Here is a 274,424-nt window from a genome sequence, read left to right as displayed (position 1 = left end):
ATTGAACGTCCGTGTGCATGAGGCCTAAGAATGGACATGTTCATTCCCGGCTCCGTTTGGAGGGGAAAAAAAACACAAAAAAATCCTCAGCCGCATGAACTGTGGGGGGCAGGCTCCAACTCAAATCAATGGGAGGTGTGTTCAGCACAGATTTGGCGCAGTTTTCAGCACTGAATCCGCACTGAAGCCCGTGCCACAAATCTGTCTTGTGAACAAATCCCAAGTCCACACGAGACGGAATTCTTGCAGATTTGTGCAGAATACAGCCGCAGGCAGTGAGATGTTACGGATCTCATCGACTTGTTGCTGGAATTTTCCACGTGGAATCTGATCTGCGCTGTGGATCCTAAAACCCGCGACATGCCTATTCCTGACGGGGCTTTTTCAGCGTAGCAGGGTGAAATCCGCTGCAAAATCACATTTCTGGATTTTGCTACAGATTTATTGTGGATCTGTTTCGAAATCTACTGTGTGTGAACTTCCCCTTAAAGTCAATGGAGCAGAAGGTATGTGAACACAGCCTTACATACAGCGCTGGGTACTACAGACCCACAGGACTCGATGTGCCGTCACATGGGGCAGAGCTTCCGCTATGGGTTTTGGCAGGATTCTGCTGCAGATTTGGCCCGGATCTCACACTATGGAAAGCATCAATCTGCATCACAAGGCAATTTCTGATGAAGATTTTTTTATTTGCATTATATGGATGAGATCTCTTAAAGGGGTTGTCCACCTTTTATTAACTAGTGGCCTATCCTTGAATTGTATGGGGGCTGCCTCTCCGTGAAATCTGAGAAAACAGGCCATGCCCCATTTCCTCATGGCCGTTATTCGCAGCCCATTAAAAAAAAGTGGTCACCACTGACACATCACAGGAAATGTCACGCCCTGGCCGAACCCTTGGTAGATAACCCCCACTGTATGTTACCTCATTGGATGTTCGGGCTACCCTTAAAGGGGTTGTCTGGGTACTCCATTTTCCCCCCGGCAGAGCATCCCTGACAGGAGCATCAGAGCAGTTCATGGAGATCCAGTGACGTACCGGGGCTCTCCATGGAGCTGCCAGGAAGCCTGGTGACGTCATTGGCACTGATGGGCGGGATTTAGCGCTGCCCTAGCCAGGAAAACAGCTAGGGCAGCGCTAAAGCCCGTCCATAAGAGCCAGTGATGTCATCGAACACACTGCTGGGTGGAAGTTTCCGCCTTGCAATGTGTTGTTGAAAACAAAAGAGCCGTGCCCTGCGCGATTTAGCGCAGGGCAAGGGAGCGCATTGGAGCATCAGATGCTCCGATGCCAACATTAGGGGGGCTGCTGGGGTGAAAGAAGGGTATGTACGGGTTCAGCTCTGAACCCGGACAACCCCTTTAACAGAGGGCAGTAAGTCATGTCATTATGATGGAAGATCATTGGTTCTATCCAGGAGTATTTTGTGTCTGCTGAGAGTTGTAGTTACATGATAGCTGAGAGCCACGACTTGTGATACAGAATAGATAATAGATAGAAATTAGATAGATAGATATGGGATAGATAATAGATAGATAGATAGATAACAGATATAAGATAGATAGATACGGGATAGATAAAAGATAGATGGATAATAGATATGGGATAGATGATAGATAGATAATAGATAGATAATAGATGGATAGATAGACACGGGATAGATATGGAATAGATAGATAATAGATATGGGATAGATAGATAGATAAATAATAGCTAGATAACCGCCTCCTGTCAGTGCCGGACGCGCGGGCACACAGGTGACTGACACATCAGGCAGATTCCTTTCTGAACGCTGCCTCCTCCTCCTTCAGACAGCGTTCTCCTGGGAAATCCAGTCCGGGCCTTCCAGACGCCCCGCCCCCCTGCAGTGCGTTTGCATCTCATTAAAATATGTCATTCCCAGTTCAGCCAATCAGGAGGCGGGACAACAAGGCATGGATCAGCTCCACATGGACACCCTGCTCTGTCTGACGCCGAGGACCGGCTATTTAAAGGGGCAGGACGCTTTTAGCCGTGGCTTTTCGCTCTAGTGCAGTTGTTTATTATTGGGAGATGTCACGGGGCCGCGTCAGGGCGGTGTGAGGTTGTGCAATCACAGAGGCTGGAGAGACACACAGGGCTGGACAGCTGAGTGTAAGCTCCTGTGTCCAGTGTAGAAGTCAGGGCACATCACAGGGGCTTTGTTTTTACCTTGGGCTCTTCGGGCAGTTCCAGTGGTCGTGCAATTAAAATCGCCCTGATGGATTACACTGCCTAGGAAAGTAATGCTATGGCTGTCCTGCAGTCAGTGTAATATATATATATGACATCCTACTGAAAGTGACCTGTGCAGTTAGGACTGATCTCCGGGGGGGCTGCGTACGCCTCCGGGGGGCCTCCATAGAGGCGGGAGAGCCCTCTACCATCTGCAGACAATTTTGTACATAGTTTTCTCTGTCAGAATTAAACATCATGGTGGCCAGCTCCTCATGTATAGGTCTCATGCACACGGACGTTGTGTGTTTTGCGGTCTGCAAATCACGGATGGCATCCGTGTGCGTTCCACAATTTGCGGAACGGCACAGACAGCCATTGATATAACTGCCTATTCTTGTCCGCAAAACTGACAAGAATAGGACAGGTTATATTTTTTTTGCGGACCATGGAACGGAGCAACGGATGCGGACAGCACACGGAGTGCTGTCCGCATCTTTTGCGGCCCCATTGAAGTGAATTGGTCCGCATCCGAGCCGCCAAAACTGCCGGTCAGATGCGGACCAAAACAACGGCCGTGTGCCGGAGGCCATAGAAGTATTCTCATCCCATAGGTGTCGCTACTAGTGGAGCATACCTCTGTACACACAGAGTCTGACACAGGCTGTACGGTAAAGCATGGAAGCTGCACGTAGGGTGGCCACTTGCAGAACCCCAAAAAGGAGGACATCCTACCAGGGACAGAGGCGCACGATAGTTCAATACTACAGCATGCACGATACAGAATACAGATACTACAATATACAGATAACAATAAGAAAAGCGATTAGTTACGCTCACCTGAATTAATTGTAGATGGAAGCACGGACTACGCTGGGAACAAGCGTAACAATATATGAGGAGAAAAAGGACAAACTCCAGCTTCCAAAAAGTGACAGCCTTTATTCCAAGTGCTCAGTAAAAACCAGTTCAGATTTTGTTCTTTTTTCTCCCTACAATATGCAGAGTACATGTACAGATACTACAATATACAGAGTACATGTACAGATACTACAATATACATATACTACAATATACAGAGTACATATACAGATACTACAATATACAGAGTACATGTACAGATACTACAATATACATATACTACAATATACAGAGTACATATACAGATACTACAATATACAGAGTACATGTACAGATACTACAATATACAGAGTACATGTACAGATACTACAATATACATATACTACAATATACAGAGTACATGTACAGATACTACAATATACAGAGTACATGTACAGATACTACAATATACATATACTACAATATACAGAGTACATATACAGATACTACAATATACAGAGTACATGTACAGATACTACAATATGCAGAGTACATGTACAGATACTACAATATACAGAGTACATGTACAGATACTACAATATACATATACTACAATATACAGAGTACATATACAGATACTACAATATACAGAGTACATGTACAGATACTACAATATACAGAGTACATGTACAGATACTACAATATACATATACTACAATATACAGAGTACATATACAGATACTACAATATACAGAGTACATGTACAGATACTACAATATACAGAGTACATGTACAGATACTACAATATACATATACTACAATATACAGAGTACATATACAGATACTACAATATACAGAGTACATGTACAGATACTACAATATACAGAGTACATGTACAGATACTACAATATGCAGAGTACATGTACAGATACTACAATATACAGAGTACATGTACAGATACTACAATATACAGAGTACACGTACAGATACTACAATATACAGAGTACATGTACAGATACTACAATATACAGAGTACATGTACAGATACTACAATATACAGAGTACAGATATAGATACTACAATATACAGAGTACAGATACTACAATATACAGAGTACATATACTACAATATGCAGAGTACAGATACTACAATATACAGAGTACAGATACAGATACTACAATATACAGAGTACACGTACAGATACTACAATATACAGAGTACAGATACTACAATATACAGAGTACAGGTACAGATACTACAATATACAGAGTACAGATATAGATACTAGAATATACAGAGTACATGTACAGATACTACAATGTACAGATACTACAATATACATATACTACAATATACAGAGTACATATACAGATACTACAATATACAGAGTACATGTACAGATACTACAATATACAGAGTACATGTACAGATACTACAATATACATATACTACAATATACAGAGTACATATACAGATACTACAATATACAGAGTACATGTACAGATACTACAATATACAGAGTACATGTACAGATACTACAATATGCAGAGTACATGTACAGATACTACAATATACAGAGTACATGTACAGATACTACAATATACAGAGTACACGTACAGATACTACAATATACAGAGTACATGTACAGATACTACAATATACAGAGTACATGTACAGATACTACAATATACAGAGTACAGATATAGATACTACAATATACAGAGTACAGATACTACAATATACAGAGTACATATACTACAATATGCAGAGTACAGATACTACAATATACAGAGTACAGATACAGATACTACAATATACAGAGTACACGTACAGATACTACAATATACAGAGTACATGTACAGATACTACAATATACAGAGTACATGTACAGATACTACAATATACAGAGTACATGTACAGATACTACAATATACAGAGTACAGATATAGATACTACAATATACAGAGTACATGTACAGATACTACAATATACAGAGTACATGTACAGATACTACAATATACAGAGTACAGATACTACAATATACAGAGTACAGGTACAGATACTAGAATATACAGAGTACATGTACAGATACTACAATATACAGAGTACATGTACAGATACTACAATATACAGAGTACAGATACTACAATATACAGAGTACAGGTACAGATACTACAATATACAGAGTACAGATATAGATACTAGAATATACAGAGTACATGTACAGATACTACAATATACAGAGTACATGTACAGATACTACAATATACAGAGTACAGATTTTCTTGAAGGCGGCCCTCAGGTCATTGAGGTTCTGGGGTACAGAGTTACGAGCCTCTACACGGCGACTCAGCTGATCCCATAGGTTTTCAATGGGATTCAGGTCTGGAGAAAGTGCAGGCCACTCCACTTGAGTTACCCCAGTCTCCAGCAGCCCTAATGACACGACCTCGATGAGCTGGCGCATTGTCGTCCATGAAGAGGAAATTAGGCCTGTGTTCATACAGATGCACAATGACTGGATTAATGATATTATACAAGTACTATGGGCTTGTCACTGTACCATTCACAAAGTGTAGGGCAGTCCTGTATTGACTAGACACACCTGCCCACACTGTAACACCACCACCAAAGGCTGGCTCGTATGGTGACGACAGTTAGCGCCCTCTTTGACGTCCCCAACATCGTTGGCGGCCATCATTTCAGCATGAATCGACTTTCGTCAGTGACCAGCACTGAGGCCCACTGGTCCCTTGTCCAGCGTAGATGCTCCCTGGCCCATGCAAGACAATGACGCCTGTGGTCAGGTACCCTTGCAGGTCGTCTAGCACGCAGACCATGCTGATGTAAACAGTTTCAAATGGTCTGACATGACACTTGGGTGCCTCTCACCTCCCTTAAATGTGGCTGGAGTTGTGTGGCATTCATCATCCGGTTCCGCAGGGCATTGTTCACAATGAAATGGTCATCAGTGTGGGATGTGGCCAAAGGACATCCACTTCTATGCCTTTCTGTGACTCTGTTGCAACCTGCTGATGACACTCTGTGACACTCTAAGCTCAGTGGCCACTTCCGTCTGAGAACATCCTGCTTAAATCCTCTCAATGGCGAGGTACTGTTGATGATTTGTTAGGTGTCTTTTTGGTCTCATGATGTCAAAATGTGAAGAACACGATGAGGAGGACTAATTAAATAGGAGGTCCTTCAAGCACTGCACTGGACCGGCATGGAATCGTAGATGGTAGGCAGTGCCAGTGAGCACTGAGCAGAGTGGCACCTGCGCTCCGCAGCCGCTTCCGCCTGAACTAATGGTCGGACACATCACTCACGCAGCAGCGCTGATGACATTGTGACGTCACGTCATACAGCGCACTGTGTGGTCCAGTGTCACGGTCCCTCCCATGACAGAGGTTAGAAGATCTGAGAGACTGGCGGCATGTGAGGTTATCTGACAGTCTCTCAGTTTTCACCAGTTGCAGTGTTGTTGGTAATGACCACACCTCTTGTCAGGTGCAGCTTGCGGTCATTACTGCTGCCCTATTTAGTCTGGACTCTTCACACCATGCGGTTGATATTATCTGCTTAGAGTTGGAAGAGCTGGTTTGTGGATCTATTTGGTGTTCCTTCTCATCCATTTTCTATTCAAAATAAGTGTACTTCGCTTTGTATTTTGTTGTTCTCTTTGTTCATTGTTTACTAGGCCTCAGGGAGACGCTGGTTTGTTCATCTAGGAAGGTACCAGTAGTCTTAGACCCTGTCACTACTCCCAGGGATTTTCAGGGCTACTAGGGCCTAGGTTTACAGTATATGTATATTCCCACCATCAGGGTCTATACATACTGCCAGGAGTCAGGGCTAGGTCTAGGGTTTCCTAGGTGGTCACCTTTCCCTTTTATCAGCCTTGAGGCCTAGTTTCTGGTCATTCTGCTGTCATTCTGTTGTTTACCTCCTCCCCCCTACACTGTGACATCCAGACATGCTGCCAGGCCCGCCCCCTGCGACCCTAACCCATGCAACCACAGAAAAGGAGGACTTCAGGACTTGCAATGGACGGAGGACCAGGAGTCTGACAACCGGACTGTTTGTCCTAAATCCAGATGTCTGGCCACCCTAGCTGTACGGCTCTGTAGTAAGAGAGACACATACGGTGTGTGCAGAGGGATCTGTCGTGCTTGAGCCCTTAAATTAAATAATATGGCAGCCAGTAAAAAATGGCAGTATTTCTTGCCCACTGAAGTCACTCATTGGCCTCAGTGGTGATGCCAATAGTTGACTGTACTGCTCATGTGTGTGTACGGGCATGTCATTGCTGCAGAAAAGTTAACTGTGATTAATGGGTCTACTGGAGAAGTGCTGGAGTGATCAGGATTGGCTATTCTCCGAAGTGCTATCGCAATGCATAGAGGTGGGACCCACACCTATTGGATATTTATGGGATATCCTATGTATAGGCAATAAATGCCCCGGATGGAAAAAAAACCTTTAAAGAGGACCTGTCAGCTCGCTTGATATGCCTGTTTTAGTAACTACTTATATTCCCAATGTAATAACAATTCTGGAGCATCTTTTCATGGAACTGTATGCTGTGTCATTCCTCTGATACTCCTACTAGAAGTTTATGAGTGGATTGCTAAGAGACTACAATAAACGCCCATCTGGTTGTTACCAGCTTGGGGGGGGGGGGGTCCCTGCACAATCTAACATTATCCAATCAGTGCTGGCAGTGTCAGACCGTGCAGGGACCCCCCCTCCCCCTTCCTCCCAAACTGGTAAAACCCAGGTGGACCTTCATTGCAGACTGAATAAAGGAATAATAGAGGAATGGCACAATAAAAGGTCATAAGAACAGATGCTTCAGAACTGGTATTACATGGGGGATACAAGTAGTTACAGCCGGCATTTTAGCAGAGGTGTGCTGAATGAGTTAACTTTCTCCCTTTTGCCATTGATGTCATTTTGTAAGCCTTTGGGAAAACATTTTTCTGATTGTTCAGTTTCACTCCCATCCCTGATGTTATATACTGTACCTATGACATGCATTAAGGCTACTTTCATACAAGCGTTTTTGCCTGATCCGGTAGGGATCAGCAAAAAAGCTTCCGTTACTGATAATACAACCATCTGCATCCGTTATGAACGGATCTGGTTGTATTATCTTTAACAGCCAAGACGGATCCATCATGAACTCCATTGAAAGTCAATGGGGGATGGATCAGTTTATTATTGTGTCAGAGAAAACGGTTCCTCCCCATTGACTTGCATTGTGTGTCATGACGGATCCATCTTGCTCCACATCCAAGGACAGAAAGCAAACCGCAGCATGCACTCTGAGAACGGAACAGAATGCATTTTGGAGCATTCCATTCTGCTCAGTTACGTTTTGTCCCCATTGACAATGAATGGGGACAAAACAGAATCATTTTTATTCAGTATTAAGACCGCAAAAACGACAACGGCCGTTTGCATGAGCTCTACCTCAGATTACAACCGAGCTCCAGTCCTGGTCAAGTCCCCCTGACAAGCTGTCTTTATTGAAATGACCAAGAGTTCCAGAGACCTTGAATATGTATAGGGCAGGGGGTCAGCAACCAGAAACTACAACTCCCATCAGGCTCCATTCACTTCTATGGGGGTTCTGAGAACAGCTGAGTGATCATGCTGGGAGTTGTAGTTTCACAGCAGCTCGAGTGCTGAAGGTTGCGTTCATCGCGTCCCTATATCTTCTGTTGTGACATTACACACTGCTGTGTCATTCCATACAACAAAGCTGAAAGTGCACGTAACCGTACAGTGGTGCTAGTTACAACACCCAGCTCAGGAAATGGTATAAGGCTTCAGTACGGTTGTGTTACTACTTCCGTTTTACAGTCCGTACACTAATATAGTAGTCAACTGCCTAAAAAGTAATTCCATAGTAGATGCGGATTGTAAGATCTGCTGCCTTTACAGGCTAGCGCAAATGGATGAGTGGCTGCATACGGCGCAGATTGCACTCAGTTTTTTGGCACAGATTTCTTGTGCAAAAACCGCTGTGTATGAGGTTAGACAAATCTCATCTACCCTTTATTTTTATTAGGTGTTGAAATTGACCTGCTGTGCGGTTTCTGAAATCTGCAACTTGTTAACTGTTGTTCCCTATACGGGCCGTTTTTTTAGTTCCATATACGGTCCGTATACGAAAACATTCATTTCAATGGTTCCGCAAAAAAAACTGAATGTATTCCGTATGCATTCCGATTCTGTATTTTCGTTTTTCCGTTCCGTTCAAAGAGAGAACATGTCCTATTATTGCCCGCAAATCACGTTCCGTGGCTCCATTCAAGTCAATGGGTCCACAAAAAAAAAACTGAACACATACGGAATGTACTCCGTATGTCTTCCGTATCCATTCCCTCTTTGGGGAACCATCTATTGAAAATTTTATGCCCAGCCCAATTTTTTCTATGTAATTATTCTGTATATGCCATACGGAAAAACGGAACAGAAAAACTGAATGGAACCGGAAACACTACTGAAACAAAAAATGGAAAAACGGTCCGCAAAACCCTGAAAAAGCCATAGGGCCGTGTGAAAAAGCCCTAAAAGAGGCCTTACTGTTTGAACCGTAGTGGCATATTTGCTGCAGATTTATGTCACAGATTCCGGTGCACAATTTGGGATTGCATTGAAGTCTATGATGAAATTCCACAACCAAAATCATATATGGGAAATGTTAAGAAAATGCAGACATCTAAGGCTACCTGCACACGGGGCAGGCAAATTTCCGGGTGGATTTCTGTGCATATCTGCACACAAACTGCACCAAATATGTTACTTAACCACTTCAGCCCCGCTAGGTGAAACCCCCTTCATGACCAGAGCACTTTTTACACTTCGGCACTACACTACTTTCACCGTTTATCGCTCGGTCATGCAACTTACCACCCAAATGAATTTTACCTCCTTTTCTTCTCACTAATGGAGCTTTCATTTGGTGGTATTTTATTGCTGCTGACATTTTTACTTTTTTTGTTATTAATCAAAATGTAACGATTTTTTTGCAAAAAAATGACATTTTTCACTTTCAGCTGTAAAATTTTGCAAAAAAAACGACATCCATATATACATTTTTCGCCAAATTTATTGTTCTACATGTCTTTGATAAAAAAAAAATGTTTGGGCAAAAAAAAAATGGTTTGGGTAAAAGTTATAGCATTTACAAACTATGGTACAAAAATGTGAATTTCCGCTTTTTGAAACAGCTCTGACTTTCTGAGCACCTGTCATGTTTCCTGAGGTTCTACAATGCCCAAACAGTGGAAAAACCCCACAAATGACCCCATTTCGGAAAGTAGACACCCTAAGGTATTCGCTGATGGGCATAGTGAGTTCATAGAACTTTTTATTTTTTGTCACAAGTTAGCGGAAAATGATGATGATTTTATTTTTTTTATTTTTTCTTACAAAGTCTCATATTCCACTAACTTGCGACAAAAAATAAAAAATTCTAGGAACTCACCATGCCCCTCACAGAATACCTTGGGGTGTCTTCTTTCCAAAATGGGGTCACTTGTGGCGTAGTTATACTGCCCTGGCAATTTAGGGGCCCAAATGTGTGAGAAGAACTTTGCAATCAAAATGTGTAAAAAATGACCGGTGAAATCCAAAAGGTGCACTTTGGAATATGCGCCCCTTTGCCCACCTTGGCAGCAAAAAAGTGTGACACATCTGGTATCGCCGTACTCAGGAGAAGTTGGGGAATGTGTTTTGGGGTGTCATTTTACATATACCCATGCTGGGTGAGAAAAATTTCTTGGTCAAATGCCAACTTTGTATAAAAAAATGGGAAAAGTTGTCTTTTGCCAAGATATTTCTCTCATCCAGCATGGGTATATGTAAAATGACACCCCAAAACACATTCCCCAACTTCTCCTGAGTACGGCGATACCAGATGTGTCACACTTTTTTGCAGCCAAGGTGGGCAAAGGGGCACACATTCCAAAGTGCACCTTTCGGATTTTGCAGGCCATTTTTTACACATTTTGATTGCAAGGTACTTCTCACACATTTGGGCCCCTAAATTGCCAGGGCAGTATAACTACCCCACAAGTGACCCCATTTTGGAAAGAAGACACCCCAAGGTATTCCGTGAGGGGCATGGCGAGTTCCTAGAATTTTTTATTTTTTGTCGCAAGTTAGTGGAATATGAGACTTTGTAAGGAAAAAAGAAAAAAAAAGAAAAATCATCATTTTCCGCTAAATTGTGACAAAAAATAAAAAATTCTAGGAACTCGCCGTGCCCCCCACGGAATACCTTGGGGTGTCTTCTTTCCAAAATGGGGTCACTTGTGGGGTAGTTATACTGCCCTGGCAATTTAGGGGCCCAAATGTGTAAGAAGTACCTTGCAATCAAAATGTGTAAAAAATGGCCTGCGAAATCCGAAAGGTGCCCCTTTGCCCACCTTGGCTGCAAAAAAGTGTCACACATGTGGTATCGCCGTACTCAGGAGAAGTTGGGCAATGTGTTTTGGGGGGTCATTTTACATATACCCATGCTGGGTGAGAGAAATATCTTGGCAAAAGACAACTTTTCCCATTTTTTTATACAAAGTTGGCATTTGACCAAGATATTTCTCTCACCCAGCATGGGTATATGTAAAATGACACCCCAAAACACATTCCCCAACTTCTCCTGAGTACGGCGATACCACATGTGTGACACTTTTTTGCAGCCTAGATGCGCAAAGGGGCCCAAATTCCTTTTAGGAGGGCATTTTTAGACATTTGGATCCCAGACTTCTTCTCACACTTTCGGGCCCCTAAAAAGCCAGGGCAGTATAAATACCCCACATGTGACCCCACTTTAGAAAGAAGACACCCCAAGGTATTCAATGAGGGGCCTGGCGAGTTCCTAGAATTATTTTTTTTTGCATAAGTTAGCGGATATTGATTTTTTTGTTTGTTTTTTTCTCACAAAGTCTCACTTTCCGCTAACTTAGGACAAAAATTTCAATCTTTCATGGACTCAATATGCCCCTCACGGAATACCTTGGGGTGTCTTCTTTCCGAAATGGGGTCACATGTGGGGTATTTATACTGCCCTGGCATTTTAGGGGCCCTAAAGCGTGAGAAGAAGTCTGGAATATAAATGTCTAAAAATGTTTACGCATTTGGATTCCGTGAGGGGTATGGTGCGTCCATGTGAGATTTTATTTTTTGACACAAGTTAGTGGAATATGAGACTTTGTAAGAAAAAACAAAAACAAAAACAAACAAAAAATTTCCGCTAACTTGTGCCAAAAAAAATGTCTGAATGGAGCCTTACCGGGGGGGGTGATCAATGACAGGGGGGTGATCAATGACAGGGGGGTGATCACCCATATAGACTCCCTGATCACCCCCCTGTCATTGATCACCCCCCCTGTAAGGCTCCATTCAGACATCCGCATGATTTTTTACGGATCCATGGATACATGGATCGGATCCACAGAACGCATGCGGACGTCTGAATGGAGCCTTACAGGGGGGTTATCAATGACAGGGGGTGATCAGGGTAATCAGGGTGATCACCCCCCTGTTACTGATCACCCCCCCTGTAAGGCTCCATTCAGACGTCCGCATGATTTTTACGGATCCATGGATACATGGATCGGATCCACAGAACGCATGCAGACGTCTGAATGGAGCCTTACAGGGGGGTTATCAATGACAGGGGGTGATCAGGGTAATCAGGGTGATCACCCCCCTGTCACTGATCACCCCCCCTGTAAGGCTCCATTCAGACGTCCGCATGATTTTTACGGATCCATGGATACATGGATCGGATCCACAGAACGCATGCGGACGTCTGAATGGAGCCTTACAGGGGGGTTATCAATGACAGGGGGTGATCAGGGTAATCAGGGTGATCACCCCCCTGTCACTGATCACCCCCCCTGTAAGGCTTCATTCAGACGTCCGCATGATTTTTACGGATCCATGGATACATGGATCGGATCCACAGAACGCATGCGGACGTCTGAATGGAGCCTTACAGGGGGGTTATCAATGACAGGGGGTGATCAGGGTAATCAGGGTGATCACCCCCCTGTCACTGATCACCCCCCCTGTAAGGCTCCATTCAGACGTCCGCATGATTTTTACGGATCCATGGATACATGGATCGGATCCGTAAAAATCATGCGGACGTCTAAATGGAGCCTTACAGGGGGGTGATCAATGACAGGGGGGTGATCAATGACAGGGGGTGATCAGGGAGTGTATATGGGTGATCACCCGCCTGTCATTGATCACCCCCCTGTAAGGCTCCATTCAGACGTCCGTATGCTTTTTGCGGATCCGATCCATGTATCCATGGATCCGTAAAAATCATACGGACGTCTGAACGGAGCCTGACAGGGGGGTGATCAATGACAGGGCGGTGATCAATGACAGGGGGGTGATCAGGGAGTTTATATGGGGTGATCATGGGTGATCAGGGGTTTATAAGGGGTTAATAAGTGACGGGGGGGGGTGTAGTGTAGTGTAGTGTGGTGTTTGGTGGGACTGTACTGACCTACCTGAGTCCTCTGGTGGTCGATCCTAACAAAAGGGACCACCAGAGGACCAGGTAGGAGGTATATTAGACGCTGTTATGAAAACAGCGTCTAATATACCTGTTAGGGGTTAAAAAATTCGGATCTCCAGCCTGCCAGCGAGCGATCGCCGCTGGCAGGCTGGAGATCCACTCGCTTACCTTCCGTTCCTGTGAGCGCGCGCGCCTGTGCGCGCGCGTTCACAGGAAATCTCGCGTCTCACGAGAAGACGCGTATATGCGTCCAGGAGGAGTAAAGCAACCACCTCCCGGACGCATATACGCGTACAGCGGTCGGGAGGTGGTTAAAGAGGACCTTTCCAGGGTCCAGACATTATGAAATAAGTAGCATGTTATGTAGGGCATAGAGCAGGGATCTAAGAGCGCTTACTATTTTTTCTGGGCGCCTCTCCATTCGCCCGCTGTGCCCCTGTTGAATTCTCCCTCCTGGTATGCTAATGAATAGCATCGGTACAGGGAGGAGGAGACTGCCCTGTTTCACAATGGGCGTTTCCTTGTCCATGTGACGCTCTCCGCTGTGATTGGACCACGCTACAGCCAGGACAAAGGAGACGCCCATTGAGAAACAGGGCAGTCTTCTCCTCCCTGTACCGATGCTATTCATTAGCATACCAGGCGGGAGAATTCAACAGGGGCACAGCCAGGGAACGGAGCGGCGTGCAGAAAAAATAGTAAGCGCTCTTAGAGCTAGGGGGAGAGGTTTGGATTAAGAATTTGGCAAAGGCATGGGTGCGCCATTTAAATTTTTTAAGCAAAAAAGGTACAATCGTCCCTGGCCACAGCTTTCAACTATTCTGTTGCGTATAGACAGGGAACCATTGTCAGGAATAGCTGTCCTCATTAGGGCCCCCCAGACATAAATTTGCTTGGGGCCCCAGAAATGCCAAGCCCGCCCCTGATCTTAAGCCATGCTCCTTTTCCACTGACCATCCCCCTTTCCCTCTAAGCCACTCCCTCTGTCAAGTGAGCTCCAAAAATGGTCTAAGTTTAGGAAATGTGACACGTTGCATATGTGCCCAAATTTTGTGACAGATTTCCATGAGTAAATCCCCCCAGGATGTTTATCCTGTTTCTCCATAGGCAGGATACACACTGATATGAATAGTGGCCTCTGCTACAGTGATGGATTTACAGGGCACTGCAAGGCATTTCCCATCCTCCTGAAAGTTTATTATCTAAAGCCCCCCTCCCCCCACACTGGTTAATTTCAGTGATAAGCATATGATGGGAATTATAGTTTATGTATATAATGTTGCACTTCAAGGATGAATTTAGTTTTAAATGGGTTCTCCAGTTTCATAATAATAATAATAACCATCAATATTAGATCAGTCAGGGTTTGACTCCTGGCACCTCCCAAATGAAGGGGTCACGACGCCTGTGCGAGAGCTGCGTTTTCTTCACTGTTTACCTTCACGCCATCTCATTTGCAGTGGCGATGCAGTGTAATTAAGCTGCGATTCTACTGCAGCCCCACTATAAAGGCAGCATGCAGGTAAACAATGAGGAGAGTGCAGCACTTGCACATGCGCTGCAGCCCCTTGAAACATCTAATCAGCGGGGGTCTCAGGAGTTGAACCAACCTGATGATGAGGATATGTCATCAATATCATAAAATCAGACAACCCCTTTAACTATTGTAGTTATATCTGATATATGTAGGTGGGAGTAGGGACCTGGATCTACAATGGTACAGTCACATGTTCAGGTTGCTTGCAGTTTTAGAATCCAAAAACAGGAGTGAATTCAAAACGAAGAGAAGTCATATCAGTCCTTTAGGCCTGTTTCAGACAAGCGTGTCCTGTGTGGGAATCACGCTCCATGTGTGAGCGTGATTACCTGTTATGGACACTGCTCTTTTCTCTGGAGGGCACAGCATTATAATGATTTATAATGCACTGTTTCTCTGCATGACTTACTTCTACTGAATTAAACTGATATAATGCTGTCAGTATAATTCAGTAGATACAGGTCATGTAGAGACACACAGCCTTATACCATATTTTTCGCCCATAAGACGCACCTAGGTTTTAGAGGAGGACACGAAGAAAAATATTTTTGATCAGACCAGCAATCGGACCTCAGCTCACAGCTCCCATCAGGGAAAGCGCTAATTAATATTCGCTCCATAAGACGCAGTGATGTTTTCCCCCCACCTTGAGGGGTGGGGGTGGTCGAAAGTGCGTCTTATGGGGCGAAAAATACGGTAAATCATTATAATGATGTATGCGCCAGAGAAAAGAGCAGTGTCCATAACAGGCAATCACACTCACACACGGAGGACAAGCTACTCTGAAATATCCCTTAAGGTGCCTGCACACATATGCACAGTTTTTCCACGCAGAAAATCTACAGTGTAGTACAGTACCAGTAATGTGTATGAGATTAAACAAATCTCGTTAAACTTTGCAGAGGCTTTCTCTGCAGAAATTGACCTGCTGTGCGGATTTAGAAATCCGCAGCATGTCAATTATATTTGCAGTTTTAGCTGCGGACTTCACTCGTTTTTAATGACGGGTGAGATCTGCTGCGAAACAACATAAAATCTGCAACAAAAACCACTGTTAGAAATTGCGGTTTGGGTGCAGGAATACACATATACATACTGCATGTTGACCTGCACCCACGTACAGGTACCCTTATACTTTCGCTCCTTTTATGATACTTTCCTCATTTTGACTTCCAAATCTGCATCAGTAAACCTGAACGTGTGGCTGTACGCAGTGGCGGTCTTTACAATCATGTAAACCACGCAATTGCTTGGACCCCTACCCCAATCGGTGGGCCCCGTAACAGGCAGTTCAGACAGTGCCACAACCTTCAACGTCTTAGGAGGACGATATCATTGTAGTACAGTAATAAGATCAAGAACCGCCACAGTAGAGATTTGGTATTCCCGATCGCGGTCCCTTTAACCATTACCAGGGTAGCGTTGCACGAATGTGCATTATGTGTCACTATGTCACAGTCTAGACGTTGTATGGGGTCTGTACTGTCTGTGCTGAGGAGAAGGCGAGACTCGAGTGGAGCGCGGGAGAGGAGCGTGGGAGCTACATTACATTATATACATTTATAGCTACACTCACCTACACTCATCAACCAATCCCCATCTACCTCTACATTCCACACCATATTTGGAAGATACTAGGATGCAATCAGACCGATACAACACCTTCTGGCATATAATCGATAACCACAGAGAGGATAGTAGTACAGCATTATCCTAATATTATTTTAGTATTATTTTAGTATTATCTATACATTCTATCCCTATTTTATCTACTGTCTCAGACTACCTTATGTTCTATAAATTAGATATATATGTATCTAATAGACCTATCTATCTATCTATCTATCTATCTATCTATCTATCATATTACATAATTTATATATTTTTAATGTTTATTATTCTATATAGCTAATACTACTATCAATAGGTGTATTTTTATTGTAACTCTACTATATTTATTGTACCTTCATTTGATCCATTTTTAAACCACCTTATTGCCTAATGTGACAGACATAGTATATCACTTATCCATTGGGATATGGTATCCACCCCAATCCTGCTTTTCAAAGTCCAGTACACACTTTATTCAACACCAAAGAAAAAAACTCTTGGCCACTCCTACAATTACTAATTGGATCTAATTAGGCCCGTATATATTCCCAAAAAGAAATAGGCTACTCATTCCCACTGAAGAAGGAGCAGCACGCTCCGAAACGCGTATGGGGCATTGAGTCAGCCTATTCAAACTAGCTAGTACCAAACAGAGGATCCTACAACTATAGAGAAGCTCCGGAGCTATCTTCTTCCCTCCTAAGAAGCTACAGCGCCTTTTCCCGCCACTAGCCTCCACGTGGCAAGCCGACAAAGAATTGAGCGGGAAATCGTACAAACGCGGGTGACGTCACCGGAAGTGACGATAACAGCGGCAACCAACGGCCTGATTATACAGCGGGAGGGAAAATCGCATGTGGACGCCGTCCCCCAGGCAGGAGCCGCTCACCAGGTTACCTACGGCCACCAGGAGGGTAATGTACCTGCTTGTATAGCAGTCTTTTATCCCACAGTCCCTCAATATTGGACCAGTATATAACCATCCATACAAATCGGATGTGACTATTCCTGACAAAAGGAGATACATACCCTACAACCTTAGGTTTGAAATACTACTCCTTAAAGATTGACACTAACTTCTCAGCCTATATCAGGCGACTGCATTCTATTTCCGGATACCATTGTATGAAACGGAATTTTTTTCAGCAGGTTTACAAGACGTGCTTCCTTTTTTCTAGCAGGGTTTTACAAAATTGACAATTATTTTATTATACATCAGGATACTTGATTCTTCTCATCAGACATCATAATACGAGACTTGATTTTTTCCAACAAGTATATAAGACTTGCTTTCTTTCTCCAACAGGATTTTACAAAATTGACATTTATTATACTACTTCACCATCTCAGCATATTATTATGTCGATTTTTTTATTGATGCTACTATTATGTCCTTTTGTATTTGATATTTATCAGTTTATTGCTTTTATGGTATACTACTTTTAATTATTTAACCCAATTTTTACTCGATCAGGCCTACTAAGCCATTTCTAATAAATATATCTTTCCATACATCCCAAATGATTTGAGTGCCATCCCTCTGTTTCCATATTAAACAAATCTCGTTAAACTTTGCAGAGGCTTTCTCTGCAGAAATTGACCTGCTGTGCGGATTTAGAAATCCGCAGCATGTCAATTTTATTTGCAGTTTTAGCTGCGGACTTCACTCTTTTTTAATGACGGGTGAGATCTCCTGCGAAACAGCATAAAATCTGCAACAAAAACCACTGTTAGAAATTGCGGTTTGGGTGCAGGAATACACATATACAGGTCCTTCTAAAATAATTAGCATATTGTGATAAAGATTATTATTTTCTGTAATGTACTGATAAACATTAGACTTTCATATATTTTAGATTCATTACACACAACTGAAGTAGTTCAAGCCTTTTATTGTTTTAATATTGATGATTTTGGCATACAGCTCATGAAAACCCCAAATTCCTATCTAAAAAAATTAGCATATTTCATCCGACCAATAAAAGAAAAGTGTTTTTAATACAAAAAAAGTCAACCTTCAAATAATTATGTTCAGTTATGCACTCAATACTTGGTCGGGAATCCTTTTGCAGAAATCACTGCTTCAATGCGGCGTGGCATGGAGGCAATCAGCCTGTGGCACTGCTGAGGGGTTATGGAGGCCCAGGATGCTTCGATAGCGGCCTTAAGCTCATCCAGAGTGTTGGTTCTTGCGTCTCTCAACTTTCTCTTCCCAATATCCCACATATTCTCTATGGGGTTCAGGTCAGGAGAGTTGGCAGGCCAATTGAGCACAGTAATACCATGGTCAGTAAACCATTTACCAGTGGTTTTGGCACTGTGAGCAGGTGCCAGGTCGTGCTGAAAAATGAAATCTTCCTCTCCATAAAGCTTTTCAGCAGATGGAAGCATGAAGTGCTCCAAAATCTCCTGATAGCTAGCTGCATTGACCCTGCCCTTGATAAAACACAGTGGACCAACACCAGCAGCTGACATGGCACCCCAGACCATCACTGACTGTGGGTACTTGACTTCAGGCATTTTGGCATTTCCCTCTCCCCAGTCTTCCTCCAGACTCTGGCACCTTGATTTCCGAATGACGTGCAAAATTTGCTTTCATCCGAAAAAAGTACTTTGGACCACTGAGCAACAGTCCAGTGCTGCTTCTCTGTAGCCCAGGTCAGGCGCTTCTGCCGCTGTTTCTGGTTCAAAAGTGGCTTGACCTGTGGAATGCGGCACCTGTAGCCCATGTCCTGCACACGCCTGTACACGGTGGCTCTGGATGTTTCTACTCCAGACTCAGTCCACTGCTTCCGCAGGTCCCCCAAGGTCTGGAATCGGTCCTTCTCCACAATCTTCCTCAGGGTCCGGTCACCTCTTCTCGTTGTGCAGCGTTTTCTGCCACACTTTTTCCTTCCCACAGACTTCCCACTGAGGTGCCTTGATACAGCACTCTGGGAACAGCCTATTCGTTCAGAAATTTCTTTCTGTGTCTTACCCTCTTGCTTGAGGGTGTCAATGATGGCCTTCTGGACAGCAGTCAGGTCGGCAGTCTTACCCATGATTGCGGTTTTGAGTAATGAACCAGGCTGGGAGTTTTTAAAAGCCTCAGGAATCTTTTGCAGGTGTTTAGAGTTAATTAGTTGATTCAGATGATTAGGTTAATAGCTCGTTTAGAGAACCTTTTCATGATATGCAAATTTTTTTAGATAGGAATTTTGGGTTTTCATGAGCTGTATGCCAAAATCATCAATATTAAAACAATAAAAGGCTTGAACTACTTCAGTTGTGTGTAATGAATCTAAAATATATGAAAGTCTAATGTTTATCAGTACATTACAGAAAATAATGAACTTTATCACAATATGCTAATTTTTTTAGAAGGACCTGTACATACTGCATGTTGACCTGCACCCACGCACAGGTACCCTTATACTTTTGTTCCTTTTATGATACTTTCCTCATTTACAATCATGTAAACCACGCAATTGCTTGGACCCCTACGCCAATCGGTGGGCCCCGTAACAGGCAGTTCAGGCAGTGCCACAACCATTTAACGTCTTAGGCCTCTTTCACACTTGCGTTGTCCGGATCCGGCGTGTACTCCACTTGCCGGAATTACACGCCGGATCCGGAAAAACGCAAGTGTACTGAAAGCATTTGAAGACGGATCCGTCTTCAAAATGCTTTCAGTGTTACTATGGCACCCAGGATGCTAATAAAGTCCTGGTTGCCATAGTAGGAGCGGGGAGCGGGGGAGCGGCATACTTACAGTCCGCGCGGCTCCCGGGGCGCTCCAGAATGACGTCAGAGCGCCCCATGCGCATGGATAACGTGCCATGCGATCACGTGATCCATGTGCTTGGGGCGCCCTGACGTCACTCTGGAGCGCCCCGGGAGCTGCACGGACGGTAAGTATGCTGCTCCCCCGCTCCCCACTACACTTTACCATGGCTGCCAGGACTTTAGCGTCCCGGCAGCCATGGTAACCATTGAGAAAAAGCTAAACGTCGGATCCGGCAATGCGCCGAAACGACGTTTAGCTTAAGGCCGGATCCGGATCAATGCCTTTCAATGGGCATTTATTCCGGATCCGGCCTTGCGGCAAGTCTTCAGGATTTTTGGCCGGAGCAAAAAGCGCAGCATGCTGCGGTATTTTCTCCGGCAAAAAAAACGTTCCGTTCCGGAACTGAAGACATCCTGATGCATCCTGAACGGATTTCTCTCCATTCAGAATGCATTAGGATAAAACTGATCAGGATTCTTCCGGCATAGAGCCCCGACGACGGAACTCTATGCCGAAAGAAAAGAACGCAGGTGTGAAAGAGCCCTTAGGAGGACGATACAATTGTAGTACAGTAATAAGACCAAGAACCGCCACAGTAGAGATTTGGTATTCCCGATCGCGGTCCCTTTAACCATTACCAGGGTAGCGTTGAACGATGTGCATTATGTGTCACTATGTCACAGTCTAGACGTTGTATGCGGTCTGTACTGTCTGTGCTGAGGAGAAGGCGAGACTCGAGTGGAGCGCGGGAGAGGAGCGTGGGAGCTACATTACATTATATACATTTATAGCTACACTCACCTAAAGAATTATTAGGAACACCATACTAATACGGTATTGGACCCCCTTTTGCCTTCAGAACTGCTCAGATAGCCCGTGGCATTTAAACAATGGCCAATTGGCACTAAGGGGCCTAAAGTGTGCCCAGAAAACATCCCCCACACCATTACACCTGTCACGGATGGTGTAACAGAAAACAAGAAGTTACGAATAAGGATCCGACTGGCTTGATCCGAAACTAAGGAAGAAAAGGGTGACCCCTATTTAAGCCCTGAAACTCTCCCTGTCTTCTCAGCCCATGCAAAGATCTCTATGATAGAAAATTGCATGCCCTCGTGCCTCGACTGTGTGACACCTGAAAACCCTATAATAGTGAGGGGACACGACCACCGGCTCCCTACACTTAATACAGAGGGAGTCGGGGTCACCTAGGATCAAGGCAACAGGAAAACACAAATAAATGAACAGACTTATCTGTAGAAGCATCAGTTGCAGTTTGCAGCATGAGCACACTCCAGGAAGTTGTATAAACCGCAAGGTGAGGCAGTATGGGGGAGGAGATATATAGGGAGGCAATCACTGCTAATAGATGACAGCTGGGAGAGGGAGGAGAGATGTCAAAACGAAAGCAAAACAAAAGAAGATCATGCAGGAGGTACTAAAGAGCGTCTATCAGAACTTCTCAAAGATCACCACCACCACCAGCCTGCACCACCAGCCTGCACAGTGGTAACAAGGCATGATGGATACATGTTCTCATTCTGTTTACGCCAAATTCGGACTCTACCATTTGAATGTCTCAACAGAAATCGAGACTCATCAGACCAGGCAACATTTTTCCAGTCTTCAACAGTCCAATTTTGGTGAGCTCGTGCAAATTGTAGCCTCTTTTTCCTATTTGTAGTGGAGATGAGTGGTACCCGGTGGGGTCTTCTGCTGTTGTAGCCCATCCGCCTCAAGGTTGTGCGTGTTGTGGCTTCACAAATGCTTTGCTGCATACCTCAGTTGTAACGAGTGGTTATTTCAGTCAACGTTGCTTTTCTATCAGCTTGAATCAGTCGGCCCATTCTCCTCTGACCTCTAGCATCAACAAGGCATTTTCGCCCACAGGACTGCCGCATACTGGATGTTTTTCCCTTTTCACACCATTCTTTGTAAACCCTAGAAATGGTTGTGCGTGAAAATCCCAGTAACTGAGCAGATTGTGAAATACTCAGACCGTCCCGTCTGGCACTAACAACCATGCCACGCTCAAAATTACTTAAATCACCTTTCTTTCCTATTCTGACATTCAGTTTGGAGTTCAGGAATTTGTCTTGACCAGGACCACAACCCTACATGCATTGAAGCAACTGTTATGAAATAGAACAGGTGTTCCTAATAATTCTTTAGGTGAGTGTATATGTAGGGACATTATAGATCTTCTCGTATATAGTGATATGGACCATGCTGGTATACCTAGGCATCTTCCAGTACATATACAGTGGGGAAAATAAGTCTTTGATACACTGTCAATGTGATTTTCTGGATTTTTTTTTTATTCTGTCTCTCACATCACTGTTGCAGTGTACCTACGATAAAAATTATAGACTTCTCCATTCTTTGTAGGTGGAAAAAATAGCAAAATCGCCAGTGTATCAAATACTTATTTTCCCCACTATATATACTGTAGTAGTAATCAAAGCAAAAGGTGGCTACTTTGAAGAACCTAGAATATGACATATTTTCAGTTGTTTCATACTTTTTTGATGAGTATATAATTCCACATGTGTTAATTCATAGTTTTGATGCCTTCAGTGTGAATCTACAATTTTCATAGTCATGAAAATAAAGAAAACTCTTTGGATGAGAAGGTGTGTCCAAACTTTTGGTCTGTACAGTGTATGTACAGTACAGACCAAAAGTTTGGACACACCTTCTCATTTAAAGAGTTTTCTTTATTTTCATGACTATGAAAATTGTAGATTCACACTGAAGGCATCGAAACTATGAATTAACACATGTGGAATTATATACATAACAAAAAAGTGTGAAACAATTGAAAATATGTAATATTCTAGGTTCTTCAAAGTAGCCACCTTTTGCTTTGATTACTGCTTTGCAGACTCTTGGCATTCTCTTGATGAGCTTCAAGAGGTAGTCACCTGAAATGGTTTTTACTTCACAGGTGTGCCCTGTCAGGTTTAATAAGTGGGATTTCTTGCCTTATAAATGGGGTTGGGACCACCAGTTGCGTTGTGGAGAAGTCAGGTGGATACACAGCTGATAGTCCTACTGAATAGACTGTTAGAATTTGTATTATGGCAAGAAAAAAGCAGCTAAGTAAAGAAAAACGAGTGGCCATCATTACTTTAAGAAATGAAGGTCAGTCAGTCCGAAAAATTGGGAAAACATTGAAAGTGTCCCCAAGTGCAGTCACAAAAACCATCAAGCGCTACAAAGAAACTGGCTCACATGCGGACTGCCCCAGGAAAGGAAGACCAAGAGTCACCTCTGCTGCGGAGGATAAGTTAATCCGAGTCACCAGCCTCAGAAATCGCAGGTTAACAGCAGCTCAGATTAGAGACCAGGTCAATGCCACACAGAGTTCTAGCAGCAGACACATCTCTAGAACAACTGTTAAGAGGAGACTGTGTGAATCAGGCCTTCATGGTAGAATATCTGCTAGGAAACCACTGCTAAGGACAGGCAACAAGCAGAAGAGACTTGTTTGGGCTAAAGAACACAAGGAATGGACATTAGACCAGTGGAAATCTGTGCTTTGGTCTGATGAGTCCAAATTTGAGATCTTTGGTTCCAACCACCGTGTCTTTGTGCGACGCAGAAAAGGTGAACGGATGGACTCTACATGCCTGGTTCCCACCGTGAAGCATGGAGGAGGAGGTGTGATGGTGTGGGGGTGCTTTGCTGGTGACACTATTGGGGATTTATTCAAAATTGAAGGCATACTGAACCAGCATGGCTACCACAGCATCTTGCACTGGCATGCTATTCCATCCGGTTTGCATTTAGTTGGACCATCATTTATTTTTCAACAGGACAATGACCCCAAACACACCTCCAGGCTGTGTAAGGGCTATTTGACCATGAAGGAGAGGGATGGGGTGCTGCGCCAGATGATCTGGCCTCCACAGTCACCGGACCTGAACCCAATTGAGATGGTTTGGGGTGAGCTGGACCGCAGAGTGAAGGCAAAAGGGCCAACAAGTGCTAAGCATCTCTGGGAACTCCTTCAAGACTGTTGGAAGACCATTTCAGGTGACTACCTCTTGAAGCTCATCAAGAGAATGCCAAGAGTGTGCAAAGCAGTAATCAAAGCAAAAGGTGGCTACTTTGAAGAACCTAGAATGTGACATTTTTTCAGTTGTTTCACACTTTTTTGTTATGTATATAATTCCACATGTGTTAATTCATAGTTTTGATGCCTTCAGTGGGAATCTACAATTTTTATAGTCATGAAAATAAAGAAAACTCTTTGAATGAGAAGGTGTGTCAAAACTTTTGGTCTGTACTGTATATATCAGTAAAAAACAGACTGCACTCCAGTATGGGGAAAAAAAGAAAGCTGTTTATTCACCCAGTGGTGACGCGACGAAAGGCTTCATGTTGGAGCCGAAACGTTGCGTCACCACTGGGTGAATAAACAGCTTTCTTTTTTTCACCATACTGGAGTGCTGCTCTGTTTTTTACTGATATTATCCTGGGACGCCATTCCCATTGGAGCTTGACCCTATTTCCAATATTCTAAGGTTGGTGCTGCCATTTATAATATTTTGTATATATATATATATGTATATAAATATATATATAGTTTATATCTATAAGGCAAAATATGAAGGAAATTGCTATAATGGGAGCACTCTCTAGGAGCAGTATCACTTTAGGGGGGCTCTATTCCTAATGAGGGCACCCTGGCAGAGAATTATTACTATTGGTGGGACTTCTGGGAGAACTTTGGGGAATATCTTTATGGCACTGTTATTTATGTAGTATAGTATTCGGGGGTATTGGGGAGCACAGTGCACACAGTATTGGGGGTAGCAGCAGGATGACACTGTTGGGGCCCCAGGAGGGGGGATGACGACGATGAAAAAAGTGAGTGTGAAAGTAGCCTAAGTTGTCTCTGTGTCAAACTCTGTAGAAACATGGTTGAAATAATTTGTCATAGTGGTCGGGTCCGAATGGAGAAGATAAGGAAATAGAACTTCTGCATCAGAGGAGACGTCACTGTATGTAATGTCCAATTGAAATACGCCTTTAACAGTAGGTCTGGGGGGGAATTTGACACAGGGATGGGGGCACTATAACATTTTTACCTCCAGCAGCAGAAGGCTAGAATTGACCCTGATAACTGTTAAGCGGCTCACCCAAGAACCCTGTATGGATTAGGTGCACTCCTCTGGGTACACCCACCTCCAAACAATGATACATTCGTAAAAAGGAGGGGCACTCAATTATTTGAGAACTCTGGGCAGCAAATTCAATGATATAGTTTAATCATCAAAGGACACCTCATATGCATAAAATCACATCAAGTAAACCATACACATAAAATCGCATTAAAATCATTCAGGATAAAAACATGCGGCTGGATATATGGTTGTAGGAGAGGGTTATGCTGTAATGCTTGATGAAACTTTAGGGCCACCGCTAATAATGTGGGTGCTTGCTGGAACTTCAGGCCCTAAAGTTTCATCAAGCACCCACAGTATTAGCGGTGTCATTGGATTGTAAAGACGTCTATTAAGATCCGGACTAAAGCCCTATGGTGGAACGCATCGCACATATTTGGAACGCACTGCCGATTATCTCTGACGTAACTTACGTCGATCACGTGGAGACTACTCAGTCACGTGAAGACGCCACCAGGTCACGTGGGACGCCGCGCTACGACCGCGAGACCACACGGGACGCCGTAGTAGGTCTGGGCAGTAGGAGAAGTAAGAAGCTAAAAGTTCACAGAGTGGTGGAAACGTACTATACAAACTTATATTTTTATACCGCCAGTTTATGGCCAATCTGGGAATCCATCCAACCACATTAGATGGACATATTTCAACATAGAGTGACTGTATTTCAACATAGAGTGACTGCCTTCATACGGGACTATCTTGGTCATAACTGATTGCCGTCACAGCCTATTGGGACACTAATTAGAGTCACTGATACCAGTTATTCTATTGCGAGTCCAATTTGAGGCTTATCTCAACGAGGTACGCTATCGTGTGGCTTATACCAGAGCATTACAGCATAACCCTCTCCTACAACCATATATCCAGCCGCATGTTTTTATCCTAAGTGATTTTAATGCAATTTTATTTTGTGATTTTATCCTGTGTGAGATAATTGATGCGATTTTATGTGTATGGTTTACTTGATGCGATTTTATGCATATGAGGTATCCTTTGATGATTAAACTATATCATTGAATTTGCTGCCCAGAGTTCTCAAAAAATTGAGTCCGCCTCCTTTTTACGAATTTAGAATTGACCCTGGCCACAATTTTTTACTGTATCTGTGGACAAACGGGGAACAGCTACCGGAAATAGTGATTCCTGGCTGGCTGTCTTGATTATGGACCCCGGACATCATTTTGCTTGGAGCCCTAGAAATGTCAAGTCAATTTCACACATGTTGCTCTACTACTGGTATTAAATGAATGCTGCTAGTAATATAGTGATGCATTAGGGGTAAGGCCTCTTGCACACAAATGTATTTTATTTCCGTTCCGTTTGCGGTCCGTATGCGGAACCATTCATTTCAATGGCTCCGCAAAAAAACAAACTGAATGTACTCCGTGTGCATTCCGTTTCCGTATTTCCATATATCCGTTCCGCTAAAAGATAGAACTTGTCCTATTATTGTCCTCATTACAGACAAAGATAGCACTGTTCTATGAAGGGCCAGCTGTTCCGTTTTGCAAAATATGGAATGCACACGGATGCCATCCGTTTTTTTTTTGCAGACCGCAACATACATAAGGTCGTGTACAAGAGGCCTAAGCCTGTGCTAGTACATGATCCTTATCCTTGTATTACCTTCACTGCTACACTTTAGCCTCGTGTTTCACTATAACCCGGTTACAGGAAGTAGAAAGTATTTTTGTTCTGATGCGCAGAGAGCAAAGACTACAAGACTTTCGGATTTATGGTTCACAACATATGTAAATAGAATAGAAATACTGCTTATGTACCATGAACACTACAGAGTTGTGTTCGTAGTTCTTCTTACCATTCATATTTGTTTGCCAAAAAGTGGGATTGAAGGAAAAGGAATTTCTCCTTTCCATTGATAAAATCTATTGCTGACATTTCTCCAAATATAGCAATGAGGTGAGTTGCAAAAGTAAACATGATAATAGAATCAGACGCTATTTGGGGCATATTTACTATTGAAAAAGCGCTATTTATTGTGCAATTTTCACCAAAAACTGGCGTACATTACCGTATTTGCACTAGTTTTTAACTATTTATTTATCAAGAGTTTTCTAACCTTCTTATGCCTTGCCCGGCAAGAGAGTGTGGCTTTATGGAAAGTGTTGACGGCTGTGGAAAGAGGCGTGGCTTAAATACACAAAAAAATACATACACATTTTGATGCATTTTTGAGTTCGGGTGCCTTCACACATAAAGACTTTCCCCATGTTAACCTATGGGATTGAAAACTGTCAGTCCCTACCCTGTGTACCACTGCGGACTAGCATCATGCTGCACCTAAGCCAACTTGTAAATGGTGCAAATTTGGGCTAGACAGTCTAAAGATGCCACAGATTTATCATCCAGCATAAAGGCTCATGCGGTCATTTCGGGGCCCCGCAAAAAAAATAGAACATGTCCTATTCTTGTCCATTTTGCGGACAAGAATAGGCATTTCTAAAGAGGGTAGGACGTACTGTTCTGCAAAATGCAGAACACACATGGCCGGTATCCGTGTTTCGCGGACCACAAAAACAGATACGGCTGTGTGCATGAGGCCTAAATGACTATAATAATCTGGTGTGGTTAAAGGGCTTCTGTCACCCCACTAAAGTCTTTTTTTTTGGGCTTCTTATAATCCTTATACTGCGATATATTAATATATAATGCTATTACTCATTTTGGTTCAGTAGTTAATTAAAAAAACTGACTTTTATAATATGTAAATTACCTCTCTAACAGCAAGTAGGGCGGCTACTTGCTTGTAGCAGCCGCATCCTCCTTTCATAAAGACGCCCCCTCCTCATGTTGATTGACAGGGCCAGCGAACGCGCTAATCTTCTGGCTGGCCCTGTCTGCGTTCAAAATCTGGCGCCTGCGCCGTTCCTGTCTTCAGTCGGCACAGGCGCTCTGAGAGGAGGACGCTTGCTCGGCCGCTTCATCCTCAGTGCGCCTGCGCCGGGTGTAGATGTGACGTCATCGGCGCAGGCGCATTGAGGATGGAGCGGCCGAGCGAGCGTCCTCCACTCAGTGCGCCTGCGCCGACTGAAGACAGGTACAGCGCAGGCGCCAGATTTTGAACGCAGACAGGGCCAGCCAGAAGATGAGCGCGTTCGCTGGCCCTGTCAATCAACATGAGGAGGGGGCGTCTTTATGAAAGGAGGATGCGGCTGCTACCAGCAAGTAGCCGCCATACTTGCTGTTAGAGAGGTAATTTACATATTATAAAAGTCAGTTTTTTTAATTAACTACTGAACCAAAATGAGTAATAGCATTATATATTAATATATCGCAGTATAAGGATTCTAAGTAGCCAAAAAAAAAAAAATGACTTTAGTGGGGGTGACAGAAGCCCTTTAACCACCTCAGCCCCCCTAGCTTAAACCCCCTTAATGACCAGACCACTTTTTAAAATTCTGCTCTACACTACTTTCACAGTTCATTGCTCGTCATACAACTTACCACCCAAATGAATTTTACCTCCTTTTCTTCTCACTAACAGAGCTTTCATTTGGTGGTATTTCATTGCTGCTGACATTTTTACTTTTTTTGTTATTAATCGAAATTGACCGAAATTTTTGCCAAAAAATGACATTTTTCACTTTCAGTTGTAAAATTTTTCAAATAAAACTACATTTCTATATAAATTTTTCTCTAAATTTATTGTTCTACATGTCTTTGATAAAAAAAAATGCAATAAGTGTCTATTTATTGGTTTGGGTAAAAGTTATAGCGTTTACAAACTATGGTGCAAAAATGTGAATTTCCGCATTTTGAAGCGGCTCTGACTTTTTGAGCACCTGTCATGTTTCCTAAGGTTCTACAATGCCCAGACAGTAAAAACACCCCACAAATGACCCCATTTCGGAAAGTAGACACCCTAAGGTATTCGCTGATGGGCATAGTGAGTTCATGGAAGTTTTTATTTTTTGTCACAAGTTAGCGTAGTAATAAAATTATTTTTATTTTTATTTTATTTTTTACAAAGTCTCATATTCCACTAACATGTGACAAAAAATAAAATTTTACATGAACTAACCATACCCCTCACGGAATACCTTGGGGTGTCTTCTTTCCAAAATGGGGTCACATGTGGGGTATTTATACTGCCCTGGCATTTTAGGGGCCCTAAAGCGTGAGAAGTAGTTTGGAATCCAAATTCGTAAAAATGCCCTGTGAAATCCTGAAAGTACTCATTGGAAATTGGGCCCCTTTGCGCATCTTGGCTGCAAAAAAGTGTCACACATGTGGTATCGCCGTACTCAGGAGAAGTAGGGCAATGTGTTTTGGGGTGTATTTTTACATATACCCATTCTGGGTGAGAGAAATATCTCTCTAAAAGACAACTTTTCCCTTTTTTTATACAAAGTTGTCATTTGACAGAGATATTTCTCTCACCCAGCATGGGTATATGTGAAAATCCACCCCAAAACACATTGCCCTACGTCTCCCGAGTACGGCGATACCACATGTGTGACACTTTTTTGCAGCCAAGATGCGCAAAGGGGCCCAAATTCCAATGAGTACCTTTTAGGAGGGCATTTTTAGGCATTTGGATTCCAGACTTCTTCTCACGCTTTAGGGCCCCTAAAATGCCAGGGCAGTATAAATACCCCACAAGTGACCCCATTTTGGAAAGAAGACACCCCAAGGTATTCCGTGAGGGGAATGGTGAGTTCATAGAATATAATTTTTTGGGGCACAAGTTAGCGGAAAATGATTTTGTAAGAGGAAAAATAAAATAAAAAATAATAATCATTTTCCCCTAACTTGTGGCAAAAAAAAATATTCTAGGAACTCGCCATGCCCCTCACGGAATACCTTGGGGTGTCTTCTTTCCAAAATGGGGTCACTTGTGGGGTATTTATACTGCCCTGGCATTTTAGGGGCCCTAAAGCGTGAGAAGAAGTCTGGAATATAAATGTCTAAAAAAATTTACGCATTTGGATTCCGTGAGGGGTATGGTGAGTTCATGTGAGATTTTATTTTTTGTCACAAGTTAGTGGAATATGAGACTTTGTAAGAAAAAAAAAAAAAAAAACTATTTCCGCTAACTTGTGCCAAAAAAAAAAATTCTTCTATGAACTCGCCATGCCCCTCAAAAGTGATTTTTTTTATAGCGCTGCAGCGATTTTACAGTGTTTTTGCAGTGATCAGAAAAAAAAAAAATTCGGTCACTGCGGTGGGGCGGACTGAATGCAAGTGTGTGCACAAGATCAGGCCTGATGGGGCGAACACTGCGTTTTTTGTAGAGCCTATAGAACATGTCCTAGTCTTGTCCGCAATTGCGGACAAGAAAAGGCATTTTCTATATAGTTCTGGCAATGTGCGGATCCGCAAAATGCGGAAAGCACATTGCCGGTGTCCGTGTTTTGCAGATCCGCGGTGTCCGTGTTTTGCGGATCCGCGGATCCGCAAAACACATACGGACGTCTGAATGGAGCCTTACAGGGGGGTGATCAATGACAGGGGGGTGATCAGGGAGTCTATATTGGGTGATCATCCCCCTGTCATTGATCACCCCCCTGTATGGCTCCATTCAGACGTCCGTATGTGTTTTGTGGATCCACGGATCCACAAAACACATACAGACGTCTGAATGGAGCCTTACAGGGGGGTGATCAATGACAGGGGGGTGATCAGGGAGTCTATATGGGGTGATAAGGGGTTAATAAGTGACAGGGGGTGGGGGGTGTAGTGTAGTGGCGTTTGGTGCTGCTTAGAGAGCTACCTGTGTCCTCTGGTGGTCGATCCAAGCAAAAGGGACCACCAGAGGACCAGGTAGCAGGTATATCAGACGCTGTTAACAAAACAGCGTCTGATATACCTTTCAAGGGTTAAAAAAAACGCATCTACAGATCGCCGCTGGCAGGCTGTAGATGCACTAGTTTACCGGCCGTTTCCTGTGAACACGCGCTCCTGTGTGCGCGCGTTCACAGGAAATCTCGCGTCTCGCGAGATGACGCGCCGAAGAGGAATAAACCGGCCGCTTAGGCGGTCTGGAGGCGGTTAAGACTGTGTAAGGATCCTTTTGCATGGACTGATGATCAGGCAGATTATTGTGAACAAAGCAGAGGTTCCCGATAATTGCCTGATCTGCAGCAGAGATGAAAGCTGCATTTCCATGCAGCAATCACCTCCACTGTATAGAAACAAGTGATTGCTTGTCCCTATAGACAATAATTGCTCCTGCGCAGCAGATCGCGGATTGTTGTTTACACAGCACAATCTGCTGCACAGGACAGATGATTTTTGGTGCTGGCAGAACAACATAATCACCCGATGAACGAGTGTTTGTTCATTCTTCGGGTGATCACAGATCGATGACACAAATACCTGCAGTACGCAGACCTGCAGGGTATTGCGATGTGAGGTCACGGTAAATGGGCAAGCGAGGGTTACTCACAGTTTGTAGGAAAACCCTAGGCAGGCGTACAGCAGTGATGGAGAGACTGGCACAGGGGTCCTCTGGGGCACTCTCTGTATTTAGGGACCAGGCCTGATGGTGGATGAGGTGCCCTGGATGTTGCAAGTATTTCGAGTGCCTGGGGCAAGGTCCCTATAAGGATCATGACGCCAGTGCCTGTAACGGTGGCACACCGATTTATAGTAGCAATAAGTGAGGAACACAGTGTTGTGAACCAAACTTTCTTTTACTGGAAATATCAACTTTGTACAGTTTACGTTCAGTTCCACTTGGCAGCAGCAGTTATAAGCAGGCTTACACAACAATGGCAGGTACAATGTTCTTTGCAAGATACTCAGAGGGTGAGAACAACACTTACAGAACAGGCTGTACTCTTCCTTAGAAATCCTGTGTACTATTCCTCAGAACTCCTGGCTGTCTCAATCCCAAGGCTGTATGCCCTAATTCTGGCTTTATCCTTGGTAACAAACTTCCTCAGGTATATATCCCTTGCTTTAGGTTAATGATCCTTCTGCCCTTCAGCTTACTTGTCTGGCTGGAATACTTTTCTGCTCTGCTCTTTGCTCTGTGGAAACTGCAGGTTTCTCCCAGAAGGCAAACCCTTCTACTGGGGTGAATCTTCTGAGCTAACTCAGGCTCAGGAACCTCAGGCAGGCTAGGGTCCTTCCACTAGCCTCCTGGTGGCAACTATAAGCCTAGGCTGTCTAGCTGCATGTCAGGAGGAGGCCCTCAGCTTGTCTCTGGCTGGTGCCCTCTCACTTTCGTCTCCACAGACTCCTGACTACAGACCAACTTCTCCCTGTCTGGGCCTCACTATATATACTAGGGGCTCCCTATCTCCCTCTAGTGTCTAGGATGATAAACTACACCCTAATAGGCCTGCTGCAGAGCTAACAGGGGAGAATACACATAAATACATATTAAAATACATTAAAATGGACTGAGAAATACACTGCCACTGTCCCTTAGGAGTAGGAGGACAACGTGGCCCAATTGACCCTTGTGCATTTATCTAGTGGGACACTACATACCCATCCCCAAAAAAACTCCTAGGGCTCATGCACATGGCCATAGGTATTTTGCGGTCCACAAAAAACGGAATGGAACAGCTGGCCCCTAATAGAACAGTACTATCCTTGTCCATAATATTGACAATAATAGGACATGTTCTATTTTTTTGCGGAATGGAAATATAGACATACGGAAATGGTATGCACACGAAGTAACTTCATTTTTTTTTGCCAACCCATTGAAGTGAATGGTTCCGCATGTGGTCCGCAAGTAAAATTGAACGGACATGGAAAGAAAATACGTTCGTGTGCATGAGCCCTTGGGAGGTCATTTACTAAGCTGAAATATGCCTAAATTGGGCGTATACTTTGTAGTATATATTGGAGGCGTGGCGATCTCCATGCAGTCATGCACACCTGACCAGTTAGTATGCCCTGGAGGCTGGTTTTAAAGTCAGTATAAAACTGAGTCTGCTTATATAGCACCTACCAGTAGCCATTTGGCTCCAGGAGAAGTATATAGTGGGGCTCAGCATGCATGTTGGTACTTGCATCCCTGGATCCGATGAAAGCTGTAATGGCACCGGACGGGGTTAAAAGCAGAGTGTGCTTGGCGTGCATGCTGTACCTGCGCTCCCTGGACTTTGTGTGGCTGTCATGGCCCATAACAGGTAGGAACTAGTGTTAGGGACCACTCATGGAGGCGACCATGACGTGGTGAGTGGCTTATTACGCTTTAGCCAAAATGTACACCAATGCCTTATTCAACATCCAGCATAAAGGCAGGGCAGAGTGCTGGTTGCAGAGTGCGATTGCATTTGTGTTTTTGTGTTTGTATTACAGTACCAGCAATGTGGATTACACAAATCTCATGTACATGTTGGGGGTCATTTACGATCAGAAATACGCCTATATTAGGTGTATTTCTGGCGCAGATTGCGTTGCAAAGGTTATTTACGCTGCAATGTGCGACTTTTCCTCGCTCACAGCAGGTCTAATAAAATGTGTTTTAGGTGTAGAAAATGGTCTAAATTTACGCCAGCAAGCACTGGATGCGCCTGCACCTCTACATAACTTTGTCGGATACATCGCCAGCATAGGGGCTTATTAAGACTGTGTCTAAAACGCCAGTCTTAATAAATGACCCCCTTTGTGTTTTTTTTGTCTAGATAGAAATTGATCTGCGGTGTGGATTTCCAAATTTCACAGCTGAGATCTGCAGCAAAACCACATCTAATCCGCACCAAAAAATGCTGTTAGAAAATGCGTTTTTTTTTTGTGCGGTTTGGATGCAGAAACGCAAAAAAATACACATGGAAATTAGTGCGGATCTTCTGCACATTGACCTCCACCCGTGTACAGGTATTTTTCTTGAGACTTTTATCCGTGGATCCAGAACAGGTTTTATCGAAAATAGGGTCCAGGTCAACAAACAAACTATGGCCATTTTAAAAGGAATCTGTCATCAGTTTTAGGCTCATGTCAAATGACCGTCTCTGCTAACAACCGATCCACAAAATACAGATACCCTCCGTTTACATTACATATTTTTCTCAGTTCCAAGGATATGACCAAAGTTAGGATGTGTTCTATAATTTACAGAACAGCAACATGACTCCGCAAAAAATATGGATGGATACATGGCCCCATAGAAATGAATGGGTCAGTCTGCTGTCCGCAAAAAGATACACGGATAAAGAATACAGTCGCGTGCATGAACCTTTATGCTGGAGGCAGCATAACTGGTTAGAGGCCCTTAGGATGGTTTCATACGTGCGTTGCAGGAAAAGATGCGGGTGCGTTGCGGGAATATGCGTGATTTTTCCACGCGAGTGCAAAGCGTTTTAATGCGTTTTGCATGCGCGTGAGAAAAATCGTCATGTTTGGCACCCAGACCCGATCTTCTTCACAGAAGTTCGGGTTTGGGTTAGGTGTTCTGTAGATTTTATTATTTTCCCTTATAACATGTTTATAAGGGAAAATAATAGCATTCTTAATACAGAATGCATAGTAAAATAGGGCCGGAGGGGTTAAAAATAAAATAAAAAATTAACTCGCCTTAATCCACTTGTTTGCGCAGCCCGGCTTCTCTTCTGTCTTCTTCTTTGAGGAAAAGGACCTGTGGTGACGTCACTGTGCTCATCACATGATCCATCACCATGGTGATGGATCATGTGATGGACATGTAATGAGCGCAGTGACGTCCCCACAGGTCCTTTTCCTCCTGGACAGCAAAGGAACCCCTAAGTCATATTGTACTATGCATTCTGTATTCAGAATGCTATTATTTTCCCTTATAACCATGTTATAAGGGAAAATAATACAATCTACACAACACCGATCCCAAACCCGAACTTCTGTTAAGAAGTCCGGGTTCGGGTCTGGGTACCAAACATGCTGATTTTTCTCACGTGCATGCAAAATGCATTAAAATGCTTTGCACTCACGCTTAAAAATCACGCATGTTCCCGCATGTGTGAAAATCGCACAGCATCCGCACTTGCTTGCGATTTTCACGCAACCCCATTCACTTCTATGGGGCCTGTGTTGCGTGAAAAATGCACAATATAGAGCATGCTGCGATTTTCACGCAACGCATAAGTGATGCGTGAAAATCACTGCTCATGTGCACAGCCCCATAGAAGTGAATGGGCCCGGATTCAGTGCGGGTGCAATGCGTTCACCTCACGCATTGCACCCGTGCGGAAATCTCGCCTGTGTGAAAGGGGCCTTATTCGAACACATAGTCACTTACTTTTTTGGGTTCAGCCATTTTATCAAACGCTTGGTGTCGCAGGCATTTGTTTCATTTTTAATCTCAATCCTCTTCTAAGAGCCGTAACATTTTTACTTTTACATTCATATAACCATATGAGGGCTCGTCTTTTGCAGATGGAGTTGTACTTTTTTGGCACCATTTGAAGAGTGTTTGACCCTTCTTCCTTGGGACAGGTCATTGATATCAAATTGATTGGGGTCCGACACCTAGCATTCCCGCCGCAGCTGTTTGGGAGGAGCTCCGTTGAGTGATCCAGCCTCCTAGCAGCTCACCAAGCACAGCGCCGTATATTGTATAGCGGTTGTGCTTGGTACTACGCTCAGCCCCATTCACTTGAATGAGACTGAGCTGCGCTTAGGTCATGTGACCTACAAACGTGACGTCACAGGCCTAGGAAGAGACTGCGACACTCACCGGAGAGAAACAGCTAATCGGCAAGAGTGCAAGGAATCGACACAAATTTTTACTTATTTTTTACCATTTTCACACGAGCATGACGGATTGGCTCCGAATGCGTCCAGTGAAACTCGCTCCATTTTGCAAGCAAGTTCAGTCAGTTTCGTCTGCGATTGCGTTGTTTTTCATTTTTTCCACGCTGCAATGCGTTTTTCATTGAAGCCCCATTCATTTCTATGGGGCCAGGGCTGTGTGAAAAACACTGAATATAGAACATGCTGCGTTTTTCACGCAACATAGAACTGATGCGTGAAAAAAACGCTCATGTACACAGCCCCATTGAAATGAATGGGTCAGGATTCAGTGCAGGTGCTATGCGTTCACGTCACGCATTGCACCCGCGCGGAAAACTCGCTCGTGTGAAAGGAGCCTAAGGCTGGGTTCAGACCTGAGCGTTTTACAGCGCGTTCCTACGCGCTGTAAAACGCTCAACAGGCAAGAACCAATGATTCCCTATGGGAATGGTTCTCATCTGAGCGTTTTACAGCGCGTACGATCGCGCTGTAAAACGCCCGACGCCCCAAGAAGTACATGAGCTTCTTTGGGGCGTCTTGTCGCGCGTTCCTGTACATAGACTTCAGCGGGAACGCGTGACAATGGGCGTTCGCTTGTCTCTGTATGCGCGATTGCAAACGCCCGTACAATCGCGCATACAGAGCGTACGTTCAAGTACGCTCAGGTCTGAACCCAGCGTTATAGTCTATAGTGCTTGTGACATTACCCACTGAGCCTTGCCAGAGGCTTAGATTACCATGGCAGGCTTGGGGGTTTTGGCTGCCATTACAAGCAATCAGTGCCTGTGGGGAAGGTACGTGACCAAGGATCAAAGGGACTAACCAAGAGTGCTATTGACTGCAGCATCTAAGGGGTGGTGATGGTGAGTACAATAAAGGAATTCAAGAGGGGCTTGGATGTATTTCTGGAGTGTAATAATATTACAGGATATAGCTACTAGAGAGGGGTCGTTGATCCAGGGATTTATTTTGATTGCCTGATTAGAGTCGGGAAGGAATTTTTTATTCCCCTAAAGTGAGGAAAATTGGCTTCTACCACACAGGGTTTTTTTTGCCTTCCTCTGGATCAACTTGCAGGATGACAGGCCGAACTGGATGGACAAATGTCTTTTTTCGGCCCTATATACTATGTCACATATGGGGAAAAATTTAAGATGTGAAATAATACATTTGAAGCAACACCTTTTCCTCTTCCTTAGGGCTTGTTCACACAACAGTATGTATTTTGCGGTCCGCAAAAAACAGATCCGTAAAAAATACGTACGTGTGCATTACGTATTTTGCGGAAGGGAACAGCTGGCCTCTCATAGAACAGTACTATCCTTGTCCGTAATGTGGACAAATATAGGACATGTTCTATCTTTTTTCGGAATGGAAATACGGGCATACGGAAACGGAATTCTCACGCAGTACTTAGGGCTCATTCACAGGTTTTGTTCCGCATCCGAGCCGCATTTTTTGCGGTTCGGGTGCGTACCTATTCACTGTCCGCATCCGTTGTGTGGCCCCGCAAAAATGATAATTAATGTCCTATTCTTGTCCGTTTTGCGGACAATAGGCATTTCTATAATGGGCCTCCTGTTCCGTTCCGCAAATTGCGGAAGGCACACAGGCGGCATCCGTGTTTTGCAGATCTGCAATTTGCGGACCGCAAAACACGGCACGGTCCTGTACTACGCAGTTTACATATTTTCCATAGATGTGAAAGGGAGGTACGGAAACAGTGTTGCACAGTGAAGTGCAGCACTTATGTAATCTGTGAGATGCGGCAATTGTACAGCTCGCTGCGCCCGTTAACTTGTATGGAAGCCTGCTTGGCTCTTTGTGTAGGTCTAATGACCCATGGCCGTCAGGTGGGACCCGGTCACAGGGGATGCCCATTCTAGTGATAGGTAGACGTGATTGGCCTTCAGTGGTAATGTGCATCATGTTAATGGCACATCACACGTCCTATCCAGCAGGAGCTGGTAGCGGCGGACAACGGAGCTCAGCGCTGGGCCTGGAGCATTCATGGAGATCTAATTTTTACTTTTGCGGACTGAATCTTGTGGATCGCTGACCCGTTCAAGTAAATAGGTGCGCATCCTCAAACAGCAGGCACATGGCCGGTGACCGTGCATTGTGGACCTCTATTTGCGGACCACAGCACGGGCCGCACACGGGATCCTGTGCATGAGCCCTGAGGGTGAGTTCACATCCCCGTTATATTTCCGTTCTTCTGATCCGTCAGAAGAACAGAAAAATAAAGGGGGAAAAAAAACTGATCCTGGGCATCAGTTATGTACATTTGGCGTCCGCGCGAGTTCCCTTTTTTGTGTGCATTACACCCAGGGTCCATTTCTTCTGACGGATCAAAAGAACGGAAAAATAATAGTGATGTGAACTGGTTAACACACCTAGCAGGTGGCACCAAATTTATCAGGCGTTACATTTGATGAATGATTCAGATGTTGCAGCATTTATGGCGTCTCCTAAATCCTTCATCACAGGAACCATAGCAGTATTCTGGATCTGAACAGTGCCAGCCCCCTGATTTATAATAAAGACAGAGCTGACAAGACACAGGGAAAACAGCCTAAGGCCTCCGTGACACGCCCACATTTTTTGTCGGCATCCGATCCACATTTTTTACGGATTAAATGCGGACCCATTCATTTCCATGGGGCTACAAAAAATGTGGACAGCGGACAGATGTCATCCATGTGTTGTCTGCATTCATGTGGCCACGCTTTAAATTAAAGAACCGTTCAGTGGAAAAAGGCATTTCTACAATTTCTTTGGTGTGAACCAAAATCTGCACAAAAACACGCAAAGACGCGTACAAAGCCTTTTATTTTGCCGCTTCCAATTCATTTCAATGGGAGATTCAGTGCAAATTTGAACTAACATGATAAATGCTGCTTTATTTTTTATAATACGGTAAAAAAAAAAAAAAAAATTTACTTCCCATTGATTCCTATTTTGCTTCTGTTTCTGATGGGTAAAAAACGTGCCAAGAACGCGTCCCTTATCTCCCTGACAAAACTAATGGATGAGAAGTGCAGCAACCAATCAGCTTACTGCTTTCATTTGCTAAGCAGTCTGTGAGACATGAGAGCTGCAATCGGATTGGCTGCCATGGGCAACGCGTTCACTTCCTTGTACTGCTCTTTATAACTATATGTAATGTGCCGCCAGTATCCGTGAGGCGAGTCCTGGGCTGCGCTGTCCGTCCCCGGTCACCTGATTCATAACTGAGCTCAGCAGCTAAAAAACTGCCAGCCGCAGGCTGCGCGCCACTGTCTCCGAATGACCCCCGCGGCGGTGACAGGGTTACAGCAGGGTGTGTCCCCTGCCCCGTGATGCGTGTTGTCCCCTCATGCTGTGGGCAGGGCGTGTGCTGCTACGTTTCACAATCATTTTGAGGGCGAGAAACAACGTGGAGGGGGGAGGAGCCGGATCCGGGAATTACACAAACGCGTGATGTGAGGGGGCGGGGACTCCAGGGGGAGGAGGAAGACCCCGCCCCCCCGGCAGTGCAGAGCCCGGCTTCTTAAAGGGGCGACGCTCCTCAGTCACAGCCTCTAGATTTAACCGCTTCAGCCCCGCAGCTCGCTGATGTCATGAGCTGTGCTGAATGCCGGTCACGTGTGACATGATAATCCGCAGTGTCGTAATTACCGAGGACAATTAGCATACAGTACATGCTGTCTTCTGTGGGTAATGCTGAGGGACGGCTGTTGTCCTCAGGTGTCAGCCATAGGATGTAGTGTCAGGAACAATCTCAGCACCGCTTTATCCCCAGATTTATTCATGTTCCTCACCAGCATCTCATGCGGACTAAGTGTGTATGTTCACACTGCGTGTCTCCACGTGGCTTCAGGGGCGTTTTCCGCTTCGAAGTCCGCGACAAAAACCTCCCCTTGATATAAATAAGATTTGAAATCTGCAGGACAGAAAAGTAACAGCACGTGAATTCTTTCTGCGGTTTTACATGTGGATAAGGCCCCATTCTACGGACCGCACGGAGACACCGACCATGTGCCCGCCCCTCCGACGGTCCGTACAGCAAAAAAGTAGTGCATGGAGGTACAGACATTAAACCAACGGAAGCGCTCTGCACCGCACCGTAGCTTCCGGATTGTGGACCCATTCAACGGTGCCCGTTTATTGCGGACCTGCTACGGTCGGGTGCATGAGGCCTTAGTCTTATTGCATGAGGTCAACAGAATGTACAACCTCAGCTCTGAGGCAGAAATCCAGGGGTCAGCTGCAAATTCCGCATTTTAGATGGAAAAATCCACAGTGTGAACATAACCCTGGGATAACAGGGATCAGCAACCTCCAAAACTACAACTCCCAGAATCCTTCTTTAACTTCTGTGGGAGTTACAAGGACAACTGAAGAAGGAACAAAAGTTCCGAAACGCGTCTGACGAGGATAAGACCAGTCATCCTACACATTTAAAAAACCCTCCTTGTATACTGTAAGCGTAAGAAACTGAGCGCTGAAAGATTTCTGAAGTCCGGCGTGGGTAAGGTTGCAAAGCGCATGCGCTAAGATATCCCAGCCGATACAGCAAGAGCAGGAAGACATCTGAGTCTGGTAAGGGTGAAATAACTAAGTAAATAAGAGTGGATGATACCACAACCTGGAATATTGGCATAATCACTGATCTGTAAGGCTACTTTCACAATAGCGTTATTCTTTTCCGGTCTTGAGATCCGGCAAAGGGTCTCAATACCGGAAAAAAACGCATCCGTTTTGTCCTAATGCATTCTGAATGGAATAGTTTAGTATGCATCAGGATGTCTTCCGTTCCGTCCCTTGTACGGTATTTGACTGCTGCTGTATTTTTCCTTGCCAAAATTCCGGAACAATACCACACTTGCCGGATTCGGCATTAATTTCTATTGAGATGTATTAATGCCAGATCAGGTACCAAGTGTTCCGGAAATTGCCGCATCGCCAGATCCGGTTTTCCAGTCTGCGCCTGTGCCGGGATATAGGAGGAGCTGGTTTTGCAGCTTCCTGTTTGCTCCTTATTGCGCCAGCAATAAAAAACAATAATTATAAGCAGCTCCTATGTACTTATACATAGGAGCTGTATGTTATAAGTACATAGGTAATGCTAGGAGTAGTAGTACCTAGGACTACAACTCCTAGCATCCCCTATGTACTTATACTACCTACAGTCCGTATGTACTATTGCATAGGGACTGTTTGTAGTATAAGTACATAGGGAATGCTAGGAGTAGTAGTCCTAGGTACTACTAATACAGGCTTTCACCAAGCGACTGGCATTCACGTTGGATGCTGGTACCCACATCCTCTCTTCAGATCCATAACCCTTCCAGTGGACAAGATACTGAAGAGATCCACGGAGAACTCGAGAGTCGATTTATCTTGGTGATCTGAAATTCCAAACTACCGTCTACCATGACAGGAGCGGGTGGCAATGAAGACGGCTCCAAAGGTTCAACATCTCTTCAACAAAGATTTGTGAAACACATTATGAATTTTCAGGGCCTGAGGAAGTTCAAGACGAAACGCTACAGGATCATTGGCAGTGATCTTATATGGACCAATAAATCTTGGACCCAACTTCCAAGAAGGTACCTTCAACCTAATGTTTCTTGTGGACAGCCACACAGAATCACCCACTCTTAGGTCCGGACCATTCATATCTTTGCTGTCAGCCACACGTTTATACTTGTTGCCAATATTCTTCAAATTATTTAGAATTTCGATGACAATGATGACGAAAAACGTTCTTCCTCATGGATACCGGAAGTATCCGAACCAGAAAATGTGCCAAACTGCAGGTGAAACCCATATGCCCCAAAAAATGGCGACTCACTAGTGGACTCCTGACTACAGTTGTTTATGGCAAACTCTGCCAAAGACAAAAAGAAATACCAACCCTCCTGGTTCTCAAATACTAAACATCTCAAGTAAGTCTCCAGACTCTGATTAGTGCGCTCCGTCTGTCCGTTCAACTGAGGATGAAAAGCCGAAGAAAATGACAGTTGTATCCCCAATCGAATACAAAACGCTTTCCAGAATCTGGAAAGAAACTGAGTCACACGATCTGAGACCACGTCAGAGGGAATGCAATGGAGTTTCACAATGTTGTCAACAAATACCTGTGCACGTGTTTTAGCATTAGGTAGGCCCGGCAAAGCAATAAAGTGCACCATTTTACTAAAGCAATCAACTGCCACCAGAATAACTGTTTTTCCTGAAGAGTTAGGTAGATCAGTGATAAAATCCATGGATACATGAGTCGATGGTCTGGACGGGATAGGCAACGGAAGTAAAGATCCGGAAGGCCGAGTATGTGTCACCTTAGCACGTGCACAGGTGGTACAGGCTGACACATAGTCCTTAACACACTAACGCCACCCCGGCCGCCAGAATCTACAAGATATGAGGTCAGCAGTGGATCTGCTCCCAGGGTGTCCCGTAAGAACCGTATAATGATGTTTCTCAAACACCTTGTCACGCAATTCCGGTGACACAAATAGTTTCCCAGAGGGACACGAAGCCGGGGCTTCTCCATGAGCCTCTAACACCTTCACCTCAAAGTCAGGGTAGAGAGTGGATATCACCACCGCTATAGACAGTATGGGACTTGGATTTTCAAAGTCACCACCTCCAGGAAAACTACGTGACAAGGCATCCGCCTTGACATTCTTAATCCCAGGATGATAGGTGACAGTGAAATTGAATCTGAAAAACAATGACCATCTGACTTGTCTCGGGTTCAGTCATTTGGCTGACTCTAGGTAAGACAGAGTTTTGTGATCAGTGAACACCGTGATCGGATGAATCGCCCTTTTCTACCAATGACGCCACTCCTCAAAAGCCAACTTAATGGCCAGTAATTCTCTGTTACCCACATCATAATTTCTCTCAGCGGGAGAGAGTTCTTTAGAGAAAAATGCACATAGTCGCCATTTACTAGGTGACGGGCCTTGGAATAAAATTGCTCCTTCCCCCACCTCGGACGAATCCACTTCCACAATGAAAGGTTGTGATACATTCAGTTGCACCAATATAGGGGCAGAAGCTAAGCATTCCTTAATCGCAGAAAAGGCTTGCAACGCCAAATCAGACCACACAGAGACATCCGTCTCTTTCTTAGTGATGTCAGTTAAGGGTTTTACTATTGTCAAATAATTCTGAATACATTTTCGGTAATAGTTGGTGAACCCTAAAAACCGCATAAGAGCCTTCAGATTTTTGGGTCGATCCCAGTCCAATACAGCACAGACTTTCTCTGGATCCATTTGAAAACCCGAAGATGACAACAGGTAGCCCAAGAACTGCACTTCCTGTACAGCAAAAGCACACTTCTCCAATTTTGCATACAATTTATTATCTCTTAGGATCTGTAACACCTGTCTAACGTGATCCTGATGTGTTTCCACATCTGGAGAATAAATTAGAATGTCATCTAAGGCTAGTTTCACACTAGCGGCAAGAAACTCCGGCAGGCTGTTCCGGCGGGTGAACAGCCTGTCGGATCCGTGCTGCTGCTAGTGCACACGCATGTCCCCGGACTACCGCTCCGGCCCCATTGACTATAATGGGGGCGGGACGGAGTTCCGGCGGCAGCACGTGCCGAGAAGCGGCTGGAATAAAAGTACTATGTGAAACTAGCCTTAGATGACATTCTAATTTATTCTCCAGATGTGGAAACACATCAGGATCACGTTAGACAGGTGTTACAGATCCTAAGAGATAATAAATTGTATGCAAAATTGGAGAAGTGTGCTTTTGCTGTACAGGAAGTGCAGTTCTTGGGCTACCTGTTGTCATCTTCGGGTTTTCAAATGGATCCAGAGAAAGTCTGTGCTGTATTGGACTGGGATCGTTCCGGCTGCAGAACGGCAGCGCTTGCCGAGAGGCGGCCAGAACAAAACGATCCCAGTCCAATACAGCACAGACTTTCTCTGGATCCATTTGAAAACCCGAAGATGACAACAGGTAGCCCAAGAACTGCACTTCCTGTACAGCAAAAGCACACTTCTCCAATTTTGCATACAATTTATTATCTCTTAGGATCTGTAACACCTGTCTAACGTGATCCTGATGTGTTTCCACATCTGGAGAATAAATTAGAATGTCATCTAAGGCTAGTTTCACATAGTACTTTTATTCCAGCCGCTTCTCGGCACGTGCTGCCGCCGGAACTCCTTCCCGCCCCCATTATAGTCAATGGAGCCGGAGCGGTAGTCCGGGGACATGCGTGCAATAGCGGCAGCACGGATCCGACAGGCTGTTGACCCCCCGGAACAGCCTGCCGGAGTTCCTTGCTGCTAGTGTGGAAAGGGCCTTAATACACGACTACAAACTGCCCCACCAGGTGATGAAAAATGTAATTCACAAAGTGTTGGAACACCTCAGGAGCATTGGTCAACCCGAAAAGCATGACCAGGTTCTCAAAGTGCCCCTCAGGAGTATTAAAAGCTGTCTTCCATTCATCCCTTCCTTGATGCTAACCAGATTATATGCCCCCTGGTTGTTGGAGGGGGAGACCGACTCTCTCCCCTTTAGATACACAGCTATGCTGTTGTAGGGAGAGACCGACTGTCTTCCCTTTAGATAGACCACCATGCTGCTGTGGGGGGAGACCGACTGTCTTCCCTTTGGCTAAACAGCCCTGTTGCTGGGGGACAGGACCGACTGTCCCTACCCCCTGTGCTGTGAGTGCAGAGACCACGGTCCCATCAGCACTGTTGTGGGGCTTACTGTCTCCCCCCTGGTGCGTTAAACTGCTGCTGGGGGATGGAGACTGGGCTCCCAATTCCCTGTAAATCACACGGCCGCTGGGGAATGGAGACTGGGCTCCCAACTCCCTGCAGGACTGGTGGAGAGACCTCGGTCCCATGTCCACCGGCCTGGGGTTCTTCCCAGTAACACTACACAATATCTGCGCAGCTGAATGGGTCTAGATCCGGGTCTGTCATCTTGCTGTCCTGCTGAGCCTTCCCAATGGAGTGGAAGAGATCTCGGTAGTCCTGCTCCAGTTCCCACTCCAGGGTTGCTAGTGGAGCCAGGTCTTTCTCTACCTCATGGGGGTCATCCCAATCCTGCCTAGCCTCCCTCGTAGAAAATGTCCTGAAGTTTGGACTCTGCAGGGCTCCCGAAGTCAGGCTCTGCAAAGGACTGCCATAACAAGCCAGGACCATCAAACTCCTCTCCCTCTGGCTTGTCATGCTCAGCTGTCCAGAGTATATACTGTGCCATATACCACCAGAGCGTCTGGTAGGCATCCTCCAGCCATAGCTCCTGCCATACCCGGTGCTCTAGTTCCTTCACCCATTCCTCCAGGGGCTGCTCTCCCAGGAAGGGCATCCGCAGGGCCACTTGCTTCTGCAATCACTGCTGTTCACTGGGGAGACTCTTGCCTCGCTGGTATTGTACATTATCCAGGGCCTGGTACCAGATGCCTTTCCTTAATGCATACCGGCCATCCAGGTCTTCCTCATCGTATGCCACTGCTGGTTCCATCCTGCTGCTGTCAGGATCTCAGTACTAGGACATGCGTTGCCCTCAAATTGTAATTCCATGGAATAATGTTACTTTGTAGCTGTCCTTCTGGGCTGTGAGAACCATCCCATCGCTTGCCACCAATTGTAACGGCACCCCGGGCATAAAAGGGGTTAAAACCGTTTAGGCGATCTTCTCCTTCCAGAGCTACAGGCACAGCTACTTACAGAACACCAAACTCCCGAACGGAATACAGCATAGCACTCCAAACTCCCGAACGGAACCTCACAAATAGCTGCTAGCAGACGAATAGGAAACGCACCCAAGCGGCTTACACTCCTAGCAATCAGTCTCTAATAGCATACAGTGAATCCCCCCAAGAACGAGACCAAGCTCTGTGTTGAGGGTAAAGCAGTGGACAGCCAGAGCTGTGTGTTTATTGTTCTTATATACACATTCTTACACATTAGTACCACCCACAGGGTTTTGTAAAACAACCAGTAACCACGTACAATACACTCAGACACTCCCACACAAAATCCTCCCCTCTGCCTGTGATACATTTACCTTACACAATGGGTTAATGTAATTATCACAGGCAGGAGAATACACAGTTTTTCACAATGTCTTCTGTCCTGGAGACAATTGGGAAGTAATCCAATTTATCTCCAAGGGCAGAGGCAAAACTCCATTAGCCACATGGTAGCAAAAGACAATCAAAGACATAATAATATTTAACTGTGTAGCTATTGCATAAAACATAGACATTTAACATATCCCCAGATAGCTTGGATCTGAGTGCATTCAATTATTAGGTGAATGGCACTCAGACTACACGAATACAGTTCAATTGCCATGGAGCCAAATTCTTTCACATAGTCTTTGCAGGGAAAAATCAAGCGTTTCAACATGGGACCATAGTCTAAAGGAAGCAGGCGGGCAACCAGGCTTCTCCAATGCAATGTGGCGAGATTGGTCTCGTCACACCCCCCTTAGGTCCAACTTGGAGAATACCTTGGCGCCAATAATCTGGTTAAACAAATTGGGAATCAAGGGAAGAGAGTAAGGATCATGGACAGTAATCCGATTGAGTTCACGGAAATCCAGACATGGCCGAAGACCTCCATCTTATTTTTTTTAACAAAGAAGAACCCCGCTGCCACTGGAGATTTGGAAGGTCTTATATGTCCTTTGGCCAAACTCTCGGTAATATACTCTCTCATGGCCTGTCTTTCAGGTTCAGAAAGGTTATACAACCTGGATTTAGGCAACTTGGCTCCGGGAATAAGATTGATAGGACAATCATATTCCCGATGTGGAGGTAAATCCTGGCATCCACTCTCAGAAAACACGTCAGCAAAATCAGATATAAAAGAGGGTACATTCTTGGTAGTTACAACTGAAAAATATGTATTAAGACAACTGTCAATGCAATAATCACCCCAATCCAGAATCTGCCCACCTTGCCAATTGATAGTTGGATTGTGCTTGCTAAGCAACGATGAACCCAGAACCACCGGTGCAGGGAGATCTTTCAACACAAAACATGAGATCAATTCTAGATGAAAGTCCCCCACTCTTAATATGATATCATGCACCACTTGAGACAAACACTTCTGAGCAAGCAGTGCAGAATCAATAGCGAATACGCAAATGTTTTTTTCTAATACACTTGGTGACAACCCGTGCATACGGACAAACTGAGCATCAATCAGGTTCACCCCTGCCCCACTGTCGAGAAAAACACCTCAGTCCCCACAGTCTTGGACTGTAGCACCAACTCGGCAGTCAGGAGAAATCAGATACTACCGGTAAAAGGTGGTAGGCTATGTCCTAAATTCAGAGCAATAGATCTCCGCAGAATGCTCTCTCTGATGCAGGCCGCATAACTTAGTCTCGACCAGGGAGGTCCGATCCGGGTCATCATAAATGAGACCCAAAGCTCTGAAAAATTCATCCACCGATCGGAGGGACTGTGATCCGGTTGGCAGAGAAAAAGCCCAAGACTGTGCGTCCCCTTTAAGCAACAAAATAATCACACCCACCCTCTGACTCTCATCCCCAGAAGATTGTGGATGTAGCTTAAAGGATAACTGATATTATTATTTATTTTTTTGCTAAAGTGTAGGGCAAGTGATGGGTAACAATTTTGCAATAGACTTTATTTAGCCAAAACGTTTATTTATGGTAGAAAACTGGGACTGAAATGGCCCTTAGCAGCACTCTTCAAAAGAGCGTTGCGAAGGGCCATCCGTCTCCGATTAGAAAAGGGGAGACGGGCTGTGCAGACGCTGTGCTTCTGCCTCGTGCTTCCCTGGGAGACAGAAGGCTGGGCACAGGAGTCTTAGGAGTTAAAATTACATTTATATTCCCCCTTCTATGCAATCTAATGCTCCATTACATTCACTGACCTGCGATCCCTGTGATAATAATTTATGAACCAGCCGCGGAAGTAGAAGCACTGTGCGCAGTGAGCCGGCAGCTGCTTCATGCTTCTAATCAGAGACGGATGGCTCTTAGCAACGCTCTTTTGAAGAGTGCTGCTAAGGGCCATTTCAGCCCCAGTTTTCTACCAAAAATAAACGTTTTGGCTAAATAAAGTCTATTGCAAAATTGTTACCTATCACTTGCCCTACACTTTAGCAAAAAATAAAATAAAAAATATGACAGTTATCCTTTAAAGTACAATTTGCACGCTTTCCTAAACCAAATGAAATTATCACGTCCCCTGAGAACCTATCCGGGAGGGCAACTTTAGGTTCAGGACAGGCCTGGTAACCACCACTAGGATCAGTTGCCTGTGGTCTCTGAATCTGTGAGACGGTCATGCGGAGGTCTGCTACCTCCAGACACAGCCCCTGCAGCTGTCCGGCCAGTGCAGAGATAGCATCCATGGCTGAACTGATACAGACAAACAAAAATGACTGTTATTCAGCGGTTTATGATGTCATGGATGCAGTGTGGGTTGAAAACTCCACACCGAGCACAGGAGGGAAGGGGAAAGGAACGAGGCCTGGAAACTCCTAGAACAACCCTAATCTAAGTCCTGACTAACTATCAGTATGAACTGACCTTGATGGTAGGAAATTTCATACACAGGAACCTAGGGCCCTAACACATCCTGTAGGGCCCTGGTATAGTGACAGGACTTAAGACAACCTATTACTCCACCAGAAGGATGAACAGGATTCTTACTCAGGCCTGGATACAACAGACAGGGGAATACAGCAAACAAAATACAAATAGGAAAGATGACACTTAACTTCACCTGGAGCAAAGGCAGCTCCAGGAGCTCAACGAGAACCAACAACCAGCTAGCCCAGAGTCCAGAAACTGAAGCTATAAACCGCACCCCTAGAAGGGGTAAGCAGTAATAAATAAGGGAAGTTAAATGACCAAACCAACAACACCTGCCAGAGGTGTGGTCTTTACCAAAACAACACAGACAAATGATCCACAAGGAACCATTCAGATTAACCCACGTATTTCCAGTTTATCTGATCTCCTGGCCCCTGTCACAGGGGTGTCTGTGACAGTACCCTCCCTTCTGTGGGTGACCTCCAGGGACCCAGGACCGACCTTATCCGGGTGAGACTTGTGAAAGGTTTCACCAAGACATTGGCATTCACGTCGGATGCCGGTACCCACATCCTCTCTTCAGGTCCATAACCCTTCCAGTGGACAAGATACTGAAGAGATCCACGGAGAACTCGAGAGTCGATTATCTTGGCGATCTAAAATTCCAAACTACCGTCTACCATGACAGGAGCGGGTGGCAATGAAGACGGCTTCAAAGGTTCAACATATCTCTTCAACAAAGATTTGTGAAACACATTATGAATTTTCAGGGCCTGAGGAAGTTCAAGATGAAATGCTACAGGATTAATGGCAGTGATCTTATATGGACAAATAAATCTTGGACCCAACTTCCAAGAAGGTACCTTCAACCTAATGTTTCTTGTGGACAGCCACACAGAATCACCCACTCTTAGGTCCGGACCATTCATACGTTTGCTGTCAGCCACACGTTTATACATGCTGCCCATATTCTTCAAATTATTTAGAATTTTTTCGCTATATCGATGACAATGATGACGAAAAACGTTCTTCCTTAAGGATACCGGAAGTATCCGAACCAGAAAATGTGCCAAACTGCAGATGAAACCCATATGCCCCAAAAAACGTCGACTCACCAGTGGACTCCTGACTACAGTTGTTAATGGCAAACTCTGCCAAAGACAAAAAGAAATACCAACCCTCCTGGTTCTCAGATACTAAACATCTCAAGTAAGTCTCCAGACTCTGATTAGTGCGCTCCGTCTGCCCGTTCGACTGAGGATGAAAAGCCGAAGAAAATGACAATTGTATCCCCAATCGAGTACAGAACGCTTTCCAGAATCTGGAAACAAACTGAGTCCTACCATCTGAGACCACGTCAGAGGGAATGCCATGGAGTTTCACAATGTTGTCAACAAATACTTGTGCAAGTGTTTTAGCATTAGGTAGGCCTGGCAAAGCAATAAAGTGCACCATTTTACTAAAGCAGGCATGCTCAACCTGCGGCTCTCCAGCTATTGCAAAACTACAACTTCCAGCCTGCCCAAACAGCCTACAGCTATAAGCCTACAGCAGGGCATTGTGGGAGTTGTAGTTTTACAAAAGCTGGAGGGCCACAGGTTGAGCATACCTGTACTAAAGCAATCAACTACCACCAGAATAACTGTCTTTCCTGAAGAATTAGGTAGATCAGTAATAAAGTCCATGGATACATGAGTCCATGGTCTGGACGGGATAGGCAACGGAAGTAAAGATCCGGAAGGCCGAGTATGTGTCACCTTAGCACGTGCACAGGTGGTACAGGCTGGCACATAGTCCTTAACACACTTACGCCACCCCAGCCACCAGAATCTACGAAATATGAGGTCAGCAGTGGATCTGCTCCCAGGATGTCCCATAAGAAGGTACAATGATGTTCCTCAAACACCTTGTGACGCAATTCCGGTGGCACGAATAGTTTCCCAGAGGGACACGGATCCGGTGCTTCTGCCTGAGCCTCTAACACCTTCACCTCAAGGTCAGGGTAGAGAGAGGATATCACCACCCCTATAGACAGTATGGGACTCGGATTTTCAATATCACCACCTCCAGGAAAACGACGTGACAAGGCATCCGCGGAACAGGTGCGGACCCATTCATTCTCAATGGGGACGGAAAGGATGCGGACAGCATACATTGTGCTGTCAGCATCCGCATTTCCAGTCCGCGGCTCCGTCCTTCCGGTCCGCGGTTCCTGAAAAATTAGAACATGTCCTATTCTTGTTCGCAATAGCGGACAAGAATAGGCATTTCTATAGGGGTGCCTACCCTGTGTATTGTGGATCCGCAATTTGTGGATCCACAATACACTACGGAGGTGTGAATGGACCCTAAGCCAGATTTTTGTGATCAGTGAACACCGTGATCGGATGAATCGCCCCTTCCAACCAATGGACGTCACTCCTCAAAAGCCAACTTAATGGCCAGTAACTCCCTGTTACCCACATCATAATTTCTCTCAGTGGGAGAGAGTTTTTTTAGAGAAAAATGCACATGGTCGCCATTTACTAGGTGACGGGATCTTGGAATAAAATTGCTCCTTCCCCCACCTCGGACGAATCCACTTCCACAATAAAAGGTTGTGATACATCTGGTTGCACCAATATAGGGGCAGAAGCGAAGCATTCCTTAATCGCAGAAAAGGCTTGCAACGCCGAATCAGACCACACCGAGACATCCGTCTTTTTCTTAGTGATGCCAGTTAAGGGTTTTACTATTGTCTAAAAATTCTGAATACATTTTCAGTAATAGTTGGTGAACCCTAAAAACCGCAAAAGAGCCTTTAGATTTTCGGGTCGATTCCCAGTCCAATACAGCACAGACTTTCTCTGGATCCATTCGAAAATCCGAAGATGACAACAGGTAGCTTTTACAGCCATCTCGTCCCGTTGCCTCTCAGAGAGGCCCTCGAGCCTCTGCCAGAGGAAGTCGGGGAGTGTGTGGCGGTCGGGTTGTGTGAGTATTTGCAATCATAGTCTTTGAAATTCAAAAAGTTTCAAATAGTATTAGAATTATTATTTTTTTAGGGTTCAAGAGTCTCCACCAGAATGGATGAGGAGGAGGTCAGCTTTTTTTTTTTATAGATAATGACCTCCTCATCCAGATGGTGGAGGCGCGTCCAGCGTTGTGGGACCACACCGACTGCCGCCACGCAGACCACAACGCAACCCGGCTCCTCTGGCACGAAATCGGTGAGGCAATTGTGCCTAATTGGGAGGACCTCGGAGACAGGCAACGGGAGCAGTGCCGTAAGTATACAGTATTTAATTTGTTGATTGTATGTTTTATTGCTCAGAAGTGGTTTACTGTCTAGTTCATGTGGGTCACCGCCACCGATAGTTTAACAACAAATGTATTTTCATTGTCGTTGTGGCTAGATCAATTAAATAGTAAACCATTTTTGATGTCACAAAATCATGTATTTTAAAGACTAACCTTTTTTTTTTTTTTTTTTCCAGGGGCGACAATCATGGTTCGGTGGCGGTCCATCAGGGACCGCTATAAGAAAGATTACAACGAGGAACTTCGGGCCCCGAGTGATTCAGGAGCAACCTCAAGGCAGGATTATCGCTATTATTCCACCTTGGGGTTCCTATGAAGATCCCTAGAGCTGCGAAGGTAAGAGATTATGTTTATAGAGATTCTAAATCATGTTATCCAATCTATGTGTATGGCCCAGGCAGACTGTCATTTGGCACTTTGTCTTGAACATCCACATAGTATTTTATGGAGTAGATATGAGCGAAGCATGCTTCAGATTAAACATCTGAAGTTGCTTTCCCCAAAAAAATTCATACTGTACATAGATACTTCTCTGTACACTAATAGAATGTATGGGCTCTAGCTATGTACAGTATCTGTATGAAATTTTTTTGCAAAGCAACTTCCTATGTAGCATCAGAAGTCGCTTTTCTCACCTCTATTTCAGAGGTTCTCCACTGAAATCCAATTGCTAATTGTGTTATTTTTCCCTTGCTTTACAGAACATCAAGCAGTACTCGGGCACCCGAAGTTCCTCAGGAGGCAGTCCCTGATGAGCCGGCCACCGCGGTCCCCTCTCGTCCTGCTCAAGCAATTGGTCAGTACTCTGATGTTCCCCTACCTCCGCCTCCTGGCGACGCAACGATGGCCCAATTATTTGAGGCCATCATGCGTCGCCAGAGTGCAGGTAGGAGCCGTCAGGTGGACTACGAGGATCTCCACAAATAGAGTTGCCAGATTGGAGGATAATTTACGTCGTCTTCAGGAGGGGGCGGTGTTGACGTCGCAAATGAGTCTGGTGCAACTGTATTTGAATTTGTTAGTCCCCGTGATGGAGCAGTTTACGCCTGACCAATTGTTTGAGGCCAGAAGACAAGTGGACTGCGTCTTGTGGCAGGTGCAACACCACCCCACATCCTTTCCTCTGCCCCAGCCCTATCCCCAACCCCAGCCCTATCCCCAACCCCAGCCCTATCCCCCATCCCACACCCATCCCTCTTCCCAGCCGACCCAGTCCCACCCCCATTCCCACCACCATGCCAACCGCCATCCCAGTCTCAAACCCCCAAGCTATTTTCTCCCCCTTTGGCCTCTTGCACATGAACGTGTGCGCCCCGTGGTCGTGCTGCGGCCCGCAAAATGTGGGCCGCAATGCACGAACACCGTCCGCGGGGCAGCCACAGCGGATCGCGGACCCATTCACTTTGATGGGTCCGCGATCCGGCAATTCCGCAAAAAGATAGGACATGTTCTATGTTTTTGCGTAACGGAAGTACGGGGAGAAACCCCATGGAAGCACTCCGTAGTGCTTCCGTAGGGTTCCGTTCCGTGCTTCCATTCCGCATCTCCGGATTTGCGGACTAATTCAAGTAAATGGGTCCGTATCCGTGATGCAGAATGCTCACGGAACGGCACTCGTGTATTGCAGATCCGCAGGAGGCCTTTTTCTCCTTCTCCTCCTCATTACTATCCTCAAACCTCTTTCACTACTCCCTCTTCCCTAGCTCGGAAAACTCCATCTCCTGCCCCATCCTCCACTCTACATACTCCCACTGTTGCACTTGTCCCAACGCGCACTTATTTGTCCACAGTGGCAGAACTGCAACAGGACAGCGGGGTTCCAACCCGCGCAATGCCCTCCACCCCCCACTTTTCTAGTCCCCCCAGGCCTGTTTTTCGGCAACTTTAAATATTGTTTTTTATTTATTTATTTTTTCTGTTCTTAATAAATGGTATATATTTTTGAAAATCTATTTGTCTTTGGTTTTTTTTTAAATGGGTTTTTTCAGTTGGGGATCAAAAATGGGTTCTTTTTGAACCCTTAAATTTTCCCTGGACTGGCGGAGCGACACAAGTATTTGTCGCTCCTCCAGGATAGGGAGATGAAGGGCTCTAGTACTCACATATTCTGCCTATGCTGGTGGAGCTACATATTTGTCGCTCCTCCAGCGTGGGGAGAGTATGTTGACAAGAGAAGACTAGTGTGGAGAAGAGAGGCCTGACAATCTCCCAATGCTGCCGGAGCGACACAAGTATTTGTCGCTCTTCTAGCATGGGGAGATCAATATATACATAAAGACTCAGTATATGGTATAAAAAAAAGTTTAATAAACTGAAACAAAATTTTACAAAACAGGTTTTTAAAATCAATAAACACACTACTGTATCCACCCACCCACCCACATAACTATGCAACCAAACTGCATCTAGAATATTTTCAAATTACATAAATTTTTCATGAAACCCCCACAAATAATTTAAATCATTTGGTTCTGCCAGTCCACTCTTCCTGCAGCGGAGCAGAAATATTCAGCAAGGAGTCTCTCATCCTGGAAACTGCTACAGTGGTCCTTGGTCCAAAATTTTCAATACTGGCCAAATCGTTGTCTTCAGGAATCTGTTCGACATGTAGTGGTTCTTTTATGAGGAGGTAAAAAGAGAAAAGGGTCCAGCTCGATTAAAATGTTACCTTTATTTTTCAGTGCAGATAAACGCCAGTTACAATCCACTCTACATGTTTCGGATCAAGGACAATAGCGATCCTTCCTCATGACATTCTTTTATGAGGAGGTAGTTGTATAACACCACACATGCCTTTACTACCTCATCAACAGTTTCTATTTTTTGTTGAATGAGTTTGGTGAAAATACGCCATTTAGCCACCAGAATGCCGAATGCGCATTCCACCATTCTTCAGGCCCTAGTTAGGCGGTAGTTAAATATGCGTTTGCCCCGGTTTAATCCGCGGCTGCAATAAGGTTTAATTAGATTGCCACACATCTGAAACACTTAGTCACCAACCAACACGAAGGGCATGGGGGGAGCATCAGTACCTGGTAGAGGTTGAGGAGGTGGAAAATCAAATTGTCTATTGTATACCCTTCGCCCCATGTCAGAATTTTTTGAAGACCATTGGTTCGGCCATAAGCCCCAAAATCGATTGCCACAAATCAGTACTGGGCATCAGCGATGGCCATTAGTATAATGGAAAAATATTTTTAATAATTAAAGTACCAGTGCCTTGAGGCTTGATAATATGTATATGTTTCCCTTCCACTGCCCCAAGACAGTTAGGAAACGGACACACCTTTCAAAGATTTTCTGAAATTTCGATCCACTGTTGCCTACTTGGATAAGGTATAAACTCTGCATGCAACTGCTCCCACAAAGCATGGTAGGTATCTTTAACAATCAAGGAAACTGTGGATATTCCTAGCCGAAACTGATAATGTAGGGACGTCAAACTCTCTCCCGTTGCCAGAAATCTATCAGAAAAAATAAATAAAAAAAGAGTGTAAATAAAAATTAGATAATAGTAGAATAAGGAGGCTCTCCTGCTAAATCATAAGAGATAGGGTGCCCTGTTCAAATTGACTCACCCTGACTAGAGAGGTAATTGTATAATACTTGACAGGCACTCACTCACTTGGATACATTTGGATGCGTAATCCACTTAATTATAGCGAGGACAATTATCCACCAGTGTTGTATTCAGTTTTGCTCAGCACATAGGTAAGTATTCACACTCAGGTTAGAAAACCTGCATCGTAATTCATCCTTCTATTTGTGCAATAGGATCAATTAGGTCCCAATACAGGTATGATTCACTTAACTATGTAAATTCAAACCAAATCAAATAATCCTCCAGTATTAGGTTCAGTTTTTCTCAGCACTTAGGTAAGTATTCATATTCAGATTTAAAAAGCTGCATTGTAACTCATCAATTCATATGTGCAATAAGATCAATTGAGATCCGATATGTGCAGGATAAAACAGTTGTAATCCACTCAAATGTGTGAGTTAATATTCCAGTCACAGTTAGGGAATCATATATTCGCTCATCATTTTGTATAGTCCTACGTCCATCTGGTAAGTGGTGGGGGTAAGATAAATAAATAAGCCCTCTTTTAGGTTAGGATCATAATCCCATAGCCAATATGTAGTTTAATTCAGGCTGTTACTCAGAGTTCCGTAGTTTTAATACAGGGAGCGGGGTACTGTGCCTTGGCATGGCGTCCCACGTAGTCACTGGCACAGATATCTCTTACCTCCTCTTCTTTTCACTGCGAGTGCCGCGAATGTTTAGACGTTGCTTCTGTGTCGTGGCTCCGGAGTACGGCATCCCACATCCTCTGAGGTCAGCACAGATAATGTTGGGCTGATGATACCGGCAGCATCCAAAACCAGTCCCAGGTGCTTCTCAGATGGTAGTATAAATCTTCATGGAGCGCTCCACTATATTAATTCCTTTGATGCGGTTAGCGAGTATAACATCATAAGGGGGTCCCCGGCTTTACCAAACGCGTTTCGGAACCATAGCTTGTTCCTTCTTGGGTGGTAAGGACCTCTACCTTTTGGGTTCCCTTATATATTGTAGTTAGGATCCACCTAATACCTGAACTGGATCCAAACTGGAGAATAGGGTCATACATAAACTCCATGTGGATTATATTTACAAATATGTAAAAAAAAAAGCCCCAAAAAACAATACAAGCTATATAATTTGGTTGGCCCTGTTTGGGACCTTAAACTGGCCATACCACCTTTAAATGCTCAAATGCTTTCTTTTGTTCTGTGGTAATTCTTACTAGAGATAAGCGTATTTCATATTTTGAAATTCGTTCACGCTTCGTTTGGTGGTAAAAGCAGAATTGCGTTATGGATTCCGTTACCACGGACCATAACGCAATTATATTATGGAATGCATAACGGAATGCCTTTAGAGGCATTCCGTTATTCATTCCGTCATAATAGAAGTCTATGGGCTGCAAAACGGATCCGTCCCGTTTCCGTTATGCAGGGGAGTCCTTATATTATGACGGAATGAATAATGGAATGCCTCTTAAGGCATTCCGTTATGCATTCCATCATAGAATTGTGTTATGGTCCGTGGTAACGGAATCCAAAACGCAATTCTGCTTTTACCACCAAACGAAGCGTGAATGAATTTCATAACATGAAATTCGCTCATCTCTAATTCTCACAGGTCAAAGGACATTTTTTGGAAATCCAGTGATGGAACAGGCTCTCTATGGAGAACGATAGGCGTATGCTTCTGGCTAGCATTGCTCACAGTGAAGCCGACGTCTCTAATGGTCGAGATAGGGGTAAAGCCTGACCATAGGAGCCGGTGAAGTCCCAGTGAACAATACTAATGCAGAGCCTCCAAAGCTCTTGGCCTGCGCAGTTAAGAGCTGCGCTAGGTAGAGTACAGTATCAAATACAGAAAATTTTCCTACCATGGGGTAGGGAAATATGTCTGGGTTCAGCTTTGAACCTGGAAAAGCTACATTAGAAAAGTATACAAAAATAACAGTTACTAGCAAAATATAAAAATTTAAAAAAATATATAATTACCTTATGGTAAGCATTAACCGTTCTGCAGGTAAAATACTTTGACGGAAAATGGTGTCCTGTCTTTCGATGCGATGAGACACCCTTTGTAGCAGATCATCAAAACTGGAGACCCTCAGGTAGTTAAGAAACTTGTTAGGAAAATTCCACAGTTCAGGAAAAAGAACTTCAAATGCACCCCTTCTCATTCAGGCAGAAGTGATTGGACAAACCCAATAGCGACGGCGCCGACTGGCTCGAAGACGTCTCCTCCAGCGGGAAACAAGGATTAGAGCCTGAAATCCAAACTGAATGTGGTCTGGCACCATGTTTGCTATCTTTTGTGGCAGCATCTGAGGGGTATGTGACCTTCAGTCGTCTTTTATAGCCACTGTACAATTTGCATCTGAAATTGGGTCTTTTGATCTTTGAAAAATTTTAATACCGGATCCGTTATTCCATTTGAAACCAGATGATAACTGAACGGATGAAACAGATCCGATATTTCAACGGATCCGTCAAAAAGATACGGTAAAAAAAGATATCCAGTTGCATACAGTTTGTCGGATTCTAGCAACGCTAGTGTGAAAGTAGCCTAAAGTATATAACACGGAAAGGTGTGTTAATTAACATTGATACCACTCGGTCACGGCGTGAGATTAAAAACACATTTGGCCGATTCAGTGAACTGCAGTACTATCTTGTATACAATAGAAAGAGCCTTTGAAATATATAATGGCTCGTGATTAATGTGATATTGATACCAACGTATATTATAACAAACAATAGGCGTGCACTTATCATCCAAAGTGTGGACAAAGGATCACTAATTCATTGTCCTAATGTTACATGCGTGAGCTCTGCTTATTTATATTTTATTAATTTATATTTTTTACACTATATGTTATTGTATCCTATTAAATAGATAGGTTACTATGAGCCAGCCATTTTTAATTTATTGCAATTGAGAAAATGTGCATGCTGGGAGTTGTAGTTTCACAACCCCTGGCCCATAACATATTATTGGAAGAGATTTTCTAGTGCAAATCGTTTCTCACATGGATTTTCACCTAGGCCTTATACATTGTGGATACTGAACCGGTTTTATACCATTTAAACCCTTCACTCCTGGAGGGTTTTTTTGTTTTTACATTTTTGTTTTTAACTCCCTGCCTTTCTGGGGACAATACCTTTTTATTTTTCTGTTCACATAGCTGTATGAAGGCATGTTTTTTGCAGGACAAGTTCTTTTTAATGACTCCATTTAATATTACATACGATCAGGGATGGGATTCAAATTTTTAACAACCAGTTCCCTACTAGCAGTGGACACACGGCGTCACGACACATGTTTACATACACCATATATATGCAACCCACATAAATACACCATATATACACTACACACACATACCGCCCAACTTTGAAAAAGCCTAAGGAGCTGAACTATCAGCGGCACACAGATCGTGTTCCAATCCTGCCTAGTCTCCATTGTGCCCCGAACACACTAGTTATGCCAGATCAGGGGCGGTTGGGAGGTATGCATACATAGACTAGATTAAAGTGAATGGGTCCGCGATCCGATGCGGCTGACCCACGGCCAGCGGTCATGCATTGCGGCCCGCAGCACGGGCACGGATCACACACGTTCGTGTGAACTCGGCCTAAGGCTGATGTGTGCTGAGGGGTCTGATAGGAGGCTGATGGAGGTGGGGGGCAGATTTGAGGCTGAGAAAGGGACAAAGGCAGAGACAGTTGCGAAGAAAGAGGCAGGGAGAGTGAAAACTGGGTGAACCCCTCTCTGGAGCCCCCTGGGTTTAGCTTGGCTGCCAATAATGCCAAATAAAGAACTAAATATATAACATTCTATATAACAACTTAAAAATTAGACTTCTATATGTGGTCAAAATGGTGCCTGTACTATTTGTAATATATAGTGCAGGCGCCATTTTGTGCTGCAAAAATACAGTGCTCTAGATTTTTTTAATTAAAGTGCAATTTCTGTAACTTACCCTTAAAGGAAACCTGTCACCAGGATTTTTTGCATAGAGCTGGGGACATAGGCTGCTAGATGGGCGCTAGCACATCTGCAATACCCAGTCCCCATAGCTCTGTGTGCTTTTATTGTGTTAAAAAACAGTTTTGATCGATATGCAAATGACCTGATATGAGTCCTGTATCCGGAGATGAGTCAAGCGGAAAGGAGCCCAGCACCGCCCCGCGTCCTCCGAATCTCCTCCTTGCTGGCTGACGTCACAGAGCTGGAGCGCCGAAATCTCGCGATGCGCGAGCTAGCGCATGCGCAGTGTCGGCATCATGTTCATTCCCTGTGCTAGCTCGCGCATCGCGAGATTTCGGCGTTCCAGCTCAGTGACGTCAGCCAGCAAGGAGGAGATTCGGAGGACGCGGGGCGGTGCTGGGCTCCTTTCCGCTTGACTCATCTCCGGCTACAGGACTCATATCAGGTCCATTTGCATATGGATCAAAACAGTTTTTTAACACAATAAAAGCGCAGAGAGCTATGGGGACTGGGTATTGCAGATGTGCTAGTGGCCATCTAGCAGCCCATGTCCCCAGCTCTATGCAAAAAATCCTGGTGACAGGTTCCCTTTAAGTCAGTTATATGTTTGACCAAATATAGCCGTCAAATTTTTAAGTTGAGAATTTTTTATGGCTCCCGAATGGTGTTACAAATATCCAAATGGCCCTCGGCAGCAAAAAGGTTCCCCACCCCTGCTTTAAAAACTAATCCATTACATCACATGTTTGACAGCAAAATGTGGATGACATGCTGTGTGTTTCCAAGGGCACCTGTCAGGATTTTGGAAGCTGCTATGTATATAAATTGAGAAAAGGACAATGTAAAACATCTGTTACATAACAGAAAGTCTACATTTACACTGCGTAAAGTATCCATAGGACCCCATTTATTTGACTCAGGCCATAAGAGCAGATTTTGGCCTCAGTCGGACTGGTATATGTTGGTATACTATTTTTTTCTGCTGCATAGCATAGCACCGTCTAATGTGTTATTCCATACTGAAGCATCCCACAAAATATTGTATACTGTGTGATACACCTTTTTTTTTTTAAACATGGGAGCCTATGAAGTGGCAATGTCTGTAGCACCCATCGGGGGTACCCCTCATCAAAAGTTTTTTATGTGGGTTAAGAATTAGAGATCACTTATATCTAGCGCTCCGTTATTTCAAGGCTATTTATATATTTCTGGAGAACACCTTTAATGACCTCCAAATGTAACACCCCAGAGTGGTGTTACCACTTCTGCACCTTGCTACTGTCTTTATTGGTCTAAGCGCATGTCATCTTATGCATTTATGCCAGGTCCTCCACACTGTGCATTTCTAATGTTATGTAATTGTTCATGTAATGCGCCTGGTTCACCAGCAGGTGGCAGCAAACATGGCAGAGCTGTACTTAGGTAGAATGGAGTTTTCCATTTCATTTTAACCCCCCTCTGTGGAGAGATGGGCAAGCCCTATTTCCTGCAGAAAGGGTGGAGACCAGTTAGTTCCAGTCTAGCTTACCCCCTGCTAAGGGAAGGGTGTGCAGGGGCACGTCTCTGCTGGACGTGCCCATGCCAGCCAGAGCACCTTAAGTTCTGCTGGCCATGGAGGCCAAAGCTTAAAGCCTCAGGAGCCAGGAGGAAAGTTCCCTGGCATAACCTAGAGTCAGACTACAAAGTGAAGTGCAGCATACGGAAGAAGCTGAGTTATACAGCCAATAAAATTATAGATAGGCACACTCCATCTGAAATCAGAGACCTGAATATCCTTAAATCATTTATTAAAATATCCCTAAAACATTATTATTCCAAATGCATGCAATTAAATAAAACTAAACATAAAATACAACACTGGATGTTTGTCTTTCCATCAATGTGCAATTTGGCTATGTAGACGTCTGCACAATTGTGCGCTATAGTATTAAAACTCTCTTAATGGTTGCTAATAGTTACTCTAGCTCAGTATATAACATAGCAATTGAACACATATGGTCATCAGACATCCACACGGTATATAATAGATGATAATATCACACAATGTATTATATTGGTTGATACACGGTATATGTCATTAATCATCCATATTTGAATAGTGTCATTTATACTCTACAAATTCAGGCAGTCCAACTCTATAAGTATATCACCGCTTCTTAATAAGATTTTGATAACTCTTAATACCGTTTGTATTTAGTCCACAGTCACTTTCAAATTATGGCCATTCCTCCTACAGACATTAAAGGGAACCTGTCACTGGGATTTTGGGTATAGAGCTGAGGACATGGGTTGGTAGAAAGCCGCTAGCACATCCTCAATATCCAGTCCCCATAGCTCTGTGTGCTTTTATTGTGTAAAATAACTGATTTGATACATATGCTAATTAACCGGAGATGAGTCCTGTCCCTGACTCATCTCGCATACAGGACTCATCTCAGGTTAATTTGCATATGTATCAAATAGTTTTTTTTACACAATAAAAGCACACAGAGCTAAGGAGACTGGGTATTGCGGATGTGCTGGCGGCCATCTAGCAACCCATGTCCTCAGCTCTATACACAAAATCCCGGTGACAGGTTCCCTTTAAGCCTTTGATATGTTTGCGGTTAGCAACATTCATGTACTTACTCGTTGGTGGATAGTGGTGTATCAGCTGTGGCGCCCCACGTGATCTTGATGCTAGTTACCACTTACCTCCACCTCTCTAAGTTACCAGTGAGTAACTGCACATTGATGGAAAGACAAACATCCAGTGTTGTATTTTATGTTTAGTTTTATTTAATTGCATGCATTTGGAATAATAATGTTTTAGGGTAACCAGAGGGTGAGCCGCTTTTCAATAGTACTGGAGTTATACAGCCAGCCTGTCAGTACAGCAGATGCAGAGAGAAACAGATATAGTATCTATATCTGTATCTATATGCCCTATACCTGTATATATATGCCCTATTACAGCTTATGTGCACTCAATCAAGTAGGAGTTGTTGGAATGGAATGAAACTTTCTGTGTGTGAATGTAATGATGATATACTGTGGCATGCAAAAGTCTGCTCCCCCTGCCTACTGTCAAAATGACTTTTAGTGTGAACGGTTAAGCAAGTTGAAGATGAAAAGATCTCCAAAAGGCATAAAATTAAAGATGAAAAACACTTTTCAACATTTTAAGCAATATCCGTGTATTATTTTGGTTTTGTACAATCTTATGCCTCATTTACACATCAGTGTTTTGGTCAGTGATTTCCATTGATTTTGAGCCAAAACCAGGTGTGGCTCTACTGTAAACACAGAATAGGTGCAGATCTGTCCTTCATGTCTGTGGAGGCTCCAATCCTGGTTTTGGTTTACAATCACTGATGGAAATCACTGACCAAAACACTGACATGTGAATGAGGGTTTAGAGTGAAAAAAAAAGGAAAGGAGTACCTTGCAAATGTATGGGAACACAAGGAGATTTGAGCCCTCAGATAATTTTGACTGAGGTCTCAGACCTTATCCCTTATTTACACATCAGTGTTTTAGTCAGTGATTTCCATCAGTGATTTTGAGCCAAAACCGGGTGTTGCTCTAAACACAAAGCAGGTGCAGATCTTTCCCTTATGTCTGTGGAGGCTCCTGCTCTGCCATCCTCCTATGTACCCGGATCAGGACCTTGTCTTTCTGCTCCGCCTCCCTTTGGTGGTGACCCCAAACAGTGCTGGGCTTTAATAATCAGTGCACTCTACACTTTGAACTTTTATCACATCAATTTGCGTCGGATCGTGCCAAAGTGGCTTTCCTGATGTCACACCTTACTGGAGAGGTCCTGGCCTGGATTAACCCACTCTGGGAGAGGTGTGATCCTGTCTCGGATCTACAGGCCTTCCTAGAAGCCTTCCGTAGGATGTTCGATGAGCCTGGATGTACCACCTCAGCCACTTCCTCCATACTGCGGCTGCGCCAGGGGAGTCAGTCCGTGGGCCAGTACACAGTCCAGTTCCGGGCCCCGTGTTCTGGGAGGGCCTATTCGGGAAAATTAAGGATAAGCTGGCCGGTCGGGATGTCCCCTCTACCCTGGATGACCTAATTTCCCTGGCCACCCGGATTGATCTGCGCTTTCAGGAACGTGCTCAGGAGGTAGCACGTGAAAGAAGATCATATCATCCAGCATCCTCTTTCCAGCAGTCTTCTGTTTCTCAGCCTTCCATCTCTGTTGCTGCTACTGAACTTATGTAGGTTGACCGTGTTGGGCTGTATGAACAGTAAAGTGACCGTCGTCGTACTAGAGGACTCTGCTTCTACTGTGGCAGTTCTGGACATCTCCTCCATTCCTGTCCTTGGAAGCCGGGAAACTCCCAAGCCTAAGGTCTGTTGGGGGAGGCGACCCTAAGTGAAGACGATTCCTCTCCCTCTCTGACTCTGCCGGTAACCCTGTCTTTGGGAGATGTTTGATTAACGGTGACGGCGCTTCTGGATTCCTGAGCAGCAGGGAAATTCCTGCAACAAGGCCTAGTGGATTATCATAAGATTCCTATTTGACGCCTGCAGAATACTCTGATGGTATCGTCCGTCGATGGAAGAGCTCTATCTGAGTCCATACAGTTTATCTCAGAACCTGTGAAACTACAGGTGGGAGCTCTTCATACCGAAGAGATTTTGTTTCTGATTCTCCCAAGTTTGTCCCATTCTCTCCTCCTGTGACTTCCGTGGCTTCGTACTCATGAACCTGTTCTTGACTGGAGGACTGGAGAGGTGCTTCGTTGGGGACACTCCTGCCTAGGGAGATGTCTTTCTTCTGTTCAGCCGGCTCGGTGACCACACATACCACCCAATGTCCAGGGTCTGCCTGCAGCATATCATGCCTACGCAGATGTCTTCGACAAAAAAGAGGCTGAGACATTACCACCACACAGGCCTGTCATGGTCTTACCTTCTTGCTGTTCTCCTTCGTTTGACATGTGCTGGCGGCCATCTTGGTTTCTGGGTTTCTTGTAGCCTCCCACCCTGCGGCTTCTCCTTCCCACTAGAAGGAGCTGGATGCCTAGCTCATATATATAGGAGGTCTGTGGCTTCAGTTCCTTGCTTGGTCCTCCTGTGTTCACATGCTTCTAAGACTGCTGCTGCTTCTGGTTCCTGATCCTGGCTTCGTCTGACTACCCTGCTGGTTCCTGATCCAGGCTTCGTCTGACTACCCTGCTGGTTCCTGATCCAGGCTTCGTCTGACTACCCTGCTGGTTCCTGATCCAGGCTTCGTCTGACTACCCTTCTGGTTCCTGACCTCTGGCTTCGCAAGACCCTGCTTCGGTTTAGCCATCCGTTTGGACTTTTGCCTTACAGCTTGATTTTCAATAAAGCCTTCTTATTTCCACTTATCTCTTGTTGTACGTCTGGTTCATGGTTCCATGACAAGGCCGTATGACTGCCCAAATGATTTGGTTCCTGGTTTCTTGCCTCCTCGTAGACGCATCTATCCCCTGTCACCAGCGGAGACTCAGGCCATGTCTGAGTATATCAAGAAAAATCTTGACAGAGGATTCATCCGCAAATCTTCATCTCCGGCTGGCGCAGGGTTCTTTTTTGTAAAGATGGCACCGTATGTCCATGCATCCATTATAGGGGCCTCAACAAGATCACCATGAAGAACAAATATCCTCTTCCTCTGATTCCTGAGTTGTTCAACCACCTCAAGGGGGCAAAGATCTTCTCCAAATTAGACCTACGTGGGGTGTATAACTTGATGAGGATTCGTCAAGGGGATGAGTGGAAGACCGCTTTTAACACCTGAGATGGTCACTACGAGTACTTGGTGATGCCCTTTGGGCTAAGCAATGCCCCAGCAGTCTTCCAAGAGTTTGTGAATTACATCTTCAGAGACGTGCTCTATTCCCGCGTTGTGATGTACCTTGACAACATTCTTGTTTTCTCTCCAAATTCGGCTTCCTACAGAAGACAGGTTTATCAGGTCTTGCACAGATTAAGAGAGAATCATCTGTATGCCAAGTTCTAAAAATTTATTTTTGAGCAGTCCTCCCTTCCATTTGTGGGGTATATAATATCCAATTTTGGTCTACAAATGGACCCCAAGAAGCTTTCAGCGATTTTAAAGTGGGCTCGTCCTTCTGGTTTGAAAGCAATCCAGCATTTCCTGGGGTTTGCCAACTATAACAGCCAGTTTCTGCTTCCTTTCTCGTCCTTGACAGCTCCCATCTCAGCCTTGACCCGCAAAGGAGCAAACCCCAAGAATTGGACAGCTGAGGCTGAATCGGCCTTTCAAGCTCTGAAGAAGGCCTTCTCTTTGGCTCCTGTGCTCCATCATCCTGATGCTACTAAGCTATTCTTCCTTTAGGTGGATGCATAGTTTATTAGAGCTGGGGCGGTGCTTTCACAAAGATCTTCCTCTGGCAAGATGACAACGTGAGGCTTCTTCTCCAGGGCCTTCTCCGCTCATGAGCGCAACTACTTAATTGGAGACAGAGAATCTTACCTATCTACAGTCTGCACAAAGACTTAATCCTTGTCAAGCCAGATGGTCCTTGTTCTTTGACTGCTTTGAGTTCATTCTCCACTTCCGTGTGGCAGAAAAAAACATCAAAGCAGATGTTCTTTCCAGGTCTTTTGATTCTACCGATCAGGAGGAGGAACCTCAACACATCATTGATTCGGCTAAGATTGCTGTCTGCCCTGGTAAGTTATCTGAAATCCCACCTGGAAAGACTTTTGTTGCTGAGTCTCTCAGGAGACGGGTCCTACACTGGGGTCACTCCTTGAAAGTCACAGGTCACGCTGGTTAGCAAAAGACCTTCCAATTCATCGCTCAACTGTACTGGTGGCCATCCATGGGGAAGGATATTTAAGATTTTGTCTCTGCTTGTCCCTTGCGCGCACAGAATAAGACGCCTAAACAACGCCCTGCTGGTCTCCTGCTTCCTCTTCCTGTTCCCGAGGCTCCCTGGCAGCAAATAGCCATAGATTTTATCACAGATTTGCCTGTTTCTTCTGGATGTTCTGTCATTTGGGTAGTTGTGGACCACTTTTCCAAAATGCCGCATTTTGTCCCTCTGCCAGGTCTTCCTTCAGCTCCTCAACTGGCCAAAATATTCATTCAGCACATTTTCCATCTTCATGGTTTTCCTCATAGTATTGTCTCCGATCCGATAGAGATGTTCAATTCACTTCTAGGTTCTGGAGGGTTCTTTTCAAGCTGTTGAACGTGTCTCTGGACTTGTCGTCTGCATATCATCCTCAGTCTAATGGCCAAGTGGAGCAGGTCAACCAGATCCTTACAAATTTTCTGTGCCATTTTGTTAATCTCCATCATGACGACTGGGTTGAGCTCTTGCCCTGGGCGGAATTTTGCTATAATAATGTCGGGAAAGCCTCTCAGAAATCACAATTCTTCATTGTTTATGGCCAGCAACCCAATATCACACTTCGAGTACCGTCTACTTCAAGTCTTCCTGCGGTTGATGAGATCATTGAAGATTTTTCGAAGATTTTAAAGAAGACTGAGAATGCTTTGAAGGAAGCATCCGCAATAATGAAGGCCTTTGCAGATAGAAGGCGCAGGAGTCCTCCCCACTTTCATCCTGGCGATAAGGTCTGGCTGTCTTCTACATACATCCGATTTAAGGTACCCTCCTACAAATTAGGTCCATACTTTATTGGTCCATTTGAAGTTTTAGAGAGAATGAATGATATGTCCTACAAGTTGAAGTTGCCTGCCTCTCTCCGGATACCGAAATTCGTTCCATGTCTCTCTGCTGAAGCTTGTCGTCCTCAATAAGTTCTTCAAAAAACATGCCTCTACTCCTACTCCGGTCAGTGAGGAGAATGTCTATGAGGTCAAAAGTATTCTAAGCATGAAGAAGAGTAGAGGTAGGACCTTGTTTCTAGTGGACTGGAAAGGATTTGGTCCTAAGAAAAGGTCTTAGGAACCAAGAGAGAACATCAATGCCCCCCTTCTTCTGAATTTTTTTGTCTAGGGTCAGGCCTGAGAAGAGGGGGTATTAGAGGATGGGTGTACTGTTAGCCCAGCTCCCCATACCTGCGATTCTGTCCCCACACGCAGGTATAGGCGCCAGGCTTCTTCACTCCTTCCCGCTGCTGCACGCCGTGCTGACAGGCGTGGGCAGTGGGGTACTTTGCTGTGTTTTGCATTCCTGCCATCAGCATTTCCCTCCTGGCTCTGAGCAGAGGTTGCACTCTGGCTTAGAGTTCCTTGTGTGTATTTAGGGTCTGTGCGGGCATGTCTCTGCCCCCTTTATGAGGCAGCCTGCGCAAGCCCTCTGTCTACCCCTCGTGTTCCAATTCCGTTCTGAGGTAGCACATGGTACACCCCTCTGGAAAGTCTCCCCTCACCATCAGATGTATTGTGTGAAGAACAAGGGGTGTGCTTAGACATCCCTTTTGATAAAATGTGGCACTGGTGTCCTGTTAATAGGGTGCTCTAGTTGTGGGGTCCCAAACCCGTAGAAGACAGGGAATAAAATAAACTTAGGCACTCCTTGAGATTTGTTTGAAGTATTGTGTTGATTTTTTTATTTGGTTTTCATATGCAAGGCAACTGTATCGTGTACATGTGACATTTCATTCCTAAGTGGACCTTTTTCAAACACTTCTGACCACATGGTGAGAATTCACCTTCTTCAATTCACTATTCTCTTTTTCTTCCCATGGCAACTAGTGTTTGAAAAAGGTCCAAGTAGGACCGAAACGTCACATGTACATGATACAGTTGCCTTGTATATGAAAACCAAATAAAAAAAATCAACACAATACTTCAAACAAATCTCAAGGAGTGCCTTAGTTTATTTTATTCCCTGTCTTAGACATCTCCCTCAGAGGGAGTGGGTCACGTGGGCAGCGGCTTCTCACCCACTGGTCATAACATAATGTCGAAACCAGATACCATATAGAGCAACTGGAACTTTCGTTTCTAAGTGGATCTGTAACACCCCAGAGTGGTGTTACCACTCCTTCACCTTGCTACTGTCTTTATTGGTCTAACCTCATGTCATCTTGTGCATTTTATTCCAGGTCCTCCACAATGTGCATTTATAATCTTGTTATGTAAGGCCTCTTTCACACGAACGATACGGATTAGGTCCGGATGCGTTCAGTGAAACTCCCACCATTTTGCAAGCAAGTTCAGTCAGTTTTGTCTTCGATTGCGTTCAGTTGTTCAGTTTTTTCCATGCGGGTGCAATGGGTTTTGATGCATTTTTGACACGCGTGATAAAAAACTGAAGGTTTACAAACAAGATCTCTTAGCAACTATCAGTGAAAAACGCATTGCACCCACACTTGCTTGCGGATACAATGCGTTATTCACGCAGCTCCATTCATTTCCATGGAGCCAGGGCTGCGTGAAAAAACGCAGAATATAGAACATGCTGCAATTTTTACGCAACGTAGAACTCATGCGTGAAAAACAATGCTCATGTACACAGACCCATTGAAATGAATGGGTCAGGATTCAGTGCGGGTGCTATGCGTTCACGTCACGCATTGCACCCATGTGGAAAACTTGCTCGTGTGAAAGGGACCTGTTTATTACATGTAATGTGCCTGGTTCACCAGCAGGTGGCAGCAAATATGGCAGAGCTATCTTAGATAGAATGGAATTTTCCATTCCATTCTAACCCCCCTCTCGAGAGAGAAGTGGGCAAGTCCTATTTCCTGCAGGAAGGGTAGGGCAGAAGTTCAAGTTAGTCTAGCTTATCCCCTGCTAGGGGACAGGTGTGCAGTGGCATGTCTGCGGGGTGTGCCCAAGCCAGCCATAGCACCCTCAGCTCTGCTGGCCATGAAGGCCAAAGCTTAGAGCCTCAGGAGCCAGTAGGAAAGTTCCCTGGCCTAATCTAGAGACAGACCATACAAAGAGACGTGCAGCATACAAGAAGAAGCAAAGTTATACAGCCAGCCTGTCAGGACAACAGAGCCAGAGAGAAACAGATGTAGCAGAGTCGAGTTTGCCTGCCAGTTTAATGCTAAAGCCTGCTTGTACCAAGACAAAGTCTCTAAACCATTTTGGAGAATGTTTATGCAAAGTAAAGCTGCTGTTCAACTACATACAAGGTCTGGACTCAATCTTTCTTTAAAATCCCTCAATTATTACCCCTATTTATTGCTTTGGAACCAAAGCCTGGGGTCCAGCCGTATCCAGGTAGGAGCACCGTGACACACATAAAATACATTTTAGGCCACACTATACCACTCTGCATTCCTACACCTGGGTCGCGTTATATAGAGGGCCCTAGGGGGAGGTGCCTGTTGCAGATCTTTGTCAACAATGTATCTGTAGATGCAGCAGGAGAATGTGGCACCTCTCTGGTTTGCTCTATATGGTATCAGTTTCGATGTTACATAAGTCTCATTATTTGGATCATATTTGGAAATGTATTACTTGTCATTAAAAGATTAAATATGTGTGAACGGCATATGAGTCGAGTGCCATTGATTTTTTTTCCTCCTCTCACATAATGGGCACCATGACACCAAATTTCCTAAATGCCCGAAAATGGTCCAGCAGAGACAGGGGTGTGTAATGAAGGTGCCACCTGTGTCTGGATGGTGAACAACAAAACTGGGAGCTGCTCATGTTTGTCTCCAGGTCAAACAATCCTCTCTAATGGAGGTCTGTCTGAGACGCTGGAAGCCCGTTCGCCATGTGTGTCCTCACGTAACCACAGGTATGTGTAGCAATCAATGATCTCTCATCAAGAGTTACACTACCCAAAAGCTTTTTTATAGGACAGCAGGGGAAGCACTTTAATGTTTTGTTGTGGTAATACCCAGTGTGTAATCAGACCACACCTGCAGTCATTTACATATCTGCCTGAGACATAACTGCATGCTGAGGTTCACAAGGTTGTGGTTGCAGTCTCTTCTCTTAAACGCACATCACTCTTTACGGTTACTCATTTCAAGGCACAGTCCTGGCAACAATGTACAGTCCGTATTAACAGTACATAACACTAATTCCAAGAGGGACCTCCCTGATCCAGAGGTGATGTTTGGCCTGTAAGCCTCAAGTGCCCTAGCTCGGGATGTCTGTCCCCTTTATGTTCCCATGAACGGTGGCATTGACCAGGGAGTGGGCACCTCTTTGGCCTGTCTGCACTAACCCTTCTGTCTCTTAATGCACCTAGCTTTCTCACTTGGCACTTTGACAGGGAGAGATGCTCCCTCTCCTCCCACACTTGGTGCTGCATTCGCATCTGAGGCCATCTCATGCAGCTATCACCTCTGCAGGACCATCTCATCTTTAGTGGACTTATGGACTCTGTTGGTCACCTTTGGCATCTGTGCCATTCTTTGGGTCACCACAGCTGCGGTGACTGTTCCTCTACTTCCTAGTTAAAGACTAATACTTAGGCCTGGTCTCTGACCCTCCTTGTGCAACCCTGGGGGGATGTCATTATATTCATGATTTCTGACTCTAGTGTTCCATTTTCCCAAATGCACATGTGGAATGGATTCTCCCATAAATAGTGCAAATGAGTGAAATTTGTGGTGGAAATGCACATTGCAAGTCAGTTTACAGAGTGGCGTTTTTCAATTCTGAGACAAGATCTTCAGTAAATCCATCACTGATTTTTTGCAAAAATATCTCCAGCTGTTGTTGTCCTATTCACATTCTGGAACCCCCTTCACATGTATAGCATAAAGAAATATCTGCCATGTGTTAACGTACCTGCTATGCTGGATATCTCATAGGCAAGTGGGTTGTGTCTTGTGTCACGATGAGGTGTGGGAGGGAACACCACACCAAACACAAGAGGGGGGAAGGTATCTGGCCTAGAAACTAGGGAGAGGAAAAGGTCACCACCTAATGAATCCTAACCCTAGCCCTGGCTGCTGACCGAATAAATGGACCTCAGTAGTAGGCCTGTTTATTCACTGGAACCTAAAGCCTGACTTACCCTGTAAAGCCCTGAGGTAGTGATAGGGCCCAAAGACGACCCGTTCCTTAAGCAGAAGGAACAGGGGTCTTGACTCAGACCAGATACCAGAAGGCAGGGGAAACAACACAAAACAAATACAAAGGAATGAGACACTTAACTCCTGAAGTAGAAGAAAGAGCAGGAACACCAGAGGAGACAACACACCCCAGCTCTTCCACTTAAATGAATACACCGCAAGTGAAGGGAGTAGCCAGACTTAAATAGCAATGACCACTTTGCTGCACCTGACTAGAGGTGAGGTCATTACCATAAACAACAAAGTGAAATTAAAAGAGGCTGTCAGATGACATTGCATGAAGACAGCCTCTCTGACCTTCTTACACCTAGCCTGGGAGTGACCGTGACAGGGTGAGTATCACATGATTTTTTTTATTTTAGGAAATTGGGGGGTTGGCTGAGATTTTAAATTATCTCGGACAATTCCTTTAAGTTAGTATTTTTAAAGGGTAAGACACGACAAAAAAAAAAAAAAAATGTTCAGGGAACCTGTGTAAAATTTTGGTGTCATTTTTGTTATTTTCTTGAGCTGAATTGTTACTGTAACAAGCAGAACACATGTTTTTTTCTCTCTAAATATTATGACTTAATATAACCGAGACAATAATGGTGGGCGAGGCTGATTGAAGCCAGAAAGGAAAGAACAACGTCAGCTCTCAGTCAAGTCCCGTTCTAGTACAATGTCTGGCATAGTCTACCACATGTTCCCATATTTCACCACACAGCATGAGCTCATTTATAAAGTAAAGTATGCGGTGCCAGCGGTTTTTACACTTCTTCACTGGGCCCTGGAGACAGGAAGCTTTCCTATGTTTGCACATCCCATCCATGGTCAGTAGAGGACCTACACCGAAGAACTAGGGTAAGGATTTAGAATGTTATGTGACACAATACATTTTATTGCATTTTAGAAACTTAAAGGGCTTCTGTCAGCCCACTAAACCCTTTTTTTTTCTTTCCGTTAATATTGATCCCTACACTGCAAGCTCCCTGTACATATGCTAAATATTCATTTTTGTTCAGTAGATATTGTTAAAAATCAAGTTTTATAATATGTAAATTACCTTGCTACCAGCAAGTAGGGCGGCTACTTGCTGGTAGCAGCCGCATCCTCCTCTCATCATGACGCCCCCTCCGCCGTTTGATTGACAGGGCCAGGGAACGGGTTCGTTCTCTGCTGGCCCTGTTCGAATTCAAAATATCGCGCCTGCGCCGTACCTTTCTTTAATCGGTGCAGGCGCACTGAGAGGCGGCCTCTCTCCCGGCCGCTCCATCCTCAATGCGCCTGCGCCGGGTGTAGATGTGACGTCATCGGCGCAGGCGCATTGAGGATGGAGCGGCCGACAGAGCGGCCGCCTCTCAGTGCGCCTGCGCCGATGACGTCACATCCACACCCGGCGCAGGCGCATTGAGGATGGAGCGGCCGGGAGAGAGGCCGCCTCTCAGTGCGCCTGCACCGATTAAAGAAAGGTACGGCGCAGGCGCGATATTTTGAATTCGAACAGGGCCAGCAGAGAACGAACCCGTTCCCTGGCCCTGTCAATCAAACGGCGGAGGGGGCGTCATGATGAGAGGAGGATGCGGCTGCTACCAGCAAGTAGCCGCCCTACTTGCTGGTAGCAAGGTAATTTACATATTATAAAACTTGATTTTTAACAATATCTACTGAACAAAAATGAATATTTAGCATATGTACAGGGAGCTTGCAGTGTAGGGATTAATATTAACGGGGGGAAAAAAAAGGGTTTAGTGGGATGACAGAAGCCCTTTAACTGTTACAGTTTTTGTTTTCTGGTTCAGGAAACATAAATATCTTAGTAAACAGAGGTAGTCCTCCTTTCAGGACCTTCATCTATAAGCCAGCCACATTTACAAAGAGCAACACTCCTGAGGACCAAGTGGGTCCATTTATTACACAAACAGGCAATTCATTTTTGAAACTGTGTGATGCTTCTAGCTCATGATGATGGTGATGGGTGGGGTACCTTTCTAACAAATAAGGAATGTCTAAAGTGGCCATCCCTTTAATGAATGTATTTTGGTTTATTAAAAAAATCCTGCATCTGGACCTGACAGGCTTCATGCTGGGCTCTACAGAAAATGTAGCCTTTCTGTACTGCTCCTTTTAGGTTCAACATAAGTGGTGTTGTTCAAATTAATAGGGACATAGAAACATAGAATGTGTCGGCAGATAAGAACCATTTGGCCCATCTAGTCTGCCCAATATACTGAATACTATGGATAGCTCCTGGCCATATCTTATATGAAGGATGGCCTTATGCCTATCCCATGCATGCTTAAACTCCTTCACTGTATTTGCAGCTACCACTTCTGCAGGAAGGCTATTCCATGCATCCACTACTCTCTCAGTAAAGTAATACTTCCTGATATTACTTTTAAACCTTTGCCCCTCTAATTTAAAACTTTGTCCTCTTGTAGCAGTTTTTCTTCTTTTAAATATTCTCTCCTTTTACCTTGCTGATTCCCTTTTTGTATTTAAAAGTTTCTATCATATCCCCTCTGTCTCATCTTTCTTCCAAGCTATACATGTTAAGGTCCTTTAACCTTTCCTGGTAAGTTTTATCCTGCAATCCATGTACCAGTTTAGTAGCTCTTCTCTGAACTCTCTCCAAAGTATCAATATCCTTCTGGAGATATGGTCTCCAGTACTGAGCACAATACTCCAAATGAGGTCTCACTAGTGCTCTGTAGAGCGGCATGAGCACCTCCCTCTTTCTACTGGTAATACCTCTCCCTATACACCCAAGCATTCCGCTAGCATCTGGCGATACTTGATAATTGAAGATTTTCTTGACAGTTAAACATGGCGGCTAAGACAGGTGCAATTCAGTCACATGAGCATTAATGAGATCAGCTACTGATATCGATCCATAAGTCTTCACTTGCCAATTAAGCCCAAACTTATTCAGGGAGGTTGATGTCAAAGCTTTTTTCATGGGGAAAACCAAAAAATGATCTAGAATGGGATTGTATAATGTAAAATTAATGGTATGGCCACGCGTGGCTTTTCCCAAATCTCATCCACACATTTCAGAAAATGTTCACCCTGGAATCCACACATAACTTGCAGTGCATATTTTTTTAATTTGCAGCATATCAATTTATGTTGCATGTATATGCTACAGATGTCACCTTTTTTCCAGTGCAGAGGGTGAATCTTGGTCAAGATTTTGATGCTGTGGGACTTGCTACTTGTAGCCATACCCTTAGCCTTAGTAACAAGTAATTTTAGTAATGAGAAGGGGTGGCCCACATATGTTGAATTTGTTTGTGTGTAATATAAACATAATGAACTATTACAAATTCATTTCTGATTCTCTTATAGTGGAAAAATGTAACAAAATCTATAACGTGAAAGTTTGGGCATCCTATCAGTCACAACTTGGAACCCCACAATGTGCCTTGTATCTGGTTAAGAGTCTTTAAGGGAAATTTATCACACCCTAAATTCTAGAATCCTCCCATATATTAGGCTTTCTGACAGAGAACAGAATTTCTAGTCTTGGCCTGGCCTTCTCTTTAGTATTCACTACTTACACAGCTGCGGCACGGAGATCTGGCCACCTGATACGGCAAAAGTGTTGAGAATCATCCAGACACAAACCACAGCATGCAGCGGTTTGTGTCCGGCCTATTCTCGGCACGTTTGCTAGAATACGGCCAGATCTCTGTCTGGACCCCATAATACTAAATGAGGCCGGGGGCATTCCAGTTGCATCCAGTTGTAGATAAGACTTATCGTTTATGAGAAAACTAACTGTGATCCATTAGAGGGATGTCCTTTTTAGAAAAACCTGTCCGATGCCAACCCCTTTGTCTACATGAATGCCTCCACCATTCAGCGACATCACTGTCCTTGTCATTGAAATCTGACTCAGTGCATGCACAGTTATGACATCTGGCTGTGGCACATATACAGTATGTTTATAAGGCCACTGGCCCCACAGCAGGGACAGTGCCGCGCATGTGCACAGTTCATGCCTACAGCCAGATTTAATTACTGCTCATGCACTGCAGCCCAATTTTCATGCCGAGGACAGTGACACCACCAGACCCCCCCAACCCCCATCAGTGTTAGATCAGACCCCCCCCCAACCTCTATTAGTCTAAGATCAGTCCCCACCAGATCCCCCAACCTCCATCAGTCTCAGATCAGCCCCATCAGACCCCCCAGTCTCCATCAGCCTCAGATCAGACCCCCCAGCCTCAGACCAGCCCCATCTTCAGATTGGACTCCCAATCATACCTCAGATCAGACGTTAAAAATAAATAAATAAATAAATAAACTTACCTCTCCAGCAAAGGATGGCCCTGCCACTTGGCAGATTCACTCACCCGCTCTGGCCTTCTTCCCACCGCGCTGTACTGTGACCTGACGGCACACAGCATAAGGTCATAATGCACGCCTGAAGCTGTATGCGTCAGGACACAAAGAGGAGCCCGGAAGAGGAACAGGGAAGGTGAGTACAGCCAGCGCAGCGCTGTTCTCACCTTCCTGTACCTCTCTCATGCTAATAACTGCTTCCATAATGGAAGCGGTCATTAGCATTCTAACTATATGCTCTGGCAGGGAGCCGGGAGCCACATAAAATGATATGGCCTGCGGGCCGGAGGTTCCCCACCCCTACTCTAGACAGTGTTGAAGGAAATTGTGGGGGCATGGAATACCACAGTGCATGTGTAACATCCCAGAGTATGTTACCAAACTCTTTTTCGATGCTACCACATGTTAAGTGTAATTATATTGTCATTCTGTATAATCTACTGTCATTGTATTTTCTAGGCCTGTTTTATACTTATGCTGTAATTTCCATGTACACCAGCAGGTGGCAGCAGTATGTAGCAGGACCTTAGCCAGTTTAGTATTGCTAAACTGGAATAGTTCATTCCAGTTTAGTCCCCCCCCCCCCCCTCTGTGAGCAGAAGTGGGCCGGTCCCATGTCCTGTCTCATGGGAAGGAGAAGGAAGTCTAGTTAGAGTGTACCAGCCACCCCAGCTAGGGGAAGGTTGTGTTAGTTGGAGCTCCCAGATCTAGGGATCCCAAACCAGGACCCTGTCTCGGTTGAGACCAGAGAACATTCCCAGCCTGAGCCATCAGCCTCAGCTGGTTGACAAGCAAGCAGCACCTCCAGTCCTCCAGGAAGAAGCATTCCCTGTGAGCAACACTGTGAGTACTTATCCAGAGACCAGGAGAGGCCAAATTCCTCCTCAGCTAGTCAGGCCCACATCAATCAGAAGACAGAGCAGAAGATAGATTCCTGCCATATTCCCCAGGCATATGATAAGAAGCAGAAGAGATAGTAATTCCTCACACATATTGCCAATACCTGCTGGGACCCAAGACTAAAGCTGTATCTCATGTGGATTTATGCTGCATCCAGTAAAGACATATTGGATTATATTACAAGTCTGGATCTCATTTATTCCTCAATTACTCCTACTAGCAAAGCACTCAATTCATTGCAAGTGATCCAGGATCCAGGAGTCCAGCCGTACCCAGGTAGGAGACACCGTTGACATTACTCAGAGACATTATCCCCACTCTGGCATTCCTCACCTGGTACGTGAGTTATTACATCTTAAAGGGCCCTGCAACAGTACCCTGCACACATTGCAATTGGCGTCACGAACAAACCATAGACTTATATACATCTATCCTGACCCACTGCATAGTTAGCCACCGTACCACGGTCCTGCTCATTGCACATGGCATGTGTCCACCATAATTTGTGTCTTTTCAAGCTTCTCAACACTTTTTTAAAGTGGCAAGAAAAGGGGGCAGGGCTTAGTGGGAGGGCGTGGCTTATCACTGCCCACCAGATTTACTATAGCTTACTCCAGTTATAGCTGAAGTATACGTCCGCCCCTAGTGGGCGTAGACTTTGGTTTCTGGCGCACAGACTGCCAGAGATACGCCTAATTTATAAAGAGGCATCAGCCTTTTAATAAATTAGGTGCATCTCACTCAGGCTCAGATGGATCAAGACTGGCGTAATGTCCCTCATAGTGGTATTTATTAGTAGAATTACTGGGGCTTTGTGTGAGGGACTATTTGCTATGCACGGGAGGAAGAGCGTAGAAAGAGCTGCTTGTAATGCACTCCTGGGAGATGCAGCTGCTTGATGGTCAGATGTAATGAGCTGCTGCCCACCCATAGAAATGGAGAGACAAGAGCTAGAGAGGGGGGGAAAGGGTTAGTAAGGGTGAAAATGACACTGAAAAGCCGCATTTTAGGCATTGATATAGTTAAAATAATGGCATGCATTAATCCAGATATTTTTCTGTAATGTGGGTATTTTATTGTCTATGTTACTGTCAGAATTCCCAGTCAGAGAGCGAATGTAATGAACTGATATTACAGAATTATATATGCTGTGACATAGTGAAAGGTCTGTTGGTTGATGGGAGGTAGTTTCCTTCCAGCATATGCTGCAAAGACTGAGGTCAAGCACCGGGATGGATTTCACTTGCCGGTCCGGGCTTTGCGGACGCCCAATTCTCATTAAAGGCAGCTAGAGTGTGGGAGATGTCTCTCTGTGTTAAGGTATGAGGCCTGTGCCTGGATGAATGCTTGCAACCTGTTTGGGGAAGTCAGGTCGACTAAATCCTGGACCTAAACTTTGGTGTGGACCTGTCTACAAAGTGTGAACACACGCCTCGACTAGGACTCTTTATGCAGGACCTGCAGCATGGCGTGAATGAACACCAGGACTTTCAACTAAGGTGATGTCAATAAAACACTGCGGTTTGAGCAAGAACTGTTTTTGGTGCCTCTGTTCTGTGTCCGCTCACCCTGCCTACCAGAGCGAATCCCCACAATGCATATGATATGGTACCAAAATTTGGGCTGGACTCATGGCGCTGTGGTGAGGTACAGGGGTGTAGTTATAAGGGGTGCAGGGTTAGTAGTCCTTCTCATGGCCTGGTGTTTAAAGGCCCATCTGCTAAATAAGAACACACCACTTAAAATGTGCATGGTAGGTAGGGGCCCTGTACAGATTTTGCATTGGGGCCCAGGAGCTTCCAGTTACATGTGGTTTGGTAGATGTTCTTGATGTTTTCTAAGTCTTTTTAATGTGGGAGGGATAATCTCAGATTTGAAGTGCCTTGTGGCAGCATTCCTAGTAGATGGCAGACTTTCTAGCCCTTTTTGAAAGTCCACAAGCTATAATGGTAAGTTAATGCCTCCCTTGTAGGACTTTGCAATACTGACTTCTGGCCAGCTACAGAAAAGTTGACCTTCTTGGAAAACAATACCTAGGATTAAATATTAGGTAATGTAATTGTGGGCAGTTCTCCAATTTCATTAACTGAACCACTCCTAATAAAAATGTCCCCTAAAGATGCCCATACACCTTCAGTAGCTGTAGGCCAAATGATCATGCACCAGATAGCTATCTCTTCTGACTTCCCTTTAAACATATGGGCATATACATCAGCTCGGCCAAGCATGTATGTGTTTTCAATGGGGAGAGTGGAAAAAGCTGCTGTCAGACACCTCTGGCGACAGTTTATCTTCCAAGAGAACAAAAGGACTAGGAAATTTATCCTCTATCCCTCCGATCACTGCACAACAAGTGGAGTTGTATTGTTCCAGCCTCGACTTAATGGCATAGATGATGTAAAACATGCTGGACTATGGAGCATTGAAAACGTGTTCTGTAGCGTTTTCTATCTTTGAGTCTGGTTATGGCGAATGCCAGGAAAACGTTACCTCCCTGACTAAATTGTGCTAAATGTAAATTTTGGTGAAGGAGGGTTAATGCTAAGGGGTTGTTCTTCAGAGGTTGGTCTGGGCCCTTTAGTTCCAGCAACTGGCGGTCTTTACCACCACCCAAACCACGTAATTGAATGGGGCCCCCTCACAGGTGGTTCAGACAGCGTCAAAACTTTCAACAGTATCTGCATCCTAAGGATGCAAATACAGTTGTAGAAACAAGACAGGGAACAGTCACCATAGCAATTCGCTATTCCCGTTGGCAGTCCCTTTAGTATCCCCAGGGCACACTTAGTAAGTCTATAATACAAAGAGAGGTCTTACATAATATACAGTTTTGGCTATATATACCGTCTGCTGGAGAGCATGAGACATTATATATACCATTATTTTAGTAAGGGTCTAGTACAGTGGCGGCGAACCTATGGCACGGGTCAAAGAGGCGGCACTCAGAGCCCTCTCTGTGGGCACCTGCACCCTAGGAAAAAGTCTAAGGTGTACCAATCTGCCTTAGACTTGGGTGGGTTTTGGGTTGCATTTTGGGCACTCAGTCTGCAAAAGGTTCGCCATCACTGGTCTAGTATGTATTTACAACACAGAGGCCAGGGATTGGTTGCTATATGTCAATGTCACCCCAGCCTAAACCCACCCTCTTATATGACAATACTGGTACTAATACTTTTGTGCATATAGAGTAGCCATGCTCCTGACACCAGGTGTGAACGTGGAAATGGCTTGCAACATATCAGAAATTATTCTAGCATTGGCTAACAGGAAAAGATGACAGGTGAGGCTAATGTTACAGATGTACAAATTTAGGGATGGTGTCGGAGATAAGATAGAAGCTTGGTGACTCACACCTCACTAAAATCAACAAGGAGAAGACAAAAGTAGGTCACAGCAGCGAGAGCGAGCACAGCAACAGAGCCAATACTCCTTTTACTAAGTGACTCAGAAATCAGCAGGCCATTTGGATAAATATATACATTTCTAGTTCCTAGGCTGTGCGTATATGTGTCACGAGGAGGTTTGTGCGAACCGAGCTTCGGATCAGAGGTCCAAAGTAGATTTGTTCAAACACTGTCTGTACAGCATTAAACTTCAAGAAACTTCGGTGAATTAATTCTGTATTCATTTCTGCATCTTTAAAACCATTTAAAATTAGGAAACCAAAGTCAGGTTAAAGCATTAAAATCAAAGTGTTTGACCAAATCGATGATTCTCTCAACACTAGTCATGAGGATGAGATGCTAAGTTCATATCATACAGTATATATATATTATTTTTAATGAAACATTTAAATAGAGAAAATTATAATATGTGAATGCATAAAAGTGGGTGCACATGAATTTAATACAGAGGTACATCATATAAAAATGTTGCCAGTGAGAGCAGCTGCGGAGGAGTAGGTATGAGGAGGAGGTGACAGGCATATGTTAGTGGCTGTAAAGACACTCGCTAAGGCCCTGTTCTCGTTATTTGAGAATGCTTGGCATATGTGCCAGGCAACATCTTGACGCACATGCTTAAAGTATCCATCGGGCCCCATTTATCCGACACATATGAAAAGAGTGTCCTTTTGACATACAGTGGGCCTTTACTGGCATAACCTTTTCCTACTGTATACATAGTAACATATTTTGTAATTCCCGAAAAATAGACATACATCCACCCAGTTCCGCCTGTTATGCTGCAAGGTTGGTGAAGTAGAAACCAATTTTCCTCATTTATCAAAAGAAGAAAAAACTTTACCGACTCCTGATTTGGCAATCAGAATAACTCCCTGGATCAACGACCGTTCTCAAGAAATCTATTAACTGATTTGTAATATTACAACACTCCAGAAATACATCCATAACCTCATTGAACTCATTTAGTGAGTGACAACCTCCTCAGGCAGAGAGTTCCATAGTCTCACTGCTCTTACCGTAAAGAATCTCCTTCTATGTTAATAAAGAAACCGTCTTTCCTCTAGACGCAGAAGATGTCCCCTTTTTTTACAGTCCTGGTTATAGATTGTTAATGTAAGTGATCCCTGTACTGCCCCCTGATATATTTATATGTGATTATTAGATCTGATCTCAGATGTCTTTTTTCTAAGTTAAAGAACCCTAATTTTGATAATCACACATGGAGTACTGTGTACAGTTCTGGGCTCCTGTAAACAAGGCAGAAATAGCAGAGCTGGAGAGGGTCCAGAGGAGGGCAACTAAAGTAATAACTGGAATGGGGCAACTACAGTACCCTGAAAGATTATCAAAATTAGGGTTATTCACTTTAGAAAAAAGACAACTGAGGGGAGATCTAATTACTATGTATAAATATATCAGGGGTCAGTACAGAGATCTCTCCCATCATCTATTTATCCCCAGGACGGTGACTGTGACGAGGGGACATCCTCTGCGTCTGGAGGAAAGAAGGTTTGTACACAAACATAGAAAAGGATTCTTTACGGTAAGAGCAGTGAGACTATGGAACTCTCTGCCTGAGGAGGTGGTGATGGTGAGTACAATAATGGAATTCAAGAGGGGCCTGGATGTATTTCTGGAGTGTAATAATATTACAGGATATAGCTACTAGAGAGGGGTCGTTGATCCAGGGAGTTATTCTGATTGCCTGATTGGAGTCGGGAAGGAATTTTTTTATTCCCCTAAAGTGGGGAAAATTGGCTTCTACCTCACAGTTATTTCTTTGCCTTCCTCTGGATCAACTTGCAGGATAACAGGCCGAACTGGATGGACAAATGTCTTTTTTCGGCCTTATGTACTATGTTACTATTTTACTATGTAGTCCATCCATTTAAGTTATTACTTTAGTTGGCTACGTTTAAACCCACTGAAGCTCTACTACTATGTCTTTTTTTTTGTGTACTGTTGCCCAAAATTGTACTTAATGGGGACATTTATGGTATATCGATAGGATATGCCATACATGTATGTTAGCTACAGGTCCCACCTCTGGGACCTGCTCTTATGTCCAGAACTGGGCCCTTAAGTGAACGGAAAGCAAGCCACACATCCATAGTCACCCTTATGCACACGACCGTTGATTTTGTGTGGGTCAGATGCAGACCCATTCACTTCAATGGGGCCGCAAAAGATGCGGACAGCACAGGGTGTGCTGTACGCAACTGTTTGTCCGTTCCGTTACACCTGCAAAAATATAGAACATGTCCTGTTATTATCCACATTACAGACAAGGATAGGACTGTAATATTATGGGCCAGGCGTGCCGGTCGGAAAAATGCAGAAAGCACACGACCAGTATCCGTGTTTTGCGGAATGCAAAAACGGCTATGGCCCTGTGCATTAGCTCTAATAAAACACACCATGGGGGAAAAAACACAAAAAAAGGCATCAGGGTGGGGAAGGCTGCAGAAGACCCCCATAGATGTCTATCAGTGCCACACTGTGGTTCTGTACAACTTTGTAAGACAGTCAGGTGCATGAGGCCTTAGAAAAAAGTAGTAAATAGATCTTCCTCCATGCCACTACACTACATTCCTACGCTGCAGTTGTTTTTTAAATTAAAACCAGGGATGCTCAACCTGTGGCCCTCCAGCTGTTGCAAAACTACAACTCCCAGCATGCCCTAATAGCTGTAGGCTGTCCAGGCATACTGGGAGTTGTAGTTTAGCAAAAACTGGAGGGCCGCAGGTTGGGGCTTAGAAATCTTGAAAATGGAGGAAAAAAAAGTCTCCTAAAAGCCCGGGACAATGAAAACATGACTCAGCTGAAATGTTTTCTGCAGACCTCACTTGCACAGTCAGTGTCATCTGTGCTGTACAGGAATGTGATGTGTGTATTCAAAAATAACATGAAAAGCGGCTTGACCACATGGCGCCCAGCATGGAGCAGAACGTTCTTAGAGACTGCTCCAGCTGATCCTGTGGTCTAGATCGCAGCATTCGGAGGTGTACACTGAGATGTTCAATATGAAACATCTGCATAAACCGGTCAGTATGGACCTGCTCAACGGGGGCACAAGAGTTACTTTGCGGCAAAGCATTTTGGCATGGAGACAAACTAAGCAATAGCATCAAGTGACATGAGGAGAAACTCCAATGGAATAAGAGTTTCCCCATTGTGTTCATTGTATTGTTACCATTGCATGTATGGATTACCAAGTCCCTCAGACTCCATTATCATAACTTTGATTTTTCTCTGCTGTGCTAGGCGGTGTCCGAGTATGTTTATCCAGTACAGCCGGAGCAGGCAGTGATCGCGAAAATCAAGGGTCGCCACCCGCCGGGCTGCAGAAATGCTGAAGGCACATTCATGGCTTGTGTTAAAAATAGCCTTATTTTAATTTCAAAGAAATGTATAGTATTAGTAAAATATGCAGTTTTCATAAAGTTTCTGTGGAACTCCATTTTTAAGTAAATTGCTATACTATGTCACTAAGGGTGGATTAGCCACAGACTCTACAAGGAAAATTCCCATAGGGCCGATGCCTAGGGGGCTTCCCAACCCCTCCTTGTGGCCCATAGACGGGTACACAATGATCTGATGCTCTCAGCATTAATGCTAGGAGCATCAGGTACTTATGCTGCACCTGGCTGGTGACCTGTCCTAAGGACAGCCATACAGTTGAAAACTTTGGCAAAGGCAGCAATATAGTGTGCTGCTGTGTGGTATTTGGTTCTATGAGGCAATATTTTGTGCCACACTGTGGTATTTGGTTCTGCTGGGGCGGTATTTTGTGCTGTACTGTCAGAGGTGGATTGCCATAGACCTTACAGGAAAATTTCCTGGTGGGCCGATGCCAAGGGGGCCATCTAAATCCTCCTTAAAGCCAGCCAGAGGAAGTTTTTGGAGCTGTGGTTTGTGCTGCTGGCAGTATTTTGTGATGGACTGTGGTATTTGTCACTGTTGGGGTGGTATGATGTGCCACAATATGGTATTGATGGCCCTGCCTTCCATCAATTTGGACCCAACTACAAAATGGGGCCACTTTTAGTATTTTTTTCCCAGTCCGTCCCTGTGTACTGTGGTATTTGGTTCTGCTGTTGCAGTATTTTGTGCTATACGGTGCTTCTCAGGCAGTATTTTCTGCTCCATTGTGGTATTTGGTTCTGCTGGGGCGGTATTTTGTGCTGCACTATGGTATTTGGTTCTGCTGAGGCAGTATTTTGTACTGCACTTTGGTATTTGGTTCTCCTAGGGCGGTATTTTGTGCTTTGGTGGTATTTGGTTCTCCTGGGGTGGTATTTTGTTCTTTGGTGGTATTTGGTTCTCCTGGGGCAGTATTTTATGCTTTGGTGGTATTTGGTTCTCCTGGGGCAGTATTTTATGCTTTGGTGGTATTTGGTTCTCCTGGGGCAGTATTTTGTGCTTTGGTGGTATTTGGTTCTCCTAGGGTGGTATTTTATGCTTTGGTGGTATTTGGTTCTCCTGGGGCAGTATTTTATGCTTTGGTGGTATTTGGTTCTCCTGAGGCAGTATTTTGTGCTTTGGTGGTATTTGGTTCTCCTGGGGCAGTATTTTGTGCTTTGATGGTATTTGGTTCTTCTGTGACCACAGCATCTGGGAGCTAAAAAACCTGGGAGCTCCCAAGCGAGCAGCGGCTTCCCATAGCGGCGATCGGGGAGCCGGATACTGTGTGCAGCAGCCACAGTTCTCATGAATGATCTGAAGCAGGCGCAGATATGTTCCTACATTTTAAAAATATAAACAAATATAAAAATTCAAATCACCTACCTTTCCCCATAATCAAAATAGATAATGAAAAAAAATAAACATTAGATGCATCACTGCATGTGAAAATGCCCATACTATTAAAATATAAAAATATTTGATCCCATACGGAGAAAAAAAAATCTAAATTGCCAATTCGCCATTTTTGGGTCGCTTCACCTTCCTAAAAATTGAATAAAAAGTGATCAAAAAATCATACACACCTCAAAATGGAAAGTACAGATCGCCCCATAAGAAATGAGCCCTCACAGAACTTCACACCCATAACTACAAAAAAGTTATAGGGATCAGAATATGAAAATAAAACATTTACGTAGAGATGTCTGGTACAAAAAAAGGGTATATCTTGTTCTCAGCATGTGTGCCTATGGTGGATGGATGCCAGCAGTTAGTAGCATCCGTTTTAAGGGTCTGTTTAGAAGATGTGCTGGAAGCTTTACCGGCACATACAGCAGACTGACACTCCAGACAGGGTTTGAAAACAGCCCCAGCCGCTGGGCCAGGCGTGATGTCAGCATGAGGCAGATAGCCTTCTTTGTCTGTAGTATTAGACTATGAGATGAATTTTGAATATATTTTACTGTTCAAGGTTTATATAGACACCAAATGTGGACCAAAGGCGCCACCTACTTGCAGACCTGAATAGTTCCTGAAATAGCATAAAAGTACAGGAATTCCAAAGAATCTCTAAAATCATCTTTCCTATGGTGTCAACACTCCCTTCATTCGGCCCAGGTCTCAGTTTGTAGGTCCTGAGACCACATGGAAAGGTGAGGGTTTGATATCTGTTCACATGGTGCGGTGCTGCATGGCGGCTGTTGTTGCTGTGGTGCTGTGCCTGTGGGTTGGTGATGTCCAGTTCATGGGTGATTAGTCTGACATCAGGGGTGCTGTTGTACTGCTGGAATGCGCTGCCTGCTGGCGTGGTGTTGCAGCGGTGGTGGTTACCATGTAGTGCTGCACCCATTTAGAGTAGGGGCGACCTTGGTGTGGTGAGTGGGCCTATGCACTTTGATCAAAACATATACTAATGCCTTTTGTACTGTATGTAGATTAGGGCTTAGTATACTATTATTTATGGTGAGAAACAATATGAATTGTGCTGAGAAGCAACTATAGATCAATGCATAGCAAGGGGATATGCATTTTTTCTCTCTTTTTTTTTTAGAAGACTAAAAGGATATTATTTTGGCGATTGGATTGATACAAACCAAGTGGTACAGGAAGAATCTGATATACCATCATGACATTGGGTCTACACAACAAGAGTGCATTTACTATACTTACCATGTGTTGAGGCTTTTACCCCTCTTGTGTCTAATGATGTGCAAGAGACGCTTAAATGCCTTAAAGGGATTGTGTCACAAAACTTATTCAACAGTTTTCAAACGATTATCTGGATCTGAATACTTTTGTAACTGCATGCAATTAAAAATGTAGCATAACCACTAAGCGCTTCAATAAAATGTATCTGTACTGCGTCACCTGCTGTTTGTTCTTTTGCTTACTTTTTGTCCATCTCACTTTGCTGATCAATTGTGCTCAGTTTAAATCTTCAACTTCCACCAGCCATATGTTCTGTTAGACGCTGTGGCAGCTACAGGGAGAGAGCTGCAGCAGAAAGGACACGCCCTCTGAGCTGCCAGGCTGAAAATATTTTAGCAGAGCAACTGGAGCAGTGAATGGGGAGATCTCTCGTCCCATGTGTGGTACAGTTTGGGTTCTAGCTTTGTTAGAAAAGTATTCTCATGTAATATATAATGTCTGATTTTCATTTTTACATTAATCATGGCATAACCCCTTCAAATTGGGTCAATTTCACTTTCATGCATACTGGACAAGTGAGGAAAATTTTGAATTAAAAGCCTTGCACACTGACAAAACAATAACTATAAAACCAGCCCTACAAGGGGAGCACTATAGTAATGGACACCAACTACTAGATTAAAGAGCTCTACATATGAACAGGTAATATACAATCCGACCCCCACGATTTTGACGAATATTTATAATTGATAAAAAAAATATACACCTACTTACTGAAAAAGGATCTACACTTTCTCCTCCGTTGATTTTTTTTATTTTTTTTATTCTTACACCCCTTATACTGTGGCACAAAATAATTTTATTGGATACTTCTGAATTTCTAAAGCTTATACCATCTATGGGTATGAATGATTGCACCAAACTTTTTGCTCACCACACTGGCTGTAAACAGCCAGTATACATTGATAGGACATGACAAAGGGGACAGCTAGACTTACTAGCAACTTCTACACTAGAGATAACAGAACAGAACTTCTGCCTGGAGCTTTTAAAACTGGTCTTGCGTAAGAATTTTTACTTTTCGGTGATTATTATATTCAGAAAAAAAGGAGCTGCTATGGGCTCCAGTGTGGCTCCACCATATGCCAACTGCTTCATGCACATATAAAGAAAAGTCAGTGTATACAAATGCTTATAGAAATGATATATCGATAATATATTCTGCTTTTGGAGTGGGGACCTACAGTTGTTTGGAGAATTTTGTAATTCTGAATTCAGTTGACATTAATCTAATTTACTGCCTATGGCAACACTCAAGGCATTCATTTTCTGTATACATTAGTTTCTAAAAGTAAGATAGCTGAACTCTCCACAGACACTGACCGCAATGGACGTCTACGGTATTATATAACAGTAACCTTCCCAGAGCGACCAGAAATTCTCCAGCACGATCTTAGTATAAAAGAGTTACCTGAATAGTCAGCAATGAGAAACTAAGATCAGAGATTATGTGACATGAACTGAAAGAGGATAACCGCATCATCTGCTTTCTAGAGTAAAAAACCTAATCGAAACTAGAAGCTAAGAGGGTACCTGCCAATTATCCTCGCTTACCGTTTGCCACGTAATATTTTACTACTAAAAATTCTGAACATTATCCCGAAACTTTGGCCCTTGTTGGACAAGTTGTATCCTGAGGTAGCAGAATTAAAAAGAAGAATCAGTATGGGCTATTAATACCTGAGAAATTTTAGGAATGCACTTAAGAAAGCGGATGTCAGGAGCCTCAACAATTCACTACACCAGACGATCTTAAGAGGAACATATCCATGTCTATGTTGTGTACATTGCTCTAGTGTGATGAAGGGTAAGGGACACTTTTGTGTTTCTCAGGGTTTTAAAGAGTTAATGGCCGAGTTGTAGTGTTCTGGCCAGCTGAAGACTTCCTGTAACGGTCACGTCCACACACACACAGGGGGGAGGATAGTGACCACTGAGCTCCACCCTCACCCCTGGCCCTGCCTAATTGCCTCACGAGTCCTGATGACAGGGGACAACTGGACGGCACTTAGGATACGTGCGGGAAGGACAGACAAGACAAATAACGGATAGTGAATGGACCGGGTCAAAACCAAGAGGACAACGTAGTACAGAGGGATAAGCGAAGAATGGTCAGGAGAATCCGGGGTCATAAATACCAGGAGAGTCAAGAAGTACCAAAGGAGTCCGTAAAGAATAGTCAGGTGGAAGCCGAGGTCAAAATACCAGGAGGGATGCGCAGTACAGGAGGAGCAGGCAAAGGATCGTCAGGGAACAGGATCAGGTAAGTATACAGGTATCCAACAAACGCCAGGAACCTAAATTACCAGGCAACCTTGTGGCCAGCAGGCTGCCTGTATTTATAGTGGGAAGTGAGGGTCATGTGACGTGGCCAGCGTCACATGACCGACAGACCGACCAGTTGAGCATCAGCTCGGCGCTCTAGGCAGACCTAGGAGCAGGGAGCCTCCCAGCTAGCAAAGCCGCCCTGGGAACGAGGCCAAACACAGATCCTCGCTCCCGAAGCTAAGAAGCAGGTCTGCGGCTGATGGGAGACAGAGTGCGCCTTCGGCACCCCATTACACTTCCTGTTGGGTTGTGGCCTCACATTCCTTCTCTAAAACTGGGCAAGGAGAGTGGAGGATTGTGGGACTGTTGGGCCCTATCTTGCCTGTGTTTGAAGGGACTGAAAATGAGCCTCGGACCATCTAGTTCCGATGACCTGAGGGACTGGCTGGAGGGAAGGACACATCTGATTGGGCAAAGGAAATATAGGGTATGTTTGCCCAGGGAAAGTTTTCAAACTTCACCTGGATATGTGTGGTTGAGAGTCTGTGTGAGTGGAGGTCTGCTATAACATCGCACCATAGCTCCCTAGATAAAGAACTACAGGAACTGAATGCCAAGCTCCACTAGCAGGAATACCTGAACCACAACTTTTAGGGATGCGAGTTTAGTTTTTATATTTTAATCCCCTTTGTTTTACCCACCTATGTATCGCCTTTCTGTAAACAGTATGCACTGCTGTTAAAGCATATTAAACCATTAAGTTTAATAGCTGCTGTGTTGTCCTGTTGATGCAACCTGGTTATATTCTGTGTACAGCAGTGTATTGGGTGAGAATATTCCTAGAATAGGTAGGAGTTCCAACAGGTGAGAGTACTGTATCAGACAGCAAGAAAGCTGTCTTATATTTGGACTGGCGCAGGATACGGCAAAGTTATGGAGAGGCTGGCGCCTCTTCATAACTTCAGTGGATCCACCGCTAGCTATCGGGGTTATTAAGAACAGCATCTAAAACCGGTCTTAATAAATGACCTCCAACATCTTTTGTGGTGTACCTTACCAAGTGGTCAGTATCAAGTGCATTTCTAAACATAAATGTACCATATGCTATGGAAAAATGGAATTGCTGATCTCTTATGTTTTAACACCTTTTAACACCATATAAGTCCATTACAATTCCAAGTACCGGTACCAAGAAGGGCAGGCAATTGAATACTCAACTTAAAAATGTGACTCCTACTAGACCCATGAATTACAAACATTGCCATCACATGGCCTTAAATTAGAATTCGATATGTGGCTCTGATTGAAATTATCAAACATGCTGATGGTTTCCATCTACTTGTGCTGCCCCAGTTTCCTTTTTTTTTTAAACACGTCAAATACTCCAGGTATTGAGTTTATTGCATGTACTTAATACATCTATGTAACCATTAACCCTGGACTGTGGATGGGTATGTACTGTTATTTACTACATAACCATGCTCATGGTAGGTATCCTTCTTGAAAGGACGCAGCTAGTTATTATGGTCCTGTATATATGTACATACATACTGTGGCCAGTGCTGATACATTGGAATTGACAATTTAGTGATAGAAAGTGCTTTTCAATAAATTCTTCTATATCCAGTGTAATCAGACAGGAGCGCTTCCAGTGTTCTGTATTATATATACTGGGATCACACATTTCAGGGACCAGGTTTATATAATGTACATTTTACAGTATTCTACACTGTATGTATCACCAATACAGCAAGTTTATAGGTGACATGACTAGTACATGGCAGTGACCAATTGAAACCAAGTCTGCTCAAGATCTACATTGCACAGCTGTAGGAAGCTGCCATGTTGGGCTCCTGTGACTTGGGGTGTACATAGTACAGGCGCCAGACACTTGGCAAGCACTTCCCTGATCATAAGATGCCGCTGACCCTAATTCTCTTCCAGCCGCGCTACACATGCTCCTGTCTTGCAAATAAGGTAATGGCTGTTTACCTCTACTCATGTCTGGAATCTATATTTCATCTTTCTTATTATATGCACAATGTATGTTATGTATAGGCTGATCGTATACTCCAAATGCGGTAGTTATTGGAGAATTTGTACTGTATAAACTATCATCTATAGCCTGAGATATACTTGTGTGGTTTTTTAGCTTTTATGGAGGAAGCTGATCGGTCACCATCTGAGATAGCTTTAACAGCCTTAAAGGGGTTGTCCAAGTTTTTTTTTTTTTGTTCTTTGGATGTTTCCAATTAGGCAAATGTCAGGGCTTTACAATGCACTTACTTTATCTGCAGTGGCTCCTTTCTCAGATTTCACTGAGGGTCACATGACCTGTGATGTCACCTTCTCTCCCTGCTCTGATGATGTTTTGTGCACAAGCCTGAGTGTCTGTACAGGAGAAATCACTGTGCTGGCCACGCCCCCTGCACTGCTGTCTGCTCTCTCCCTGGATTCTTTAGGAAACTTTAACCCCTTCAGCAGCACACACTCAGGGCTGGAGGCTTTCCTGAGTAGCTGCAGGCAGTGAAGAGACACACATACCTCCCAACCGTCCCGATCCGGCGGGACAGTCCAGGATTGCAGTGGCTGTCCCGGTATGGGGGAACTATGTCCCGCTTTCTTGCAGCTGTCTGCTTCCATAGGAAGCAGAGAAAGTTGCCTGTGTATTATAATGAAGCAGAGAGCCGGCATATTATTGGGGGCATAGCTGGGCATATTACTAGGGGCACAGCTGGGCATATTACTGGGGGCACATAACTTGGCATATAACTGGGGCACATCTGGGTATATTAATGAGGTCACATAACTGGGCATATTACTGGGGGCACAGCTGGGCATAATTCTGTGAGAGGGGGCACGATATGGGCATAAATACTGTTCAGTGGCATAAAGGGGGAATAATTACTATGTGGGGGCATTAAGAGGACTGGTTGGCATTAGGTGCATAGTTATGTTTTGGGTGGATTTAGAGGTATGGCCTAGTGCAGAAAAAATTTGCACAATGTGTTCCTCTTTGTTCATTTAGCAAGTTGGGGGTATGGACACAGGATCCTCTTCCTGTAGACACAGAGCAGACAGACTGGAGAAGTACTGCAGAGCACTGCACAAGAACAGGTAGGGGGAAGATCCTGTATGTATCGGCAGTGTCATTGTACAGCTGGGACTTGTAGTTCTACACATACAACATGCTGCTAACTATCCTAGCAGGCAGACCTGTCACTCAGGGCAGTACTTGTATTCACTCCCTTTGCAGAGCAGGGGAAGGGGCACAAATATTCATGAGGAAACCTCAGATATTGTTGTTATTGCAGGTAAACAAAGGCCAGAAGAGAACCAGGGAAATTAGGAAATAGAATTGTTTTGCCTAAAACTTGCTTAGCTTAGTTACATATTGCTGACCATCAGATTTACAGTGCTATCTATTTTTTTCACAACTCGGACAACCCCTTTAAATCTATTTAGATGGAAATAGCTTTGATAAGCTTCTCAGTATCGTATGTATATGGGTCCATTCACACGTCCGTGGTGTGTTGCGGATCCGCAACACACCCGCTATAGAAATGCCTATTCTTGTCCGCAGCCGCGGACAAGAATAGGACATGTTCTATCTTTTGCGGAGCTGCGGACCGGAAGTTCAGGGCCGAAACACGGAAGTTCGGGGCCGCGCTCCGCAAATGCGTAAGCGGAGAGCACATAGTGTGCTTTCCGCTTCACGTCCGGGCCCATCGAGAATGAATGGGTCCGCACCCGTTCCGCAAAATTGCGGAACGGGTGCGGACCCTTTTGCGGACGTGTGAATGGACCCTATGTCTGTTATGTACATTACATCCACTGTTATCATTTGTATATTTACCTAGGTTGTCAACAAGGTCCAGGAAGGGTCAAAAGGTCATTAGGTGAATATTGTGTGTTGCTGGATGGATGAATAAATAAATAAAGGAAATGCATGTTGACTTAAAGGGGTTGTCTCACTTCAGCAAGTGGACTTCATCACATAGAGAAAGTTAATACAAGGCCCTTACTAATGTATTGCGATTGTCCATATTGCTTCCTTTGCTGGCTGGATTCATTTTCCCATCATATTACACACTGCTCATATCCATAGGTTAAGACCATCCTGCAATCCAGCTGCGCTGGGCCGTGTTTGCACACTATAGAAAAAAGAGCCAGCCTCTGTGGCCAGGACCATGCACGCATGCGCAACAGCTCTGCTCCAGCCACCTCGTATCTGTGCTGCAGCGGTGGCTGTAACCCCTTGAAGCTTGGAGTGGATAATGCGATGGAAAAATAAAGCCAGCAAAGGAAGCAATATGGACATACAATACACTTAATTAGAAACTGCCTTATATTAACTTTGTCTAGATGATAAATGCCATTTGCCGAAGTAAGACAACCCCTTAAAGCATTTAATGGAGTGCTGTGGTTATTGCTACTAAATGTGGATTATATTCTACCTATAGAGCACCAGTTTATTTACATAGTTTGCCGTACAAGACCCTGCATTAGTCACTAGTCCAGAGATGTATTTTGATCTTCTCGGTCTGTTTAGATGTAGACTAATATTTTGCAAATCTGACCAGTGTCACTTTAAGTGCTCATAACTTTAAAACACTTTGACTTATCCAGGCCATTCTGAGATAGTTTTTTCGTCACATATTGTACTTCATGACACTGGTAAAATGAAGTCCAAAAAATTATTTTTTTTGCATAAACAAATACCTAATTTACCAAAAATGTGGAACAATTAGCAAATTTCTAAGTTTCAGTTTCTCTACTTCTGTAATACATAGTAATATCCCCAAAAATTGTGATGACTTTACATTCCCCATATGTCTACTTCATGTTTGAATTATTTTGGGAATGATATTTTATTTTTTGGGAATGTTACAAGGCTTAGAAGTTGAGAAGCAAATCTTGAAATTTTTCAGAAATTTACAAAAAACCAATTTTTAGGGACCACTACAGGTCTGAAGTCACTTTGCGAGGCTTACATAATAGAAACCGCCCAAAAATGACCCCATTCTATAAACTACACCCCTCAAGGTATTCAAAACTGTTTTTACAAACTTCGTTAACCCTTTAGATGTTGCACAAGAGTTATTGGCAAATGGGGCTGAAATTTGAGAATTTAATTTTTTTTGCCTAATTTTCCATTTTAACCCATTTTTTCCACTAACAAAGCAAGGGTTAACAGCCAAACAAGACTGTATCTTTATTGCCCTGACTCTGCCGTTTACAGAAACACCCCACATGTGGCCGTAAACTACTGTACGGGCACACAGTAGGGCGTAGAGGGAAAGGTGCGCCGTATGGTTTTTGGAAGCCAGATTTTGCTGGACTGTTTTTTTGACACCATGTCCCATTTGAAGCCGCCCTGATGCACCCCTAGAGTAGAAACTCCATAAAAGTGACCCCATCTAAGAAACTACACCCCTCAAGGTATTCAAAACTGATTTTACAAACTTTGTTAACCCTTTAGGTGTTGCACAAGATTTAATGGAAAATAGAGATACAATTTCAAAATTTCACTTTTTTGGCAGATTTTCCATTTTAATATTTTTTTTCCAGTTACAAAGCAAGGGTTAACAGCCAAACAAAACTCATTATTTATGGCCCTGATTCTTTCGTTTACAGAAACACCCCATATGTGGTCGTAAACTGCTGTACGGGCACACGGCAGGGCGCAGAAGGAAAGGAATGCCATACGAGTTTTGGAAGGCAGATTTTGCTGGACTGTTTTTTTGACACCATGTCCCATTTGAAGCCCCCCTGATGCACCCCTAGAGTAGAAACTCCAAAAAAGTGACCCCATTTTAGAAACTACGGGATAGGGTGGCAGTTTTGTTGGTACTAGTTTAGGGTACATATGATTTTTGGTTGCTCTATATTACACTTTTTGTGCGGCAAGGTAACAAGAAATAGCTTTTTGTCACGTTTTTTTTGTTATTTACAACATTCATCTGACAGGTTAGATCATGTGGTAATTTTATAGAGCAGGTTGTCACGGACGCGGCGATACCTAATATGTATACAATATTTTTTTTTATTTATGTGTGTTTTACACAATGACTTCATTTTTAAAACCAAAAAAATGTTTTAGTGTCTCCATAGTCTAAGAGCCATAGTTTTTTCCGTTTTTGGGCAATTATCTTAAGTAGGGTCTAATTTTTTTGCGGGATGAGATGACCGTTTGATTGGCACTATTTTGGGGTACATATGACTTTTTGATCGCTTGCTATTACACTTTTTGTGACGCAAGATGACAAAAAATTGCTTTTTTTACACCGTTTTTTTTTTTTTTTTACAGTGGTCACCTGAGGGGTTAGGTCATGTGATGTTTTTATAGAGCGGGTCGATACGGATGCGGCGATACCTAATATGTATACTTTATTTTTATTTATGTAAGTTTTACATAATGATTTCATTTTTGAAACCAAAAAAAATCATGTTTTAGTGTTTCCATAGTCTAAGAGCCATAGTTTTTTCAGTTTTTGGGCGATTATCTTGGGTAGGGTATGATTTTTTTGCGGGATGAGATGACGGTTTCATTGGTACTATTTTGGCGTACATGCGACTTTTTTGGATCACTTTTATTACCTTTTTTGGGAAGTAAGGTGGGCAAAATTTCAATTTTCTCATAGTTTTTATTTTTATGGTGTTCACCGTGCGGGGAAAGTAACATGACCGTTTTATAGATCAGGTCGTTACGGACGCGGCGATACCTAATATGTGTAGTGTATTTTTTTATTCAGTGATAATGTTTTTTTTTAATCTTAACTTTTTTCACATTTTTTTTACATTTTACAGACCCACTTGGTTCTTGAAGATCCAGTGGGTCTGATCTCTGTATAATAGAGTACAGTACACTATATAGTGTATTGTACTTTAGCACAGATCTGTTCAGCACCGTGGACAGCAGGATGCCTGAGAAGACTGGGAAGGGTAAGGAGGGGGGGGCTCCCTCCTTCTGTGACCCCATCCTGTCTGGGGGCTGCAAAGGCACAGCAGCCCCCCGATGGGAGAGGGAGGGAGCTCCCTGGTGTGTCACATGACCCCCCCGGCATCCTGTTCGGATTAACCCCCGGGGCGCCGCAATCGCGATTTAAACTTAGGACGTACCGGTACGCCCTGAGTCCTTAAGGATTCGGGAAATAGGGCGTACCGGTACGCCCTAAGTCCTTAAGGGGTTAAGACCGGCGTTCTAGACACCCGTCTTAATAAACCCTATACCTGCAGTTATGAAGAGGCGCTGGCCTCCATATAACTTTGGTGGATTCTCCGCCACTTATAAATATAAGACAGCTGTCTTACATTTAGATAATTTGATACGCCTAAACTTGCTTAGAAATGGTCTAAGCAGGGAGAAGTCGCAGATTGTGGCGCAAAGGATCTTTGTGCCGCAATCTGCGCCAGAAATACACCTAATTTAGGAGTATTTATGTGTGACAAATGACCCCCTTAGTTCTGTGCTTCGGTTGATGTACACCCTAGTGACATTTGTTGCAAAATTAAAGGCTGTATTAAGCCTCATTAACAAGTCAGTATTTTGGTCAGTGATTTCCATCAGTGATTGTGAGTCAAAACCAAGTTTGGAGCCTCCACAGACATAAGGTATAAAAGGGAAAGATCTGCACCTGTTCTATGTTTAGAGTCGCACCTGGTTTTGGCTCAAAATCACCGACAGAACACTGACGTGTGAATGAGGCATTACACTGGCAGTCTGCCAGATCATCGCTAACAAGCTTTCGTAGTAACACTCGTTAGCGATGATCTGGCAGTGTAACACTGTCATTGATAAATTACTTAAATGTGTTTCAGAATAGATTCCTCTCAAAATGAACCTCCTGACATCATCCACTGTACATCTACAGTGCCGGCACTATGTAGTTAGGGTCAAGCACCATAAATGTATAGCATGGGGATGGTACGACAGCTGACTCTGCTGCGGTGTCTGCGATCAGAGATAACTCCAATCCCAGCAGTTTAACCACTCGGATGGAGCAATTGCTGCATTTAAGATGTCAGATACAGGGAGAGAGGGATTCCCCCCGTCACGCCATCGGGGCTCAGATTACCCTGCCCACACACCGTGATCGACAACCTTCTTTGAAAGAAAAGTTGTCAAATCATCCTGGATGGGCAGGGTAATCAGGACTCTCCCCTTCTCTCCTAGGAGTCCTGTCAATATTCACTCAGTTTATTACTCAGAAATCCTACTCCAAATCATATAAACTTATACATGTATATCACAGATTGCATGTTAGCTCTCAATTATATTCTGCTCTCAGGGCAGCAACAAAAAGCAAGTGTACAATTTGGAATTACCTGAATTAATGCATTGGTTGCTGCATTGTACTGATTTTGACTAGAATAATAGCAAAAACAGTTGTACTGTTTATGTCTTTATCGGATGCATTGAATACTGCCCGGAGAAAAGAAGTGGACCCTTGAGCAGCTATCATTTCACCAAATGTTTCTATAGCTGCAGATAGGATCTGTACAATGTTAATGACAAATTCTGGACTACTCTTCCCTGCAAACATGTTCCAGTTCAGCAACATTTCTGAGTTGACCTTTGTGCACTGTGCTCCTCAGGTCATGGCACAGCGTCTCAATAGGGTTATGGTCAGGACTCTGCCTTGGCCGTTTCAAGGAAATTCTTCTTCATTGTCAACCATTCTTTAGTCGATTTACTTGTGTGGTTGAGGTCATTGTGTTCTTACCACCCAATGTCTGTTCAGCTTGAGGTCATGGACTGCTGCCCAAGCATTCTCTGGTAAAAGGTTTTGATGCACCTTAGAATTAATTGTTCTCTCAATGACGGCTAGGCATCCAGGCAGCAAACCAGACCCAAACCACTCCTATAAGACCCATAACACTCCCTGCACCATTCAGTCAGGATAAGATATTGGTGTTCTTTCTCCTCCAAATATAGCTTTGTGCATTTTGTCTCATCTGTCCACAGGACATTCCACAAGCATTTTGACACATCAAGGTGGTCTCAGGAAAACCTGACACAGGTCTTAATGTTATTTTTGGGAAGCAGTAGCTTCCTTCACGGTGTCATTTCATGAACACCATTTTTGTTTTTCTAATAGTGGACACATGAACATAGGATGCCCACTTCTACAGAGAATAGCAAAAGTCCTGAATTTTCTCTTTTTGCACATAATCGAAAGATTGATGTACAACCAGGTCTTAGCAATGTTTTTGAAGCCATTTCCAGCTTAATGCATCTCTATAACACGTCTTGAGAAGATTGGTCAGTCACTGTGCTTTATTTAAAGCGCCAATCAAAACACACACTTAATTGAAAACCCTTTTGGAGAAGTCATTAAAGGAGTTCTTCGGGAATCATTTAAAATGGCCTCAAGTAACCTGTCCTACAACGTGAGCAGTATTATACAAAATAATTGTGGAGCTCCAGTTATGGGTCTTTAACACAGTGAAAGCCAGATATCTCTCAAAGGAAGGAAACACCGCGCAAAGGGGTGTCCCCATTACAGAGATCACCAAATCCACCATATTAAGTGGCCCCTATGTCAAGATCCCGCTCTTTTACAAGCTTTAAGGATGTGACGGGGAAGACCTAAGCCAGTTATCCATCCACAGACAGCTGTTTCGGGGTGTTGCCCCTCATCAGTGTGGAGTAGGCTTCTGGCTAACCGTGAGCAGGACAGGTTGCCTCCCCTTGCAGAGCTACCTAGGGAAGTGAGGTGATGGGGCCTCACTACATACTGTACCAATAGACAGTAAAGATGTGATCCTGCCTACAATATGCCATTATGGCTAAACAGTCTAACATGAACGCTCACCAATGTTTAGCATTTGCAAGTGCCAGAGCATAATGGGTAGTCAGGCCCTGCCTCCTCACCCCCAAAGGAGGCTCTGCTAATGGAGGCAAGCAGTCCTGCTCACATTCTAGGACAGGTTGCTTGCGGCCATTTTAAATTCCCAGAGAACTCCTTTAACACATACATTCACTTACTTTCCCTCCCTGCACTGTGGATGTTTATGCAATGTGTTCCATAAAAGACATGAATAGTACAACTGTGTGTGCAGTAACAATTAGAAAAGGTTCTTTACCCGTTCTTGCAATAGCGTGTCCCCTGTTAGGCTCTATTTAAGGGTTTGAATAGCACAGCAAGAAATTTATTTTTCTTGTTTTCACGCTTGCACTGGCTGTATGTAACCAATGTAGCATATTTATAAATGACAAAAAGTAAAATATTAACACAAACTCTAGCACAAATTAATGTGTAAACACGGTCCTCAACAAAACTGGTTTTATTTAAAGGACACTGGGATGTCAGTAAATTATTCCAATGGCAGGGCTTTCAGACTGCTAGAACATTGTGTAAAATAAGACATAGGAGAGAACATGAGCATTGATTGGTTACAGAAGAACTAACTGGTGGCAATTTTGCAGATTTGGTTCCTCAAATATGTGCACAGTTGGTTCATCAAGTCTCTATTGTGCCCTTCCACCCAGTGCATCTCTACCAATACATTGGTGGCCTCCTTCTTAACATTTATTAAACATTTAAAAAGAAAGGCAGAGTTGCTGCTACAGGGTTGTGACGCTTCCATTGTGTTCTGGTGCTCATCAACGTCAGTGATCTGACCTAGGGCAGATGTGTCCTTCACTTCTTCTGGCAATTGCCTGGAGTCCTCCCCTATAGATTCAGAAATGGCGTCTTCAGGATTTGGAGGTCGTGCTGCAGCTTCATCTATACCAGAAGTAGAAACACTCTTCTCACTGGGGGATGCTGTTTTCTCTGTGGTCTCTTCATCTTCAGCTTGTCTTTCATCTTTCTGAACTAGCAGAAAACTCTCCTCAGGAGCTCGAGGTAGCTCTCTCAGTTGTCTCATTCGATCCCTCTTCTTTCTCCGAATGTGCACCCAGGAGTTCTCAATTGCTGTCAAAAATAAACTTTCTTCTCCGTTCCCACAGGGCACAGGTTTGTGTTGTACCTGTAGGAAAATAAGTCAATCTTCTGAATTAAATAAAAACACACCAATGAAATACTAAGAAATACTGGAAATATAAAGTGATGTACTAGAACACTATGTTCAAACCCAAGGACACATCATAAATGTACAGTGGCCATTCCTCCAGACAACTCTGAAAGACATGCATAAAAACTTTTAGACTGCATATGGATGGACTTTATGTTATCAGAAGAAAATCTAGAAATATATCACAGCAAAAAGCTGAGCTGTCCTTCACTTTTGTCCTTTAAGATGTTAATATGCCAAATTGATTCTTTTAATAGGTTTTCTCACTAAATGCATTGATCGGCATATTACTAGTGAAGCTAGTGCAAGTGGAAAGCTGGTCATAAGTTTTAGGTAACCTTTGTAAGACACCTTTGGTAGTGGCATATGTCCTTGAGAACAAAAGGATTGGCCATGTTGAATTCCAAATACCAGGACCTTGTTTCCGTTGACATCTGTCAATGTGGAAGAATTAGAATGCCCCCTTACACATTACATGGTCAGCTCGTCCTGTTGAAATGGTCATGTTCAGCCGACATTAATCTATGGCCAGCTTAAATAGCCCTGTGCTTCCAATTTGTTCTAGTGACAGAACCTCTATGTCTTTGGTGAGATGGCTTGAGCTAGGACAAGAAGTGCAGAGTAGCTTCCAGGAGTGTTACCGACATCCCCTACGGCCAATGGGGATGCCAGTAACTGGTTTGAATGCAATTCTTATTTTGGCCACCAGATGGCAGGCCAACATAACAAATGAGCAATAAACAGTAAAAGTCATTTTAAAAAGTACATGATTGTTCAAAATAAAAAATGTAAAGATAGATTATTATTATTTTTTACTCATATGAGCTTCAAAATCATTACAATAAGTAAAAAAAAAACTGTTAAATATATTATAAACATGAAATAAATAAATATATAAAATGTGACCGAAAATTGAGCCCCCACACAGCTCAGTAGATATAACTATAAAAAAGTTATAGGGGTCAGAATATGGTGATGTAAATTTTTTTTCCCGTTTTTTCAAAGTTTACATTAAACTATTTAGACATAAAAAAAAACCTATACATATGGGGTATCGTTGTAATCGTACTGACTCAGAGAATGAAAGGCATGGGTCAGTTTTTACACAAACTAAATGCTGTTGGAACAAAATATGTAAAACAGTGGAGGAATTGCATTTTTTTCCCCCCATTTCAACCTGATTTGGAATTTTTTAAACCACTTTCCACTACATTGTATGCCGTAATTAATAGTGGCATTAGAAAGTACAACTTGTCCTGCAAAAAATAAGCCCTCATACAGCTATGTGAACGGGAATATAAAAAAAGTTATAATAGTGAAGAAAAATGAAAACGCAAAAACGAAAAAATAAATAAAAATACAGTAGTGAAAGGGTTAAATAGCAGCATACAATGTCAATCAATGCTTCTAAGGCTACCAGGATATTGTCATGTATTAAAGGGCTTCTGTCATCAGAAACATGGTTATTAAACTGGCTGACTTTAGATGTGTGCCCCCCATGGAGGGTCTTAGGCTACTTTCACACCTGCGTTCGATCGGATCCGTTCTGAACGGATCCGCTCATTTTAATGCAGACGGTGGCTCCGTTCAGAACGGATCCGTCTGCATTAAACTTAGAAAAATTTTCTAAGTGTGAAAGTAGCCTGAGCGGATCCGTTCAGACTTTACATTGAAAGTCAATGGGGGACGGATCCGCTTGAAGATTGAGCCATATGGTGTCATCTTCAAGCGGATCCGTCCCCATTGACTTACATTGTAAGTCGGAACGCGCAGACTCACCCCAACCAATCGGCTTTCTCAGACTTAACCCCTTAGTGACCACCCATATGTGTTTTTACTGACGTAAACAAAGGGGGTTTTAGCTAAATGGCTGGCTTTAATCAATCATTACATGTACTTAAAATGGTGCATTAAAAACTATAACTTGTCCTGCACAAAATAAGACCTCCTACAAGTACATTTTTGAAAAAACAAAAAAAAGTTCTAGCTCTTGGAATGCAATTTTTTTTTAATGTGCTTGGTCACTAAGGGGTTAAACACGCCCTCTTCCTCCTGAGTAGCTGATTGCGAATATTCTAATCGCAAATTTTTATCGCGAATATCGGTACAATCGGGACGGCCCACTACTACGTCCTCCGTCTTCTGTATATAGAAGATAGGAGACAGAGGACACCTAGAAAAGCTGTTTTAGCCGCACCACTGAAAGGCCTGGGTGAGGAAAGAGCATGCTGCAATTACCAGGTAATTCAATACCTACACAAAACTAAGGTAAACTTAGTCAGACCAATCCAATTACATAAAAATAAATTAAAAAAAGACAGTTACCCTTTAATTTAGTTTTTTCTTTTGTTCATTCACTTAGAATTTTGTTAATTGATAACAATGAACTATTAACACTTCTATTTTGAAACATTCTTACTTTGAAGCATTTTTTCCCGAACTTGCCTAAAACTTCTGCACATTACTGTATATATTCTAAAATTCTTTCCTGTACACACTTTCCAATAAAGGGACTGCTAGGGTCCTTGCTCTAACCATGCTCCCTGCCATTACTCCGCACTAACTAAGCATTACTGGCATCTCTTTCTAAAGACTAAGCATGCTTGGCTGTTTACTGTCAATTAACTTTTAGCAAATTGTGTAAACTTGATATAATATTTCGCAAACTCATCTGTTCTTCCATCTGTCATTCTACATTTTCATATGGAAACACACACATTTGGATTGTCGCTTAGCTCACATACTAAATAAGAGATGGGAGAAAGGGACTGCAAGAGCAAAACGACACGTTCTCCATCATAGCAGCGTCTGCATTATAGTGTACGGCTGAGTGTGTGCAATGTGATGGGACAAAGAGACTACTTATCTGAGGCAACAAGTTCATTTATATTATGGAAATCTATGCAAAAACCACAGAAACTGTGGCCCTCTGATTTATACATGGTTACTGCGGTTCCAATGCAGATTTCTCAACAAAAAAAAATGCAATATTGGTTACTTAAAGAAGTTGGCCTCTTTATGTTGAGTTTTTTCTGATGCGTGGGTGACAAGAATAAAAAATTAAACAAAAAACACACAAATAGATTATATATATATATATATATATATATATATATATATATATATATATATATATACAGACGTGGACAAAATTGTTGGTACCCTTTGGTCAATGAAAGAAAAAGTCACAATGGTCACAGAAATAACTTTAATCTGACAAAAGTAATAATAAATTAAAATTCTATAAATGTTAACCAATGAAAGTCAGACATTGTTTTTCAACCATGCTTCAACAGAATTATGTAAAAAAATAAACTCATGAAACAGGCATGGACAAAAATGATGGTACCCCTAACTTAATATTTTGTTGCGCAACCTTTTGAGGCAATCACTGCAATCAAACGCTTCCTGTAACTGTCAATGAGACATCTGCACCTCTCAGCAGGTATTTTGGCCCACTCCTCATGAGCAAACTGCTCCAGTTGTGTCCGGTTTGAAGGGTGCCTTTTCCAGACTGCATGTTTCAGCTCCTTCCAAAGATGCTCAATAGGATTGAGGTCAGGGCTCATAGAAGGCCACTTTAGAATAGTCCAATTTTTTCCTCTTAGCCATTCTTGGGTGTTTTTAGCGGTGTGTTTTGGGTCATTGTCCTGTTGCAAGACCCATGACCTGCGACTGAGACCAAGCTTTCTGACACTGGCTAGTACATTTCTCTCTAGAATTCCTTGATAGTCTTGAGATTTCATTGTACCCTGCACAGATTCAAGACACCCTGTGCCAGACGCAGCAAAGCAGCCCCAGAACATAACAGAGCCTCCTCCATGTTTCACAGTAGGGACAGTGTTCTTTTCTTGATATGCTTCATTTTTTCGTCTGTGAACATACAGCTGATGTGCCTTGGCAAAAACTTCGATTTTTGTCTCATCTGTCCACAGGACATTCTCCCAGAAGCTTTGTGGCTTGTCAACATGTAGTTTGGCATATTCCAGTCTTGCTTTTTTATGATTCGTTTTCAACAATGGTGTCCTCCTTGGTCGTCTCCCATGTAGTCCACTTTGGCTCAAACAACGACGGATGGTGCGATCTGACACTGATGTTCCTTGAGCATGAAGTTCACCTTGAATCTCTTTAGAAGTCTTTCTAGGCTCTTTTGTTACCATTCGGATTATCCGTCTCTTAGATTTGTCATCAATTTTCCTCCTGCGGCCACGTCCAGGGAGGTTGGCTACAGTCCCATGGATCTTAAACTTATGAATAATATGTGCAACTGTACTCACAGGAACATCTAGTTGCTTGGAGATGGTCTTATAGCCTTTACCTTTAACATGCTTGTCTATAATTTTCTTTCTGATCTCTTGAGACAGCTCTTTCCTTTGCTTCCTCTGGTCCATGTCGAGTGTGGTACACACCATATCACCAAACAACACAGTGATTACCTGGAGCCATATATATAGGCCCAATGGCTGATTACAAGGTTGTAGACACCTGTGATGCTAATTAGTGGACACACCTTGAATTAACATGTCCCTTTGGTCACATTATGTTCTGTGTTTTCTAGGGGTACCATCATTTTTGTCCATGCCTGTTTCATGAGTTTATTTTTTTACATAATTCTGTTGAAGCATGGTTGAAAAACAATGTCTGACTTTCATTGGTTAACATTTATAGAATTTTAATTTATTATTACTTTTGTCAGATTAAAGTTATTTCTGTGACCATTGTGACTTTTTCTTTCATTGACCAAAGGGTACCAACAATTTTGTCCACGTCTGTATATATATATCACGTGCCAAACTCAAGGCCTGTGCCCGGCTCACCTTGTCATTTTGTGGGGCCCTTGCAAGGCTCTGGAAAGACAGGGAACCACTGGCGGTTAGCTAAATCTGGCGGCAGGCCATCCAAACATCAAGGCTGCACATGACGCCACAGAGAGAAGTTGTATGTTTTGCAGTCCTCAGAGGGAAAGCAGGAGCGAAGTGTGGGAGCTGCCAGCCTGCCATCTGCCTGGCCAAGTGACGCGCCTGTGGCCACTGCCCTGTGCGTCTCTGGCGACATAGTCTGGAGTCTGTGGAAGTGAACTAGTAAAGTACAGTCCACTAGTCTGTCCCCCAGTAATATGAACTGTATCGGCTTCATAGGGCTGCATTTAAAACCAAAAACGTACTCCGTTATCCCTGTGTTATCTGTGGTGTTACATAGGACTGCAGGTGACATCCACTACATTATCTGTACTCATAGCGTTATCACGGTGTTATCCAGTGCTTCTCAATTATTTTCTGTCATGCCCCCCCTAGGAAGAAGAAAACATTTCACGCGCCAATCTCCCCCCCCCCCCCCCCCCGCGCAACTGTAAATAGTATCATTTGTCTATAAAATTGTGTTATAAGTACAGCCCCCAGTAATAAGAGCCCCTCTGTGCCAGTAATAACAGCCCCCCCCCCCCCCCTTTGCCAGTAAGGTTACGGGGGGGGGGGGGGGATCTGTGGATGACAGACACTGTTATGGGGGTATCGGTGGATGACAGACACTGTTATGGGGGGAATCGGTGGATGACAGACACTGTTATGGGGGGAATCGGTGGCTGGCACTGTTACAGGGGGATCTGTGGCTGGCACTGTTATATATGTGCCATCCACAGACACCCCACCCCATAACAGTGCCATCCACAGTGCCCCCCCCAGCCCATAACAGTGCCATCCACAGTGCCCCCCCCAGCCCATAACAGTGCCATCCACAGACCCCCCACCCCTTAACTGTGCCATCCAGATTCCGTGTGCCCTAATAGTACCGTATATCCGAATTTCTTCTGTATAATGCCGGCAGGCGGACCGGCGCGTCCCTCAGTGACGTCACTTGTCACGTGCCTGCACCGCCTGCTTTATGAGGGACGCGCATTATACAGAAGAAATTCGGATATACGGTACTATTACTAGTATACCGGAGGGAGCGGTGGGGCGGGGCTATAGTACAGTGACCGCCCCGCCTCACCGCTATTGCCGGCCCCCAGCTCCTCCTCCCAGTCCCTCCCCCGGCCCCCGCTCCGTACTGCGCCGGCCTCTGATCAGAGGAAGGGAGATGAGCGCTTCCACAATGGAAGCGCTCATCTCCCTGCCGCATATTACACTGCCGCACACCCCAAAGGCCGGCCCTGAACGAGCCCCCCTTTACGGAGCCTGGCGCCCCCCCTGGGGGGCGCTCCCCACTATTTGATAAGCACTGGTGTTATCTGTGGTGTTACATAGGGCTGCACTGCAGACTCTGGTGACAAGTTCCAGAAGCCAGCCCTTTGAAGGCAACCATAATGCCAATGTGGCCCTCAGTGAAAACGTGTTAGACACCCCTGCTATACTGTATATACAGTAATCATTAAATGTTCCGGAAAACCACACTCCCTGGTTCAGAATGCCTTCTCACTCACCGGTAGATGACTCATGTCCATAAAAAATGGCAGGAGATGGAGGGTCCTATGATTCTACACATGCTCTAGTTTCCTGGAAGTGTAGGACCTATGTAAGAGTTTACTGTTTCCACAGGGCCGCCTGAGGTCATAGCTCCCTGCTCTTTTTACATTACTGTCCTTCTTGAATGACGTCTTCAAGAAACAGCTGGCCTCTGGTAGATATGTAGAAAGGGTCTTATTAACAAACTAAGGGATGTATAGAAAGCTTGACGCTCCACTTGTGTCAGCATTTCTAGTATGCAATCCAAGAGCATGGCCCACCTTTCTTCCACCTGCCGTGTGTCGCCCATTGCTCAGAACAAGGGGTGGGGGGAATGTGCACTGCACAGTTGGCTCACGGCATATCTAGGACAGAAGAGCGCACTTGGGTGAGGCTTCAGTTCAATAGAGAAGCGCAAGCACAGAAGCCTCCATGCAAAGCGCCATCTGTACACCCTACTTCTCATAAGCTCTCTTTCTACCTAGTGCTGAATGATGAGGCCGGGCCAGAGACAGACTGAACCGAGGAGGACACATGGCAAGTGGAAGGGTCCTTTTCAAATGTACATTAGTTTGCTTGCTGGATCTTGTCTACATATCCACCAGAAAAGAGGGACAATAAGATGATAATGGCAGCAACTAAAATCTGACTAGGTGCTGAACATGCAGCAAACAGATGCATGTACAGATTGTTCATGGATGTGTCGAATCACGTGTCCCCCTATTCTGCCATTTTATGGACTTTAGTGGTCTGCTGTTGAGAGAGAGGACAGCTCTGTACCAGGAGTGGGGCTTTCCAGACCAAGAAAACGGAGCAGAACTTTTAATAGGCAAGTTATCCATTTTCATTCCGCCCACACGTTAGAAAAGACTCAACATAAAGTGATCAACCCCTTTAAAGTTAGTTTTCATATGTAAAAGAAACAATAAAACCATTTATTTATTTATTTATAAAACAAGGAAAACCTGAAACAATGTCCACAAGACCTACTAAACCTTATTACTGTTAGTTGCCCTATTTCCGATTTTCATTTCATTAGCAGGCTTTTTATAGTGGAGCTCTTCTCCACTTATTAATATTCCAAGAACTGTACATAGCGATCTGTACTTCTGCCACCCTGCACAGGGTTGCTAAAAATTTCTAAAAATGGGCGTTTTCTTTTTTGCCTTTGTGAAATTTTTTAGTCCGTGAGGCTGATGGTATTTGACTAGATTATTTTGGTGGTAATTATTTTACAGCTCACAATAAATGCTGGTAATGAGTCCTTAGTATATTGAGCTATAGACCTGAATTTCTTATAATAAGGGGTGGGCGAATCGAGCTTCGGATCCAAGATCCGATGACGATTCGTTCCTAAACTTCGTTTTAATGCCTTACGTAGACGTGTCTCCATACAGCATTAAAATGTATGTGCTGTGGCGAGATAAAATTCATTAAGTCCAACGTGGCGTGTGACTATGGTGAATGATTTCGTGCTTCGATTCTACAACTTTAAAATAATTTTAAGGGTCCATTCAGACGTCTGTAGTGCATTGCGGAACCGCAATACACCCGGCCGGCACCCCCATAGAAATGTTCTATTTTTTTCCTGAGCCGCGTACTGGAAGAGCAGGGGCGCGCTCCGCAAATGCGGACAGCACACTGTGTGCTGTCCGCATCCATTCCTGCCCCATACAAAATGAATGGGTCGGAGCGGATGCGGACCCATTCTGCGGACGTGTGAATGGACCCTAAAACAGGAATCCAAAGTCTGCTTTGGTACAGAGGTACCAGCCAGTACTGAACCCGATGGGGTGTCCATCTTGTCTGAGCTTCTGTTAACAGCACTTATAGATACAGAAAACACATTGGACAGGAGATGAGTAGATATGTTTTGACAGTCACCTATTGTGAATGGTGGTTCCTGTGTTCTCTATGAAGAGGTGTTATCTGTCAATGTTGTCCTGGCTGTAATGATAGCGAGTTGACTACTGAAAACTGACCTGTACAGAGCAGAAATATCAACATATTATAAGACCTAGAAGCCAGTATGAAGACTGCAGGCTTTTAGGATTTTTTTTTTTTAATATACATATCGTCAAGTAACATATTACCAAAAATGTTCAAAAATATGTGTAATATGTAAACTTGAATTAAAGGGGTTGTCCAAGATAATAAAAAATCTTTGGCAAGCCCCCTAATGGTGTAAAACAAAAATGTTATACTAATGTTAACCTCTTTCTCCAGCGCCATTCATGCGCTGCTGGCCCGGTCCTCCTGTCTGCAGTGGTCAACTACCATACACCTGCATGTCACCGCTGAAGCTAATCCTGGTCTTCAAGGGAGGACAGTGATTGGCTGCAGTGTTTACATGCCATATCTCAGACAACACCTTTAACCACTTGGCGCCACGCTAACGCCGAAAGGCGTCATCTCCGCGGCGCTCCCAGGCTACGCTAACGCCGATTGGCGTCATCTCGCGTGAGCCGAGATTTCCTGTGAACGCGCGCACACAGGCGCGCGCGCTCACAGGAACGGAAGGTAAGCGAGTGGATCTCCAGCCTGCCAGCGGCGATTGCTCGCTGGCAGGCTGGAGATCCGAATTTTTTAACCCCTAACAGGTATATTAGACGCTGTTTTCATAACAGCGTCTAATATACCTCCTACCTGGTCCTCTGGTGGTCCCTTTTGTTAGGATCGACCACCAGAGGACTCAGGTAGGTCAGTACAGTCGCACCAAACACCACACTACACTACACCCCCCCGTCACTTATTAACCCCTTATAAACCCCTGATCACCCATGATCACCCCATATAAACTCCCTGATCACCCCCCTGTCATTGATCACCGCCCTGTCATTGATCACCGCCCTGTCAGGCTCCGTTCAGACGTCCGTATGATTTTTACGGATCCACGGATACATGGATCGGATCCGCAAAAAGCATACGGACGTCTGAATGGAGCCTTACAGGGGGGTGATCAATGACAGGCGGGTGATCACCCAATATACACTCCCTGATCACCCCCCTGTCATTGATAACCCCCCTGTAAGGCTCCATTCAGACGTCAGCATGCGTTTTGTGGATCCGATCCATGTATCCATGGATCCGTAAAAAATCATGCGGATGTCTGAATGGAGCCTTACAGGGGGGGTGATCAGTGACAGGGGGGTGATTACCCTGATCACCCCCTGTCATTGATAACCCCCCTGTAAGGCTCCATTCAGACGTCCGCATGCGTTTTGTGGATCCGATCCATGGATCCGTAAAAAATCATGCGGATGTCTGAATGGAGCCTTACAGGGGGGGTGATCAGTGACAGGGGGGTGATCACCCTGATTACCCTGATCACCCCCTGTCATTGATAACCCCCCTGTAAGGCTCCATTCAGACGTCCGCATGCGTTTTGTGGATCCGATACATGTATCCATGGATCCGTAAAAAATCATGCGGATGTCTGAATGGAGCCTTACAGGGGGGGGTGATCAGTGACAGGGGGGTGATTACCCTGATCACCCCCTGTCATTGATAACCCCCCTGTAAGGCTCCATTCAGACGTCCGCATGCGTTTTGTGGATCCGATACATGTATCCATGGATCCGTAAAAAATCATGCGGATGTCTGAATGGAGCCTTACAGGGGGGGTGATCAGTGACAGGGGGGTGATCACCCTGATCACCCCCTGTCATTGATAACCCCCCTGTAAGGCTCCATTCAGACGTCCGCATGCGTTCTGTGGATCCGATCCATGGATCCGTAAAAAATCATGCGGATGTCTGAATGGAGCCTTACAGGGGGGGTGATCAATGACAGGGGGGTGATCAGGGAGTCTATATGGGTGATCACCCGCCTGTCATTGATCACCCCCTGTCATTGATCACCCCCTGTCATTGATCACCCCCCTGTCATTGATCACCCCCCTGTCATTGATCACCCCCCCCCCCTGGTAAGGCTCCATTCAGACATTTTTTTTGGCACAAGTTAGCGGAAATTTTTTGTTTGTTTTTGTTTTTGTTTTTTCTTACTAAGTCTCATATTCCACTAACTTGTGTCAAAAAATAAAATCTCACATGGACGCACCATACCCCTCACGGAATCCAAATGCGTAAACATTTTTAGACATTTATATTCCAGACTTCTTCTCACGCTTTAGGGCCCCTAAAAAGCCAGGGCAGTATAAATACCCCACATGTGACCCCATTTCGGAAAGAAGACACCCCAAGGTATTCCGTGAGGGGCGTATTGAGTCCATGAAAGATTGAAATTTTTGTCCTAAGTTAGCGGAAAGTGAGACTTTGTGAGAAAAAAACAAAAAAAAAATCAATATCCGCTAACTTATGCAAAAAAAAAATAAATTCTAGGAACTCGCCATGCCCCTCATTGAATACCTTGGGGTGTCTTCTTTCCAAAGTGGGGTCACATGTGGGGTATTTATACTGCCCTGGCTTTTTAGGGGCCCGAAAGTGTGAGAAGAAGTCTGGGATCCAAATGTCTAAAAATGCCCTCCTAAACGGAATTTGGGCCCCTTTGCGCATCTAGGCTGCAAAAAAGTGTGACACATCTGGTATCGCCGTACTCAGGAGAAGTTGGGGAATGTGTTTTGGGGTGTCATTTTACATATACCCATGCTGGGTGAGAGAAATATCTTGGTCAAATGCCAACTTTGTATAAAAAAATGGGAAAAGTTGTCTTTTGCCAAGATATTTCTCTCACCCAGCATGGGTATATGTAAAATGACACCCCAAAACACATTCCCCAACTTCTCCTGAGTACGGCGATACCAGATGTGTCACACTTTTTTGATGCCAAGGTGGGCAAAGGGGCACATATTCCAAAGTGCACCTTTCGGATTTCACCGGTCATTTTTTTACAGATTTTGATTGCAAAGTACTTCTCACACATTTGGGCCCCTAAATTGCCAGGGCAGTATAACTACGCCACAAGTGACCCCATTTTGGAAAGAAGACACCCCAAGGTATTCCGTGAGGGGCATGGCGAGTTCCTAGAATTTTTTATTTTTTGTCGCAAGTTAGTGGAATATGAGACTTTGTAAGGAAAAAAGAGAAAAGAAAAAAAATCATCATTTTCCGCTAACTTGTGACAAAAAATAAAAAATTCTAGGAACTCTCCATGCCCCTCACGGAATACCTTGGGGTGTCTTCTTTCCAAAATGGGGTCACTTGTGGCGTAGTTATACTGCCCTGGCAATTTAGGGGCCCAAATGTGTGAGAAGTACCTTGCAATCAAAATGTGTAAAAAATGGCCTGCAAAATCTGAAAGGTGCCCTTTGGAATATGTGCCCCTTTGCCCACCTTGGCAGCAAAAAAGTGTGACACATCTGGTATTGCCGTACTCAGGAGAAGTTGGGGAATGTGTTTTGGGGTGTCATTTTACATATACCCATGCTGGGTGAGAGAAATATCTTGGCAAAAGACAACTTTTCCCATTTTTTTATACAAAGTTGGCATTTGACCAAGATATTTTTCTCACCCAGCATGGGTATATGTAAAATGACACCCCAAAACACATTCCCCAACTTCTCCTGAGTACGGCGATACCAGATGTGTCACACTTTTTTGCTGTCAAGGTGGGCAAAGGGGCACATATTCCAAAGTGCACCTTTCGGATTTCACCGGTCATTTTTTACACATTTTGATTGCAAAGTTCTTCTCACACATTTGGGCCCCTAAATTGCCAGGGCAGTATAACTACCCCACAAGTGACCCCATTTTGGAAAGAAGACACCCCAAGGTATTCCGTGAGGGGCATGGCAAGTTTTTAGAATTTTTTATTTTTTGTCGCAAGTTAGTGGAATATGAGACTTTGTAAGAAAAAATAAAAAAAATAAAATCATCATCATTTTCCGCTAACTTGTGACAAAAAATAAAAAGTTCTATGAACTCACTATGCCCATCAGCGAATACCTTAGGGTGTCTACTTTCCGAAATGGGGTCATTTGTGGGGGTTTTCTACTGTTTGGGCATTGTAGAACCTCAGGAATCATGACAGGTGCTCAGAAAGTCAGAGCTGTTTCAAAAAGCGGAAATTCACATTTTTGTACCATAGTTTGTAAATGCTATAACTTTTACCCAAACCATTTTTTTTTTGCCCAAACATTTTTTTTTTATCAAAGACATGTAGAACAATAAATTTGGCGAAAAATGTATATATGGATGTCGTTTTTTTTGCAAAATTTTACAGCTGAAAGTGAAAAATGTCATTTTTTTGCAAAAAAATCGTTAAATTTCGATTAATAACAAAAAAAAGTAAAAATGTCAGCAGCAATAAAATACCACCAAATGAAAGCTCTATTAGTGAGAAGAAAAGGAGGTAAAATTCATTTGGGTGGTAAGTTGCATGACCGAGCAATAAACCGCTAAAGTTGTGGAGTGCCGATTTGTAAAAAAGGGCCTGGTCACTAGGGGGGTATAAACCTGTGGTCCTTAAGTGGTTAAACAATAGGCTATTTTCTAATGATACATTCCCTTTAATGAAAAAAAAATACTAGTTTTAATAAATCTTTTAACATAAAGCTATATCAATCTGTTCAGCATTTCTTAACGTACAACATGCTGCTTGCAGACAGCATTTTCACGATGACAGGTTTGCTTATAAGGGGTTGTTGAGCAGTTCAAAAAACTAAAAAAGCAGCAAAATGTCCTAAAATAATAATAATAATAATAATAATAATAATGGCAAAAGCAGTACTCTCCTCTCCAGTCCCCCACTGATCCAGTGCAGATGACGTGCTTAGTCACTGGCCTCAGTGGTCAGGTATATACACTATACACCAGGGGATTGAAGCGTCCTATGTAGGATAGTCTTAATGCCTACCTTCAGATCAGTAAGTATCTTTTTTAAGCAGTCCGTGACCACGGGGACATGTTCAGAGTCAACTGAACAGTCAAACTTGTCCATAAGCATCTTCACTGTCGTCTCCAACACAGAAAACATCATGGGCTTACGTGGCTTTTCCAATTTTCTTTTTTTCGAAGGGGGGTTCTAAATGATGGGAAAAAAAAAAAAAAATGCATTAAAACAATTCATAAATCAGATTTAAAAATTCAAATCTAGAGATTCTTCCTGCATGCTGCTTATGGATGGAATAGTCTCCATGCCCTTAAAAGGGTTGTTCAGATTCACTGCTGAACCCGGACATATCCCCTTCTTCCCCCACTCAGCCCCTCGGACATGAGCATCTCATCCTCCGATTCTCTCCCTTGCCCTGTGCCTTATCGCGTAGGGCAAGATCTTTTTTGTTTACATTTTTTACATTGCTAGGCGGAAGCTTCCACTTAGCAGCGTTCCCGATGACGGCACTGATGGGTGGGCTTTAGCCCCGCCTTAGCACTGCATGGCACCGGATCTCCAGAAAAAGCCTGTTGCCCTGCGTGCCCCTCTGACATGCTCCGATGCTCATGTCAGAGGGGCTGAGTGGGGGAAGAAGGGGGTATGGAAGGGGATTGCTCTGACAACCCCTTTAAAATGGGGATTGTTGTTTTGAAGTGATGCTTTTATTCATATGTTTTTACCATTATGTGATTTTTGCATGTGGCAGTGCTGCATCTGGAAGGACTCCAGGTATTAATTGGCCATTCAATTTGGCAATGGGGAAGTTTGGCCCCAGACGCCACTATTTATTGAGAAGACCACACTGGCCAGCCCAGATGCCAGCATAGGGATGCATGTTGCCTACTTGGCCACATTTACCTGGGGCAATTATCAGGAATGAGCAGCCTTACAAATGCTTAACTCCATCAATTGCCCTGAAGTGTGTAAAAGCAGATAGGCCAAATCTCACCACTAATAACCCAGTGGACTGGAGCTGAGTCACACAGAGACCAGTGAAAACTGGTGCCACCATTGTTTAGCACCAAAGTATTCGGTTGTATATGCCACTCCCCAGGAGAATTCTGCCAAAAGTGAATTTGGTCTCTCTCTTCCAGTTTGCAAAGATAAAAGTTTGTATTACATATCAGAACCTGGCTAACGTTACAAGCAATGCCTTTTTTCAGAAAATATGGTCAAATACTGTCATCAGTTGTAGTTGAGAAAACTTGTACAGTACCCCTCTAGTTCCCTGGGGATGAGTTCCAAACAGCACATTTCTTTAAGGATGCAATGTTAAAAAATTTGGTAGAACCACACTGAAGATTTAGGTGGGCATTGCAGAGTTGCAGTGATATTCTGCACAATCTATAAAGGCGTTGTCTGGCCTTTTGGAGGCACTACAGATATCACTTTATTTCTCTTTGAAGAGAGCTAATTCGCATATTAGGAGAATGCTTTAAAAGAAATACTAACCTCTCTGAACCCCTGTCACTCTCATACTAATGCCTACCAGGTCCCCCCACCAGTCTCTTCTTCCTGGTCCCTTTTGACACAGACATGTGACCACTGCTGCCAATCCCTGGCTGCAGAAGTAGCACACAACCCTAATACCTGATCGAAACACCTTTCAATAATTGTATTCTGCAACTTCCCAATATAGATTTAATATTGCAAATGTCACACTTATTAAGGGTCGTCTTCTGCCCTCTAAGAGGCGGTGTGGTCTACTGAAAATAGGTTGTGACCTTAGCAGGACTTAATATGCTACAATGTGTGCCAAAATTGGGCCAGAATTTTGAAGCAAAATAAACTAAAAGGCGCATTCCACTTAATGTTTGTGGCACATCTGTGTAGGTTTGCACGCCAAAGTGGAGATCTACACCAGCATAGGAACTGGTGTAGATTTTCGTCATAACCTGTGCCAGGTTTCAGGCGTAATTATAGTAAATGATGCGACAGGTTGCCTACAGAGGTCCCACACCACTCGCTACTTTAGAAAGTGGTGAGCAGTGCCTAGAAGTCGCAAAATTTTGTGCCCGTTTTCTGGAGCAGAGGGGTTGATAAATTTCCCCCTTTTAAGGGGTTCTGCATTTTTTTTTTTAAACTGATGATCTATCCTCTGAATAGATTATCAGCATCTGATCGGCGGGGGTCCGACACCCGGGACCCTTGCCGATCAGCTGTTTGAGAAGGCAGCGGTGCTGGCAGTAGCGCTGGGGCCTTCTCGCTGTTTACCACAGGCCCAGTGACGTCACGACTAGTATCACTGGCCTGGGCGCAGCTAAGCTCTGGTCACTTGAATGGATAGAGCATCATTTTTAAAAAACTGCAGAACCCCTTTAAAATAAACAGTGTAACGGTGTGCCAGATTTACCATTCAGCATCGGCCACGGTGAGAACAATGGCACATCTTTAGATGTCTATGCTTGTACTGTCTAAATCTTCGCATTAAATCTGTCCCAATGCGTTTCCATTCCTTACTATATAAATGATCTCTGCTTGCTGCTAGTGAACTGAAACACTCCTGTTTATATACAGAGGCTGAAACCCCATAGAAATTTAACACTGATCACAACAGCCGATCTGCACTGATGAGCGAACATAAGCAGCACATACCACAATGTATAATCATGAATCTAAGGTAAGGCTACTTTCACACCAGCGTTTTCCCTTTCCGCTATTGAGATCCGTCATAGGATCAGTTTTGTTCTGATTCATTGTTAATGGAAACAAAACTGAACTGAAGGGAACGGAGAGCACCAGAATGCTTTCCCTTCTGTTTCACTGCATTCCCCTGATGAACACAACAGCGCTGCAAGCAGCCCTTTTCAGTGCGTCCTGGGATGCAGAGCAAGACAAATCCGTCATGACAATGTAAGTCAAAGGTGAAGGATCTGACACAAAAGAAAACGGATCCATCACCCATTGACTTACAATGGTTTTAGAGACAGATCCGTCATTGCCATTTTAGAGATAATACAACCGGATCTATTCATAACGGATGCAGCCGGTTGGTTCTATGATCATGACGGAAAGTGTGAAAGTAGCCTAATAGTAAAGACTGCGCTGCTGACATGTTTAGCCCACGGAGGAAGGGCCTAGACTTTGAGGGTTTGACTTTCACACTTGCGTTCGGAGCGGATCCGTCTGGTATTTGTACAGATGGATCCGCTCCTATAATGCAAACGATGGTATCCGTTCAGAACGGAACCGTTTGCATTATATTTCAGAAAAAAAGTCTAAGTGTAATTTGTATTCAGACGGATCCGTCCAGACTTTACATTGAAAGTCAATGGGGGGCGGATCAGTTTGAAAAATGCACCATATTGTGTCACCTTCGAACGGATCCGCCCCCATTGACTTCCATGGTAACTCTGGACGGATCCGTTTGCCTCCCTGCAAGCAGCGTTCAGGTGTCCGCCTGCTGAGCGGAGGACAGACGGTGCCAGACTGAGGCATTCTGAGCGGATCCGCATCCACTCAGAATGCATTAGGGCTGGACGGATCCGTTCGGGGCCGCTTGTGAGAGCCTTCAAACGGAACTCACAAGCGGAGCCCTGAACGCTAGTGTGAAAGTAGCCCAAGATTCAGCTGCTGTGTGTCTTTAACCGCGTGGCCATGGCGGTATTCAATTAACTCATTACAAACTGTATATTTAGTACTCACTGATGTTAGCCATGCAGTAACAGGCAAAACCACAGAGCCAATAAAAAAATAAAAAAATTAGTTACTAATTAGTTAGCTGAACATCACTGCGGCCTGCATGGCTGCGCCACTTGGCAGCTGCACCGTATGGCCGTACCCTAAAATTTTTAACAACCCTTTAATCAGCTGTTATACACATTATTTTTTTTATTATTAATGTCCTACACAATCTGTGGATCACTAAGAAACCTAGACTAGAAACTATGAATAATTATTGCGGTAACACATCATGCACTCTTTCCACTCGATAATAAACGTTAGTTGTAGTGAAATTATTTGAGTATGAGTAAAGTTCCTTAAATCTGCCACTAGATGGCGGCACACAACCACAATACTTGTACAGGACTCCAGTTGAATCCACCCATTCGGTAATGTCTGCAGATGCCACATGGCACGGAGCTTTGTCCTCGATGTGACGGATATCACTAGATATGACACTAGGTCCCATAGAAGGTGCAACATGTGAATGGATGAGGTCACTGCTCAGGCGATTTATCTCTAAGCTATTGCACAAAGGCTAATACACCAGCCCACGTGTACCATTAGTCCTCATACACAAAGCACAAGTGACAAAAGCCTGCACAGACCCAATCATGACAGCACTTACATCCTGATCCTTTACAATGCATGTTCTACCCAACCCCAGCTCTCTCATTAAGCAGTAGTCTATGCTTACAAAAATTAAAACCGTATGTTGCGTGGAATGTCTGAAAGGACATCCAGCAGAACATAAATGCATACTTCTGGTTCCCCTACCCCCTTGTGCAAACATACAGACGACAGGGGGTTTATTTTCAGATGGTTTCGCTGATAGGAGGTGGAATTTTGCTTTGTGGAATGAACTAAACCTCAGATATGGACTCCACGCTCAGCATTCTGAGCTATGTGCTGCTATAGCACATTGTAACGCAGCTGGCATGGCGGTAGAGCGTATTACACAGGTACTCGTCCCCAGGGCGTTCAGAGAAAATGTGCACATGGCATGATATTTTACCACTTCGTTATGCACAAAGGGCCTTTTCATCTTTTGTACACTATTCCCACTGGGTTAAAACACCAACATCACAATATGAAGTTAATCTGGACAAGAGAGGACGGCACACTTCGTATGGCACATACGGTACAATGAGGCAGAATCCATTGACTTAGGAGTCTATCCTGTCAGTAATGTAATACATGTTTGAGAAAGGCTCATAGTAGCTGAAACGTGTCACTTGCCTCCTGTACGTGACCATTAAATATTCCATAATTACTAATTGAGCGAGTGCCAGTCCTCTTTGTGCAAGTTCGTGTGGATTTACTCTGGACGCGCGCACCGCATCACTGACATACGGAGTGCCGACTGTGTCTTCTCTGAAGTAATGTAATACAGTCCTGATCAAAAGTTTAAGACCACTTGAAAAATGGCAAAAAAACATATTTTACATTTTGGATCTTAACAAGGTTCCAAGTAGAGCTTCAACATGCAACAAGAAGAAATGAGAGTGAGACAAAACATTTTTTGAGCATTCAATTAATTGAAAATAACGATTAAACTGAAACAGGCTGTTTTTCAGCTGATCAAAATTTTAGGACCACATGCCTTTAAAAGGCCAAATCAGTGCAAAGATGTGGATTCATTGTCATTTTCTGTCAGGTAGTCACACGTTGTGATGGCAAAGGCAAAAAAACTCTCCCTTTAACGTGGTCGGGTTGTTGAACTGCAAAAGCAGGGTCTCTCACAGCGCGCCATTGCTGCTGAGGTGAGACGCAGTAAGGGCTCTTTCACACCTGCGTTCTTTTCTTCCGGCATACAGTTCCGTCGTCGGGGCTCTATGCCGGAAGAGTCCTGATCAGGATTATCCCCATGCATTCTGAATGGAGAGAAATCCGTTCAGGATGCATCAGGATGTCTTCAGTTCCGGACCGGAACGTTTTTTGGCCGGAGAAAATACCGCAGCATGCTGCGCTTTTTGCTCCGGCCAAAAATCCTGAACACTTGCCGCAAGGCCGGATCCGGAATGAATGCCCATTGAAAGGCATTGATCCGGACTTAAGCTAAACGTCGTTTCGGTGCATTGCCGGATCCGACGTTTAGCGTTTTCTGAATGGTTACCATGGCTGCCAGGATGCTAAAGTCCTGGCAGCCATGGTAAAGTGTAGTGGGGAGCAGGGGAGCAGTATACTTACAGTCCGTGCGGCTCCCAGGGCGCTCCAGAGTGACATCAGGGTGCCCCACGCGCATGGATGACGTGATCGCATGGCACGTCATCCATGCGCATGGGGCGCTCTGACGTCATTCTGGAGCGTCCCGGGAGCCGCACGGACTGTAAGTATACCGCTCCCCACTACTACTATGGCAACCAGGACTTTAATAGCATCCTGGCTGCCATAGTAACACTGAACGCATTTTGAAGACGGATCCGTCTTCAAATGCTTTCAGTTCACTTGCGTTTTTCCGGATCCGGCGTGTAATTCCGGCAAGTGGAGTACACGCCGGATCCGGACATTGCAAGTGTGAAAGAGGCCTAAGACAGTCATTTGGAATTTCTAAAATGATCCTGAGAGTAATGGAACAAAAAAAGTCAAGTGGAAGACCCAAAAGATTTCGTCAGCACTGAGCCGAAGGATCCAATTGGCTGTCCCCAATATGAATCCCCAATATGCACACAACAGCGCTGCAAGCAGCCCTTTTGAGTGCGTCCTGGGATGCAGAGCAAGACGAATCAGTCATGACAATGTAAGTCAAAGGTGAAGGATCTGACACAAAAGTCACTGGACGATCCTCAACCCAAATGAAGGCCCTTACTGGTGCTGACTGCAGCCCCATAACCATCAGACTGGATCTGAGACTGAAGGGCTTCAAAAACAAAAAAACGTCCTCAAAGACCTCGTCTCCTTGAACGCCACAGAACTGCTCGTTTTTACTTTGCAAGAGAGCACCAAACATGGGACATTCAAAAGGTGGAAGAAATTTTTATTCTCTGATGAGAAAAAAATGTAACCTTGATGGTCCTGATGGTTTCCAACGTTACTGGCATGACAAGCAGATTCCACCTGAGATGTTTTCTACGCGCCACAGTGGAGGGGGCGCCATAATGGTCTGGGGTGCTTTTTCCTTCAGTGGAACAATGGAGCTTCAGGAAGTGCAGGGGCGTCAAACGGCCGCTGGCTATGTCCAGATGTTGCAGAGAGCATTCCTCATGACTGAGGGCCCTTGCTTGTGTGGTAACGACTGGCTTTTTCAACAGGACAACGCTACGGTACACAATGCAAGCAGGACAAGGGACTTCTTCCAGGAGAATAACATCACTCTTTTGGCCCATCCTGCGTGTTCCCCTGATCTAAATCCAATTGAGAACCTTTGGGGGTGGATGGCAAGGGAAGTTTACAAAAATGGACAACCGTTCCAGACAGTAGTGCCTTCGTGCAGCCGTCTTCACCACTTGGAGAAATGTCCCCACTCACCTCATGGAAACGCTTGCATCAAGCATGCTGAAACAAATTTTTGAAGTGATAAACAATAATGGTGGAGCTACTCATTACTGAGTTCATGTTTGGAAGTTGGATTTCGTTTTTTTTTTTGGAGGTGTGGTCCTAAACTTTTGATCAGCTGAAAAACAGCCCGTTTCAGTTTATTCGTTGTTTTCATTAAATTGAATGCTCAAAAAATGTTTTGTCTCACTCCCATTTCTTCTTGTTGCATGTTGAAGCTCTACTTGGAACCTCGTTAAGATCCAGCCATGCTAAATATGATTTTTTTTTGCAATTTTTTCAAGTGGTCTTAAACTTTTGACCAGGACTGTATGTATGGGTATGATGCTGGAGGACAACCCTGTGTAGACATAATATGTATTAAAGGGGTTGTGTCATTAAACATATTCTACATTTTGCAAACCAGCACCTGGATCTGAATACTTTTGTATAGCCAGTGAGCTATTCAACAAAATGTATCTGTACAGCGCCACCTGCTGTTTGTTCTTTTCCTTACTTTTTGTCCGTCTCACTGAGCTGGTCAAATGTGCTCAGTTTAAATCTTCAACTGCCACCAGCCACATATTCTGGTAGAGAGCTGCAGCAGAAAGGACTCGACCCCTGAGCTGAAGATAATCTAGCAGAGCAATTGGAGCAGTGAATGTGGAGATCTCTGGATCCATGTGAAGTACCAGGGCTGGTTCTAGCTTTGTTAGAAAGTTATAGGATGTCTTGTTTTCGTTTTTTTTTTTTTTACATCAATCATGGCATAAACACTTTAATGGAGGAGGAGGGAATTTAATCTCATCCAATAATGTGGACAGCTTTAGGCTAATGTTGGTGGGATCTGGACTTGCTCTATTTTCTGAAATCCCTAAAATGCACCTATCAATTCCATTCTTGTGCCATTTGTTCCCACTGATTTCACATGGAAGACAAAAATTACATGCAGCACCGCAATGGCGGACTTGCCAGCTTGAAGAAAATTGAAAGTAAAACAACATGGTGATATCAAAATTCGCTAAATATACAAAAAATAAATTGGTAAAAGGACTATAAATATAGACATTATTAATGAGAATAACATCTATAGACAGAAACAAAGAAAAACCACAAACACGTGAAGAAAAAAGAACACTGTAGTAGAAAACTGGCAGATAAGTAGGGGGTCATTCACCTCCTGGTTCTAATGCTGGCTACATGATATAGATGCTCTAAGCTTGTTTGATTTCCTCTGTAGGCGGTTCAGTTAGGGTCCATTCACACGTCCGCAATTGTTTTGCGGTCCGCAAAACACAGACACCGGCGGACCGCACATGCCAGACACTTTAAATAGAAATGCCTTTTCTTGTCTGTGTCTGTGGACAAGAATAGCACATGTTCTATTTTTTTGTGGAACAGAAGTGTGGATGCGGACAGCACACTGTGTGCTGTCTGCATCTTTTCCGGCCCCATTGAAAATGAATGGGTCCGCACCTGTTCCGCAAAATTGCGGAATGGATGAGGACCCATTCATGCGGACGTGTGAATAGACCCTAAGGCTGGACCTGCACATTACATAGTACAGTACAGAGCAGGGTGCTGGCTGGCCGGATGAACTGTCGTAGATGCAGCTCGGGGGGTAGGGGTCCACTGTTCCTCTTTGAAGAGGCACAATGGGTTAATTTACCAAAGTCCAGTGTTTCTATGGTGGTCTTTGATACTCCTACACTGTGGGAGCCTAAAGGATGTGTCTAAAGACCCCTTTACACGGAACGATGTACAATGAGATTGTCAGGAAGGAACACTTCCCTACCGACAATCTGCTGCTCGCTGGTGGAGGAGACTGCTGCATTTACATGCAGAAATCTCCTCCACAGTATGGGGAGGAGTGAACGCTTATGCCATTGCCCATCCTCATACAGACTCGTTTCCCGGCAGCAGATCGTCTTTACACATCACAATCTGCCACCAAAAACGAGGATTTTTGTGCTGCACTAAAGATCCAATTACATGATGAATTAGCGTTTTGCTCGTTCATCAGGTAATCGGCGGTACATTCATACAGTCAGATCATCGCTAACGAGTGTTCATAGTAACCTAGTAATCTTTTCAATTCTTGGCCCTTAATTTGCACCTCGTCATAAATTCATGTGCCTGGGGTGAAATCTACTCCAGCCTCGGACTGGAGTAAATATCAAGAATCATTAATGTTTTGTAGATTTGCTAGGGCTGATGTCCCGACCCTTGGCACACCCCCACACCGCACCAATGTCGAAGGCGGTGTTAAAACATCACATGCAACAAAATAATGTCGCATGGGCATTAAAAAGTTGCAACTTTTTTTTCCCCGCTTAAAACTGGCATAAGGACTGTCAGTAAATGACCCTCAATGTATGGAGATTTTTTTTTTTAAGGAATCGCTCCCTGGGAAAAAAGTATGCAAATTAGAACCAGCCAAACCAGAGACACCCATCTGTCATGCTCCTTTGAAAGGTGCTGAAGGTCAGCAGCAAATGGTCCTTCTGACCCTTCCAAAATCTCTTGTCCGTGGCCAGGTTTAGCATGTATAATAAAGAAGGCATACGTGAGCATACACATTTTCTGCAATACCTGAAGTAGTAGGTACACTGGTTCCGGCAGTAAGCCTGCCATGCGAGGATAAGCCGGGAGTCCAAATGCGAAGGAAAAGCTTAGTCATCTGCATGGAGGAACGGACGTGCCACCTGAACATGTTTCTCCAGTCAGATTTACAACATATGTCAGTATTATTCTCAGATTCCCTCTCAAAACAGATCTGTTTAAAGGGGTTGCCCACAAAAACTATTCATGTCCTATCTACTGTGGTGCTGTCTAGATTAGCCCCATCAAAGTGAATGGAGTGGACCTACATGCACACTGACACGTCATTCAGAGACTGGTCATGCTGCCCCTAGTAACACTAATCTAGAGCCTACTCTATCGCCCAATTAACATAACTCTCTTTAGGGTGGGCAAGAGTCAATTTCAAGTTTTACACACAGCATGCACGTTCAAAGAAGCCCCGGGTCAGTAGTTTTGGGGGTGCAGCTCTTCAGTTAGTACTTTAGCACTAATTAGTGAAAGATAACTCGCAGAGTGCTATGGGGCAGCACTCATTGTAAACCACTGCGCCATATAACTACTCTTCACTATGGAAGTGCTTCTGAGGAGTAACTGGGGCCTAGAGACCCCAGCTCAAGTGATTAGTGGGGGTCCCAACCAGGGCCGGCTCCAGGTTCATGTGGGCCCTTGGGCGATAAATCCCAGTGGGCCCCCGTGAGGCATTTTTTTACATTGACATGTCCCCCTGTGGCTCCCACACGGTATAATGACCCCCAGTGACCATTATACAGTATAATGACTACTAGTGGCCCTTCACACAGTATAATGACTACTAGTGGCCCTTCACACAGTATAATGACTACTAGTGGCCCTTCACACAGTATAATGACTACTAGTGGCCCTTCACACAGTATAATGAACCCCCAATTCCCCCCCCCCCCTGTATTATGACCACCTGTGGCCCTGCATTCAGAATAATAACCCCCAGTCGCCCCCATTTAGAATAATGACCCCCAGTAGCCCCCACACTGGGGGAATACTGTATGGAGGGGGCTCTGGGGGTCATTATACTAAATGGGGGACACTGAGGGTCATTATACTATGTAAAGGGCCCTCACAGTATAATGACCCCACAGCGACACTCCATGCAGAATAATGACCCCCAGTCGCCACCACACTGGGGGTTATACTGTATGGAGGGGGCACGAGGGGTTATTATATTTAATGGGGGCTCTGGTGGTCATTATGCTAAATGGAGGGTCAATGGGGATCGTTATACTAAATGGGGGGCACTGGGAGTCATTATACTGTGTAAGGGGCCCTCACAGTATGATGAATGACCCCCCAGTGGCCCCCTCACATACCTATCATTGCAGGGGAGCTGGTCGTCCTGTCCATCACTAACCGCAGCTCCCTGCGCTCCTTCTCTCAGGCGGCCGCTGCAGCAGTGAGCCTAACCTGGAGGAGAGAAGGAGATGTGCAGTGATGTAGCTGGAACTGACTGGGCCCCACAGCAAATTTTAGTACGCCCCCCTCCTCCCCAATGTGTGTTCACATCACGTTTTTCCTATCGGTTTGATGTATACAAATGTGCAGCGCTCCACGTTTTTGTATCCTGCAGAGTCAAGTAAAAAATGCATACGTTAACGTATATGGTTTTTTACAATGGAACTGTATGGTGACCGGACGCCACTGTACGACATCAGTCTGAGGGTTGTATGGTGACCGGACGCCACTGTACGGCATCAGTCTGAGGATTGTATGGTGACCGGACGCCACTGTACGGCATCAGTCTGAGGATTGTATTGTGAGCGGACGCCCCTGTACGGCACCAGTCTGAGGATTGTATGGTGACCAGACGCCACTGTACGGCATCAGTCTGAGGATTGTATGGTGACCGGACGCCACTGTACGGCATCAGTCTGAGGCATCTGGTAACGCATACATTTTTGGTATACATTAAATGGATGGCACAAATGGGATGTGAACCCAACCCTAGTGTCAGAATAAGGACCAGTACACAGCGGAGCAGCGTGGCGGAGAGGGGAGGCCGCCATGTACTGACAGAGCGCTACCTGGTCCTGGTGGTCAGGGATGAGGACTGTGCTTCCCAAGGATCATTTTCTACTGGGAAATACAGTGCACAATATAATACACTAGAATCCATATAATATAAAGATATTAGCCCTACCCCCAAATAATAATACAATTAGGGGGTCATTTATTACATAGAAATACATCTGTTAGGCTACTTTCACACTTGCGTTCGGGGCTCCGCTTGTGAGTTCCGTTTGAAGGCTCCCACAAGCGGCCCCGAACAGATCCGTACAGCCCTAATGCATTCTGAGTGGATGCGGATCCGCTCAGAATGCATCAGTATGGCTCCATCTGTCCTCCGCTCCGCTCAGCAGGCGGACACCTGAACGCTGCTTGCAGCGTTCGGGTGTCCGCCTGGCCGTGCGGAGGCAAACGGATCCGTCCAGACTTACAATGTAAGTCAATGGGGACGGATCCGTTTGAAGTTGACACAATATGGCTCAATTTTCAAACGGATCCGTCCCCCATTGACTTTACATTGAAAGTCTGAACGGATCCGTCCCCCATTGACTTTCAATGTAAAGTCTAAACGGATCCGTTTGCATTATCATGCAAACGTATACGTTCTGAACGGATGTAAGAGTTTGCATTATAGGTGCGGATCCGTCTGTGCAGATACCAGACGAATCCGCACCTAAACGCAGGTGTGAAAGTAGCCTTAGGCGTATTTCTGACACAGATTGTGGCACAAAGGTCCTTAGCACCACAATCTGTATCTTTTTCCGCTCATGCCAGGTCTAAAAAAGGATGGCGTGGGCAGGGAAAGGGATACAGTTATGGCCATGCAGTTATTGGATACCACCGCCATATAGTGATAACACCGCCATACAATGATAAAACCACCATACAGTGACCGGATAAAAGGGTATAAGAGGGCACAGTACAGGGAATGACTATGGGCACTGCACAGGGTGTGGTAAGAGGGCACAATGCAGGGTATAAGTGGGCACAGTACGGGGTGGGGGGCACAGTCACATGACCCTGTGACGTTAGAAGGTCCTTATGGTGAATGCTGTTCAGATGCCACCATAATGAGAGGCAGAGGAGTGAGACAGGGGCCCTGGGTGGACAGGAGGGGTGGACACAGCAAGTAGGGGGAAGGGGCTCTGAGGGGGATTCATACAAGAAGTAGTGGCAGGAGGTCTGTGCAGGGCAGCAACAGGAGATAGGAGGGTGAAACAGGAGCTCTGGATACATGAGGGAGGAAAGGAGACAGCAGGGGCCCCATGAGGATGAGATAGGACAGGATATGGGGGGGGGGCAGGTGTCATGGAGGCAAACTGCTTAATGAAACAGTAACACAACTAAATAGAATGAAGCAGCAGCCGATCGAAGAGACCCCCCCTTCTGTCCCACAGACAAGAGACATTCACAGTGCAGACTGCAGACTCACTCACAGACTGTCTTCAGCTCCAGCTCCAGCCCTCGGTCTCTCTCCTCAGGTCTCTCTCCTCAGGCAGCGTGTGTCCTGTGTAGAGGGGGCGTGTCTGAGTCTCTGCAGCTCAGAGGGCCCCACCAAAGGGGTACTGCGTAAGTGAAGTGACAGCAGTGAGAGCTCCCATCTGTATTGATGGAAGTGCTCATAGCAGCTCAGTGGGCCCCCCCAGGAGCATTGGGCCCCGGCACTTGCCCGGGGATGCCGGGTTATGACGCCGGCCCTGGTCCCAACACTGGGGTCTCCAGCAATCTAAGAGTTATAATCTATCCAGTGGAGAAGTGATAAATGTCGTCAGTGGAAAACCCCAAATTTATTAGATCAGGAATGCCCCATTCTTCATCCAGTCAACCACTCCCTCGTGTTACAAACTCTCTAGTCCCTTAGCATTACGGACTTGACCTTCTTCTGGATTTCCTCATTCCTCACAAACCGAATATTTAACGTCTCATTCACAGATCTCATCTCGCCCACTCACTGCTGATGTCCTTCAGGCCTTTGTCCAGGGATGGCTGATGTCTGATCCTCACAACACCTCCTCCTTTGCCCTACTCGAATTTGGTCTTCACACAATCACCTCCAAGATTCCTGAAGTACATCACCATACCTGGCTGGCTACCCCAACTGCTCAGAGAGCCTACACACTGCATAAACCACTACACTACCATCTGAGCAGCTTCTATTTTCACTTACTGTCCTTTGTAGATTGTAAGCCATCGCGGGCAGGGTCCTCTCTCCCACTGAGTTCATGTTAATTGTACTGCTTTTTGTCTTGTTATGTACAGAAAGAGGACCTGTCGCCTTTCCTGATATGCCTGTAATGGTAGCATCTCTTCATATAACTATATTGGGTCGTTTCTCTATTATTCCTGCTAGAAGTTTATAAATAAATACACAATTTGGAGTTACCAGTGTGTCACGGTCCCTCAGGTGACTGATGTCAGGAAATCAAGATTTGCTGAGCGTGGAGGAATCTAACAGCCTCCTTGATTTCTCTTGATTCAGTGTCGATAGGGTTAATGACCACTTCTCTTTTCTCAGCTGTTGCCCAGAGGTCATCACTTCTACCATTTATAGTCTGACCCCACCCTTCTGACTATGTGGTAGATAGCTTCATTTGGTTTGGCTGAGCTGGTGTGAGTTTGTCTCTGATGTTCCTGCTCATCAGTCTCTACATAAGTTAAGTGTTGAGTTTGTGGGTGTTTGTTAGATTCCCTGTTTGTATCTGAGCTTGAGACAGAGACTTCTATTCGTCCATCTGGGGAGGAATAGGTCGTCTCTGGTCCTAACCTATTCCAGGGCCTTAAAGCCTAGGTATACTGCATATGAATATTCCTACCTTCAAGGTCTATTCATATTGATAGATAGTTAGGGCCCGGATTAGGGTTGTCTATGAGGTGACCTGTTTCTTCCCTAGTTTCCAGGCCCAGTTACTGTTCCCCTTCCCTCCTGTGTTCAGTGTGGAGTTTTCCCTCACACTGATTGTGACAGGGTGTCTCTTCAGTGTGCCACTGGCAGCACTGATTTGACAGTGGCAGACTGTGCCGGGACACCCTCTTACCAGCTGGTAACTCCCAGTTGTACATGTAGTCATAAACTTCTAGAAGGAATGATAGAGGAATGGCTTATCATACAGTCCTATGTTCCATAATGGTCACTTCATGTGGAATATAGTCATTAAAGGGGTGGTCTCATCTCATACATTGGTGGTATATAGCTAGGGTATGCTACTAACATCAGATAGGAGCCGATCCCCGAGGTTGGACCCATCTCCAGAATGGGCTCCCTAAAGTGTATGAGAGTGAGCTGCACAAGCCTGGCCACCCCCCATTTACTTCTACGGGGACTGGCTAAGCTATCTCCGGTAGTCTCATAGAGGTGAATGAAGAGGCGGCTGTGCAAGCGCAGTGCGCTCTCATTCACTTTGTTCTGGAGACAGAACTGAGTCCTATAGATAGGACACGCACCTATCTGACATTGGTGGCAAATCCTAGCCATACGCCAGCAGTGCATGAGATAACACAACTCCTTTACTTACACCAAAATATCAGCAGTGCAGAGAGGTCTACAGCTCCCTGGAAATAATGGCACAACATATAATATTAGTAATAATTGGCCAGAGCAGCTACAAAGCTGGTCTTTATAATGGAGGGACCAGCAAGGACAAAGCATTGAATTCAAAGAGAACTGTGTCATAATTTCGCCTGAATCACGGTCGTGTGCTGTGTTCTCCACAGACAGAACACATATCCATTGATTTTAATGTGTTTATTTACATGTCAGTGATTTACCACTCATTGTGGGTAATAGCATGCACTACTTTGGTCTGTGAACCAAACACGGCCTTTAAAGTCTAAGGGACCGTAAATAACACTGACACCACACGGATGGCGTTCGGACCATTGCTGGGAGATGCTCTGGAAATTAAGTGTCTGTGGAATATGGAGGGCAAAAAACAGACATGTGGATCCTTCACGGATGAACCACTGACCATTTTACCGGATGTAATCACGGATATGGGCGTGTGAAAGAGGCCTTACAGTTTTCTGCAAGTCCAAGTGTTGGTGGTCATCATCGGGGAACTATTTTTACAAAACAGAATTTTGTAAAGCAGATAACTACTTTACGTTTTCCCTGTCGGTACACTGGGCGGCTGGAATTCTTATTTTGTCTTTTTCTTAAAGAGGAGTGTGATCTATAATTTTGACCCTAATTCCGTAATAATACTTACAGATACTGAGTCACACGATAATATTCACAGCTTCAGAAAATAAATATAAAACCATTGCTATAAATCTATAAAAGCTCTTTAACCCACGGCAATAAAAAGCATTAGCAGGTGCAGTTCTGAGGTCACCTTTCAACATCCAAATTATTCAGTAAATCTCCAGTAATACTGTATTCCCTTTACTGAGAACTGCAGGGGTGCATCTCAAGGCAGCCGGCGTCTGTGTGGGGCTACAAAGCTGCAGTATTTCCTTTTTTTTTTTTCTTCTCTCCTTTAAAGCTAAAACTGAACATGTTAAGATCTGACATGGCTAAGATTAAACAAATAAAGAAAAAAAATTATATAAAAATAAAAAGCGAAGACAAATGTAGCGCTGCAGCTTTAAATGGCGAGACGGGCTGCACAAACAATCAATTTTATCAAGCCACGCTCGGCTTGAAATCACAGTTAGTCATCCTTTAAGACCTTTCACTGGCTGCTTACAATCATACCAATTTAATGCCAACCCTCTCAATTGTAATTGCCAGGCTAGACATCTGCATTTAACCCCCGGGCTCACGTGAAGAAAACAAAAAAAAGCCTCAAAAATCGACAGACAACATGCTCTCTAGCCTAGGCTACAAAAGGAGGTCTGACAGGTCGCCCAAGACACCACGGTACTTTCATTGTTTCCCACCAGCCCGTGATTATGCTGATAGTGTGATAGAAGCTGTCAGCTAATGCCTTTTTAATTTGTTAAGCCCCCAAAAAAATCAGTGTGCATGTCTAATCCTTCAGACAAATGGGCATTAGCAGGCAGGGCAGTCTGTCACAAGACGCCTCTACAAAAGGTAGTTATCAGACTCGTGGCAGGGAGCATGTTCACCCAGGGGCTATATGCAAGTATGGAGCGCAGGCGACATCCTCACGAGTGTAAAGGTCGGCCCATCGAAAGCAGGCACCATCATCAATGCAGGGCAATGCTCTACAGTACCTTTAGTATACTGCCAATACGGCAGTGTCAAGGGAATGTGTCATCAAAAAATTACTTATTGTTTAAATCACGTTTTTATTAATTTTTTCATATAATTTTTGGTGATTTTTCTTTGTATTTAAAAAAAAAAAAAAAAGTATATAATTCTTCCGTTTTTACACTTGCCACTAGGCTTAATAATAAGTCATGAGCTCCTGTTCTGTGCCGGTAACGTCACAGTAACAATTATCACCAGCAGCAGAATTACAATGACAAGTACCACCTCTGTATAGCACAGGATCCACCATTCACAATAGGTGATATCACAGCTTATCTACTCCCTCCTGACCTCAGCACAGGTCACAGGGCATGGAGAAAACTCCTACACAAGTTAAAGGGGTCAGCTCCTGTCCATTGTGTCTATGGCCCATGTAGCTGCTCTGAAACGACAGGGGAGGATATTTTTAAGTCATTTATGTGTTTTAAAGTCACAGATTTTGTCGCAAGCTTTACCCCACCACATTTTTCATTATTCACTCCAGAGGCTGCCGTAGATTTTAGACTGTTGCACGCCTGCCGGGAGATGTGATAATTTAATGATAAGGCGCCCTAAGGCTGCGCAAGGGGGAATCAAGACCGGCGTGGAAAACACCAGTCTTGATAAATGTCCCACAGGAACTTTTAACATATTTTATATGTAGTAGCCAGTAAATATAAAAAAATAAATAAAAAATGTTTAACAAAAAAAAAATATTTAAATAGGTCATTTCCTGATGACACATTCACTGTAAGGGTATGACAAAATGGATTCATTACAAACTACAGATCGTTACCACTAAAACATTCTAACTTATAGTAGGATAACAGATTCCATTACAGAACCCAAACTGGTTGCCACCCATCTTTCCACAGACACTGAATGGTATATTCAGTAAAGGCCTCATGCACACGACCATGTCCTTATTGTGGTCCGTAAACCACAGATCCACAAAATATGGATACTTTCTGTGTGCAGTTTGCATTTTTCTCACTCCTATCAATAGAAATTACTATTCTCGTCCACAATACGGACCAGAATAGGACATGTTCTATAATTGCGGTGCGGACGCAGAGATGCGGACAGCACATAGAAGACATCTGTATGCTGTCTTTCTGGCAGACCCACAAAATGAATGGGTCCATGAGCAATACTCAAAAAATGCAGATCAGACGCATTTTGTGTGCATCAGCCCTTAAAGGGGTTTTCTGAGACTGAAATACTGATGGCCTATCCTCAGGAATAGGGAACAGCATTCTTTCATTCTCAGGGTTGGGCCGAGGATTGGTACAATTACTGGGGACAAACGTTCATAGGAATGCTCAAAGGTAAAGGTGCCGCGCATCAGCCATCAAATAAGCAAAACGCCAGTTCTTCAAGGGAACGCATGTTTCGTGCGCCACCTAAAATCATTGTCTGCACATCACCCTGTATAAAGAAGGATGTTCTGCTAGGGATGAGCGATCACAGTAACATACAGTGGGTTGACTGCTGCAGGTAAATGCAGCTGAAAAAAAGTGCAATGATTGGGAACTAACCAGTATTTTCCAAATCATAACCCCCAAGTGTCGGCCCATGTAAGAGGGTCCTTGGTGAGGTCCCAGTAGCTGACTCCCTGTGATAAACAATTAAGTAAAATATGAATGGGCAAGAATTCTATCCTAGAAAACGTATTTAACCCCTTAACACCCAGTGCCATACATGTACGGCGCAACCGGACGTGACTTAACGCCCAGCGCCGTACATACTGATCAGCGGCGGTGTCCGGCAGTCACTGATAGCCGGACTCCTGCTGTATGGGCCGGCATCGGTGAAAACACCAATGCCGGCACATTAACTCTTGATGTGCAGCGGTCATGCAGAAGTATTGTCATGCATTGTAAAGGAGATCAGACCCCCAAAAGTCCCAGAGTGGGACAAAAAAGAAAGTGAAAAAAGAAGTAAAAAAAATACTATAATATATATATAATCGACCGGCTCTATAAAAATATCACATGACCTAACACAGTCATAAAAATAAAATAAAAATGTGCTAAAAAAAACATTTTTTTGTCACCTTACATCACTAAAACTGCAACACCAAGCGATCAAAAAGGCGGATGCCCCCCAAAATAGTACCAATCTAACGGTCACCTCATCCTGCAAAAAATGAGCCTCTACCTAAGACAATCGCCCAAAAAATAAATAAAAAACTAGGTCTCTCAGACTATGGAGACACTAAGACATGATTTTTTTTTTTGTTTCAAAAATGATATTATTGTGTTACATGTAAAACAATTAAATAAGTAGACATATTAGATATCGCCGCGTCTGTAACAACCTGCTCTATAAAAATACCACATAACCTAACCCCTCAGGTGAACACCGTAAAAAAGATAAAATAAAAACGGTGTCAAAAAAGCCCTTTTTTGTCACCTTATATCACAAAGTGCAATAGCAAGCGATCAAAAAGTCATATGTCCCCCAAAATCATACCAATCAAACCGTCATCTCATCCCGCAAAAATAATACCCTACCTAAGACAATCGCCCAAAAAATAAAAACTATAGCTCTCAGACCATGGAGACATAAAACATTATTTTATTTTTATTAAAAAATGCTGTTATTGTGAAAAACTGAAATAAATAAAAATATACATATTAGGTATCGCCGCGTCCGTAAGAACCTGCTGTATAAAAATATCACTTTTCCATATCACATTTTTTGTCACCTTACATCACAAAAAGTGTAATACCAAGCGATCAAAAAGTCATACGCACCCTAAAATAGTACCAATCAAACCGTGGTCTCATACCGAAAAAAAATTAGCCCATACATAAGACAGTCGCCCCCAAAAACACCTAACACCTAAAGGGTTAACAAAGTTAGTAACATCAGTTTTAAATACCTTGAGGGGCGTAGTTTCTAAAATGGGGTCATTTCTGTGTGGTTTCTATTATGTAAGCCCCACAAAGTGACTTCAGACCTGAACTGGTCCTTTAAAAAGTGGGTTTTGGAAATTTTCTGAAAACTTTCAAGATTTGCTTCTAAACTTCTAACGTCCCCAAAAAATAAAATGGCATTTACAAAATGATCCAAACATGAAGTAGACATATGGGGAATGTAAAGTAATAACTATTTTTGGAGTTATTACTATCTATTATAAAAGTAGAGAAATGGAAATTTGATAATTTTTCCAAATTTTTTGTAAATTTGGTATATTTTTATAAATAAAAATGAAATATTTTCACAAAATTTTACCACTGTCATGAAGTACAATATGTGATGAGAAAACAATCTCCTGGATGGATAAGTTAAAGCATTTTAAAGTTGTTACCACATAAAGTGACACGTGTCAGATTTGCTAAAAAATGGCCTGGGCAGAAAGTTGAAAAATGGCTTGGTCCTGAAAGGGTTAAAGAGGATCCATCAGCTCCCCTTCTTTAGTAAATACTTGTATTCTTCTAATAACAGTGCTGGAGCACCTGTGCTGTTCCTCTGCTATTGGTCCTGGAAATATACAGATGATTTGAAAACGTTTTGCCGCTGTTCTGCTTTGTTCATAGGGTCTGTCTCTATACAGTCTGCCACTATCATTGCTTACTATATATTGTAGGGGCGCACAGCAAAACTCCAACCTTAACCTCCACGTGCCAGATTTGTCAAGTGCATGCTCTTGGACCTATAACAAATAAAGTTACAGAGGCGCTCTTCTTACAATAGAAAGCTCTTAGAATGCGGTAAAAGGAAATCTTTGGTATAAAGTTTGGCCCTTTTCTTCAAACTGAAATGTCTGAGTAGTTTAGAGGCTAAATATAATATTCTGGTCCATTCCTCTGGACAAACATTGAACGGAGCTCATGGATCTACCAATTGTCAAATTCGGATATGGCTAATTGACACTGGATTCAGTCCGTCACAGTATGTCTACTATTGAAGGGGTTAACCTACGAATTCAGAATTCTTTTATGCACTTATCTGTAGGACTCTCTTTCCTTTCTGTGGGTGGGCAGCAGCTCATCAAGCACCTGCTTCTCCCAGGATACACTGCAATGAGCTCTTTTGAAACTCCTTTCTCCCCTGTATAGTAAACAGTCCCTTACATATAGCCCCAGAGATACACATGTAATGCTCCCACAATTCCCTTCTCCACAGTCTCGACTTACACACTGGTGACCGTTCCTGTTAGGCTGCTCAGGCACGATTGCATATCATACGCAGGATGCCATCATTACCATCTATTGTAGAGTGTGTAGTGAGTGTCGGGCCACATTTACACTGCCTCATCGTGTTAATCAGTGCAGAAGATATGGCAGTTGCACAGAGAGCAGAGCCTCTAGGTGTAATGGCAACACCCCTGTTGCTCCTAGAGGCTGATTTGCTTTTATAAAAAAACATCATTTCTCTCAGCAATGCAGGCACATATCAACATGGGACCGACACAGATGCCTTTAGCTGCCAAGCGCACATACAACATATCAGTCAGTTTCAAAGGTACAAATCAGCCGACAGATGCAATACTGGATGAAGTGTCTCACTGTGTAGGTAGGTAAGGGGAGGTCAGGTATGACAAATATGTTTTTCTTAGGCTTGTTTCACACTGCTGTTTTGAGATGTCAGGGAACAGCTTGCCAGACCTCTCTGCATTCCGGCACTGCCAAAAGCTACTGCATCTCCGTCCGGCCCCATTATAGTGAATGAGGCCGGAAGGTGTCAGGTAACAGCCTGCTGGAGATGTCATAACACTAGTGTGAAACTAGCCTTAAGCCGCTTTCACACCACCGCTATTGATTTCAGTAGTTCTGCTTCTTTATGGTACCAGAACAATGGAAATAACAGAAGTTCTGGATTTGGCTCACAACAGGACTTCTCGCTGCTATTTTTGATGAAATCTAGGATGGAGGCCCCCACTGGAGATGTGACCAAGACTTTACACCGCGTATTGCTGCTTAAAGAGATTCTAAAACCCCCAAATGCCCGGTGTTAGCTAGTAGCAGGGTGGATGCGAACGAGCCTCCCTAGCATGCAGCGTCTGCTATTGCGGGCATAAGAAACGACGCGGGTGTCGGGGAGCGAGGCGAGTACAATCTGTGTGAGGGGCAAGGGGATTTGGGGGGGCCTTTTTGGGGTTGCCAACCCCTTTAATAAATTTCACCTGTTAGTGTTAAGCACATATAGTAAGTTTTATACTTACCGGAATGGTCACATCATCATAAAAACTCCACGCCAGTGCCCAACGCATAGTACGCCCCTGGTAAAATTCAGTGTGTGCTACCTTTGGAACCTAGAATGTATTAGAGAACAAAAACAAACTCTCGTTAACGTCGGTAACAAAATTCAAGCAAATATTTTCCTTTAGGGGTTCTCCAGGAAAAAATTAAATTTTATATGAATTCCCGTAGAGAGTCCCTTTAAATTCTCCCTGTCACTTACATAGTATATCAGGTGTACATGAAATATTCCTGTCCTTAGGTTAAACAAATGCATAAACAAAAAAACAAAAAAACAAAAAACTGAACCCGGTCATAAATGGGGCAGCTAGGTGACAACAATTGTTTTAGCAGACCTTGTGCCACTCACAAACTGTGAAATCGACCTTTTAGTATAGCCACTTAGCTGTTCCATAAAATGTATCTCTATAGCGCCACCTACTGTTTGCTCTTTTTCTTATATCTCTGTCCACCTTGAGGAGGTGGACGCATACGCTCAGTTCCATCCTTCAACTGCTTCCTGGGCTGTGTTAGGGAGAGAATTACAGCAGAAGCGACATGCCCCCTGAGAAAGGACAAGCCCCTTGAGCTATCAGCTTGATATAAATCTAGCAGAGCAATGAATGGGGAGATCTCTGGATCCAGGTGAGGTACAGGGCTGGTTCTAGCTTTGTTAGAATGAGATTGTCATGTACTATATGATGTCTGATTTTCCTTTCTTACATTAATCATGGGATAATCCTTTTAACACATACAAGACTAGACCATCTCCTAGCCAATTTATTTCAACACATATCAGCTGTGAGCATTTTCGGAGAAGATGTCGGGTGGTGCTGATGGACAAGTCTGTCTATCAAGAGGACATCTATAAAGACATGTCGACTTTAGTAAGTTCTTATTTTCCTCATGAAATAACTGTGAAGCACCTTTCCTTAGAGCTCTATATTGTGCTGTCCTTAACAGCTACGTTTTACCACTACTCTCGATAACTTGGTGTGTCTTATATTCTGAGACTATCCATTGACTGCGAACTGTGTTAGATTTCCCCCTCATTCTCAGGAGCCACAGCAGAGGTCTGCTAAAAGCAGTGTATTCCTTGGTTGTCCATTTATATGAATGACCACTACGTACTATTACATTTCCCCTGCAGAGTACATGGATATTCGCGGACATGAGCTTATCACAAGACAGCTCCTTTAACCTTAAAGTTTATGAACTGGGGGAATTACCATTTTTTTTTTTGGAGACTAACATTTCTTACACCCGTCTTAATAAAAAAAAATGTGCTGGTGTAAGATGTGCCAAAATTATTAAGAAGCACATGCCTCTTAATAACTGTGGCACATCTCGAGAGGCCTGTACACCAGTGTATGAAATCTACGGTAGCAAGGAGCTGGCAGAGATTTCTGTTGCTGGGCTGTGTCTCACCCACGCCGTACCCCATTCCACTTTTAGTAAAAAGGGAAAATGTGGCATAAAAAGGTCGTGCAAGATGGGACTCTGAATTAATGTGTAACAAACAAGAAAATGAGGAGTCTAATAATCCTTGATGCTTGCTCTTCATATATTGTAAGTCAAAATTATAGAGCTTTCCCTCTAACGACTGAACTATTGAATAGATTTAAAGGGATTGTCTCATCACTACGATACGCCACCAATATCAGATAGGTGCGGGTCCCACGTCTGGGACCTGCACCTATATCCAGAACAGGAACCCTGAGGTGTGCGGAGAGCAGCCGCGCATGCAAGGCCACCCTCCATTCATTTCTATGGGACTGTTGAAAATAGACGGATCCATCTGACAAATGCATTGAAATACCGGATCCGTCTCTCCGGGGTCATCCGGAAAAATGTATCCGGTATTTATATATATTTTTTTAACAGATTTGAAGGTCTGCGCATGCGTGGACTGGAAGAACGGATCCGTCAATGTGGCAATTTTAATACATTTCTGTTCAGGGAGAATATCAATTACCACTATTTATGCAAATATCTATAACTAATATTCATAAATAGGAGAAATCATCTACTCATGACTCCGCCTATTTATACCTTAAATAAAGATATCACTATTACTTTGCCTTACACTAATCGCCAAACTAGCTGCATGCGCCTTACTGAACTAGCTACCGCTAATAAAACACACTACACAGTAGGTACAAATAACACACAATATTTATTGATACTTACGGTACACTAAATATTGACGCATACAATACACTAACAATACAGCACCAAAAATACAGTACTAACTACACTACACAAACCCAAATTCCACCCACAAACTTTAACTAAAATACACACATACAAAAGCAGCACACCCTTACTATCAATGGACTATCCCTAGGGAAAATAAGAAACAAACACACCTGCAGCAGTGAAGGGGTTATTGTACTGCCGCAGTGGCAATAGAGGGGTTAATACAAGGTGCAGGGGACTGCGGGTAGCAGGGCTTACTGGGGCCTGCAAGGGTTAATGCAGCCCACATATACACCGGGCTGAGCAGGGGTTCAGGGTTGAATAAATGCAGGGATAATGGGGAGGGAGGTCAGGGGTTAATAGTTGGGGGGATATTGGGTGGTGGTAATATGGGCAGATAGGAGTTAATAGTTGGTGGGATAGTGGATGGAGGTAGGGGAATATGCGTTGGTGGGATAGTTGTAGGGGAATATGGGAAAGTAGGGGTTATAGGTTGGTGGGATAGTGGGTGGAGGTAGGGGAATATGAATATGGGCAGGTAGGAGTTAATAGAGCGTTGGTGGGATAGTGGTGGGGAATATGGGCAGGTAGGGGTTAATAGCATTGGTGGGATAGTGGGTTGAGGTAGGGAAATATGGACAATTAGGGGTTAATAGCGTTGATGGGATAGTGGGGTTAAATACTCAGCCCTCCAGGGGTATGCTCGCTGTCCAGGGGATGATTCTCAGGATGCTCGTCGTCCTGGGAATGATTCTCATGGGGGGCGGCTCGGCTCTGTTCCCTGAGTGCAGGGGCCGTCGGATATTTATATCCGGCAGCCCGCACTCCCGGGCCGCCCGCGCTGTGGCACGCACCACAGGCAAGGACACGTGGGCCGGCGCGGTGATATGACGTCACCGCGCCAGCCCGCGCTCGGACGGGTCGCGCAGCTCGCTGCCAGGCGGGAGAAGCCTTTGATCTCCCGCCTGTAGCGACTTGCATTCCAGGCAGCGCAATAGTAAACGTGCTCCCGGAATGCGCATATCAGAAGGAGGGGAGGTTTCGCCCTCCTTTTGTTATGCGTAATTATCTCCAGCAGCGCTGGAGATAATTAAAACAAAGGACTCCGATTCTGTTGGATCAGAGTCCTTTGTAATCATCAGGATGACCGGACCCTTGTGACCGGACCCTTGTCCGGCCATTCTGATGCAATCAACCAGATTGCATCAGTGTGAATGCTTGGTGCACATTCACACTGATGCACCTGGTTCCAGTAATTATAAAAGGGGCCCATGAATATGTATTAGAGGGGGACAATAAGGGGACACATATATATATTAAAAGGGACATATTCCCCACAGGGGCTGCATTGAGCCCCTGGGGGACACTAAGGACAGATGTGCGCAGAAGCTGGGCACATCTGCGCACATCATAGTGTATGCACATATATTATATATGCATGTACGTGTTCGCATATATATATATATATATATATATATATATATATTTATATATATATATTTTTTTTTTCAACCCTTCCTCAACAATTTCAATGGAAATTAATGCCGGATCCGGCGTTCCAGCAAGTGTTCAGGATTTTTGGCTGGAGAGAAAACTGGAGCATGCTGCAGTATTTTCTCCGGCCAAAGAACGCAAGAGGGACTGAACTGATGCATCCTGAACTGAATGCTCTCCATTCAGAATGCATTAGGATAAAACTGATCAGTTTTTTTCCGGTATTGAGCCCCTGTAACGGAACTCAATACTAGAAACCAAAAACGCTAGTGTGAAAGTACCTTTAGAAACAGTTTTTCCTTTTCAATAGCAGAAGTGTAATAAAGCCTCTCCCAGCTGGCGGCACACTTCAAATCCGTTATCAAATTCTAATTCAGCAGCAAAAATGGCAACGATGGAATAATAACTATGAGAATAAACCTTACCCCTTGTATTCGCAGCTCTTCCTTCAATGGAGCCAAACTGCACTTTTTACCCAGCATGCAGCTGTACCATCTAGAAAGAAATAACCGACAGGGTAAATAATAGGGGAGCCTTAAACCGCTGCAGGAAAATACATACGAGCCAAGGGCAGCCCAGCATCCCTTGCATTATGAATAAATTATTAGGTAGCGATTCAGACATCTTGACATTTCTCCTGCAACAGCACGAACATGGGAAGCACAATTTCTGATTTCTATTAATTAATCAATTTTAAGTCGCTCTGATGTCCCACTGTGGAAATAGGGCATGGGGTGATAATTGATTGCACGTTTTGCTAGACAAAGACCTCAGGTACCACAATTGGGGCTTTATAATAAGCCAAAATCTAAGTAACAATCCAGATACACGTCCACGCTGTAGAGGATATTGGCTTCTTGTTTTCACGTTTGGCTTTTTTTTCCCAGTCTGGTAAAGTAAGAGCTGAGACTTAGAACAGCGCCTCATTTGTCTATGGGCTGCTTATGGTATCGAAGCTTAGTCCAGTTTAAGGTATCATGCGTATATTTTTTATCTGTGTCTAATATGCTTATTTTGCGGATTGCACATGGACCGCATTTCTATGGGTCCGCAAAAAAATAAAATGGACAGCACATGAATGTCATCCCCGTGCTGTCTGCTGTCACACCGGTGACAGGTTTTAGAAGGTCTGAAAGATTATCTGCACATTAGTGATCTGACAGCCTCTTTGGTTTTGGTTTCACTTTGTCTGTGTTGCTTGTATGTCCACACCTCCTGTTCAGGTCTGAATCATGTGAACTTTACCTCCCCCTATTAAGTCTGACTTTACCCATCACTCCTTCCTCTGGATAGCTTAATTTGGTTTTTGGAAGAGCTGGAGTGTGGTTCTTGTTGAAGTCCTGTTCATCCATCATCCATCAGCCTCAGAAGTTAAGTGTTCCGCTTGTTGTATTTTGTATTCCCCCCCCCACCTTTGTTGTTTACTAGGCCTCAGCGAGACGCTGGTTCCTTCACCAGGGAAGGAGTGGGTTGTCTCTGCCCCTTCATTACCATTGGGGCATCCAAGGGCCACCAGGGTTTTCTAGGTTCCTGTGTATGGGCATCTCTACCATCGAGAGGTGCCCATACGGATAGGAGTTAGGGCCAGGAGCAGGGTGTCTTATAGGTGGTGACCCTTTTCCTTCCCTAGCGGTGAGGCCTAGTGTCTTTTCACTTCCTTCTTGTTGTCTTTTGGTGTTCTCCCCTACTGACATTTGCATCCGTGTGTCTGTTCCGCAAATTATAGAATAGGTCCTATTCTTGTCTGTACCTGTACTGCTAGCAAGAATAGTCATTTCCATGTGGCTTGCACACGGAAAGTGCCCTTATTTTGCGGCTCCGTGGTTTGTGCGCGAGGCCAGAAGGAACGGGGCTGAGCTTCAAAACCAGATACAACCAAATGGACAAGAGTGAATCAGGTTTCTGAGAGAGCGCTGCTGTGCAGGTAAAAATTAAGAAGGGGCCATATCACTAAACCAGCAGTACAGCCGCTTCGCCTGCGAGTTAGGTTCTGTGAACATTGCGTTTAAGCCTTTCCCTGGAGGCATATATCCGGAAAAGTTCAGACATCACATAACATATCACTGTATAGTTATACTTCAGGCTTATAAAGTTATAATTTATAAAGATATCAGAACACAATTAGACCAGAATGAATTCACATTTTACCATCGACGGGGCGCTGTGTTTAAGATGAGGGGGCTTTATGATATTTTGGTCACATGCGCTTCTATCTGCAGCTGGGTGTCCGAAGGGGACAGTAATGGTGGCCATACACATTAGTCTAAAGTTGATCAAAATGGACAAACGTTCGTCGAGTGAAATTTAACAACAAATTATCGTTTTAGCCGAGCGATGATGGACCATCATGGTTTGAAAAGAAGTCAGCCATGTTTAATATTTTCTTCCGATAGTTGGGCAAAGGATTGTTGTGAACGAAAGATCTTTCTTTGAAAGAATGTTCCCAGAAAGATTTTTTATGGACCAAGATACGCATAGCTGTGTCTGTGAACCACTGTTCAGCCAGCTTCTAGCCACTTTAAATGGGTTGTCCGCTTATCCTATATTGATGAGCTATGCTCAGGATTGGCGGGGGTCCGGCAGTCGGGCCCACGGATCGGATATTGGTGGCCTATAACTGAGGAAAGGTCATCAATATAGGATAAGCGGACAACCCCTTAAAGGTGGCCGAGCAGAGGGATGTGCCTTTAGTCATTGTGAAAGTGGCCCACAACCCCTTTAATTCCACAGCTTTTTCTTTTTCATTAAAGGGGTTGACTCACTTCACCAAATGGCATTTATCATGTAGAGAAAGTTAATACAAGGCACTTACTAATGTATTGTGATTGTCCACATTGCCTCTTTTGCTGTCTGGATTCATTTTTCCATCACATACACTGCTAGTTTCCATGGTTATGACCACCCTGCAATCCAGCGGATAGGTCATCAGTAAAAAAAAAAAAAAAAGAATTATAAAAAAAAAAATTATAAAAAAAAAAATCTCGGAATACCCATTTAACTTTCTCTACATGATAAATGCCATTTGCTGAAGTGACAACTCCTTTAAGAACACTTTTTTTTTTTTTTTTTTTATTCACTGGATAGAGGCTGATGGAGCGTTCTTTTGGCCTCTGATAGGGTGCTAAGCATCAGTTTTCAACAGTATAGCAGCAGGCTTTGCTTTCCTATACAGAATGCCAGCTCAAAAACATGACTAATGTGTATGGCCACCATTACTGTCCCCTTCGGACACCCAGCTGCAGATAGAAGCGCATGTGACCAAAATATCATAAAGCCCCCTCCTCTGAAACACAGCGCCCCGTCGATGGTAATACGCGACTGCATTCTAGTCTAGTTGTGTTCTGATATCTTTATAAAGTATAACTTTATAAGTCTGAAGTATAACTATACAGTGATAGGTTATGTGATGTATGAAATTTTCCGGATATATGCCTCCAGGGAAAGGCTTAAACGCAATGTTCACAGAACCCAATTCAAATCAGCCTATGAATTCACAGGAACACAATGCTTTACAGCGAGGACGCCTCTGTCCTATAGCTCCTACACAATACCAATTAGGCTTCACCAGCGCCTCTGCTGTATCAGGTCCCCCCGATCGAGCTTTTGGCAGCAATGTAGGAGCACCAGGTAATGTGTTTTGGGCTGTTCATCTGAATAAAGATCCCTGGAGGATTTAGCTCTCTCTCTGTGCAGTCATGGCCAGGATTTAAGTCGGGGGACCCATCTGTTTACTAATCACATAGCATTGGCGTCGCTTGTGCTCGCTGTCAGTGTGGTGTCAATGTCAGGCACAAGACAGTCTTCTTAAATCATGCTTAATAGCGCACTTGACTGTTACAAGGGAAGATAAGAGTGGGGGGCACACAGGGCCTTGGGTTTAGCGGTAAGCAGAGAATACTGTCACAGTGGTTGGGCCAGATCAGCTGTCAAACTCTATGATTTTCTTTGTAATTAAGCAGAAATACCACCCGCTGACACCCTACCAGCCAGACACAACACATTACACGTGAACCGTCAAGCAGAAGACATTTCCTTGCAACATGGAAGCGCTCTAGTAATGTAGCATGCAATAATATAGGCAATGATCGAATATAATGGCGTTGGAAACTAAGAAGTAACCGATATGTTTATCCTCAGGTTAATGCAACCACAACACTGGGGGAAAAAATGGCAATTGCCTGTTTTATGTGTTCACAGACTACATCAGGAGAACTGATCCACCTATTACTGGGACAGATTCATAGGGGAGATATATCAAGACTGGCGGATCCATCTGCCAGTCTTGATGTCCCTGCGCTGGCGTGAGATGCGCCTGATTTAAGAGGCAGAAGCCTATAAATAAAATCAGGCGCATCTCTGCCCTGCCGTGTGCGCCAGAAACTGAAGTCTACGCCAGCTACAAGCTGGCATAGACTTCAGTTATAACTTTCGCCACTTTCTGGCGAAAGTTAGAGGTAAATGCGGCAGCAGGAATTAACGCCCCATTCGGCTAAGTCACACCCCTTTTTTTCTTGGCACTTCAGAAAAGTGCTGAGAAGCTCAAAAACTCGCAAATTATGGTGCACAGATGCTGTACGCCATAATGTACGACTTTTTTACGCCACAATTGTGGAGTAAAAGCATTGATAAAATGTCCCCCGATTCTAAGGGTACGGCTACAAGGTGACATATGACGTGTGACAGCAAGACGCAGAAAAGTTGCACGATGTCAAAATATATGCGACTTCTCTGCATCTTGCTGTTGTGCAACTACATCAAGACTGTGATTTGGCTGTCAAAACAAAACCAAGTCGCAGGTGAGTCATGTGTGACTTCCATTTAAGACAATTATCGAAAAGCTGCACGTGACCTGCGACATGTGACACAAAATCTGGATTCTTTGAGTATGTCAAATCGTAGTCCCATGTCACTTTGCCACACCATTGACAGTCATTAGAACAACTTCCATGCGACACGTCACTGTGTAGCAGTACCCTAATGGCCAGTGAATCAAGTGAAATGATAATCTGAGGTGTCTATAAATTTCCTTAAAGGGGTTGTCCATCAAGGTCTATACTCAGAACAGACCATCACTATCTAATCAGGCAGTGGTCTGACACTCTGCACCCCTGCTGATCAGCTTTCTGGGAGCAGTGCTGCAGTAAACTGCTCTGTCCACTACACAGTGGTCAGAGCAATGTGGTTCCGACGCCAGAGCTACTGCGGACCAGCTGATTGGTGGGGGTGCAGAGTGTAAGACACCGGCCAATCAGACTACACTGAGGATAGGTCATTACTTTTATAATCTTGGACAACTCCTGTAAGTATATATGGAGTGCCATCGCGAATGAGAACAGTCATTTCCCGTGTTCTTACTGGTGAGGACTGGGACCTCAGGGCCCTGATTCTAGTGATTGGTGGGGTCCTCAGAAATCTAATATTTAACCCGTTCGCTACCAGAGCCATACATGTACAGAGCTGGAGCGATGGGCAAACATGGTGCCCGCTCGCACGTGCAGCAGGCATCATGGCCAGCAGGTCTCTGCTGTTTCAAACAGCAGAGATCTGGCGCTAATTACAGTGACCAGGAATAATGCCAATCGCGGTAATTAAAGGCTTTAGATGCCGTGATGAAGTGAGATCACGGCATCTTAATGGTCAAAAACCTGGAAGCTCGCGCTTCTGAGCTTTATACCGACAACCCCTGCGGCCAATGGGGATGTCGGAAGTTGCTTCTAATGCTGTGAGTCTCGCTGACGAGACTCACAGCATTCATGCTGCAATTCTTATTTTGGCCACCAGATGGCAGGCAAACATAGGAAATGAGCAATTCACAGCAAGAACGTCATTTTAAAAATACACGATGGTTCAAAATGATTAAAAAGATTTTATAGGCTCATATATGAGCTTCAAAATCATTACAAAAAATAAAAAAAAGTGAAAAAATATAAAAGTTTAAAGGGTTAACCCCTTCACTACCAGCGCCGATGTATAAACCCGGTGACCTGTTTCAAACAGCAGAGACCTGCTGCTAATTACCGTAACCGGCAATAATGCCGATCACGTTAATTAAATGCTTTAGATGCCGTGACCAAGTGAGGTCACGGCATCTAAATGCTGCAAAAACCCGGAAGCGCTTCCGGGCTTGCTACTGATGGGGTCCTCAGAAATCTAATATTTAACCCATTCGCTACCAGAGCCATACATGTGCAGAGCTGGAGCGGCCAAAATGGGCATCTGTAGTTGCGCTGAATACTTTCAGCCTCGCTGACGAGGCAGAAAGTATTAATGCTGCAATTCTTATTTTGGCCGCCAGATGGCAGGCCAGGATAAGAAATTAGCAAAATAGGGTTTCAATGTCAAATTAAAAATCCCTGATAGAACAAAATCTAAAATTAAAAAAACATTATTTATAAGACCTTCAAAATAATCATAAAAAAAGTTAAAATTTTTCATCGCTTCTCTTACCCAAAAAAATGTAATAAAATGTGATCGAAAAGTCTCACACACTCAAATGGTATCAATGAAAACTACAGATTGTTCCGCAAAAAAATTAGCCCCTAAACAGCTCCGTAGACATAAGTATAAAAAAGTTATGGGGGTCAGAATATGGTGATGCAAAATACATATTTTTTTTTTTTTTTTTTTTATCAAAGTTTAGAAGGGGTTCTGCAGTTTTTTAAACTGATGATCTGACCTCTGGATAGATCAGCAGCATCTGATCAGCGGGGCTCCGACACCCGGGACCCCTGCTGATCAGCTGATCGGCAGGGGTCCCGGGTGTCAGACCCCCGCCGATCAGATGCTGATGATCTATCCAGTGCATAGATCATCAGTTTAAAAAAACTGCAGAACCCCTTTAAATTTATTTTTACACTATTTAGACATAAAAAACCTATACATATGTGGTATCATTGTAATCCTACTGACCCAGAGAATGAAGGGCATGGGTCAGTTTTGCGGGAACAAAACCCGTAAAACTGTAGAGGAATTGCAGTTTTTTTCCAATTCCACCCCATTTGGATTTTTTTTTTTTTTTACCGCTTCCCACTACATTTTATGCCATAATTAATGGTGGCAATAGAAAGTACAACTTATCCTACAAAAAAATAAGCCCTCATACAGTTATGTGACTGGAAATATAAAAAAGTTATGGCTCACGGAAAATAGGGAAGAAAAATGAAAACTCAAAAACCTCCGGTATCCTAAGGGTTAATCATACTCTATGGATAGGCAAGTTTTGCTGTGGAAATACACCAACTATTTTTCCCCCAACTGTATTTTTGGTCTCCTCCACCAAGTCCATTCTTTCAGGAAGCAAGTGCTTCTTCCCACAGACAGATCCGCCTGACACATTCAGCTATTAGCAACTTCACCTTTAGGGTACATTCACACAACCGTGTGTAAATCTTTCCGTTTTGCCAGTGTGTCCGCATTTTGCGGTCAATTGACTTCCGTTTGTGTTCTGTATGTCTTCAGTTTTTTTTTACGGTCCGCAAAAAACGGAAGAAAAAAATATAAAAAAATAAAAAAAAAAGAGAGGGAGAAAAAAAAAAATATTTTGAATTACCAAGGCCTTCAATAATACGGAAACAGATCCGCAAAAAACAGATGACATACGGAATGGGGCTGCGGACCGATCTGTGCGGACAATAGTAGTACAAGCTTCATATTTTTGCGGACTATAAATGCGGAAACACGGATGCGGACAACATACTGAGCATTGTCCGCACATTTTATTCACCCATAGGAATGAATGGATCCGCATCTATTCCGCAAAATGCAAAACGGATGCGGATAAAATTATACAGTCGTGTGAATGTACCCTTATGCTGGAAAATATCGCTACGCAATTTCATGTTCAAAATCTTCCCATACACGGGACAGATTCTCAGGACCCTGTACGCTGGACGTTCTTACAGCAAAGTAAAAAAAAAAATACTGTAAAGCCCATAGTACTCTTACACTGTGATCACTTACCTTCACATTATCCTGAAGGACACAGGCTCCTCTAGTAATATGAATGAACATAATGACCCAACTGACAATGGGATGCTCTAGGCCTTTTCACATTACGTGGTCGTCCATTACATTACACGTGGCTTTTCTAAGCCACCATAAAATGACTCACCTTAATCTCTTCTTCAGCTGAAGACTGTCATGGATGATTATTTTTACGAACTCTAACTCTCCCCCCTCAGCCATGATCTCTGTAATGCCCCCAGTATTCACAGAGCTCGGGGGTGGCCTGCGGGGGTTTCTGGAGTTCACTCCCTGTGAGGGCAGATGAGGAATCCAATTTTACTATGTACAGTACACAAAGAAATCATGTAGCTTTAAAAGTAAATAAGTGAAATAAATGATGTAGAATATCTGATAATTTTAGCCAAGATTGTGTATCATTATAAAAGCAGGGGTCACCCCGGCATACAGAGAACTAACAAACTGGGGCAGATTAAAGGCAGGTATGACAGTTGGCTGCTCGCTCAGTGAAGGAGACCACTGCATGTAAATAAGTCTCCTTCGCAGTATGGGGACGAGGGATCGCAATCATTGTTTCTGGGCGGGAGATTGCCGTTTAGACAGCACGATCTGCTGCCCAGGAACGATGATTGGAGTGCATGAACGAACGACAGGATGGCAGCACATTGAGATGGCGAGATTATCAGGAACGATCATTTGCCGGAACGGTCGTTCCCGATAATCTGTATTCTAGACGATTATTGTTTTGTCTAAATCCACCTTTACTAGGACAGTGTAAAAACTGCCAGAATTATCACAGTGGCTCATGCTGGATAATTAATATGGCGCATCTTTGGGCTAGCTCTCACGGGGGCAGGTAGACTTGCAGAAATGCCGCACAAATTTCCAATAGGATTTCCACAACAAATCCACATCAAAATCCACACGTGTTACTTGCAGATTTTGTTGTGGATTTCGCTGCAGGCTTTACCCTTTCATTTAAAAGGGTGAAATCCGCACAAACAGTGGACATGCTGCATTTCCGCACGGCAGGTCAATTACCGCCCGAAAGAAAAAAGCAAAGCGTACCTGAGATTTGTCCAATCACAAACACTTTGCTGGTGCTGTAAGAGCTGTAGTACAGCAGGAGAATCGGAACGGAAAAACCCACAAAATTTGCATCATGTGCAATTAGCCTTAGACATTTTTGCCTAACGTTACACCATCTTTTAAGCGAAGCCTGTTTCCTGCGAAGCACACCCTTTGTCATGTGTCCACAACTACATAATAAATATGTTGCAAGGCATTCTTACAAACTTAGCTCAGTATTTCCCTTTATATCGATGGTTAAAAGGGTATTCTCATCTCAGACATTGATGGCATAGCGCTAGGACATGCCATCAATGTCAGATAGGAGCGTGTCCCAGAACAGGTCCCTATCTTCAGAACAGGCCCCCTGAAGTGAACAGAGAGTAGGCGATTGCACGGCCACCTCTCCATTCACTGCTATTGGATTTCCAAAAATAGCTGAGCACTGGCTCTGCCATTTCCTGCAGTCCTATAGCGGTAAAAGGAGAGGTGGCCGTGCACGTGTGGTGCGCTCCCATTCACCGCTATAGGGCTTCCAAAAGAAGCCAAGTGTGCTTGCTTAGCGGTTTTCGGAAATTGCATTGCGGTAATTAGAGAGAGCATCCCGCATACTTTGGAAGCCTTGTTTTAGAGATAGCAGTGGGTCCCAGGGGTGGTACCTGCAACTATCTGACACTGATGGCACATCCTAGCGATCTGCATCAATGTCTGAGATGGGAATACCCCAACATTCTGATGATCATTACAAATGAATTGATAGTCGAGGCCTTTGGCTCATCGCTCTGACTAATCGACCTAATACAATGATATGTCTTAACAGAGTAAATGCAACCCTTAGAACCAGCTGGCCACTGAGTGGCACCCTGAATCCTCCAGAGTCGCGATGTAAAAAGCAGGCTATATATGGAAATAACTGTGAGCCTCGGCCTCACTAATGTATCCTTTTCCCCCAATTCTGCTGTACTTGCCACATAAAAATTCTATCAAATGGAGGTTATGCCACTATTCGGATGCATTTCCTCTGATGAATGTTTTAGCCATGAAGACTATTCCAGGGCAATTCGAAGTACAGAATCATTTCCGTTAATAAGAGCTGCCTTGGAAACCTCAGGAAGCGGAAATCAGCGAGGAGCATCTCGTGCAGCACAGTTTTCAGTGTGCACAGATCTGGTATACGGAACATATCAAAATGAGACAGATTTGGTCATGAATTAATTCTGTGTTAAAATGGTCCCCTGTATTTGGCTGCTGTACAGATACACTGAGAAACCATGACATTAAAACACCAACCTAAGGCCTCTTTCACACTGGCGTCGCGGGAAAAGATGCGGGTGCGTTGTGGGAAAATGCACGATTTTTCCGCACGAGTGCAAAGAGTTTTAATGCGTTTAGCGCACGCACGAGAAAAATAGGCATGTTTGGTACCCAGACCCGAACTTCTTCGGGTATGGTGGGATTGGTGTGCTTTAGATTGTATTATTTCCCCTTATAACATGGTTATAAGGGAAAATAATAGCATTCTTCATACAGAATGCTAAGTAAATTTATTTTAAAAAAAAAAAAAATTTAAACTCACCTCATCCACTTGTTCGCGCAGCCCATCTCGTCTTCCTTCTTCTTCTTTGAGGACCTGGGAAGGAAAGGGACCTTTGGTGACATCACTGCTCTCATCACATGGTCCATCACCATGGTGATGGACCATGTGATGAGCACAGTGACGTCACCAAAGGTCCTTTTCCTCCCAGGTCCTCAAAGAAGAAGAAAGACAACGAGCCGGGCTGCGCGAACAAGTGGATGAGGAGAGTAAAACATTTTTTTCATTTACTGTATGAAGAATGCTATTATTTTCCCTTATAACCATGTTATAAGGAAAAATAATAAAGATCGGGTCCCCATCCCGATCGTCACCTAGCCTAGCAACCATGTGTGAAAATCGCACCGCATCCGCACTTGCTTGCGATTTTCACGCAGCCCGATTTACTTCTATGGGGCCTGCGTTGCGTAAAAACCCCACAATATATAAAGCATGCTGCGATTTTCACACAACGCAGAAGAGATGCGTGAAAATCACCGCTCATGTGCACAGCCCCATTGAAATTAATGGGTCCGGATTCAGTGCGAGTGCAATGAGTTCACCTCACGCATTGCACCCGCACGGAAAACACGCCCATGTGAAAGAGGCCTAAGGGTGCATTCACACGACTGTATGTCGTTTGCGGTCGGCAAATTGTGGATCCGCAAAAAATACAGATGAGTTCTGTGTGACGTCCGTGTTGCATCTGTTTTTTTGGAGACCCATTGTAACAATGCCTATCCTTGTCTGCAAAACAGACAAGAAAAGAACATGGTCCATCTTTTTTGCCGGGCTGCGGAACGGACATTTGGATGCAGGAAGCATCCGTATGTCCGTTATTATTTTTTGCAGACCCATAGAAATGAATGTGCAATGCACAAAAAATGCATATCGGACGTGGACCAAATATATGGTTGTGTGAATGGGGTCTAACACTGTGCAGATCCCCTTCATGCTGTATAAACAGCTCGGACCCGTCCAGGCATAGGACTGCACACGTCCTCTGGTACATAGCACCCCGCAGATATTTTAAGTCTTGGAATTTGTGATGCGCCTCCATGGATCTAACTTCTATTTCCAGCACATAACACAGATGCTCTATTGGACATGGTTTTCAGAGGCCACTACATATGCCTATCCTGACTGTTAAGGCTGGTCGATTTGTACTTCACTACTGCAGCCAATCTAGGCTACCTGGCCGTCTTTCTCTTGAAATTAAAAGCACAATTAGAGATGCAGTGGAAAATGCTATGGAGTATGGAGGCTGCAGGTGGACCGCACATCCGGACAGCTAGACCTAGAAAACTCCCCCACATCCGTAACTGAATCAATGCAATATGATGCTGCTGTACCTGAGCTTCCATCTGATTGGCGAAAAAAGGAGGATTGCACATACAGAAGTCATAGATGATGCCAGACTCCTCTTTTAATGCATCCATCAGAAGTGTTTTCTGGGGGACTTTAACCACTGAAAGACATAAGCAAAATGCATTAGAGAGGCAAATTTGAACATTTCACTGGAAATGTATGTACTGCATACATTAAAAAAATGTTTTTATTTTTTTTAAGTTTAAGAAAGGCTATAAAAAAAATTCAAATCACCCCCTTTCCCCAACTTAGGCTACTTTCACACTTGCGTTCAGAGCGGATCCGTCTGGTGTCTGCACAGACGGATCCACTCCTATAATGCAAACGCTTAGATCCGTTCAGAATGGATCCGTTTGCATTAAATTTTAGAAAAAATTCAAAGTGTGAAAGTTGCTCAGACGGATCCGTCCAGACTTTACATTGAAAGTCAATGGGGGACGGATCCGTTTGAAAATTGAGCCATATTGTGTCAACTTCAAACGGATCCGTCCCAATTGACTTACACGGCCAAGCAGCGTTCGGGTGTCCGCCTGCTGAGCGGAGCGGAGGACAGACGGTGCCAGACTGATGCATTCTGAGCGGATCCGCATCCACTCGGAATGCATTGGGGCTGTACGGATCCGTTCGGGGCCGCTTGTGAGAGCCTTCAAACGGAACTCACAAGCGGAGCCCCGAATGCTAGTGTGAAAAGTAGCCTTAAAAATACCGTAAATCATTTGCACCGCCACTTCCCAAACAAACGCCCGTACTATTAAAATATAAATGTATTTATCCTGTACTGTGAACACAGTCACACACAAAAAAAAAAAAAAAAAAAAATATCACTAATTCAGCCTTTTTTTGTCACTTCATAAAAAGTGATCAAAAAGTCATACACACTCCAAAATGGTGTCAATAAAAGTACAGATCGCCCCAAAAAATAAGCCCTCACACAGCTCCATAAATGTAACTATTACTAGTTATGAGAGCCCGAATATGGTCATGAAAATGAAAAATCATTAAATTTTTTTTTTTTTTTTAAAACTTTTTTAAAGTATTGAAACACACAAAAAAAAAAAAGCATATACAAATGTGGTATTGCTGTAATCGGACTGAACGGCAGAATAAAGTGAACATATTTTTACAGCATAAAGAACACTGTGAAAACAAAACCCATGAAACTGTGGCGGAATTACATATTTTTTTTCTCAACTCCACCTCATTTGTTTTTCCAGCTTCCCGCTACATCATATGCAATATTAAATGGTGCCATTAGAAATGACAAATTTATCCAGCCAAAAAAAAAAAAAGTTAGAGCTCTGGAAAGGCGGGGGAGTAGGGGTGAGCGAATCGACTTCGCATGATGCTCCACACAGTATTAGAATGTATTGGCTCAGATGAGCCGAAGTTATTACTTTGTTTAGTCTTGCGTGACTTCGTTAATTTTTACTGTAAAAAAAACAATTTCCTGAACTCGGGTTCGGTTCCAAATGGTACCTTGGAACCAAACCAGAGTTCGGTAAGTGGTTTTTAGACCGAAGTTTTATGCGAATCGTTTCATCCGAAGTCGATTCGCTTATCCCTAGTGGGGAGTAATAAAAAATATATATAAAAAAAAAAAAAAATCGCTCGGTAATGAAGTGGTTAATGGGCCAAAATGGAGACAAATCAACTTCAGTGTCATATGAAAGTTCTGAATTGAAAGCCTCTAAACTTTTTATTTTGACCCATTCTGCCAGTTTTTCCCTAGGCAGACTGCATAGCCGATTCCTTCTTCACATGGAGAAAACACATCTGTAGAGAACTTTAAAGGGATATATATTTTTTTTTAATAAGCTACTTTAGTGTGAAAAATACAAAAAGCAGAGGCAAGTTTATAATCTAAACCTTTTAATCTATTGAGAAGTGCTCTGAATGTAGCCAGCGACTTAAACAATGGAGGTTTTCATTCTGTTTCCATGGTAACACCAAGGGCCACTTACCATATATTTCTACATTAATTATAACTCTTAATATAACAAAAAGAAAAACATATATTTGTAGCATAACCTGCCGTTCCGAGGACCGCATACAACGCACAAAGCCTTTCTATGTGGCATGATTGTCCCATTTTGTCTTTTGATGCTCATTATAAAAAGATAATCGCGAACATTAACGTGGTTCATTAATAGGGCCGTCTGCTTTGGACAAAAAGCATTACAGGATAATAACTGATATCTATGGACTGTTCATGTAATGCATGGACATGTCTGGTCCTCCAGAGCGGGAGGGAGACACTCTTTACAGCCGCTCTTGCTAAAAGAGGGGGTTCCCGAACGGGGGAGTAATTTCTACTAACTAAATAAGGGACCGGTTGCCTCATTATTTCATGATACATTAAAAGTATTGTCCAATCTACAAAAATATAAAAATAAAATCTATAAAAAATTAGCACTAGGAAACTGCTTAAAACATAAATAAAAATAAAATAAAGAAGCTATAAATTGCTATTTGAAAGCCCCTCCATTCAAGAACCAAGGTTCCCGTCTCTGGCAGATTGGATGTACCGGTAAGTAAGTTGTCCGCTGGCGTTTAAAAGGTGTGGGTTTTTTTTCCCTTTGTTTTAAGCGGTTTCCTGGTGGCCACACATTTTTTGGGGGAGGTCGAAAAACCCCTTTAAGGCTACATGCACACAATAGTGAAAAAAAAGTCCATTAAAATCAGACACATTGTTTCATGGTTATTTTCCAACCATCCATTGTGTCGATCCATTTTCTGTCTGTCTGTTTCCAATGGCAGCTTTGGCATCCGTTTTTCATGGCCATGAAATTCACAGGCTTTTTTTTTCCTTTATAAAATCCCAACCCCTGCCGTGCCCTCTGTATACATAATGTCCCCACAGTGGTCCCAGCAGTAATGACCCTATAGTGGCCCCAGCAGTAATACTGTCCCCCGTAGTGGCCCCAAGCAGTAATGTCCTCCATAGTGGCCCCCAATGTCCCCCATAATGGTCTTCAGCTGTCATGTTTCTTTTTAGAAATAATATAAAAAAAAAAAATAAAAAAACAACAACTCACCTCATCCACTTACACACACAGAGGCAGTCGCTCCTCTCTTGTGAAGGGCCTGCTCTAAGCTTGATGACATCACTGCATGCTCCCAACATGATCGAGTGGTGATGTCATCAAACTGAGTGCAAGAAGTGGATGGGGTGAGTGATTTTTTTTTTAACCCCTAAAAGGCCATATTGTATTAGTGTACTTGTTTTTAACAAGTACAGACAAGTCGTTAGACGGGTGCACTCCTGTCTAAGCGGCCGTTAAACAGTCCAACTGATTTCAATTGGGTCTGGTAGCCTGTGAAAATGGCCCAAAATAGGACATGTCCTATGTTTTTAGGGCCCCTATTCACTGGCTGTTAAAAAAAAAAAGCAGCCATTAGAATAGCCCCATAGACTGCAATGGATTTGAAAACGTCTGGGACGGCTGTAAAAAAAACAGGTGCATGTAGGTGTAAAGGGTCTGGAGCTGCTTCCCAGTGTTGAATTTGAATTTGGTAGCTGTCCATGGAAACAATATTTGAGCCAAAGGGGTATTGTCAGTGCAGGTGAAGTAGGCCGTTAGTAGGTGGAGACAAAACAAATCTATCAGAGAGATGCAGGAACTTTAGGGGTCCCCAGATCAACAATTTGATAAATTCTTTAAAAAAATAAAATAAATGAAAGCACCACAAAATCTGCAACACTAAAAGGCTGGGAAGAGAATGGAAATCTAAAGTAGACTTTTAATAAATACGGTAATAGTATTTTTTTAATAAAGTCCAATTGAAAAATTACTTTTAGCCTAAAATGAGTAAGACGCAAATAAAGTATAATAAGTTTAAGTATAATAAAGTATCGCTGGGGCGATCGGGGAAGCCGTGCCTTCTTTCTAAAGCGCTAGGTCTCACTGAAGAAACGCAGTGAATAAGAGCTGCAGATCCTATAGCACGTGGCAGGCCTTCATAGGATGACCACAAATGAACTACAGTCTAGCTAAAAGAAATAAGAATGTTTCATATTGTAGCCTCCTGGGGGGAAGGGGGAGTTAAATAAAATTAAAAAAAGTAAAAAAAAATTAAAAACAAAAAACTTTGCGTCCCAAAACATCAGTACTATTAAAACAAAGATATTTATCCCATACAAATAGCATAATGTGAAAAACATCAAAATGACCAATTCGTCTTTTTTTCATTGCTTCACACCCCAAATTATTTTTATAAAATGTGATCAAAGTCATACATACTCCAAAATGGTATCAATAAAAACTTCAGATTGTCCAGCAAAAATTAAGCCCCTACACAGCGCCGTAGACATAACACATAACTATAAAAATGTTATGGGGGTTAGAATATGGCAATGAAAAGAAAAAAAACTAACAAATTAAAAAAAAAAAACACAAGAAAAAAACCTGTGTGTGTATATATATATATATATATATATATATACACACACACATACATATACACACACACACACACATACTGTACACAGTCACCTAAAGAATTATTAACACCTGTTTTATTTCTCATTAATGCGATTATCTAGTCAACCAATCACATGGCAGTTGCTTCAATGCATGTAGGGTTGTGGTCCTGGTCAAGACAATCTCCTGAACTCCAAACTAAATGTCAGAATGGGAAAGAAAGGTGATTTAAGCAATTTTGAGCGTGGCATGGTTGTTGGTGCCAGACGGGCCGGTCTGAGTATTTCACAATCTGCTCAGTTACTGGGATTTTCACACACAACCATTTCTAGGGTTTACAAAGAATGCTGTGAAAAGGGAAAAACATCCAGTATGCGGCCGTCCTGTGGGCGAAAATGCCTTGTTGATGCTAGAGGTCTGAGGAGAATGGGCCGACTGATTCAAGCTGATAGAAGAGCAACGTTGACTGAAATAACCACTCGTTACAACCGAGGTATGCAGCAAAGCATTTGTAAAAGCCACAACACGCACAACCTTGAGGCGGATGGGCTACAACAGCAGAAGACCCCACCGGGTACCACTCATCTCCACTACAAATAGGAGAAAGAGGCTACAATTTGCACAAGCTCACCAAAATTGGACTGTTGAAGACTGGAAAAATGGTTTCTTGAACATGACAATGAATTCACTGTAGTAAAATGGCCCCCACAGTCACCAGATCTCAACCCAATAGAGCATCTTTGGGATGTGGTGGAACGGGAGCTTCGTGCCCTGGATGTGCATCCCTCAAATCTCCATCAACTGCAAGATGCTATCCTATCAATATGGGCCAACATTTCTAAAGAATGCTATCAGCACCTTGTTGAATCAATGCCACATAGAATTAACTAAAGAGACAGCACAAAAAATAGTTTTTTACCCCTTGGAGAGGCGCCACCATCCCTCTGATGAGAAGTGTATGTAAAATATAACTTTTCTTAGGTTGTTATCTTCAAAGGATTTTTTTCCCTTTTTGTGTATATATATTAAAATTGAAATACTAGTACATATGTAAAAAGACTCAATTAGAGGTTAGTCAAATTATGTCATATGAATTAAAAATAAAAGCAATTTTGACTCCCTTCACCCAGGAGGTACCGGCTGGGATAAGCACAAAACACCCACCGAATAACCTCCTGCGCCTGGGTCGCCTTTAAGATCTCACGGAATGACAGCAGTCCAGTCGAGCCTCTTGTCAATCGTCTTTTATTGAACCACAGGGTGGGGTAAAGGTATCTTGCTCAACGCGTTTCGGGGTATAAGAAAACCTCTTCATCAGGAGCATATGACATCATACATCTTTTCGGGGGTATAAGTACATAAAATGTTTGAAAAAAAGAGCGCCAAAAAACGGGGGAAAACGTCACCTCCGGTTTGCGTTCCAGCGTGGAACGCACCGGAAGTGACGCCACGTAGAATTAAAGGGAACCTGTAACCATGATTTTGCGCATAGAGCTGGGGACATGGGCTGCTAGATGGCCACTAGCACATCTGCAGTACCCAGGGGTCCCATAGCTCTCTGCGCTTTTGAGTTAAAAAACTGTTTTGAGTGATATGCAAATTACCTGATATGAGTCCTGTAGCCGGAGATGAGTCAAGCGGAAAGGAGCCCAGCACCGCCCCGCGTCCTCCGAATTTCCTCCTTGCTGGCTGACGTCACTGAGCTGGAGTGCTGAAATCTCGCGATGCGCGAGCTAGCGCATGCGCAGTGTCGGCATCATGTTCATTCCCTGTGCTGGCATCAGCACAGGGAACAAACTGCGCATGCGCTAGCTCACGCATCGTGAGATTTCGGCGCTCCAGCTCAGTGACATCAGCCAGCAAGGAGGAGATTCGGAGGACGCGGGGCGGTGCTGGGCTCCTTTCCGCTTGACTCATCTCCGGCTACAGGACTCATATCAGGTAATTTGCATATCACTCAAAACTGTTTTTTAACTCAATAACAGCGCAGAGAGCTATGGGGACTGGGTATTGCGGATGTGCTAGTGGCCATCTAGCAGCCCATGTCCCCAGCTCTATGCGCAAAATCATGGTGACAGGTTTCCTTTAAGGCAGTTCTGAAGGCAAAAGGGGGTCCAACACCGTATTAGTATGGTGTTCCTAATAATTCTTTAGGTGAGTATATATATATATATATATATATATATATATCTCAGTGTTCAGTGTAATAGTAATGACCCAGTATTATGGCATAGGGAACGACGCAGAGACAAAACCTGTAAAACTGGTGGAATTTTATTTTTGTTTTGTTTTTTCAATACCACTTGGATTTTTTTTCCCCTGCTTCCCACTACACTATAAGCCATATTAAATTGTGGCATTAGAAAGTACAACTTGTCCCACCAAAAAAAAAAAGAAATACTCATACAGCTATGTGAACGTAAAAATAAAAAAAAGTTATGGCTCCAGGAAAATAGGGAAGAAAAATGAACACAAAAATGAGAAAAACTCTTATATTCAAGGGGTTGTGTCACTTCTGTAAGTGGCATTTGTCATGTAGCGAAAGTTAATACAAGCCACTTACTAATGTATTGTGATTGTCCATATTGCTTCCTTTGCTGGTTGGATTCATTTTTTCCATCACATTATACACTGCTCGTTTCCACGGTTACAGACCACCCTGCAATCCCTCAGTGGTGGTAGTGCTTGCACAATATAGGAGAAAGCGTCAGCCTCTCTGTTGGCCGGGACCATGGGAGCGCACATAAGGCTGGTGCTTTATCCTATATTGTGCGAACATGACCACCACTGACGGATTGCAGGGTGATCTGTAACCATGGGAACGAGCAGTGTATAATATCATGGGAAAATGAATCCAGCCAGCAAAGGAAGCAATAAGGAGAATCACAATACATTAGTAAGTGCCTTGTATTAACTTTCTCTACATGATGAATGCCACTTACTGAAGTAGGACAGTCCCCAAGGCAAATAAATGGAATATTCTTCAATGGCCAAGCCAGTCACGTCACCTGAGCCTCCTGTTTTTCACAAAACTGAGGTCTGAGAGACTCACAAACAAGCATTTGTATAAGTCCCAATTTTTTTTATTTTTTTTTACAAAATGTATTTTTTTTTTTAAGGTGCAATTCAGATACAATTGCTCAGTTCCTAGAATAATAATTAGGCTACATTCACACGTCAGTATTTTCCTATATCCCGATTTTTGGTCCGTTTTTTTACGGATCCGTTGTTCCTGAAAATGTTTCCGTATGTTATCCGTTTTTTGCGGATCCGCAAAAAACTGAAACATGTATAAATTTCAATAATCAAATAAAGTTGTTTGGATGTCTTTGAAAAAAAAATAAAAAATTTGTGATGTGTTTCCAGGAACGGATTCCGCATAAAACGGATGACATACGGAATGACATCCGAATGTCTTCCGTTTTTTGCGGATCCATTGACTTTGTATTGTACCAGGATCCGAATTTTGCGGAAAAGAATAGGACATGTTTTATATTTAAACGGACATGCGGAACGGAACAACGGAAACGGACAGCATACATTGTGCTGTCCGATTTTTTCCAGGACCTATTGAAAATGAATGGGTCCAGATCTGGTCCTGATCTGTTCCGCAAAAAACGGAACAGATCAGGAAAGAAAAAACGGACGTGTGAATGGACCCTTAAAGTGACTCCAAACTTTGAAAGTAAAGAAACTAAAATGCAGACAAATAAGCCCATTACATATGTATCTTGCATTCAGTTATTCGACTTCCTCTGCACTACACTAATACATATTAAAATTGTACGAACAGCATTTGCAGCCATATGTCAGTGTTAGGTACTTTGCAGTATTTATGATGAAGATCTGAAGTCCGTGATAAATACCTTTAATGAGATCCGCCAAATGATTCTGCTCAACATTTTTCTTGGCATAATTATAACAGATGTCATCCACTTCGGTGGCGAGGAAATACCAGCCATTCAGAGTGGCTCCTAGTAAAGGATAGATGCAGGACGCACCGGTACCTGTGGACAAGAGAGCAGAACATGTCATGTTGTACTTGGGGTCTTCTATTATAATGAATCTAAATGTCTTAATGAAAAAGTGCTACAATTTCTAATTAAGAACTATTAAACTTTAAAATTCCTAAAAAACAAAACAAAACTATTGTCTCATGAAGTTCGGTGTGTAAGCTTAGGCCTCGTTCACATTTCCGTGTCTGTTTGACGCCCATGTTTCATCCGTGAGGAACTGTTTGGCCCGCGTGTCTGTTTTTTGGCCCTCTGTGTGTTATTCATGGAAAGATCACGCGTGTCTGTTTTTTGACATTCGTGTGTCATTCATATTCCATTGACATTGCTAGGTTGAAAATTTAATTCCAGAGCGCCTCCTACCAACAGTCCGTGAGACAGAACGGATGTCATATGTGTCGGGACAGTTTTTTTCACATGACCATAGTTTTCAATGGACATGTTTGGTCCACATCAAAGACCAAAGTGGTGCATGTCTGCATGATCTTTCCACTGCCCCGCGGTGGGAATAATCACATTAAAACTCAATCATTAGGCGTTCTGTCCGTGGAATCTGTGATTCACTCAAGTATGAACGAGGCCTTAGTGCAGGCATGCTCAACCTGTGGCCCTCCAGCTGTTGCAAAACTACAACTCCCATCATTCCCGGACAGCCTACAGAAGGGCATGGTGGGAGTTTTAGTTTTACAACAGCTGGAGGGCCGCAGGTTGAGCATCCCTGCCTTAGTGTATACTTCAGGAAAGTCTCCCAAAGTACATGCCATATTGTACATATCCACAGACTTCCATTGACTGGACGTAAACCAAAACAGTTTCATTTTGGTTTATAAACCTGGCCAGTATACAGTGCCATATAAATACGGTATATAATTTTTTTGCAATGGCTGTCTATGGCAGATATCTGCAACTGTAGCAAACGTGGTGTGAACAGTGCCTAATAAAAACGAAAAATAAATATACAATTTTGGTGAATGTTTTTAAATAGTCTCAAATTTGCCTTCTTCTGGATAGATGTATTGATGTGTAGAGTACGATGTTTCGCGTATATAAAATTCTAATAAATTACTATTAAAACACTATGAACACAACATACGGTAGCTCTTACTTTATCTCTTTTCCAGATACATTGATCTCTTTGTTACAATGTTTTTGAGGCTCTGTTCACACTTGGATCATGGCTTCGGTTTATAAAAGAGCCACAAAGCTGGATCCTATTTCAAATGGTCAAACTCAATGGACCAAATTGACTTTAAAGGGGTCCGTCAAGGTTCAGATATCTTTAAAGGGAACCTGTCACCGGGATTTTGGGTATAGAGCTGGGGACATGGGCTGCTAGATGGCCGCTAGCACATCTGCAATACCCAGTCCCCATAGCTCTGTGTGCTTTTATTGTGTCAAAAAAACTATTTGATACATATGCAAATTAACCTGAGATGAGTCCTCTCACATACAGGACTCATCTCAGGTTAATTTGCATATGTATCAAATCATTTTTTTGAAACAATAAAAGCACACGGAGCTATGGGGACTGGGTATTGCAGATGTGCTAGCGGCCATCTAGCAGCCCATGTCCCCAGCTCTATACCCAAAATCCCGGTGACAGGTTCCCTTTAATGTGGAAAAATGGTGCTGGAGACTGTTGTTCCTGCCAGGAAAACCACCGGACAAGCCAGTGGAACCTCAAACAAAGGATCTAAATACAAATGTGAACATAACCTTACATATAAACACATAAGAAAAGTGTTATAAAAATATATTAAATGGTGAAAAGTAGAACAGTGGGGGGAGATTTATTATCCTCTGCTAACATAAGAAAAGTGTTATAAAAATATATTAAATGGTGAAAAGTAGAACAGTGGGGGGAGATTTATTATCCTCTGCTACGCCAGAAACTTGTGCCAAAAAGATTGGTGCACGCCATACTTGTGGAAAATTCAGCAACTTTTTGGATGTTTGGAGCCCGACTCTCCATTTTTCCAAAAAGTAGAGGTGGAGCGGGCCGGCAGCATTTGTTATAACCTAGGCTAAGGAAACTGGCATAGATTATAGCAGAAATCTGCGTGTACATTTCGGTTTTGGCACATGGACCTGCACAAATGCTCCACAATTATTAAGAGGCAGGCACCTCCTAATAATTGTGGTGCCAGCCGGCGACAGGTTAAGAACGGCATTTAAAGCCCCGGTTTTAGTAAACGTCCAATATCTTTTCATCGGACATGACATTTTATTTCTGTCCTATTGATAGAACCTACAGGATCATGAAAAGAATATACTGCCTCATGCAATGTCTTGGATGAAACCATACAACTTCAGAATAGCCTCCTGCAATGGACAACCAAAAATGAGATTAGAGGTACACATTAGACTTTGGACCCTTAGATTTTAGAGACAAAGGAAAAGATTACTCTCCCTGGATTTCCCTTGTATATACGGCCTCTGTTCCAAGAAGGAAGCCCAGCATGCTGGAAACCTGCTCAATACGGTACATTAATCTGACTTCACGCTGACTGTGCTCCAGACAGCCACGGCTTCTTTAACTCTCTGTTAATCACCACATTTTGGTAATTTAACATCTGATTATTAAGTAATTTTATTAGAACTTTTCGAAAAAGGGAAAAAAAATAAAATTAAAATGATTCTGTTTGAGATAATAAGTCATAAAATGCATTAGGATCTGAGCAAACGAAAGGATGTTCCCACAATTAATGAGCAAAAAATCGATAGACAGCAGGGAGTGTGGGCTGAAAATCATCATAAACGAGTATATGGGAAGCAAAAAGCAGCTGTGGATCGTCCTTGAAAGGCCCAGGAAGGGCCTCATTAGCTAATACAGCGCTCAATGATTAGGGTGGCTTCTTGAGAAAGATGAAACAAGGTCCAGACATCAATTCCTAATTTATAGCAAAAACACAATGCAATGTGTAACTAGACTTATCTCACCCATGGTGCAGGTACACGACGTCAGAAATATTTATAGGGTGCATGCACCATTAATCACCATCAGTCTTCACCGACATGTCAGAGGAGCCACAAATGGCAAGACCCCCATGGATCGCTAAAATGAAAGCGCTTTGCGGCTCTGGCAGAAGTCTAAAAGAACCGGACAGTGATTCCAATTTAAAAAAAGAAGGGGGGGGGGCGGGGGCGAAAAATTTCATCAGTGAAATATCAGTGAAGCCTCAAGTAATGATAAGTAAGTCAGGACTGTGAATAAGCCCCGAAGCTGACAAACTCAAAGCAAAGCGTGGCTTCTCAAGTGCAGCAGTCATTAAAAAGCCTCTGTCAGCATGACCAACCCTATCAAACCAGGCATATTTATCATGCTGATGAAAACAATATCTTTCTTTTTTTCTGCAGCTTTGTGGAGATATCATTACTTTTAGATTAAGGCATCATGCACATGACCGTATGTATTTTGCGGTCTGCAAAAAATACGGATGAGGTCCGGGTGCATTCTGGATTTTGCGGAACGGAACAGCTGGCCCCTATTAGCACAGTCCTATCCTTGTCTGTAATGTGGACAATAATAGGACATGTTCTATTATTTTGCGGAACGGACATGCAGAAACAGAATGTACCTTCTGTTTTTTTTTTTTTGTGGACCTATTGAAATGAATAGTTCCGTATACGGTCCACACAAAAAAACTGAATGGACACGGAAAGAATGAATGAGGCAAATTAGGTAGTTTGAGCACTGAGGCGCCAGCGTAGCTCTTGGAGCACTGCTACGCCCCTTGGTGCTCAGTACACTCCTCCCTCTCTTTTGATTGACGCGGCTAGACAACCCTGTCTAACTGGTGCCTGCGCTGTGGCTCACTAATAATCATTGGTGGTCCAGCGTTATTTATGGTGTAAAAACAGTCATTGGTGGCAGTGTGTTTTAGTAAAATCACGCATTCCCCAAAGGAATGTATGGTTTTGCTAATGCACTGTGGCCAAAATGGAGGCATTCATTCATATTAAGGTCTAGTATGTAGGCATTCAAGGGACAGCTCTGTGGGACAGAGAACACTTACCTTTCCATCCTCCCAACAGCGGTGCCTCTCTGCCGTGTGTGATGCCGTCAGTCCAGGTGGATTGAAGTGCTGGCGGTTTCCCACACCTCATTTTGAATGAATGACTACATATTTTCCACAGCGCATAAAAAAATAAAAATAAAAATCATGCATTCCTAGGGTTTCATTGACTCAATATATGAAAGTAACATAACCCATCCAATTCCTTGCTGGAGCCCTCCACTGCTATAAGCTCCATATGAAAGCTGCTTTCAGTGTGTGACACTATGGAGAACTGTAGCAGGGCAATATTAAAATATTAACGACCTAATATTAGGAGTCAGAAAACCCGCTCACAAGGATTTCAGTAGAAAAGCTGAGAATAACAATCAGGTTCATGTTAAATGGACTAAAAGGATTGTGTCCAGTCTCCTCCGGTTTAATCCCTTTTCTTGGTTGACACTGATAAACCCTGCGATCTCTGCGAAACTCTGGGGTCTATTCAAATGAGAAAATACATGTGCAGCAAGGTCACTAAAGATATTAGCAATGACTGATTTTGACCTCAATGAATTTGGTCTTAAAAACCCTTTAAGCTGCCGAGGGATGCACCAACGTTATGTTTGGCGCTTGCTACCGCCAGCCATGCAACATGCTTTAAGATACGGCAGCTCCCTTGCTGGCATCGTTTAAGGTTATTTTCCACGCCAAAAACTGGCGGCCTACCCCCTTCCTTGCTTTTTTTCCACCACTTTGCACAACTGCTGTGAGCAGGGAAAAGTCGCAGATTTTGCCACAAAACACCTAAATAATACATAAATATGCCAAAAAGTGGAATAAAAACATTAATAAATGACCCCACCTAAATCAATAAAAATCCTGTAAAAAAAAATATATATATATATATATATATATATATATATATATACACACACATACATATACACACACACACACATATATACACACATACAATAAAATATTCCAATTCAAGTAGTGGTAGCGGTAAATATATGCACACTGTTGCTTGCTACAATCAATTATTAGCCTGCTCAAGGCATGCATATAAAAAAAATCAATTAATCAGCCCACTTGTATTCAAGAGCTTTATAATTCTACAATTTCAGGTGTAATTACACATGTGATTGACAGACTGGATGAATCCTGCGTCCCATACGGTGCACAGAACGCAGCGTTTCTATAGATTAATCCTGTTACGCCTGAACCTGGGCTCTGTACGAGGAGAGGATGTCTGCGGCGGAGGATATCCCTGCTTGGCTAGTCAACTGCTGCATCCACTGTATTAAAAGGTAATCTCTATTGCTGGAGCACAGCCACCGCATTGGCAGAACCTATAACAATAGGCAGATGATTACAAGAGGCAAGACATTTACAAGCAGCACCTTCTTAATTGATATGACTACTCTAGTGTTTAGTGACATTCAGCGAGATTTATCATTCCTGCCGAACGCTTCACTGGAGCAAACTGTGCCAAATCAAAATGGAGCACAAGGCACAATGAATTAGCTGCTGTTCACTAGGCACGTTAGTTACTTCTGTCTTCCCTATGCCACCTAACAGTTTGTGTACATCTACCCCAATATTACGTACCAAATACGCATTTGACCAATTCTTCTCCTTTTTCCTTTAAAATCGTCAAGGCGGGTGTAAAATGTCCCTGGCACACTTTCTCAGCAAGTCTCTCCCACTATGCTCCACGTTTTCAAATGCACCTGTGTCATGTTTCAGGAGTCTGCTGGATCTCCGCTTGATGTTCACGAATGGACAAATGTATTGTTTACATGCAAAAGCTAAAAAAAACGGGCCCGATCATGGGATGCTCACAGAGCGGCAAGGTGAGCCATGAACCAGGGTCATTTGGACATGATCACAACCCATTTTACAGTGTACCTCTATTAAACCATTCCAACTAACAGAACGAGTGCATGATACTCGCCAGGGGTCATACAGCTGCCCTGGACTACTGCACCACCCACACTCAATATCAGCTTGGATGCAAGAGCCTCAGTGAAGGTACACAAAACCTCTGGGTGTAAGCAGAGATGCTGACAATAGTCAGGAATTGAAACAAAGAATGTGAGTAGCAAAGCTTCAAGCTTTTTACCCAATACCTGAAAAGCCCTTAAAAGGGATTTTCCCAGAGACCGGGACCCCTGCTTCATCTGACCAGGTAGGGTACAGGGGATAAAATAAATAAATCTAACCTGTCACCGAAGCAACAGTTCCAGTATCAGGGTCCCCTATGGACCAGACGTGTGACATGCCGTCTACATGCACATCACCTCTGGTGGCCAATCAATGGCCTCAACAGTGGCATCGGGGACAAAAGCGGAGAAAAAGGGAGCTTGATGCCAGAATCGGACAACTGGTGAGGGGCGAGTTTTTTTTTTTTTAAACCTCTTTATGAAAAAGGGGGGGTCCCAGCTTCAAAGAACCCCTCCGGCTGCTTAGATTTTCATAAGCACAACATTTCACGTAGGTCACATTTCAGTCCCCCATAGACTTCAAAAACCTCAGACTATAAAAATAATACGTAAAATCCACAGTTTACATATGCAGCACCACAATGAGTTTTCCCACAGCAGTTTATTTCTTTGATCTAGCAGTTTTGCCGCGGTTGATGTGTTGTCAATGTGGTGCCGTATCTCTACAGCGACCCCTACACAGTAGGAGGCATCAGAACTAGTGCAAATGAAAAATGGCGGAGCTGCCCTCAGCAATCAATTAGGTTGCAGACTTTCTTTTGTAAACCGCCTCAGAAAAATGGCAGCTGGAACGTAACGAACTGCTACTTACGTCTACATTTTTGCCTATGGAAAATCTGACACATGTTTATTAATGATCCATGGCAGAAATCTGAGTCTGACACTCCTGATACCTGTTGTGTATCTGCAGTGATGCACTGCGGACCTGCCCCATTCATTGCTAATTTGCAGCACAGACAATAATCCATGCAGATTATTTTCCGGATCATGTGAACTGGGGTAAAAAAATAAAATAAAATATGCATTCACATAAATTGCAGGTGGACGGTCATCAGATGGACTCTTACACTTGAGGTGTAGTCTAATATTACACCGGGTATTGTTAGCATGAGGATACTGCTTCTAATACCGCGTAACATGACGCACAGACCGACAATGCGACAATTTAAAAAACACTATTACATGTCCCTTATGAGTGAAATATTGTTATAAATTATTTACCAGATTCTTTCTAATTCCACTATGCTGAATTATAAAGAAAAGTAAGTGCCTCGGTTACATTTGTGATGTGGTCAGAAGAGGAGAGGGCGGAGGGGGCTGCCGTCTGTATGCTGTAAAACCCCCTATCCAGTCTCATCATACACTGACATTCGGCTTCATTTCTATCCTGCAAGGAATAGCTGTGGGAAGCAGCGGGCAGGGAGCCAAATGAAGTAGACAAGCAGGAGAAGGAAGGAAACTGATGCCAGATGGATTATGCGGAGACCTCAGCCATGAAACAAAAATGAGAAGTATCATGGGGGGATTCTACCACCAAATTCCTAGGAAAGGGGAGTAAATTGATCTAAATCAATAAGCAGGAACAAATGTAAAATGCCAATCTGTAAAACCAGGATACAGATGCCAAATGAAGTGTAAAACGGAATAATAGTGACCACTCTCTCTCTCTCATGAACTGCCCCATTATTATCCAGACTACAAGGCTATGAGAAGGGGTTCTGAGGTCTCACACACTCCACTGCACAAGCTTTCTTCTAATATTCATTGGCACCGATAGAGGGACCTGCTTCTGTGGGGTAATCGGGTTCTTTATCTACACTAGCTCAGCCATACCAACAGCTCCACATAGACAAAAACATAGACATTTATTGCATTCATACCAAAATTTCAGTTGTTAAAATGGGGGCATATAAGCCTCGCCCCCAGGAACGCCCCAAAACAACCACATATAGGCAGGGTTTGTGTCAGCCCCTCCCATTTTCAGGCCAGGACAGAGCGAATTTGCCAGAACGGTCTCTGAAAATCAGGGACCGTCCCAGCTAATTCAGGACAGTTGGCAACTATGCTATTGAGGTATTTCACAAATCCAGTCTATAGAGACCTAAAGTGCCACTCTCTTTAGTGCGCAAATGAAATTTTGTGGGGAGATAATGTATGCTTGCAATGAGCAGAAGAGACAAGAGGTCAAACAATGGAAATTCTCTTTAAAATTTTGCAATCTTTCCCTTCAGCACTATTCCCACACAGGTCTGAACACAGGCGACGTCTTAACCAATAAAATTTTGCTATTATCCACTTAAAGGCTATGAATATCTGCAATTGTCATTCGTTTATTGTTTTTCAGAACCCTCATGTGCATTTTCATGCTGGATTTGTGTGTCCAGGATGCTGCAACCTTTGCTCGTTTTCATGTATCAGCACAGCTTCATTACTGGACTGATTTCTCCTTCTACAGCTCATGAGAGATCTCCTCTCCCTTGTGCTGACAAACACTGATGCTTAGGCGTGTGCGACCCTACTCCTCCTGAAGAATTTGCAGGCTGTGCTCTACTTTCTAAACATCTATACAGCCTGCATCATTCATCCCTTCCACCTTCAGACTGCCTTGTGTAAGCACCGTATCTACAGTGTGATACAATGGACAACCTCCTCCCCTCCCTGCTGCTGCTATCTCATTTACTATGTGAAGAACGGAGGAGAGCAGAGAGAGCTGTCAGAGTTAGGAGCAGTTCTCTTTTAAATCTAAGTCGGAAGCTGCAGGACAGCCAACTATGTGAAGAAGTTACACAGACACTACAACAACAAAATCTTAGGGAATTTTAATGGACAATTTAGAAGCAAATGAACAATTAAAGAAAATTCCATGCAAAAGTGTCCTTTGCCTTATCCTGGCTGCCATAATGGCCATTTGTGGTATTAAAGGGGTTGTCAGCTTTATTTATATTGATGACCTATCCTCGGGATAGGTTATCAATACCAGATCAGCCAGGGCCGACTCCTGGCACCCCACCCATCAGATGTTTTAAGAGAAGGCAGCGCTCTGTGAAAATTCTGCCTTCTCTTCATTGTTTACCGGCTCGCTGTTGCAACCGCAGCGGTAAGCAAGTGTAATTACAAGTAAGCCGTTCCATTCACTTTTATGAGACCGCTCCTTACTATGACAGAGCCGTCCTATTGAAGTAATTGGACGGCTTGTAATTACACCTGCTCACCACAGCGGTTGCGAAGGCGAGCAGGTAAACAGTAAAGAGAAGTCTTCTCTTCAAAGTCGGCCCCCTGCGGATCTGATACTGATGACTTATCCGGAGTTCAGAAAAGCATTTTCTACCACTTCTCTGATTTCACATACACAGTGCTCAATAAGCACTGTATAGAACAGAAGCAAATGCATTGGTCCTAGGGGTTAGAAGATTGTTAGGATGCCAGTATAAATAGGTGGCTGATAGATCAGTACTGGGTTTAGACTAGGGCTGCAGGATATGGGAATTTTGTGCGTTTGCGATTAGGGCCCTAAAAATTGCGATAACGATATGCAATGCGATATTTTAAAGGGAATTGTGCTAGAGGTCTATTTGCTTGGATTTTCCCATATGAGCCGCTGACGCGGCTGGGTATGACATAGTTATGGGGGATCTGTGGAGGACGCCGTTATGGGGGGGGGGGAATCTGTGGAGGAGGCCGTTCTGGGGGAATCTGTGGAGGAGGCCGTTCTGGGGGAATCTGTGGAGGAGGCCGTTCTGGGGGAATCTGTGGAGGAGGCCGTTCTGGGGGAATCTGTGGAGGAGGCCGTTCTGGGGGAATCTGTGGAGGAGGCCGTTCTGGGGGAATCTGTGGAGGAGGCCGTTCTGGGGGAATCTGTGGAGGAGGCCGTTCTGGGGAATCTGTGGAGGAGGCCGTTCTGGGGGAATCTGTGGAGGAGGCCGTTCTGGGGGAATCTGTGGAGGAGGCCGTTCTGGGGGAATCTGTGGAGGAGGCCGTTCTGGGGGAATCTGTGGAGGAGGCCGTTCTGGGGGAATCTGTGGAGGAGGCCGTTCTGGGGGAATCTGTGGAGGAGGCCGTTCTGGGGGAATCTGTGGAGGAGGCCGTTCTGGGGGAATCTGTGGAGGAGGCCGTTCTGGGGGAATCTGTGGAGGAGGCCGTTCTGGGGGAATCTGTGGAGGAGGCCGTTCTGGGGGAATCTGTGGAGGAGGCCGTTCTGGGGGAATCTGTGGAGGAGGCCGTTCTGGGGGAATCTGTGGAGGAGGCCGTTCTGGGGGAATCTGTGGAGGAGGCCGTTCTGGGGGAATCTGTGGAGGAGGCCGTTCTGGGGGAATCTGTGGAGGAGGCCGTTCTGGGGGAATCTGTGGAGGAGGCCGTTCTGGGGGAATCTGTGGAGGAGGCCGTTCTGGGGGAATCTGTGGAGGAGGCCGTTCTGGGGGAATCTGTGGAGGAGGCCGTTCTGGGGGAATCTGTGGAGGAGGCCGTTCTGGGGGAATCTGTGGAGGAGGCCGTTCTGGGGGAATCTGTGGAGGAGGCCGTTCTGGGGGAATCTGTGGAGGAGGCCGTTCTGGGGGAATCTGTGGAGGAGGCCGTTCTGGGGGAATCTGTGGAGGAGGCCGTTCTGGGGGAATCTGTGGAGGAGGCCGTTCTGGGGGAATCTGTGGAGGAGGCCGTTCTGGGGGAATCTGTGGAGGAGGCCGTTCTGGGGAATCTGTGGAGGAGGCCGTTCTGGGGGAATCTGTGGAGGAGGCCGTTCTGGGGGAATCTGTGGAGGAGGCCGTTCTGGGGGAATCTGTGGAGGAGGCCGTTCTGGGGGAATCTGTGGAGGAGGCCGTTCTGGGGGAATCTGTGGAGGAGGCCGTTCTGGGGGAATCTGTGGAGGAGGCCGTTCTGGGGGAATCTGTGGAGGAGGCCGTTCTGGGGGAATCTGTGGAGGAGGCCGTTCTGGGGGAATCTGTGGAGGAGGCCGTTCTGGGGGAATCTGTGGAGGAGGCCGTTCTGGGGGAATCTGTGGAGGAGGCCTTCTGGGGGAATCTGTGGAGGAGGCGTCTGGGGGAATCTGTGGAGGAGGCCGTTCTGGGGGAATCTGTGGAGGAGGCCGTTCTGGGGGAATCTGTGGAGGAGGCTGTTCTGGGGAATCTGTGGAGGAGGCTGTTCTGGGGGAATCTGTGAGGAGGCTGTTCTGGGGAATCTGTGGAGGGAGGCTGTTCTGGGGGAATCTGTGGAGGAGGCTGTTCTGGGGGAATCTGTGGAGGAGGCTGTTCTGGGGGAATCTGTGGAGGAGGCTGTTCTGGGGGAATCTGTGGAGGAGGCTGTTCTGGGGGAATCTGTGGAGGAAGGCTGTTCTGGGGGAATCTGTGGAGGAGGCTGTTCTGGGGGAATCTGTGGAGGAGGCTGTTCTGGGGGAATCTGTGGAGGAGGCTGTTCTGGGGGAATCTGTGGAGGAGGCTGTTCTGGGGGAATCTGTGGAGGAGGCTGTTCTGGGGGAATCTGTGGAGGAGGCTGTTCTGGGGGAATCTGTGGAGGAGGCTGTTCTGGGGGAATCTGTGGAGGAGGCTGTTCTGGGGGAATCTGTGGAGGAGGCTGTTCTGGGGGAATCTGTGGAGGAGGCTGTTCTGGGGGAATCTGTGGAGGAGGCTGTTCTGGGGGAATCTGTGGAGGAGGCTGTTCTGGGGGAATCTGTGGAGGAGGCTGTTCTGGGGGAATCTGTGGAGGAGGCTGTTCTGGGGGAATCTGTGGAGGAGGCTGTTCTGGGGGAATCTGTGGAGGAGGCTGTTCTGGGGGAATCTGTGGAGGAGGCTGTTCTGGGGGAATCTGTGGAGGAGGCTGTTCTGGGGGAATCTGTGGAGGAGGCTGTTCTGGGGGAATCTGTGGAGGAGGCTGTTCTGGGGGAATCTGTGGAGGAGGCTGTTCTGGGGGAATCTGTGGAGGAGGCTGTTCTGGGGAATCTGTGGAGGAGGCTGTTCTGGGGGAATCTGTGGAGGAGGCTGTTCTGGGGGAATCTGTGGAGGAGGCTGTTCTGGGGGAATCTGTGGAGGAGGCTGTTCTGGGGGAATCTGTGGAGGAGGCTGTTCTGGGGGAATCTGTGGAGGAGGCTGTTCTGGGGAATCTGTGGAGGAGGCTGTTCTGGGGGAATCTGTGAGGAGGCTGTTCTGGGGGAATCTGTGGAGGAGGCTGTTCTGGGGGAATCTGTGGAGGAGGCTGTTCTGGGGGAATCTGTGGAGGAGGCTGTTCTGGGGGAATCTGTGGAGGAGGCTGTTCTGGGGGAATCTGTGGAGGAGGCTGTTCTGGGGGAATCTGTGGAGGAGGCTGTTATGGGGGAATCTGTGGAGGAGGCTGTTCTGGGGGAATCTGTGGAGGAGGCTGTTCTGGGGGAATCTGTGGAGGAGGCTGTTCTGGGGGAATCTGTGGAGGAGGCTGTTCTGGGGGAATCTGTGGAGGAGGCTGTTCTGGGGGGAATCTGGGAGAGGCTGTTCTGGGGGATCTGTGGAGGAGGCTGTTCTGGGGGAATCTGTGGCGGAGGCTGTTCTGGGGGAATCTGTGGAGGAGGCTGTTCTGGGGGAATCTGTGGAGGAGGCTGTTCTGGGGGAATCTGTGGAGGAGGCTGTTCTGGGGGAATCTGTGGAGGAGGCTGTTCTGGGGGAATCTGTGGAGGAGGCTGTTCTGGGGGAATCTGTGGAGGAGGCTGTTCTGGGGGAATCTGTGGAGGAGGCTGTTCTGGGGGAATCTGTGGAGGAGGCTGTTCTGGGGGAATCTGTGGAGGAGGCTGTTCTGGGGGAATCTGTGGAGGAGGCTGTTCTGGGGGAATCTGTGGAGGAGGCTGTTCTGGGGGAATCTGTGGAGGAGGCTGTTCTGGGGGAATCTGTGGAGGAGGCTGTTCTGGGGGAATCTGTGGAGGAGGCTGTTCTGGGGGAATCTGTGGAGGAGGCTGTTCTGGGGGAATCTGTGGAGGAGGCTGTTCTGGGGGAATCTGTGGAGGAGGCTGTTCTGGGGGAATCTGTGGAGGAGGCTGTTCTGGGGGAATCTGTGGAGGAGGCTGTTCTGGGGGAATCTGTGGAGGAGGCTGTTCTGGGGGAATCTGTGGAGGAGGCTGTTCTGGGGGAATCTGTGGAGGACGCTGTTATGGGGGACTTGTGGGTGGCACTGTTATGGGGGACTTGTGGGTGGCACTGTTATGGGGGATGTGGGCTATGACACATAGGGCCATGAGGGGGGCCAGCATAAGACACACATATAGCATCTTATGCTGGTCCCCCTCATTGCCCTATGTGTCCTAAACTGCAATAAACATAACTGGCTTTGTGTGTGAAGTATTTTACTACTGTGTGAAACAAGCTCTCTCCTATTGATAAAATGGCCAGCCTCTGTAGTCTGTATCTGTACTCACTGTCACAGTACTTTGAATGCACTGCAGCGAGCTGGCCGACGCGTGACTGACGTCACTTAGTAACGCTCCTCCCACTTCAGGAAGCAGGAGCGTTACTAAGCGACGTCAGTCACGCGCCGGCCGGCCTGCTCACTGCCGTTCGCTGCAGTGCATTCATCGTAATAGTGAGTACAGAGGCCGGCTATTTTATCAATAGGAGTCAGAGAGAGCTTGTTTCACACAGTAGTAAAATACTTTACACAAAAAGCCAGTTATGTGCGCGGGGCCCCTTCATATATAATCGCTGCATTTTCGGGTCGGCCAAATCGACATATCGCATTTGGCGATTATCGCGATTCGATTATTTTTTCGATATATCGTGCAGCCCTAGTTTAGACCTAACAAGGACAATTCTCTGAATTATCATGGTAATGCAAAAGGATCCGTTCTGAACGGATACAAGCGTTTGCATTATAGGTGCGGATCAGTCTGTACAGATACCAGACAGATCCGCACCTAACGCAGGTGTGAAAGTAGCCTAACTGAGGTTTCAGTGGTACATGGGCAAAGCATAGAGCTATAAAATATACTACAGACCATTGAGATACAGACTATAATAATAATAATAATAATAATAATAATAATAAAAAAAACATAGTAGAGTTAACCCTTAGGGCACATGCGCACGAACGTAGTTTGTTTCTGTGTCCGTTTTGTTTTATTTGCTAATAGGATGTGGACCCGTTCATTTCAATGCAAGAAATGCGGACAGCACACCGTGTGCTGTCCACATCCGTATGTTCCGTGGCCCCGCAAAAAAGATAGAACATGTCCTATTCTTGTCCGTCTTGCGGATAAGGATACGCATTGTTACAACGGATCCGCAAAAATAACAGATTCAACACGGATGTCACATGGAAGTCTCCCGTATATAAAAATAAACTGTATTTACCAAAAAGCAAAAAAAATATTGCTTAAAAAAATAAAATAAAAAATATCTGAGATTTCTTTTTATTCTGCTAGACATGAGCTGGTTGCCATCCCTGCAATGATGTTTTGTAACACAAAGCAGTCAATGGAACAGTTCTGGTCTGAAAGAACAGATCAATGATATCAGAATTGTTAATTGTGCAATCAGTTATTTTTTGTAGACAGGGACGCATTAATGTATTCACAGACGCAGTCGATGTGGTGACACAACAAATGGGATGAGACATAGGAGTCACATACACCAGGCGCCCACCACAGATGCACAACCTGGATGATTTTCACACATGGCTGCTTGTGCTATAGGGGACTGCTGCCCTGTAGCTGATCTCATTGCTTCGGCACAGAACTGGGAGGTTTGGAAGCCAAATGCTGCATCTAACACTCTGTACAGCAGGAAAGACGGCAAGGCTCTGCAAATTAACACACAGCTCTACGTGCTCCTCACATAGCGTACGCTGTAAAATAGTGCTGGGATCACCAGAAGACGAGACCTCACACACCGTGAAAGAACCTGCACATTACTAGATGTATTCTCAGCAGCAACACTGCCTGTCAATCTGCTCCACATAGGCTAACTTCCAGGGATCTTTATATGTGCAGAAAATCACTGTAATTTTTTAAGAATAAGAAAAAAAAAATAATATATATATTTTAAAACAAACAAAATAAAGTTAGAATATGGTGTAAAAGTAATAAAACATAATACATTCAGTAGCAGAACATATAGAATAATTTTATCAAGTAGAAGAATAAAGTGATCATGTTATTTACCCAACATGGTTAACCAGATAAAAAATAAAAAAAAGGACAGAATAAGGCTGAGTTCACATCAGCGTTCAGCCTTTCCGTTCTCCTGCTCCGTTATAGGAGCAGGAGAACTTAAAGGACGGATTCGGCACATAGCTGAGCCGAACTGAGCCTACGGACCCCAAAGACTATAATAGGGTCCGTTAGGTTTCCGCTCAGAAGACGATTTTGGAGTGGAGACAAAAGTTGTGCGCGCAGGACTTTTGTCTCCGCGCCAAAATCATCTTCTGAGCGTAAACCTAACGCCCTTCCCCCCCATTATAGTCAATAGGGACGGAGCGGCAGTCCGGCGAAATAGCAGCAGGATGGATCCGACAGGGTGAACAGCCTGTCTGATCCGTCCTGCCGCTAGTGTGAAAGTAGCCGACTTAGTCCTATGAAAACCTGAAATGGTGCCTAGAAAGTATCCTAAAAATGGAGGCCCCCAAATCCACAAGGTGCAGCTCCATATATAGGGCTGGAATTTGAGTCACACTAAAAACTACTGAAACAGGGTAATAAATGTTGAACCGGTTAAAGAGGTTTTCTGAGAGTAGAACATTGATCACCCACCCTCCGGATAGGCCATCAATATCTGAATATCTGGTGGGGGTGCGAACCCCAGTACCCCTGCTGATCAGCTGTTTAAAGAGGCAGTGGTGCTCCAGCAGAGCTTACCAAGTACAGCGCAGTACATTGTACAGTGACCTTGGTATTGCAACCCAGGGCCATTCCCTTGAAGGGGACTGAGCTGCATATCAGCCACCTAGGAAGAGGCCACAGCACTGAATTGGTCCCTAAAGAAATGTGTCTTTCAATAGTTAGAAAAATGACACTAACAAAGTGGACATTTGTTAAATGTCAATTTTTACCTATTTTGTGAGGTATCACATCTGTCTTAAAGTGAAAGTGTCACCGAAAAAAAAATCTGCTAGTTAAAACCAGATAGCGATACATATCCTTTTTCTAATTTATTTTTGTTTCCCGATTGTAGATTTTTAAATTCTATTGCCTGCACACGATTATGAGGCGGCCATCTTGCCTAAAAGATATGCTTTACAGCAGCCACAGTGGGCTATAGTCACAATGGTATGGAGGGGATCTCAATGACTTCTATCAGAGAGATTTCTAGGTCTGCTCTGTGATCTGTGCAGAGGTCAGGAATGAGCTGACAAGCTGCGATATCATCTATTGTGAATGGTGGATCTGGTGTCTCCTTCCCAGAAGCGACAGAGATGCCCGTGAGGGTATGGGTATTAGGTGTAATGAAGGCAGGGTCCCTAATGTTCCTGACATCAGCACCAGGGTGGATAAAAATCAATGATTAAAAAAAAAAAAACTGTTTTTTTTTTTTATTTAAATCGGATTTTTTTTTATATAAAATGCTTTTTGAGGAAAATATATTACCATCCAAAGGTTATTTCATTATGAAATAAAGATTACTTTTTTTTAATTATGTAGAATAAGGCTACTTTCACACTAGCGTTTGGGTGTCCGCTTGTGAGCTCCGTTTGAAGGGGGCTCACAAGCGGCCCCGAACGCTTCCGTCCAGCACTAATGCATTCTGAGTGGACGCGGATCCGCTCAGAATGCATCAGTCTGGCAGCGTTCAGCCTCCGCTCCGCTCAGCAGGCGGACACTTGAACGCTGCTTGCAGCGTTCGGGTGTCCGCCTGGCCGAGCGGAGGCATGCGGATCCGACAAGACTTACAATGTAAGTCAATGGGGACGGATCCGTTTGAAGATGACACACTATGGCTCAATCTTCAAACGGATCCGTCCCCCATTGACTTTACATTGAAAGTCTGGACGGATCCGTCTGAGGCTATTTTCACACTTAGAAATATTTTAACAATATAATGCAGACGGATCCGTACTGAACGGAGCCACCGTCTGCATTATATGAGCGGATCCGTCTGAGACGGATCCGCTCTGAACGCTAGTGTGAAAGTAGCCTTAGGCTGTATATGTTTGATTTTTTGGTTAAATTCCATTAATCCATTCACAATGTCATGCTCTTCCAGAGGTTTTTGTAAGATTACTGGGCAGTTTCTCTGCCTACAAGATATTATCACAGATGCTTGGTTTAATTTTGGAGTTCTCAAAACTGAATTTATAACATGAAAAGAGTTGAGAAAAGGATCTTAATCCTAACTTCTACAAACCTATAAATACAGAATCAACCCCTTCAGTGCCAAGTTTAAAGTTCAGTGAATAGAATATAAACAATATTTTTCTGATTGTTTGGAGTGGAATAGATCTGCACAAGAAGAAAGTGAAACTAAGTGTAAGGAGGAAAAGGCAAGCAGACAAGGAGTACTACAAAATGAAAGTGAAACTTTCTGAGCACAGTACTGCACAGCCACAGACAGACAAGTTTTTGGATCTTTTTGGGTGTATGACCTGAGGTTTATCACATTCTTTCCTTGGAGGAAAAAGGCAGCAGGCCGTAAAAGAGACCCAGTTTGGCAATATTTTAATGAAGTTCCTTTACCTATCGGTAAGGCAGGCATGCGCGCAAAATGCAAACACTGCAACAAACATGGATGTTTAAGCAAATAACATGCTGTAATGTTATTGTTTCAGTTGAATAAATCCTATTTAAATTGTTATTATTAAGGTAATGATTATTTTTCTCCTTCCTAAGTACAACAGAAAAATTGTCCAAATATGAATCTTTATGTAAAAAACTATGATTTAAATCAAGCCTTACTGACTAGTGATTTAAATCAAATCCACCCTGATCAGCACCCTTAGGTGCAAATAGATAGAATAACAGAGAAGAGTTTAGTTGGGACAGCTATAATCCATACAAGGCGAATTCCCACCCAGGATGGTGCTGCCTCCCATTATAACAGGTCTGGGTAGGATCTTTACAAAATTTCAGTTCTCTGGAGTGGTCACATTAATGTTCCTTTGACTTCAGGCGGACCCATACTATCTCCAGGTGTAGAGTATACTATACCCTATAAATCACATAGCCGCTACACATATGTCTTGCGCTTCTCGAATTACATACAATTTCCATTAATATTGTCCACATTGTCCAAGGAGGAATGTGGCTCCAAATATAGTTTTGCGCTAAACTGTAGATTGTGAATAGGCACTGTAGGCTACTCCACTCCCCAAATGATAGTCGATTGCATAGATTGAACTACCACTCATCTCCACTAGCGTCATCTCTGAGGCAGGTGGCAGGCGGCCACGCACGGAGGCCCCATTCCAGCTGCTGACTGTTTCAGATGCACTGAGGCACGATCCTGCTGAACTCCATTAAGGAACAGCGGATCTAAGCACCATCAACCCTTAGCCGTCCCTAGTGAGGCAACCACCAGCTGCATTACCCACTTTATCAGGGTTAGGAGCAAGCCAGGGGAACTCCACATAAGAGGTACTGGCATGGCCACTTACAGGGAAGGAAGGATGAGGATAAACCGAAGCCATCAGAGAACCCACCTATAGGCTCGGACTCTGCCAGGTGGGTTCCGGGCTGCTAAGGGACCTCTACCCTGAGAGGTGTTAGCAAGGCTGTTCGAGGCCTGGAAGGAGAGGCAGGACACCCCTTGATCCTAGTCCCAGCCTTAGGCTTTAAAAGTTCTTGTAAAATCTCTTCAGCCCTAGAGCAGGGAACCTCTCTGCATCTATCCCCTGTAGGGACAGGAAGAACACTGGTGGGTGGAGGTGGGAGGGACCTTTTAACCTCTCTGTTTCCTGTCCCAAGAAGGTCAAAGGGGAACAACCTCCTGTTGTGCGGTCATGAGGGATGAGCTGGAAAATGGGGCTCTGGCATTTGATAATATGGCTTTGGCTGAAAGGAGTTAAGAACAGATTTAACCCATTTGATAAAATATTGTATAGTCTCATTAGTCAGTAAATGTTATATAACTACTGAACTGAAGCAAAGATCATGCTTCCCCAAAGCTCAGATTATCCCAAAACAGCAGGCCTGGTAATATCATGACATGAAAGTCACACAACTACAAAGCTTAATAGCAAAAAAAAAATCAAAATATTCAGATCCAGCAAACATATCGGTGCCGCTAATCATCAATTAGAAGAGTTACAGCAACAACTGTCGACTCAACAAAAGCAACAGCGATCCACAGTTTCCTCTCCTGCAGCAGATGGTGGTAGAAGCATCAGGAACCCAGTGTAGACAGCACAGCAGGACGGCGCATGAATGAAAGTCACTATGGATAGGCCAAATGAGCACAACAAAAAGATCCATTCGCTGGAAAACTGGGAAAAGTGAGCAAAGCCCCAAATGACTGCAAAGCTCAAATTACCCCAGTGGTCATCTATTAGAATGTGAGCTATTGTTAAAGGGGTTATCCAATGTCATGAACAGCCCCCCATCTGTTGGGCCCCTGACATATACTTACCCCATGCCGCTCTAAACATCCAGTGTCGGGGGGGAGCAGCCAATGACAGGCAGGGACGAGCCCCCCTAGCATCGCGGGTGACGGTAGGGAAGGCTCGTCCCCGTCTGCCATTGGCTGCTTCCCCCCCCCCCCCGACATTTTGATCAGAAGCAGCAGCGGCGTTGCGGGGACCAGGGAGCAGAGTAAGTATATTTCGTGTGAGAGGCCCGGCACATGGGGGGGCTGTTCATGACATTGGATAACCCCTTTAATGTGTTCATTTCTAAGACAGCACAAGTTTATTCTCAGTTCTATCTAAGCACCACATTACCTATGTCAATCCCTCGTCGGACTGTTGTTTTGTCAGAATCGTGGAAGTTGATTAGATCTTCCACCCAGTGAATGTAGTTTAGCCTGAGTGGTACTGTGGGAATGAGTCTCTCAAGGGGTATGTCGATAGTCAAACCAAAGTCTTCCTTCAGTAGGGTGCAGGTCAATGCACGGACAGCTCCAGGGTCTTTGAAGTTCAAGCTAAATTTAAAAATGAGAAAAAATAATAATAATTGTAAATTAAAGTATAGTGCTATGATTTTCAATGTATTTTAGTGAATCAGTTTCAAACTGTAAGCAGATAATGTAGACACATACACAGTCAAGTCACATTATTATGACCACCAGCTAATATCCAGAGTAACCGCTGTGTGCAGCACAGACAACAGCTCGACAGGCTGGGAGGTCCTGGTAGGTTGTCACAGGTATTTGCGCCATGCTGACTGCAGTGTATCCTACAGCTGCTGGAGGGGGAATGGTGGCGAACATGATTAAGGTGACCACACAGATGCTGAATTGGGTTCAAGCCCGGGGAATTGGGGGGCCAGAGTAGTACTTGGAAGTCATGGTCATGCTATGACAACTTCTATCAGTTCAATAAAGCAGGATCGTGAATTATAAGGGGAGGCAAACCTTTGCCAATTAGTGAAAGTCCAAATCTGATACCGCTGTGAAAATTGAAGCCTTTTCTGCTGATGCAACCTTGTCAGCCGAGGTGCAGTGACCATCTGTCTGCTTCTTAGGCCTCATGCACACGACCGTTGTTCTGGTACGCATCTGAGGCGCAGTTTTTGCAGCTCGGGTACGACCCATTCACTTTAATAAGGCCGCAAAAGATGCGGACAGCACAAGGGCAGCTTCTGTGTTTTGCGGATCTGCAATTTGCAGACCGCAAAAAAGGGAACGGTCGTGTGCATGAGGCCTTAGCCTCATACACAGTAGGGTGTGAATGGGGCTGAGCGCGATACCAAGCACGGCCGCTATACAATGTATGCGCCCACTGCCTTCTCGAAATAGTTGATCAGCGGGGGTCCCGGGTATCAGACCTCCTCCAATCAGATACTGATGACCTAGGTCAGCAGTTAAAACCCCTTTTAAAACTACATCTTCTCTGCAGTGGCCACGGCAAGGGAAAGGAGCAGCCGACTGCAAATTTCATGTTAAATGAGTCGTCTGTTATGGAAAAACAGACTTGAAAGGGACTGTACAAGAATGGGGAGCTTCTGGGGTGTCCACCGTATGAGCGTTTTCAAATGGAGGAATATGGAGCACTGTGCATTGGAAATATTATTTCTGAGTACAGTCAGTGACAAAAGCAATCTTCTCCCATGTACCAATCTGGAGGGGATGGCTACACACGTACCCAACTCTTCCAGACAGGCCGACATCGACATGCTGCTTAAATTCAGGATACTTGGAAGCCAAAAAGGCAAAGTCAGGAGGTTTATCCTTGTAGCGGTTTCTTGGGTGCATCGATTTGTTAAGGGCCATTCCTTATCTGAAATGACAGAATAGGAAATATGGTTACATAGGTCAGTAAAATGGCTGAATATGAACCGTTGATCAGACCTGCATCTGTCAGCTTTATGGCTATTTACAGCAGCCGCAGTGTCAAAAATTGCTGGTGGACATTTCACACATTTCAAATTAATTCCTTGTAATGTAGTTGGTTAGTGGTACATGGTCACGTTACTGTGGCCTGACGTAACTGTACATGCGTACTGAACACTGGAAACCTTTAGGGGGGGCCAGAAGGCTAGTAAGCTAGTTATGTAACAAAGACCTTAGCTCCACTGAACACATCATCAGGGTAAGATGTGTCCTGTTACTGCTACCTCTCTTATTATCACATGGGCATTGGCCATGTTGGGGAGCTGGCTCATTTGTTAACGTCTTTGGTTACTGTTACTTACTTTGTATGTTATCTTTTGTATATATCTTTTATCATAGTTTAGTAGACTTTTTATTCACCTAAGTCTTGTTAAGCCTATTTATTCCTGGTTCTCAGAATTCACGGTAATACAAAGCGGTTACCTGACTCATTGTAACTGATGACCTACCCTCAATAGGTCATCAGCATCTGATGGGTGGGGTCCGACACACAGGATCCTGCCAATCAACTGTGTGAGCAGGCCCTGTGTGCTGCAGCCTTGTCACTGCTTACGCTAGGCCAGTGTCATCATGACCAACGGTCACGTGGCCTAGGCCCCATGGGGCTGAGCTGATTGACACTCATTGCGTCACTGGCCTAGGGTCAGCAGTAAGAAGGCCATGGAGCTGATAGACGGCGGATCCTGGGTGTCGGACCCCCACCCATGAGATGCTGGTGACCTATGCAGAGGAAAAGTCACTGTTACAAAGAGTCAGATAACCCCTTTATTTGTTCCATCGCTGTCTTCACTGCACTTTTGTCGCTCCCTGCATGTAAACTTCCAGCATGGATGGGGTGTACTGCTGCAGTCAATGAGTGGCCACACCAGTCATGTACCGCTTGTGGACCACGTCACTGCTGCAGGACAGGCAGCAATGGACCCAGGGAGTCAGAACTAGAAAGTATGCTTCCCTTCACAGGACCGGCAGGAAGTGGATTTAAAAAAAGAAGGCAATCCTTGACTTGCATTTTTAAAGGGGTTGTACTAGAATGGGGTTAGGGGGAGTTTTGGCAACCCCCTGCCCCACTTGGCCGGACCTGTAAAGGTGCTGGCTCCCCGTTCCTTCTCCTCCTGGCCTGGGCTCCCTTGTTGCAAACATCTGGTTTGACATTATTGCAGCCAATCACTGGCCGCGGCAGTGACCGGCTCCCCTTATGATAGGACAAATGGTCACATGACGCACGGGGATCCGGTCTCTGCTACAGCCAGTGATTGGCTGCAGTAATGTCAAACGTTTTCGGTGTGGGAGCCCAGGCCGGGAGAAGGAGCGGGAAGACAGCGCCAGGAAGCAGGTAAGGAAGATTCCCTTTACAGGTCTGGCCTAGTGAGTTGCCAAACACCCCCCCCCCCCACCCCTCTTTAAAGAGGACCTGTCACCGCTCCTGACATTCCTGTTTTAAAAGCTTCATGCATTCCCCATGTAATAACAATTCTGGAGCAGCTATTCTTATGGCTCTATGTTGTGCCATTCCTATATTACTTCAACTAGAAGTAATGAATGAATTGCTAGTAGTCTGCAGTAAGGGTACAGAAGAGAGGCAATAACTTGAGAGGGGGGGGGGTGTATCTGCATAGTCTGAAAATGGCATTGCTGATTGGATAGAGCGAGTCTGTGCAGATCCCCCCCCCCCCCCAATTGGTTTCCACCCCTCTGTACCCTTACTGCAGACTGCTAGCAATCATAACTTCTAGCAGGAATTATAAAGGAATGGCACCTCATAGAACCATAAGAATAGATGCTCCAGAATTGTTATTACTTGGGGAATGCATGACGCTATTGAAACAGGAATGTCAGGACCGGTGACAGGTCCTCTTTAAGGGCTTGTCCTGTGGCAGAAAAATGTGTGTACCATTTATGAACTATGTGCTTTATCACACAGACTATGCTGTAGATATGACTCTTTCAGCGGACGCTGGGACAGACGGGGGCTTAGCGACAGAACCGAGACAGCGAGACCCTCCATCACGTCATCGACAAACCCTGTGTCAGAATGAACGGAGATGTGGAGGCTCCAGCACCTGAAGACGGCGTCTGAAATGGGACGATCCAAGCACACTTAATACATAAAAGGTCATTAGTACATTCATTTATGTTTTAGATTTCATAAACAACAGTTGGATTTTCCTGCCGCTGGACAACCCCTTTAAGTATACCCCAATGTTCACCACTCTTCGGGGGGGAAGTGGCAGCTGCTGACATAATGGCAGACACAATTAAGACATGGATTTGTTTTGCCCCCAATGAACACATTCGCCCCATTATTATTTTTTAAACCCAGCTTGGAGCAGCCGGAGACACCTCTATGCACCACCCGCCCCTTCGGCTTGTTGCATTATAAGCACAACTAACCCTAAGTATAAAAACAATTCTGCAAGAGCAGTTGCCCATATCAACCAATCACCTCGCTGCTGTCATGGTGTAACCTGCACTGAAATGATAAAAGGCCTCTGATTGGTTACTTTACGTGCAACTGGTTCACTTCCGGACGGCTTTAGTGCTGCACATGATGGCCACTCTGCGTGCATGACACCGGAGAGCATGACGCAGCCGGCGGTTACGGTACACACTCACATGACTTGTACAACTCTCTCCCGTCTCCGCGCTGTGCTGTGCTGTGCTCTGCCAGCTCCACGTGCGGCGCTAAACTACTCGCAGCAGGCTCGGTCCGATCACATGACCAGGAGGGTACTGTACGGCGCGAGATTTGGGACAGACGTCCTCATACCGCGTTCTTTACTTCTTTCAGGCGTTGCATCAGCCTATGAGTATCTACAGCAGTAATTTTCCATCCTGAAGCAATGCATTAGCAGACTTTTAGCTTCTAGCAGTTTGGTCAGAAATGAAATGCAAGGATATCTGCAAACTAATCATCAGTATCTCAAGTCTTCAACGTTTTCCTGTGTGACAGAAACATATTTTTTTCCTAATGCACAATAAAAAAAATTATCCGCCATCCCTCCCAACCTTTAAATAACATAAAGAGGGACAATATGTGCAGAGCGCCGCAGCAATATTTTTCATACTAGGCCATGCTTCTACCTCCGCCCACAGCATACCTATACGCACCCAGTCCCTTATAGTGCTCCCACATAGTACAGTGGTCCCTCAAGTTACAATATTAATTGGTTCCAGGACGACCATTGTAAGTTGAAACCATTGTAAGTTGAGTAATTGGTTCTATAGCCCCCAAAAATTGTGCCATATTCGGATGCCCTATTAAATGGGTTGTTCTGTTTTTCTGATATTGATAGGCTATCAATATCAGATTGGCCGGGGTCCAATTTCCAGCACGCCTGCCCATCAGCTGTTTGAAGGGTTATGATGCTCATGCGCGCGCCATGTTCTCTACCTGTAGTCAATATTTTAGTGGGGGTGCAGTGTGATTACAACCACTCCTCCCATTCACTTGAATGTCAGCAGTGTGACACATTCATCCTGATAGGATGTTCTCCTGATAGCAGTAGTGAATCCAATCTAAAAGTAGTTCTGCGTCGTAAATATGAAAACGCGTGCAGTATAGAGTCATAGTGCTGCGCATGGATTTTCTGATGTATACGGTAAAGGGTTATCTGAGATTGCAGCGTGGGTCTGATTTTCTCTCCATAATTGGAGGTACAGTTATCTGACCGACGAGTGCAATAAGCCTAATACTTTTTTCTTCTCCTGGATATGAACAACATTGTATGGAATAATAAGTGATGTGAACACTTTCTTTGATTATTAAAAATAATTGCATATACCTTAAAGGGAACCTGTCACCGGGATTTTGTGTATAGAGCTGAGGACATGGGTTGCTAGATGGCCGCTAGCACATCCGCAATATCCAGTCCCCATAGCTCTGTGTGCTTTTATTGACTCATCTCACATACAGGACTCATCTCAGGTTAATTTGCAAATGTATCAAATCGTTTTTTTTACACAATAAAAGCACACAGAGCTATGGGGACTGGGTATTGCAGATGTGCTAGCGGCCATCTAGCAACCCATGTCCTCAGCTCTATACACAAAATCCCGGTGACAGGTTCCCTTTAAATTGTGGGGTACAGAGGCCCCTGTTCTGTTGATTGCTGGGGGTACAAGGACCAACCCAGTTTGCAGTGGAGAAATGCTAACTGGGTTGGACATTTTCCTCATTTGTCAGAAATCCTACTTGCCATCCATGACAAAACAGGCAGAATTCCTAATGTGGTCAAGAAGATGAAGATGCAGATTAGGCTATTGCATATAGATGATTTCATGGGAATGGTGGTGCCTATGATACGGAGCTTTGGAGGCAGTCTCGGTTTACTGTCTGGTTATATAGCACAAGCAAACATTCATTTAGAAAATTCATTCATTTAGAAAAAATATATGATTATCTTTATGGGAATATGGACATTATGGGACATATTTATTAAGAAAGGAGTTTTAGACGGCGGTCTTAATAAAGCCCTGTAGCTGGCAGGGGATATGCCGAAGTTATGAAGAGACACAGGCTTTTACATAACTTTGGCGCATCCAGCCCACATCTAAATGTAAGCCAGCTTCCGAGCTGTCATACAGTTAGACCATTTTCTATGCCTAAAACAGGTGTAGAAAATGATAAATGAGATGGGCCTCGTACCCTTCCCCGCCCGCAATTTTAGACTAACAGTTGTGCCGCCATCTGCGCCTAAAATATGCCTAATTTAGGCATATTTCAGATTAGTAAATGACCCCCTAACCTCCAATAGATCACTGAATAGGCATTATTTGGCATCCTTACAGTTACATACATATATTCAGTCTATTTCCATGCAAGCAAAACCAGTTCTTCATAAATGGAAATCACACACAGTCCAACAATTTATTTTTGGACAAACTAAATTGGATTTTCCAAATGAATTAGCTTTTTTGCCAAACTAAATAAAACCACAGACAAAATGCAAGTTTCTACTTAAAGGGACTCTGTCACCACTTTCTAACCCCCACTTTTAAAACTATTGTTCTGTCCATGGAGCCCTTGTGATTACTAAGGTGTTGTTATAAGCGAAATCTGCAGGCTCGTTTTGATAAAAAAAACTTTTATCTAACCTGTCAGTCATGTAGATAAGGTGCCCAGGGCGTTTCTCCTGGTCTGAACATGCCGCCCGCCGCCAATGGTGCCCAGCTCCTCCTCTGCTCTGAATTTGTGCCGCCTGAATATCAAGAAATACGCCTCCGGCTCTCCCTCAGTCCCCCCTCCTTCTTTTCTAAGATCCCGCGCGTGCGGCAGTGTTCACGTTATCGGGAGGTTGAGCGAAGTGCGCATGCGCACTTCGCTCAATGAGGCTGAATCTAAAAGTCCGCACGGGCGCATCAGGCACAGGCCTGTGCGCACGTGCGGGATCTTAGAAAAGAAGGAGGGGGGACTGAGGGAGAGCCGGAGGCGTATTTCTTGATATTCAGGCGGCACAAATTCAGAGCAGAGGAGGAGCTGGGCACCATTGGCGGCGGGCGGCATGTTCAGACCAGGAGAAACGCCCTGGGCACCTTATCTACATGACTGACAGGTTAGATAAAAGTTTTTTTTATCAAAACGAGCCTGCGGATTTCGCTTATAACAACACCTTAGTAATCACAAGGGCTCCATGGACAGAACAATAGTTTTAAAAGTGGGGGTTAGAAAGTGGTGACAGAGTCCCTTTAAGGAATAAGAATAACTCCTTTAAAACATAGTGGCGTAATGCCCTGCAAAAGCAATCGGGCACACAGGGGAAGTAGGACTGCCGATGTCCAGTGCCATTTTCAGTTGATTCTGTGTCATCAGGAGTCGGATCCAGTTGAATGGTATGACAGTGCAGAGAGCCATTGGCTCACCGAGACGTCATTTAGGGTCCATTCACACGTCCGTTTTTTCTTTCCTGATCTGTTCCGTTTTTTGCGGAACAGATCAGGACCAGATCTGGACCCATTCATTTTCAATGGGTCCTGGAAAAAATCGGACAGCACAATGTGTGCTGTCCGTTTCCGTTGTTCCGTTCCGCATGTCCGTTTAAATATAAAACATGTCCTATTCTTGTCCGCAAAATTTGGATCCTGGTACAATACAAAGTCAATGGATCCGCAAAAAACGGAAGACATTCGGATGTCATTCCGTATGTCATCCGTTTTATGCGGAATCCGTTCCTGGAAACACATAACAATTTTTTTTTTTTTTAATTTTTTTTCAAAGAAATCCAAACAACTTTATTTGATTATTGAACTTTATACATGTTTCCGTTTTTTGCGGATCCGCAAAAAACGGATGACATACGGAAACATTTTCAGGAACAACGGATCCGCAAAAAACGGACCGAAAATCGGGATATAGGAAAATACTGACGTGTGAATGTAGCCTTACTCTAGTAAGTCATAGACTGGTTCAGGCCTGTAGCTACTAGAGACCGGGAGTTCACTGGTGATGTCAGTGTCCCAGCGCAGGAAGCAGTCATCGTGTCACCTGAGCAAAGATCTTGATGGATAGCAGGCAGCAATGATATAAAAAGGGTTTCCGATCTCCAGGAATATAGAAAAAAATGGAAGCATCTGTTTTAATTTTCTCATTTTTTCCTAGCAGGATGACATGGCAGCAAAAAGGCAAATGAGCCATTTAAAGAGGACCTTTCACTAGAATAAAACATCTAAACTAACTATACAGACATGGAGAGCGGCGCCCAGGGATCCCCCTGCACTTACTGTTATACCTGGGCGGCGCAACGTTCTCCCGTTATAGCCTCCGGTATCTTCATAGTTAGGCTCCACCCAGTTGAACCGGCCGGCGTCTCATTCTCCCATGCTGTAGCGTTGGCCAATCGCAGCGCTCATCTCATAGCCTGAGAGAAAAAAAAGCCTCTCGGGCTATGAGCTGAGCGCTGTGATTGGCCAGCACTACAGCATGGGAGAATGAGACGCCGGACGGTTCAACTGGGTGGAGCCTAACATATGAAAATACCGTAGGCATTACCGGAAGAACGGAGCGGCGCCCAGGTATAACAGTAAGTGCAGGGAGATCCCTGGGCGCCGCTCTCCATGTCTGTATAGTTAGTTTAGATGTTTTATTCTAGTGAAAGGTCCTCTGGTTCTGCAAGCGTTATGGGGGTGACATGGTGGGAAAGAGCAAAGGACCCATGACGTACATGTATGTCATCTCTGGCCGTGACTTAAGGACCAGAGAAGTACATGTCATGGTGATCGGGCAGGTGTAGGAGCTGCGCCCGCCCGATCAGTGGCAGGGGTTCGGCAGTCACCGATAGCCAGACCCCTGCTGCATGCGCCTGCATCTGTGAAATCACAGATGCCAGCACATAAACCGCTGCAGAGCCGCGGTCAGCGCTGACTGCGGCACGTGTGATGCCCGTGCAGGGTGAAAGCAGCCACCTTCCTTAGGCATTGAGGCTGCCTTCTGGGAGAGCCTGTGAGATCCAGCCCTCTGGATCTCACAGGCAGGAAGGCTGTAAGTGTATTACAGTGAGTAATGCACTTACAGCAAATGCATGACAATGCAGAAGTAAAGTGAAAAAAAATAAAGTTTTCCCCCAAAAAATTGAAAGTTTCAAGTAAAAAATAAAATATCCTTTTGCCAAAATAAAGGGAATAAAAAAATAAAAAAAAATAGGGAAAAAAATAAAAGTAGACATATTCGGTATTGCCACGTCCGTATCGACCGGCTCTATAAAACTATCACATGACCTAACCCCTCAGGTGAACACCGTAAAAAAAAAAAAAACAGTGCTAAATAAACCATTTTTTTGTCACCTTACATCACTAAAAGTGCAACACCAAGCGATCAAAAAGGCATATATCCCCCAAAATAGTACCAATCTAACCGTCATCTCATCCCGCAAAAAATGAGCTCCTACCTAAGACAATCGCCCAAAAAATAAAAAATAAACTATGGCTCAGAATATGGAGACACTAAAATATAGTTTTTTTGGTTTAAAAAATGCTGTTATTGTGTAAGCTTAAGTAAATAAAAAAAGTATACGTATTAGGTATCGCTGCGTCCATAATAACCTGCTCTACAAAAATATCACATGACCTAACCCCAAAATAGAGCCAATCAAACCATCATCTCATCCCACAAAAATGATACCCTACCTAAGACAATCACCAAAAAACTTAAAAAACTATGGCTCTCAGAATATGGAGACACTAAAACATGATTTTTTTTTGTTTCCAAAATGATATTATTGTGTAAAACTTACCTAATATGTCTACTTATTTTTATTTATGTAAGTTTTACATGTTTTAGTGTCTCCATATTCTGAGAGCCATAGTTTTTTCAGTTTTTGGGTGATTGTCTTAGGTAGGGTATCATTTTTGTGGGATGAGATGACGGTTTGATTGGCACTATTTTGGCGTGCGTATAACTTTTTGATCGCTTGCTATTACACTTTTTGTGATGTAAGGTGGCAAAAAATAGCTGTTTTGGCACCATTTTAAATTTTTGCTGTTTACAACTTTCATCTGACAGGTTAGGTCACGTGATATTTTTATAGAGCAGGTTCTTACGGACGTGGAGATACCTAATATGTCTACTTATTTTTATTTATGTATCTCCACGTCCGTAAGAACCTGCTCTATAAAAATATCACGTGACCTAACCTGTCAGATGAAAGTTGTAAACAACAAAAATTTTAAATGGTGCCAAAACAGCTATTTTCTGCCACCTTACATCACAAAAAGTGTAATAGCAAGCGATCAAAAAGTTATACGCACGCCAAAATAGTGCCAATCAAACCGTCATCTCATCCTGCAAAAATCATACCCTACCTAAGACAATAGCCCAAAAACTGAAAAAACTATGGCTCTCAGACTAAGGAGACACTAAAACATGATTTTTTTTTTTTGTTTAAAAAATGATATCATTGTGTAAAACTTACATAAATAAAAAAAGTAGACATATTAGGTATCGCCGCATCCGTAATAACCTGCTCTATAAAAAATACCACATGATCTAACCTGTCAGATGAAAGTTGTAAACAACAAAAATTTTAAATGGTGCCAAAACAGCTATTTTTTGTTGCCTTGCCTCACAAAAAGAGTGAATAAAGAGCAACCAAAAATCATATGTACCCTAAAATAGTACCATGAATATTGAGTTTTGTTTGGCTGTTAACCCTTACTTTGTAACTGGAAAAAATTGATTAAAATGGAAAATCTACCAAAAAAGAGAAATTCTGAAATTGTATCTCTATTTTCCATTAATTCTTGTGAAACACCTAAAGGGTTAACAAAGTTTGTAAAATCAGTTTTGTATACCTTGAGGGGTGTAGTTTCTAATCTAGGGGTGCATCAGGGGGTCTTCAAATGTGACATGGCAGCTTAAAATTATCCCAGTGAAATCTGCTTTACAAAAACCATATGGCGTTCCTTTCCTTCTATTCAATGCTGTGTGCCCGTACAGCAGTTTGCGACCACATATGTTTTTTTTTTTTTGTAAACTACAGAATCAGGGCAATAAATATTGAGTTTTTTTGGCTGTTAACCCTTGCTTTGTTACTGAATTTTTTTTATTAAAATGGAAAATCTGCCAAGAATTGAAAATTCTGAAATTTCATCTCCAAAATGGTTAACAAAGTTTGTAAAATCAGTTTTGAATACCTTGAGAGGTGTAGTTTCTAAAATGGGGCAATTTTTGGGTGGTTTCTATTATGTAAGCCTCACAAAGTGACTTCAGACCTGAACTGGTCCTTTAAAAAGTGGGTTTTGGAAATTTTTGTAAAAATTTCAAGATTTGCTTATAAACGTCTAAACCCCCCCCCCCCCCCCGAATAAAAATGCCGTTCACAAAAAGAAACATGTAGTAGAAATATAGGAAATGTAAAGTAATAACTATTTTTGGAGGCATTACTATCTATAATAAAAGTAGAGAAAAAAAAATTTGCAAAACAAAAAAATTAATTTTTCTCAGAATGACCCGGATAAGTAAAAGCATTTTAAAGTTGTCACCACATAAAGTGACACATGTCAGATTTGCACAAAATGGCCTGGTCCTTAAGGTGAAATATGGCAGGGTCCTTAACCACCTCCGGACCGCCTAACGCACATGTGCGTTCCGGAGGTGGCAGCGCTGCGCACAGTCACGCATATACGCGTCATCTCGCGAGCCGCGAGATGACGCGACTATGCGCGCGCGCATGCGCAGTTCGCGCCGGCATTTCGCACAGAAGTATTTCGTCAGCAACCTGCCAGCCAATGATCGTGGCTGGCAGGTTGCTGATTTTTAAAAAATCCAATCAAAGTGCCAGATAGCAGATCATATTTGTAAATATGATCTGTTATATGGCTGCCTGCTCCTCTGCTGGTTCTTTTCGTCGGTTGGATCCAGCAGAGGAGCAGGCTACACAGTGAGTACACCAAACATCACACTTAGCCCCAGATCACCCCCCTGAACCCCAATTAACCCTTTGATCACCCCTTTGATCACCCCTGTCAATCACAAGTGAAAAGAAAAAAGTGATCAGTGCAAACTGTCACTTTTTTTTTTCACTGTTATTGACCGTTAGGTTTTAGGTATAGTTTAGGTCCCTTGGTTAGGTAGTTAGCGATCAGTTAGCGCCCAGCCCACCGCACCGCAGTCCGTTATTCGCTGATTAGCGTATCGCTAATCAGCATTTGTACTTTTATAGTATCTGGAAGTGATCAAAACTGATCACGGTCAGATCTATAATTGTATTAGTGTCACTTTAGTTCGCCCTCCACCCAAAACGCAGTGTTTGCCCGATCAGGCCTGATCGGTCGCCCACACGTGCGTTCGCCCACACCCGCCCCACCGCAGTGACAAAAAAAAAATTTTTTTTTGATCACTGCACATTCACTTTACACGCACTGCGGCGATAAAAAAATCAGTTTTGATATTTTTTATCAACCGCAGCGGCCTCCGGTACTTCGCTAGCCTCCCCTTTGTAAGACAGGCTTGCTTTTTTTTTCTTGGGTAGTCTCAGGGAATACCCCTAAATTTAGTTGCCCACATGTCTAACAGGGGGTATTCCTCTGAAGAGGCCTACAGGCTTCTGACCCAGTCGGATGAGGAGTGGGAACCCTCATCTGATGAATCCAGCGGGTCAGAATACGAACCTGTAGAAAGCAGTGGCTCTCTGACCCAAAGTTCGGACGAGGAGGCTGAGGTCCCTGATACCACCAGGCGTACCCGGCCCCGTGTCGCTAGACCGCAGGTTGCGCAGGATCCGCTTCAAGAGCAGCAGAGTGGGGCTGGTGCTGTCGGATTACGTGGTGAGGCATACACCAGCAGCCCAGCCCTCCCTGGACCTAGTACCAGCACTGCCGTACAACCTGGTGAAGTAGCGAGCACCAGAAGGGCAGTTGAAGCTGGTACGGTGGCACGTGCAGTAGTGACCCCGTCGCAGCCACCGCAAAGACGTGCCCGTAGAGCCCCTAGAATCCCAGAGGTGCTGGCAAACCCTGATTGGCAGTCCCCAACTTCAGCCGCACCTGTAGTTTTCCCTTTCACCGCCCAGTCTGGAGTTCGGGTTGAGACGGCTCAGATCGGTTCGGCCCTGGGATTTTTTGAGCTGTTCTTGACTGCGGAGCTTTTAGACATAGTTGTGGCCGAAACAAACAGGTATGCCACACAATTTATCACCGCTAACCCGGGAAGCTTTTATGCCCAGCCTTTCCGGTGGAAACCAGTCCAAGTTTCCGAACTTAAAACCTTTCTGGGCCTCCTCCTCAACATGGGCCTGACAAAAAAGCATGAATTGCGGTCATATTGGTCCACGAACCCGATTCATCACATGCCCATGTTCTCTGCTGCCATGTCCAGGGCACGTTTTGAGGCCATCCTGCGGTTCCTGCACTTTAGTGACAACACCGCCTCCCGTCCCAGGGGCCACCCTGCTTTTGACCGGCTCCACAAAATTCGGCCCCTCATAGACCATTTCAACCAGAAATTTGCAGATATTTATACCCCAGAGCAAAACATCTGCATAGACGAGTCCCTGATACATTTTACCGGGCGCCTTGGCTTCAAACAATACATCCCAAGCAAGCGCGCCCGGTATGGGGTCAAATTGTATAAGCTCTGTGAAAGGGCCACAGGCTATACCCACAAATTTCGGGTCTATGAGGGAAAAGATCAGACCCTGGAGCCGGTCGGTTGCCCTGACTACCTGGGGAGCAGTGGGAAGACAGTTTGGGACTTGGTGTCACCCTTATTCGGCAAGGGGTACCATCTTTATGTGGACAATTTTTACACAAGTGTGGCCCTCTTTAGGCATTTGTTTCTAGAACGGATTGGCGCCTGTGGTACCGCGCGAACTAGTCGCGCGGGCTTCCCCCAACGGCTCGTTACCACCCGTCTTGCAAGGGGGCAGAGGGCCGCACTGTGTAACGAAGAACTGCTCGCGGTGAAATGGAGAGACAAGCGTGACGTTTACATGCTCTCCTCCATTCACGCAGACACGACAATACAAATTGAGCGAGCAACCCGTGTCATTGAAAAGCCCCTCTCAGTCCACGACTATAACCTCCACATGGGAGGGGTCGACTTCAATGACCAGATGTTGTCTCCGTATTTAGTTTCCCGACGCACCAGACGCTGGTATAAGAAGGTGTCTGTATATTTAATTCAATTGGCTCTGTACAATAGTTTTGTTCTCTACAGTAAGGCTGGGAGAACTGGATCCTTCCTCAAATTTCAGGAAGAGATCATCGAGAACCTCCTGTATCCAGGAGGTTCTGTGGCCCCAACCACCAGTGTAGTTAGCCGTCTACACGAGCGACATTTCCCCAATGTCGTTCCTGGTACCTCAACCCAACAGTCACCCCGAAAAAGATGTCGTGTCTGTAGCAGGAGTGGAATAAGGCGTGACACCCGCTATTTCTGTCCTGACTGTCCGGACCACCCTGCCCTATGCTTTGGAGAGTGTTTCCGGAAGTACCACTCACAGGTACACTATTAGCATAGGGATCATCTCACCAGGACAGGCACACAGGGCTATTAGGGCCCATTCACTCACTGCTGCTGCAAACGTCTCCTTTCACATGGGACAAAGTGCATAACGCACTTCGCCACATCTTTGGGCGATTTGCGCTTTGCACATTGACCCATGGGGAAGGAGAGGTTTGTTCTATAAAGGTAAAAAAAAAAAAAAAAAAAAAAAAAAACACACCAGTAAGCAAACACGTTAATGTTCAGTTAAAAAAAGTTAAAGTTTATATGTTCTGTTGCAAAATTAATAAAATTATTGCGTTGCGGCCTGGTTTTTTCTTTTTTTTTCTTTTTTTACCTTCCAGGTGGACCAACCGATTGACCAGCTGCAGCACCGATGTGCATTCTGACAGAAGCATTGCGCTGCTGTCAGATTACACGCAAGTCGGTGTATGCGGCGCTGCAAGACGGGATTTTCTCCTCTGCAGTGACAGATACGTTTGCCGAGGCATACGAGCTGAGGAGGAGGCGGCGTTCCTATGCTTTGGCAAGCACTTTGTATATATATATATAAAAAATAAAAAATAAATCCCGGCAATGATTTATTCATCCACATCGATTGATGTGAATGGAGAAATCTGGTTTGCCAGGGCATACGAGCTAAGTGGGTATGGATGTAGGGCGGAGCTCCTATGTCCTGGCAGACGCCTTTCCCCTCCATTTTTTTTTTTTTGGCAGAGATTTTTTCATCCACATTGATCGATGCGAATGAAGAAATCTGTGCCGTTCATTTTTTTCTTTCAGCCCAGAGGCTGAACGGAAAAAAAAATCTCATTACCTGTATGCTCAATATAAGGAGAATAGCAGAAACTCCTAATGCTGGCCATACATGTAATGATTGCGGAGACCCTCAAATGCCAGGGCAGTACAAACACCCCACAACTGACCCCATTTTGGAAAGAAGACACCCCAAGGTATTTGCTGAGGGGCATATTGAGTCCATGAAAGATTGAAATTTTTGTCCTAAGTTAGCGGAAAGTGAGACTTTGTGAGAAAAAAAAAAATAATCAATTTCTGCTAACTTATGCAAAAAAAAAAAAAATTCTATGAACTTGCCAGGCCCCTCATTGGATACCTTGGGGTGTCTTCTTTCCAAAGTGGGGTCACATGTGGGGTATTTATACTGCCCTGGCTTTTTAGGGGCCCTAAAGCGTGAGAAGAAGTCTGGGATCCAAATGTCTAAAAATGCCCTCCTAAAAGGAATTTGGGCCCCTTTGCGCATCTAGGCTGCAAAAAAGTGTCACACATCTGGTATCGCCGTACTCAGGAGAAGTTGGGGAATGTGTTTTGGGGTGTCATTTTACATATACCCATGCTGGGTGAGAAAAATATCTTGGTCAAATGCCAACTTTGTATAAAAAAATGGGAAAAGTTGTCTTTTGCCAAGATATTTCTCTCACCCAGCATGGGTATATGTAAAATGACACCCCAAAACACATTCCCCAACTTCTCCTGAGTACGGCGATACCAGATGTGTGACACTTTTTTGATGCCAAGGTGGGCAAAGGGGCACATATTCCAAAGTGCACCTTTCGGATTTCACCGGTCATTTTTTACAGATTTTGATTGCAAAGTACTTCTCACACATTTGGGCCCCTAAATTGCCAGGGCAGTATAACTACGCCACAAGTGACCCCATTTTGGAAAGAAGACACCCCAAGGTATTCCGTGAGGGGCATGGCGAGTTCCTCTAATTTTTTATTTTTTGTCGCAAGTTAGTGGAATATGAGACTTTGTAAGAAAAAATAAAAAAAATAAAATCATCATCATTTTCCGCTAACTTGTGACAAAAAATAAAAAGTTCTATGAACTCACTATGCCCATCAGCGAATACCTTAGGGTGTCTACTTTCCGAAATGGGGTCATTTGTGGGGGTTTTCTACTGTTTGGGCATTGTAGAACCTCAGGAAACATGACAGGTGCTCAGAAAGTCAGAGCTGTTTCAAAAAGCGGAAATTCACATTTTTGTACCATAGTTTGTAAATGCTATAACTTTTACCCAAACCATTTTTTTTTTTGCGCAAACATTTTTTTTTAATCAAAGACATGTAGAACAATAAATTTGGTGAAAAATTTATATATGGATGTTGTTTTTTTTGCAAAATTTTACAGCTGAAAGTGAAAAATGTCATTTTTTTGCAAAAAAATCGTTACATTTTGATTAATAACAAAAAAAGTAAAAATGCCAGCAGCAATGAAATACCACCAAATGAAAGCTCTATTAGTGAGAAGAAAAGGAGGTAAAATTCATTTGTATGGTAAGTTGCATGACCGAGCGATAAACGGTGAAAGTAGTGTAGTGCCGAAGTGTAAAAAGTGCTCTGGTCATGAAGGGGGTTTCACCTAGCGGGGCTGAAGTGGTTAAAGGGAGTCTGTCACCACATTTTAGCATGTTAGACCGTTAAAATAGGGTTATGTGATCCATCCAGAACATAAAAACTGTACCTTTGTGGTAGAAAACGGACTTTTCAATTTGCAGAAAACGAACTTATAAGATTATCTTCTGAGCCCTCTCAAGTGCCCAGGGCGGTCTCTCCTCGGAGCCCCAGGCAGGCACCTCATAAACGGCTGATAACTCCGCCCTCCGTGCGCCTCTGCCCGCCCGTTTACTCCCCTCCCCTGTCCCTTTCCACTGCGGCTGTGCGGTACAAATCGTAGCGGGCGCATGCGCAATAGGTATTGCGATGCCCTGACAGGAGCGGGCATCGCATTGCGCATGCGCCCGCTACGATTTGTACCGCACAGCCGCAGTGGAAAGGGACAGGGGAGGGGAGTAAACGGGCGGGCAGAGGCGCACGGAGGGCGGAGTTATCAGCCGTTTAGGAGGTGCCTGCCTGGGGCTCCGAGGATTGAGAGACCGCCCTGGGCACTTGAGAGGGCTCAGAAGATAATCTTATAAGTTCGTTTTCTGCAAATTGAAAAGTCCGTTTTCTACCACAAAGGTACCGTTTTTATGTTCTGGCTGGATCACATAACCCTATTTTAACGGTCTAACATGCTAAAATGTGGTGACAGACTCCCTTTAAGGGGTTATATATACATAAGCGTCCGCCAGGAACATCTCAAACTAGCATTTTTGTATGTAAACTGGCCTGTCTTTTGTGGTGGTTTTGCAGCTGGCAAAATAAAATTTAAAGTTTTGCTTTTACCTGTAACCACAGAGTCCCCTCAGCTGCTATAAAACATCCGTAAAAAAGAAGAAATGTTGCGTTTTATATTTTTTGGAATAGAACAGCATTTTCTCTACACAAAGGGCATCCACCACATCAGAGCTGAGCACAGACTGCCCAACTGCTAGTCACATAAAGCTGCTTAACGGTCTGTTAATAAAGCCCCCGGTGCTGAGCTTCTGTTGCAGCGTCTGCCACTCTCAGCTTGACCATTGGCTAGTGCCCTGCTGACTGCTATCCCCAATTAAACCTAGCAATCCTATTCCATATTGATCAAGCACATACAAGGCTGCACTAAATACAGCATATACCAGCCTAAATATGTTAATATTTTTGACACATTTGTAATATTACTTACTGTAAACCTCTCTTACAACATTTATACACACAGTCACCATTACTCACTGAAGATAATCACGTTTAACATATATTCATCGTATCAATGTGCTGATGTCTTCCGTAAATTGTATACAATGCACTACTCCTCCATGTGGGAGAAACCTGTAGCACTGTTCATCCAGAGCTTCCTCGTTCACGAAGGGAGCAGTTGAGTAAAAGAACTGTAATTCTACATTATGAATAGGGGTGAGCAAATTTCATGTTATGAAATTCGTTTGCACTTCGTTTGGTGGTAAAAGCAGAAATGCGTTATAGATTCCGTTACCACGGACTATAACACAATTCTATAACGGAATGCCTTTAGAGGCATTCCATTATTCATTCCGTCATTATAGAAGTCTATGGCCGGCATAACGGATCCGTCCCGTTTCCATTATGCAGGAGAGGACTCCCCTGTATAACGGAACTGGGACGGATCCGTCATGCAGGCCAATTCCTAATTGCCGAACCACACCTGTATTTGCCAGACTTCACCTGTTCTTGCTATTGTTTCAAATCAGCGGTAATCTGCATGCGCACCCTTTACGGTTACCTTAGGTACTGATTTTTGTGCTGATTTCTCTGCTTTTCTGCATCAAAATCCACATGGGTTAATTGCGGATTTTGATGCGGTTTTGCATCTTATTTCAAAATCTTCGTCAAAAAGTGTACAATGATTTGTTAAATCTCATTCACTTTGCTGGTACTGTTTTACACTGCTGTTCTTCCACACCAATGTCTGTGCGGAAAAACCGTGGGTAATCCATAACATGTGCAGGTAGCCTAAGGGCTCATGCACACGACTGTGTATTTTTGTCCGCATCCGACCCGCTTTATTTTGCGGGTCAGATGTGGACACATTCACTTCAATGAGATCGCAAAAGATGCAGACAGCAGTCTGTGTGCTGTCTGCATCCGTATGTCCGTTCTTCAGCACCCGCAAAAAAATAGAACATGTTCTATACTTGCCCGTTTTACAGACAAGGATAACGGTTCTATAGATGGCAGGATGTTCCGCAAAATGCGAAGTGTACACGTCCGGTATCCATATTTTGTGGATCTGCAATTTGCAGACCACTATAATGCTTATGGCCATGTGCATGATCCCTGTGGTTGGTGTAAATGGAATAGAATTCAATACTACAACACGCCATAATACAGGAAACGGTCTTTATGTCTCCTTTAAAGGCTTTACACTCACTACTGTTTTTTTATCGTTTTTAAACATTGTCATGATTTTTTTTGTACAGTATTTTTCTTTTACAGTTACAATATTTTGCTATAGATGTTCAAGTATTTTTGACCTATGGCTACTAAAAACTCAACAAAACATTGTGGGACAGATTTACTAATATAGTAATAACTGCTGTAGACGACGTAAACCGAGGCTGTCTAGACCTGCACCAGATTTATCACGGGGGGCTCAGGCTGAATGATAAATTTGGTGCAGGATAGACACTTTTCTCGGACTCTCTATGCCTTACTTTGCAACAGAATTTTACGCCAGAGTTGTGCCGCAATTTTGGCTCAAAAAGTCTTATCTTAAGCCACGACCTGTTTCCAACTAAGCCATGCCCCTTTTCTACTAAGCCACACCCCTTGGTAAGCTCGGCACAGTGGATTTTTATTTTGACAGCGTCCAGGTGCACTCACATTAGTAGATGTGGACTAGTGTGGGAATCCAGCTTTAGAGAAAACCTTAGTGGGACTATGCCGTTAAAGGGGTTTTCTGGGTTGCATGTAAATGGGGCAAAGATGCAATTCCCTGCACAGACCCCACTAAGTAGAGAGCGGGCAGTGTAAATAATGATGTGGCCACATCGAGAGTCTGACCCCCGGTAATTGTATACTGATTGCCTATCCTAGGGATAGGCCATTAATGTTATATCCCGGAATCAGTTCACTACATAGTCATCAAAATACAAATGATTGCTATAAAACTAAAGGTAAAATCAGAGGCAAATCTGTAGCTTTTCCATACCGAAATCCACAGTAAAATCTGCACTATTTGGTGGCTGTACCCTAAATCTGCAGTGTCTTCCCATCTCCATCTGCCTCACTACCCTTTTTAAAGGTGTCACCCCACCTCGACAACCACTGATAAGGTTTATGGATATCATAGAGGGGGGTCCCATCTGAAAAGAAGGTGGCTGGTTAGTACTACATGGAGGCTGGTTAGTACTACATGGATGCTGTTTAGTACTACATGGATGCTGTTTAGTACTACATGGATGCTGGTTAGTACTACATGGATGCTGGTTAGTACTACATGGATGCTGGTTAGTACTACATTTAGTGGCTGCAGCTGCTTCTCTGGCAATGGCAGCCATTAGATGGGGCTTAGGGAAGCACTAGATCCTCAGTGATCACTGGTCACCAGGGCATCTTCATTTTAAGACAGTTATCCAGTTAGGCCCATGGACATGACCATACTGTATGTATTTTGCGGTCTGCATAACGCTGATCTGCAAAATATAGATGGCGGCATTATTATTTATTTGAAAGTGTGTTAATTCCATGGAACTATACATCAAAAGGGGGTCAACTATTAGGAGACTGGTACAGAGGGGAAGAGGGCTGTCACCACCAGACATCTGAGAAGCTCTGACAGACGTCCTTCAGAACCTCCTCCTTGAGGTTCCTTTTGTTTTGCTTTCATTTTCTCATCTCGTTAGCCTCTCTCAGCTGTCATGTAGTTGCACTGATTGCATCCCTTTAAATCCCTTCCCATACTGCATCACTTTGCGGTTTATATTCCTTCCTGGAGTGTGTGCATGCTGATGCTACTACTGAGTCTTCTACAGATAAGTTTTGTTCAATCATTTGTGTTTTCCTGTTTGCTGGATCCCAGGTGACCCTGACTCCCTCCGTATCAAGTGTAGGGAGCCGGTGGTCGTGTCCCCTCACTATTATAGGGTGTTCAGGTGTTATACAGTCGAGGTACGAGGATATGCGATCATCTACCATTGAGATTTTCGCATAGGCTGAGCAGTTAGGGAGAGAGCCAGGTCTGTTGCAGGGCTCTCCCTTTTGTTCCTTAGTTTTGGATCCAGTCAGTCGGATCTTCATTTGGTGTCTTCTAGTTTTCTGTACACCTTCCGTGACAAGGGCTCTGCCCAAGAGAGCTTACAATCTACAAGGGAAGGTGAAAGAACACAGTAGATGAGATTCATCTGGATGTGTGGTGGCAGCATACTTATTGCAGGTGGTAAGCTTTCCGGAAGAGGTGAGTTTTTTGTTGTTGTTGCTTTTGAAGGTTTGGATGTTGGGGGAGAGTTTGATGTTCTGACGTAGCAAGTTTTAGAGTATGGGGGATGCACGTGAGCAATCTTGTAGACAATTGTGCAAGGGATAGATGAGAGGAGAACAAAGAAATAGGTCTTGCGAGGATTAAAGATTACATGTGGGGATGCATCTGGAAAGCAGGTCATGATAGAAGGAGGGGACAGATTGTGGAGGGTCTTAGGCCCCTTGCAGACGAGCGTGTCCGGATTAGGTCCGGATGCGTCCCGATGCATTGCGTTAAACCCGCGCGAGTAGGTAACCAATTGCAGTCAGTTTTGACTGCGATTGCGTTCCGATGTTCAGTTTTTATCGCGCGGGTGCAATGTGTTTTGCACGCGCGTGATAAAAAACTGACTGTGGTACCCAGACCCGAACTTCTTCACAGAAGTTCAGGTTTTGGTTAGTTGTAGTGTAGATTGTATTATTTCCCCTTATAACATGGTTATAAGGGAAAATAATAGCATTCTGAATACAGAATGCATAGTACAATACGGCTGGAGGGGTTAAAAAAAAATATAATAATTTAACTCACCTTAATCCACTTGTTCGCGCAGCCGGCATCTCTTCTGTCTTGTTCTGTGAGGAATAGGACCTTTGATGACGTCACTACGCTCATCACATGGTCCGTCACATGATCCATCACTATGGTGATGGATCATGTGACGGGCCATGTGATGAACGCAGTGACGTCATCAAAGGTCCTATTGCTCACAGATGAAGACAGAAGAGATGCCGGCTGCGCGAACAAGTGGATTAAGGTGAGTTTAATTATTGGAATTATTTTTTTAACCCCTCCAGCCGTATTGTACTTTGCATTCTGTATTCAGAATGCTATTATTTTCCCTTTATAACCATGTTATAAGGGAAAATAATAATGATCGGGTCTCTATCCCGATCGTCACCTAGCAACCGTGCGTGAAAATCGCACCACATCCGCATTGCTTGCAGATGCTTGCGATTTTCATGCAACCCCATTCATTTCTACGGGGCCTGCGTTACGTGAAAAACGCACAAAGAGGATCATGCTGCGATTTTCACGCAACGCACTAATGATGCGTGAAAATCACCGCTCGTGTGCACAGCCCCATAGAAATTAATGGATCCGGATTCAGTGCGGGTACAATGCGTTCACCTCACGCATTGCACCCGCGCGGAATACTCGTCCGTGTGAAAGGCTACTTTCACACTTGTGTTTTTGCTGGATCTTTCAGGGATCAGCAAAAACGCGTCCGTTAATGATAATACAACCATCTGCATCCGTTACGAACGGATCCGGATTTATTATTTTTAACATAGCCAAGACGGATCCGTCATGAACTCCATTGAAAGTCAATGTGGGACAGATCAGTCCCCATTGACTTTCATTGTGGGTCATGCCTGATATGTTTTGCTCTGCATCCCACGACGGAAAGAAAACCGTGTTTTGCTCTCCGGTAGGGGAACGCAACCAAACGGAATGGAATGCCTTTTGGAGCATTCCGTACTGTTCAGTTACATTTTCTCCCCATTGACAATGAATAGGGACAAAACGGAAGCGTTTTTCTCCAGTATTGAGAACCAATGACTGATCTGAATACCGGAAAAGAGAAACGCTAGTGTGAAAGTAGCCTTATGTAGCTGTTAGTATTTTGTAACTGATTTTAATGAACAGTGGGGAACCAGCAAAGGGATTGGCAGAGGAGAAATGAGGTGAGAGGTGGATTAACTGGCAGCAGAGTTGACGATAGATCGGAGGCCACAGAGGAGGATGCTGCAGTAGTCCAAGCAGGAGATGATAAGGGCATGCACTAGCATTTTCACACATGCCATGTTTTTTGTCCAGTAGTAGAAATGCCTATTTTTGTCCACAAAATGGACAAGAATAGGACATGTTTGTTATTTGCTGGATGGACACGTGGATGCAAACAGCACACTGATGACATCCATGTGCTGTCCGCATTTTTTGTGGCCCTATAGAAATGAATAAGTCCACGTCCGAACAGCAAAAAATGTGGATCAGAAGTGGACCAAATCTACAGTCATGTGCATCAAGCCTTTTACTATGATTGCATTTTGAAAAAAACTGCTGGAAACAGGTATGTCAACTTATTTAATTTATAATTATTTTATGTGATTTTTAATCAGTCAGCCATATTGTGCCCAAGGATGTCATATCGCCTTCTGCCACTGCAATGTAAATTTATGATTTTCTGAATTTGAATGGAAGGAAAGCAAAACTTTAATTTGGCTGTATTTTGTAGGTTTTAGATTTGCTCCAAACCATTTAACAACTCTAGAGAATTTATGCAGATTCTTTGCCATTTGTTTGAAAAGCTTAAAATGGAGACAGTGTCAAGCCATATAATCCTAGGGGTTGGGGGTTTTGTGACTCCAAGAATCAAACACTGGGATTATATTCATGCAAATTGATGCTGTGTCCAAGGAATGCAAAATTGAACAGAACACAAGATGTTTTAAACCTTATCTTTTCTCCAACTGGATATAATTCTTTTTCAGGCCATTTGAGTATATTTATAATAATCTGGGCACAAAATGTAATGTATTGACCATGTATGGGCAGAAATGGCCACGTCCATAGAAACAGTAATGACAGTTTTTACAAATGCCCATGATTGTTATAATTGGACTTTGTGACTTTCCTGGAAGTAAAAACCGTGATCCTTTTATCAAAATAAATCAAATTAAATGAATGAGATTTTGCAACCATCAGTCAGCAGCTATAACAAATGACTTTAATAAAGGGGCATGTGCAAGTTTATTATGATAAAAATGTATCAAGGAGATGAAATGGGACCTATCAGGAGGTTCCCTCGTAAATACCCATTTGCATTATATACAACCTGTATAAAAAGATAACAATAATAAACAAAATAACCAGGTTTTCCATAGATTTTAGATAGCAGTATGTCATAAATATTGATCGCTCGCAGACAGGCAGCTGCTCCCACTGCAGCAACATGCCTGAGATCAAGTGTAACACCAAGGTTCTTAGGAAACCTAGTCATTTTTGGACTGTTGGATACTAATTTTAAAGATGTTCATATGCATTAGGCCTTATTCACACATCTGTTTGACATCCTGTTCTCTGCCAGGCATGCAACCTGCTGCTCCATTCATTCTCTTTGGGACTGTACAGCGCTCAACTGTTTCCAGCAGACTCATAGAGAACGAATGGCGTGTCATTGTGCATGCTTGCCTGCTACTCCAACAAGATAGGAACATAGGACCTCCATTCTCGGGAACTGTGGCAGCCCCAGGAGTTGGACCCCACTGATCAGTTAGTTATCCCCTATCCTATGGACAGGGGAGAATTTTCATTCTTTGCACAACCTTTTTAAAAGGGGTTATGCCATGATTAATGTAAAAAATGAAAATCAAACATCATACAGTACATGGCAATACCTTTCTAACAAAGCAAGGACCAGCCCTGTACCTCACATGAGACCAGAGATCTCCACATTCACTGCTTCAGTTGCTCTGCTAGATTATCTTCAGCCTGGCAGCTCAGGGAGCGTGTCCTTTCTGCTGCAGCTCTCTCCCTGTAAGGCCCCTTTCATACGGACGTTGCGGATTGGGGCCGGATGCGTTCAGGGTGCGTTCAGGAAAAATGGTGCGATTTTGACACTAAAACAAGTCCGTTTTCACTGCGATTGCGTTCCATGTTTGTGTTTTTTCCGCCCGGGTGCAAAACATTGTAATGCGCTTTGCACGCACGTGAGTAAAATCGGCATGTTTGGTACCCAGACCCGAACCCGGACTTCTTCACAGAAGTTCGGGTTTGGGTTAGGTGTTGTGTAGATTTTATTATTTTCCCTTATAACATGGTTATAAGGGAAAATAATAGCATTCTTAATACAGCATGCATAGTACAATAGAGCTGGAGGGGTTAAAAATTTAACTCCACTCCACTTGATCGCGCAGCCCGGCTTCTCTTTTGTCTTCTTCTTTGAGGAATAGGACCTTTTGATGACATCACTGCGCTCATCACATGATCTTTTACAATGGTGATGGATCATGTGACGGACCATGTGATGAGCGCAGTGACGTCATCAAAGGTCCTTTTCCTGTGCACAGCAAAGAAGACAGAAGAGAAGCCGGGCTGCGCGATCAAGTGGATTAAGGTAAGGTTATATTATTTATTTATTTATTTTTAACCCCTCCAGCCCTATTGTACTATGCATTCTGTATTAAAAATGCTATTATTTTCCCTTATAACCATGTTATAAGGGAAAAAAATAATGATCGGGTCTCCATCCCCATTGTCTCCTAGCAACCGTGCGTGAAAATCGCATCGCATCCGCACTTGCTTGCGATTTGCACGCAGCCCCATTCACTTCTATGCGGCCTGCGTTGCGTGAAAAACGCAGAATATAGAACATGCTGCGATTTTTACGCAATGCACAAGTGATGCGTGAAAATCACCGCTCGTGTGCACAGCCCCATAGCAATCAATGGGTCCGGAATTAGTGCGGGTGCAATGCGTTCACTTCACGCATTGCGCCCGCGCGGAAAACTCGCTTGTGTGAAAGGGGCCTAACTGCCACAGCTTATAACATATGGCTGGTGGCAGTTGAAGATTTAGGCTAGGGCTACACGTCGACATGTGTCGCATGACTTCTTTTCGCACCAAAGTCGCGCAACATTTTTTATAACGGTGTCGCACTGTGACAAGCGACATAATGTGACTGCGAAATGAATGTCGCAAAAAATCCAACCAAGTTAGATTTTTGTGCGACTGTCATGTTGCAGCTGCAGCATGTCATTTTGCGACACCATAGACAATCATTTCAAATAATGTTGCTCGACTTTGGTGCGACATGAATATCGTACGACACATGTCGCAATGTAGTTGTACCCTTTTTGTTGCACGACACGCCCTAGCCTTATACTGAGCACGTTCAACCAGATCAGTGAGACGGACAAAAAAATAAGGAAAAGAACAAACAGCAGGCGGCGCTATACAGATACGTTTTATTGCATAGCTCAGTGATTATGCAACATTTTTAATTACAAGCCGTTACAAAAGTATTCAGATCCAGCTGCTGGATTGAAAAATGTAGAATATGTTTTGTGACATAATGCCTTTAATGGGCAAAATGCCTTTAATGGGCAAGCGGTTTTACTGTTCACCGCGTGGCTCTTAGCCTCTTGGACGCTGCCTCTCAGCCTTGTCACAGCCCCTGGCCGTGCCCTTAGTTGGGAGAGAATGACATTCTTTGCAGGGCCATATGTGACACATCTAGGGAAATAGTTTTACATAGCTAAATAATTTATACAAATTTGTGAAGACTTTGAACCTTAGATTGTGTTCTTGATATTACTGTCACGTTGCTCTCACATTACTCTCTGTGTGGTTTGGATTCTCTCATTTGGAATGAGACAGTGTAGAATAATGAGTAATGCTTATGGCTCACACAAGTGATTTGTCAAGCTAAAACCATCCATCCTCCTGCACGAGGCGAGATATTGAACATCTGAACAGAACAGGTGGGAGCCGGAAGTTGGCCATGCAACTGGCTCAGCACACCACATCCCCGAAGACTGGTGTTTGGCAATCAGTAGTAAGAGATCCAAATCACATCATTTGAAACTCTGCGCTGCTTAAAATTTGTGTTAAAATAATCTACGCCTGGAGCCTAGTCTGTCCTATGCTGCCTTCTTTTACAATGTAGATTTCTGAGAACCAAATAACAAGCAGATGTTGCTGCTCCCATCAGGTAATTTGGCTCTGGACCTGCGGTATCTGCAGACAGAGAAAAACGTTTGCATTAAAAGGCCATTAACATAAAAGAATTAAAAATTATAAAATGTTTCAATTGCATTGGTGAACATGTAAAATTATTTTAATTATGTTAATGAACTTTATAGGGGTTTCTTTAAACAGAACAGTTTGGAGAGTGTAGCATGCATATGTTCTAGAGATTTTATATAGCAGTGGGCAACTTGGAACAAGGATTGCAGCTCAGGACTATAACACAATCTCTAACTTGGGATCAGGAAAGTAATGTATTTACAAATATAATAATAAAGTGAATGTATTTATATAGCAGCATAAAACAACAAACTTTCACACTAGCATTTTAGTTTTCCGGTATTGAGTTCCATCATAGGGGCTCAATACCAGAAAAAAAACGCTTCCGTTTTGTCCCTATTGTCAATGGGGACAAAATTGAACTGAACGGAGTGCTCGTTGCATTTAGTTGTCTTCCCATACTGGAGAGCAAACCGCAACATGTTGTAGTTTCGCTTTCCGTCCTGGGATGCGGAACGCTGGACTCTGAATAACTTCGGCGGATCCACCGCCACTTTTAAATGTAAGACAGCTTCCTAGCTTTCTTATCTTTAGACAATTTTCTACAGCTAAACCAGGTGTAGAAAAGGGTAAGTGAGACGGACATGGTGGCCTGTCCCCTTCCCCGCCACGCCCACTTCTTTAGACCTGGCGTGCGCGAGGAAAGGTCGCAGATTGAGGCAAAAAAGAGGCTTTGCGTTGCAAGCTGTGCGAGAAATACTCTTAATAAAGGTGTATTTCTTGTTAATAAATGACCCCCTAAGTCTCCTGACTGCCTGTCTATACTATCTGTGGGTGCTGACTCTCCAAGTGTAGTTCTATCTGATGAAGCTTCACACTGCTCTGCCCTGCTGCCTGCTTATAATAGCTGACAGGGGAGATAGGATGGACAGGCAGTATCTCCATTAAATAGGATAGAATGTGACTCTGCAGTGTAAGGCCTCTTTCACACGGGCGAGTTTTCCGCGCGAGTGCAATGCGTGAGGTGAACGCATTGCACCCGCACTGAATCCGGACCAATTCATTACTTTAGGGCTGTGCACATGATCAGTGATTTTCACGCATCACTTGCATTGCGTGAAATTGCGTGCATTGCGTGAAAATCGCAGTATGCTCTATATTGTGCGTTTTTCACGCAACGCAGGCCCCATAGAAGTGAATGGGGCTGCGTGAAAATCGCAAGCAAGTGCGGATGCGGTGCGTATTTTCACGCATGATTGCTAGGTGACGATCGAGATGGGGACCCGATCTTTATTATTTTCCCTTATAACATTCTGAATACAGAATGCTAAGTAAATTAGGGATGGAGGGGTTAAAAAAATAATAAACAAATTTAACTCACCCCACCCACTTGGTTGCGTAGTGGATCTCCTCTTCTTTCTTCAGGACCTGAATAAAGGACCTTTGATGACGTCACTGCGCTCATCACATGATCCATCACCATGGTGATGGACCATGTGATGAGCGCAGTGACGTCATCAAAGGTCCTTTAGCCAGGTCCTGAAGAAAGAAGAGGAGATCCGCTACACGACCAAGTGGATGGGGTGAGTTAAATTTGTTTATTATTTTTAACCCAATGGACATTTTACTAAGCATTCTGTATTAGGAATGCTATTATTTTCCCTTATAACCATGTTATAAGGGAAAATAATAAAATCTACAGAACACCTAACCCAAACCCGAACGTCTGTGAAGAAGTCTGGGTTCGGGTCTGGTTACCAAACATGCAGATTTTTCTCACGCGCGTGCAAAACGCATTAATACGCTTTGCACTCGCACAGAAGAATCGTGCATTTTCCAGCGACGCACCCGCATTTTATCCGGCCCTCACACGTGACGCCTGTGTGAAAGAGGCCTAAGAGGACAAAAGTTATGTTAGTGTTATGAGACGCCGCCCCTAGTGTTATGAGACGCCGCCCCTATCTCTCCAAAGCCAAATGCATGATAGGAAGTGTAAGTTGCATAGGAGAACTAATATATATATATATATATATATATATAATGTGTGGAAGAAGGAATCAGGATGACAGTAAACCCACAAATGCGATATTGTAACAAAAAAAGGTGTACACAAGGCAAACACAGGAGCCTCTACCATATTCATTAATAATAGCCTATCCTGCACTATATGGCCAAATTTTTTTTAAAGAATGCTTTTTTAACAATGATATTGCCCAAATATTAATACTACTGTGTGCAGTCACACTGAATAAGTAATGCCTCCTGGAAACCTCAAGAGATTCTAAGAGATTAATTTAGGAAATTGTCTGCAGGCAGCCAACCTTTTATTATTTAAAGAGAATCTGTCACCAGAAATATGATGTCCTGAGGGCACGCGGATTATAGCGGTGTGACATGTTTTCTTGCAGTAGTTTCCATAAAAGTCACGCTATATTTCATGCAGTGGCAGCCGATCCAGGAGTCCTCTACAAACTCTGGAGTCCGTTGTATTCATGAGCTGCTGGCTCACTAGTAGGGAGAAAGCTGTCAATCAGCCGCGGGAGGCCAGAAGCTCATGAATATTGGGGACTCCTGGCTCGGTACTTGGCTCAGTTTGCACTGTACCTAATAAATTATGATTTTATTGAGACTACTTAAAAAAAAAAAAAGTAAATAACACACCTCTGTAATCATGGTGTCTTTCACTGTATGCAGATCATCTACAAGACTTGAAAAGTGAAAATTCCAAACGTTCTGTGTCACTACCATCGCTTGCTGTCAGTGAATTGACTGTCGTTCTATACAAATTGCTGCTAACCAGCCCACAAGGCTGGCACCACCCAAACTGTTGTTGCTGTCCTGCTCAGAGTGGGAAAGGGGCAAGGCCACCTACTCAAAGCAATAAAAGTGTTACAATGTGCTGCCTGAAACTAAAGTTCCTACCTGTTGTTGCATGGGGGACAGGAATACTGACTGTACCCTGCTGGAAGTGAAGAGGGCGCCGCCATCTTGGAGGTGTCTGTGGAGCCAACACTGCAGCATCGCTCTGCACAGTGTTTTTGCTCTGCCTGACAGAGTTTGCTTCTCATAGTTTAGGGGGAATATAATTATTTTGTGGTCACTATAACCTAGTGTTTATCGAACAGTAACATTTCCAACAAGCTCTGCATCATTAGAAATTACCAGATCTAATGTAGAAGTAGTGACTGGATTTGCTCTTTAAAGTTTATGTCTTAGAATTAAAACATATCCAGGATTAGATTTGCCAAGAGACCTCATGAGACCTCATTTGGAGTATTGTGCTCAGTACTGGAGACCATATCTCCAGAAGGATATTGATACTTTGGAGAGAGTTCAGAGAAGAGCTACTAAACTAGTACATGGATTGCAGGATAAAACTTACCAGGAAATATTAAAGGACCTTAACATGTATAGCTTGGAAGAAAGATGAGACAGAGGGGATATGATAGAAACTTTTAAATACATAAAGGGAATCAACAAGGTAAAAGAGGAAAGAATATTTAAAAGAAGAAAAACTGCTACAAGAGGACATAGTTTTAAATTAGAGGGGCAAAGGTTTAAAAGTAATATCAGGAAGTATTACTTTACTGAGAGAGTAGTGGATGCATGGAATAGCCTTCCTGCAGAAGTGGTAGCTGCAAATACAGTGGAGGAGTTTAAGCATGCATGGGATAGGCATAAGGCCATCCTTCATATAAGTTAGGGCCAGGGGCTATCCATAGTATTTAGTATATTGGGCAGACTAGATGGGCCAAATGGTTCTTATCTGCCGACACATTCTATGTTTCTATGAAACAGTAGGTCCAGAAGAACCCAGTTGGATGCCCAGGTATATAGGACCCCATCCTGAAGCAATGCTCTGAAATATTGGGTTTCCTTTTGTTGCTCTGCAAGTTACCACAATTCAGCAAGCCGCATTTGAGAAATACTGGGACAGCCACCTGCTGATGTAGCCACCAGAATCCTGGCTGAGCATTGTAGCCAGTAATGGCAAAAAAGGGTAATTGCATGGGTACTGGGAACCAACCATTCAAGTAGGAGGAACAACTCTACCTCATCAAGGCATTATTGTAGTGGAAGTCAGAGAAGCCAGCATCCTCTATTAGTGCTTGGAATGAATGTCCTTAGAAACTGTTATGTAGAGATACTTGAAGCATGCCTACAGCTTCACATGCCACTAAAAAGGTGATCCAACAGACGTGTACTAAGTGCTCAACAGAAATTTGCCAATGAAAAGGAAGAGATCTGCCATGTTCTCATTAGAGATAACCACCCAGTGATCCTGAAATCCGGTACTGAGACACTCTTGTGGTGCGAAGCCTGTCCAGGTATATTATCAACCCGAAAGACCTTCCTCTGGTCCGAGAAGCAAGAAGCATAGTGACTGCCTCCCAAGGCAAGGTACCAATTCGTATGTTGACACTAACAAAGCACTACACTGTTGCTCAACTGTTCCTAGTCACTTTCCAAGACACTGTAAGTGTATCGGCAGCCACTGCCCAACAGTCTACTCAGAAGCTGACCACTCAAGAACATACTCCAACTACACCATGGTGGACAGAACTCTATTTGGGAGATACTTCCATGCCTGCTGATCAAACTGAAGGAGTCCTTAAGGTTGTAAAAGAACATCATCAAGCCTTCACCGAAAATCTTTCAGACTATGGAGAAGTAAGCTTGATCAAACACACCATACGTACCGGCTCTCATTCTCCAATAAAGTAAAAGTACAGGCCTATACCACCAGCTATGAACCAACCTGTCAAAAAGAGGATCCAAGAAATGAAGGATGCTAAAATCATGCTAGTTCTTGTCCAAAATAAAGATGGTAATACCAGATTCTATGTGGATTACAGAAAAATAAACAACATAACCCACAAGGATGCTTATCCTTTGCCACATATAGAGAGCTCTTAACAGCATTAGACTCTTCAACCTACTTCTCTACTCTGGACTTAACAAGTGGATACTGGCAAGTACCCATAGCTCCAGAAGACTGTGAAATGACAGCATTCACTCCCACGTGGACTTATTTGAATTCAACTACATGCACGTTGGTAATGCACCATGGAACACTGTTTAGGTCACAAGAACTTTGAAACTGTTGCGCTGTACTTGGATGATATCATAAACTCCAAGTCCTATGAACACCATCTATATCCTCTGGCCAAAGTCTACCAAGTCCTTATCAAGCATGGTCTCAAGGTCAAGCCTTCCAAATGTCATCTGCTGAAACCAGAAGTCAAGTATCTGGGACATGTTGTCCGCTCTGAAGGTATTAAGCCTGATCCAGAGAAGATAGCTGCAGGTGAGACATTTTATTGGTATTGCAGGCTACGATAGGCACTTCGTCCCTCACTTTGCCCAGATTGCTGAACCTCTGCAATAACTCCTGAAAGCACATCCAAAAAAGTACTAAAAGACCCAAATACCCATCGATTGGGATGAAGACAGAAAAATTGCCTTTCAACTTCTAAAGAAGAAGTCGACTGAACCACCTGTCCTAGGCTATCCTGACTTCAGTCAGCCATACTGCCTATATATGGATGCAAGCAAGAAAGGTCTAGTAGCTGTCCTTTCTGAAGTGCAAAATGGTAATGAGAGAGTGATTGCCTACACCAGCCAATCTGAAAGAAGTTGAAAGAAATGACCAGAAATACAGTTCCTTCAAGCTAGAATTCCTTGCACTCGTATAGGCCATCACTGAGACATTGAACCCCATTTGTGGACTATACTGATAAAAACCCTCTGGCACACCTGAACACAGCCAGATTAGGAGCTCTAGAACAGAAATAGGCCTCACGTCTTGCCAACTATAAGTTTGAGGTCGAGTACAGAACAGGCTTTCAAATGAAAATGCAGATGCCTTATCTCATCTGCCTACTAGAGAAGACTCTACTGTGTAGAAAGACATCTGGGAAGAAATAGAGATGCCTGCTTTCTACAAGCAATTTGCCCAGCAAGAAGCCATCACCATCAAGGGCAAAAATAAAGAAGCTCTCAACAGCAGAAACATCCAGAACCACAAGTCGAGAAAGAAAGGTGGGTCAAGCTGAAAGAGGAAAGACTGATGTTGAGAAGAACCTTAGATCCCATTAACAGTGATCGACTACATCAAATTGTGATACCTCGCCAAGATGCCAGAATTGTTCTTGAGATATATCATGACCGATCCGGACACTTTGGAGTACAGAAAACAGAAGCCACCATTCGACGAAGATACTACTGGATTGGAATGAGAGGAGACATTTAAAACTCGTGTGTCTAGAATGTTCCACTTGTGCCAGTGGAAGAGGTGAGAAACCTGACCAGAGAGCATCTTTACATCCCATTGTGAGCCATACACCTCTGGAGATAGTGGCCATCCACCATATCAAGTTAGAACAAAACTGCTAAGGATATACCTATGCCATGACCATAATCGATCATTACACCAAATTTGTAGTTTCTTTACCTGTGAAAGACCTAACAGCTTAGACAACTGTCTTATGAAAGATGTTTAAATTGCCTTATGGATGCCCTGAGAAGATCTTAACAGACTGGGGATCTGCCTTTGAGTCCCAACTCTTCCAAGAATTATGCTCACCCCACAACTGTCAGAAGCTCAGAACAACAGCATATAATCATCAAGGTACTAGACTTTGTGAAAAGATGAATCAAGCTCTCATTACGATGCTGAGATCTATACCACCTGACCAAAGAACTGACTAGCCGACCTTTCTAGTACCGCTGTAACAACACAATGCATTGTTCCACCGGATACACATAATACTACCTTATGTTTGGCCATCAAAGTAAACTACTAGCAGACTTCATCTTGGATGTTTGACTCCCTGACACCATCAACCCTTTACCACAGACAGATTGGGAGAGTGGACATCAAAAACATGTAGCTGATACACAAGAGATAGCTTAAATCTGCATGGGAAATGCATGCCAAAAACAACAAAGCCTTTCACATTGGTGACCATGTATGACTAAAATATAACCATCATACCAGCAAACTGGATAGGAAATGGGAAAGAGAGCCATTGAGCATCACAGCTATCCCCTATCCTGGGACAGATGTCTATGATATTACCAAAGTGAACAGAATACGGTGTACTACTTGTGGTAATTGGCTAAAGCTGTGCCTGAAAGAGTCTGTTTCAGAAAAACCTTCACCGATTGAAGAACCAGTTGAAATCCATATGCCATATGCTCCAGTGCAACCACTGATGTCTATAAGGAAACCACTATTGGACTCGCTGTGGTTCTTTCTCAAGTATTGGCTCTGGGCAACTTGGTTCCTCGCGATCCACAGAAGACTCCTCATAGGATGGCACTTCTAGTTGACATGGAGATAGAGTATTTCTAATATGAACGAGGAAGTTAAAGGGATTCTGTCATCAGATTTAACCCCTCTAACCTAAACATATGCTCATGTCCAGACTAATAAGAAGAATCCTAAGCTGGCCTTAATAAACCTCACTGTGGCTCTATTTGTGCATAAAACAGTTTTTTTTATAACCTGTCAATCACTTACTTAAGGTGCCCAAGGGGAGGTCCGTTAATACAGGGTGCCACCTTCTCTGTCTTCAGTGCTGCCTTCTACAGCTCAGCGCAGCCTCCTTAATCCTCCCCGTCCCTCTTCCAGATCCTGCTCCTGCGCACTAGGCTCAGCCTGATGCCAATCTGCAGGTCATATCAGGGTTGAGCAAAGTGCGCATCAGGCCGGCGCATGCGCACTTCGCTCAACGAAGCCGCTGCCAGGAGTCCGCACAGGTGCATCAGGCTGAGCCTAGTGCGCAGGCGCGGGATCTGGCAGAGGGACGGGGAGGATTGCAGAGGCAGCGCTGAGCTGTAGAAGGTGGCGCTGAAGACAGGGAAGGCGGCGCCGGGCACCGGACCGGCGAGGGGTGCGGCCGGGTACCCTGTATTAACGGACCTTCCCTTGGGCACCTTAAGTAAGGGATTGACAGGTTATAAAAAACAGTTTTTTTGGGCAAATAGAGCCACAGTGAGGTTTAATAAGGCCAGCTTAGGATTCTTCTTATTAGTCTGGACATGAGCATATGTTTAGGTTAGAGGGGTTAAATCTGATGACAGAATCCCTTTAACTTCCTCGTTCATATTAGAAATACTCTATCTCCATGTCAACTAGAAGTGCCATCCTATGAGGAGTCTTCTGTGGATCGCGAGGAACCAAGTTGCCCAGAGCCAATACTTGAGAAAGAACCACAGCGACTGATGATCCGACTGGAATACAAACAGGTAACTACCTGCCCGATACCTGGATTGAACTGGGACTACCTTTTACAAACAATTTGGAGCTACAGAGCCAGGGTAAGAGACTTGCTGCTATTTCAATTGTTTGTTGGCTACCACCAACCTTGCCTTAAGGACTCTCTAAAGACTCCTTTACCCTGTTTGAAATGTTTGAGCCATGTGCCCCGGAGATGGACTTTAATGTATCTGAGCCAAGCTTCATGCCCAGAGAACAGACTTGTCCCCCTTGAGGTCCTGAGATATTCCATATGTTTATATTATAATGGACTGTCCTGGACTTTACTGTCGATGTACCAGGCCAGCCCCCCAGGTCCCCATATGAGAGACTACTACGGCCCTTGTCACCCATGCTGCTATATATATTTGTTTGACTGCTGTAGATATATATGTACCTAACCAACTTCTTTTGCAGCAAGGAAGAAGACATAAGTACACAAAAATAAAATATAGTACCATATATATGCATGCTCTCTCTGTCTTCCAGGTGACCCATCTTCGTGGCAAGAGTGCATCGGGGACGGCTTTCCTTACAGTAGGGGTGGTTGCAGTGTCCCAAAATACACTACAAAGCGCTTAAAGTGTTAATATAACTATTTCATGTATTATGTGCATGTACATACCACGTAAGGTTGTATAGGGAGTGGGAGGTCTCATGTGGCTAGACAGGGCTGACTCCACCCTTCTTCTCTACAAGGGGTTTATGGCTGCCTGCCTCAGAGTAGCAAGGAGCAGATTCTACAAGCAGTTTATGTACCAATCCTTAGAAGGGAGAAGAGCTACAAAAGGTTTAGCTGTCATAAAGGGATTGCAGACTACTTTGGCAAGGAAGGTAACCGCTGCTAATCTGGCTACAGCCTCCTCTGCATGTAGTGGGGACACTATAAGCTGCAAGCTGCCCACCATAAACAAAGGACAGGAAGGCGCCCCTTTTCAGACACTGTATTCCCCTAAGGATACTGTGGATATCATATACTTACAGTATATATCTGATGATAAAAAAAAAGTACATTCGTTTAGGCTGGGGAAAGGAGCTATTGACCAGTCTGGTAAGAGAAACTAGCCTCCATATAAAACCTTAAGGAATTATTTTATTCAACTGTATAAAGTACTATACTAGTACTGTGGATCTGTTACACTAAAACTTGTCTCGTCATTATGTCACACCACAATCCAGTTTACTCCTCCACTTTCTCTGCAACAGAGCCGAGGGAGCGACGGCCTAAGGTATGACACCGTAACCACTACAACTCCCATCCTCCACACCGGCTCCCATGGTAGCCCACTGCAGCTGAAGAAAAGAAAATTCCAATAAAATTTTTACTGGCCAGAAAAAGACATTCATCTATTTGTTAATGCTTTAGTTGCCCTCATAGCAAAATTTAGTATCCAAAGAGTATCTTTATATACTGCTGTTAGGTTACACTTTCATGCATGGGTTATTATGGCTCTGTGCATGAAATTTATATTTAGAGACAGGGATGGGATTGAATTCCACCACTTAGATTAGAAAACCCTTCTCTACCTCTGCGGAGCAAATAGGGGTCTGTGAATGTGGTCTGCTAGCAGAAGGTTTTTTCCTCACAAATCAAATTATGTGAGGAAAAGAATGAAACTCTATACATTCTTGTATAAAGGCTATGGACAATTTACTGGGGCATTTTTTATAGTTATTATTGCATTATACTTATTTTATTGTTGAATCTCTTTTTATTGTAGAGAAGGACAAAGCAATTGAACAGACTATCAATGATAATATAAACAGTAAGTGCCCCCTAATTCCATGACCAAAAAGAAGAAGTATCAGTGATTATACGGACATAGATTACAACATAGCCCTCTAGACCAGATACAATGAGGATTAAAGTAATCAGGTACCGCTTAGCGTATACACTTCGAGTGGCTTAGCAATAAAAGAAACATAAAGTGCAAATCATAGAGCCAAGTATGTGGAAAGAAAATGTAACTTATACTCAGGTCAGATTCCTAGATTACTGTCACAACCAGACAGCTGAGAAGCTCTGACAGAAGCCTTTCAGAACCTCCTCCTTGAGTTTTCTTTGTTGTGGTATTCAGTTCCTCATCTCGTTAGCCTCTCTCAGCTGTCATGTAGTTGGACTGATTGCATCCCTTTAAATTCCGCCCCATAATGCATTACTGGGCGGCTTATACTTCTTCCTGGAGTGTGTGTGCATGCTGATCCTGTTTTCCTGTCTGCTACAAAGTTAAGTGCTGTACATTTATCTGTTATTTTCTGTTTGCTGGATCCCAGGTGACCCTGACTCCCTCCGTGTCTGGTGTATGGAGCCGGTGGTCGTGTCCCCTCACTATTGTAGGGTGTTCAGGGGTTATATAGTCGAGGTACCTCTGGGATCTTTGCATAGGCTGAGCAGCCAGGGAAAGTGCTAGGTCTTGTGCAGGGGTCTCCCCTTGGTTCCTTAGCTTTGGATCCAGTGAGTCATATATGCATGTTGCATTGTCTTGTTTCCTGTACACCGTCCGTGACAATTACACACTAATAGTAAGGCAAAAATAGGGCTACTAATATGCAACTCACGGTAAGAAATACCAAAACGGCAACTAACATAAACAGGGAAACAAACAAGGACACGACATAGACAGACAAAAGACCAGGGAAGGAAAGGGGGGAAAGGGAGGAGGGAGGGAAGGGGAAGGATGACTAGGAAACATATCAAGAAGTCCAGGTGCATTCACCTGTACCCAGCCAGGTTTTGAAACGAGAGGAGCTCCTAAACTGTAGCCAGGGCTCCCAGGTCAGCGCATACATTTGGGTTCGGTTATAAGCCTCGGCCTCTAATTCCTCCATCCTGACTAAGGCATCTAGAGCACATACCCACGTGATTCTCTATAAATCATCTGGAGATCTCCATTGGCGTGGAATAATCTGCCTCATAGACTGAACAAACGTTCTAAGCGCTCCTTTTTTGACATGTTGGATTCTGCCCGAGAATATAGAGAGCAGAGCAATCAAAGGGGACGGAGGTATAGTAGACCGGTACAGAGCATTATACAGAGCAAAAACATCCTGCCATAGCGGGGCAACCCCGGGGCAGTCCCACCAAATGTGGAGCATAGATACAAACGCTATTTGGCAACGCCAGCAGGTGTTGGGGACCGATGGATAAAAATGGGGCAACTTGACCGGAGTCCTATACCAACGCGTAAGAATCTTATAATTCAACTCTTGCAGGAGACATGACGTGGACGATTTATGAGTAAATAAGAGGGAACTACTCCATTGTTCAGCGGACAAGGAAAACGTCAGTTCGTTCTCCCATCCAGAGGCAAATCCAACACTCCTCATCTGTTCAATTAGCGACAAGTCCCCCATCCCACCGGCACCAAGCAGGCCATAAATCAGAGAGATACCATGATGTGACCTGTGTTGGCAACACAAAGCTTTTCAAAATTTGTCAGAGGAGCAGACAATTGTGATCCGGGAGCCAGGGATCTCAAAAAGCTACGGAGTTGAAGGTAGTGAAACCAGCGACTCTGGGAATTTAGAAAGATATGTGATATATCATTAAGGGGTAACAGACCCAAACTTTTAAAATATCTCTAATTAGAATCCGGGGAGGGGGGGAGGTCTGAAGTGATGGCAAGTTCCTAATCTGGGAAGGAAGGCCAGGGTGAGCCACAATAGATGTCAAAGGACCTGGAGCGGAAATTCGATTTATTTTGGAGGCAAATCTACCCCACGATTTAGTCAGAGTCTGAAGTAGAGGAGAGCGAAGAGCATGGAGGAGGCTATTTTCTGCGGCTACAGGGAGCCAGAATATCCCAGGCACCGGATGTGTTTCAAGGGTATGTTATATGTCTACCCATAGTTTCAGAGAACTTGTGGACAAGATCCAAAACACAATTTGAGATGGAAGCCCTATAGTATGCCTGAAAGTCAGGCAGGCCTGCTCCCCCCAAACTCTTCGCTCTAGACAATACTTTATAGCTCACTCTGGCCCTTGCGCCATTCCAGATAAACCTAGATACTAATGACCGCAATTGGGCAAAGAATCTATTAGGTATATTACAGGGAGCAGTCTGGAACAGGTAGAGGAGTTTGGGTAAAATGTCCATCTTTAGGGCATTAATTCTACCAAACCAAGATATCTGCAGGGGGGACCACTTCTGGAGAGAGGCATCTACCGTCCTAATTAGTGGTTTGTAGTTCAACTGGAAGAGGTGACTAGGGTTTACAGGAAGGTTAATGCCTAGGTGGCGTATCGAGTCAGAGGCCACTTTAAACGAGAACATTTCTCTGATGTGGGTGATTTCTCTATGTGCCAGTGAGATATTCTAAATTTCAGATTTCTGAATATTTACTTTGAAATTTCTGAGTCTACCAAATCTCTCAAATTCCCGGAGGACCGAAGGTAAGCCTATTCTGGGGTCTGAAAGGTAGAGAAGTAAGTCATCTGCAAAAAGGGACAATTTGTGTTCCTTTGTTCCAATTCCCACCCCTTTTATAGACTGGTTGCTACGCAAAGCATTGGCCAATGATTCCATGGTCAGGATATATAGGAAGGGGGATAGGGGACAACCCTGGCGCATTCCATTATTTATAGTGAAAGGCGTAGAGAGGAGGCCATTGACTCGGACCTGGGCTGAGGGAGAAGAGTATAATGCCATAATGCGCTTAATCATCTTAGAGCCAAGGCCTATGCCTTCCAGGGTTAGGGCCAGGAAGCTCCAGTTGACCCTGTCAAAGGCCTTCTCTGCGTCTACTGAGAGCAGGCACAGAGGAGACCCGGTGGACCTAGCTCTAGCTATAATGCCCAAGGTCTTCAGGGTGCTATCACGCGCTTCTCTGCCTGGAACAAAACCCACCTGTTCCTGATGTATACACTTCGGGATGAGGGGATGTAACCGCAGGGCTAATAATTTTGCATAGATTTTAAGGTCCACATTTAAAAGAGATATAGGCCTATAATTGGCACAATAAGAGGGATCCTTATCAGGTTTGGGTATGACCGTTATGTGGGCCTGTAGAGTTTGGGGAGGAAAAGGGGTTTTCGACGCAATGGAGTTAAAAGACTTGAGTAGAAAGGGGGATAACTCCTCCATAAGAAGCTTATAAAAGTGTGGGGTAAGGCCATCTGGGCCTGGACTTTTCCCATTTTTGAGCTCTTTTATAACTCCTACCAGTTCCGGGGGTGAAAAATCATCCTCCAGTGCCAGGGAATCTTCGCTAGGTATCCGTTTGGGGCCGAATTGGTTTAAATAATCTTTAGTATCCTGCATTCAAGTCATAAAGTGAGTTATAATAAGTACGGAATTCTGATGAAATTTCGGAAGGGGCATATATTGTTCCCTTATTTGGTGTATTAAGCGAGGTAATCTGGGTCTGTGGGAGCCTAGGGTGCAGGTCCCTAGCAAGCCATTTTCCACTCTTATCACCGTATTAAAAAAATCCGAATTTGACTTTATTGCGGAGACATAAGGTTCTTTGGTCAAGAATTCTGATTATTTGCTGCCGGAGAAGAGAGATGTCAGCTTTTAGCTGATCAGAGGGGGTGAGTTTGTTTAAGGCTTCTTTCCCGTCGAGCGCTAATAGGAGGGAGGAAAGTTTTGCGGATCTTTCTCTCTAGCGCCATGAGATATGAAAATTCCCCTAAGCACACATTTTAGAGCTTCCCATTTTATCGGAGGGGGGGAGGGGTCATTTTGGTGATTAAGGGCAAATTCAGTAATGGCCTTGCGAATGTCGGTCATACATACTAGGTCGTTTAGAAGATTGTTGTTCAATCTCCACGTGAAGGGACGGGAAGGTGTCTGTTGAAACCTAAGTAGACCATACACAGGTGCGTGGTCAGAACTAAGGAAACCATCCATTGAGCTGCGTGGATCCGCATCTAGTAAAGAATGTGAGACAAATAAATGGTCTAATCTGGTGTAGCTATTATGGGCCAAAGAGGGAAAACTAAAATCCCTGACTCCCGGATGCAATACCCTCCATAGACAACGAGGCAGATAGAGGACAGGTTCTCTCTAAAGCAAGGCTGTGATGCCGGAGAAACCACCACTGGCCACACGTGCAGAAGCATAGTGCAGAAGCGCTACCACTGGAGGACACTCACCGGCCGCATCCAAAAGCAGTGCGGACCGCAACATACAAACCCCCCCCAAATAAGGGATCTCCAACGAGAGTGACCTCCAATTAGCCTACGGTGACAAGGATACAGACTTGATAAAGGGGTCTGCATACCCCGAAACGCGTCATCTTTGCTAATCAAAAAATAAAAAATATTTCGTATCCTCAACTGGGTTGTGAATTGCGCCTTGTGTCCATCCGCTCACTGCATAAACCCAGTGCAGACGAGCAACCTCCCCATACACCACAATTCGCACCAAAGTGGCGGCTTGGCCCCCGCCCATGGTCAACTTGGACGTCAATCGGCTGCACCAACCCACAACACCCCACGTTTTTACCGCCACCAGAACTGTACTACCAAAAGTACAATCTAACCAAGGTGAGTAGCAACTACTCACCCTGGCTAAGAACAAGTAACAACATCTCTTGTCAACCACCACCTATGAGCGCCTTCTCCCCTTTTCTCTTTTGCCATTTAACCAATGCCGGAGAAATGGCAGACTTACCAGCCGAAGAGTCTAGTCCATCACCGCCCAGAATGATAGAGGAACCATCTGCAAAGCGAGACAGTTTCCTGAGAATCCTGGAGCCGTATGGTATCTGCCCCTGGTTGGGAAAATATACATTAGCAATTGTGTACACACGAGGACCATCAGACAACTTGAGGAATATGTAGCGCCCCCTACTATCAATGTCTGAAGACAAAACCGTAGGGCGGAAGGACTTGTGAAAGGCTATAGATACACCTCCTGCTTTTTACAGGATTAGGGCTATGGAACCAAGTTGTGTAGTACCAACGATCGCACCTGGGAACCGCGGCATGCTTAAAGTGGGTCTCCTGGAACTTGACAAGCATGACCCGCTTCCGGTGAAAGCAATATAAAATCTGGCTACGTTTTTCTGGTTTGTTTAGGCTCCTGGCATTATACGTGCAAAAAGAGAGGGGAGTCATCTCATCCACCACTAAAGAACAGGATAGACTTAAAGGGGTAGATGACAAGGGGACTGAAACAGGAGGAACCTGACAAGGACAGACAAAGAACAATCAGATAAAACGACAAATAAAATTAAAAATAAAAACCCTCCTATTGAAGAGAGCCAAAAACTGTGGCTCAGAGGTAAGCTATTATGTGACTGTAATCACGTTCGACACTAGGTGTCGATATCCCTAGCGAGGGGAGGAGAGGTCAAGGGCAAGACAGCAGCCCTACTGGCCCCCGGCATGTAAATAAAAATATCAATAATGTAGAACACATAGCATGTAACATTAGAACATGAACATTATACACTGAGCAAGCGTATAGGAATATGTGAAGTCCTGCGGAAGCCTATCAGACTCAAACAGGCGGTCTGAGATGGCGTCTGGAGTGCCTCTGGGGTTTCGGTGTCGCCTCTTGCCATTCTTCTCGGTCGCTGACGGGCGGCACCATGGAGAGGTCTGGGCCATTCTGGGAGCTCCACCGAGGGCAGATCAAGTGTAGCCAGGAATTTGGGCAGGTCAGCAAGAGACTTGAAGGTAGCAGATTTTCCATCCTTTCTAGTTGAAAGGGGTACCCCCATCTATACAGGATCTCATTGTCCCTGAGCGTGGATAAGAGAGGCTTCAGGGCCTTCCTAAGTTGCAAGGTGCGACGCGCTAGATCTGGAAGAATCTGAATGGCGTTTGGGTCCGAGCTAGGGCTGCTTTAAGGATAGATTCTTTCTCCTTATAGAAGTGTATGCGACAAATAATGTCTCTGGGACGTTTCAGGTCAGTTGACTTTGGGCCAAGGGCCCGATGAATCAGGAGTCACTTTCAGTAGTGCAGCAAAGGCAGCAAGATCCTCCACAGATTCGGGAACCGCCCTGATCCGGAGGTTATTCCTCCGATTACGGTTCTCAATATCATCAATGTGGGTTAGAATGTCCTGCAATTGTGCAGCGTGTTCGTTAATGACTTCATGATGGCAATCTAAAGTATTAAGGATCTGATCCTGTTTGTTCTCCACATCCTCTACTCTCTGCCCCACATGCTTAATATCTTGGTGCAGGGCCGCCATATCCTGTTTGTGGGAAGCCTCCATCCTGCTGAGCAAAGCATCTACTTCTGCGGTAGTGGGAAGGGACTTCAGGTGCATCTTCCAGTCCCATTCATCTTCATGGGAGTGAGTGGTGGTTGATCTGCTTGACGCAGCTGACAGGGCTGGGGAACCCTGCTGGGATAGCTGCGGGCCTGGGTAGGTCTCTGATCCCCTAGACGCTGGCGAGATGGACGCGGACCCTAAGGTAGGACTCACCGCTGCTGCATATGTAACCGGAGGTCCTCCGGTGAGATGTTCTCTCTGGTTGCGGGAGCTGAGAGCCGCGGTTTTCCCTCTGGTCAGAGGGGTTAAAGCGCTGGGTTTCTGCGCTAGCTCCGCCATCTTGGAAGCAGTGGCTCCGTAACTTGGATTCTCAGGCTGGCTGGACGGGCAAAAAGAACTTCAAATGTCCCCCGAATCACGCGATGCAGGTGCCGGGGTGGAAGATGGACCCCTCTTGCGACCCATGAAACAATCCACGGTCTTCTAAGTGCTATGTGCAGTCATTATATGCCGGCGGTGTTCAGGAGCTCAAGCTGCGTGCTGCTTACTCTGCCATCGGCAAGCTCCGCCCCCTTCACATTATACTCATTTTAGACTAAAAGGTAGTATTTTCAGTTGGCCTTTATTAAACATTTTTAACAGTTTTTCTTCTACTGTTTTCATTTTCAGTGTATTTACAGACTAACAGGCTATCTGCAGCCCTTATATGTGCTTTCCAAGCAGCTCATAAACACTCATTTAAGGTAAACTCTTATCAGTTAGAATTTAGCTTAAAGGTTGTCATATACAGGAACTGCCCTGTCACGTGACCTGGGTGCGACTGCCAAGGGTCGATCTATTTCATGCACCCAATCTCTCGCGCCCCTACACACAGGCCTCAGATTGAACACCGATCACACCCCGACACAGCCTTTCATGCATCCCAACACACTGCCACCATCTATGACATTTAAATTTAATACACCAATTAATTAGGGGCTCATAGAAAACCCCACAGCGCCCCACTCGTAAGCAGGCACACAGTAGCACAGACCACACTTATAGCAAATACACAGTAACGCAAACTGCACTCATACACTTAAAAAAGGAGATTACTGGGCTCAAGGCAAAACCATTAAAGATGTGCTTTAATGTTCTAAAAAAGGTACAGTAATTTCTTGTAAATTTTATAAGACATACAAAACGTGCACAAAACTGTTATAAAATCCGTTCTCATTTCCGGAGACAGGAAGATGTAGAACACAACCTAATGTTGATCAGATCCCCAAATTGTGTCAATGAAATGTTCCCAATCGTTCATGTTTATCCACATTCAGCAGAGGGTGGAGCTAAAAAAAGTCTCCCTCCTGTTCTGTCCCAGCCTTTTGGGAAGGCCCTCATTACCTGTGCAGGCTCCACCTCTCTTACTCAGCTGGCAGACATGAAATATTAATAAAACATGGCTTCGCGTCTACACTAATGGATTGTCACGGAAGGTGAGGGAAGGGAAGCAAACAAAACCCAACAAAATTACACAAAACAGCAGGCTAGGCCCACACAGCTAGGGAACAGGGAAAGGTCACCACCTGATAGTCCCTGAGCCTTTCCCTGGCTGCTACAAACATGAATAAATCTGGATGGTAGAAGTTAATGCACTTGAACCTAAGTCCTGCTGCAACTGATACAAATCCTCAGCTAGGGAGCAGGTGAAAAGACAACTGGTTCCTTGCACGAGATGAAGGAACCTATGTCTACCTAAGGCCTAGCCCATACAAACAACAGAAGGGAAGGAAGGAGGACTTATCTGAAGACGAACTGGGAGCAGGCGATCCACAAAACACCAGCAGCAAACTCCAGGAGAAACTATAAACCACAAGGGCTTTAGTGAGAGGTGGATTTAAATAGCATCACTAACAAACTAATGAGCAGAACCTGTGAGGAGGTGGGATCCTGCCCAAAGCCACAACAAGGCAATCTGTCAGATAGAATCATGTGCAGCAAGTCTGACAGATCTTCTTAGATCACTCACAGGGCAGGGCGTGGCAGTACCCCCTCTACGGGTGACCTCTGGGCACCCAGGACCAACTTTATCCGGGTGTATGCCCTGTGAAAGGCGTTCACAAGGCGGCTAGCACTGACATCGGTAGCCGGAACCCACATTCTTTCCTCAGGACCGTATCCCCTCCATAGCACCAGGTACTGAAGGGAACCCCAAAGAACCCACGAGTTGAGTATTCTGGAGATCTGAAACTCCAGATTACCATCTACCAAGACAGGAGGAGGAGGCAAAGGAGATGGTTCAGCAGCAGTGGCGTACCGCCCATAGAGGCAGACCACGCCACTGCTATGGGGCCCACGGCACTGGGGGGCCCGTAGCGCAGAGAAGGCCCCGCCCACACTAAGTGGCCCCGCCCACTCATGACCGGCTATGCGGCTGGTTTTCTCCCCAGCGCCCAGCATCTCCTCTTCAGACTTCCGCAATCAGTCGTCGCGCACTCCCCCCCCCCCGACCTGAGGTTGATGCCCTGACCTGACCTCCTCCTGACCCGGACCGTCTGCCACTCTGCCGGAATCAGGATGAAACCAAGCCAGCCTGGCCTGCATGGGGCGCTCGAGCCGCTGGCCAATCAGAACGTCAAGGCAACTCTGTTGAGGGCTTGAGGCAGCTGCTGATTGGCCAGTGGCGCAAGGGGGCGGGCGGGAGAATCGGCTCGAACGCCGTCGGCTTCCACCAGCAGAGTCAGTGCCTGCCCTGAGCTGAGGAGAGAGAGACGAGTCAGGACTGTCCTCAAGAGAGGGAGGAAGATTCGTGAGCAGTGCACCGGCTGCCTGTGTCCCTGGCTGGCTGGCCTGAAGACAAGTAAGTCACAGTCTGGGCCCCTCTATGTTTGGGGGTCTCCTCTGGCTCCGCTCCTTCCCTCCTGTCCTATGTCCAGGCACTGGGCCCCTCTATGTATGGGGGTCTTTTTTGGCTCTACTCCTTCCCTTGCATCCTCTGTCCAGGCACTGGGCCCCTCTATGTTTGGGGGTCTCCTCTGGTTCCGCTCCTTCCCTTGCATCCTCTGTCCAGGCACTGGGCCCCTCTATGTTTGGGGCCCCCAAGGGAAGGAGCGGAACCAGAGGAGACCCCCAAACATAGAGGGGCCCAGTGCCTGGACAGAGGATGCAAGAAAAGGAGCGGAGCCAGAGGAGACCCCCAAACATAGAGGGGTCCAGTGCCTGGACATAGGATGCAAGGGAAGGAGCGGAACCAGAGGAGACCCCCAAACATAGAGGGGCCCAGTGCCTGGACAGAGGATGCAAGAAAAGGAGCGGAGCCAGAGGAGACCCCCAAATTGGCCCCTCTATGTTTGGGGGTCTCCTCTGGTTCCGCTCCTTCCCTTGCATCCTTTGTCCAGGCACTGGGCCCCTCTATGTTTGGGGCCCCCAAGGGAAGGAGCGGAACCAGAGGAGACCCCCAAACATAGAGGGGCCCAGTGCCTGGACAGAGGATGCAAGAAAAGGAGCGGAGCCAGAGGAGACCCCCAAACATAGAGGGGTCCAGTGCCTGGACATAGGATGCAAGGGAAGGAGCGGAACCAGAGGAGACCCCCAAACATAGAGGGGCCCAGTGCCTGGACAGAGGATGCAAGAAAAGGAGCGGAGCCAGAGGAGACCCCCAAATTGGCCCCTCTATGTTTGGGGGTCTCCTCTGGTTCCGCTCCTTCCCTTGCATCCTTTGTCCAGGCACTGGACCCCTCTATGTTTGGGGGTCTCCCCTGGCTCCGCTCCTTCCCTTGCATCTTCTGTCCAGGCACTCTAACAGTTTCTGTAGGTCATGTATAAATGTATTTAATGGGGGTGTGGCATGGGAGGAGCCAGTACAGGAAGTGGGAGGGGCCATGGTGGATAGTGGGCGGGGTTAAGGGGCCCAATTCAGATTTTTGCTATGGGGCCCAGTGATTTCTATGTACGCCCCTGTTCAGCAGGTTCAACATACTTCCTCAACAAGGACCTGTGAAACACATTATGGATCTTCCAGGCCTGCGGAAGTTCCAGACGAAACGCCACTGGATTAATCATGGCCGAGATTTTGTAAGGACCAATAAATCTTGGGCCCATCTTCCAAGAGGGTACTTTCAAATTAATGTTCTTAGTAGACAACCACACCAAATCACCCACACACAGGTCCGGACCAGTCATACATCTCTTGTCAGCCATCTGTTTATATCTTTCTCCCATCTTTTTCAAATTAACCTGAATCTTCCGCCAGATAGAAGACAACAAAGAAGAGAATCTCTCCTCTTCAGATATACCAGAAGATTCAGTCTCAGAAAAAGTACCAAACTGAGGGTGAAAACCATATGCGCCAAAAAATTGGGACTTATTAGTTGACTCCTGTCTACGGTTATTCAAGTCAAACTCAGCCAAGGACAAAAACGAAGACCATTCTTCCTGATTCTCAGCGACAAAACATCTCAAATAAGTCTCCAGGTTCTGGTTAGTGCGCTCAGTTTGTCCATTCGACTGAGGATGGAAAGCCGAAGAGAAAGACAACTGAATACCCAGACGAGTACAAACGCCTTCCAAAACCTGGAAACAAATTGTGTGTCCCCCTATCCGACACCACATCAGAGGGAATGCCGTGTAATTTAACGATGTTATCAATAAACACCTAAGCGAGAGTTTTAGCATTGGGCAAACCTGATAATGGTACAAAGTGAGCCATCTTACTGAAGCGGTCCACCACCACCAAAATCACAGTTTTCCCAGAGGAACTTGGTAAATCAGTGATAAAGTCCATGGACAAATGTGTCCAAGGACGAGATGGAATGGACAACGGATCCTGATGGCCGAGTGTGAGCTACCTTAGCTTGTGCACAGGTCTCACAAGCTGCTGTCACGGCCATGGCTATGACTGTGACTCTCTAACCGCATGCGGTTGCCTGTGGTTTCGTGTGGGTTTAAACCACAGGTGAGGGCCGCTGGCGTGTGGCCTAACTTGTGGTTGCCGCGGGCAACTGTTTGTCTCATGTGTATGTGCAGCAGCAGCCTGAGCGTGGCTAGGCAGCTTGCTGCAGTTGCATGCGGTTGCACCTAACAACCTTTCTGTTAGGTGTGTGTGTGTTTATGCACTGTTGTTTGTCTGTGTGCACTTGGGTAGTATGTGTGGTGTGCACTGACACCTTTCCCCTCACTGTGGTTGTCCGTGGCAACGTTTGGCGGTATTGTGTACATGTGGTGGCACTGTCCCGGCCTTCGGGCTGACTCCCAGGACAGGGTTGCCATCCATGTCGTTGCCAGCGGCAACAGCCACAGTGTGTGATGTTTGTTGGACACTTCCCCTGTATGTTTGTGAGTTTCCCTTCTGTGGTGTTGGAAGGGTTAACTCCCTTCCCAGTGTGTGTGATGTCACTGGGTGTGTCCTTCCGTTGGGTGTGGCTTCTTAGCCTATATAGCCTGGGCCTTTTGCATGGCTCAGTAGGTTGCTTCAGCCTTGCTAGCTGGAGCAGCCTCCTGTGTTGCTATCTGCCAGTGAGAGCCACCACTGTGGTCATACTGTCACGGCTGAGGATGGGGGAAAATCCTCAGCCGTGCGATGCCAGGTGTTGTAAAGGCTACTCGGCCATGTGAACAGGATAGGGAGCAGGTCACCTCCTACAGCGTCCCTACCCTGACCCTAACTCCTAACCCGCATGGGTCCTCCTACCTTTAAGGTCGGCCCATGCAGGTTAGGAGTTAGGGTCAGGGTAGGGACGCTGTAGGAGGTGACCAGATAGCAACACAGGAGGCTGCTCCAGCTAGCAAGGCTGAAGCAACCTACTGAGCCATGCAAAAGGCCCAGGCTATATAGGCAAAGAAGCCACACCCAACGGAAGGACACACCCAGTGACATCACACACACTGGGAAGGGAGTTAACCCTTCCAACACCACAGAAGGGAAACTCACAAACATACAGGGGAAGTGTCCAACAAACATCACACATTGTGGCTGTTGCCGCTGGCAACGACATGGATGGCAACCCTGTCCTGGGAGTCAGCCCGAAGGCCGGGACAGTGCCACCACATGTACACAATACCGCCAAACGTTGCCATGGACAACCACAGTGAGGGGAAAGGTGTCAGTGCACACCACACATACTACCCAAGTGCACACAGACAAACAACAGTGCATAAATACACACGCACCTAACAGAAAGGTTGTTAGGGGCAACCGCATGCAACTGCAGCAAGCTGCCTAGCCACGCTCAGGCTGCTGCTGCACATACACATGAGACAAACAGTTGCCCGCGGCAACCACAAGTTAGGCCACACACCAGTGGCCCTCATCTGTGGTTTAAACCCACACGAAACCGCAGGCAACCGCATGCGGTTAGAGAGTCACGGTCATAGCCATGGCCGTGACAGCTGCTACATAGCCCTCAACACATTTACGCAAACCCGGCCACCAGAATCTCCGGGAAATAAGATCCACTGTTGATCTACTCCCAGGGTGTCCCGCAGTTCTGAAGAAACAAACTTCCCTGGAGGACAGGAATCAGGTGCCTCACCTTGAGCCCCCAGCACTTCCGACTCCAGCTCTGGATAAAGAGCAGATACCAGCACCCCATCAGACAAAATTGGAGCGGGATCCTCCGAATCTCCCCCCCTAGGAAAGCTACATGACAAAGCATCCGCTTTGACGTTTTTGATCCCAGGACGATAAGTGACTGCAAAATTAAACTGGGAAAAAACAATGACTATCTGGCCTGCTTAGGGTTCAGACGCTTAGCTGATTGAAGGTAAGCCAGATTCTTATGGTCAGTAATTACCGTAATCGGATGAATCGCTCCTTCTAGCCAATGACGCCATTCCTCAAAGGCCAATTTGATGGCCAACAACTCTCTATTCCCAACATCATAATTTCTTTCAGCAGCAGAGAGTTTCTTAGAGAATAAAGCACACGGACGCCAATTGCTAGGAGAGGAGCCCTGCGACAAAACTGCTCCGACTCCCACTTCTGACGCGTCAACCTCCACAATGAAGTGTTGAGACACATCGGGTTGCATCAGAATGGGAGCGGAAGCAAAACATTCCTTATTTGCAGAAAAAGCCTGTAATGCCTCTTCCGACCAGACAGAGAAGTCAGCGCCCCCTTCCTAGTCATATTGGTCAAAAGTTTGACAATAGTGGAATAATTCAGGATGAACTTCCTGTAGTAAATCCTAAAAACCGCATCAGAGCTTTCTGATTGACTGATGGACCTTTTCGGGATCCATGCGAAAACCTGAGGCAGAAGGTAGTTAACCCAGAAACTGCAGTTCTTGAACAGCAAACACACATTTTTCCAACTTAGCATACAATTTATTCTCCTGAAGGATCAATAATACTTGTCTTAAATGATCCTGATGAGTCTCCATATCAGGTGAGTAAATCAGTATGTCATCGATGTAAACAACGATAAACCTCCCTATCAAATGATCAAAAATGTCATTGATAAAGTGCTTGAAGACTGCCGGGGCATTAGTTAAACCAAAGGGCATAACCAGGTTCTCGAAGTGACCCTCAGGGGTATTAAAGGCCGTCTTCCATTCATCCCCTTCCCTGATTCTTATCAGATTATAAGCTCCTCTCAAATCCAACTTAGAAAACACCTTGGCACCGACAATTTGATCAAATAGATCCGGAATCAAGGGAAGGGGATAAGGGTCACGGACAGTAATGAGATTCAGTTCCTGGAAATCTAGGCACAGTCTAAGGAACCCATCTTTTTTTTTTTTTTTTTATACACAAAATAAATTTTTTACACAAAAAAAACCCGCTGCCATAGGTGATTTAGAAGGTCTAATATGTCCTTTTGCCAAACTCTCGGCAATATACTCCTGCATAGCTACTCTTTCGGGTTGGGAAAGATTATACAGTGCTGCCCATAATTATTCATACCACTGGCAAATTTTGACTTAAAGTTACTTTTATTCAACCAGAGCTGAACCCGGACATCCCTCCATTTTCACCCCGGCAGCCCCCCTGACATGAGCATGGGAGCAGTTCATGCTCCGATGCTCTCCTTTGCCCTGCGCTAAATTGCGCAGGGCAAAGGCATATTTAGGAGATCCGGTGACGTACCGGGGCTCTCCATGGGGCTGACAGGAACCCCGGTGACGTCACCGGCACTGATGGGCGGGATTTAGCTCTACCCAAGCCAGTAAAACGGCTAGGGCAGAGCTAAAGCCCGCCCCTCAGAGCCGGTGACGTCACCGAACACACTGCTGGGCGGAAGTTACCTCCCGGCAGTGTGTTATTGAAAACAAAAAAGCCTGTGCCCTGCGCGATTTAGCGCAGGGCACGGGAGCGCATCGGAGCATGAGATGCTCCGATGCTAGCATCAGGGGGGCTGTCTGGGTGAAAATAAGGGTATGTCAGAAAACCCCTTTAAGTCACAATTTGCCACATAAGTAAATAATTATGGGCATCACTGTATAACCGAGATTTGGGCAATTTTGCTCCAGGAATAAGATTTATCGGACAATCATACTCTCGGTGGGGGGCAACTGATCTCCACACTCCGAGAATACGTCCGAAAAATCAGAAAGAAACGGAGTTAACACCTTAGTGGATACCCCAGAAATAGATGTCAGTTACGTTAAAATTGGAAGAACCCTCCCAAAAATGTCACTTTTTTTATTGTACATTTTAAATGTGTGTCTGCAGTAAATCTTGTTAGTGCACAACTCAGGGGACACTATTGCATTTTTAACCCCTTAGTGACATCATTAATTTTAGCCTTAAGGACCAATAATATTTTCCCTCTTTGTGTTCTAGCAGTCATAACTTTTAAAATTTTTCTTCAATTTTCTTTTTTTGCGGGGTTAGGCCTCATGCACACGGCCGTTGTTTGGGTCCGCATCCGAGTCGCCGTTTTGGCGGCTCGGATGCGGACCCATTCACTTCAATGGGGCCGCAAAATATGCGGACAGCACTCCGTGTTGGGGCTGGGCTGCTTGAACTGCTCATATCTCTGGTTTGGTACTAGCTAGAGATATGGGCTTTTTATTGTTTGAAAGCTGGCATTCCTAGCCAGAATGACAGCAATACATTCAGTACAGGGGAAGATATCACTGATAGAAATCAGGATGCTGTGAATGCAGCTGAAAGTAAAAACTGATTTTACCCACGATTATTCTAGACTCTTTTTATAACAGTGATTTCTCCTCTGTTGCTTGGGCTAATGCTGTCATTTTGATCTTGTATGAAAGCCTGGAATGTCAGCTTTCAAACAAGACCAAACAAGTTGCATGTTTCTAGTTGCAAGACCAGTTACATGTTTCAGGAGATAGCACCATCTAGAGCAGCCCCCCCCCTCCCCCTCCATTTTCTGCCTGAGCCCAGCTTGGGTAGAACAGTTAGCTACTTTTCCCACTGCCAGAGCTGTACTTGGGGAAAACAGTTAAATGAGTGTTTATGAGCTGTCATGAGTTCAGAGAAAAGGGCTACAGATCCAGCCATCAGAGCAGCTCCCTGATGGATTCAGCGTGAAACAGAAAGCCTGCTAGTTTGCAGATGGACTGACGCTAAAAGCTGTAGAATAAAACTGTTGACAAATTTTAGTAAACACAAAAATGATTTTAGCCCAAAATAAGTAGAAAATAATAATAATAATAATTATTATTATTATCAATGGCCCCAAAGGTGTCCACAGCCTTTAATTTCAATAGGCACACAGAAATGCCATTGTAAACCAATAATTCTGCTACAACTACATAAATCAGGAAATAAATGATTCCAATACAGTTGCAAGAAAAAGTATGTAAACCCTCTAGGCCCCCTGCACGCGATCAGGATTGCGTGCAGATTTTCCGCGCGGATTTGCGTGCGGAAAATCCGCACAGTAGGTCATGTACATTGTATTCTATGAGAATTTTAAATTCTCAATGCACACGATGCAGATTTTTTCCGCGCGGATTTTGACCTGCGGTGCGGATTTTAAAATCCGCGACATGTCAATTAATTTTTTTTTTTCTTACCGGATTTTCTTAAAGTCACTTAGTGAAATCCGCATGCAGAAAATGCGCACCGAATCTTCACCAATTATTGCGGATTGACCGCACGGATTTGCCTGTGAACACCTGCGGATTTCAGTGCGGATTCTCCGCACATGAATCCTGAACGTGTGCATGTAGCCCTAGAATGATATGGATTTCTGCACAAATTGGTCATAAAATGTGATCTGATCTTCAAGGTTCAACCAGTTATTAAATCCAAGGGTTCACATACTTTTTCCACCTGCACTGTGAATGTTTACATGGTGTGTTCAATAAAAACATGGTAACATTTAATTCTTCGTGTGTTATTAGTTTAAGCAGAGTGATTGTCTATTGTTGTGACTTAGATGAAGATCAGATCACATTTTATGACCAATTTGTGCAGAAATCCATATAATTCCAAAAGGTTCACATACTTTTTCTTGCAACTGTATATGTCTGCCATAACAAAGAGAACACAAACCACTCAATTTGTATATTGTGTTCTTCTTTTGCCTATTGAGAATTCACCACATTCAGTTTGGCATTTATCTGTCCCCCCACAATCACAGGTCCTCATATCAGAATTAAAAAATATTCAAGATGGCGCCTGACAGCCAGATTTCTTGAGTCAGATAATAATTACGCTCAGCATGTGTCTCATCCTAAATGGCAGGGTTGGGACACCGGTGCACATCAGATCTGTCATTTCAAGCACTTTTACCATTTTTTTTTTTTACATTGCTTACTCGTCATTAATAATTAATGTCTTATTATCTGGATGAGTGAAGTAAAAATGCACCAAGGCTTAAATGAAAGGGGCTGGGAAAAAAGCAATTTAATTTTGGCGAGTGACTGGTTTTAGATGTTCAAAAGGTTCAATTTCACTTAAGAACAAAGATATACAGTCATTATTAGATAATATTTTATTTTACAAAATGAAGTATCTTCTGCTGCCAGTAATCAAGAGTCCTCAGGGCCAGCACATGATTGTATTTTCAGCTGGAATAGAAAGAACAGAAATATTCTGTAAGAAAGCACAATCTATGAAATATATATTCATACCATCATACATTTTTTAACAAACTGAATGTACAATGTAAGTTGTTTGATGTGTAACTGTATACAAAAAGAAGCGCTGAATGTTCTAGATTTCTTTACAAAAAACCTTTGTTTCACTCTATAATGCAATACGTCTTGTCAACTCCAGATGGAGATATTGTTATTGCTGTTCTTTATTATGTGCTAGTCCCTTAGGACTCAATTTGATGGTTGTGGTGTTGGTGGTGGGGAGTGTTTGCAATTTTGAGGAGAATAATAGTGTTGTAGCTGTTGGAAAACACAACTGGAGGGGAGACAATGCTTGTTGGCTTATGCACATTGTGGCTACTGAACAAGTCTGACTTGGGGCTTAGGGCATTATCCTAGCAGTATCCTGGTCTTCACCATTTAATTCCTATACATTGATCTGGATTCCAATGCAGTGGAACCACCAGGTCGCTACCTCTTAGTTTCTGTTCAGTGGCTAAGGCAAAACTGTAGTTAGGAACAAGCCAAGGTCAATGCAAGCAGAGATTGTGCAATCCAAAGTTTGTCCAAGTAGCAAGGTAGACCGCTCAGGTTCGGTATGGAAATCAGGCAAAGGTCAGGTCAGGCAGCTAAGGTTCAAATCGAGACAGAGGCAAAAGTTGAAGCACGGGAGAGCAAACAAGACAAATAGTGCACCTTTGCAGGACACTAAACAACTAGAACCTATTGCTCAGGCACCCCTCCACAGGGGAGGATGCCTTTAAATACCCTGATTTAGCCAGCTGTAGGCTAGGGAAGATAAAGGTGTGCATGCTAGCCCTTTAAGAGCTGGAGGGAGGGCGTGCACGTGCCCTATGGGCAGTGAGAGGCGGAGTAGGTGAAACACAGGCCTCAGGCTATGTGGAGTGGACAGAGCAGAGCTGCCCCGATGGCTGGGACCACTGGCAGAAAGCAGCAAGATGCCAGTGGAGAGAACAGGTGAGCTCTCTGGCGGCTGTACCAGCAGGGAGGAGTGAAGAAGCAGGTATGAACTGCTGATATAACACACATCCATACAATTAATATGATGCGATACTTACATAAATATCTGTGTGGGGGTATGTTGAAAATTGCAGTCATATTGTGCTTATCGCTGTGATTAAGCACCCTGGTTGTCTATGCTCCACCCTGAAAATCACTGCAAATGAATAATAGTAATATGACTGCAACATTTTCAACTTTCTGTCAGAGGTCCTGGTATTTTTCATGGTAAGAAAATTAAGGACTGGAAAATACTGGATCTCTGATGGATACATGAAAAACGTCATTACAAGCCAGTGGGATCCGTTAGGAGTTGTTGATATCAAAAAAATGTATAGACTCCAAAAAGATACTGAGGTTAACCAGCTTTCTAGACAACTGCCCCTATTGTAGGTGTACGAGATAGGGGAAATTAGATGGGGACAAAGAATGTTGTGAATGGCGACAATCTTTGTACAGCAATGCAGATTAGAAGGAAAAAAACTTTGGAATTCATAGAAAAAATGGGGCAAAATATTAATAAATATGGCACACATTGCAAGGAACATATCTAGCTTTACTCCTTCCCTGCATGGAAGTGTTCTGTTTGAACACACATTGTAAGAAAGGTACAGCATTGCACAATGGGTGTAGTTATGGACTGAAGATTGAAGGTGTCTTGCAGGAACACTGTTAGATTTCCTTTTAGGGTCCAGCCACTTGGTTTCAGGCTTCTCGATGAAGTTTTAGAAGCCAAAACCAGGAGTTAATAAAAAAAAAAAAGAGAAGTCGTATCTGTCCTCTATACTTTCTCTCCTTTAAGCATGCACTCCTTATTTTGGCTTCCAGAACTGCATGCAGAAAGCTGAGTGTGTGGCCATACTCCTAACCAGATAATAAAGTGTTTCATTCTCCAAGGCTGGGGGGGCGGAGCCTGACCGCTGAGCGTGATGGAGGTCTGAGACAGAGCTCCTGCCTGTCTAGACCCGTGCTTTACTACATAAAGACACCCAGAAGCAGATAAATATGGTCAAGCCCAGAGACCATCAGGCAACCCCTAAACATAAAAAGGGGCAGACGGAGATGGATCGCTTTATAAGAAAAAAGCTGGCGCGTCTGAGCATTCTCCAAGGCTGCAGATCCTGACAATGTAATGGCAGGTCTACAGCAAGGGCAGCGTCATTCAGACAGCTGAGCTATTCTGTTAATTAAGTCCTGTGCTTCAGGTAACTCACTGGTGGCAGTAATGCATCACAGCGATTCAGACAAATATAGTTACTTTAGCTCCCTCTGGATTCGACATTTCTGACACACACACACTAATGGCTGCTTAGCGGCTCTCCAGACTGACGGCTTGGATGCCTTCCAGTGCACATTGTTCTGTAGCACAAAAAAATGTCTCAAATCGTGGCTTTGTTAACGGCATATTTAAAAAAAATGCAAAGTTTTTTTTAAAATTGATATCAATTTAAAAAAAAAAAGGTTTTATTTTTATTTTTTGTTGGACAGTGTTCTTTTTGAATAGTGAATGGACCAGCTACTATAACCTATCATAACCCAATAAGCTGTTATTGCTGGGGGAAAAGCTGCGTCTGGTCAGACAGCAGCTGCATCACATGGCGGCTAGAGATAAGTGGAACGTTTCGTACTAATCAATTCGTTCATCAAACACGGATCTTGAGCAGTGAGGGGCTGTCCCCGCTGCTCAACAGGCTCACCCCTGCTGCATGATTGACAGGGCTGGACATCTCACCTGGCCCTGATATACTTGCACCTATGTTACTGCTCCGGAAGTGTTGCGGGGCATGCGTAGTTGCTGATCTGAGTCTCTGCATTTGCGACGCTACTCGGAGCAGCGGACCAGGCAAGAGATTGTCAGTGCCGGGCGAGATGTCCGAACCTGTCAGTCAAGTGGCGGGGACAGCTCCTCACTGCTCAAGATCTCTGATGAACAAATGTATCCACTCATCTTTAATGGTTGGCCATACAAATGTATGGTTGACAATATATTTCATGCCCAGGCCTGGTACACCATGTCCAAGGGTACTGCCCCATAGAGGGGAATCTCATCCTAATAGGCGATATATCCATTAGCTGAATCATTCTAGCTAACAGTAAAATTCAAAATAATATAAAGGAGGACGGACAGAAGTAGATTACAGTCTCCAAATGGGATACCTATTATAGTCTATGGCAAAGCAGTAAACAGTTTTCTAAGGAGTGTGTGGAACAGCGGCAGGAAACCGGACTGCTCCACCTTATGCCAACAAGGATGACACAATGGCCCAGATTTATTAATGGGACTGTGCCTAGAATCTGTTTAAAAAGTGGTGCAAATTGGGGCAATTTTGGCGCAACTAGGGTTTCCACACCTTTTTTGTGGGTGGAGCTTAGAAGAAAGAGGAGGAGCTTCACTGCTTCACTAAAAAGAGAGAGGCACTATTTTGTGCCAAAATGATGGTATTAAATTCTGTCTCAAAGTAAGCCAACCAATAGTTGGAAAAAAGTGCCTATCCCTGCATCACATTTATCATCCAGCCCCTGTGATAACTAAATCAGGGCCAATGTAAAATACAAGATGAGACAGATTTAGAAAAAAACATTTACATGGAGCAAAAAAAATATCCAACCATTTATCTGCATTTCAAGGCATACTGAGGAACTTGAAATCAGTTACATGCCTTAGGCTAGTTTCACATCGGATACCTCCAAACCCATTGACTAAAGCCTAATCCCTGCCGGATCCAATTTTAGTCAATGGTATCCAGCAGTGTATGACCCTATCCGACTATGGTGAACTCCAGCAGAATGTTCCTCTGAACGATACCTTTGCCACATATGTGAAAGTAGCCGTACCTGTTGTGGATTTATTCCATTTTATTGCGAGGGGTGAAATCCCTGGCAAAATCTGGGGTTAAGAAATACAGATTTACGTGCAGATTTTTCAGAGGTTGGCGTTAGAAAAATCTCTCTAGTGTGTGAACAGACCCTTAAAGGAGTTGTTCGGGTTCAGAGCTGATTCAGGACATACCCACATTTTCACCCAGGCAGCCCCCTGAATCATGCAAGGTAAAGGCATTTTATGGAGTTCCTGTGACGTACGGGGCTCTCCATAGGTACTGCTAGGAGGAGGCTTCCGCCCAGCAGTAAGCCCGGTGACATCACCGGCACTAATGGGCCGGCTTTAGCGCTGCTCTGGGCTGTAAAACGGCTAGCGCAGCGCTAAAGCCTGTCCATCAGCGCTGGTGACATCACCGAATATACTGCTGGGTGTAAGCCTCCACCTAGAAGTGTAAAAACATAAACAAAATAGCCCTTGCCCTGCGCGATCTAGCCCAGGGCAAGGGAGAGCATCGGAGCATGAAAAACTCAGATACTCATATTTGGGGGGTTGCCTGGGTGAAAATGTTGGTATGTCCGGGTTCAGCTCTGAACCCCGACAACTAATTTAAACTTTCCCCATTGACACTGCTGGTGCCAAAATGTAATAGGTTCATCAAGGAATGAAAAGCTTGCAGATGTTTTGTTCCTGCTAGTGATTTTATTTTTACCATTATTTCATGCATTGCAAAGAAGTGCTTGAAGTCACTGGCATGTTGGTTGGTGAATCCCGTTATGCCTGTCCTTCAGTTGCCTTGTCCTGCTGGTGTAGCATTTGTAGGTTCTCCAGGGAGCTACTATTGGGTTGGGTGATGAGCAGCACCCCGGATGCAGAGCATCTTATCACCGCACTGTTACAATTAATACCTACGTCTATGAATTCTGCCCCTGCTGCTCATAAAACAGAAGATGCCAGCTGCCCGCTGTACCAGCAACCAGCACATTACCATGACATTACCATCGAGCTCAACATTTCATGGAGCAGAAACCTCACATATAGCTATAAAGTGATCATCCGAGGTGTAACTTCATTGGCCATCTACAGTGTTTTTTTCCCTTTTGCTGAACCAGACAAGTTCTAATGGATCGTTATGAAGAGATCATTGTTCCCTATAGCACTCAAGGGCTTTTTAAAGAGCCGTACTGGGAAGGGCCGGGCTGGTTTCATGACGGCGCATACCCTGAAACGGAGAAATAAAGTGCAAGCAGTGTTTCCATCTTGTCATTCATTCACCCGGCATGATTATGTAAAATACTGTTATGAATCTCAAAGGATCCATGCTCCCTTTAAAATCTTCCAATTTTAAATTCTATTATCATCGATGGCCGGAGAGATGAGCCGAGCTAAAGTACGAAGGAAGTCAGGCTGAACTTACTATAGATTACAGCAGACGTTTTGGCTCATGCTCAATTCAATAAAATGTTTACTCACAGCAATTTGTATCCTCTTTTCTTTGAAATACTAGTAGTATTTTTATATTCTATATTTTTTTGTTTTTGGCCAAATTATAGAGTTAGATCCGAAACAGGGCAGAAAAAAATAAAAATAAATAAATAAAAATAATATATATATTTTTTTTTTCACATGCTCAGTTTCATCCTTCGCCTGCCTCCTGAGCTGTGATATGGAGAGACCTCCAGCAGAAAAGAGACAGCCCCTGAACTGCAGCAGAAAGGACACTCCCCTTGATATGAATCTAGCAGAGCAATGAATGGGGAGATCTCTGGATCCATGTGAGGTACAGGGCTGGTTCTAGCTTTGTTAGAAAGAGATTGTTATGCACTATATAATATCCAGAGAGGAGTGAAGTTCTTGAAAATTCGATTTGGCTGCTTCGCCAAATTTTACGAATTACTTAGTCACGAACCCACATTTCTTTGTAATTAGCAGGAGCAATGACGGGAAATCGCGATTGCGCTGACCCCCTTCATTGAACCCCTCAGATTTGCGACATCTGAGATACACATTGTGGCTTTCAGGGGTTAATCCGTTGAGAAAAAAAAATACTCATCTGATCCATTTGATCTTGTAGAGGCCATCGCGGTCATCTTGATTGAAGATCCTGGGCAGTGTGTGATGACGACATCACAACGCCTGGCGTGGTGACATCATACATAACTTTGCGTGCTATTCCGCACGGGATCTTGAATCCAGATGGCCGTGGCGGCCTCTATGCGATCCAATGGATGAGTTGAGTTTGATTCCCCCCCCCCCATTTCAGGGAAAATTGATTCGTTAGCACGAGGAAATTCGGCTTCGCGGCAAATCAAATTTTCCCTGACATTTGGATCAAAGTCCACTTTGGATACTTCGATTCACTCAACACTAAGGCCCCTTTCACACGGGCGAGTTTTCAGCACATGTGCAATGCGTGATGTGTACGCATTGCACCCGCACTGAATCCTGACCCATTTATTCTAATGGGGCTGTGTACATGAGCGATGTTTTTCACGCATCGCTTGTGTGTTGCGAGAAAATCGCAGCATGTTCTATTTTCTTCGTTTTTAACGCAACGCAGTCCCATAGAAGTGGATAGGGCTGCGTGAAAATTGCATTGCAGAATGCTAAGTAAAATGTCCATTAAGGGTTAAAAAACATTATAAAAAAAAAATTACTTACCTCATCCACTTGATCGCGCAGCCGTTATCGTCTTCTTTCTTCTTCTTGCAGGACCTGCGCTGAAGTCATCGCGCTCACCCCGTGGTGAGCGCAATGACGTCAGCGCAGGTCCTTTTGCAGGTCCTGCAGGAAGAAGAAAGAAGACGATACCGGCTGCGCGATCAAGTGGACGAGGTGAGTTTATTAAATTTTATTTTTTAACCCCTCAATGGACATTTTAGTTAACATTCTGTATTAAGAATGCTATTATTTTCCCTTATAACCATGTTAGAAGGGAAAATAATAAAATCAACAGAACACCTAACCCAAACCCGAACTTTTGTGAAAAAGTCCGGGTTCGGGTCTGGTTACCACATTCAGTTTCTTTATCACGAGTGTGCAAAACGCATTAAAACTGAACAACGCAATCGCAGACAAAACTGACTAAAATTGCGTGTTTCCCGCAATGCACCCACAACGCATCCGGCCCTCAGCCACGACGCTCGTGTGAACGAGGCCTAATGATATCTGATTTTCATTTTTTACATTAATTATGAGATAACCCCTTTAGGCTGCATCCTTATCATGCAGCATTTATGTAATCGTAAAATGGATTTAATATTCAGCAGCCATACGCAAGGGCTGCTAATAGTCTTAATACATTACAGTCTGATATAATATACCTGGAATCAGAGAATTATATGGGACCACAATATCACATAAACGCTGTTCTATATTTGAATAAATATGGTTGATTTATGTTTTTAGTTATACGTTCTGTTCACGTCCTCCTACTTAGTGAATATCTTTAGTGGGATTTATCTGGCTGTCAATGTGACATTTTAGAGACGGTTGGAGTGTACGGAGACACGATCCTTATAGCCAGCAGAGATTATACAAAGTAATCTTGTCATGCTCTGTCACCCACCCTTTACTCCCTTAAATTCCAGGGATTTCTTCAAATCACAAATGCATCACGTTTTTTTAAAAGGTGAAGTAGGGATCAAACTGCTAGAACCCCCTCTGGTCCTGTGGAGGAGGAGTGCGGAAGAGACCTCTGTCCTTTTGAGGTCACAATGTTATAGCATATCCTGGCTACAGAACATTAAATGATGGGAATACTCATGTGAGAAGACAGCTGTTTTTAAGGTTCTTGCCCTTCATCAGCACAGAGCAGGCTACTGCTAGGCTGAATGAGATGCCTTAGGCTAGTTTCACACTAGCAGCAAGGAACTCCGGCGGGTGAATGGCCTGTCGGATCCGTGCTGCCGCTAGTGCACGTGTGCCCCCGGACTACCACTCCGGCCCCATTGACTATAATGGGGGTGGGCCAGAGTTCCGGCGGCAGCACAGCAAACATGCCGAGAGGCGGTCGGAATATAACTACGACATGTAACGTCCAGGTAGGGGAGCACTCGCCCTGACAAGGGAGACCCCTCTGAGCCGTCCCTAAATGCTTCCTAGGATTCCCTGTTTTTTCCATCCTGCGAGGTCAATACCCAGCTCAATGTAGGGATAAATGCCAGGGTCCTTATATATAAAGTGCTGTTCCGACTCATGAGAAGCTGGAAAATGCAAGTGGTCCCTGTATGGATATCACCTGGGCCGCTTGACAAAGCCCCACTGGGTTAGTGGTATAAACAGACCAGCGGGGATATAGATGCTGCAGCGCGTATGGCACCTTTTATTGGCCTGATAAAAGAGGAACGGTGGAAAGGATGTGACAGTAGTACAGTGCTGGCAAAAGGGAGGCACTCCCTGCTCCTGAGTGAAATACATCTAGCTGTGCAGTTGAAACAGGGTATAATATGGCCCAAATGTTACTTCACGGTTATGATTGCACAAAGAAGCACAGCCATTATGCAAACTTTTTTTTTTTTTTTTTTTACTCAGGTATGCTTTAAGGGGAAAATGTTTTTTAAAGTGCACTTACCTCAGGTTTGGAGTAAATGAGCTGATAGAAAGCTCTTCTCTCACCCAGTTGATGGCAGAGCACCCAAAAATCTGGCTTGTGGGGGCTTGTATTTTATTAATAATAATAATCTTTATATAGCGCCACCATATTCCGCAGTGCTTTACAATTCAGAGGGTTCATGTACAAAACAAAAGACATCACAATGTAACTGGCTAATATACAACTGAAACACTAGGAGGGACACAAAAGGTAGTTATTGTGATATGTAGTAATCAAGCTATTTTTGTACTGAAAGCAGTGGTGTAGGACGATCTGCTTCAGGTCTGTGGACTGTTAGAAGATCGAGTTCAGGTCTAAGGAGTTGGGGGGTTACTCGGGAAACAGTCAGTTTAGGAAGCATGATAAGCCTGCCTGAAAATATTTATTTTTAGGCACGTTTGAACTAGGTAAGTTGGGAATTAACTTGATATTCCAGGGCAGAGCATTCCAGAGAATAGGGAACTAGCCTTCCCTTCATCAGTGGTACCACTGATGAAGGGAAGGCTAGTTCCCGAAACGCGTCTGGGCCGGATCGTACACCTGTAAAGCAGCACCTCCGCAAGTAAAAGCATGGCCATGCTATAAACTGTTTCAAAAAACAGTTGAAAACGATCGGAACCAGGATCAACAAAGTAAACAGCCATCCACCTCCCTGTTGTACCGGACGAGATATACTTGGACTGGGCATAGATTGCAGTCCCGTCCGAAGTCCCGTTTGAACTCCCGCGAGATCTCGGGTAAGTCAGCTGGAGGAGTAAGGAGCGAGACGCCGGCAGTGTCCCGCGCCGCCCGACCCTCGCCTGAATAAACTGCCAACGCTGGGGAAGGTAAGAGGACTCAATCTACGCTATATATGGGATTACAATATATACAAATAGACACTGTATTGTACTAGCGCAAAAAGACCAGCGCTCAAATACTCATGAGTTTCTAAAGCCAGTTAAACCTTATCTGGCAACCTATTTATATGGGACTGCAATATATATAAACAGACATTATACTGCATTTGCGCAAAAAGATCAGCGCTCGAATATTCATGAGATTTAAAGCCAGTAGAATTGTATCTGGCAACCTATATCTATACTCATACGTGGACTGCCATTTCCACGGGACTATTGAGAACGTGTGAAATTAATTGATAGATGAGCCTGACTGCAGCATTTAAGACAGACTGAAGGGGGGACAGTTTGGTGAGAGGAAGACCAATTAGTAATGCATTACAGTAGTCAAGACAAGAATGAATCAAGGCAACAAGAAGAATTTTGGCGATTTCCACCATGGCGATTTCCACCATTCTGGAGCTATTCTCGAGTTGCAATTTGCAGACAACAAGAGTGAGCAAGTGATTGGATATGGGGAACAAAGGAAAGTTTTGAGTCCAACATGACCCCAAGACCGCGGGCATGCTTCCCAGGAGTTATGATAGTGCCACAGACAGAAATTAAAATATCAAGTTTAGGTGGGTTAGTAGATGAGTGAAAGACAAGAAGTTCAGTTTTTGAGAGATTCAGTTTTAGATACAAAGAAGAAATTATGTTTGATACAGCTGGCAGACAATTACTGGTGTTGTGTAGTAAAGCAGGGGTGATATCAGGGGATGAAGTGTATAGTTGGGTGTCGTCAGCACAGAGCTGGTACTGAAAGCCAAATCTATTGATGAGGACTGTGTAGAGAAAGAATAATAGGGGTCCTAGGACAGAACCCTGAGTAACCCCAACATCATGAGGAAGAGGAGAAGAAGTAGAGCCAGCGAATGATACACTAAAGGAGCAGCCAAAGATAAGAAGAGAACCAGGAGTTAAGGCCAATTGAGTGGAGCATGGTGAGGAGGAGTTTGTGGTCTATGGTATCAAATGCTGCAGAGAGATCCAGAAGAATCAGTAGAGAATAGTTGCCATTCCTTTTTGGTGTCAGGAGATCGTTATCGAATTTGCAGAGAGATAGCTTATTAAGCAAAAGTACTGTAGATGAGACGTTCAAGGAGTTTAGCGATGAAGGGGAGGTTAGAAAGAGGTCTGTAGTTAGTAGCACATGTCAGGTCAAGAGATGTTTTTTTTTAGTACTGGGGTTATAACAGAATGTTTGAAAGAAGATGGAAAGATACCAGAAGAGAGAGAAAGGTTAAATATTGTAGTAAGGTGAGTGATGATAGCTGGGGAGAGGGACTGAAGAAGCTGTGAGGGAATAGGATCACTGCTGCAGGTCATGGTCCACTTTTAGGTAGTAAATTCACATACAGAGGATTTATTGCAGAATCATCTGTGACTATACCATTCATCTAATTGGGGTTTGCAAATATCTACGCATTCTGTTCCTACAAATATAAATGGAAAAAAGACAATAATTTCTGAGCATTATCAAACCACAAGCACATGAAGTACTTAACACTGTTGTTCTAGTCACCTATGAAAGAGTCAGATGCGTGAGGAAAGGTCATCTAGAACAAATGCTAGGATGTGAAGAGAAACAAAACTGTATTTCCTACAACCCTTCAGATCAGCCAAGCATTAAATTATAAATCTGGAGTGCATCCAGCTCCACTTACTCGCCACGGGTTGATGGAATTGTTTAGCGTTTTTTGGCTAAATTGAATTATGTTTCAATCTTCAGGAAAATTGCTAAAATTTTAAAAATAATAACATATATATTTAATATAAATTAAAAGTATTAATGTACATAATATATCTAGAATTACGGATAGGTCTGCATACATATTTTATGTGTATAATATATAATACATGTGGGAGGATTTATACATTTGTTATGCACATTAATGAGCAGCAGTGGTGCTCCGGGTAGTAAAATGACAATACTATTTAGATTTAAAGAGATATTCCAGTGATATCATGACAACTACATGGACGCAGGTACAATTCTGGTTATATTTATATTTTTGTAGCTTTTTTATGATTATTTTCCCATAAAAAATAGTCTACATTTAGTCTACATTTTTTAAAGCAGCATGTGCATCTGAATAGTCTTGAAACTGCATGTAAGTAAAAACTTAGTATAGCCACTGGTTTATTCAATACAATCTATCTGTATAGCGCCACCTGCTGTTTGTCCTTTTCCTTATTTCTCTGTCCACATCTCTGAGATAGATGCATATACTCAATTCCATACTTCAACTGCCATCATTTAGATCTTCTGTTAAAAGCTTTGACAGTTACAGGGAGACAACTGCAGCAGAAAGGACAAGCCCATCAAGAAAGGACACCCACCCTGAGCCAAGAGCTTGAAATAAATCCAATAGAGCAATTGGAGCAATGAATGTAGAGATCTTTGGATCTATGTGAGGTACAGGGCTGGTTGTAGCTTTGTTAGAAAGGGATTGTCATGTAATATATGATGTCTGATTTATAATTATTCACATTAATCATAGGATAGCTGTATCATAGCTGAAATAAACATGACAAGGAAGTAGGGTTTATTTACTGCAGAAGAGGTCAACATCTGCCATCTGTTAAATCACACAAAAATTGCAGGAGCTCTTTTCAGCTAATCAGACACTTGGAAAATTGTACTTTGCCTATGCATGTTCATTTGTCAGTGGTGCAGAGGGAAGAGGACAGACTTGTCATGAGATACAGGTGGGGATGTAATGGGTGTTATGAGGATAGGTCATCAATATTAAAAGCCTGGAGACCCCTCTTAACACCTTAAGAACAGGGCTCATTTTCTCCTTAACCTCTTCAGGACACAGGGCGTACAGGTGAGCCCTTATGTCCTGGTACTTAAGGACACAGGGCGTACCTGTACACCCTGTGTATTTCTGATCACCGCCGCGCGACGGGCGGTGATCGGATGCCATTGCCTGCTCAAATCATTGAGCAGGCACCTCGGCTAAATGCCCGGGGGGTCCCGTGACCCCCCCATGGCGGCGATCGCCGCAAACTGCAGGTCAATTCAGACCTGCGCTTTGCGGCTTTTACCTATTGCGGCGGAGGGCCATCGGGGACCCGATGGCAAACCCAGTTGGGGCTTTGCCATCGGGTCCCCATGCCGCTGTAGGGGGGACCCGATGGCATGGAAGGCAGCGCGATGTCTAAGGAAGGAATCGTGCTGCCTTCCTGTGACGCGCATGTGAGATCCAGCCCCCTGGATCTCACAGGCCCCGGAAGCTGTATGAGTAATACACACAGTATTACTCATACAGCCAATGCATTCCAATACAGAAGTATTGGAATGCATTGTAAAGGAATATACCCCCAAAAGTCCCAAAGTGGGACAAAAAATTAAGTGAAAAAAAGGTTTTCCCCCCAAAAAAATAAAAGTTTGAAGTAAAAATAAACAAAAACTTCATTTTCCCCAAAGAAAGTAAAAAAAATTGGTAAAAAATAGGGGGGAAAAAAGTATACATATTAGGTATTGCCGCGTCCGTATCGACCGGCTCTATAAACATATCACATGACCTAACCCCTCAGATGAACACCGTAAAAAATAAAAACTGTGCTAAATAAACCATTTTTTTATCACCTTACATCACAAAAAGTACAACAGCAAGCGATCAAAAAGGCGTTTGCCCACCAGAATAGTACCAATCTAACCGTCACCTCATCCCACAAAAAATGAGCCCCTATCTGAGACAATCGCCCAAAAAAAAAAAAATATATGGCTCAGAATATGGAGACACTAAAACATCTTTTATTTTGTTTAAAAAAAGCTGTTATTGTGTAAAACTTACATAAATAAAAAAAAGTATACATATTAGGTATCGCCGCGTCCATATCGACTGGCTCTATAAAAATATCACATGACCTAACCCCTCAGATGAACACCGTAAAAAATAAAAACTGTGCTAAATAAAAGATTTATTGTCACCTTACATCACAAAAAGTGTAATAGCAAGCGATCAAAAAGTCACACGCACCCCAAAATAGAGCCAATCAAACTATCATATCATCCCGCAAAAAATGAGACCCTACCTAAGATAATCGCTTAAAACCTGAAAAAACTATGGCTCTGAGACTATGGAGACACTAAAACATGATTTTTTTTGTTTCAAAATTTATATTATTGTGTAAAACTTACATAAATAAAAAAAAAGTATACATATTACGTATCGCCGCGTCCGTATCGACAGGCTCTATAAAAATATAACATGACCTACCCCTCAGATGAACACCGTAAACAATTTTAAATAAAAACTGTGCTAAATAAACAATTTTTTTGTCACCTTATATCACAAAAAGTGTAATAGCAAGCGATCAAAAAGTCACATGCACCCCAAAATAGTGCCAATAAAACCGGCATCTCATCCCTCAAAAATCATACCCTACCCAAGTTAATCGCCCAAAAACTGAAAAAATTATGGCTCTCATAATGGAAACATTAAAACATGATTTTTTTTTTGCTTCAAAAATGAAATCATTGTGTAAAACTTACATAAATAAAAAAAGTATACATATTAGGTATCGCCACGTCCGTGACAACCTGGTCTATAAAAATACCACATGATCTAACCTGTCAGATGAATGTTGTAAATAACAAAAAATAAAAACGGTGCCAAAACTGCTATTTCTTGTTATCTTGCCTCACAAAAAGTGTAATATAGAGCAACCAACAATCATATGTACCCTAAACTAGTACCAACAAAACTTCCATCCTATCCCATAGTTTCTAAAATGGGGTCACTTTTTTGGAGTTTCTACTCTAGGGGTGCATCAGGGGGGCTTCAAATGGGACATGGTGTAAAAAAAAAACAGTCCAGCAAAATTTGCCTTCCAAAAACTGTATGGCATTCCTTTCCTTCTGTGCCCTGCCGTGTGCCCGTACAGCAGTTTACGACCACATATGGGGTGTTTCTGTAAACTACAGAATCAGGGCCATAAATATTGAGTTTTGTTTGGCTGTTAATTTTTGCTTTGTTACTGAAAAAATTGATTAAAATGGAAAATGTTCCCAAAAATTTAAATTCTGAAATTTCATCTCCATTTGCCAATAACTCTTGTGGAACACCTAAAGGGTTAACAACGTTTGTAAAATCAGTTTTGAATACATTGAGGGGTGTAGTTTCTTAGATGGGGTCACTTTTATGGAGTTTCTACTCTAGGGGTGCATCAGGGAGACTTCAAATGGGACATGGTGTCAAAAAACCAGTCCAGCGAAATCTGCCTTCCAAAAACCATATGGCATTCCTTTCCTTCTGCGCCCTACTGTGTGCCCATACAGTAGTTTACGACCACATATGAGGTGTTTCTGTAAACTACAGAATCCGGGCAATAAATCCTGAGTTTTGTTTGGCTGTCAACCCTTGCTTTGTTACTGGAAAAAATTGATTAAAATGGAAAATTTTCCCAAAAATTTAAATTCTGAAATTTCATCTCCATTTGCCAATAACTCTTGTGGAACACCTAAAGGGTTAACAACGTTTGTAAAATCAGTTTTGAATACCTTGAGGGGTGTAGTTTCTTAGATGGGGTACATTTATGAAGTTTCTACTCTAAGGTTGCATCAGGGGGGCTTCAAATGGGACATGGTGTAAAAAAAAACAGTCCAGCAAAATCTGCCTTCCAAAAACCGTATGGCATTGCTTTCCTTCTGCGCCCTGCAGTGTGCCCGTACAGTAGTTTACGACCACATATGGGGTGTTTCTGTAAACTACAGAATCAGGGCCATAAATATTGAGTTTTCTTTGGCTGTTAACCCTTGCTTTGTAAAAGTAAAAAATATAAAAATTTAAAATCTGCCAAAAAAGTGAAATTTTGAAATTGTATCTCTATTTTCCATTAATTCTTGTGGAACACCTAAAGGGTTAACAAAGTTTGTAAAACTGTTTTGAATACCTTGAGGGGTGTAGTTTCTAGAGTGGGGTCATTTTTGGGTGGTTTCTATTATGTAAGCCTCGCAAAGTGACTTCAGACCTGAACTGGTCCCTAAAAATTGGGTTTTTGCAAATTTCTGAAAAATTTCAAGATTTGCTTCTAAACTTCTAAGCCTTGTAACATCCCAAAAATAAAATATCATTCCCAAATTGATCCAAACATAAAGTAGACATATGGGGAATGTAAATTTGCAATTTTTTACAAATTTTAGGTAAATTTGGTATTTTTTTATAAATAAAAATGAATCTTTTTTTTTACTTCATTTTACCAGTGTCATGAAGTACAATATGTGACGAAAAAACAGTCTCAGAATTGCCTGGATAAGTCAAAGTGTTTTAAAGTTATCACCACTTAAAGTGACACTGGTCAGATTTGCAAAAAATGGCCTGGTCCTTCAGGTGAAATAAGGCTGTGTCCTTAAGGAGTTATGGACCAGGCAATTTTTTGCAAATCTGACCAGTGTCACTTTATGCATTAATAACTCTAGGATGCTTTTACCTATCATACTGATTCCGAGATTGTTTTTTCGTGACATATTCTACTTTAAGTTAGTGGTAAATTTTCGCCAATACTTACCTCATTTTTATGTTAAAAATTCTAAAACTTTGAAACTGTCTGCTTGTAAGAAAAATGGACATGACAAATAAATGATATATTGATTCGCATATTCAATATGTCTACTTTATGTTGGCATCATAAAGTTGACATGTTTTTACTTTTTGAAGACGTTAGAGGGCTTCAAAGTTGAGCAGATTTTTTTCAGGGACCTGTTGAGTTTTGAAGTGAATTTGAGGGTCTTTATGTTAGAAATCCACCATAAATGACCCCATTATGAAAACTGCACCCCTCAAAGTATTTAAAATGACATTCAGAAAGTTTGTTAACCCTTTAGGTGTTTCACAGGAATAGCTGCAAAGTGGAGGAGAAAATTCAAAATTTCCTTTTTTTACACTAACATGTTCTTGTAGCCCCTTTTATTTAATTTTTACAAGTGTTACAAGGAGAAAAAGTGCCACAGAATTCGTAGCCCAATTTCTTTCAAGTCAGAAAATACTTCATATGTGGATGTAGAGTGATCTGCGGGTGAACTTCACGGCTCAGAAAAGAAGGAGTGCCATTGGGATTTTGGACAGAGAATTTTGCTGAAATGTTTTTTGGGGGGCATGTCACATTTAGGAAGCCCCCATGGTGCCAGAACAGCAAGAAACCCCCACATGGCACACCCTCAAGCTACATAACAAGGGGTCTAGTTTTCTAAATGGTGTGCCATGTGGGGGTTTCTTGCTGTTCTGGCACCATGGGGGCTTCCTAAATGTGACATGCCCCCCAAAAAACATTTCAGCAAAATTCTCTGTCTCAAATCCCAGTGGCGCTCCTTCTCTTCTGAGCCATGTAGTTCACCCGCAGATCACTCTACATACACATATAAGGTATTTTCGGACTCTGGAGAAATTTGGCTACGGATTTTGTGGCGCAATGTTGTTAAAGTTGGACATCAAAATGAAAAATTTGATTTTTTTACACTAAATTGCTGGTGTTACCCCAAATTTTTCATTTTTACAAGGGGTAATAGGAGAAAAAGCGCCCCAAAATTTTTAGCCCCATTTCTCCTGAGTAAGGACATACCCCATATGTGGACGTAAAGTGCTCTGTGGGCGAACTACATGGCTCAGAAGAGAAGGAACGCCATTGGGATTTTGGAGAGAGAATTTTAGAGTTAAAAATTTTGAAGATTGTGGACAAATAAATTAAAATGAAGGGGATTATAAATTTTGTACTCCATGGAAGTGTAGTACTCTCTGAAGCAACCGTCAATACAGAGGCCCGGATGATCGGGGCACGTGTCACACTGAGTGGTGGTGTCCTTCCGTATCCCCCTCCTGTTACACACTCTGCACTTTTTTGGGGACCGTCCCTTCTTTCCAGTATGGGGCACCACACCTGGAAAGTGTTGGCCAGGAGCAATCCGGGCGCCTCCAGTTCCTGATGTACTCCGGCCTGCTTTTTCCTGGTCAGAAAAGATCAGGGCCTTGAGGACTGCCTCCTAGAACTGGAGGAATTTCCCTGTGTTTCCAGCGCCCCGGGACAGCACAAAAGAGTTGTACAAGGCAACCTGCACCAAGTAGACCGCAACTTTTTTGTACCATCCCCGGATTTTGCCCATGGCATTATATGGCTTGAAGACTTGATCAAAGAGATCAACTTCTCCCATATACCGATTGTAGTCCACGATACAATCGGGCTTTAGGACCGGTGCCGTGGTACCTCGCACAGGGACTAGGGTGATGCCGTTACCGTGAATTGTGGACAGTACAAGGACATCCCTCTTGTCCTTATATCTGACCAGCAACAGGTTTCCACTGGTAAGGGCACGGGTCTCACCCCTGGGATAGGTACCTGGAGGGGGTGGTTAGGGAGGCCTTGTTGACTTTTACGCACCGTCCCACAAGCGGATGTGGATCTGGCGGCAAGGGACTGGAACAAGGGGATACTAGTATAAAAGTTATCAACGCACAGGTGGTAACCCTAATCTAGCAGTGGGTGCATAAGGTCCCACACAAGTTTCCCGCTAACACACAGAGTGGGGGGACATTATGTGGGTTCAATACGGGACTCTTGCCCCTCGTACACACAAAACTTTTAAGTGTACCCTGAGGTACTCTCACAAAGTTTGTACAGCTTCACGCCATACCTCGCCCGCTTAGTGGGAATGTACTGGCGGAAACTGAGTCTCCCCTTGAAAGAAATGAGAGACTCGTCAACAGCGACCTCCCTTCCAGGTACATAGGCCTCCAAAAATTTGGCCCCGAAGTGATCGATGACCGGCCTGATTTTGTACAGGCGGTCATAGGCAGGATCACCTCAGGGGGGACATGCTGCATAATCTGCATAATGCAGGCATTTCCGAATGGCCTCAAAACGGCAATGCATCATGGCCATACAGTAAAATGGGGTCTGAAAGAGGACGTTCCCACTCCAGTACTGCCTAACACAGTTTTTTTTTTTTACTAGGCCCATGTGCAGCACAAGGCCCCAAAACTTCCTCATCTCAGCTGCACTGACCAGAGTCCAGCCACCGGACCTAGTCAAAAAGGAGCCCGGGTGTTGAGCAATAAACTGTTGGGCGAACAAGTTCATTTGCTCCACCATCAGATTCGCAAAGTGGTCACTGAAAAAAAAAAAACGTAAAAAGTTAAATTTAGTAAAGCCCACTGTTCGAATCTGGATTCCTGGTTGGCCAACAAAGTCAGGAATCACGGGCTCAAAATCCTTTGGGGTACTTCAGGCAAGTTCACCGCTCGGGGGCTCAGGTGGACTTGCCTGGTGGGCTGGAAAACTAGTATGAGCCCCAGGGCTGCTCATACTAGTGTGGGCCACAGTGTCCGCCGCCTTAGGGGCTCCTCATCATCACTAGATGATGAGGAAAACGAGGATGACAACAGGAAATAGGGGTCATCCTCGTCCTCACTGGGGCTCTCTGAGTCGGAGAACAGCTGGGCGTATGCCCCCTCGGCTGAGAACATCCGGCGGGCCATCTTCTAATGCTAAAGGGGAGTGTGTGTGTGTGTGTGTAAAACCTTTATTTAGTGTGTGTGTGTGTGGGGGGGGGGGCGTTGTGTTTTTACGTATACCCTACCCTAACCCACGCTAACCTAACAGAAAAAAAATATATGAAACTAAATTTAAAAAAACGCAAGACCCAAAAAGTGGTACAAAATTATTATATTTTTTTTATTTAATTGCTCACACCCCATTACATAAATAAAAAAAAGAACGACAGTTACACTTTAAGGGCTACATTTTGCTAAAGATGTAGTTGCATCATGTCAGCAGACAGTTCTAGGTTTGGACTGCCCCTTAACCACAACTGGAGCAAACTGACTAAAAGTTTATCAGAGAATTGTACATAATGCATTTCGATAATACTGTACATAGTGTAAGTGCAAAGTTTGCCCTTTCAATGCATTTTTTGTTCTACCCTTCATTCATTCTTATGCCAGTTCTGAAAATAGCCAGCTCAGTTCGGCCATTTGTGGCAGTCCCATAAAGGTGAATAGAGTGGTGGCCGCGGTTGTGCAGTGCACACCCCATTAATTTCTATGGGACTTCCGAAAACAGCTGAGCAAGCTTGCTTAGCCTTTTTTTGGAACTTCCATAGAAATGAATGGAGAGCCTGGTGCATATGCGTGGTGTGCTCCCCCCTTTAGTTTTGGAATCTCGCAATGATCACAGCACTCTATCTATTCTGACTGGTTTGGGTGCACGTTGTGGTACGTTTCTAGCTCCACCTCTTGGAACTATAATAAATATTCAGCAATTTCGACAGCACTCCGAAATTTGCTTAGATGATTTTTATTTGTTTAGCTGGACATGGTGGTTCCTTTAGACAACGTTTCGGGCAGAGAGAATGCCCTTCATCAGGCTGATGTGTAAAATATAAATAAAACATATATAAATACATTATTTTTGTGATACATGATTACAGAAGAAAAGAAAAGAATTCGTAGTCCCATTTCATCCATGGGACAAATAAATTCATATCCAAAAAAATTACGCAATATAACTTAAATATGCCTTATAAATTCATAATACAGACAAATGCATGTCCAAAAATACATAATATAACTTAAATGTGACATACTGTTACATAGTACATTAAACACCAGGACAGGGGGACCACCAGGTGGCAATAATATACATAGTGTGTACAACAAATGGAGCAAGGGGATAAGTGCAGAAGCAAGGGCACTAAATGTATACGCTGAGGTGCGTCATGTACACAGGCAACAGAGGGATGTCTGAGTATTCACATAATGTGAAAGTCAAGTTAGACGCCGTCTGAATGAGGAGGTAGCCACGTGACGCGGGCAAAGGGGGACCCAGGAAAAGAGTCAGAACAGACCACATGAGAAAAAGATGCGAGTTGCTTACCTAGTTGGTACACATGGGGGTGTGTACGGCCGGCGCATAACACTGGCGCTCGTGTCTGCTGTTTAAATAGGCGAATTCGCGCCATGTTGTGGGCGGGAGGGCCGCGCTTTAAATCTCGCAATATCGCGAGTGTGTCCCTGAGAGGTGCCGATCCGGTCAGGTGATGTGTGGGGAGACGCGCGTCTGCGCACATGCGCACAAGGAACAGAAGAAGGGAAGTGGCCATCTTGGAATAGGGAGAACACATTTGTATTGAAGAAACCAGTTATGTGCAATCGCATAGCATAAGAGTGTGCTAAAAATCGCATGGCAACAAGAAGTGCATATATGGCATAGCATAAACAAGGGGTGGCACTATTACAATAAGGCAATGCGATAGAAGCAATAATATGTAACCGCATAACATAAGGGGCGCGGGAGCGCGTTGCTACATGTAATATGTATGCGTTATTGTGCACAAGGGTCCTAAGAAGTTATTGGTAAGCAAGCGCATGGAAGATACAGTGAAGGGATATAGAATCCTTATGGGCATACAGGAGGAATTACATGACCTCAATAATACAATGGCTCTGCTTATGCATAATTATTTCAATCTTGAAAAAGACACCAATAGAGAGTATATACCAACATCAGGACAGGGTATACAAACCCATCAGGCTACGACGTGCTTGGCGGGTGTCGCCACCTGTTATTAGACGGTTCTAGCCCTGGAATAAAATGTAAGGAAAAATTAGAAAGAGAAGAAGAGGATAACATTTCAATAATCTAAAACATATTTTTTGTTAAGTCGGATCCACGACATCTCTCTCCTGTAGTTGCAGCTCACGATTGCCACCTCGTCTTAGAGGGGGTATCCAGTCGACAACCTGGAAGCAAAGTTGGCTAACTGCATGATTGGGTGTTATAAAATGTTGTACATTGGGGGCCTCTAATTTTTTGGTGCGTATGTTGGATTTATGTTGGGACAGTGGCATACCTACCAGGGAAGCAGCTGCTTCGGGGCCCGGGCTGACAAGGGGCCCGGAGCAGTAGTAAACAGTCAGACTGGCCACACCCCCCTCTACACTCACTGTCCTCGGAGCAGAGCAGGGAGCTAAGCCCCGCCCATCAGCACGGACCATTAATAGAGGAGCCTGGCTGCTTAATAGTGCAGCCAGGGCTCAGGACAGTTTTTTTTTGTTCCAAAGTAATTTTTTTGTTCCAAAGTCTGTTTAAAAACACAGACATGGACTTGTAGGGTATTCATCCAATTGGTGGCGCTAGAAGCCAACTTTTGTCCTCCTACTTAAGAGCTTATTTTATAGAAAGGAGTGAATCAATTCAACATTTGGAAATTCAACGTAAATAAAAAAAATTATTCAATGGCATCTTGAGCCTTTACATATTATTAAAAATGTATGCCTATATCTAAAATATGCATGCAAGGCGAAATAAGTTTTCTGCAAGAAAGAGTTGCAAATAATTCCTTAAGTAAGATTACAAAGACTGTTAAAAACGAGAAGCATGTGGAGCCTCTGATTTCTACCAATGTGGTGCAGCTAAGGGTTGACTGATTTCGACGTGCACTTATCATCTATGCTGTACTGTGTATAATTTTTTCTTTCCACTATGGTAAATTTAGCGAATATATGTGTAAATACATTTGCAAATATGTCATGTTTAATGTTCTTCACAGCAGAGGTCTCGTCTTCTTCTTTTCCCTTAGAAAACTAATGAAGCATAACGTCTGGTAGCGGGGGCCCGATGTACACACGGAATGAAATACAGACAAGCATCATTGATAGCTCCCCAGTGAACTACCTGGCATCCTAATTATGATAATTAAGGGTAAAAGTGACAGCAGGCTGAGGCAAGGCTAGGTGGAATAGCTTGGAATATCTTTGTACCACCAAATGGACACTATGGGGGGAATTTAACAAGGTTTTATACCAGTTTTCTGGTGTATTTTGCACAAAATTGTATACTTTTTCGAGACTTTATTCTGTAAGTGTCCCTTTAAAAAATTAAACAGGACTTAGTGGAAGGTGGGTGGGAGGTACATTTATCATATTTAACTCCAGAGAACTGAATACATTTGGTAGATCTTACTCTACTGGACTTTTCAATGACACTGGTATGTAAATCTGCCCCGTGCTATAGATGCTGAGGCATGATGAGCACTGTCCTGAATAATGCATTATTATTGGTGAGGAAATAGACTTTTACTGAGGGTAATCAGCATTGCGCTGTATATGAACTGTATAGATGAGAAGAGGATGGTGAGGTTGTAAATTGGGAGAATTGATATATTTTTTTTATTTCTACAGTTAAAGGGGCTGTCCAAGATTTTTATACTGATGACCTATCCTCTGGATAGGTCATCAGTATCTGATCGGTGGGGGTCTAACACCGATCAGTTGTTTGAGAAGGCACCGGCGTGAAAACCGCAGCCTTCTCCAGCTTTTCCTAGGCCAGTGACGTCACATTTAACAGTCACATGGCCTAGGTGCAGCTCAACCCCATAGAAGTGAATGGGGCTTAGAGCGATACCAAGCACAGCTGCTATACAATGTACAGGAACACGGATGACCTAAAAAAAAAATCTTGGAAAAACCTTTTTTACACAAGCTGAATGAATAGGAAATTATCAGAAAAATACATTAGATCCCAACAATTGCCTGATTGTCAGTGGAGGTGAGAGTTGCATTTACATGCAGCAATCACATGAACATCACCCCTATACAGATTATTTGGTTCTGGGCAGCATATCTCTGTTTACACAGAATGATCTGTTGCCCAGAATTAATGATATTGGGTGCCGCATCAATGATGCTCTTACCCATTGAACGAGTGTTTGTTTGTTCATCGGGTGATCGGTGACAAATTTACATAAGTTTTGGGAACAAGCGTTTGTGAATAATCGACCTGTGTAAAAGGGTCTTTACTGAGAGTGTCACTTCCGGAAACCAATGGCATCAACAATGAGTCTGAGCCCGGCAAAAGATAATGTAACAGGTCTACTAAAAGTCCAGGATGCAACTGGACAGTCCTGGATTTCAAGTGCGGTCCTCAGTGTCCCTTTCCCCATCTTACCAAATCCAATAGATCCTGCTTGGTGGACCTTTGGGACTCAGAACTGTTCTCTATAGTAAAAATAATTGTCAATGAGACATTACTAGTTTAACCTGCTGCTGCCAGGGAAGAGCAGAATAACTTTCCAGTACAAAGCAGATACATTTATGCTCATTGTGGAGATAAGACTGTGTGATAAAGCATTGTGTTAATGGAGGCTGAAGGTACTATATAAAGGCAATAAATGAGAACTGAATCCATTATTTATCTGGGCAAAGTATAATGCTCTCTGGGTCCTGCTTGGTACCACGTGGGCATGGTACTGCACTTCTTAGATAATAAAAATCTACAGGCAGATATCTCTCTCATTGTTAATTTATTGTGATTACTTGTCATTTTACTCATTTGTTACTTCTCCAATTATAAATCATTGCAGAATACAGTATGTTGGCAGTAAGGTACCAGGCTCTCCATAAGGACTGATAGGCGGAGGCTTCCACCCAGCAGTGTTCCCGGTGATGTCACCGGCTCTGATGGGAGGGCTTTAGCACTGCTCTAGTTGTTTTACAGGCTAGGGCAGCGCTAAACCCCGCCCATTAGTGTCAGTGACGTCACCGGGCTCACTGCTAGACGAAAGCCTCCACTTAGCAGTCCTTATGGAGAGCCTGGTACGTCACCAAAACTCCATAAAAGCCCTTGCCCTGCGTGATCCAACACAGGACAAAAGAGAGCTTTGGAGCATGAAATGCTCTGATGCTTATATCAGGGTTCAGCTCTAAACCCGGACAACCCCTTTAAGCACAATATGGCATTTTGCCATCTAAATATGACACTAAAGACTGGCACTCTGGGCAAAGCAGTATGTAATATGCAGCTGGGCAATGGATATGCACTGTACAGTATTTTGGAGCAGTACAGCAGTAGCGTCATATAAACACAGCGCATGTATGTTGGAAGGACAAGGACAAAGTTTGCAACTTATCAGGTACATTTACTGATATGAATGAATATAACAAGATTATTGACCATCATAGACCTCAAATCAGAAGCTGCTTTAACTATATATGCTTTACATGCAATACAATAAGTGTTATAATGCCAGTTCACATGGTGTAAACTTGCAAGAGCATGAGAACCAGACCAAGCTTTGGTTTGCACTAAACTAACCTCCTTCCCACATAGACTAAACTATAGTATTATTTACAAATTTTACATAAAATGGCACAGATTTGTAAAAAAAATGGACTCTTTCAAGGTTGCAAGCAAAATTTATATCAATTTGCCTCAAAACCAAGTGACATAAGCATATTTTAGGTTACTATTTTCTTTTGAACTTGCATTCTTAGGGCAATTTTTTTAATGCATTTTAGCCCCTGTAAATCAGACGTTACTGAGATACAGGGATTAAAATAAGTCTGTCTGCAAGATTTGTGCTTTCTTCGAATCCCATCATCTGACGACTTATGTGTAGCTCTTATCGCTTATCTCCTGACCTCATAAACACCTATTTAAGCCATATTCTTATTAGTTTGATAAAAATTCAGCTATAATGAGTGTTTATGAGGTCAGGAGTTCAGAGATAAGAGGTAAACACGAGCCCGCAGAGGAAAAAAAATGAAAATAATTTTTAACCCCTGTATATCAGAAATGGTCTTTTAATAAAGAGTAAAATACAATTATAAAAATTGTCCCAAAGGTGTCCATAGCCTAAAGGTTGTCCCACCATAAGATCTTATGCCCTATCCACAGGATAGAGGCTTGGTATCTGATCATTGAGGGTCTGACTGTTGGGACCTCCACCAACCACAAACATGAGGTGCCAGAGTCCCTGGAGTGAACAGAGCAGTGGTCATCCATGCAGTAGCGCCATTCTAATCTATGGAATTACTGGAAATAGCTGAGTAATGTACTTGGCTTCTCTTTGGCAGTCCCATAAAATTGTATGGAGCTGTAATGTTACCACTGTTCTGTTCACTCTGGAGACTCTGACACCTCATTCTTGCGATCAATGAGGGTCCCAGCAGTCAGACACCCACCAGACATATCCCCTTTTCTGTGGTGGGACAACCACTTTAAGTAAATTTCATATACTTTTCCATGATTGTTTGATAGTCCAGAACATTTGATAACTAGACAAATTCAATATTAATTGAGAGCAGGGTAGAAATCAGGAAATCAAACTCGGATGTCCCTGTAAGCCATCCCCAAAATACAGCCAGCCTTTCTACAAGATCACAGTTTGTCTAGCAAGTACATGAAGCATTTGCAGACTGTGGGTGTAGGGTCTACCTTATACAGTTGTGTTCAAGTTCAAAATAATAGCAATCAGACATCACTAACCTGATCAACAGGGCCGGTGCTACCATAAGGCAGACCAAGCGGCCGCCTTAGGGCGCACCCTGGGGGAGGGCGGAAAAATGTGACATGGAGGGGGAGAAATGTGACATGGGGGTCTGATGGCTGACATTGGGGGCTGATGGCTGGGGGATGATGTCTGACATGGGGTTCTGATCTGAGGTCTGATTAACATTGGGGGTAATCCTCCTCTAAAACCTAGGTGTGTCTTAGAGGGCAAAAAATATGGTCCTTAAACCAGCCATTGTCTGAAGCAGAAAGAAGATACCAGGACCACAGAGAGGAGAAGGGGGGGGGGGGGGGGCACCAAAATGTAGCTTCGCTTGTGTTGGCAAAAATCCTTGCACCGGCCCTGCTGATCAATCACTGTTTTTGGTAGAAATGATATTTCTACATGGCAAATAATTTACTAGCAGGTGTAGTAGAGTTTCAAATCAATAGGCCACAGCACTCTTTTAAAACAACGGCAGGGGTGGGTGCACGTCCGGGTTGTGTTCTATAATCACACAAATATTTAGACAGCGCTCCGTGATGATGATAAATAGTGATTTATTTCATATTATTCCAGACGGAGACAGTGGTATATAAGTTGCGTGCAACGTTTCGGGCTAACATACGCCCTTCATCAGGCACTATTGGAACCACAGCTAGTATATGGCCAGCGCCATATACTACGGTGTTGGGCCTATTTATCTCATACCAGGGATCATGGATCAGTTTGAATACATCAGAATACTTGAAGAGGTCATGCTGCCTTATACTGAAGAGGAAATGCCCTTGAAATGGGTGTTCCAACAAGACAACGACCCCAAACACACCAGTAAACGTGCAACATATTGGTTCCAGACCAACAAGATTGACGTTATGGAGTGGTCACCCCAATCCCCGGATCTTAATTAAATAGAAAACTTGTGGGGTGACATCAAAAATACAGTTTCTGAGGCAAAACCAAGAAATAGAGAAGAACAGTGGAATGTAGTCCAATCATCCTGGACTGGAGTACCTGTTCACAGGTGCCAGAAGTTGGTTGACTCCGAGCAACACCGATGTACAGCAATTCTCAGAAACAGCGATTATACAACTAAATATTAGTTAAGTGATTCAAAGGAAAGCAAAATCTTCAAACATTTTTCAGTTCATATAGTGAATGTTTGAGTTTGTAAAGAAGAATACAAACACAGTTTTTTTGAACAGTCTAATATTCACTTTTCTTAAAAAAAATTTAGAGGAACAACACAAATTTGAGATATTTTTCTTCATGTTTTGATTTGGAATAGAATGTGTAGTGTTCCCAATGCATTTATGTGTATGGAAATAAAAGCTATTAGAAAGATTTTGAGCTTTATCCACTTTTTTAAACACACTGCTATTATTTTGAACACAACTGTACCTCTTTTAACACGCTGCATTATTATTATTTTATTGAAGCATGTCTGCTATATTTGAGAAGTTGTTCTAATCTATTTGGCACGATTAAAACAAAGCACTAAATAATGTAGTATAATATTAACCATTTAGTTCCCCTCTTCAGTAATTATGTCTATACCAGCAAATACCTAGAACTGTAGAGATGGAACAAGCGTATTTGATGAAATATGTTTTCTGCAAAGTCACTAATGCATTCTTTTTTTTCCTTGCAACTGTTTTCATTGCCCATTATGACATGTAAATACCCTTCATTGTCATCCCTGAGGAGCACAATGCAACCAGGTGGGTTACTGTCTGTGATCTCCATGTGTGAAGCACGTGCTTCAATCCCTAACAAAAGACACTGTGGCTGAGACTAGGTACACGTTCACTGGAGTGAGCAAGCTCTTTATTATAGGACATGGGTATTTTTCACCGTTTCGTACTCTCCAGTGCCACACAGTATGTATAAGACTTGTCTGGGAGACAATTAGGAGGATTTTCGGTGAGTTCCAAAACACAACAAAGACCCAGAAGAATCCTTTTCTCCTCCTTTATAGGAGAATCGCCTCCTTGTGCTGTTCATATTTCAATGTGGCCTTTTCCATAAAGGATAACCCTGTTCTCTTTTTTTTCCCCAAAGTTTCCAAGAGACAAAAGGCACCTTTGAAACGGCTGTGTGTTTGACTCCTGTGGTTTCTAAGAGGAACAGTTGGATGACCTTTCTTAGCACAGCCCTGGCTTTTTTTTGGGGGGTAGGTGTGTTACATCAAGAAATCAAAATGTTAAAAGATCCTGCAAATCGAGAAAGGAACAAAGGGCATAAAACACAGCCTTGAATACTTAGTAATGTATCTGCCTGAAACCTGCAGTACACCGAAGAGGAATAACGTGGAATTAGACTCCGAGTCATTAGGGAAGTCAGTGAGATTGGAGCCGAAGGCAAAATAATGTCGGATCCTGAACCCTATTTATCAATTCAGCTGGTAGTAATGGGCTTGTTCTTCCATAAATCTGGCACTTCTCTTGCATGTGAATAGCAGCTGAATGACTGGAATAAATCACCCATCTGACCTTTATTGTTGTGTTCTTTATAGCCTCCTTGTGATAGGGTTTACTATGCTATTATTGAGTATGATTGTGTATAAGATAGATAATGCGATATATAGATATTACGTAGATATTAGATAGAATAGATATGAGATGGATATTAGAGAGAACAGAAAGATATATAGATAGACACATATTAGATAGGATATATAGATAGATATTAGATATTAGAACACAGATAAGAGATACGTAGATAGCTAGACAGAGACATAGATAAACTGGGTCCAATAAAAAAAAAAAAAATTAACCCCTTTACACGAAAAAGCTATATATACACCCTTTGTCCTATTCATTGTGGCTGTACTTATTTCATAGTGCGTCACTGTAGAAACTCAGGTGACACAAGGCTAGACCGCCTGATAACATTAAATGCACATAATGGCACATGCCATATTTACTCTATAATTTGCGCTTCAAAAGAGATGATAACAGTGTGTGGGGTTTAACATGAGGGGGTGAAGTATATGTATACATGATACCTACACCAGCTTTTAGCTGGCACCGATTTCAGCTTGTGTGTGTACGGACAGCCAGAATTTGCAACAAATTTATTAGGAAGCCTGTGGCCCTTAGAGAGAATCTGTCACCATGAAATGCAGTGCAGTCTGCAGACAGCATGTTATGGAGCAGGAGGAGCTGAGCAGACGGATACGTCGTTTTACAGGAACAGATTCAGTAGAATTTGTCATTTATACATTATCTGAGCTCAGTAGCCGGGTGGACTGTCTTATCCGTGATTGATAGCATTCTCTGTGTAAGTGTGTATACAGAGATAGTAACTGATAGCTGTACATGGGGGAGGTGTTATCAGTAACACAGTACATAAGGCCGGAAAAAGACATTTGTCCATCCAGTTCGACCTGTCATCCTTCAAGTTGATCCAGAGGAAGGCAAAAAAAGAAAACTGCGAAGCACAAGCCAATTTTCCCCACTTAAGGGGGAAAAAATTCCTTACCGACTCCAATCAAGCAATCAGATAACTCCCTGGATCAACGACCCCCCTCTAGTAGCTATAGCCTGTAATATTATTACGCTCCAGAAATACATCCAGGCCCCTCTTGAATTCCATTATTGTACTCACCATCACCACCTCCTCAGGCAGAGAGTTCCATAGTCGCACTGCTCTTACCGTAAAGAATCCTCTTCTATGTTTGTGTACAAACCTTCTTTCCTCCAGACGCAGAGGATGTCCCCTCGTCACAGTCACAGTCCTGGGGATAAATAGCTGATGGGATAGATCTCTGTACTGACCCCTGATATATTTATACATAATTATTAGATCTCCCCTCAGTCGTCTTTTTTCTAAAGTAAATAACCCTAATTTTGATAATCTTTCAGGGTACTGTAGTTGCCCCATTCCAGTTATTACTTTAGTTGCCCTCCTCTGAACCCTCTCCAGCTCTGCTATGTCTGCCTTGTTCACAGGAGCCCAAAACTGTACACAGTATTCCATGTGTGGTTTGACCAGTGATTGATAGAATTCACTGTGTATTTGTGTATACAGAGATAACTGTCAGTCACTGATAAGACTGCCCACATAGCTATTGGGCTCAGAAAAAAAAAAACTGAAGCAATATACAAACCGGATTCCAAAACAGTTGGGACACTAAACAAATTGTGAATAAAAACTGAATGCAATGATGTGGAGATGGCAAATGTCAATATTTTATTTGTAATAGAACGTAGATGACAGATCAAACGTTTAATCCGAGTAAATGTATCATTTTAAAGGAAAAATACGTTGATTCAAATTTTCACGGTGTCAAGCTGAAACTCTACAGTGCAAAGAAGAAGCCATTTCTAAGCAAAATCCACAAGCTCAGGCGTTTTCACTGGGCCAGGGATCATTTAAAATGGAGTGTGGGGGGGCGTGTCCTGACTATGGCGGAGTGAACACGCATCGCTGAGAGCTCCTATCCTGAGAGGGCTTTTGCAAGCATATCTAGCTCACCAGCACCTGCATTTCTAAGCTCCGATGGTTCGGACGAGAAGGGGTTCCTCAGCCGGTTCCGTTAGTACCCCCACGGACGTGAGGCACAAAGACATCCAGCAGTTTTTTGCTCCGGAGGGTCAGAAGGTAACGGGCCGCGACTCAGGAGCTACGGCTCTCCCACAGGCAGCGCGCGAACTGAACATCGCTGCACCCCCATACAAGCCTTTGCATACTCCGAAGCAAGCAGAGAAATCTGGGGCTGCCCGTCGCAATGTGATCTAGTCTCAGTCGCCTGTTTTCAATCAGAAGAGGGACTCACCTCTCCCGGCCCACGTTATGACTGGCGGAGACGCTAGGTCGGCGCCATCTTGCCAGGCCTCACGAGACTCCATGCCGCCGGCTCCAGCCGCACCGATCCTGCAGCAGCAAGCTTTATCCCAGGCTATCCCTACGACAGACGCAGAAGATCCGTCTTGGGACTGGAGAGCTCATGTTCGACAACTGCCGACCAGGCAGGAGATGGAACAGTTTATTGCGCGCCTGGAAACCTCCTATAAGCAGGAGCTCCATACCCTGTCCACCAATTTACAGATGGTGGAGGAGAGGGTGGATGATGTATCCTCCCACCAGGCTGAATTGTCCTCCCGTCTGAACATGCTAGAAGATAAAGGTGTGCAAAGGGATCAACATATTAGCCAGCTCTATCGACTACATGAAGATGTGAAAAATCGTAGTAGGCGCAATAATATCAGGCTACGGGGCCTACCTGAAGCTATCCCTACAGCTGACCTTATTCACACCCTGCAAGAACTTTTCAAGATGATTTTGAACAGGCCGGTCTCTGATGATCTGGAAATAGGCAGAGCACATAGGACACTCGGCCCCCCAAATCCGGATCCTGCTAGACCCAGGGATGTGATATGTCGCCTGCACTACTACTCCATTAAAGAAGAGATCATGCGTAAGGCGCGCAACACAGCCACGATTGAGTTTCGGGAGTCCATATTTCACTACTACAAGATCTGGCTCGCTCCACTTTACAACAGAGAAGAGCTCTTCGCCCTCTTCTACAGTGCCTCAGTGAAAGAGACATTCCCTACATTTGGGGCTATCCGTTCCAGCTGGTGGTCAGAAGGGGTGGCAAGCGCTATGAACTGCGTGACCCGTCTGAGTTGGCTGATTTTTTGGCGGCGCTAGGCCTCCCTGATATTGAACTCCCTGAATGGAATATCACCCCCCCCGATCCTGTCGAGATTCTCTGTCTGGAAGGCTACCTCACCTGGACGCAACAGAGGGGTGGAAGATAGGAGACTGCCTTCTTGATCGCTCCTCTCATTTGCGATTTGAGGAATGCGCTGTACCCCTTTATATAGTTTTTCTCATAGGGTCTCTGTTGGATGCGGTCTAGTTCTAATGAGGCAGATTTTTCTACTAGATCTAGCGACATGGTTCCCCTCTCCCAAGAAGGGGTAAATCATTTCACTAGGCTCCCCTGCCTTACAGTTTGACCTCCTGTCGTTGGGTCTCATGTTTGTTTGTTGGGGATTGGTACCTCTTTTATAGATTGCCCCTTTTTGCCCGTCATCTTTTTAGGGTGCTCATAGGTTTACTGCTGGTTATATATACTCTCAGACAGGTCTCTACACCTGCTATTGGAAGACAGTTCCCTGACTAACGTTATTCGTTACTCACCTCATTTCCGAGGTTACCTTGATACCTTAGGGTGTCTTCCCTGATTGTGATTGTGTCTGAAGTCTCTTCCTTTTTCTTTTTGTGGTCTTGTCTTGTCCGCTTACTTTCCCCTTCCCCCCTTTTTTTGTTTCTGGTGTTTTTGTGTGATTTTTTGTTGTATTGTCTTACCGTCTTGTGTTTTCCTCATTCCCGTACCTGTCACTGATCGTGTCAGGGTCTCTCTGTAATTTGGTCATGGTGCCACCAATTAATCAGAGGGCTGAGATCAAATTGGTCTCCTTGAATGTAAGGGGTTTTAATATCCCTGATAAAAGAGCAAAGATCCTAGCTGGGTTGCAGAAAGAAAATGCTCAGATCCTACTTCTCCAGGAAACACATTTTAAGACGCACCATGTACCAAATTTCAGATCCAAGACGTATACCACATGGATCCATAGTACTAATCCAGATACTAAAGCAAAGGGTGTCTCGATAGCGTTGAATAAAAACTTGCCCTGCTCTGTTTTAGATTCTAGATCTTGCAGCGCTATGTCTTTGTCAAGCTGGTCATACATGGGAGAGTGTACACCGTAGGTAACATATACCTTCCGAATTCGGGTCAAGGTAAGACATTTGCTGCTATCATGTCAACATTGGAATCTTTCATGGATGGTATTGTACTGCTGGGTGGGGACTTTAATTTGCCCCTCAATCCGTCGCTAGACACCTCCCTTGGGAGATCGCTGGTTCCTAACTCGACTCTCTCTAGGGTCCGCTCTGTCTTGCAGACCAATAGGTTGGTAGATGTATGGAGGGTGTTAAATCCGACGAGCCGAGATTACACATACTACTCCCCAGCCCATGACTCCTATAGCAGGATCGACCTGTTTGTTATCTCCCACCATGCTTTGTCTTATCATCCTAGGGTGGATGTTGGTTCGATACTATGGTCGGATCATGCCATTGTTTTTCTTACTCTGGCTTTACCTGACTTAGTGGCCAAAGAATGGACGTGGCGGCTCAATGCACATTTATTGAAAGACATGGTTTGTAGACAAGCCATAGAGAAATCCATTTCAGATTTTAGGGATACTCATGCCACTGACTCCACAGCTCCTCCTATGCAGTGGGAAGCACTCAAGTGTGTCCTAAGGGGGGTGTTTATTCAGCACGGCTCGAGATTGAAAAAAGAGAGAGAGGCACGTATTAGGAGCTTGTCGGAGGAGTTACTTCGCCTGGAATCCCTTCATAAGGGATCTCTTACCCTGATCTGCTGACGGAGTTGTCCTTGGTGAGAGATAAATTAAGGGAGGAGATTAGTAGGAAACATGCAAATGCCAGGGAACGCTACCAGGGCTTCTTGTTCGAAAACGCCAATAAATGCGGGTCGGCCCTAGCCCAACTTCTTCATCCTAAATCGACACAATCCTATATCCCCGAGATTAAGGACTCACAGGGTAAGACCTTGCATCATCCTCTCCACATTGCTGAAGCTTTCAGAGAATATTATGCATCACTGTACAATATCAAAGGCCAATTTGCGGACATGCGGCCCTCTGAACTGGATAGTCGCATCTCCTCTTATTTAAATGAGACGGCCCTGCCCGCAATTTCGCCAGAACAGCAAGCTGATTTAGATCTACCCCTCTCTGAGGCTAAGGTAAAACTGGTGGTTAAATCTCTTAAAAGCCATAAGAGCCCGGGACCGGACGGATTTACTGGCGTTTTCTATAAAAGATTTCTTGATCTGCTTAGTCCCTTGATGACAAAAATGTTCAATAGCATCTCTCCTACTTGTCCCTTCCCCAAACAATCCCTGGAGGCTCATATCGTTGTCATTCCCAAGCCTAATAAGGATAACACGGTTTGTGGTAACTACAGGCTGATATCATTAATAAATTGTGATATTAAAATCTATTCAAAGATCCTGGCGAATAGATTGCGGTTGATTTTACCGCAATGTGTTAGCCTGGACCAAGTTGGCTTTGTCCCTGGCAGAGAAGCCAGAGACAATACCATACGCACTATCACACTGATCCATCATGTGCAAGAAAGACAGATCCCCGCTGGCCTGATGTCTGTAGATGCCGAGAAGGCGTTGGACAGGGTTCATTGGCAATTTCTGTTAGCTTCCTTGCAACATCTTGGATTGGGATGCAGATTCATAGAATATGTATCAGCCTTATATACCAACCCTACTGCCAGGGTTAGGGTTAATGGGGTTCTAGCGCCACCTTTTCGAGATCCGTAATGGAACTCGTCAGGGATGCCCGTTGTCCCCTCTCCTGTACGTACTACAAATGGAACATCTCGCTCAGGCTATCCGCCTCAATCCGGACATTTCAGGTATCTCCATCAGGAATAAACAGCAGAAACTGGCGTTATACGCTGACGACTTGCTCCTATACGTGTCGTCTCCTCACATCTCAATCCCATCTTTACTCCGAGAGTTTGATAGATATGGACACCTAAGCAATTTCAAGGTGAATCTCTCAAAGACGGAGCTACTAAACATCTCTTTGGCTGCTGTAGATGTAGATTCCCTTCGAAATAACTTTTCTTTTAAATGGAAAGAGCAAAGTTTAGTGTACTTGGGCGTCCAAATCCCTGCGCAGCTACACTTGCTTTTCCCACTCAATTACTTACCACTGCAAAAGAGAACGCTGGAGGATATGCAGAAGTACTCCCTTAAAAAGTTGTCTTGGTTTGGCCGCATGTCCGCCTTTAAGATGGACATCCTGCCGAGGTTTCTATACCTCTTTCAAACTGTCCTGGTATATGTGCCGAGGTCGTATTTCCAGGAGCTACAGAAAGGTCTGAATAGGTTTATATGGCAAGCTAGTAAACCCAGATTACGGAGACAAGTCCTGACTAAACAGAAATCCTTGGGCGGTTTTGGCCTCCCGGACATGTTAATTTATCACAGCGCTTCGGTGCTAACCAGATTACGGGACTGGCTTCATAAGGATGCTCAGAAATTGTGGGTGGGTTTGGAGCAGTCTTTGTCTCCCCTGCCCCTTCAAGCGTTGCCCTGGCTTGAGTTAGCTAAAAGGCCAGCCTCTGAAGAATGGCCATATCTGGTAAGGCATGCCCTATCTATTTGGGACCAATGGATCTCCATGTCACAAGTGTCAGTTAGGCCAGGTCTCATGACCCCATTACATGGTAATCTGGCATTTTCACCGGGCCTTCGGCCCTCCGCTTTTCTCATTAAAACCGTAGGGGATGGTATCTTGAGGATTAAGGACTTGGTCACCTCGGGGCAATTATTCTCCATTGAGAATCTTAGACAGAACGTAGCTTTCTCACAAGTTTCATGGTTGGGGTACGCTCAAGTCAGGTCTTTCATGGGTCTCACGTTTCCTGGTGGAGCGATAGGCCAGTTGACAGACTTTGACAAACTTTACCTGGCCTCCACTGATGGCCGCGGTACAATATCATCCATGTATCAGGTTTTGCTACAATCCCAGAATGGTGACAGAGCCCCTTTCTTTGCAAAATGGGAAAGGGACCTGCAAATTACCTTCTCAGCGGATGAAGTGGAGAAGATATGTACACTCTCCCATGGGATGTCAATGGCGACTCAAGTTAAAGAAAATAATTATAAAATTGTCTCTAGGTGGTACTATTGTCCTACTACTCTACATCAGATGTTTCCGTCGGTTCCCGATCACTGCTGGCAGTGTGAACGAGAGATAGGCTCTATGCTGCATATCTGGTGGGACTGCCAGTTGATAAAGCCTTTCTGGGAGAAGGTTTTGGAAATTTATACCAGTTATTCGAACCAGTCAATATCTAATACTCCTCAAGTTACATTGCTGTCTCTCATTCCTGGCTCTATCTCACAAGTTAAGAAAGGGGCACTACGTCTCTTCTTAGCTGGGTTCCATGGTGATTCCAAGGCACTGGAAAACCATTTCCCCCCTACATTGACTGAGTGGGCCAAGGAACTGAAACACATTCTTAGGATGGAAGAGTTGATAGCCGACAGTCAAGAAAGGGGCGGAATTTATCAGAACAGATACAACTCTCTAGCTTTCTTTCTAGACTCTCAGAGATTTAGTGGTCTGGTTTGTTCCTGAATTTTTCCCCAGTAGGGTTCTTGGCAGGTGCACCTTTTCTTTAGTATTCCTCCCTTCTTCCTAATCTTCTTTCCTTTTGTGTCCTATATGTTTGATGTGTTTTAGGAACTTCCATTTTGGATTACACAATTAGTGTTTTCACGTGGGCAGTCGAGGGCTCACAATAAACCTTATTCTCCTTCATGATGATAGTCCTCCTTGATTGGGGTTCCCTGTTATGATTGGGATGTTCGAGTCCCTTTAACTGTTACAATGTATGTGATACTTTAGCTGTATTCTGAGGGTCCTGCGTGTCCCTATGTTGGACTATGTCCATACTACTTGTATCATTGCCTTGTGATGTAATGTGTCATTTGCTTATGAAAATCAAAAAATGAATAAAATAAGATTACACATAAAATGGAGTGTGGCAAAATGGAAGACTGTTCTGTGGTCAGACGAGTCACGATTTGAAGTTCTTTTTGGAAATCTGGGACGCCATGTCATCCGGACCAAAGAGGACAAGGACAACCCAAGTTGTTATCAACGCTCAGTTCAGAAGCCTGCATCTCTGATGGTATGGGGTTGCATGAGTGCGTGTGGCATGGGAAGCTTGCATGCCTGGAAAGGCACCATCAATTCAAAAAAATATATTCAGGTTCTAGAACAACATATGCTCCCATCCAGACGTCATCTCTTTCAGGGAAGACCCTGCATTTTTCAACAAGATAATGCCAGACCACATTCTGCATCAATCACAACATCATGGCTGCGTAGGAGAAGGATCCGGGTACTGAAATGGCCAGTCTGCAGTCCAGATCTTTCACCTATAGAGAACATTTGGCGCATCATAAAGAGGAAGGTGCAACAAAGAAGGCCCAAGACGATTGAACAGTTAGAGGCCTGTATTAGACAAGAATGGGAGAGCATTCCTATTTCTAAACTTGAGAAACTGGTCTCCTCGGTCCCCAGACGTCTGTTGAGTGTTGTAAGAAGAAGGGGAGATTCCACACGGTGGTGAAAATGGCCTTGTCCCAACTTTTTGGGGATTTGTTGACACCATGAAATTCTGATTCAACATATTTTTCCCTTAAAATTGTACATTTTCTCAGTTTAAACTTTTGTTCCGTGATTTATGTTCTATTCTGAATAAAATATTAGAAGTTGGCACCTCCACATCATTGCATTCAGTTTTTATACACGATTTGTATAGTGTCCCAACTTTTTTGGAATCCGGTTTGTACATATTAACCCTGTTTCTTTGATTTGATTGCACGTGCAGCGAGCTCCTGAGGAGCTGTATCGAAGGATGGGAGTGGTAGTGGCCCTTTTATTACACAATAGAGCTGCACGATATGGGAATTTTGTGCGATTGCGATTATGGCACTAAAAATTGCGATAACGGTATGCGATGCAATATTTTAAGGGAATTGTGCTAGAGGTCTATTTGCTTGGATTTTCAAGGCAAAAGCACACACAAATTACTGATAATGTAGTTATGCTTAACTCAAGAACTGAAATGCACAGTGTTTTTCAAAATAAAACATATTTTACTAAATTAAATAACATATTTGCATTACTGCAAAAGTACAAAATACAAAACTTGCCATTTTCTTAATAGCACTGCACAGAACAGATAAAAAGAATAAATAGAAGAACATTTGTTCATTAAAATAACGACTTGCCTCCAGCCCCTCCTCCCTCCCCGCACTGTAACTGATGCATCGCCGGCCTCGCTGTGCAGCATAGCGGCCGGCGATACATCCGTGTCAACCACGTGAAAAGTCAACCATCGCTTTATAAGGCGCACTGCCATTTTCCCCCCACTTTTGGGGGGGGGGGAAAGTTTGTCTTATAAAGCGAAAAATATGGTAATATAATTGCAGCATTTTTGGGTCGGCCAATTGGCGATTGCGATATGGCGATTAATTGCGATTGCTTTGGCGATATATTGTGCAGGCCTATTACACAATCTATCATAGTGGTTAACCTCTTACTGTCGCTCCTTAAGGCCAGTGCAGTGTATGGAGGGGGCACCCTTTCTTCCCTCTGGGAACACCCTGGGACTATGACTCCTTTTTGATGTTAGCTTGGGTGACTGTGTTGTTAGGTGTTTGGACTGGTGGAAGGCAGGGCAATTTGCAATGGCTGACATATAGTGCAAGAGTTAGTAACCAGGTGTCACAACCAGACAGCTGAGAAGCTCTGACAGAAGCCTTTCAGAACCTCCTCCTTGAGTTTTCTTTGTTTTGAATTTCAGTTCCTCATCTCATTAGCCTCTCTCAGCTGTCATGTAGTTGGACTGATTGCATCCCTTTAAATTCCTCCCCATAATGCATTAGTGTGCGGCTTATACAACTTCCTGGAGTGTGTGTGCATGCTGATCCTATTTTCCTGCCTTCTACAAGATAAGTGCTGTACATTTATTTGTGATTTTCTGTTTGCTGGATCCCAGGTGACCCTGACTCCCTCCGTGTCTAGTGTAGGGAGCCGGTGGTCGTGTCCCCTCACTATTGTAGGGTGTTCAGGTGGTATATAGTCGAGGTACGTGGATATGCGGTCATCCACTATTGGGATTTTCGCATAGGCTGAGCAGACAGGGAGAGAGCCAGGTCTGATGCAAGGGTCTCCCTTTTGTTCCTTAGTTTTTTTCTTTCTCAGTTTCTAGTGACCGGTTCAGCTTGCGTTCATGGAGTTTGTTCTGAGCCTAAGATCTCGCTCCCGGATACGTTCTCCGGGGGTAGTGAGAATTTTGTGCGTTTCAGAGAGGCTTGCAAACTCCATTTTCGCCTTCTTCCCCATTCCTCTGGTGATGAGGAATGGAGGGTGGGGATCATTATATCGCTGCTCAGGGGTAACGCTCAGTCGTGGGCCTTTTCGCTGCCGGTGGGGGCACGGCCCCTCTGTTCAGTGGATGAATTATTTTTAGCCCTGGGTCAGATACAGTGGCGGAAATAATTATTTGACCCCTCACTGATTTTGTAAGTTTGTCCAATGACAAAGAAATGAAAAGTCTCAGAACAGTATCATTTCAATGGTAGGTTTATTGTAACAGTGGCAGATAGCACATCAAAAGGAAAATCGAAAAAATAACTTTAAATAAAAGATAGCAACTGATTTGCATTTCATTGAGTGAAATAAGTATTTGAACCCTCTAACAAAAAAAGACTTAATACTTGGTGGAAAAACCCTTGTTTGCAAGCACAGAGGTCAAACGTTTCTTGTAATTGATGACCAAGTTTGCGCACATTTTAGGAGGAATGTTGGTCCACTCCTCTTTGCAGATCATCTCTAAATCCCTAAGGTTTCGAGGCTGTCTCTGTGCAACTCTGAGCTTGAGCTCCCTCCATAGGTTTTCGATTGGATTAAGGTCCGGAGACTGACTAGGCCACTCCATGACCTTAATGTGCTTCTTCTTGAGCCACTCCTTTGTTGCCTTTGCTGTATGTTTTGGGTCATTGTCGTGCTGGAACACCCATCCACGACCCATTTTCAGTTTCCTGGCAGAGGGAAGGAGGTTGTCGCTCAGGATTTCACGATACATGGCTCCGTCCATTTTCCCGTTTATGCGAATAAGTTGTCCTGTGCCCTTAGCAGAAAAACACCCCCAAAGCAAAATGTTTCCACCCCCATGCTTGACGGTGGGGACGGTGTTTTGGGGGTCATAGGCAGCATTTTTCTTCCTCCAAACACAGCGAGTTGAGTTAATGCCAAAGAGCTCTATTTTGGTCTCATCAGACCACAGCACCTTCTCCCAGTCACTCTCTGAATCATTCAGGTGTTCATTGGCAAACTTCAGACGGGCCTGCACATGTGCCTTCCTGAGCAGGGGGACCTTGCGAGCCCTGCAGGATTTTAATCCATTGCGGTGTAATGTGTTTCCAATGGTTTTCTTGGTGACTGTGGTCCCTGCTAATTTGAGGTCATTAACTAACTCCTCCCGTGTAGTTCTAGGATGCTTTTTCACCTTTCTCAGAACCATTGACACCCCACGAGGTGAGATCTTGCGTGGAGCCCCAGAGCGAGGTCGATTGATGGTCATTTTGTGCTCCTTCCATTTTCGAACAATCGCACCAACAGTTGTCACCTTCTCTCCCAGCTTCTTGCTAATGGTTTTGTAGCCCATTCCAGCCTTGTGCAGGTCTACAATTTTGTCTCTGACATCCTTGGACAGCTCTTTGGTCTTTCCCATGTTGGAGAGTTTGGAGTCTGCTTGATTGATTGATTCTGTGGACAGGTGTCTTTTATACAGGTGACTAGTTAAGACAGGTGTCCTTAATGAGGGTGACTAATTGAGTAGAAGTGTCTAACCACTCTGTGGGAGCCAGAACTCTTAATGGTTGGTAGGGGTTCAAATACTTATTTCACTCAATGAAATGCAAATCAGTTGCTATCTTTTATTTAAAGTTATTTTTTCGATTTTCCTTTTGATGTGCTATCTGCCACTGTTACAATAAACCTACCATTGAAATGATACTGTTCTGAGACTTTTCATTTCTTTGTCATTGGACAAACTTACAAAATCAGTGAGGGGTCAAATAATTATTTCCGCCACTGTATATGATGATCCGGATTGTGTTGCTTTGGCTGAGTCTAGACTACGTCTGTTATGCCAGGGTAAACAATCCGCAGAGATATACTGCTCAGAATTTCGGAGATGGGCAGCTGATACTGGTTGGAATGATGCTGCACTCCGAAGTAAATTTTGCCATGGTCTTTCAGAGGGATTGAAAGATGCATTTGCCTTTCATGAGAGGCCTATCTCCTTGGACTGTGCTATGTCTCAGGCCGTTCGTATTGACAGGCGTCTTAGAGAGAGAGGAGAGATCTCTCCTTCCTGTCATACTCAGTCCCAGGACAGTGCAGCGGTCTCATTCTATGCGCAGGGGTCTCAGTCGCTGTCAGCCCCTTCTGAACAGGAGCCCATGCAGCTGGGGTTGATTGCCTCTGACAATAGAAGATTCT

General features: G+C 44.1%; 1 protein-coding gene across 3 annotated transcripts; it reads right to left on the bottom strand.

Annotated features, from left to right (window-relative positions):
* Positions 1–99,021: 99,021 nt before the first annotated feature.
* METTL16 (methyltransferase 16, N6-methyladenosine) lies at positions 99,022–253,894 on the bottom strand. 3 transcript variants are annotated; one of them, XM_044286949.1, is made up of 10 exons: positions 253,872–253,894; positions 180,453–180,587; positions 179,091–179,290; positions 159,131–159,271; positions 150,828–150,943; positions 146,983–147,125; positions 139,298–139,367; positions 135,164–135,253; positions 113,025–113,192; positions 99,022–99,726 (listed from the first exon to the last, which is right to left on the bottom strand). In XM_044286949.1, the coding sequence occupies exons 2-10, from the start codon at positions 180,578–180,580 to the stop codon at positions 99,160–99,162; spliced, it is 1,623 nt and encodes a 540-aa protein (XP_044142884.1). In that variant the 5' UTR covers positions 180,581–180,587; positions 253,872–253,894; the 3' UTR covers positions 99,022–99,159. The 3 variants fall into 3 exon arrangements, with proteins under 3 accessions (XP_044142884.1, XP_044142883.1, XP_044142882.1); XM_044286948.1 differs by lacking the exon at positions 253,872–253,894 and adding an exon at positions 183,314–183,432; XM_044286947.1 differs by lacking the exon at positions 253,872–253,894 and adding an exon at positions 183,144–183,299.
* Positions 253,895–274,424: the final 20,530 nt, after the last annotated feature.

Source organism: Bufo gargarizans, chromosome 3, assembly GCF_014858855.1.
Source record: "Bufo gargarizans isolate SCDJY-AF-19 chromosome 3, ASM1485885v1, whole genome shotgun sequence".
NCBI classification, from domain to species: Eukaryota; Metazoa; Chordata; class Amphibia; order Anura; family Bufonidae; genus Bufo; species Bufo gargarizans.
This window is presented reverse-complemented; position numbering and strand designations above follow the sequence as displayed.

Coding starts and splice junctions, on each gene's coding strand:
- METTL16 (XM_044286949.1), bottom strand. CDS start 180,580: ATGGCCCTTAACAAATCGATGCACCCAAGAAACCGCTACAAGGATAAA. Junction 139,368..146,982: donor CAGCTGAAGAAGAGATTAAG/GTGAGTCATTTT, acceptor ATTTCTTTCTAG/ATGGTACAGCTGCATGCTGG. Junction 135,254..139,297: donor AAGAGCTGCGAATACAAGGG/GTAAGGTTTATT, acceptor AATACATTCTAG/GTTCCAAAGGTAGCACACAC.